The 288358-nt window shown below is 42.8% G+C and overlaps 1 protein-coding gene across 4 annotated transcripts; it reads left to right on the top strand.

Annotated features, from left to right (window-relative positions):
• Positions 1 to 96873: 96873 nt before the first annotated feature.
• spop (speckle type BTB/POZ protein) lies at positions 96874 to 218473 on the top strand. Of its 4 annotated transcripts, XM_078529583.1 has the most exons (11): positions 96914 to 96930; positions 104975 to 105027; positions 157424 to 157573; positions 162839 to 162960; positions 169966 to 170117; positions 173982 to 174109; positions 188549 to 188726; positions 193241 to 193296; positions 194057 to 194179; positions 198652 to 198794; positions 216435 to 218473. In XM_078529583.1, exons 3-11 carry the CDS (start codon positions 157496 to 157498, stop codon positions 216577 to 216579), a joined length of 1125 nt encoding a protein of 374 aa, XP_078385709.1. In that variant the 5' UTR covers positions 96914 to 96930; positions 104975 to 105027; positions 157424 to 157495; the 3' UTR covers positions 216580 to 218473. The 4 variants fall into 4 exon arrangements, with proteins under 4 accessions (XP_078385708.1, XP_078385709.1, XP_078385711.1 ...); XM_078529582.1 differs by lacking the exon at positions 104975 to 105027 and having other exon boundaries at positions 96874 to 96930; XM_078529585.1 differs by lacking the exons at positions 96914 to 96930; positions 104975 to 105027 and adding an exon at positions 97442 to 97459.
• Positions 218474 to 288358: the final 69885 nt, after the last annotated feature.

The following is a 288358-nucleotide window of genomic DNA, read 5'->3' as shown; positions in this document are numbered from 1 at the left end:
GGGAGTTTCAAAATAAAACTCTGACAAACTTAAATATAATATTAAAACCTTTTGGGGATACAGATTCTTTGGTTTGCCTCTCAGCCTCATTTGCCTCCCTTGCCTCTGAGTATCTATTTTAACTCTAAAATATTAAGAATTGCCTCCATAACAGTGAAAAGTGCAGTCGTAAGGTGATAGTGTCAGTGGAAATTTATCACTTTTCAATTTACAATTAAAGGAATTAGACCCTAGCTTTAAAAAGTAAACTTACAATATTAGGGGTGATATAATAATGAGTGATGCTAATTTGACTTAATTTAGCATTTAAATTGGGTTAATTAATGTTTAGACAAGTACAATCATCATGAATTTACTATGAATAATCATTATACTACTAGTAATAAGCAATTAGCAAACAATGCCATTTGGATCCAATTTACATATGCAAAGCAACCTAATTAAAAGACAGATTTTCCTACCTTTATAAATGATGGACACTTTAATTGTAGACTGGTAAAGATAGTTAATTAATATATTAATAAATTACTCTGATTAGTCATAAACATTATGTGAAATAAATGGCTCCTTTCTAAAACTAAAGCTTATAATTCTCAGGCCTGAAAATTAGTGGGTATGGTCACACTCTGATGTATACAAGTTGACTTTGGTTTGCTGCCAACGCGGTACATGCACAATTGTACTGTTAACTCCATGACATCATTTGGAGTGACAGGGTAGGAAGCGGCCAGGATAGATATAAAGGAAAATAAACTGCAATTTGTATCTTTGGTGAAGAATCTAGGATTTGGCTTTCAGTTCTAGACAAGGTTCACCGCTCTGACCCATAAACCCGAGCTTTTACACAAACGCTGCAGGACCTGCTCATTCTGTCCAGCATTTTCTGCTTATAGGTTATTCTTACTGCATTTCACCCTTTTGCTTGTTTCGGTGTTGGAAAATTATATCAGGCAGAGAGCTGACACAGACTAGCAAAATCTGCAGTATAAGGGGGACAATGTTGTGGGATGTTTTACAGGCCGGACTAGCATGAGTCTATACTACAGCTAGTGTCCGTGAGACCCGTTTACATTCTGATTTTTTATCTCTATGACTGCCGTTCCCCAGTCAGTTCATTGATCATGTCACATCAATTTACAATGGTATTTTATAATTTCAAAATAGAACCTGACACAACCCAAGTTCGGAAGGATAAAATCCGTCATTGGTTTTCTGTGCATGCGCAGACGGGTATTGGCAGCCATCTTTGTGGCCATTTTGAGTTGGCAGGAGACACAGTGATCTGGGTCACTCATCTTACGCCACAAGCGTGGATGAGTGCAGCTCCCACAATACTCAAGAAGCTTGACACTGTCCAGGATAAAGCAGCCCACTTGTTTGGCACCCCATCCACAAACATTACTCCCTCCACACCGACGCACAGTAGCAGCAGTGTGTACCAGCTACAAGATGCAGGAATTCACCAAGGCTCCTTAGACAGCACCTTCCAAACCCATGACCACTACCATCCAGAAGGGCAAGGGTAGCAGACACATGGAACACCACCACCTGGAAGTTCCCCTCCAAGTCGCTCACTGACTTGGAAATATATCGCCATTCCTTCATTGTCGCTGGGTCAAAATCCTGGAACTCCCTCTCTAACAGCACTGTGGGTGTACCTACACCACATGGACTGCAGCGGTTCAAGAAGGCCGCTAACCACCACCTCCTCAAGGGCAACTAGGGATGGGCAATAAATGCTGGCCCAGCCAGCGAAGCCCACATCCCATGAATGAATAAAAAAAGGCACAAATTAGAGTGCGGGATGGTGCTTCTCGGGGGAAGGGCCATGTGTCAATTTATCTCCCCAACAGAAGTTGAAAGTGCCATTCCTTTTCCATTGGACATCACATCACAGTCCAGGCCGATTGGGAACACTTCTGCCTTTTGTCTGGCTGGTATGCCTTATCTTACGAGGTGCACAACTGTCAATTCTGTACTGGGTCCCTCTTAGGGCCAGGAGTGCAGGAATGCTGGGCGTATGGACTCCCTGCAGTGTCAATCACCTGGATTGGGGTGGGTGGAGACCTTGTCTCCATCAGGCCATGTAGGGGACTCCTGGGAAAGGGTGGGATCCAGCCCTGACCTAATGCCCGAGTTTTGGTGGACGTCTGCTGGAGGGGCAGTAGGCTTTTGGCTCCACATAAGGCCGTAAGACCATAAAACGTAGGAGCAGAAGTAGGCCATTTGGTCCATCGAGTCTGCTCCAACATTCAATGAGATCATGGCTGATCTGATAATTCTCAACTCCACTTTCCTACCCTGTCCCCATAATCCTTGATTCCCTTACTGATTAAAACTCTGTCTATCTCAGCCTTGAATATACTTATTGATCCAGACTCTACAGCCCTCTGCAATAAAGAATTCCATAGATTGACTACCCCCTGAGATAAGAAATCCCTCCTCATCTCTGTTTTAAATGGGTGCCCCCTTACTCTGAGATTATGCCCTCCGGTCCTAGACTCTCCCACAAGGGAAAAAGCCTCTCAGCATCCACTCTGTCAAGCCCCCTAAGAATCTTACATGTTTCAATAAGGTCATCTCTCATTCATCTAATCTCCAATGAGTACAGGCCCAACCTACTCAACCTCTTCTCATAAGAAAATCCCTCTGTACCTGGGATCAACCTAGTGAACTTCCTCTGGACTGCCTCCAATGCCAGTATATCTTTCCTTAGATAAGGGGACCAAAATTGCTCACAGTATTCTAGGTGTGGTCTAACTAGTGCCTTGTATATTTTTAGCAAGACTTCCCTATTTTTATACTCCATTCCTTTTGAAATAAAGGCCAACATTTCATTTGCCTTCCCTATTAAGATGTTGAACTTGTATGTTAGCTTTTTGGGATTCATGCATAAGGACTCCCAAATCCCTCTGTGTTGCAGCCTTCTGCAGTCTTTCTCCATTTAGATAATATTCTACTCCTCTATTCTTCCTGCCAAAGTGCATAACCTCACATTTTCCCACATTATATTCCATCTGCCAAGTTGTTGCCCACTCACTTAGCCTATCTATATCCCTCTGTAGACTCCTTGTGTCATCTTCACCACTTGCCTTCCCACCTATTTTTGTGCCATCTGCAAACTTGGCGATAGTACATTCACTTATCTCATCTAAGTCATTAATATATATTGCAAGTAAGTGAGGCCCCAGCACTGATCCTTGTGGCACTCCACTAGTTACAGGTTGCCATCCTGAAAATGCCCCCCTTATCCCAACTCTCTGGGCAGAATTTTGCCCTTGATGGGCGGACGGGCCCCAGCTTGGCGGTGGGCGGGCAGCCAATCGCCGCCACCAAAACAGGCCCTGCCGCCATTTTAAGTGGGCAAGCCAATTAAAGCCCATCCAGCGGGCTGCCCGATGGGAAGCGATATGCGCTTCCTGTGCTGGGGGGGGAGGGATTCCCCAACTGTCAGAGTGCGCATAAAAGAGCGCACATTTCCCTGAGACTAAGTGCTGTCTCAGGGAGATCGGTGAAAGGTTTATAAACTTCAATAATAGAAAAATAAAAACATTATTAACATGTCCTCCACATGTGACAATGTCACACGAGATGGGACATGTTAATAAATATCACAAAAACTTTATTAAATGTTTTTAAAATCGACATGAAACCTCATCCTACCAGCGGATGAGGTTTCATGCTTTTTCAGAAGCCCACTGGGGCTCCTGGCCTGCCCGCCAGCCTTAAGGTTGGACGGGCAGGGCCTTTAATTGGCTTAATGATCCTGTCAATGGCCTCAATTGGCCATTGACAGGTTGGTGGGCGGACAGCTGATCGTGCTGTCCGCCCGCCTTCCTGAATATTTAAATGGGGCTGGATGACGTCAGGGGTTGCCCCCAATGTCATCCCACGTCATTTTCACGTCGGCGAGCGGGCCCCGCCCCCAGCTCACCGACGGGAAAATTCTGCCCTCTGTCTTCTATTATTAGTTAGCCAATCCTCTATCCATACTAATATACTACCCCCAATACCATGGGCTCTTATCTTATTAAGTAGACTTATGTGCTGTACCTTATCGAACGCCTTTTGGAAATCCAAATATATTACATCTATTGATTCCCCTTTATCTATCCTGCTTGTTGCTTTCTCAAAGAATTCTAATAAGCTTTTTAGGCATGATTTCCCCTTCATGAAGCCATGCTGACTATGCTTGATTAAATTATGTATTTCTAAAGCTCTGTTATTACATCCTTTATAATAGACTCCAATATTTCCTCAATGACGGATGTTAAGCTAACTAGCCTAGAGTTACCTGTTTTTTGGCTCCCTCCCTTTTTGAATAAGGGTGTAACATTGGCCATTCTCCAATCCTCTGGGACTTTTCCTGAATCTAAGGATTCTTGGAAGATTACTACCAGTGCATCCACTATCTCTGTAGCTACTTCCTTTAATATCCTAGGATGCAACCCATCAGATCCAGGGGACTTATCAGCCTTTAGCCCCATTAGTTTCCTTAGTTTTTCTCTCATGATAGTTATTGTATTTATTTCCTCCCCCCCCACCACCCCCGTCCCCCCCACCCACACCACCCCACCCCCTGCCCCCATCTCCTCATTTTGCCCCTCGATTATTTAGTATTTTTGGAATGTTATTAGTGTCTTCTACCATGAAGACGGAAGCAAAGTATTTATTCAACTCCTCTGCCATTTCGTGGTTCCCCATTATTATTTCCCCAGCCTCATTCTCTAAGGGGCCTATGTCCACTATCCTTACAAAGTCCATAGAGTACAGTTAAGGCCACCGTTGGCTAACACTGAGGAACAATACACATCAACACTGTATAAAAAATAATTTGCAGCCTGTACTGACTCTAGTTGTTACATTAAATACAACTTTTACAAATCACTCTGTCAAACTGGAAGATTCACTATTAAATGCTTGAAGCATTGGCACAGAGGCAGGGCACCACTATACTTTACCTGACAATGTTAGTTCTTATTACGATTTTTTTTTGAACAAAATTGCCATCCTGCTCTACACTTTATTACCATTTTCTTGTCATGGTAATCAAACGCAGGAATTTGTGGCTTTTCATACATGGGCGACACATTCAAATCTTCACAGAACTGTGGCAGCAGTCACTCTAATAAGTAAATGATTTTCTAATAGTTGTAATGTAAAATGGTTCACTTCAAGTGTTTCTCTAAGGGATACCACATTGCGTTGTACTAAAGCTCTGTTATTCTGCTAATTATCCCAATTTTGTCTTGAAAATTGGCAACAGCATCAGGACCCTATTATCCATGTCAGAAAGAGAAGAGAGATATGAGAGAGCAGGAGACGGGTGGAGGGCGGTGGTGGTAGAGAAAATGGGAGAGAGGGCGAGAGGAGAGGGAGAGATGAGAGGAGGCAGAACATGGGGAAGAGAGGGGGCAAAAGGTTAACTGGGGAGAGGGAAAGGAGAGGAAGGGAAAAGAGAGTTAGGGCAGGAAATTTCCCAACTCGGCAGACCTGCCTCAGTGCAAAGGGCCCCATCACACGCAACTTTACCTCTGGGGAGATGGGGATGGGATAGAGGCAGGCCCGCCGACTCTGGAAGCAGATCCAAGGTGGCCACAGGGGCTGGCAATTGCTGAGGAGGGCTGGTTAGAAGTCCTGCCTTGCTTCTTTGGGACTCCATCCCAGTTGTAATTTTAAAAACAGTTAGACCATCTAGCCCTCACCTCTCACACCCTCTCAGCCTCCTTTCCACTCTCCATGGCCCCTTTGTGGCTTTCATGCCAAATCATTGTCAACTCATTCCTCCTACCCACAGGCCCCATGGTCCCTCCTACCCTCCATGCCAATTCAATGCCAACTCAACTGGTATTCCATGGGCAGACCTCAGGAGTCGTGTGGAGGTGAAATAAAATAAATTTCTAAAAAGGCAAGAGAGCTCTCACTCTGGACACTTGATAGTGAAAAAATGCCCATTCATGAAACCCATTGAAAGATTTTAAATCTTAAGTGGTTAGACTCTCATAAAAACAAACAAACTTCAATTCATACCCCACATCAGTAACAGCTCAATCTTTAATAGACTCTTTAAGCTGTGAATCAAACCGTGAACTCAGAAGCCCTATGGAGATAATTGCAACTTTTGCAACTCAGACAAGTCTATGTAATGACATAATAATAGCCCTTAGGGAAATGTCAACAAATACTGCACTAACAAATGCTACACCAGCTGACCTGTCAATCAAAGCAATCTTTAATCTTCCAGAGCTGAATAAAGGTAATAACTGCAGAGTAGTATTACTTAGCATCCAGTCATCAGAGGACCCTCCTAATATTTCAATGTAAAGATCATCAGAATCTTCTGTTAACAGTGTGACTAAATACTTCTTTGAGTGTGGTACAAAGAATTGCATTTTCTGGTTTTGCTCTTATTAGTTGATCACAGCTGACTCAGCAGGAATGAAACTACAGTAAGTGTTTGCATCCTTTCAATACTTCATCCAAATGTTCATTATAAAGGGGAGCATCCTAGCTGTGCACAATCCTGATTAAACATGGCCTTCTCTTTAGGAATTGAGGAGAGTCCATAAAAAGTGGTTGCTGTAGTTTTTGACATGCTCTGTGTTGTTAGCTGATCTCTTCTAGGGCACTAGAATTGATTTTCCTGTTCAGAAACCAGAAAGGGGTTAAAAAATGTAATCAGCCAGAATCTGGCCACTCTTCATTGATGCTGCAATACAAGAAGAATCAGGATCAAAAACCACCATGAACTGCTGCAATAATGACTTCTCAGAGATCCCTTAATGTGCTTTTAATTAGGAGTCTGAAAGTTTGTTCAAACTGCCCATTATGAATGAAATAAGTTATGCTTTAAGAAGTGCTGTTGCATTCAATTTTTGGTAATCAAACAAAGGCACTCAAAGTAGATTAGCAAAGCAATACTTATCAAAATGCCCAAGCAAAACAGACTTAATAAATGGGTAGGTGAGCCATCCTTATTTAAGGAGGTTCTATTTATTCCTTAAGTATATAAGTACAAATTGGAAAAAAAACACATCGACATGTACTGCTTCCATCATCTCTCGGTCTGATACCTTGAATATAATGAAAGGTACCTGATTTCAATCACTGTTTCAAAGGGCACTTCTGTTTTCCCTGAGTGAACAATCAGCGTGAAACAGTAGACAGCTTTTTGGTATGTGGTGAGATTTTAATTAGGTTTTATTTCTTGCAAACTAGAACTGGTAAGTTTCTAAATGTCAGAAAGGGACTAACATATGTTAGTGACAAAGAGAGAATAACAATGGTTGACCCCCTTGGCTGCAGGGAAATTTTGCCGGACGCATCTGGCGTTTGAGTTTATTTATCAATTTCACAAAGGATACTAAATGTGTTCTGAGTAAAAAGGCAATGGTATTAGGGAGAGTGAGTACCTTAGAAACTCACACAATGTGCCAACAAAGTAATGTTGTGATACATCAGTAACGAACTTAAGAATTGAATGATAATTAGCTGAAATCTAAAAGGCAGAATTCTCTATAAATTAAGTCTAATGTATAGCTCACAAGGAAAATGACTTATTAAGCTTTCGTGAGCCCACTCTATAGTATTTGACAGATTAAGTGAGTGATTGTACAAGAGAAGAGCCAGAATTTTTATCTGCTTAAGATAGTCTATTTTTTGAGTGCTTCATTATGGAAAAACACAATAATTCTATCTGTATGATTAGGAGGAGAATGGTGGACAGTAAGTATAGCAATAACAGTCAAATATGTATGGGGTATTGTGGAGCAATTGTCTGTTATATTCTTCCTCTTTACCGTGCAGTTCTACTCCTGCTTTCTCATCACTGTGAAACAGGTTCCAATTTGACTGGCAACTTGTAATCTTAATCAGAAAAAAGGAGGAAGGCAGTGCATTTCTTGGGCATCACACTGTATAATAAAGTTCCAGTGTGGCATCAGTCTGCCTTTACCAAAGTCCCATATAAAATGAACACAGGCTGGAAGATAAAAACTATGATTCAGCATAATTAGTTACACTGATTCCTTAATCAACATGGTAGCTGAAGTAGAAAGAAGGAATTTATATTTATATAGTACATTTCACAACCTTAGGATATCCTAAAGCACTTTACACCCAATTGAGCATTTTTAGTGTGTAGTCTCTTTTGTAATGTAGGAAACTTGACAACTTATTTGTGTACAGTAACATCCCACAAATAACAATGCGATAATGGTGATATAATCTACATTTTTAATTATGTTGTTTGAGGAATGAATTTTGGGCAGGGCACTCCCTGTTCTTCTTTGAAACGGTGCCACAGGATGTTTTATGTCCACCTGAGAAGGTAGAAAGGGCCTCACTTTTAACGTTTCATCTTAAAGACAGTACCTCTGACAGTGCAGCACCACCTCAGTCCTGCACTGAAGTGCCAGCTTGGATTATGTGCTCAAGTCTCTAGAGTGGGACAGGAAGAGTGCTACCACTGAGCCTAAGGCTGACACCAAATGAGTGCCCTGCAGAATCTTGGTCAAATGTAAGGCTACTGCAAAAATCTGTCTACAATGCAATTTTAAACTTCTGGACAGTGAAGATGATGGATTATCATATTATTATGGTTCAATAAGTATGACATAGATTGATGTCTGCTTGTCAAATACTGATCATACTATTAAATCTGGTGTCAATGCTAGTTATCGTAGTTTGCAAGTAGACTGTGGCCACCATCTTACTGAAGGCTTCCAGGAAGGTCAAAGCTATTGACCTGCTGTACTTTGTCTCTGCTTTTTCAGCTGGCCTTTGAGTCCAATGCAAACACTTCATATAGATCCAGGAGACACCTCTCTGGTGAGTATATCTGAGTACATTGAATCATTATTGAGGGAACAATCATCATTCTAATGCACCACAGTAATATACTATACAATTCTGACTACTAAATCAGGATCCTGTTACAATTCTGAGGTTTATAAGATTGTTATGTTTTGGGACTGTGTATTTAATTTAGGATAAAATAGAGGGGGTCATGTGACCTGTTCAGAAGTCCGCTTGACAGCAAGCCTAGGCGATTTGACGATTAGAAATTAAAGGGGCCCAGACTGTTTTAATGGGAAGAAGCTGCAAGGTGTATACACTTGGGGAATGGCACCAGCCTGCGTGCTAACAGTGGATAAACTGTGAGTCACTAAAGTCCCAAAAGAGTGTTAGGAATGTTGGGTTGTAAACAGTTCTGTTTTAAACTGCTCAGTCGCTTCCAAAAAAAAGAGTTGGGATCTAAAGGATAGCTAATCGGCTTCCTACCCGGATACAAGACCCATGTGATTCACATTGCCATGGAGATAGGGTTTCCAAGATATCCTTGAAAGCTCACAGACAAGTTAGTTTGCCAGGATGTAGGAGAGGGACAGAGCTAACCTTTTTACAAAGCTTAAAACTAAAGTAAGATAAAGAATAGTAACTAAAACCTGAAATAAGAATTCCTTTTAACATTAGAAATAACCCTGATGAGTGGTAAATGTTTGTATATAGAAATAAATGAATTGTTTCACTATCATCCGAGTCCCAGTTTATTACTTCCTGTTGCCATGCAATTGGGTGAAAAAATCATTTCGACAGTTAAATTAAATAACTACCATTTCAATAGGAAACCACATAGCAGGATAGACAAAATGGCAACATTCACACTCTGCTTCTGCCACCATTTATATCAAGAATCACCACATTCATAACTTGGAGCATCTATAATCGCCTCAAATCAAATATTCAACAGATTAACCCAAACATCCCACTTTGCCTTGAAATTCCACTCGCTTCATCCCTTAAATGCATTGCACAGTTCTCAGTGCTTTTGTCATTTTCACTTGCTTTATCCACGTCTCTGTTTTAAATAGGGAAAATTGTACAGTGACCAAGGATGATCAGAGCCATTCCACTGAAGAGAGTTCCAAAATCACTTCTGTATTTACTAATGTTAATTTTTGGGTTAACTTCTATAGTGACCTAGCTCTTCAAGGTGACAGCCATTGAACTATTAACCACTTTTCTGAACAACGTGAATGTTAAATAGTCATTTAGTTGTACAGAACTTGAGTATCGCTGAAAAAGAGATTTTATCGAAGCTATTGATTTTGTACTCATCAGGACATTCACAAGAATACCAAATGTAAAGGGAACAACAATTTATACTTCATGAGAAGAGAGTGTGGATTGGTTGGCAAGTGGGCTTTGATTGGTAGAGGTGTTGCCATGGAGAATACACCACAACTGATGACTGACAGTTAACTGCCAAGCTTTGTTTAAACTCAAACCAGGCAGGTTGACTCTGATTGGTCATGTATTGCCCTGGGGAATGAACCAGAGAATGGCTGCTGCCTATTTTGTTCAGTAGAAACAGGTGCAATGTGAGTACATGCTCCTTCTGTCTGCAAAGAGCAGGGTCTTGTGTATTAATATAGCCCATAGCACACGTAAACGTGCCATATTGCAAGCCCAACTGATAATCTTAAACTGATTGTCAGCATAATTCTTAGCACACTCAGGGTTGTTTAGAAATGTTGTCAAATGGTGGAGTCACATCTAATGTTGGACACTGTGTTTTGAGTTTTGCAAGCACAGGCTGTTTGGATACGGTCAGTACCCTGGTTATTGCAAACAGCCGAAGGGACATGCTGTTTGATACAATCCGCCAGTCTTTGGGACGCTTGGCCTACATACCTAGCATCACATTGACACTGAAATTCAAATACCACATTACTTATTTGTGTGATTGGCAGAACATATTTTTGGCTTAACAGCAGCATCCTGTAAGTGGCGAACACCACTCGCGTTGCTTTGGCATGTGTCTTTTTTCAGTGATACTCAATGTGAATGTTCTAACATTTGAAAAATGTTTTAACTTAATAATTGAAGAAATTATAATTTCATCACTTTTAATTGAATTCTGATACCTGATCTGTTGTCAGGTGACCATCAAGATTGATTGAGAATATTCTGAAGGAGATTTAGGATATTCAAATATAAGAGAAAGAGCAATGTATTTAACCAGACACTGGGACTATGGTACAAATGTCAATGTATTCAATTATATTTTTTACTAGAATGAAAGACAGGCCAAAGGATAAACATCTTAAAGTTGTAAGTGAACAGTAATCATGAAAAGGTAATGCATTGTAATGGAAGATACTCTCCTTGGTTTGAGGACAAGATAACTGATCAAGGTTCGCAATCAAGCAGGAATTTTTCAGTAACAATCAACTTTACTCCTGCCTGCCCATCATTCCTGCAAATCAAACACAGGGCACTGCAAATTAATTTACATAGTTTGGAGCCTGTGGTCCAAGAAACAAAACTGCAGCTGAAAATATTGAAGATTGATTCATTCACCTGATAATTGGGTTGATTGCTCATTGCTTGCTGGTTGAGTGCAGATATAAGATGCAGGACTCCATTTTAAACTGACCCAGAGTTGGAAATTAAGGACAGAATTTTGACTTGGCGTGCGGCTGCGCGCCCGACACCTCGAGCGTAAAATAGCACGCGATGATGTCAGGTGAGTGTCCCGACGTCATCGCCACTTGCGCGATATTTCACTCAATGGGCGCACGCAGGTGCCGGAGACTCACACACCATTGATTAAGAGGCCAGTTAAGGCCATTAAAAAGTCTACTGATGCCGATTTTTCATTGCCTGTGCGATTTCGCGCTCGTTGCACGGGAAAGACGAGCAGGTAGCCAGCTGACAATTTCAAAAACCTCATCCACAGGCGGGATAAAAAGGGTCAGCAGCATTGTCAGTGTGAGTAGCGAGGAGTTTGGTAGATAGTTTGCTGCTGGTTACTTATTGGTATATGGTAGCTTCATCTCTGTTCAGGGCTTCATTGTTAACATTCCAAGGCTTCATTTCAAGACTCCTTGGTGTCTCCAAGGACCCTGGAGAATTCAGACCGTGCGGATCCTTCCAGGTATCAGACAGCCTTCTGTTACCCTGGTAATGGGGATTGTGGTCTCTGCTGGAGGCACCTCCCTCTGGGCAGAGGGAGAGGAGGCCGGGTGTCCCAATGCAGCTTCCAGGGGAGTGACCTGTGGGAGGAGAGGTGCAGGCATAAGAGGCACAGGGCCAGCAGGTAGTCCAAGGCAGAAGGGGCCGCAGATGATGCAACTTTCCTGCTGCCAGGGTTTACAGGCAGCAATACAGCTACCTCAGAATGTCCGAGGTGCAATGCCGAAGGAGGCTCCGCCTCTCAAGGGAGACCGACACCTCCATTTGTCAGATGATTGGGCTTGAGATCAGTTCCAGCTGTGTGGGTGGACACCCCATGCCAGTTGCTCCGAAAGTCACAGGCTTTCACAGTCAGATGCCTCCAGCTCTTTCCAGGGGTCAGTGGGGGATCAGTGTGGAGTGTCCCAAGCAGCTATCCACAGTTGTGTCAAGCTGGTGACAGAAGCTCTGTTCAGGCAGGTATTGACTTTCCTTCATTTCTATAGAGACAAGGCCAGCCAGGCTGAGCAAGCCAGGGGCTTTGCAGCAATTGCTGGGTTCCCCCACATCTAGGGTATAATCAACTGCACACATGTGGCCATCAAGGTGCCAGCAGATCAGCAGGGTGCCTTTGTCAAGAGGAAAGCATTCCACTTGATGAACATCCAGATAGTTTGCAGGATGCAGATTCTGAAAGTCTGTGCACGCTAACCTGGCAGTTCTCATGACGCTTACATCCTGAGACACTCCCAGATGCCGAGACTCTCCAGTGCTCCAGCCCGACTGGATGGGTGGCTGCTGGGTGACAAGGGCTATCCATTGAAAAGATGGCTCATGATGCCTCTCTGCCAGCCAAGAACAGAGTCAGAGCAGCGTTATAATAGGAGTCATGCCTCCACAAGGGCGGTGATAGAGAGAACCATAGGTCTTCTGAAAATGTGCTTCTGATGCCTGGACCGTTCAGGGGGTGCACTACAATACCCCCCAGAGCGGGTGTCACTGATAGTGGTTGTATGCTGCACTCTATACAATCTGGCACTGGCAGGGGGGACCCACTGGAGGAAGAGGATGTCGACGCAGTTCCACAGGCCACAGATTATGAAACCAGTCGTGAGTCAGAAGAGGAGCTCGGTGAGGAGAATGCTGAGGGTGTGCAGCCAGACCTCTGTATCCTTCAGGGAGGCAGGGACACCAGGGGGGCCTTGATCCAACGCTCCTTCAGCTATGCTGCCAAAGATCTGCTTCCACCTCATGCCAGGGCTGCTGTCTCCATCCCAGATGTCTGAAATGACCCTTTCATTTGAGCCCAAAGTCCACTCAGTGTCTGTACAATAAAGTTCAGAGCCACTCGCGTCCAGCATTACACAATGGCATAGCCTGCACCAAAAAATACAAACATGAAGTATACTCAGGCCATTAGGACAAAAGCAAAATTTATCTCATTTTGATTAATCCAAAAAAAATTAACATCACCTTCTCTGGTCTTCATTCCCAGGCCAGAAAACATAAACAAAACATTACACAACAGAAGATCACCCGTGGCCAGTCCCTCTTGTGCTCATGGTGCCTTAAACTTGTGTTTACAAGTGCTACGTCTTGGTGCCCCCCACCCCCTTCCCCCCCTCCCCACCCTCCCCGCCCCATCTTGCTGACACCGGCATTGGAGACAGCCTGCTGACTCTGGTGTCTTGTTGGCCTTGATTATCTTGGTGGTCGTCCTCTTGCCAGTGGAGCCTGTGCTGGCCCCGCCTGGGAGGGAGCAGCCAGTGTCACAGCTGGCATCTCCCCAGTCACTGCAGCCTCATCAGATGCCATGGTCACTGGCAGAGGGGTGGAGTAGCTGCTGCCATCATCCAGAGTGCTCTGAAAGGAGTATGCATAGATGACAAGCAGCTTGTGCGCCAATGTGAGGTCGCTCTGGACCTCCCTGCTTGGCAATGATGGATGGGCACCTAGCTGGGTTACTGGGTGCCTCATTCATCTCCTATACTGGCAGTGACCACCTGAGGTCATTGCCAGTGTGTGGGCTTGCAGGTCCGAGTGTAACCCCAGGAACCCCTGGTTCTGTTTCTGGAGCTGCCTCTCTTTGAGAGCCGCCACTCTCTCAATGGAGGAGGCAATGTGCTAGGCCATGAGGGTCAACGCAGTGCTCATGCTCTGCTTGGAGTCCTCCATACAGACCCTCATGGATCTCCGCCAGATCCTCCCGCACATCTCGCTGGACATTCAGCATGTGCCACCTAATTGATGACTCTAGAAACTTATCATCTGCCCTCGCTTCAGTATCATCCTGGTCTCCAGCAGTCCTCCGACTGTTGGTGTCCTGGGCACTCTCTGCCCCCACCAGCTCCTCAAGCAAGCATGAAGTGCCCTCACCGCTGTGCTCCAACATTCTCGCTGAGGATCTAACACCCACCGAGTTGCTGGTAGCTGCACTGGTGCTTGGTTCAGACAGCGGGTGTGACACAGGTGCCCGTGAAGCCTGGCGGTTCTCTGGCATCAGGGTTGGCTCTTCAGGGTCCTGTGATTGAGTGCATACTGGTGAATCTAAGGGAGAACAATCAAATGTCATTAGTTTAAATCATCACACTGTCACTGTGTATGCCAGGCACCCTGGTGAGACAATGGAGATCTGCATCATGGTGTCATCGTCTTTCAATGATCAAAGGGGAATCCAGTTTTGAGGCTCCCATCAATGATGAGACTACACAAGAATGTTTGCACCATCCGAACCCCTCACCTCTGTGCATTGCACCTTTGACTTTGTCTGTCATTCCAAGCTCTCCGCGACCGGTTGACCGAGGTGCCTCTCCAGCTCCAAGGCATCCTCCTCGAATCTGTATAGGATTAGGAGGTTTGGGGGGCCTCTGCCTGTTCACGACCTTTCAATATTGTTATGGGTCGGCTTCTCCTGGAAGGACAGAGGAGCATGGATTAGCCCACTCTCTACCTGCAGCACCATTGCAGCCTGACCAACCCCATTTGAGGGACACTTTGCAGGGCAGATCCGAGTCGTGGCCCTCGAGCCTCAAGGCACTCAGTCCAAGTGGCCAGCGCTTAGCCCCTTGGCCAGCTCTGGCGCCATTGACAGTTGGCACTCAGACTCCAACACCCCTGAGCTACTCAGGGGGATGGCCAGCCCTTAACACTTCTCCACACTGATCCATGCCAACACTGTACTTATCCTTCCCGAGCGCAGCAGGTCATTAAACCTTTTGCAGCACTGCACCCATGTGTGCTCCATAACATTGTTGCTACTGACCTGAGCTGCCACCTCCTCCCAAGCTCTTTTTGTCAGGTGCAGTGGCCTCCTCCATCTCGAGGGACAACGGTGTCCCTCCTGGCAGCCGCCTCCTCCAGGGGGACTGCGAGGTCCTCGTCAGGAAACTAGGGCCTGAGTGCCCACCCGACCTGCCCTCCCGCTTGGCGTCTCTAGCCACACTTGATGCCATAGCTTCAGGGTTCACAATGCAGAAGATATGTTCTTAACATATCTTAACTTAAAATTTTTTTAAACCTTGCCTCTCTTGTGTTATGAGTTCATTTGATGTCTCAATGACGAGATCTTGAGACTTGTATGTTTAAACATGAATCATTTATTGTTAATATTTAACTATGTGCATATCCCAGTTAATGTCGTGCATGGTGCTGCTATCTGCATGCAGGCTGCTTCTAAGCTGTTCTGTCAGTCTATTACCATGTGACTCCATACATCATACTGTGGGTCGTGCTATTCTTCAGTCCCACATTAACCCTTGCTCTGCTAGGCACCTTTACAGTACAATGGCATGCAGGCACAAACAACATCGTACAACATCCTGCTTTCTTCTCAAAAGAAAACTTTCCTCCCTTACAAAGGAGTGTTACAATACAACCTCTACTTCTATCCCTTCTCCCCCAATCAAGTCTCTGACTTTGTAAACTCAGGTGGACTTGAGGCTTGACAGTTCTTCCACATCTCCGTCTGTCACATTTGGAGGGATGGCTGTAGTACTCTGTGTTTCTGGTACTTGGTTATCTCCATTTGATTTGCTTTTTGTGCCCCTTCGAGTTGTGTTTCTCTTTATTAACAACACGTCTGCTTTTGTTGGACATTGTGGGGTTTTTCCCTTCCCTCTGAGGGGAATGTGCACTCCATTTGTTCCTAGAGTGGACTTGAATTTTCTTTTACCATGATGTGCAGTATGTTCTTGTTGGACGTTTATGTTTCACAAATGAAACCTTCATTTCCATTTGTTTCACAATTTCAGCTAAACATTTGTTTGCTGTTTTATTTTCAAAGCATTTTGCTAGCTTATGAATCTTTTCATTCAGCTCAGTTGTTCGATATGTCTGAGACATCCAACACTTTCTCTTCTTCCAGTTCCTTGTGCTTTAGTGTCGGATTTACATTTTCTAATCTTATTGCTGTCTTTTCTTTCTCTGTCTGCAACAGAACTTTGTCCTTGTCTTTCATTTTCAATTCACTGTTGGCCAGGTCGGTCTCCGGCGAAGTCTTTAACATGTTTCAGTTCTGTAATTGTGCTCCTCATGGCTTCATTATCCACTAACAGCTTGGAAAGTTCTACAGCTTTTCCTTTCAATGCTTCCTCATTTTCATTCAACCGCTTCTTCAGCTTTTCAATCTGTTTCTTGTAGCTTTTGGCTTCCTCCTGGAATATAGAGCATTGCTTAGTCTTCTCTGCCAACTGGTTGTTCAGTTTGTTCAGAGTGACGTTAAATACATTTGGCTTCTCTTCGTAATTTTCCAGAAGAATAAACTTTGACCTGAGTGATCCTTGTAGTGTATAAAGATTCTTCAACAATTTTCCTTTTCTTTGCCAAGCTCACTTGCTTCATTTGAATTTTCCTGTAATTCAGCAGCCTCCTTGAGCCCCTTCCACTGTACTTCCATTCTACTGTTGAAGGCAGTCTTCATTTCTTCATGTTACTGATGCATTCCTTTTGCATTTGATCTTGAAGGACAATCAGTTGTTCTTTCAACCAATCATTTTCTTGGTGACCGCTTGCCAAATCATTCTGGGCTTCAGTGCATTGTTTCATTGCTACTGATAATTCCAATGCAACTTTTTCTGGCATAATATTCAACATCCTTTTCAGCTGCGTATGTTTTTTCCATGGCTACATATTGATTCTTCCAGGAGTCCTTCAAGGTTGCAACTTCTTTCCGTGCCTTACCTGTCTACTGTTTTGTCTGGCTGCGCATCTGGTTGCCCTTTCCCAACTCTTGCTTTGATTTGCCAACTGTGCAATTGTTGGTCATTATTTCCTCTTGATACCTTTGTGTCATCTCTGAAATTTGTTTGTTCAGATCTCGAACTGCTTGCTTCATTGAAGATTTCAGTTTATCGTGTGTTTTCACAAGATTCAGCTTGAATCTTACTTCAGGTCTTCCAGTTCGGCTCTGATATGAAGAACAGTTTCATTTGCTTTTTGCACATTCTGCTTCTTTTGAGTTACCTCAGATAGTTTTCCTTCATTCACAGCCATCTGCTCACTCTGTGCTGCTATCTGCTGTTGCAGTTTGGGTACCATGTCAGCCATTTCTTTCATTTCATTGCACTGACATGGTCAGCAATCACATTCTGATTTACTTGAATGTTATCTCCCTCACTCTGGGGTCTGGGTTTTTCTGTCACCCTTTTGTTGGGGTCTTTTGTTGCCCTCGCTCTGGGGTCTTTTGTTGCCCTCAGCACTTTATTTGGGGAGTGCTCTCCACAACTCGGAGTTTAAAATATCTGTCAAAGCCTTTTAATATTTCACCAAATGTTGTTGAGCATTGGTTTACACGTTGACTGTGGAGTACTTCACCAGCAAATTAACCAAACAGAAATAAAAACTTATCAACTTGTGCTTCTTCTGATTCCTTACTTAATGCAGTAATGCTCCTGTAAACTAAAAATTGTCTTCTCCAAGACTCCCACTCTTTGGGAAGAATTCTTCACTTGGTGGGCGGGCAGGCTCCACCGGCTTGGCGGTGAGTGGGCAGTTGACCCCCGCCGCTGAAACGGGCCCTGCCGCCATTTTGAGTGGGTGGGCCGGTTAAGGCCTGTTCAGCGGCCTGCCCGACGGGAAGCGCTATGCGCTTCCTGTGCGGGGGCGGAGAGGGAATCCCCAACTGTCAAAGTGCGCTCTTTCGCACATGCGCACGAAAGAGTGCACATCTCCCTGAGACTAAGTGCTGTCTCAGAGAGATTAGTGACAGGTTAAAAAAACTCTAAAAATAGAAAAACTATTATTAACAATGTCACACGAGATGGGACATGTTAATAAGAAGCACTGAAACGATATTAAAGTTGTTAAACACAACATGAAACCTCATCCCACCAGTGAATGAGGTTTCATGTTTTATCAGAAGCCCGCTGTGGGTTGTGGCCTGCCCGCCAGCCTTAAGGTTGGATGGGCAGGGTCTTTAATGATCTTAATTATCCTGTCAATGGCCTCAAATGGCCATTGACAGGTTGGCAGGTGGACAGCTGATTTCGCTGTCCGCCCGCCTTCCTAAAAATTTAAATGGACCGGAATGACGTCGGGGGTTCCTCCCGATGTCATCCCGCGTCATTTTCCCATCGGCGAGTGGGCCCCGCCCCCAAATCGCCGATGGGAAAATTCTGGCCTTTGTTCTAGTTTAGCCCTTTCCTTAGTCAAAATAGGTCTGGCTATTCTAATTTTCTGTCCATGACCATTTTTGTTTCTTGTAGTTATTGTTTTAAATGTTGTTGTCCCTTTAAGGCTATCTGTGCAGTAACCATTTTTTTCACTTCAGGCTGTCTGCAGCCTGTTGGTTTATTCTCTGAGTTGAGTTGCCCATGCCTTTCCGATTTTGGTGGGATCTCCAGCGATCGGCCGCTTCTTATTGTAAAATTCTAAACTTATTTTTCTGCATGTTTTACTTTAAACTTCTAAATTTTCAAGACTGTTAACTCTGCAGAAATCTTTTTCTTTAATAAGAAGCCTGGGGACCCAACTGTAAAAGGCTTCCATTTCCAAATTCTGCAGGTTTTGTTCCCTTTTTAACTCTCGTTTTTAAAAATAATCTTCAGAACAGCAGCAATTCTTATTTTTACTGGAAAACTTTACTTTTCCTGACTGAAAAGGGTTCCCTCATGATAGTGGGGTGTTTCCTTTTTTCAAAACCTTTAAAACTGCAACATCTCATTCCCCTGAGCTGCAAAACGATTTTCAGGTCAATTATTCTTTCTTAAACTCTGTGGGTTTCTTGTTTTTTACTTCAGCTTGGCCACCTCATGTTATATGATGCTGACTGGCATTACAGCATTCCTCCAGCTGCCTTATGGATACGCTGAGCCCTGGGATTGCCACCTATTCCAAAATGTAAGTACAGCTCCTTTTTGTAATTTTTGCTCACCAGGCTCTTTGACTCTGCGTCACTCAGGGTCTTGCAATTTTTGTAGTTTCTTCACCATCTTGTGAACTGACCAGTATTCTTCACACTGCATCACTCAGGGTCTTGCAATTTTTTTGTATTTTTGCTCACCTGTCTTTGTGATCTGACCTAATTTCTTCACTTCGTGTCACACAGGGGTCTTGCAATGGTTTTCCACTCACTGGTGGATTCCTCAACTTCCAAGTCTGTAATGAAGCTTCTTCAACTGTTTCTTCATTTTTTTCTTCTTAGGCACGTGTCTCTCTAGTCACTCTTCAGCTGCTTTTAGTTTTTCATATCTTGGGATTCTGTCCTGGGTTCATTGTATAAAATGCCACCTTTCATATCACCGCTGATCACCATGTTGTGTACCATTACTGAACACCATGTTGCCTATTGGGTTCATTTGATGTCTCAATGATGAGATCTTGAGGCTTGTATCTTTCATCATGAACCATTTATTGTTAATCTTTAACTATGTATAGATCCCAGTTAATATCATGCATTGTGCTGCTATCTCCATGAAGGCTGCTTCTAGACTGTTCTCTCAGTGTATTACCATGTGACTCTATACATCATATCATGGTTGGTGTTATTCTGCAGTTCTACATTAACCCCATCTCTGCCGAGTGCCTTTACATTACAATGGTCTGCAGACACATACAATATCATAAACAGCCTCTGCTCCAGAAATCTCAGTGAAACAGAAATCATAATCGTTCATGCACAACAACCATCTATGAATTAAGGGTGCTAGGAAATAACTTAAGTCTTCATTCTTTTCTGACTTTTTACTGTCAATACTGCCAACACTTGTGAATCTCCTGTACTTAGCAGAAGTTTCTTTAATCCATACTATTCATGTGGGAAATTTAGACAAGTAGAAAGGTTTGTTTAATAATGAGCACTGAAAAATTATGTTTACAAATCCCAGGGTTTGGGGTGAGTTGCAATTTTTAATGATGGGAATTTTTCATTTTCAGGGTCTACTTTAAAGTGAGGCGCTGAGATTAATTACCTCATTACAAAAAATCTAGTAAACCCATTATGTTTTATCATTTGCCAATATACAGCTTGTGTGGAACTCTTAATTCATAGCTTCCAAATGCTCCCATTCCAGCCACCATCAGATCCACATCCATGGGTACATTGACACTTTTCCCTGGTAGTGGACTGGATTTTGTGATCAATGGCACACAAACCATTTGTTAGATTCGCACTTTCCGAGAGATTTTCTATGGCTCTTTGCACTTGAAGTTCCTCCTAGCCAAACCTCCAACAAGCGCAGCAGCCTCTTCAGAGCATCTGGGATCTGTGTGAACATGAAAAGCACATCCATTTAACTTTGTGAAAAAGAGTCAGTTTGAGAAATCGTTAATGGGCAGCATAGAATCTGAACCAGGAAATGAGAGTTTGAGTATTGAGTTCAATATCAAATTAGGTATAAAAAGGGAAATAAAGCAAAGGAAAGAAAGTTTGGATTAAGAAAGATAAAAAAAAGGAAAGAAAACAGTAAAAACATGTTTTTAAAAAAATCCAACGATAAATAAAATCTGAAGGAATGAGATTCACATTTGTAAAAGTTAATTTTCAGTGCCAAAGAGGTTATTTAAAAGTAATTAAGACTGATTTTATAGCAATTAAGACTTATTTAGGGCATGCCTTAAATTTTCTGATGAGTTTCGTTCCTATCTTTGATATAAATGCGGTAATGGCCATCAATGAGTTTGAATGGTAAGTCTCTTAGTATCACATAGATTTTGGGGGAGCAGATCATCTGCAGCTCCATGATTTCTGAATTTAACTGTGCACATGTGGTCCCTGGAATTGCCATCTATTTCCACCTCACTGTTATATCTACTGTAAAATCCAGCCCATTGTACAGCTAAAAGGCCCACCTCCAAACACAAGTTTGGAGATGCAAAGTCTAGGATTTTACTGCTAGGTATTTTTCACAGTCTAGGCTGGACATGCTATTAAAATGACCCACCCACCATTATGGTTTACTCAAGCCCCACGCAAGCACTGTATAATGCCCTCCAGGTCAGAAATAACAACAAGGGCAGAGTTTTCCTTTTGGAAGATTTGACTGTGCATTTGTCCCCATCATTAATAGTTTTACTGAACTGCACTTATTGTACATTTTTCCTACTGAATGACATGAAGAAACAACATCTAACTTTTAGCCCAATGTAAGCAGACAGTTCAGCAAACTAAATACAGGTTAGTGACATCTCAGAGACATTTATTCCCAATGTAATTATAGCTTCTTCCAGAAAAGGTTTTTCACAAATAACTTGTAACTTGGTGCTGGAATGCAGTAGCTGCTTCCTGATCTCCATAAAACTACCATTGCTACCAATACTGAAAAAAATGCAGCTGTTTTTCCATTTTAATGTCCGTGCAATATATTTTTTGCATGTACCTTTACTATATTTTATTTTTCCATTGAATTTCTATGATTAATAGCATCAAAAGAAAACATACGTTTAGTGCAAGGCCATCTCAACTATGGCACATGGGATATTCCGATTCCTGAAATTGAGGTAACTCAGTTATATTTGCATTTTCATTTCATATTTAATTTGTTTGTTTAACTTGTTTGAATTTCATCTTGACTTCTTCACTATCTTCACTGTTTTCTTCCCTCAGCCTTTGCACTGAGCAGCTTCTCACCCTTGGTACTTTCAGCCTCCATTTCAATTCATCATGCTCTCTTTCCTCAGAGTTTACTGCCCTACTATCCCCAGTTAATCTCCGCTGTTATGTTGCCAGATGAGATCCCCAATTTTGTTACGACCAGGTGAAGAGGAATGACGTGGGTCCCCTTTTTATTCAACCTCCTCAGTTGGTCGCAACAAAGGTTTGTTTAAAATTCAGCCAGCTTTTAGCTCATTTTCTCTGTGGATCCCTGGGGGGCGGGGGGGGGGGGGGGGGGGGGGGGGGTGGTGGTGGTGGAAATAGGCATGTCACACGGAGTTAGGGGTAATATATTAGCTTGGATAGAGAATTGGCTAACCAACAGAAAGCAGAGTCGGGATAAATGGGTCTTTTTCTGGATGGCAAGCTGTAACTAGTGGGGTACCATAGGGTTTGGTCCTTGGGCCCCAACTATTTACAATCTATATTAATGACTTGGATTCAAGGATAGAAGGTACTGTAGCTAAATTTGCAGATTACACCAAAATAGGTGGGAAAGTAAGTTGTAATGAAGAAATAAGAAATTTACAAATGGATATGGACAGGTTAGGAGAATGGGCCAAAATTTGGCAGATGGAGTTTAACGTGGATAAGTGTGAGGTAATCCATTTTGGTCAGAAGAATAAAAAGGTGACTTATTATTTAAATGGAGAGAACCTTCAGAATGCTTCAGTGCAGAGGGATCTGGGTGTCCTCGTGCATGAATCGCCGAAAGCTAGTACGCAGGTACAGCAGGTAATAAGGAAGGCATAGTGGAATTTTGGCATTTATTGCTAAAGGAATAGAGTATAAAAGTAGGGAGGTGTTATTGCAACTGTACAAGGCATTGGTGAGACCGCACCTGGAGTACTGTGCACAGTTTTGGTCCCCTTACTTGAGGAAGGATGTAGTTGCATTGGAGGCGGTTCAGAGAAGGTTCACTAGATTGATTCCAGAGATGCTGGGCTTGTCTTATGAGGAGAGATTGAGCAGTTTATGCCTATACTCGCTAGAGTTTAGAAGGATGAGAGGAGATCTAATTGAGGTATATAAGATGCTAAAGGGGATAGACAAAGTAGACGTGGAGTGGATGTTTCCCCTTGTGCGGAATTCTAGAATGAGAGGTTATAGTTTTAGGCTAAGTAGTGGTAGATTTGAATTAGAGATGAGGAGGAATTTTCTCAAAGGGACGTGAATCTGTGGAATTCACTACCTCAGAGTGCAGTGGATGCCGGGACGCTGAATAAATTTAAGGAGGAGATAGACAGATTTTAAATTAATAATGGGTTGAAGGGTTATGGGGAGAGGGCGGGAAATTGGAGTTGAGGCCGAAATTAGATCAGCCATGATCGTATTGAATGGTGGGGCAGGCTTGAGGGGCTGAATTGCCTACTCCTGCTCCTAGCTCTTATGTTCTTATGTTCTTGCATCCATTTTGCTTTCATCTCATAATGTTTTTACACATTCTGAAATATAAATCAACAGGAGATGGGTTTTTGGATATCTGATGATATGTAGGAAACATCCCATTGTCTCCGCAAACACAGGAGATTAAAGCCCAGCCTTTTGCATTTTCCATATCTTTCTTTCAAGTGTCTCTGTTTGAGCTGGGCCTTGACACCTCTTCAGGTGTGAAATTCCATGTTCTCAGGACAGGTCTGTGAGCATAATCCGCATAGGAGTTTTCCAAAAAGTGGTCACTTTACAGTATCAGCCATCTTTTGATCAGTGTGTTTACTTGTATTTCTTTAAAAAAGCACAGGTCTTCCTTAAAATGTTTAATATGTCCACGGGTAGTTTATGAAGATGTAGCCCACTTTTGTGACACTCCCTCCACGTAAACTCCCTAATCCATAAACAGTGCCCCCCCTCTTGAGCTTGCTATCTCACATGGCATCAATCTCAAATTAAACCATCTCTCATTATTTCTTTGCATTGTTCTTAAATCACATCCCCCTTCTTACTCACAACACTGCTTCCTTCCATGTCTGCCCAGGGAAAAGTCTCTCTCCAAATTCACTTGTAATGGCACATGGGGAGGCCATCAGGCCAACCCTGGCGGCATGCCTGCAGGCTGGGGCAGTGGGCCCTTCTGTTTGGGTACCCTGTATCCAAAAGAAGGCCCTGCCATCAGCAAGGGCCATGTCCCCACCGCAGGAAGACTCCCATCTGTCTTCCACTCCAATCCCCTTCCCCTCACCTCGCTGGGGCCTAGCCTGACTGGTCCCAATGAGGCCACCCCACCTAACTGGATTCCAGGACATCCATCATTGCTCCTGGTCCAGGTCTCCTGCTGTTCTGGCAGTGGCCACTGCTCCTGGTGGCACTGCTGAATCTGAAGAGCTGCCAGCCCTCTGATTGGCCGGCTGCTCTTGGTGGTGGAATCCTTGTCCTGAAGGGCCGTGACCCCTGATAGCAGGCAGGTCAGTCCCATCGGGGTTCCTGGAAATTGCCACAGTGGGATTCCCACTGCTTCTCCAGCCAGTGGACAAGGCCACACTCACAGCCTTTAAATTCAGTTCGTGGAGTACACTTCAGACTGTTTCCCACACGTCAGAAAGCAATTTGTTAGCCTAACCATCCTGATAGACTCACGAGAAGGTCGAGAGTTGCTAAATATATATAGGTCATAAATCCCACCTCCGTAGACAGTTCAACACAGTTAATGATGCTAAAAAAGAAATCCTGAATCATTCTCAACCTCGACAAGGAGGAAGAGCAGGTGTAAGGGCAGCATGTCTGCTATTACATTTGAGTTTTGTGTGTAATGTTTGTTAGTCAAGCTCTATGACAGAAGCCAGGTTCTATATCTGATCTGCATATGCTGTTTTTATTCACAAATGGTCAGAAGTGATACCCTGACTTGTTTTTTTCTCTTGAAGGTACAGTAATGACATCCATTGTGAACTGTGGCACAGTTGGTAGCACTCTTGTTTCTGAGTCACAAGGTTCTGGGTTTAAGACGCCCTCCTGACCTTGAGCCCAAAAGTCAAGGCTGATACTTCAGTGCAGCACTGAAGGAGTGCTGGTCTGTTGGAGGTGCTGTCGTTTGGATAAGATGTTAAACCAAGGCCTCATCTGCCTGTTTGGGTGGATGTAAAAGATCCCATGGTATCATTTCGAAAGAGAGCAGGTGAGTTGTCTCAGGTGTCCTGGCCAATATTTGTTCCTCAATCTACGTCACGACAACACATTATCACATTGCTGTTTATGGGAGTTTGCTATGTACAATTTCCGACATTGCAATAGTGACTACATTTCAGGAATACTTTATTAGCTGTAAAGCACTTTGAGACTTCCAGTGGTCATGAAAGGTGCTTTAATAAATGTAAGTCTTTCTTTCCATTGCAAAAAAGTATGATTTCCTTCTACAGGTGCCATTGGACATTGCATTGTCACTCTGGAAACTTTCTGAAAACAGATTAAATGCTGAGATTCTCTGAAACATTGCAATCTTTACTGTTTCTGGTAATTGAGCAAGTATGTCCCAGCTGTTAGAATTTTTTTTCTCAGGCAGCAAAGGTAAGCCAGTCATGCCATGATCTAATGACAATAACGACAATAATAGGTTTCAAAGCAATTTGCATTATTGCATTCATTTGTTTACAAACCAGTGAAAAAAAGGTTGTTTAAACGGTTTCCAGATGACAGTGCCCCTTATAATCCTTCAATGACACCATCAATAAACACCAACAATACTGAGCACAATGGCCAATAGCATCCACTGGTGAAGTTGCTGCTAATTATTAGAGGGGTCTAGAATTGAATAAAACCATGCTCCCCAAAGGCCTAATATAGGATGAACATCTCCTCGACATGATTTTAGGACAATTGAGGCAAAAAGTGAATACACATAATTGCAATTATTAGTCCTCATACCTTTGAAAGACTAGTACTTTGATTAGAGCTATCCATATAGGCACTCAGCAGGTTTGTATATAAGTCAGTGGGTTAACACTTTCACTAAAATAGTGGACAGAGGAATATCATGTTAAGCTTTTGTATTATGAAGTGATAATGATATTATAAAACATCATTTCTGGGGTTTATTTGTAACAAGTCTACCCAGATTTCTCCCACTGTAACAGTGCTAACTACCAATGTAGCTTGACCACCAACACCATGGGCAGAATTTTCAGTTTGATATGTGGGGGGGCGGGCAAGTGTCCTGACCTCACCGCGCGCCGTGATATTATTTCGCTGGGCGGGTCCGCGATGAACTTCGACGCGTGCCCGTCTTTAATTAACGGTCTAGCTAAGGCCCTTAATTTGTCAACCGATGGTGATTTTTAGGCGCCCGTGCGATCTTCGGGTCGGTGCACGGGCGCAACGGGCAGGCGGGTAAGAGATTTTTCCATGAGCCTCATCCGCGGGCGGGATAAGAGGGCTCAGTGGGGTCGTCAATCTGCTTTGTGGAGTATTTATTGCAGAAAGTATTTTAAACTTGCCTGTGTGATCTGGAGCAGTTCAGAACCAGTTCCAGCAGCTTTCTGTGTACTTTGAACCTTCAGGTCAGCACCCTTCAGTCAGGAATCTTTATCGGGCCTGCAGCTTTCTGTGGGCCTCCCTTTAGCCTGGGTATGGGTTCTGACATGTCCACTGGAGGCAGCTCCTCTGAGGAGGAAGGGAAGGATAGAATAAGGAGGAGGTCAGGAGTGCACAATCAGCCTCCAGTGGAGCCACCTTTGGGAGGCCAGGCGCAGGCACAAGGGGTGCTGGGCCAAAAGGTAGTCCAAGGTGGAAGGGGCCACAGAAGATGCCACTATCCTGTTGCCAGGGTATACAGGCAAAGAAGCAGCTACTTCAATATGTCTGACGTGCAGTGCCGAAGGAGGCTCCGACTGTCAAGGGAAACAGTCAACTACATCTGTCAGATGATTGTCCCTGAGATCTCTCCTATCTGTTTGGGTGGACACCCCATGCCAGCAGCTCTGAAGGTCATATTTGCTCTCAATTTCTATGCCTCTGGCTCCTTCCAGGGCTCGGTGGGTGATCTTTGCAGTGTCTCCCAATCAGCTGTTCACACTTGTGTGAAGCAGGTCACAGATGCTCTGTTCAGGTGTGCATTGACCTTCATCCACTCCCGTTGGGACCAGGTAAGCCAGAAACAGTGAGCCAGAGGCTTCGCGGCCATTGCTGGCTTCCCTTGCGTCCAGGGTGCAATAGGCTGCACAGATGTGGCCATCAAGGTGTCATCAGGTGAGCCCGGTGCCATCATCAACAGGAAGGGCTTCCACTCCATGAACGTGCAGATAGTGTGTGACCACAGGATGCTGATTCTACATGTCTGTGCAAGGTACCCAGGCAGCTCCCATGACACCTACATCCTTAGACACTCTCAGGTGCCGGGGCTCTTCAGTGCTCCATCCTGGCTGGATGGATGGCTGCTGGGTAACAATGGCTATCCCCTCAGAAGGTGGCTCATGACACCTCTCCCCCATCCAAGAACAGAAGTTGACCAGCGGTACAATGGGAGCCACACCTCCACAAGGTCTGTGGTGGAGGGAGCCATCAGTCTTCTCAAGATGCGCTTCCGATGCCTGGACCGCTCAGGGGGCGCACTCCAGTACCCCCCAGATCGTGTGTCGGTGATAGTGGTTACATGCTGCACTTCACACAATCTTGCGCTGGAAAGGGGGGATGCAGTGGATGATGAAGATGTTGACACAGTGGCTGTGGCTGCACATGATGAGTCCAGCAGTGATTCTGAGGATGAGCATGCACAGGGAAATGCTGAGGGACTGGATGCTGACCCAGGACTACACCAAGGAGGCAGGGACACCCAGGAGGCTTTAATCCAACGAACCTTCAGCCAGCTCCACACAAATGGATCAGCAGGACCAGCCTTGCCTGGTGCTTCCACACTCGGCACCCAAGTGCAAAATCTGCCAGGTCATCAGGGAACTAAGGGCTTTGGACATAAATTTGAATGTCCAAACAAACGCTCATGACACTTCTCTTAAACGTACACATGCAGAATAAATGAGCCACCCTCAGCCATGGTAACACATCTGATTTTTATTGTAAACATCAAATGTTCTCACAATTCCAAAACAATACTTCAAGCAAGCAAAAAAATAATTATAAGGACCTAATCTTGGGCCAACACAAAAGCACCAGTGAGAAACCCGTGGTGTGCCTAAGGTGCCTTATGTTTACGTTTCCGGGTGCTACGTCTTGGTTCTGCCCCATTGCTCGGAGTGGCATCTGAGCCAGCCTGCTGACTCTGCTGTCCTGTTGGCTTTAATGACCTTGGCGGTCGTCCTCTGGCCCGTGGAGCCTGCGCTGGCCCCGCTTGGGAGGGATCTACCAGTTGCACAGCTGGCATCTCCCCAGTCGTCGCAGCCTCACCCGATGAAGCGATCACTGGCAGAGGGGCGGAGGAGCTGCTGCCCTCATCCGGAGCGCCGTGAGAGGAGCTCGCAGAGATAACAGGCAGCTGCTACGCTGAAGTGAGGTTGCCTCGGGCCTCCCTGCTCACTGACTCACTGTGTGGATGGATGGGCAACAAGCTGGGAAGCTTGAAGCCCACACAGTCTCCCACACTGGCACTGGCCAGCTGTGGCCACTGGCGCTGTGAGGGCTTGCAGGTCCGAGCGTAACCCTAGGAGGACCTGATTGTTCTCCTGGAGGCCCCTCTCCACGAGAGTCGCCACTCTCCATGGAGGAAGCATGGCACTCTGCTGTGAGGCTCATTGCATCACTGATGCTCCACGTGGACTCCTCCACCACAGACACCAAGTGAAGCACAGCCTCATGTATCACTCCCAGATGCTCCCGCACACCGGGCCACATTTTCTGCAGCTGCTACATCACGGACGACTCCAGAAGCACATCATCAGGCACCGACTGAGCATGTGCCTGGTCCCCTGCAGACCTCCGCCTGCTGGCGCCATCGGCACTCTCTGTCTCTGCCAGCTCCTCCAGCAACTGTGAAGTGCCCTCACCGCTGTGACCTGGGACACTAGCCGATGTTCCAATGCCCACCGAGGTGCTAGTATCTGCGGTGGTGGTTGCCTCGCAGAAATGGTGTGATGCAGGTGACACTTGAAGGCCCTCGGGTGTGAGAGGGGGCATCTGCAGCTCCTCCTGCTGGCCAGGCTCTGATGATGCTGATATGAACAACAAGGACAGTGGATCAGTTAGTGTGCACACATTGACACACGTCATCCCTTTCCCCCTGGCTCATTATGTGCTCGACCTTCCAGAACCAATGGACACGAACGTTGGTGGGGTGGCAAATAGTGAGGAGGATAGCCATACATTACATGCGGATATAGACAGGCTGGTCAGATGGGCTAATGAATGCCAAATGGAAGGTAATGTGGATAAGTGTGAGGTGATGCACTTGGGCAGGACAAACAAGGCATGGGAATACACGATGAATGGTAGGACCGTGAGAAGTAACGAGGATCAGAGGGACCTTGGTGTGCATGTCGACTGGTCCCTTAAGGTAGTGGGACAGGTACCTAAGGTGTTTAAGAAGGCAAATGCCATACTTGCCTTTATTAGCTGAGGCATAGGATATAGGAGCAAGGAGGTAATGTTCCGAGTACAGGAAACACTGCCTAGGCCACAGCTTTAGTTCTGCGTGCATTTCTGAAATGCGCTTTCTGGGAGGGATGTGATTGCAGTGGAGAGAGTGCAGAGGACGTTTACCAGGATGTTGCCTGGCCTGGAGAGTTTGACTTATGAGGAGAGATTGCATAGACTGGGGTTATTTCCCCTAGAGCACAGGAGATTGAAGGGGGACATAATTGAGGTGCAAAAACTTATAAGGGGCATAGATAGGGTCGACAGAAAGGAACTTTTCCCCTTGGCGGAGGGATCAGTGACGAGGTGGCATAGATTTAAGGTAAGGAGCATAAGGTTTACAGGGGATGTATGAGCAACTTATGCACACAGAATGGGAATGTGGAACACACTGGCTGAAAGGGTAGTAGATGCAGAAACCCTCCTAACATGTAATAAGTATTTGGATGTGCACTTGCAATGCCATGGCATACAAGGCCATGGGCATCGTGCTGGGAAATGGGATTAGGAGACTTAGGAAGGTGCTTGACATGCGCATCTTTGAAGGGCCAAAGGACCTTTTTCTATGATCCACACCTCTGACTCTATCACTCTGTGACCAAGCAATGTTGCAACAACAACAAGTTAAACAATCATCAGTGCTGTGGATGTTGGGAGGACATTGTGGATCTCACTGTTGGCCTCAAATACCTGGCCGCTCCACCTCAGCCTCACTGATACCAGTTGACCTGGGTGCATGGTGGCTCTCAAGCTCAAGGGCCTCCTGCTCGAAGTGGCTAAACATGAGCAGGTGTGCCTGGCCACCTCCAGTCCTCGAACACTCCGAGGCATTATGAGCAGTTTTCTCCTGAGAAAGAGAGAACACCATTCATTGCGGCTAATCGCACATGGACTCTGCATGCCCACGCCGCACTCCAACCACAGTGGCCCATCTCAGGCCTCCAGTGCCTCCTCTCCCCGTTACTGCTGATCATTCACACAAAGATAGTACACCTGCTCCTATCACCCCCAACAGCCACCTTGGACACATGTAGCGTACATCACTTTAGGAAATACACGGTCTTTGCTCCCATAGCAAAGAGGCACAACTACGTGCAGCGTCAACCGCAGCAGATGGTTCTAGGCCACGACACCTTGAGGCTCCCCTTCCACCATCTCATCACTGTGAATAGGACATGTGTTGGAGTTCTGAATATGTGCCTAGCTGCATCTCCTGCAGGTTGCCCCCAGACTAGTCATGTGCAACATATGGTGCGGGGGAGAACTCATCTCCTCATGAACCACTCAGGCTGATCTAAGCATGGGCACTATCTGCTTGCCCACCCAGTGTAGGGAGAATGCCCAGCATGATTCAATGCAGTCACGACAGTAAGACTTGGGGGATGGCCTCAAAGGCTAAGGCTTCCTGCTGGGTTAAATGCCCAATGCCAACATGGTACCCACCCTTCCAGGGTGCAACAAATCGTTGAAGCACTTACGACACTGGATCCAGGTGTGCCGCACCACGTCGCGGGAGCTCAACACCTCCGCCACCTCCTCCCAGGCATTTTTGGTCATGTGGGGGGGCCTCCTCCTCCCATCCTGGGGGGCCAACACCTCCCGCCGTGCTCCCACCTCCTCGAGGAGGGCAGCAAGGCAATCATCTGAAAAGCGAGGGGCAGATTGGCCTGCCCTGCAGCCTGCCCTCCTCCTGGGGCAGACCCTGCAGCCTGGCCCTGCTCCTGTGGCAGACCCTGCAGCCTGGCCTGCTCAGTCAACCCCCTGTGGTGCACCCTTGAATTGGCCATTGTCGCCAGCTTCCAGGAGGCTGCCAGGCCTTCCTTTAAAATAACTGCCAGGTCGCAATTGGACCCGGCGGTCTGTGCACGCTCGCCGCCGCTCGCTATCCACAGGAGTTGGCGAATATGCTGGGAGGGCCTTAATTGGCACACCTGCATAAAATGGCGGCGTGGACCCGATCGCGGGCGCTGATCAGGTCTGCGTCCGCCCACGCCTGCACCTGCTCTCCCCCCCCCGCTGCCAAACGGAAAATTCTGCCCCGTGATGCATTTGTAAACATTTTCTGAAAGCATTGGAATTCTTGATCTATTGCAAAGTCACTCACTGGCACTGGACCAAGAACAGCACCAAATGCAGCTGCAACCAGCGTGTAAATTAAAACTTCTGGCGAGGTCAATGATAACATCTCTCAGTTACATTTTCAATTTTGCTACATAAAAGCAAATGATCTGTCATCACTACAATCAGCTTAGAAATCAGCATCTTAATCACCATCAGGACTTCTGACACAAAATTGCAGTACTTAAGCATCAATCGCAATATGCATATAGCAAGTACAGAGAGTTGCAGGATTTGTCATGGGATGTCGCACTGTGTTAAATCACTTGTGCTATTTACGGGTAAGCCTTTCTTCACACCTGTTTGAATTGGTGAAAAGGTAAAAGGTTTCAACATTTGGAATGGAGAATGCTAGGAAAGTGGGAGATGCATAAAAGCTGACAATGAAATGGTTTGGAAAGGAGATGAAAGAACATATGTTTTAAACAGCCTGTTGGAGATTCAATGTAATCACCACAGACACCTGCTCATCTGCAGTCATTTTAACTGCTTGAGGTCCAAGCTAAATTGTGAACCATCAGCAAGAGCGAGGGTTCTTTTCAATCTTCAAGAAGGTCTGATTAGCATCTGATGGAGTGCCGACCAACCAAACCCCTTCACCTTGTTTTTGGTGGCAACAGGTAATCTATTGTCAAGCGGTGTGTTGTTTGATCCAAAGTGGCATCTTTAGATCAGTGCAAAGGGACAGAAAAATAAGGCAGTGGTTGTAGTTTTGATCAACTGGCAACAATATTGGCCTCGCCTTGCACTGTAGCAAAGAACTGAAGGCCACAAGAATCAGCAACGTTGTTCTTCAGTTGACCTCTTAGTTCTCCAGTGCCGTCTCCAATGCCACTTTCTTGTCTTTTCTTATCATTTCTTTTAAAAATGTGAACTGAGGTTTTGCACCAAAGGCGGAGATGGTGTTTACCAACCAATAGAGGCAGAGGGTAGTACTGGGGAGGATAGGGAGGAACGCAACGTTACTGCAAGTGTTTGGGTGGAGATTTGTGAGATGCAGTCTGATACAGTGAAAGAAGAGCATTAGAGCTTTTAATTGATTCTGGAAAAATACATGTAAGTAAATTCCTAATGCAGGGTCTTGCTAGATGGGGGGCAAATTGAGATAAGACAATAAAGGCCAATTTTCTGCTTTGTACTCCTGTCCAGTGAGGCACTGCGCTGGGAGAGGAGCTCCAATGAATTTACCCTATAGTGTTTTCCCTACCTACTGCCGGTAGAATAAGAAGTATGTTCCTCTCAGATACCATAGAGGTTATATAAATAAATAAATAAATCTGTGAATGTAACTATGACGGTTGGACAAGTATGAATCCCTCAGATGCGGCCATTCCTGTCAAAATTACTTCAGAAAAGTTTGAGCTTGACCTCGTTTTGATGTTTTATGAAACTTGACCCATTCAAATTTGACACAGGAATTTCCAAGTGTATAAGTGTAACACCCCCAACCGTGACAGACTAAACAAGCACAAGGTAGCTTTTACACAAAACAACATGAATCTCACTTGCACCATACAAACATACAGGGAAGAAGAATGCACGTTTAACATTTGAAATAAAAACAGAAAATGCAGAATTCCACAGAAAATTGATCTATATTTGGAATCTTGAAAGTTGGCACATTTTCTGTCCCAACTGCTAATCTTGGAAGTAAATTCCACAGCCTCACACCCGTGTGTAAAGAAACATATTCTTTCCTTTGCTCTAAATATCTTAATTTTGATCTTGTGTATATGATCCCTTGCTCTTGACCCCCTCAACTGCTGGTAAGAATTTGTTTCTAATTACCTGTTCATAAGTGGAAGGGAAAAAGGATGGAGTGGGGTGAAGCACAAAAGGCTAGAATTGGTGGACTGGATATTTCTGGGGAGGTTGTAGGGTTGGAGGAGGTTAATGAGATAGCGAGGGGAGAAACCTTCAAGAGATTTTAATATGAGGATTAAATGGGGACCAGGCTCCAATGTAGGCCCCCCGAGGACGTGTATGTTATGTGAGGAAGGCCTGGTGGGGGATAGGTTATGGGCAATGGAGTTTTGGATAAGGGGACATTTTCAGGAAATAATGGGTGGGGGAGCATTAGAATATTCAGATCTACTGTTGAGAAAGGCACAGGTGTGAGCTTAGGGACAGAAGTGGGCTATGTTAGAGGTAGGAGTAAGAATCTTTGTGTTGGAGAAGATGTGTAACTGAAAGCTCAGCTCGGGATTGAATAGGACATTGAGATTGTAAATAGTGTTACTCAGCCTAAGATAATGGCTGGAGCAGGAGATAGAATCAGCGGCAAGGGTGCATAGTTTACAGCAGGGACCAACGTCACTGGTTTTGATCTTCCTAATGTTTAACAGACCTAAGTTGTGCTCATCCCTACAGTTTAGAAAACTTGCATCAGCTGCCACCCAGAGAGAGCTGTCACTGGGCAGATATTGGGGGCTTATTTTCCCTGGAGAATCTAGAACATGGGGGCACAGCCTCAGGATAAGCCATCAATCATTTAGGACTGAGTTGAGAAATTTCTTCTTTCAGAGGGTTGTATAATCTTTGGAATTCTACCCCAGAGGGTTGTGGATCCTCCATCGTTCAGTATGTTCAAGGCAGTGATAGATAGATTTTTGAATCTCAGGGAATCAAGGGTTTTGGGGAGCAGGTGGGAAAGTGAAGTTGAGGCAGGCGATCAGCCATGATTGTACTGAATGGTAGAGCAGGCTGGAGGGACAATATGGTTGATTCTTGCTCCTGTTTCTTATATTCTTGTGTTCATAAGTCTTGAAGACGCAATTTAATTTATTCAATCAGCATAAACCAGTCACCCTAACAACCTATATTTCCGTTTGGTAGCACAGAACTTGAGTATTGCTGAAAAAAGAGACATGCTGTCTAAACTTTTCGTCTTGCACTCATCAGGGCAGATCGCAAGGTTACCAACAGTAAAGAGAATAGCAATACACACTGCTTGAAAAGAGTGCTGATTGGTTGGCAAGTGGACTCTGATTGGTAGAGACATTGCCATGGAGAATGCAGCAGGGAGTAGTTACTACCAAGTTTTTATTCAAATTCAAACCAGGCGGGTTGAATCTGATTGGTCAAGGCATTGTCATGGGAATGAACCAATGCCTTGACCAAACAGAGTTGACCTGCCTTGTTTTCATTTGAACAAAAGCATGGCAGTTAACTGCTCTCTGCTGCATTCTCCATCACAATGCCTCTCCCAATCAGAGTTCACTTTCCAACCAATCAGCACTGTCTTCTCATGCAGTATAGATTGTTGTTCCCTTTACTGTTGCTAATCTTATGATCTGCCCTGATGAGTACAAGGTGAGAAGCTTAGACAGCATGTCTCTTTTTTCAGCAAGAAATCTATATTTTCCTTTGTTCTGCCAGCTCTAAAAAAATTATACTATAGCACCAACCTGTATCTCCCGCTCTGCTTCTGCTCTTATCTACAGTGACCTGTTAACAGATCAACTGTATTGTTGATGATTTTCACTATCCAAGGGCTGAAAAACTGCATGCAGCCCAGTGAACAACAATATATAGCATAAGTGATGGAAGACATTATAAAGAATGAGTTTTCTGGCAAAGATGCAAGGCAGTAGTTAAAACCAGAGGTTCTGATGACACTTGAAAAGCTACTCTTTCACAGTTACACATAATTAGAACCCCTTGACTCAATTAATCCCTTGTGTCCTGCTGCTTGCTATCTATTAGCCTGTAAAGACTGCATTCATCCCTTTTAGTTGGAACACTTTGGGCATAAATCCCTGCCAAGTGAATGAATAAAATTATTCAAATGTAAAATTGTAACTTTTCTGTTGTCTGATTTTAGTCTTGCACAAGAAAGTGCAGTGCTATGCAGATTTGGAGAAAGTTTAATGCCATGGTGTCATACTCATTACTGGCTGGGTTAAAACTAACCAAACTCATTTCATGTTAGGATACATGCAGCTGGCAGATAAAGAAGAGTTTGACCTCTTCATTACCTTGGCCAACATTTATTCCTCAACCAACATGGCTTAAAAGAAGATGATCTGGTCATTATCACATGGCTGTTTTAAGAACTAAATTGGAGTAAGAGAATCATGTGCTTTGAGGCTGAACAGCCACACTGACCAGTACAGGGATTGAACCCGTGACCTCGTTGCATAGCACCCTGCTCGAACCATCTGAGCTGACCAGTCAACACGATTTTGAGTGTCTCCAGCAGCTGTAGTGGAATTTGAATTGATGTCTTTGTGGCATTTTCCAAGCCCCTGGATTATTTCCCAGTAGCTTTACCACTATACGACTATACCCCACCTCTGACAGCAATTTAATAATGCTCATGCAATCAGTGACAGCACCTCCAGCAGTGCAGTACTCTCTCAGTATTGCACTGGAATTATCAGCTTGGATTTTGAAGTCTCTGGAGTGGAGCATGAACCCACGACCTTCTGACTCAAGAGCAAGAGTCCTCAACAGAGGCTCCAAAATGTCATCAGATTCTCTGCATCAAGTTGAGCAGTTGCCTGAGTAGGAAATCCTGTCTCTTACTCCTTCCACTGAAGAGTGAGAAAAGCCATCAAATCAACCAAACACGGCAAAGCTCTTGGCCCAGATGGCATCCCAACAGAGATTTGGAAGTGTAATAGCACAAAGCCTGTTAACAAATTTACAGTCATCCTCAAGAGTATCAGGGATCAGGAAAATGTTCCACTGGACTACAAGGATGCCAAAACAGCCAGCATTTGGAAGCAGAAAGGATTCAAAAATGTCTGCGGCAACTACCGAGGAATAGGTCTTCTCTCAATTGCAGGAAAGATCCTTACAAGGATCCCATTAAACCATCTACTAGATAGCTTCATATGATGATATCCTCCTGGAATCACAGTGTGGTTTTAGGGCTAACTGTGGGACAGCCGACATAGTGTTTGCAGCAAGACAACTACAAGAAAAGTGCCGATCGAGAGCAGCATCAGGATCTATATATACTAACTAAAGCTTTTGACAGTGTGAGTCGACCTGGTCCATGGCACTTGTTCTCCAAGCTAGGCTATCGGAAACATTTTGTTAAAATCCTGTGGGTGATGCATGATGACACAGTTGGATATGTTTGTGCATGTGGTGAGATGTCTGATGCCTTTGCAATAACTAGCAGTGTAAAGCAAGGGTGTGTCATGACTCCTCAACTCTTCAATCTTTTCTTTGCTGCAATGCTTAAGGAAGCCACCAGAGACAGGCCTGCAGCCATTAACATTAGGTTCCATTCAGAGATGCTCTTCAATCCTCCACTATGTGTGCCTCTGCTGAAATCACAGAGGCAGTAATCAGAGAGCTTCTGCATGTAGATAACAGTGTCCTAGCTGCCCACAATAAGGAAGACATCCAGATTATGGCAAACAAATTTTCAAATGCTGCAAAAATTTCAATCTCCAATCAGCGTCTTCAAGACCAAGGTTATGTTTCAGCTAGCACCAGGCACACCACGGAGCACCATAACCATTGATGGCACCAGTTTCAAGTTATAGGAAAGTTCTCAGACCTTGGTAGTGTGATCTCTAGGGACGCTACAATTGATGAAGATATCATTGTATGCATCCAGGAAGCAATTCTGCCTACAGCTAACTCCATGATCATGTCTGGAAGCAGCATGGCATTAAGCTGAAGACTAAAATCAAACTCTACTAGGCTGTGTCCTTGCCACCCTGCTGCTGGTTCTGCTATAGGCCCCACATCAAAGCTCTGGATCAGAGGCACCTGAGGTCCATCACGAGAAATCGATGACAAGACAAAATCACAAACAATGAGGTCCCTCAACAACATGGAGATCACCATCCAGAAAATACAATTTAATTGGACATGCCATGTCTCCCTGTCTTATGAATCCCCAAGCAGATCTTCTATAGGGAACTATCTCAACGCAACCGATATCAAGGTGCTCAGTACAAATGATACAGATGCTCTAAAAATGAGCCTTACAAACTTCTGCATTGCAGATCACCTCCCTTGGGAAAACACTGCAGCCGACTGGCCCATGTGGAGGTAAACACTGAAATTTGGTTCAGTAAGCTTCGAGGACCATTCACGCCAAGCTCGCAACATTCAGCATGCCTGGAGAAAGGCCAGAGGTGGCACAACATCAGAAGCTCCCCCAAGTACCAACGATGACATTCATGAACTACCAATTCTGTGGACACCCATGCTGATCTTGCATCAGACTCTTTCGTAATGAGAGGACACCCAGAAGGTGATGAAATCATTTACAGCTTGGACATCCTCAAATAGCGAGGAGTCCACAAGGCTGTTTGCGAGACCTTGCTAAAAAGGCTCTGTGTTTCCTATGTTACAACAATGACATACTTCATCTCATTGGCTGTAAAGTGCTTCGGAATGTCCTGAGGTTGGGAAAAGTATTATAAAAATCCATTTTGTTTTTTTATCTTTCAGTCGTCTGGACTGAATTTGTTTTGAATTCCACAGATTAAAAACGTACTAAATTACAGTTATTTAAGTGGGTACAGCCAGTTTTTAATTTTCCAGAAAAATGAAATACATTTGACGAAAAATGCAGTGAGATTCAGTTTGAACACAAAGCAATTTACATACATTTTCCTCAAGCAACTTGATTTTCTTATGTTCACTTCAGTGGCATTTTACTGTAACTCTCCAGGCCAATTTAAATGGTCAATCTCAGCAGCTTTGACATAGCTATATACTGTTGTGACTTTAAAATCATTTCCTGTGTGGAGGCACAAAATATCTCCTTGCATTCGGAGCAGGTCGTGGAATTTCAATGCATTTTTGTAATGTTTTCCATCGTTAATTGTATCTGTGTGCCCAAGCTTAGGATCAGGAAGGTTAACAAAGTTGTTTAGTCTCCAGTCACAGAAGTGGCAGAAGCAATAAATCATCACAAATTGGGAAGTTCTACAATTTTTCCCTTTTGGTTATGTTAAAGAAATAGTGGCAGAGTAGCACATATACATTAATTCAAGAGCATGGTGTAGTGCTGAAACCTGTGCCCTCCTTAAATGCTCTAAATTGTAGCAGCTCTGTGACCACCTTCTAGGATTGTCAACCCTCCAGGATTAGCCTGGAGTCTGCAGGAATTGAAGATCAATCTCCAGAACACTGCTGTGTGCAACCCTGGAGAAAAATCATCGGGACATTGAAAAAAATAGTTTCTTTTTGTCATTTTGTTTGAACATTTCTCTGCATCGCCAGATGTAAAAATATTGAAAATGGGAGAAAAGAAAGGCTGTTTGGCTGACAGCCAATCATCAACCAATTGGGTGATCAGCTTTTCCAATCGGTGTAGGAAGGCAGTATGTTATGAGGATGGGTATGTTGCCTAATGGCAACAGCATGGGTGCAAGTCAAGTCCAGGAGTACATTTAATCACAGCTGGCAACCCTACCACCTTCCCCATCCACCCCACCCGCCCCCAATCCCCCATGTTCCCACTGTGGCAGCGTGACATGAATATCACAGCAGCTTTGGGAGAGATCAGGCACTTTGTTCAAGTGCTGTGCACAACTGCTGTGACTGCAATTCTTCAATAAAGTTCATCTCACGCCATGCAGCTTCGGATATATGCGAGTAATAATGTAAGATGACTCAGTAATGAACCAGTTGGATGCTGTAACAGCGGGAACATTAGGGTAATGCTAGATAGGTGAACAAAGGCTGGTTGAATGACCTTTCTGAACAGTAATTACCTTGTGATCTTGCAATTACTGGGAAATAATGTCCATTTCTTTTCCTGTCGAATGCTTTCGGTAATAGCTAGAGAGCATTGGAAGTACAATTTGACCTATTTGCGATTTTTAAAAAAATCTCTATCCTCTAGAACTTGTTGCTTTTCCTTTTCTTCAGGTTTCGCCCATGCCATTGCATTCAGCATCCTATGACCTCTTCCTGTAATCAGTGCCCAGCAAAAGTGAAAGTGGGCTTCCCACCAGTTTTTATTTCCCCCTCTAGCCTTGCTGGAATCACTTTGGAATCACTCTCTTAAGATGGAGAATTTAACCCCAGAGAAATCATGCAGGTATCCAGCCTACAACTTAGCAAATCATTCCACTAATGTAATTGCTAGCTGCAAACACACCTTAAATATAACTATAACGATCATTTGTGTTCCCATAGCAACATTCAATGCTGCACATGTAAAGCGAAACATAAGCAAATGCCTCTGTCAGTCCTATCAGACTCTGATAGTTACCTCATGGTGAAAAAGCCTTTCATATCATAGTTATGTTTTTATCATGTGTGGTCTTTTTGCGGGTTAAACGAAGCATTTTCCTAAATGCAAATTTTGATCCACTGTCGAAGAGTATTTGAGTTACAATGGATTTTAGGTGTATAGGCCTGGATTTTAGCCTGGAGGTGAGTTCTGTGCAGGGTGGAAGGTGAACTGTTGTGAGGATGAGTCGTTACGGCACAGAAGTAGGCCTTTTGGCCCACTGAGTCTATGCCAGATCTCTGTAGATCAATCCAGTCACAGAATCGCACAATTATTATGGCACAGGAGGCCATTCGGCTTATCTTGTCTGTATTGCCTCTCTAAATGAGCATCATGATTTAGTGCCATTCTCCTGCTTTTTCCCCGTACCCTTGCACTTTGTTTCTATTGGAATAATCATCTAATGCCCTCTTGAATGCCTCGATTGAACCTGCCTTCACCACACTTCCAGGCAGTGCATTCCAGACCCGAACCACTCGCTGTGTGAAAAAGCTTTTTTTCACATCACATTTGCTCCTTTTGCAAATCACTTTAAATCAGTCCCGGTCCCTCAAGTGTCCTGAAGGACCCCCAGAATTTAACTGTGGAGTGGCTTTAATTTTTTTTCTATAGGGTTCCCACTGACAGGCAGCTGATTGAAAGTCTGGAGGCTTTACAGGCAGGAAGCATTTTTCATAAGGCCAAACCTAAGCGAGCGGGTAGGTATATTGGGGCAGAGAGAGAGATTGTGGAGACATAGGGGTCTGGATAATGGGGGATAGGGGATCCATATCATGGGGGGAGGTTCCCTATTGCAGGGTGGGGTCGAAACCAAGGAGTGGAGTTGTCCTGTTTGCGCGGCTCCAATCACGGGGGCTGGAAGGTCCGATTCTAGTCTGGTGGGGGCTCCGGGTGGTTGGGTAGAGGGTAATGTAGCCTGGGAGAGTGTCCAAAAGGGGTTGGGGTTTCGATAGCGGGGGAATGAATCAGAGATATATTTAGGGGTTGGGGGTGGTGGAAGCTGTTTATATGGGGGCAGCTCTTTGCACCTGGAGGAAGCATTTCTGCCCCTCCTGGCCCACAAGCACTGCTGTAAAGGCAATTACCTCATAGATTTAGTCCCTCTCACCTCCTTTAAGCTGCTAAGTTTACCAGACCTTTGGAAGCTCAGCCATCTGTGGTAGATAATAGAATGACTGTTAAAATGATGGGATGCAGTTTCATTATAATATTTAAATGACCAAGTTGCTTCCTGCAAGTGGACTGGTTGCCCATCCCTCGCCTTGCCTCTATCAAAACCAGAAGTGTGTGGGTTCAAAGTGGGTTCAGCACCTGTTCCAGGTTTTTGCATTTTAGCTTCTAACATGACCCTGGTTTTGTGAGTTAAGACTTGGACCATGTTTAGCTATTTTTGATGACATTTTATTGCAATGCCCCTGTTAGTCTGTCCTCTATAAAGCAGCATAAAATATTTCATTGAGAAAAACAAATGTCCACAAATGTTATTAATTCTGTTTAGCAAGCAGTTTGTCAGCCTATGCACCCTGACACTTTACTTTGCACCTTTGTCTAATAGCGTAAGGAGGAAAGAAGCAGAAATGGGATCTTTTCTCAGTGAAGGGAATTGGGGAGGAAATATGGAACAGGAGACAATTCTAATAAAAAAATGTTACAACTGTTATTTGAAGAGTTAGTTGTCAGTTCTTGTCACATAGATGCTTATGGAAAGTGAATACAAATTTATATAAACAGGTTGTTTATACAGTGCAATGGGCAATGGGGTTAACTGTAGATGTTCAAAAGATGCTCACATTGCACAAAGTGTTCATTAACACACTGACCCTTATGGCATATATATACATATAATATAAGGTTTATATATATATATATGTATATGGAAGAGCACAACAGTGAAAGTCTATTTTAGGGGCTTTGGACAATTTTTAAGAGTCCAAGGTATCCCTTGCCAAATCATATATGTTATATAAATCAAATGTTAATGCCGCATTTGCCTAATCCACAGTCTACATTTCCCGGTGACATGCAGAGTCACTGGAATCTGAACCACAACCAGAATAAATAATGGTGGGGGGTGTAATTCAGAGGTACACTCCTTAAACTGAAAAAAAAAACCATTTTCTAATAATTTCACTATATACAATATATATATATCTATATAGAAGGCTATATATCTGTCCAATTTATTTTAGTGAGGTTTCAGATGCTGTTAGATATAAGTTACCAGTACATACATTTTAACAAATAAACTTTCCACAGGGGCTACCTTTTCTGATCCATATTAACGACTTGGAATCTAAACTCACTATAAGTTGTATAAGTTGATGGTTTATACTAAGCTGGAGAGTGAGGCAGAGGAATCTGATGAAACAGCTGGGGAATTGCACTAGATACTAGACAATATTTGTAAGTAAGCAGAAAAATGGCAGGTGAAATCCAGTACTGATAATGTAGGCTCTGTTCACTCAGCCACAAGGAAAACATTCGAGGCCCTACATGCACTGCAGAGGAAAGCAATGAGGCTGAATGGTGTCCAAGCACTGTGGTGTGAGAAAAATTGCACAAACGGGTAGTCATCAGTCTTAAAATGAAGTGTATAAGGAAAAAAATCTTATTAGGTACTAAGTGGAATAGAAAAGAAAAGGTTGATCCTGAGCATTAGTTAAGTTAACCCATGACTGCGAGACATAGGGACATGGATAAAAACTGGTAACATCAAACTCAGGACTGATATGAGGAGGTACATCTTTGCACAAGCACTGATTAATACTTGGAATGGTTTTCTAGGTAGGATAATTTGTTTATAACAAGATTCCAAAAACAACAATGGATTGAATGACCAGATAATATGTTTTTGGTGGTAGTTCAAGGAGGAATGCATCAAGACACTAAGAAAGTATTTTTCTCTGAAAAGTGCCATGGCATCTTAAGGTAAATTTTCTGACAGATTTTGTTGGTAGCAGCGGTGAGGACTATGTGAATGGGGATCAGGATATTCGGCAATTAGGCCCCTTTTCTTGCCTGAACCTTTCCTTCTTCAGTTGTCAATGGTGTGGCCTCTTGCACAGAAGTATAAGAACCTCATTATGATCCCAAATAATGGCCTGGATTTTGCATTCAGTAATGAAGGAACAGTCCTCCCACTTAATTGTTTTTACAGCTACCCACAGCCTTTTGGTGGGGTTATAAGCAGCAACCTATGATATTTAGAGGTCTTTTTCATTATGGCACCCTCGGCAGGGGATCTGTAGCATGTGTGGCTCCTCAACTAATCAGATTGAAGAACTTTCACTGAGACATGCAGGGAGTATAAATTAGAATGTTCCATTCAATATTATATCATGTACAGAAAGTGAAATAAAATGAGGGAAAGAAAGATAGGTTTAGGAGAGAAATAAAAGAGGCAGAAAGTAAAAGATTCCATTGGGAATGTTGGTAATTGGGTGTCAATGTGTATTTTTGGAGTTGGAGATGGTCCAGTATTCCCTTGTGCTTGGTCATAAAATGGTTTTGCAACTACTGTTCACCATATCTCAATCCGCAATGAATGACAATTACTGTTGTTAGGAAGGGATGTTGATGTCAATTGTTAAATTTTAATTTTCATTGGCTGGGTTCACATAGGGGACTTTTTTAAAAGGCAGTTTTAACTGTTGAAATAAAGACATCGACTTAAATGGCTGCTAGAGATCACCTGACATTTTTGCAACTGAAAGTTGGTCAATCTTCTAGAAGCTTCCAAGGTGGATTACAAATGGACATGACTAGACAACCCTCCTGTAGAGCTTCACTCCTGCTTATGTTAATGATTACCTCAAGCATGGAGTGAAGCCTAAAATGACTGCCACAATTTCCGTCACTATACAGCTACCGTAATGACTTGACGTACTGGACAGGTTTAAACAAGAAACAGATAACCTTTATTACAGAGAGCTTTTCAGATGCACATGCTTGAACCAGGCCCTTGACAAGAAGCCCCACCCCCGGATTATCCGCGCTTAGCGCTCATTGGTTGGAGCATCCAAGAACAATCCCGTGACCCTTGATAGACAGTAGGAGAGGCTATACCTTCATTTACCACATTTCCTCCCCCTTTAATTTTTTTTTACAGTTTCTATTTGCAGAGAACGTGTGAATATCCAACAACATATACATACATACAACTCAGGTGATTAAAGATTAAGTCTCTGAGGCGCTTTCCTTACTCGGTTAGAGCAGCGTAGCTCTACCACTTGAGGTTCTTCCACAGGATCAACATGATCAGGAACTGCAGAATCAGATACACCATTAGAAAGTGGCAGCTCAGGGTTTGGAAACTCTACAAGAGACATCAGGTATGTCTATTCTAGGTTGACCTGTCACCTCAGGGATTAATGATTCGGCGTTAATCACAGGTGGAATAGCTGATTGTAGGAATGTCTCTCTATTCCAAAGATGGTCTTCATGTTTTCAAACAATTCTGTCTTCCACTTCCACCTGGAAGGATGGGGGATCAGTTTCTGAGACAATTGTACCAGGAACCTAACAAGGTCCACTTCCAAAATTCCGGACGAAAACTGTCTCCTACAGTGAATCTGCGAGCTTTGCTATGAATATTGTGATTCAATTTTAATTACTCTGATTCTTCTCTACCTTCCCCTCTAAGTTTGGAAATATCAGACTTAACCTTGTACATAGGCAACGTTTCATCAATAACTTAGACAGCGTTGAACCCATAGTTGAATGAGGTGTCTTGGGATAATTGAGAAGAAAGTGGGAAAATTGAGTTTCTAGAATACCTTCTGATAACCTCTTGATTCCAGATTTGAAAGTTTGCACAGGTCTCTCAGCTAAACCACTTGATAAGGGATGATATGGTACTGTTCTAATATGTCAGATTCCATTTAAACTCATGGGGCTGAATTTTCCCCCCGTTGGAAGGGAAGTTGATGGGCGGGCGCATACGGGCACGCTTCTGATCAGCGCCCCCGATTGGAGGCGTGCCGCCATTTTACATGAGGGGGCCAATTAAGGCCCACCTAGCGTGACGTCGGCATGGAAGTGCTATGCGCTCCCTGTGCGGGCAGGGGGGAGTCCCAAAATCGAGAGCGTGCTCTTTCGCGCATGCGCACAAAAGACCACATATCTCCCTGAGGCTAAGTGCAGCCTCAGGGAGATCGTCTGTAAATGTAAACAAGTCAAAAATAGAAAAATAAAATTTCCCTTACATGACCTTTCATGTGACAATGTCACATGAGTTGGGACATGTCCATAATTTTTACAAAATCTTTATTAAAATTTTTAAAACCTACATGAAACCTCATCCCGCCCGTGGATGAGGTTTCATGTTTTTTCTAATTCCCGCCAGGGCTCCTGCCCTGCCCGCCAACCTTAAGGTTGGATGGGCAGGTCCTTTAATTACTTAATTGACCCTGCTGATGGCCTCAATTGGCCATTGACAGGTCGGTGGGCGCGCAGCTGATTTTGCTGCGCTCCCGCTTTCCTGAAAATGTAAATCGGGTGCGGTGACGTCAGGAGTTTCCCCCGACGTCACCGCACATCATTTTACGTGCGGTGAGCGGGCCCCGCCCCCGCTCGTCGACTCGTAAAATTCTGCCCATGAATTTCAGAAACTCTGTACCGTTATCAGAAATGATGACTTCCAGTAGGTCATGAACAATGACACAGCTTTTTGATAGTTGCGCTCGATGTTGGTGATCGGACTTCATAAATATCCATCCATTTAGAATGCACATCAATGCTCAATAAAAACATGATACCTAAGAATGGTCCTACATAATCAATATGCAGCCTGACCCAGGGTCGACCAGGCCTTTCCCACACGTGCAGTGGAGCTGAAACCGGCAACTTCTGTTGTTGCTGTCAGTGCAGACAGTGCTTGACCATGCTTTCAATGTCACTGTCAATGCCTGGCCACCAGACATAGCTTTGCGCAAGCATTTTCATCTGGATGTGTACTGTGAACCTCTGTCAAGAGTGGTTCTCTTCTTTGCGAAGGTCACAACTCTTGATCCCCACAACAAGATTCCATCTTGACAACTTAACTCTGTTTTTCGAGCAAGGAATGGTCTCATCTCTTCAGACACTGGTGAATTTGACCACCCTTGCAATACAAGGTCTTTGACTTTTGACAAAATTGGATCTCTGTTCGTCCAACTTCTATTTTGCTTCACACACACAGGCGAAGAATCCAAGAAATTCAGTGCAAGCACAACTTCTAGTGGCACTGGAGCATGTACAATGCTATCTGGTAATGGGAAACAACTGAGTGCAACCGCATTTGCAAGATGTAAGCGAGGCTGGTGCATAAAGGTATACTTATATGCAGATAATATCAAAGCCCAACATCGAATTCTTGCTGATGCTATTGTTGGAATGGCCTTATCCTCACTGAATAAACCCATTAATGGTTTATGGTCCGACACAATACAGATACTGGTGGAATTTCTTCACTCGGAATATCACTGATAAACCTTCCTTTTCTGGTTGTGAATAACCCTTCTCGGCTGTGGAGCGGGTTCTTGAGACGTAGCCAATTGGCCTTTCTGATCCATCTTCCCTTCTATATGATGACACATCTCCCACACCATAAGGAGAGGCATCACATGTTAATACCAATTTTTCCGAGGGGTCGTAGTTACCAATAAACACAATGAATGTAATAGCTTCTTAACTTTCACAAAGGCTTCTTCCTGTTGTGAATTCCATGACCAATGATGGTTCTATTTTAACAAGTGTAATAGTACCAACACTGTTGACAAGTTTGGCAACAAGCGGTTATAATAGTTGATCATACCCAGGAAAGACTTGAGTTTGGTTACACTGGATGGAATGTATCTTTGATTGCCCTAGCTTTCTCTTCTACCAAGTACAAAACCACAGCATCCACCCTGTGACCCAGGTAAGTAACATCTGGTGCTTGGAATGTACATTTCCCTTTCTTTAATAAGTACGCTGGCTTCCAAGAATCATCTCAGCACTTCTAGGTTGGCCAAATGTTAGGCTTCAGTTGACCCTGTGATCAGAACATCATCTAGGTGTACTACTACTCTCTCTCTCTGTCACCCTTTCTAAGTTCGGACCCTCTTTGCTTATATCAAACTGTGAGCAGCAGACAGAGAATTCTTAAAGAAGACTTCAATTTCCACAGCAGCATTCCAAGAAAGAAGAAACAACAGCTATCACTTTAAAACTTCGCCATCCGATAGCCAAAAACTTTTGCGCTGCTACAGCCAGACCAGCCAACCACTTACCACCAGTGAATTCTTTGTGCCTTTGTCTTTTCTGATAGAATCTTAATTTGTCCAAAAGTTAACCCTCTTTACTTTGTAACTCATAGTTTGGCAACTTGTGTGTGTATGTGTGTGTTGCGACAGTATGTTACCTTTTTAATATATTTTTAATATCTTTACCTGGGTTTTTAGCGCAATAAAAACAAACCCCTTGCCTGTTTTAACTCAAGGAAGTCAGTCTGATTGAGTTCTTGGCAATTAACACCTAAACAGTTAAGTATTTACACTGAAGTGGCACATTCATCTTTTTAAATTTCAAAAACTTGTTATGATCAACCGAAGAGTGGAAAAAGAGGGGGGAGTCCCTCCAACCCTCCTCACTTGGTCGTAACATTGTCAACATCTGTCACATAAGGAATCATTTGAGAAAGATGGGACAGGTGCAGAGCTACTGACACAATTCTCTCATCTTTGCCATCTTCTATCATGCCCCTCCTACTGAGTACTCTCTCAACATATTCTCTGACTTGTTTGGGACTAGATCAGATCACTGAGCAGCAGTGAGTTCCGGGATGTTGTGCCTCAAGGTTCTCTCTATACGATCCTACAGCATGTTGAATCTTGGACACTCCAGTACACTGGAACCCAAGGTCTCTCCAGCCTCACTCAGACCGTTCATGTGAGAAACTGTGGCTGGACCTAGGGCCTTGGCCAGATGGAGAGTTTACTGTAGATGGCAGAAACCAGGTAGAGGCCAATTAAAACGGAGCAGGAGATATACCCACACCTTTCCCACCACAATCTGGTTGATTCATTTTTAAATTGCAGGCAACGAGGCCACATGCCTCAAGCTAGCAAAGTCCTCTTTAAATATATAAATAAGGCTCTGAAGACACTTGGAGCCTGAGTGGGGGACCAATGGTGACTTCAAAGCCTGGACTAGTAATGCAGACTGATGCTCCAGAAATATGAGTTCAAATCCCACTATGCCAGCTGGGGGAATTTAAATTCAATTAATTAATAAATCTGGAATAAAATGCTAGTCTTATTAATAATAATTACGAAACTACCGGGTTGTTGTAAAAACCCATCAGGTTCACTAATGTCTTTCATAGAAAGAAATTGCCATCCTTACCAGGTCTGGCGGACAATCCAGGCCCACAGCAATGTGGTTGACTCTTAGCTGCCCTCTGAAATGGCCTAGGAAACCACTCAGTTCGAGGTTAATTATGGATGGGCAACAAATCCTGGCTTTGTCAGTGATGCTGACATCCCAAGAATGAATTTTCTAAAAAAAACTGCTGGAAAGAGGTAGCCAGCGGCAGAAAGGAGCGGCGACAGTTTTAAAACTGTTTTTAATGTTGTTGAGGAGTACCAAAAGGACTTTTATCATGAGACGGAATCCAGAGCAGGAAATGCTTCAGCCTAACTGGAACACTTCAGTGGACCATATAGACCATATTTTAGACCACAGAATAACCTAGTACAAATTCAAGTAAATTTTCAGTATATTCCAGTAAGTATTTCTGGCAAAAGAGGTATAGAGTACACCAGGCAGTAAGTTCTCTTGGCAAAACTGTAAATGTAACAAGTAAAAACAGTGCTTTGTATAAATAGAAATCACAGTGGCTAAACACAAGCACGTTCTGAAAATCCTGTCTTGTAGGCCCGTGGCCAGTCCCATAGTGTTGGCAAATACAGATTTATATCACATTTATAGCACAGCACCAAAAACAACGAGTAGTTTAGAAGATAATGATCCTCAGTTCAACTTAAGCGTTGGAAAAATGTACACATTTTTAAAAATTAGGACTTTTATCTTTCATCTTCTCATAAATTTATTTCAATAATGGTTAAATATCTCCTACTCAAAATAATTGAAATCATTTGTCACAGAAACCCCCTGAGTGGCTAAATATGGCCATTAATAGGCATGTCATCTTGGCCATTAATTTATTAAAGTAGTTGTTTAAAGCATGGTGTAATGTTAACGGTAATTAACAGGAGCTGCATTTAGATTTTTCCTCACTTCTTATTAGCAAGGATGAGCGTGGTGAGGATCTGGTGCTCCCTGGGAAATCACACTGGAAAATCATTAGGCCTGAAAAATTGTTAAATTAAGTCAAACAATATTTCCCTCCAGCTTGTTTTTTTTAATAATCTCCTTTCATTTGCCAGTTGCTTACTGTAACTACTAGATGGGTCTATGCAGATCTTTTTTAAATCATAACTAACAAAATGAACAAATCAGAGGGAGTATCAATGGCTTAATGGGTACGGACACTGCCAGGCGTAACAACCACACAAAGAATCACAGGTCCTTTTCCCACCTTGTGCTTCGTTATCTGACCTAGGCAAATTAAGGTACTCATTTACTGTACAGCAGCTTGAAACTTCAGTACAATGTTAGCTCGTGCTTTTTAAAAGTATTTTCCTTTTTAAGCATTGATCCAACTCTTTTGTGAACAGTATTATGAAGTCTGCTTCCACTACTAATTCTGATAAGTCTTTCTGTGCCTTTAGAACCCCCTGCATATAAAAAAAAGTCCTCCTAACCTCTTACTTTGCTCATTTGATCCTGATGTTAAATTTCTACCCTCTAACTACTGACTCAATGACCAATGGAAATAGTCTTCCTACACTTATTTTATCAAACCCCTTAGAAGACCTAACAGATTTCCTCATGGCCTTTCCCATGAAAAGGGCCCATCCTTCTCTTACCTTGCCTCATAACCAAAGCTGCTCATCCATGGTATCCTTTCATTGAACATCCTTCGTCACCCTCTCAGTCGTTGATGTCTATTCTAAAGTAAGACTGTCAAAATTGGACACAATATACAGGTCGCGTATCCTTTAACCGTAAATCCAAAAACCAAACACATCCAAACACCGCACTTTTTTGAACCTCATTGAACTTTAGCGTGGGAGGCCTAGTTGTTTGTCCGCATTGTTTACCTTATGATTTTTGTGGCGAACATATCAAAAGAAAACTTGTTACAGGTACCCTGTATTTATTATTCAGTGATACACCTTAATTTTCTAGCCCCTTTATTTACTTTAGACAAAGCTAGTCTAGGCTTAGTCTATTGTTATGTAAATTTATATGCAGTATCCAAAAACCAACATGATCTGAAATCCAAAATGCAACCGGCCCCAAGTGCTTTGACTAAGAATACTCGACCTGTATTAACTGCTGTCAAAATAATGACATATAAATTTGGCATTACCTCTTTACTACTTTATTTATAAAGCCTTAATCTTACATTCATATTTAAACTCTTTTATCACTTTATCCTCCCACTTTTAAAGATTTGTGTATCCATAAGTGCAGGGAGCCAACATGCGGGCATCACTTAACCACAATCAGAACAAGTACCAATGCAAAATGCCTGAAGCACTCACTGTATAAACTCACTGATTCATTAAAATAACTTGTTCTTATCTCATGATTAGAGTAAGCAATTAGTGGCATATCCTATGGCTTCCACCTTTCAGCATCAGTTGCTCGCCCAGTTTCCCTATTCACCAGCACTTCAATTTTAATCAGCCACAGTATTAAAGTGCTACTGTTCTCCTACTTTCAGTCCACCTAAGAGTGAAGGAAACTTCTAACTGATTACTGTAACAGTCAGTACACACTCTGCTCAGCAGCACTTTCATTCAAACTCTAATTTTAAACATTGGCTGCAAGTTGAGTGCTTTAAAATATGGTGCTGATTAAAGTGCTGGTGAAGGGAAAAAGTGACTGGAAAGCAAGATAAGTATTCTCTACATCTGCCCAAGATTTTAGCTGTTTCTCTGCACAACTGCCTCGCACTTTTCAGCAATTTTTGTCACTTATAAGTCACTTACCCCACTTATGGTAACTTTTAAGACGTAGTAACGCTGTTGATTAGATGTATCGCGAATTACACTAAATACAGGCCAACTCAAAGACTGGAATTTGAAAGTAGAAAGTCCTTGAGAAAGGTTGATTGCCATAACCGAAACTGGGCAAGGACAGAGTGTAGTAGTGTTGATATCTACAGAATAAACATCCTTCTTTCAATATCAGATAAAAGTTTGTTATAGCCTGTTGCAAGATTCTTTCAGATCAAAATAAATTGCTGGAACAAGTTCAAATAAAATTAACTCTCTGCTTAGAATTATTTATATATCTGTTCTGGTTATCCAACCTAAATATGTCAGTTGATATCTTGAGAATAGATCTTGAGGGAATATGGAGTCTTGAAGGAAATTACTACTGTCTTGCCATCAGGAAGAATTTGCCATTGGCTGAAGATCTAGAGCAGAGATGAAAGTCAATTCTGCTGGTTGTGAAAAGGAACTGAGTACTCAAAGAGACTGACTTCCTCTAAGAACCAGCTGTTTCTAACATAGCATTTGAGAGGCACCGTGTTTCTCACTGGAAAAGTTTATACTGCACTAAATGTGACACATCTCACCATGTGATCTATCATGGAATTGGGATGGTTTTCACACATGGGGCAGAATGTGCCCCCCAGCTGTTGTGAGTTTGGAAGCAGGGAGGGCATTTAATTGGGCACGATGGTGGTGGATCACCCCATCACCTTCCCACCCTCTACCCTGATTAAGTCCTTGGCAGGAAGGCCCATGGACAGCCATCCCACCCCACCCCCAATTGAGGCCCTTAAGTGGGCAATAAATGCCAACTTAATGGCTTCATCTTGTCACTGCTGGTATTGACCTAGTGTAAGACGGGCCTATCACCACACAGAGAGCACAACAAATAAACCTGTGTGGGTTGCTTGTGATCTTCTGTGGCAGGATCCCTCATTCAAAGGCACCCAGTGGGAAGGGAGGGCCTACTGAGAGCTGATCCCCAACCCACGAAACCCCTCCCGCCATCACTTACCTCTGGCCCTGGTCGCTACACAATCCTGGGCCTCCAGTGGATGTCATTGTGACAGCAACCACTGCCTCTCAGTGGCACCACTCAGCAGAAGAGCTGCCAGCCTCTGATTGGCCGGCAGCTCTTGGTGGGCGGAACTTCCCATCTCCTGGATCCTGATCCTGTGGAAGGCCCGCTGCTGGCCTCTTAATTGCCTGATTTTGCTTGTAATTTGGTGGGCCTTTCCCAAAGGAGGTGAAGCGGGTCTCTTGCTGGTTCTCCAGCCTACAGCAGAGATCCCCATTTCCTCCATAAAATTCCCCCCCCATTCTATTTTTCCCAGCTTTCCCCCTTTCTCTGTTGAAGGTGGTGACTTAGTGGGGTGCAACTCTTTGGGCACAGAGAGCTTTCTGAAACCTTGTCCAGGTAACCAATCTTCACCTGCCAACCCTAGACAGTCAATGTCTTTAGGCCAGCTGGCTCTATAGGGAGTAGAGCAGCTCTTGTTTGATCCTGTTTTTACCTGATACCCCCACAGCAGGGGTTTTGCAACAGGGGTTTCTAGCTGGTGAGCCCTGCCTCACTTTTGTTTTCCTCCTTTTGCCGAGCCTAGGGTGGCCGAAGCCAGTTAGAATGATGCTATTGCCGTACCGGTTGAGATCAAACCAGGACTCCCTCTCTCTGTATCATTTGTTTCTGGTGCACTCACCCATAGAACCAGCAAACTTTCATGAAACTTTAACAAACCTACATTGCTTTTGCAGTAAACTTGACTATTGCTGAGATAATGTCATGGTAGTAAATTTGGTTACATTCAGTAAAAATGATACGCAAGACGCTTTATCAGAATGGCAGCATTCTCTCCGACAGCCAACTGAAGCTGATATTAATGCTTCACTGAAAACAGGCATTTTCTGCTTGTCCTTTGTACACAAGGATCCCAAATTTAGCACACGTTCCATCAGGGTGGAGGGGAGTCCAGCTTCTACCTGATCTTATCTACCCAGTGTCAGCCAATGGTTCAGAGTTGATCGCACTCTTTCCCCTGAGTCACAAAGTTGAGTGTTCAAGGTCCACTCCAGAGCTTGAGCACAGAGTGCAAGGCTGATACTCCAGTGGAGTACTGACGGAGTGCTGCACTTTTGGATACACTATATTTCAGACGCAATGCCAACTGCCTGCTTGGGTGGGTGTAAAAGATCCCATGACACAATTTTAAAGAAGAGCAGGGGAGTTATCCCCAGTGTCCTGGCCAATATTTGCCCCTAAATCAAAATCACAAAACAATAGCTAATCTGGTTCTCGCACGTTGCTGTTTGTGGGAGTTTGCTGTACACAAATTGGCCACTGCAACAGTGACTAAAGTGCTTTTGAGATGCTTGTTGGTCATAAAAAGTGCTTCTTTCTTTCTTTTCTTTTTCACTGGGTTTAACAGCACTTAAAGAGAAAAATCAAATGGTGGGGGAAGTAAACATGTCCTGGCTTAGAATTCCCAGCACACACTGTTGGTGTTGGAAGCAGAGGTGGGTGCTGACTCGTTCGCGTTGACGCATTTTCGACACACATGCCACCAAAAATAACATTTCCATTCTTTTTTAAAGAGCTGTAGCATGGATAATCCAAGCTTGTCACTCCCATAATTTATTAAAATTAGGGGTGGGATTTTCTGACCCTGTCCGCCGTCAGGATCGTCCGCTCCTGCCAAAAAGTCAATGGGCATTTGGCCGACCTGCTGAATTCCCCGTGGCGAGTCCCGTCCCTGTTGGTGCCAGAAAATCCCGGTTTATATTCCAAGAAATGTAATAAGTATTGCGGAGAACAAAGGGTAAGACATGGAACATGGTTGCCTCACTAGTAAGATTTGAGCTATTTATTTGATATTATATTTGGATGCAATGTAAAATTGCTTTGGCAGTGCTCAAAATCTGAAATTATAGCCCTGGGACAGAATTTTCAGTTTGACGTGCACGTCCGCACATAAAATGACGCGCAGCGACGTCGGGCGAGCATCCCGATGTCACCGCGCGCCATCGCGGTGTTTCACTGGGCGGGCGCACAATGAAGTCCGATGCGCACCCGGCATGAATTAACCGGCCACTTGATGCCCTTTAGTCTTCAATCGATGCCAATTTTTCGGGGCCCGTGCGATCTTCGGGTCGGCGCACGGGTGCAATGGGCAGGCGGGTAGAAGACATTTGTATAAACCTCATCCACGGGCGGGATAAGAGGGCTCAGTGCAGTCGTGAATCTGCTCTGTGAAGTTTTTATTGGTGAAAGTTTTTCAGGCTTGCCTGTGTGATCTGCAGTACTTCAGGACGCATCCCAGCTGCTTTTTCCGGACTCTTAACCTTCAGGTCAGCACTCTGCAGTGAGGAATCTTTTCCGGGCCTGCAGGTTTCAGAAAGCCTTCCCTTAGCCTGGGAATGGGAGCTGATCTGTCTACTGGAGGAAGCTCCTCTGAGGAGGAAGGGAGGGCTAGAAGGGGGAAGAGGACAGGAGTGCACATTCAGCCTCCAGGGGAGCTACCTTTGGGAGGACAGGCACAGGCACAAGGGGCGCAGGGCCAAGAGGTAGTTCCAAGGCGGAAGGGACTACAGAAGACACCGCTATCCTGCTGCTAGGGTATACAGGCGGCGAAGCAGTTACCTCAATATATCTGAGGCGTAGTGCCAAAGGAGGCTCCATCTCTCTAGGGAGACAGTCAACTATATCTGTCAGATGATTGGGCCTGAGATCTCCCCTAACTGTGTGGGTGGACACCCCATGCCAGTGGTTCTGAAGGTCACAGCTGCCCTCAACTTCTAGGCCTCTGGCTCCTTCCAGGGCTCGGTGGGTGATCTTTGCTGTGTCTCCCAATCAGCTGTCCACACTTGTGTCAAGCAGGTTACAGACGCTCTGTTCAGGCGTGCATTGACCTTCATCCACTTCCGTTGGGACCAGGCAAGCCAGACACAATGAGCCAGAGGCTTCGCGGCCATTGCTGGCTTCCCCCAAGTCCAGGGTGCAATAGACTGTACACATGTGGCCATCAAGGCGTCAGCAGGTGAGCCCGGTGTCTTCGTCAACAGGAAGGGCTTCCACTCCATGAACGTGCAGATAGTGTGTGATCACAGGATGCTGATTCTGCAAGTCTGTGCAAGGCAGCCAGGCAGCTCCCATGACGCCTACACCCTCAGACACTCCCAGGTGCCGGGGCTCTTCAGTGCTCCAGCCCGGCTGGATGGATGGCTGCTGGGTGACAAGGGCTATCCCCTCAGAAGGTGGCTCATGATGCCTCTCCGCCATCCAAGAACAGAAGCTGAGCAGCGGTACAATAGGAACCACACCTCCACAAGGGCTGTGGTGGAGAGAGCATCAGCCTCCTCAAGATGCGCTTCCGATGCTGGACTGTTCAAGGGACGCACTGCAGAACCCCACAGATCGTGTGTCGCTGATAGTGGTTGCATGCTGCACTCTCCACAATCGTGCGCTGGAAAGGGACAGTGGACGATGAAGACGTTGACACAGTGGCTGTGGCTGCACATGATGAGTCCAGCAGTGAGTCCGAGGATGAGCAGGCACAGGGAAATGCTGAGGGGGTAGACGCTGACCCGGGACTACTCCAGGGAGCTAGGGACACCTGGGATGCTTTAATCCAATGAACCTTCAGCTAGCACAACACATATGGATCTCCAGGACAAGCCTGGGCTGCAGTCTCGATACTTGACACCTAAGTGCAAAATTTGCCAGGTCAGCAGCACTAACTAAGGGCCTTGTACATAAAGCTGAATGTCCAACAAATCACTCATAAAGCTTTTCTCAAACATACACATGCAGAAGAAACGAGGCACCTTCAGCCATGGTCACACATCTGCATTTAATGTGTGAAGCAGAAGAAGTTATCACAAAGAGAAAACAATAGTGTTAACAATCAAAAGGAAATCATAAGGACCTCATCTTGAGCCAACACAAAAGCACCAGTGATAAACCTGTGGTGTGCCTAACGTGCCTTATGCTTTAGTTTCCGGGTGCTACGTCTTGGTGCTGCCCCATCACTCCGAGTGGCATCTGAGACAGCCTGCTGACTCTGCTATCCTGTTGGCCTTGAAGACCTTGGCAGTCATCCTCTGGCCTGTGGAGCCTGTGCTGGCCCCGTCTGGGAGGGAGCTGCCAGTTCCACAGCTGGAATCTCCCCAGTTGTCGCAGCCTCACCGGGTGATACGGTCACTGGTAGAGAGGCGGAGGTGCTGTCGCCCTCAGCTGGAGCGCCCTGAGACGAGCCCGCAGAGACGCCAGGCAGCAGCTGCACCGATGTAAAATTGGTTTGGATCTCCCTGCTCACTGTGGATGGATGGGCAACGAGCTGGGAAGCTTGATGCCCACACCATCTCCCACACTGGCAGTGTCCAGCTGAGGTCAATGCCGATGTGAGGGCTTGCTGGTCAGAGCGCATCCCCAGGAAGCCCTGACGGGTCTCCTGGAGGAGCCTCTCCACGAGAGTCGCCACTCTGTCCCTGGAGGACACATGGCGCTCGGACATGTTGCTCATTGCTTTGGCGATCGTCCTCGTAGACCCCTCCACCATGGAGACCAAGCCAAGCATAGCCTCATGTATCTCCCCCAGATGCTCCCGCACACCCGGCCGCATTTCCTGCACCTGCTGCATTGCAGACGACTCCAGAGGCACATCATCAGGCACCAACTGAGCATGTACCTGGTCCCCTGCAGTCCTCCAACTGCTGGCGCCATGGGCACACTCTGTCTCTGCCAGCTCCTCCAGCGACTGTGAAGTGCTGTGCCCTGGGACACTAGCCATTGTTCTAATTCCCACTGAGGTGCTAGTATCTACACTGGTGCCTGCCTGGCAGGAATGGTGTGGCGCTAGTGAGACTTCAGGCCCCTCTGGCACGAGAGGGGGCATCTGCTGCTCCTCCTCCCGGCCCTGCTCCGATGATGCTGAAAGGAAGAGTAAGGAAAGTGGATCAGTTAGTGTGCAGATGATTACAAAGTTCATTCCTGTCCCCTCGGCTCATTATGCGCTCAACCTTCCATAACCAATAGCCCAGCAATGTTGCAACAATAACTAATTTAACAATCATCACTGCTATGGCGGTTGGGAAGACAATGCTGACCTCACTGTTGGGCATAAATACCTGGCCGTGGCACTCCAGCCTCACCGACACCAGTAGACCTGGCTGCATGGCACCTCTCCAGTTCAAGGGCCTCCTGCTCAAAGTGGCTTAATATGGGGAGCTGTGCCTGGCCACCTCCAGTCCTCTCACACTCGGCCGCGTTATGTGCATTCTTCTCTTGATAAAGAGAGAAGAGCGTTGAATAGGGCAAATTGCACATGGACTCTCTTCGCGGACGGCCCACCCCAACCAGAGTGGGACATATCAGGGCTCCAGTGCCTCCTCACCCCGCTGCTGTCGATCACTCAGACAAAAATACTAGGCCTGGTCCCCACCCCCCCAGCGTCCCCTTGGCCACATGCTGCCTGCATCACATTAGGAACCACACGGTATTTCCTCCCATAGCAAGGAGGCACAAGCACATGGAGCACAGAGGGCAGCAGGTGGTTTGTTGCCACGCCACCTTGAAGCTCCACTTTCACCATCTCATCACCCTGACGAGGACATGTCCTGGAGTTCTGAGTCTGCGCCGAGTTGCAGCTCCTCCAGGCTGCCCCCAAACCAGTCATGTGGGACTAAGATGCTGAGGGGGAAAACTCATCTCCTCCTGGCCCACGCAGGCTGACCTCAGCATGGGCACTATCTGCTTGCCCACCCAGCAAAGGAAAAATGCCCTCAATGATTCAATGTAGTCACGACACTAAGACTTGCGGTGGGGGGAAGAGGGTGCTGCAGAGGGTAAGGCTACTTACTGGGTTAAATGCCCAATGCCAACATGGTACTTACCCTGCCAGAGCTCAACAAGTCATTGAAGCGCTTGCGGCACAGGATCCAGGTGCACTGCACCACGTCGCGGGAGCTCACCATCTCCACCACCTCCTCCCAGGCACATTTTGTCATGTTGGGGGGGGGCTCCTCCTCCCATCCTGGGGGACCTGCACCTCCCGCCGTGCAGCCACCTCCTCGAGGAGGGCAGCAAGACAGTCATCAGAAAAACGAGGAGTGCACTGGCCGCCCGCTGGCCTCTGCAGCCTGGTCTGCTCACCCGAACCCCTCTGCTGCGACCTAGCACTGGCCATTGTGAGCAGCCTACAAAAGGCTGCTAGGGCCTTTTAAACAGACTGCGGGGTCGCCATTGGGCCCGGCAGTCTGTCCATGCCCGTCGCCACCTGCACACTCCCACTATCCTTGGGAGTCGGGAAATACGCTGGGCGGGCCTTAATTGGCCCGTCCGCGTAAAATGGCGGCGCGGACCTGATCACGGGTGGTGATCGGGTACGCGCCTGCCTGCGCCCTCTCCCGCTTTTCCCCCCCCCGCCAGACAGAAAATTCTGTCCCTGAACTCATAATACATTCTAGGCAGTGTTTAAACTGCCGCACTTATGTCAATATGGCTGACAAACTTACATCCAGCATGAGGGCGGCTTTTGTTATTCCAGGGATAGCTGCTGGTACACAAGATGTAAATTTAAAATGTTGATTGAAAATTCTCTTCTGTTTCGGAAATGGGGTTGACTCGTAACAAAAGAAGTTAAGGAAATTGTGGTTACTGAGACTTCACGTTGTAAGTAAAAGGGGTCCATTGACTCAAATTTAAAATATCTGCAGAACCAATAGTTTCTCCCCACCTCCCACCCCCAACCCCACCCCCGCCTCCCACCTGACCCGTGGCTTTCACCTGCTTGTCCCACCATTCCACGAGGCAGTATTATGTAGTATTAGTGAGAACGGCTTTCCAGTCAGTTGCCTTGTTGTGCCGTACCTGTTTAGACTGGAGTGCTGTTGTGAGGAACTTGAAAAAACCTGGAAAGAGTACCAAGTCTGTCAAATTTAAGCAGATTCCAAGTTCCGGAAAACCATGGGATCAGCCAATTTAAATAATGTTGGTGAGATGAGGGCCAGGAGTCCGACCAGCAGCCAGACACATTGGGGAGAGCCCTGAAAATTCAGGAGAAAGCTGGAGCACGCGCACAATTTCCATATTTAAAAGGCTGCATGCAGTTGAGAGACTGAACAGGTACCTGGAGGAGGGATTGAAATGGCTGATTCTGCAAAAGGGAAAAGATGACCTGTATCATGATTCTCTGCTGCATTTGATGGGCATGATTCATTTGCATTTGATGTGCAGGGAATTGGGGTGGAAAGGCCTCTCCTGCAAAGCCATAGTAAATTTAAACAGCACGCAAATAACAGGAAATAAAGTCATAATGCCATCCATGTCACTTCTGGATGGTTTCTGGTGGCCATATAAGAACAGGTGTGCAAATTGCAGGTATACATTGCAAGGGTTGTCTCTTCAAATCAGCAGCTAGCAATTAGGGATGGACAAGAAATATTAGCCTTGTCAGTGATGCCTATATCCCATGAATCAATATTAATAAATTAGCATTAAAGTAAAATACTGCGGATGCTGGAAATCTGAAATAAAAACAGAAAATGCTGGAAAAGCTCAGCAGGTCTGACAGCATCTGTGGAGAGCGAAATAGAGTTAATGTTTTGAGTCCATATGGCTCTTCTTCAGAGCTCAAAACAGTAACTCTGTTTCTCTCTCCACAGATGTTGTCAGACCTGCTGAGTTTTTACAGCATTTTCTGTTATTAATAAATTAGCAGCCTGGCATAGATTATCATCTAGACACACACTGTGAACAATGCTTCAGAGCTCAGATAGCCTCATCTTCATGAGCAGTGCAGCATATACAACCTTTGCCTTCCCTGATATCTAGGTATTAACTTCTCTAGTTACAAGCTGACAGGATCCCTCTCAGCAACTGGGATACCTGTTCCACTTGGATCTTCCGTTCCGACTAAAGCTCCCTTCCACATAAGTGACAACACCTGAACTGATTCTCTGATCTTGGATATTTAAAGCTAGGTGAGACGTTTTCTGTCGGCAACTGGCTAGAACAACCTTGCAAGTTACATCATTACTTTTACTCTCTTAACACACTGTACCCTGTAAAGGAATTGTTCTGTGTCTTCAAAGTAAAGGATCTAGCTGAAGAGAGCCTAAGTGAATTTTGAGTCTTGAGTCTATGAGTTCACTCGTCGAGTAAACTCGAATTGCACGTCTTCACGTACACTTGTTAGTTGATGCTCACTGTCAATAACGGAGAGAGACCGATATAAGAACAAAATGTGATTGTTTATTGCAATAGAAGGCAGAGCACTAAATCCTTGCGTGCTCCCACAACCATCTCCAGCTCTAGACTGCCAGTTAACCAGTGGCCCACGCTGTACAGTGATTGATCAGTACTGTCACGTGGTTAGTCCACTTGCATTCTCTTAAAGGTACATGGTACTCCACTTTACCACAGTGAACTAACGAGAGGCTGCTACTTCTCCAAAGGCAAAGGGAGACATTAAGACAGACTGTTCGCTACTATGCAAAGATTACTATAGATTTCCTCTCGTTGATTGAGTGATTGGATGAAGGGTACAGAACCTTCTATTTTTGTGTCTTAATTTCAAAGGCAGATCGCCCTACATTTAATTAGCCAATCAGTGACACATGCTGGAAGATCTTCCCTTTCCACATTCCAAACACCCACAAACTTTTTGCCAATCAAATCTGGTACATTTGGAATCCTGTGAGTTACTAGGGAGTCGCTTTGGCATCCCTTATGATTTTTTTTATGACCCTTTGCTTATTAATCTTGCATTTCCACAAAGTTTTTTTCACACAAATCGGGAAAGGTGACACCTTTATGTTCCATTAGGTATTAACTAAATGGTTTGACTTGGCAATGATGCCTTCTGATGCTGGTGAGGAATGTTTATTGTATAAACTCAAACCTTTGTAGGGCAATTAACCAAAAGATTTTTATGATTTTACTTAGTTTATAGCCTTTACATTGCTTGAAGTGGCTAAGAACTTGTGTTGGCTAAAAGCCTTTTTCTAGCGTTCAGCTTTGTGTGGTCAGTTTTCAAGCTATTATTCCATTTTAGACACAAGTTAGGGTATTTCCCTTACGAATCTCGAAGGAACCCTTTGGGCAATTTACTGGACACTGTTCCAACAAAACCATCTTGTGAATCAAAACACTTTTCTTCAATGACTATAACTTGATGCAAAAATATTATTCCCAGTCTTACGTTTTAATAGATAAGAACAACAAATTTGTCAAGTTATCATTGTATGATCTGTTATGCAGTTCACTTTACCAAATGTATGAGGAAAATCATTAGTCCCACAAAATAGTTTTGCATTTGTGTACTTGCTCAGTTCTGACATTACTTTAACTCTATTAAAGTAGTTCAATGTGTATCATTGTATTGAGAGACACGGAATAATAATTGGAAACTGAGAACAAACTCTTTCAGAACAGGCTATCTTATTTATATTATGTTGCAAATCAATGGACCTGAACTGATAGACCCTCAAGTTTTAGAAGATAAAATTCATCCAGGGTTAAAAGTTAGGTCAATGACTTGAAGGGAATTCTTAACTGAAAGTGCCTGCAAAAGGCAGATTCAATTTCAACTTAACTATTTCCATTTGGATTTAATGTGGCTCCACTGTTAACCTGAAGCTCACTTCTGCAATAGATTGCCTTTAATAAAATGGCAGATTGAATGCTGATTTGCTTTTTTGCATGATGGATCCAGCCCAAGACTGTTGATCAAGCTACCATCTACCGCTTAAATTACTGATGTTTTGCACAAGCCATAACCAATAAGTCCAAATTTAAATCAAATCAATGTTATTGTCTGTCTGTTTAAGAACAGTTTGACCTGGTTTCAACTGTTTTAGGTTTGGTGTTGTCAATCACTCCATAAAAGATACAACTCTGTCAAGTGCCATTTTCTTGCTGGAACTGGTAGAGCAGGTGATCAAACTTTACAATGCTCTGACCAGACTGCACCATGACGATTGTGTCCCGCTCTGACCAGCGAGAAACAAGGGAACGTTCAAGCACTGGAAGATGTTCAGAGAAGGTCCACAAGGCTGATTCCTTGTGGCAGCAATTTGAAATGTGAAGACAGATTGAAGAACTTTGAGATTTTCAGGTTGGAAAGGTAATTTATAGAGTCTAAGATTGTTAAAGTAAACCTAGACTATACACTTTAAATTGTGGGAGTAAAACAAGGGGACATTGTGTCAAACCTGTAAATTTTATGAGCGATATAAGCAAGTGGGACAGGATTTCAGAAAGATTAGTGGAAGCAAGAATCCTGGGATAGAAATCCATTCACCTTTCCCTGCCTCTCTACTTAAAACCTGTTACATCTCTAATTCATCTGCGGTTCTGATGAAAAGTGGAACCTGGGAGTATTGTGAACCATGAGTAGGATAGTGTGGAACTTTAAAAGGACATCTTTTCTGTACTCTCTCTAATGCCTTCACATCCTTCCCAAAGTGTGGTGCTCAGAACTGAATTCAATACTCCAACTGAGGCTGAGCCAGTGTTTAACATAACTTGCTTGTTTTTGGAATGGGCAGACAAGTGGCAGATGCAATTTAATGCAGAGAAATGTGAAGTGATTCATTCGTGTAGGAAGAGTGCAGGGAGTTAATATAAAATAAAGGGTCCAATTTCAAAGTGGGTGCAGGAGCAGAGGCATCTGGGTGCATAAATCATTGAAGGTGGCAGAACGGGTTGAGAGTGCGGCTAATAAAGTATACTGCATCCTGGGCATGGAGTACAAAAACAAAGAAGTTATGTTAAACACTGGCTCGGCCTCAACTGGAGTATTGAGTTCAGTTCCGAGCACCACACTTTAGGAAGAATGTGAAGGCATTAGAGAGAGTGCAGAAAAGATTGATGAGAATGGTTCCAGGGATGAGGAACTTGAGTTACATAGAAAGATTGGAGAAGTTGAGACTGTTCTCCTTCAAGAAGCAAAGATTTGAGAGGAGACTTGATGGATCCCAGAAGGGAAAAAATGGTAAAAACTGATATATACTGGTCCGAACTGGTCTTGTATACCTTAAAATAGAACAGTAAAAACTGGGAAATAAGAGTACTGGTCCGAAATGCTTTTTCCTTCTGAATGTATTTAAAACCATGAGGGGTCTGGACAGAGTAGAAAGGAAGAAACTGTTCCCATTGGTGAAAGGGTCTAGAACCAGAGGGCACAGATTTAAAGTAATTGGCTAAAGGAGCAATAGCGACATGAGGAAAAATCTTTTACACAGCAAGTGGTTAGGATCTGGAATGCGCTGCCTGAGAGTGTGGTGGAAGTAGGGTCAACTGATGCTTTCAAAAGAGAATTGGATCATTATCTGTAAAGGAAAAATTTGCTGGGGCTTCAGAGAAAAGGCAGAGAAATGGCACTAAGTGAATTGCTCCTTCAGAGGGTCAGCAGAGGCACAATTGGCTGAATGGCCTCCTTCTGTGCTGTAACCATTCTATGATTCTATAGCTCAATGAATTGAAATATTGGGTGAGATTTTAACTCGCTCCAAACCCATGTATTTACACAATTAAAATCAGGCACATTAACTTCCTTTAGCAATTCAGCTCTGGGAGACCATTCTGTCTTATTTGTGCTTATTTCTTATTTGCTGGTTTGAATTTTTTGGGCTTCCAGCTTGTTACCTCATTGATGTATAAATCCTAAGTCAGCAAACTAATAACTGCGGACATTGATTTTAAACTTTTGACTTTCAAGGTTCTGTTTTATGTGCCTACGTGGCCCATAGGATCATAAAGACTGATTATCCTGGCAGATGATATTGAGTGGAGTTGAATTGCAAACAGTTCGGAACTTTTACCCTCTGGATTGAAATTGTGACAAAAAAGATACATTTTTTGAAGTTCAGAGAAACTCAAAAATTAGAGACCAGCGCACTGCTCTTTGTGTGTATGTTTGAGTGTGTGGAACTCTGCCTCCCTCAACATCAGCAAAACTTAGACTGTGATCATTTGTTTCCTCTATTAGGAGGAGAAAAGAGTTATTTCATAGAGTGACATGTCAAAAGATCCTCTTAACTGGAATTAAATTGAAATGATCTTTTTTAGTGGGCTGTTTTTGAACTTGCAGCATCAGGCCACCTTAACCCTTGGCTGGAGATGAATCCAAAACCTTAGCATGAAATATTGGATTCTTCACCCTGTAACATTTAATACCTTCAATCCCTCGCAGATTCCTCTTTGTTTCTATTGCAATGAAACTTTGTAATTTTGTATAATGTCTGCAAGCAGGCAGAACTTTGAGACAAGCTGCTTTTATATTACTCCACTGGTTTGCCCTTCAAATTGCTGATGTACCTTCAGATGCCACTGCTGACTGAAAGAATCAAGGCAAGTATTTAGTAGGTGCCCATTATATGCTAATAGAGGTATGTCTAATTAAGGACTTTTGTGTTTAAGGCATCAAAATGCCACATGTTGGATAATATGAAAATAGCCTTTAAATTATGATTTCACTGAAGGTATTATATAAACTACCGCATTCCCATAAAACTCTTAATAACCACTAAAAGAAATATACTTGCAGCCTTTTCCAGAAATAGTCAAAGCCGTTATTTTATTGAAAAACTTGTTTCTTTGGAACCAAATAAACTTACAAATGTGCTTCCTTTCAGGTTTTATGAAGCATAAGAAAACCTTAAAAAGTTTTGTAGTTGTTTCTGTTTTAAGTACTCTGCATTGGTCTAACTTTTTTTCTGAATTTTTTATGACTCAAGGTGGAAGATGTTATTCCTTTTTCGGCATCTATTATGCATACCCAGCACTCCTATAAATTGATTAGATGCAGAATAAAGCTCCCTGTACTCTGCACCAACAGTGTACCCAAAATCCAAAAAAACACCCTCTGCAGCACCAGTCTGAGACTTCTCAATTTCACACACTAACCACCTGGTGGCCTTTCTGAGTGTGATTGCTAATTTTGGGAAAATATTGCTCATCTCTCCTTGTAAACAGATTCATGCTTTGGGAGCACATTGAAAAGAATAATTAAAAGGCTATGGGGAAAGGGCTGGGAAATTAGATTATACCCACGGTGCAGGTGCAATGGGTCAAATGCTCTGTACTATAAAATTTTATGATTCCATCAATGTTTTGACTGCAGAGGTCAGTGTACCCTCCATTATTTTTCATTGATTAAAATTAGTGGATAGAAAATTGTATGGACTATAAATCAGGCACACCAATCCCAGCACTTGGATGGTTAATATGTGCACAGAAATGTTGTTGGTGTACAATAATTCACAAAATACCTATGGGGCTAAATTTGATAGCTCCTGAAAATGGGCATGTGGGTCGCCAACGCTCTTTGATTGCGATGCAGTCAGCACATCAACTTCATGCTACCTGCCCGTTTGAATGATTCAGCATCCAGCCAGTGCTGACTGGTATATTGATTGGCTGGGTGCATCAACAGTGGACTTAGTACTCGTCTACTGCACCATTCAATGCCAGCCAACTTCTCATGTAGTACTTGCCCACTGCAACACTCAGTGCTAGCCCACTGCACCATTCAGTATTGGCCACTGCAGTATTAGCAGCTTATTGCATCACTCCACACTGGATCACAGTGATCAGCCCACTGCACACTCAATTACTCTGCACCTGTAAATGAAATATTATGTTGGCATAGTAATACTAACATTTCTATTGGTGCTGAACTCAAGGCAAACATCAAAAATTCTTTCCCCTAATCTTCCAATGGGATACTTAAAAAGGAAGGCAATAGACTTTGTATTCCAAAAAAACTGTGACAGCGTCTCTGATTTTAAATTCTCCTCGTTTGTTTGAAAGCTTGTTTGAAAGTAGGACTGACAGTTTAAGGCTGATAGTCACTTTACATTTTTAACACTCGCCACAATATGCAAACTCTATCAAAGTCCACAAACGAATTAAATTCTGCATCATTTTATGGTGTCAAGTACGATTTAATGGACTTCTAACTGTCATACTGAAAATCCTATGGGAATTTTGGAAAGGGATTAGGATGGAAATCAAGCTTCCAACATCTTGATGATGTAAATTTAAATGCACCTGAAATATGTATATAAAACGGACTTTACCCAGGATTATTATTACTATATTTTCCTTTTACCCCTTATCTTGTCCTTCTCACTTCTGTGGCATTTCTGAAGTCAAACTAAAATAAACCTTTGTTTTGCTTTGCATTGGGCTGCTTTTTAAGAGTAGCTTTTGGGTATTTTTTCACAAAGGTATAATCCTCGCAACAGATACACATCATGCTTGGATGGTTCACTGATCATCAAAAAAAGTAACAATGTTAATAAAATTAAAGAATAATCTCCTATAACGATACTGCTGCTTCCAGAGCTGATTGATTTCACATGTGGAATATTTTACTGATATTTCAATATGCTGGACGTTTTAAAATACTAAGGAGTGGATGTGCAGAATATTTCTGTAAGTCAGGACACAAGCACAGCTCAGGTTCACATTCAGCTTTTTCTGATGGAAATCTGTATCTCCATTGATTTCTGGGTACTTGTAGTGTAACAGGAACTTCTGTCCTTGATGAATTACTCCATGATAATATCCTCCCTCCTGCATCTTCATCTTGTTGACATCAAGACTTATTGTATCAACTCCTATTCTAACTTGATTTTTCCCAGTATCTCAAAACTGCTGAACTCCTCTCTTCCCTCAATTATCTGTGTGATTTTACAATCTGTAGGCCTTTTAAACATAAACTTGGATTTACCTTACCACTTCATCTTGATTTAATTTGCCTCCTATATATTCTGCTCCTTGGTGGTGACTTTTGTTATGTGCTTTGTTCCCGTATTCTGTGGTTCCTCAGTTATATGAATGCTAATTGCATTATTTATCAGTAATCAACTCAGGATTACCTCTCAATAAATGCACAATGTGAGGAACTCACTGCACCGACCGTGTGGAGGCCACATAGCATTGACTTCCATTGAAACAGAAATGCCCTAGAATAAATGGTAATCTCCTCTGCAAACATTACAGCTTGTATAAAATAATAGTGGACATAAGGGAATATTTAGAAGACCAGTTTTGAGCTTTGAATGGTGATTTATACTGTTCAAACTGTGGTCTCCCAGAGCAGAATTTTCCAGTTCTCCCCCACCCCCACCCTGTCAGTGGGTTTCATGGTGGGTGGTGGAGGGAGCAATGTGGCAGGAGCTGAAAAGTCAGTTTCCTGCCGGCATGAAATGATGGTCGGAACATGCACTCCCACCTGTCATAGGGGTGTCACCATATACGCCAGAGGTTGAGGTGAAACCATTTTGCATCCCATTAATGGGAAAGAAATGAAGACTCAAGCAGAATCATCCACCCCAGAACACGTCTGGACCAACGTGGCATGCAAATGTCAACACTTACCAGAAGAAGGCCCTGGGCAGCTTGCTGAGATCAGGTTGGAGGACTCCAGCTGCTGTGGACCCTGGAACACCACGTGCAGCAGTAGTAGGTGGGTGGAGCTTTAACCACGTGGATCCCCTAGCTGCAGCAACTACCAGGAGGTGGATCTCCAAGCTGCAGGAGGTACTGTTGGGTGGTAATGGTCTGTGCTAAGGGTGGAGATTAGACGGTGAAGAGAGGAATGGAGAGGTGGGGTGGGTGTGGAGGCCTACGGGGAGGGCAGCGGGGGAGGTTGGGGGTGGTAGGGGAAAGAGAGAGATGCTGCTGGGGCTTGTCGAATAAGTGATCTGGTATGGAGCAGTGGGTGGGAAGGGCCATGCTGGAGTGCCGGCAGTGGGGCTGGGTGCGGACTCTGGGGGTGGGTGGTATGTGCAGGTGTGAACGGGCATGGGGATGGGTGTGCAGGTGTGAACAGGCATAGAGGGAAGAGGGGAAAGGGGTTCAGAGTGAGGGGTTTGTAGTGTCAATTGAGGAGTCCTGGGGGAAATACCCTGAGGAATTGGTGATGGGAAGTGTTATGATCCAAGCTGATGTTAATACTGGACAAGTCAGGTCCCAGAGTGAAACCTGGCTTGATAGATCCTAACTTTTTTTCAGAAACAGTGGAGGACATTTACTGAACACATTCACAGGAATCTGTTAGGGTACTTTTAACACAGAGTAAAACATTTATTAAACAAGAAAAATGAACCTTATTACATAGACAAAAAAGTTGGAAAGATTTTGATACAAGCCCCGGTAAATGATTCAAAACTATTCCTTCACCCCAGCTATACCTTTATAGATAAAGATAACACAATTTACAATATTGAACATATACTTTTATATTCAGGTTAAGTATACAATATATGTGAACTAATAGGTGAGCACTCCAAAACAAGTGACAGATGCCACCAAATAAGATTCCATGGATTTCTCATGAACCCACCAATGCCCCCCTTGCCAAATCCCCGGATGCTTGTTACACTGTGAGCCAACTGGTCTTAGTGAAACAAGGGCTCCCAATCTTCATGCTTAAAGAACTTGCCTTGGAATTCTCTCCCAAATATTGCTTCCACTTGTATGCCTTCAACAAGGATCCACCTCCAGGTTGTTGATCTCGCCTTCTGATGTTCCTTTCCCCTGGATTTCTGCGTACATTCAAGCTTCACCTTCCGAGCACACTTTTGGATATTTGGCTGTGCCAAGCATAACACTGCTCCAAAGCCTGCATTAAGGAGTCACCAGTCTTTGGCTGTTTCCTTGGATCTTCTGCCTTTTCTCAAACCCGCTTTGTTTCAAGTCTGCTCCCTGCAGCTTTCTCTTTCATTCAGAAAATTGCTCTGCTCCTTTCTCTCAACTTTGTTCAACAGGATCTATTTCTGACCTTTTTCTTTGTCCTTTACCGAGGACTGTCTTCTGAGATCTGTTCCTGATCCCTGTCTTTGTCCCTGCCTGGGACCTTTTTTATATTCATTCATGGGAAATGGAAGTTGCTGGCTAGGCCAGCATTTATTGCTTATCCCTACTTGTCCTTGAGGAGGTGGTGATGAGCTGCCTTCTTGAACTATTGCAGTCCATGTGCTGTAGGTATACCCACAGTGCTGTTAGGGAGGGAGTTCCAAGTTTTTGACCCAGCGACAGTAAAGGAATGGTGGTATAGTACCAAATCGGGATGGTGTGTGGCTTTGAGGGGAACTTTCAGGTAACGGTGTTCCTAAGTGTCTGCTGCCCTTCTAGATGGTAGTGGTTGTGGGTTTGAAAGATGCTGTCCAAGAAGTCTTGGTGAGTTCCTGCAGGGCATCTTGTAGATGGTACACACTGCTGCCACTGTGCATCGCTGGAGGAGGGAGTGAATGTTTGTGAATGGGGTGCCAATAAAGTGGGCTGCTTTGCCCTAGACAGTGTCAAGCTTCTTCAGTGTTGTAGGAGCTGTGCTCATCCAGACAAGTGGAGAGTATTCCATCACACTCCTGACTTGTGCCTTGTAGATGGTGGACAGGCTTTGGAGAGTCAGAAGGTGAGTTACTTGTCACAGGATTCCTAGCATCTGACCTGCTCTTGTAGCCACAGTATTAATTTGGCCAGTCCAGTTCAGTTTCTGGTCAATGGTAATCCTCAGGATTACCAGAGACCTTCTCCCTCTCTCTCTCCCTGTGTCCTGCTCCATGGGATACCTCCTCTCTCATGGTGCTTCTGTTCAGTTCACCTTACCTGTGGTTTTGTCCCGTTTCTCTTCTGTGCTCAGTTTCTTTCTGTGCAGGCGCACAGGGCCGGTTCCTGGCCTAAAGACGAGAAAATCCACCAACTGCACATGTGCGGCTGTTCTTCAGCTGGTGCATGTGCAGAAACCCAAACGATCGTTGGGGACTATAGTTCCCAGCCTCCGAACTCCCGATCTCCAATTTTATGCTTTTCCTTGGGGATTCGTCGCAGAAGGGATGGTGAGGGTTAAAGGGGGAAATGGGAGGGTGAGGGTTCAGTGATGGCGGGTGAAAGGGTGCTGAGCGTTGTTGGAGGGGATGTGGAAGGAGAATTGGATTCTGGGATTCAGCACGATGATGGGGGAGGCAGATCTACAGTCTACAGGGTGGGGTGGGCTCCTTAGGAAGGTAAGGAATGTGAAGATTCACCTGCATGGGACGGTGGGTGATGGGGAGGGTTGAACAGTAATTGTCGGAAGGTTAAATGCTGCACTTCGAGGGTCAATGGTTATGGGGGGAGGGTGTGGGTCATGGGCAGAGGGGTATAGGTATTTGACTTGACATTGAAGGCCACAACAACCATGGCTGCTCCAAACTACACAGAGCCTCGTGGTGAAGATCTCGAGATGTTGCATGGGAGTTGAGTAATCAGGGGTGGGCAGAGAAGCAGGTCAGCTCAACTGGACAACTGAAGAGGTACCCCAGTACTTACAATGCTAGGGCATTTGGAACAGATGAGTGTGTGAAGGGCAAAGACTCAGTGTGCGCAGGAGGATTCTTGCACATAACTCGCAAGGGCCCTGGCAAAGACCTTTGCCTCCCTGCACATGCATGATTCCGGGGGACATAGACCCAACCTGGGATGTCCCTCTGAAGATGGTGGGGAGGGATGGGGGGTGGCATGTACAGGCTTAAGGACTAGATCACAAATAAACCACTTAGACCTCATTAAAGTGCAATTGGACAATAATTACAAAAGTGGCATAAGGTTAACAATCATAGTGCACCATGAAAACCACATGTGAAATCAAAACTTCCTAATCCTTTGTTCCCTGCCACTTCTTCTAGGTTCTTCCCTGACATCCGCAGCAGGGGTGGAGGCAGCCTGCTGACCAGTCTGCCCTGTTGTCTTGGGTGACCTTTGCGGGCATCCTCTGGGGAGCCAAGGCCTGGAGGACCCCACCTTACCTTGACTGTCCTGCTGTGGGGCAGCTGCTCCCTTTACAGTCACAGAGGATGAAGCTGAAGGGATCACAGGCAAGGGGGATTCAGAAGGGCCGGACACCCTCAGGGCCTTGAGTGGAAGTCCCAGGAATGTGCAACAGCCTGCCCTCCTCCATTTGGGTGCCTGAAGGCCTCTGCCTGCCTCCTTGAGGGGAAGCGACACCTGGAGGAAGGTCGAGGTTCCCCGTCCCACCCCCTCGCAAACCACTGCAGAAGCTCACCCCTGGCTAGAGCGATGGAGTGCAGGTCTGCATGCATCTCCGGCAGAAAGTGAGCATTCTGCTGGACCAGGTTCTGCATGGTGTCCACCACCCTCCCCTTGGAGACCTCAATGCGCGCACATATCGGTATCACTTCATCAGAGAGCAGGCGGATGGACTTGTCCACCTCATGTGCCACTCTGTTGGGAGCCTCCGACACCTTTGCTTGATGTCCACCCACTTCTTGCAACTCCCCCATCATCTTGTGGATGGCCCATCCCAGAGGCTCGTCCTCCAACTTGGTTATCGCAGATGCCTCTTCCCCAGCAGTCCTCCGAATGTTGATGAGCTTGGCTGACCCTGCCTTCTCCTGCTGCAGACGTGTCTGTGCGGTGACCACCAAAATGTGAGACCCTGCCTGAACTACACCTAGTACCCACCCAGTGTCTCTCTGCACTGGTGGAGGTTGCAGATGAGTGCTGTGACGCCTCTACAGGTGCACTTTCCTCCCCAGTGTCCTCGGTCCTCTGTGGGCTGGAGGAACTGCTGGACACGGCTTCTTCTTCTTCCCTTGCTCTCTTTCTGCTGGCACCTGTAAGTGAGAGAGTGCGAGCGACTGCACGACCTGCCTCTGACATGGAGGAATGCATGACCTTTAGGCTTCTGTGTGACAACATCATGCATGGATCCTTACCGGATGGAGGCTGCCCGCCAACCTATCCATCACCGCTCGCTCAGGTTCCTCCGCAGCCAGCTGGGCTGCCCACTCCTCGAATTCGGCGAGGCGCTTGAGGTCAGGCCTAACCTCCTCCCATCTTTTCTCTTTCTCTCCTGTTGTGCCTCAACTTTCCCTGTGCAAAGAGAGAAGATAGGGTTGAGAGCTATTGGGTTTCATGGATCTTTCTCATGCTTCCAGTCTTGCAAATAACTGGATTGTGTGCCACGTGATTGATGCACTGCAGGTTTGTCCACAAGGGGTCTGGGTCAGCACCCTCCAGAGCGGTGAGCTCATGCAGATATAGAGATAAGGCTCACAGAGGCATGTCATTAGCAGTGTTTGCTGGTGCCCTCAACACCTAACCTTCCTCCCACCTCCCAGACAGCATCTGAGCTCTCTGTGTGGAAGGGCCAGGGACCCACGGTGGCCCTGTCAGTTGCAGACTAGATGAACTGCAGTGGGGCTATGAGACATCACCTTATCACATTGAGTGGCTCTTTTAGGCATGGGCCACACGGGTGGTGCCCTCGCCATTGAGGCCTGTGTCCCCTCTACCATTCAGTGAGGTGAGTGTGAACAGTTGAGAGTTCACTTACCCTGGCAGAGCAGATGAGGTCATTCATGCGTTTGTGGCATTGTATGGCAGTCGTCTGGTGGAGGCCCTAGGTACTGACCTCCATGGAGACTTCGTCCCATGCTGGGCTGGTGTGTCGGCTCGGCCTCCTCCTGTCCTCTGGGTAGGGGATGGCGCTGGCCTCCATTGCATTGAGAAGGAGCTCCAAGGATGCATCACTGAATCTAGGCCGGAGGTAATCGGCAGGCCATCTCCTCCTTCAATGGTGGGTAAGCATGATGTCTGGGCGCCTTTTAAACATGGCACTCGGATATGATGGCGGGACATGTGCCATCCAGCCTGCCCCATCACAAAAATGCTGGAAAAGCCCTTACTGCATAATTAATGAGGCCGGCATCACGCAATTCGGTGCAAGTTCCCACCGGCCTCTGCGGCAGGAAACATTCCCGGTTCCCATCCCTGCCGCAGGACTTAGGCCTGGAATGGAAAACTCTGCCCCTCAGTGACACTGTTTGAACTCCTCAATTGCTGCTGTTAATCATTCTCACATAACTATCCTTCCCTGTATAATGTAACTTAGTAACTCTGCATTATATTCAGCAAAATATTTTCTTCCTGTCAAGCAGTGTTAGTATAATTGTCCCTACAGTATAACAGGATATAACTCTTTTACTGTCACTTGGCCAGGAACTTAACTGGAGCAGCCATTTTTAAAAATTCTTTTCTTGGGATGTGGGCATCACTGGCAAGGCCAGAATTTGTTGCCCACCCCTAATTGTCCTTGAACTGAGTGGCTTGCTAGGCTATTTCAGGGGGCACTTAAGAGTCAACCATATTGCTGCAGGTCTGGAGTCACATGTAGGCCAGGCCAGGTAAGGATGGTAGATTTCCCTCCCTAAAGGACATTAGTGAACCAGATGGGTTTTTATGACAATCAATGATGGTTTCATGGTCACCATTACTGAGAGTACCTTTTTTTAAAAATTCCATTTTAATTCATTAATTGAATTTAAATTCTGCCAGTTGCAGGTGAACCCATATCCCCAGAGCATTAGCCTGGGCCTCTGGATTACCAGTCCAGTGACATTGCCACTATATCATCTCCCCCTTAAATATAAATAGTACAAATAGTGTGTCTAAAACAGGTTTGGTATTCTACAGTGAGTAACTCACCTCCTGACTCCCCAAAACCTTTCCTCCATCTACAAGGAACAAGTCAAGAGTGTGCTGAAATACTATCCATTTGCCAGGATCAAGCAGATCCAGCAACACTCAAGAAACCCAACGCCATCCAGAACAAAGCAGCTCACTTGATTGGAACTCTGTCAACTTCCTTAAACATTCATTCCCTCCACCACCAGTGCACCATGGCTCCAGTGTGTACCAGCTGCAAGATGCAATGCAACAACTTGCCAAGGCTTCTTCGACTGCATCTCCCAAACCCATAACCGCTACTACCTGTCAGGGAAGCTAGTAAATGGCAACTCCACCATCCACAAGTTTCCCTTCAAGTCACAAACCATCCTAACTTGGAAATAAATAAATGATAGTCCTTCATCATCACTGGGTCAGACTCCTGAAACTGCCAACCTAAGGGTATGAGGGTGTACTTACATCACACAGGCTGTAGCAGTTCAAGAAGGCAGCTCACCACTAACTTCCTGAGGGCACTTAGGAATGGGCAATAAATGCTGGCATGGTCAGCAATATCCACATTTCTTGAACAAAAAAAGGATCAATAGTTGTTGCCTTCCTAGTTAATGAAATGGATTTAACTTTGAACATTTTTATTTGTTTATGATCACTTAAACTTGTTATAATTTATGTCACATAACTATATTGCCAAACAGTTTTGTATTATTCATGCCTGCCTGGCTTCATCCTGCTGAAAGCCCTTAGGCCTCAGAGGCTCCTGTCTTTTTGAAAATAATGACAATGCTCCTTTAAATGATTCCTTCTCATTGCTTTGGACTGGCAGTTTTACAGAACGTCTCCCACATTTCAAGCTGCTCTGTGAAAAAAAATCCATGTTTCTGTTTGTGCTGGGCCATTTTTTTAATGTGTTTGCTGATGCTTTTAATTATTTTTCATGGCTCACCGAGTATATTGAGTTTTGATTTGATTTGCAAAGGTGGTTTTCATGCTGAACTATCAGCTGTCACTAGCTGGTTTGTTTATCATGTTACTCTTGATGTTCTCCATATGTGGGCAGTACTTTCTGTTCAGTTTCCACTCATGCTGTGTACATATTTTTGTTGCTCTGGGTTCAAGAATGACATGTAATGTTCACTTGACCTCGCAACATGATCATTTGGCAAAAATAATCAACAGTTCCAGTGATGGGCAGATTCTATAACCAGCCAGTGGTAAGCCACTGTGTAAACTTCCACACTGTTAATATTGATTAATTATTTGATTCCTGCAGTTGCCATGCTGCTTACTGGCAGTTTTTACTAAGTTTATAGCTTTCCATGACTTATGCTCTGTATATTTTTTAATTGGCCACATTTCCACAGGGTTCAGGTGAAGCACAAGACATAGTGGTGGAATCAGTGGAGCAGGTTTCCTTTGTTGTAAGGCGTTGGTGTAGTTTGGTAGGTCTTATTAAGGTATTTGTAGTTCAACAGTAAGTATTTATTAACTACTAGAAACTATATACATAGGTACAGTAAAGATCCAAACTGGGAGCTGTCCCCATGCTTGCTTCTACACACTGCTCTGTTCAGCACTATAGTGAACCCTAGGTCTGGGTCATATGTTCTCATCACTGTGTGGTAGTACTGTGCTCAGTCCCATGTTAATCCTTTATCTGCCAGACCCTTATACTGCACAGGGCGCTAGTGAGACCACATTTGGAGTATTGTGTTCAGTATTGTTTAGCTTATTTAAGGAAGGATGTAAATGCATTGGAAGCAGTTCAGAGAAGGTTTACCAGACTAATACCTGGAATGGGTGGGTCCTCTTCTGAGGAAAGGTTGGACAGGTTAGGTTTGTATCTGCTGGAGTTAAGAAGAGTAATAGGTGACTTGATTGAAACATAGAAGATCCTGGGGGCTCTTGACAGGGTGGATTTAGAGAGGATGTTTCCTCTTCTGGAAGAATCCAGAACTAGATGTCACTGTTTAAAAATAAGGGGTCGCCCATTTAAAACAGAGATGAGGTGAGGGTCATGAGTCTTTGGAACTCTCTTCCTGAAAAGGCGGTGGAAGCAGAGTCTTTGAATATTTTTAAGGCAGAGGTGCATAGATTCTTGGGAAGCAAGGGGGTGATAGGTTATTGGGGGTAGGTGAGATACAGATTTCAGGTTATTATCAGATCAGCTATGGTCTTATTAAATGGCGGAGCAGGCTCGAGGGGCTGAATGGCCTAATCCTGCTCCTTGTTTGTACATCTCCTCCCAAGTCTTTATCCAACGTATTTATAAGTTATCCCAGTTTTTACCCCACATATTTACATCATTACTATTACCCCATTTCCCCCTTAAGTTTGAGTTCATAGGTTCAGGTGGTGTGGAGGCCTGTTCTCTGTACTGTCGGAGGAGTGATAGGCTCTGCTGCTGCAGGTAAATTTTGTTGAATTGGAGGTTGTTCTGGCATCTGGGTGTTTTTCATCCTCTTTTTCCATTCTTTGACATTGAATCGCTCTTTGCTGATTTCCCCAATTGTAGTGGTAGATGGATGTTGGTTTATCCCATTCTTTATGAAGTGGGCGAACTCTGGGTTCCTCTCTATAGTGCTTTTTTCCCCTCTTCCTTCCTGTTGCTCACCGTGATGCATGCTGGGATAGAAGATGGTTCTTCTTGTCGTGAGGGTGTGACTTGATAAGTAAGCTCACCTTTGCATTTGGCTGGGGCATGCTGTTGTCAGTGGATGGCTGCTACTTGGTTTCAGCATGGTTTGTGGCACTGTCAAACTGGCTGGAGATTGCAGGCGTTGGCTCTGTGGCCTCAGGGTTTATCTCTCCAATTAGTGTGGGAGCCGCAGGTTGCGGCTCTTCTCATTGCCGGCTCCTCTCTTGACTGTCATCTATTTGAGGTGTTGTGATAACCATCTGAGTGGTTAGCTGGTCCGACCAATGAGGGACTTCCAGCACCTTAACAAAAATGGACAAACCTGCTCTGCAAAGAGAGAAGACAATTCAGAGCTAAGTCCCAGTCGAGAGAATCTTTCTTGTTGGAGCTCACAGGCACCTACATTTTTGTATACTTTACGACAGCGGTTGTCTTGACATCTTCTGCCATTTTAAGGGGAGTCAGGGCCATACGAGCATCTCTGCTCGATAGAAAAAGACTGGTTACAGATGACGCACATCAGCTAGAAGATATGTTTTGCGCCATACCTGAATGGTTCCAGGATCAAGCCTATGACCAGAAGTCGGATTCCTCCGTGCCCATAGAGTGGTGTGTCTGTTGCTCATAACCAGCGGTGTCTCAGCCATGGTTCCTTGTACGATAGGACCGTAATACGGCTCCCGTGTAAAACTTAAAGTTGTGCGATGGCCATTAACCGAGATGTCCGCATTTCAGAACGAAAATCCAGGATGTTTGACCTCGCCCAAGAAGCATGGTTGTGTGCTCTCTTTATGTGCTGCCTCGAACTCATGAATCCTCTCGGGATCTTCTGTGCGTTTTGCTATTTCAGCTTTGCGCAGCTTCCTGAAGTGTGTTATTTGGTTACATTAAAAGCATTGGGATGAAGTTGCTATACATGGATCACGCCTGTGGAGGTGCTTTGCTCCAGAGCACTGGCATGATCGCTCTACTGGTCTGTTAGGGTATTGCTCCCCTTGGCTTGCAGTGTCCCTGTTTCTGTGCTGTTTCACTAGCTGGACAGTGTGGTCTGCCTATGTTGGCAGAAAAGCACACCGACGTGTTTCACAACAGCATATAAAAGGAGTGCACTTGGCGGGCTGCACTCTGAGGGGAACTCGGAGGTGAGTGAACAGTAACATTGTGCAGGGTCTGTTGGACTTCAAGCTTGAGGCATGTTTGGTGGGGGAGGCAAGGACAGCACTGCAGTTGAGGTGACTTGGTGGGGGACGGGGAGGCAAGGACAGCCCTGCGGTTGAATGTAACACATAAGCATTCGGGGTGGGCGAGGGAAGCGGCCACATGTTAGGGAAACCTGTATAAAGTGACAATTCCTCTGCAGCTGAGACAGTTCAGGCGCAGCCACATTGATACAATTGGAGTTGGGCCTCTAGCTTATCTGCCCACTCAAGCAACACAGAGGCATCAAAGTGCCACCAAGTGCTCCAGAGCTTTTCACCCCTTGAGCACAGACTGCAAAATAATGAGCATTTTAGTGGACTGCAGAACACAGTTGGATGACTGGGCACATTGTACAATCTCCTTGCTAAAGCTGGGCCATGAAGCAGTCACCGGTGGAGGCGCTCACAGCCCCTTGCAATGTCATCATCCCGGTTTGGACCAGTCTCCCTGAAGTTTTAAACTAACAGTGCAGCCTTGCAGTGTGGGTTAGGAGAATGCCTGTGCCTGAGCTGAGAGCACAGCATGCAGTCCAGGGGGCAAAGCTGCAGCCAATCGGTCGGGTGGAGTCAGGCGGAGGTGGGTGGGGTTTTGGGCAGCCATGCAGCATGCTAATCTCTGACCATCCAATGGGTAGCCAGCACTCTCCGGGATGCATTAGGGCCCTTCACACTTAATCAGGACACGTTCTTAGCACACCCATGCTAACCCATTGGTCTCTCTCTTTCATCCTGCAGGAGGAGTACATCAGGATCATGGAGCCTTGTGAGCTAGCTGTGTGCCTCGTGGCATACAGAGTGCGAAGACGATGGAGGAGAGAGCGACTGAGGTGCCTGGCTGCGCAGAGGGAGGAGCAGCACCCTCAGGAAGAAGGGATGGCTGGTACCGCGCACACATCGCCGAAGAGCCACGGCGAGCTGTGTCGGCACTTAGCAACACCCAGGGTCTATAGATGGGGCCTTTCACTCCTGCAGATGACCAAGAACCAGTGTCGCTGAAGACTGCGCATGTCTAGGGAACTGGTTGGTCACATCTGCCACCTGTTGCAGGATTTGGTGCCATGGGGACATGGAGCGCATTCACTGCCAGTGGCCATGAAAGTGACAGCAGCGCTCAATTTCTACACCAGTGGCTCCTTTCAGGGCTCCACAGGTGACTTCTGTGGGATATCAAGCGTCTCCACCCACAAATGCATCCAAGGTCACAGATGCCATCCTTGCGAGGGCACACACCTTTGTGCATTTCACCCAGGGCCAGGACAGCCAGGATTCCAGAGCGATTGGATTTATACAGATCTCAGGTTTCCTACAAGTGCAGGATGCCATTGACTGCACTCACATAGCGCTCAGGTCTCCGTCACAACACGTGGTCAACTACATCAACCGCAAAGGCTTCCATTCGCTGAATGTGCAACCACCAGAAACACATCCTGTAGGTCTGCACGTGGTTTCCAGGGAGTGTCCACGACTCCTACATTCTCAGTCGGTCACAGGTCCTTGATGTATTCCAGAGTCCACAGAAGCTGCAGGGATGGCTTCTTGGGGACAAGGGCTACCCACAGAGGATGTGGCTGATGATACCCATGCTGCAGCCTCAGACTGCAGCAGAGTGAAAGTATAATGGGGCTTATGCAGCAGCTCGTAACATCGGGATGCTGAAAATGAGGTTCTGGTGCCTGGACCGGTCTGGTGGAGCTCTGCAATATAATCCATTGAGACTGTCATGCATCATCGTCACCTGCTTCACCCTTTACAAACTGGCGCTGAAAAGAGGCGAGGAGCTGGCTGAGGAGGAGATGGAGGAGCTGGAGGTCTCCATGGATGAGGAGGATGCCGATGGGGATGAGGGTGAGGAGGTCCTTGAAGGCGGCGATGATGGGGATGAGGCCCTCGCAATTGCCAGACAAGGCTAGAGCGCGTGGGAGGCCCTCATAGCCGCTAGATTTGTGGGGGATGATGACGACATGCACTGAGAAGACCCCATAGACCCTTGCATTGCATTTGTGAAGGTTTGACTCCAGTCTGGCTTATGGCAGTGCACATACCCTCTGTGATAATGCTCCTGTCATGGAGATGCAGTGGAGGCCCTTATAGTCGTTTGATTGCAGGAGGATGATGACGACATGCAGGACACTCCATAGATCTTCACACAGCCTCTGAGAATGTCTGACTCCTGTCTGGCCGAGGGCAGCCCAATTGCGCTATGTGATCACAGTCATATCATAGAGACGCAGCCATGAAGCTTCAGAAGCACCTGAGCCCTTCAGGAGCACAGTGTCACTGGTCACAGATGCTGAAGAGATGGGGGCCAGCCCCACCTTAAAGGTGTTGAGAGCACACAGAGAATGACGGAACTCTGTGATGCCTGCCCGCTACATTCTGGCAGCAATGACCAGCACTACCGAGGTGCAGATATCAGTAATGTGTCCAGGGAGTGTGAGGCCGGACCATCACTTTGGTCTTAAGGCTGCAAAAAGCACATGGAAGAGGCCTTGGACTCAGACATCTGCCTTCATCTTGTGCAGAAAGGTTTCACATCTGAGTGACATGAACACTGCTCATCAGAACAAGGAATCATAGGCAGAGAGACATGCTTGGGGGTCTATTGGCAATAGTGAACAGTATGTACAAGTGATTAACACCCGTACCCAGGCTGTGCAACCAATTCTTGTTAACTTTCCTAACCCTGCTGCTACATCTTGGTGCCCCCCGGACACCCACAGCGAAGGTAGAGGCAGCCTGCTGACTGCTACGCCCTGCCTGTGAGGAACTTGGCAGGTGTCCTCTGGAGGGCCGAGACATGGAAGGTCCTGACCTGCTTTTGGGGTCCTGCTATGTGGCAGTGGCCCTCTCCTCAGCCTGTGGAGCTGGAGCTGCTGAGGTCACAGGAAGAGGGGAATCGGATTGGCCGGACACTCTCTGAGTCACCTGGATGGATGGGCCCGGAGAGTGCACCTGCTGATCCTCCTCCTTATGGGTGCCTGGGGGCCCCAGGCTCACTCCTTGAGGAGCAGGGGTAGCTGGAGTGAGATCCAGCTGCCCGGCACCCCTCTCGCGTACACCCTGCTGAAGGCCAATATGGCGTCAGCAATGGAGTTGAGCCCGCACAGCAGTGTAGGAGCGAAGTCCTGAACCAAGGTCTCCATGGCAACTGCCATCCTACCAGTGTTGACCTTGGTGCATTGGCATGCCGACGCTATCACCTCAGCCTAAAGGTGGACGGACTCCTCCATCGTGCCTTGCAATCTGAGGAGTGCACCGGACATCCCTTCCTGATGTTCCTGAGCTTGCCTTTGCAGCTCCAGCAACTGAGGTATGACCGACTCCAGAGGCTCGTCATCTGACTCGGACTCAGCAAATTTCTGGCCTCCAGTAGACCTCTGAGTGTCGGGATCTGGGAAGTCCCTGCTGCCGCCTGTTGTGGATCAGACAGTGCGATATGCTCACCAGATTGTGATCCTGAGACTATTCTAAAGCTAAGTCCCACTGAGGTGTGTGTTTCTATGTCTGTGGAGTGTGTGGGTGAACACTGTGACAGGACTTCAAGGAGGGTGCCTCCAGATTACTCTTCACAGGTTTCTTGAGGACTTGATTGGAGGCCCTAGTTTGTGGATTCTGTCAGCTGTTTCCCAGATGTGCCTGCAGAAGCAAGGAGAGATAATTAGTACATGGCAGTGGCCTGTGAAGCAGGACACATCACTCACAGCACGGTTGTCAGATGGATGTTGCACTGCTGCATCCTCTCTTGGTAGAGCACTGCTGACCTCGCTGTCGTCACAGGACCGGTCCAGATCTTCACTGGCCAGCTGGACGGCTCTGTTTTCAAAGTTTGTGAGGACCTTGATTTCAGGCATTCCTCCACTCGTCTGCAGCCTCTCCCTGTTGCTGTGTGCCAGCTTGTCTTACACTCTCTCCATCCCTGTTCATGTAAGCGGCACACCTGCCAGGCCAATTGATAAGTATGCCTGACATGTGGATGGTGAGTGGGCCCATGGACGGGATGAGGACAATGAAGATGTGTATGAGAGAGTAAATGGTGATGTCGCTTGAACTGGCAGTGAGTGAGATCCCTGTGAATGTGTGGTGGGTTTGTAAGTGTGTGAGTTGAGAGTGAGAAGAGAGACTTACCCTGGCGGAATGGAGGAGATCATTCATCCTCTTGTGGCACTGGGTGGCTGTAATCTTTTGAAGGGCATTGCTGCTGACCATAGCTGCCACTGCCTCCCAAGCCTGGTTGGCCATGCCACTGCCCAAACTGCGGCCAGAGCAGGGGTAGAAGACATCGTGGTGGGCCTCCACGGCATCCAAAAGGCGTTCCAGTGACACGTCGCTAAACCTGGAGGCTGCAGTTTCTTGGCCTTTCGTGGACATCATCTTCCCTGCAGCAGTCGTGGGCTGGAAGCACTGAGATGTGTGCATGTGGCTGAGCTTTAAATATGGTGCCCAGCGTGTTGAAGCTTGTTTCCCGGGAATGCAAAAGTAGTATGGCAGGTTTAGGACGATACGGAGTGAAAACCTGCCATCACAGCCGACAGGTAAAATGTCCATTGTAAATAAAGGAGCCTCTGGCTGGCATTTCTGCTACAATCGTCCCCCATTTGCACATTGACATTACTTGTCACACAGTGATGAAAGAGATCATTCCCTCGGATGTTGTATATTTTGCTCTGTACGTAAAGTTCTGTGTTCGCCATTGCTCAATGTGGCTTAAACTCCCAGACCATGGTCTTTAAAACATAATCCAGCCTGACACTCCATTGCAGTACTGAGGAGTGCTGCACTTTTGGAGATGCCATCTTTTGGGTGTAACGTTAAACCAAGGCCCTATCTGCCTCCTTAGATGGATGTAAGATTTCATGGCCATGTTTTGAAGAATAGCAGTGAAGTTCTCCCCAGTGTGCTAACCAATATTTATCCCTAAACTAACATCACTAAAAAGCAGATTAACTATTCATGATCACTTGCTGTTTGTGAGTCCTTTGTGTTTCAATTAACTGTTATATTTCCTATATTACAAAAGTGACTACATTTCAAAAGTACTTCATTGTCTGTAAAGCGCTTTGGAACATTCTGAGTTTGTGAACACTGCTGCAAGGATGCAAATCTTTCTTTCAAGAGAAAATTCAAACTGTGGAGATTTCTAATAATAAAAAGTGAAAAATCTTTTGTTAACCTTAAATACATAGCAAAATGCCATCTAGGTTATTTAACAGAGGAACTATCATGGTAAATACAACACATGGCACACAATTTACAGATTAACATTTTCCACACTCAGGAAGCATGAGGTTGGCCCTGGAGCTTTATTCTATGCACCTCCTCAATGTTTTGTGATGGTTTGTGTTTTTAAAGAATGATGGTTGCCATTGCTACTAAGTTGAACACATTTCAGAAATTTGCTGATGCCTAAATTATCACTGTGCACATAAAAATAGTAAAATTCAGCTCATAACGGAAAGGGTCAGTGTATCTGGGTACAATGTGGCAATCTGAGGTCCATAACTTTATACCATGAAGCAGAAAGGAGTCCTGCTCACACCTCCATAATTAGCTCTACCAATGGGATTTTTGGGGTAGTTACAGAAGAGAGGCCAGGCAGCTCTCCATACTCAGGGTGGTAAAATCAGATTGAGAGTTACTCCACACTGATCCTGTTATGAAAATGATTTTCCAGACAGGCTTCTCATTAGAAAAATTGAACTTTATTTACAGGCTGCAGCAGCAGTTACATGCTTCCATCAAGCTCCACAACTAGAAGAAGAACTCCCACTCTAAGGTTCCCTGTGGTTAGAGCTGATTTGTTCACACTGTCACATGATACTATACAACACAATAAGTCTTAAAGTTATAGTCGCAACATTCCTTAAAGCTACAATTACTGCAGATCCTAGAACTTTTTGTGGCGTAAGAGCACTGCAGGAGATCCAAAACAGATTACCAGAACTCTTAACGTGGGTAGACAGTGTTGGAGGGATACTGAAGAAAGCAAAAATGAACAAAAAGTGTTTAAAAAAAGGACAGAGCTGCCATCAAGAAACAGAAAACTCTACCCAAATAAAAACATTAAATATGTTATTATTCATTGAGGAAAATCAAATTTTATTTCTGTCTCTTGCAAGCTATAAGTTTCAATTCCATTAGAACTCAATGTTTACAAACTCCTTTGTGGTTCAACCCAGTAATTTATATTTTGCCCACCTTTTTCACAGAGGGACAGGTAATATTACTGGAGAAAGAGCTTTTTACTTTCTGTCTACTGACAATATCAGGATCTCCCAGACAGGATATGCCATTATCAGGCACAGTGCAACTTATACACACTGACAACCTGACAATATCCTTCAACTTCATTCTGAAATGACTGTTCCATTCTTATCTTTGATTAGTCCTGTGTGACACATCATTCACTACTCTATCTATTCTTACAGCTGAGTGACAGTGTCAAAATTAGTGACATGTAAAGGGTAAGCATCTGTATTTGTGATGTGTGTGCTTACTGTATCCACACGCCTCACTTTACAGCTTGCTAATCGTATTGCTGTTCCCTGGCTGGTGTACAGAATTACAGTTGGCCAGATTGGTGCATGTGTCTGCCAAAATGCATATGTTAAATTCCTAATTTGTGCCAAATTTCAGGATGTTTTTATACTGCTGCATAATTTTGTCTGTTGGGAACTGGATAAAAACTGTCCGAGCTGAGCTCAAAGAGGACTTGTAGCAGCTGGTGGAGCGAGAATAACTTCATCCCATCTGTCTGCAGTGGACCCCCTCTCAGAGATGGAAGGACAATGTTCAGATGCAACCTACAAACAATTTTCTGTTGATTCAAAAATAATTCCATGCTTTCTGTCAGTAAGTAAAGATTAAAGGTAAAATAAATTGCGTTTTTTTTTACCTACGCACAAAGGAATAAAGACAAAGACATTAATTGTTGGTCAGGTTCAGGCGCACCTTCTTATCATTTTGTCACTTGAGATGCTGTTTACCATTACTTTCCAGCAAGCAAAAAGTTAACATGTTTCTTAATTTTTATCCTTTGTATGACGCATTGAAATTAGTGAGGGGACTCAAGATCCTACAGTGGTAGATGGTGCTATAAATATGGGCAATGAGTGCTCTGCCCAAAGGTAGATCCTTGGCTCATTGTCTGCTGATGCTTTGTCCTGAGCTGTTTTCTTGGCTGTTTTTATCAGTGGTGGTTTGCTATTGCCGTGTACTCTCAGGCAGTGAGAAGGCAGGTCCTAAGTCTGCTCAGTCTGGAGCAGGAATTGAACCTGCGCTGTTGGTGTTATTCTGAACCACATATTAGCCATCTAGGCAAATGAGCTGGAGGGGGGCAATAACACCAGGTTTAAAGGGCAGAGGGATAGCACCTGAAGACAGTGAACCATTTGTAATATTGGCTAACATGGGCATCAGAAGGGAAAGTTGAGTGATCAGCAGTTTATTGGGAATATGATCAAGAGGACAGGAGGTGGGTCTCATTGACAAGGTGAGCTCAGAAAGGGCATGAGCAGAGATAGGAGAGAAACTAGAGAAAGATGTGAGTTCAGGGCTATAGGGAATGGGAGGAGCATTAACATAAGTCTGGCCAGGTGGGCTAGTGGATGGGAGGGACATTCCAAAGCATTTTGCAACCAATGAAGCACTTTTGAAGTATTGTCACTGTTCTAATGCAGGAAACACAACTGCCAATTTGCACACAGTTGCTGATTGAGGGATAAATATTGGCCAGGGCATTGATGATAACTCAAAAACAAAAATACCTGGAAAAACACAGCAGGTCTGACAGCATCTGCGGAGAGGAACACGGTTGATGTTTCGAGTCCGTATGACTCTTCATCAGAACTAAGGAAATAGAAAAATGAGGTGAAATATGAGCTGGTAGAGGGGGGTGGGACAGGTAGAGCTGGGTAGGGGGCCAGTGATAGGTGGAGGCAAAGAAGGGATTGCCAAAGATGTCATAGACAAGAGGACAAAGGGGTGTTGACGGTGGTGATATTATCTAAGGAAGGTGCTAATAGGGACATTAAAGGAAGCAAGCAGGACAAGCTAGTGGCAGATGGCCCTAGTGGGGTTGGGGTGGGGGGAAGGGATCGAAATGGGCTAAAGGTTGGAGATAAAACAATAGATCGAAATACATTTAAAAATCAGTGGGAAAAGAAAAATACTTCTTAAAAAAATTATAAATTATTGGAAAAAGGGGGATCGGAAAGGGGGTGGGGATGGAGGAGAGAGTTCATGATCTGAAATTGTTGAACTCAATATTAAGTCCGGAAGGCTGTAAAGTGCCTAGTTTGAAGATGAGGTGCTGTTCCTCCAGTTTGCATTGAGCTTCACTGGAACATTGCAGCAGGCCAAGGATGGACATGTGGGCATGAGAGCAGGGTGGTGTGTTGAAATGGCAAGCGACAGGGAGGTCTGGATCATGCTTGCGGACAGACCGAAGGTGTTCTGCAAAGTGATCACCCAGTCTGCATTTGGTCTCTCCAATGTAGAGGACACCGCAGTGGGAGCAGCGAATGCAGTAGACTAAATTGAGGGAAGTATAAGTGAAATGCTGCTTCACTTGAAACTCGCCTGCTTTTCTTCGAAATAGTGCCATGGCCTCTTTTATGTCCACCTGAAGGGGCAAGCGAGGGCTCATTTTAATATCTCATCCAAAAGATGGCACCTCTGACAGTGTAACACTCTCTCGGTACTGCACTGGAGTGTCAACTTTGATTTTAGTGGTAAAGTCCAGGAATGGGACTTGAACTGTAGCTTTCTGGCTTGGAGTGAAAATGCTATCAGATGAACCACAGGCTAACACAGCAAAGTGAAACTGAAGATAGAACATGAGAAGCATAAGTAGAAATCAGACTAACATGAAATGTAATCAACAATCATTTGTAATGATAGTATTCCAAAATTCTGCAGATGGGTAGATGCGCCAGATGACTGAAGGGTAGTAAATGTGGGTCTCCTCTACAAATCAGGGGACAGGATTAAGGCAAAAATATAGACTCTTAACCTTACCTTCAATTGTTGGATTGAGAAAGGGAAGATTTATGTAGTATATTCAGAACTTTGTGCATCTATAAAAACTTCAATTTTTGACATAAATGGATAATAGTGAAATGGGAAAATAAGGCAGAAGTCAGATGTATCTGATCTCTCTGCGGTTTGAACCCTAATCCATTCTCCAGTAGATCCTGTGTTAATAGTATGTTAATTATATTGCTAAAATAGACAGATGAAGGGCATTGTCTAATTAAGTAGTTAGCGCATGTATAAATACATACTTATGTTCGTGGCTGGGTGATCTTAGAGAGGGAGCACACGGTGTCCACTAGCATGCATGAGGCCTTCTGGGGCCAGTGGGTACCGCGGGGACTAGAAAGCTTCCTCAGCCCTCAAAATGACATCTCAATTTAATTTGGCAAGGTTCCTTTTAATATTTTCTTTAGTTAAAGTGCCCCTCAGTAGGCTATCAATACTCGAGTATAAAGAGATACTGCTGGGACACTGAAATAGTGGATAGAAGGCAGACAGATGTAATGCTGCGTTCTGTAAATAAACCAACCGTCAAGAAAAGGATTCATGTCTAGCTTCATATTTCACCATCTGGCTTGGGATCCATTTAAGGTCAGGGACCAATAGTAGAAGCCTCTACCTGAAACAGGCAGCTTTATGAATATGCTTATATTGAAAATGTGAGCAAAGAATGGATTTCAGTGGGCCCTTTACTGCAAGTAACCATAGCTCTATGCTGTGAGGTTCCCTTTGGAAATCCTAGTGTATTTGGATTCCTTAGAGGAACTGAAGGGAGAGGGAGGAAGCAGGAATGTTGTTCTCGGTCCAGGATGTGGAAGGAGTGCACTTGTAGCCACCCTTAGTCTCCCTACCTTAACAGGAAAGGAATGCATGAGGACATTACACATCCCCAGGGAGGCAGTAATATACTTGCATCACTTTCAACCAGGTGACCTGCTAATCTCCAGGATAAGCAAAGCACTATCTATGGCAGTAAAGATTACTGCAGCTTTGAACTTTTTGTCTCTGACTCCTTCCAGACTGCCACAGAAAACATCAATAGTATCACCAATCCATACTTTCATCACTTTCCTCATGGACACCTGGATTAAGCTTTAGAGGGCTCTAGGCTCCATAGAATCCCCCAAACTCCAGGGCATTATAAATTGCATACATACCCCCACATACCCCTATATTTCCTGATGAAAGGTTAATGTCCTGAGCTTTGTTTCTTTCTTCGCAGAATACTACCTGATCTGCTGAGTATTTCCACCCTTTTCTATTTTCATTTCAGATTTCCAGCATCTGCAGTATTTTGCTTTTGTAACCCTAGATCTTCATTAGGTTAAGGTATCAAGGAATATTGGCAAGGCAGGAAAACGGAGCTGTGGTACAGATCAGTCCTGATCTGATTGAATGACGGTACAGGCCTGAGGGGCTGAATGGCGTACTCTAGCTTCTGTGTTCCTAAATCACTGTTGCTGACTAAGCAGCTGGCAACATGCAGAGAAAAGATGGTGTTGGGAGTTAAAACCTTATGAGTGAAACCTAACAATATAACAATTTCATCAATTTAAAAGTTCCAGTTTAAACAATATAGTCACATTGCAAGTGAACAGTTGGACTGTTCACTGAGAAAATCAAAGTGGGAGTTGTTTCTGCACTGCTGATGATTGTTTCCTGGTAGCAGGCTCAAAGCAACATTGCTAGAACTTTCACTTGATACATGATATACTTGAAAACACTACAAAGCATACACACAATGATTCCATGGAACAAGCTAACTGTCAATTAAGATGTTAAAGTAAATTCCAGAGGGGAAAAGGACCAGAGTCCTTTGATGCTCAGAAAATGTAACTTGACAGAACTTTGTCCAAAGGAAACTGGATAATCAGCTGAATGGAAAAGATTTGCAGGGCTACTGGGAAAAGCTGGATAGTGGGACTAGACATGATGGGCTGAATGGCCTCCTTCTGTGCTGTAACTATTCTATGATTCTACAAGTTGGATACAAGTGTAGAACTTTTGACAAATGATCTCCCTAGAAAACAGTGGCATCACCCTATTTTCTAAAGATCATTCGGAATAGCCAAATTGCATAGCTAAGTTTAAATGTAATGCATCCATAAAAGACTGTGGTATCTGGCACATCTTACTAACCTCAGTATATGGAGATAGAAAGAAATCCAATTCATTGATGAATAAGTTTACAAGAGCATGAGATGCAACAAGCAAAACTTTTTTTCTGGGGATTGATTCACAATTGTTAGAGGCCCTTTGCCACTCTGTCAGCCCTTATGTGTGACTTGCTGGTACTGGAGTACACTGCCAAAGGTTCACTTAGTTTAGCTCTTAGCAATGCTTATGATGTTAGATTGAAGCATTATTACAGATCAAATGCACATTAGGTTAGTGCAGATATTTCTAGATTGCATATACATTATGAAGCTTCTTTAGGAAAATAAAACTTGAAGCTAAAATCAGCATATCTATTGGGTCATGATGGGTTAACCAAATGGCCACAATTTTTCAAAGTCACCCAGAGATACAAGCACATCAGATGCAGGTGAAATTATTGCTGGAGAATAGGAAACGGGAACCAGGTTTGTTTTCTGGTCAGGAAACGTACCTGAAGTGGTAAACTAATCAAATTGAAGATTTTCAAGTTGGTGAGCCCTTAATTGGCATGGTGACATTTCCCTGTCCAATTAGAGCAAGTGGGGGCAGGCTCTCAAAACTGGAGGGCCAACCAAAGGCCTTCCAGTTTCAGAGAGGCATTCAGCTGCAGTATAAAGTAAGTAACTGTGAGGGTGCCTTGACAAGAAGGAGCTGTCCCAGACACATTTTTAAAACTTCAGTTAAATAAACACAAAAAAACAGCCAGGCCAGCAGTGTAGGATAGATAGGGGAGAACCCCCCTACAAGGTGGTCTTTAGCTGCACTCCACCCAGGCATGGAAAGTCGGCCTGTAGGCCTGCCAGGAACGCTGGTGTCCCAGTCCGCCAGTGGGTGCCCTCTGTAGTATAAGGGTCTGGCATAGAAAGGGTTAACATGGGACTCGATACAGTATTGCCCATCGTGTGATGTAAAGGTACGCATGACCCAAGTCTCGAGGACTGTCTTGTATTGGATAGAGACATGTGTAGGCAAGCAGGGAGACAGTTCCTGGCTTAGACCTTGTACTGTATATCTGTATATAGTTACAAGTAGTTAATAAACACTTAATCCTAAACTATATAAGACTCAGAACCTCTTCATGAGATCTACCAAACGACACACATCTTACAACAGCTCTGAAGAAGGGTCATACGTACTCGAAACATTAACTCTGTTTCTCTCTCCAAGGATGCCTGCTAGATCTGCTAAGTATTTCCAGCATTTCCTGTTTTTGTTTCAGATTTCCAGAATCCGCAGTGTTTTGCTTTCCTCTTACAAAATGGTGGCAGCTATTGGAGCAACCCAGAACCTCTCAGAAGCTGGAGAAGAAGTTTAAAACCTGAAAGATTGAAAAAGCAGCAACTGACCTGACAAAAAGCATCAGGAACAAAGAAGGAGATCACCAGAGAAAAGCTCCAAAGCAGGATTGGAATTAGAAGGCAGAAATAAAACTCCACGCTTAGGCAGCAGTCTCCATTGAATCCTATGGAAGTCCAGCGTCAATACCCAAAGAGTACAGAATCAGAGGAGCTAGCAGGGGTGAGCTAAAAAAACGTAAGTTTCCAGCCAGAATGAGTTTTAAAAAAGCTTTTGGCTCAGCAGTAGTCAGAATTGCTGTTTTAAAATCCACACAAACAACCCGAGTCCTGACTTGGCGCCTGACCACATGATGGCTGAGCTCACTCCTAACAAAAAAGATTTAAATGAAATAACAAATAATTGGCAGTTAAAAGACCCTGCAAAAGCCGGGAATTGATGGTTTCACAACCAAAAAATTACTTAGATACTGTGAGGAAGAAGATCAACAAAGGTCGATCCAGAGAGTCGCTGCTGAAAATTTAAAACACAGAAATTGCGACCTCCATTACTGTAGGTGCCCGCCAAATCCACCAAGTGCAGGATACCTTTGTTGAGAAGAAGCATACGGCAGTGCCATTTTGAGTTTCCTAGAGGCATTTAAAGCCATAGACACATCTAATTTTAAATAACCATGGATCAAAAATCTACCTTACCAGAACAGTTTGGACTCATTCCAGGCCCAGACCAGTCACAAAATTGGGGACGTTGGAGAAAGAGATTCCTTAGATACCCAATGGCTTTAGGTCTAGACAAAAGGACAGCTGCTGAACAGATTAACAAGCTGCTTTATTGGGTAGGTCCAATAGCTGACCATACAATCGCTAGGCAAGGAATCACTGCATCCTTAGCAAAACTTGATGAAGTTTTAAAATCAGTTGACACATATTTTAATTTGAGCAGTAACAAGATCCTTGAAAGAGCAAAGTTTAACAAATGTGCCCAACAGCCAGACGAACCTGTTGACCCCTCCATAATGAGCTGTACAAAATGGCTGAAGGCTGTGACGACAGTGATCTGAAGTCAGAGTTAATCAGGGTCAGAATTGTTTTCGGAATGGCGGACGAGACACTCTCAGACATGCTTCAAGCTCAGGAAGATTTAACTCTTGAAAAGGCCATTCAGATTGTCAGGCAATCCGAAATCCGTTACAGCACAGATCCATCTTAAGGGCCAAAAGCAAGCCATGGTCCAGAGTAACCCCCAATGTCCAGCTAGTAAAACAGCAGGGGAGCAGGGACACCCCAGGCCAAGGGAAGCAATACCCTACCCAACCACTAGAGGGTGGGTGACCACGCCAGTGCTGTGAAGCCCAGTGATCCCCATACGCGTGATCAATGTCCGGCAGCCTCAGCACACTGTTTTAATTACAACCTCATCGGACACTTCGGAAAGCTATGCAAAGCTAACACAGTCAGATGCACATTTGATCCTAAGATGATTCATGAGGTTGAGGTATCACACCAAGAGGAAACACATCCATGTTTCATATGTCAGGTCAAAGATCAGGGGTTTTCGTTTTGGAACGTGGACATCTCAGTTAATGGTCACCTCAGAAACTTTAAATTGAACTCGCAAGCCAGTGTTATGGTCTTCTCAGACAAGGAACCGTGGCTGAGACACCTCTGGCTACAAATGACAGACACACTACTCTGTGGGCCCAGAGGTTATAGGCATGATTCTGAAACCGTTAAGGTATGGCAGCAAACAAATCTTTGAAGTCACGTACATCACCCGCAACCAGTCTTTTCCTGTCTTGAGGAGAGATGCCTGTGCTGCTCTGAACTTTCTTAAAATAGCAGATGTCAAAACAACTTCTGTTGTCAATTACAGAGAACTGCAAGTTCCCGAGATCCCCAGCAGAAAAGATACTCTCGACCGGGACTTCAGTTCTGAATTGCCTTCAATCTTTGCAGAGCCGGTTTGTCCATTTTCTTTGCAGGTGCTAGAAGCTCCCCATTGGTCAGACCTGCCAACACTCAGATGGTTACCATGGCCCCTCGAGCGGAAGATGGCCAAGAGATGAACCAGCAGCAAGAAGAGCCTCAACATCTGTTGGTAAGAAGCCTGAAGACACCGTGGCACAGACACTGCAGCCTTTGTCCAGTACCACTGTTAGTTAGCCAGATGATGCTGGAACAGGGAAGCAGCCATCGTCTGACTGCAGCACACCTCAGTGAGGCAAGGAAGCAAACCAATGAGAAATGCATTTGCAGAGAAAGCTAAGCTGCAAGGTGAGCCTTATGATAAGTCACACCCACACAACAGGAAGAGACATCTTCAATCCCAACATCGCTCACTCGGAACCACATGTAAGAAGAGAAACAGAATGAGCACAATAGATGAGCTGTGAGTTCATTCTCCCTGTAGGAATGGGATAAGCCAATGACCATTGATAACTCCAGATGGGGAATTTAGAAATTCAACTCCAAAGAATGAAAAAAGAGAATTAAGATCAATTGACAAAGCGCCAGAACAACCACATCCAAAACAGCCTCCTATTCATCAAGGTTTACCCAGTAAAACAGTCTCCCACTCCTCCAACTGTTGTAAAGATAAGATCTGGAAGAACTATAAAGTCTCCAGAGATAAAAACAAAAAGCTAAAAGCTAATGCGGATGCTGGAAAACCAGACTGTCTAGCCTGTAAACACAGAGACTTGGCAGGATGGAGGGAACTGGTAGTAAAAGTAATGTAAACATGTTGGGTAAACACGATTGCATTGTAAACATGTTGGATCAAGGCTTGGAAGGAGGTGTAGTATAGGGTCTGGCATAGAAAAGGTTAACGTGGGACTGGGTACAGTACTGCCCACAGTGTAATGTAAAGGAACACATGGCCCGAGTTTAGGGTGCACTCTTGCACTGGACAGAGATGTGTGTTGTGGCAAGTAAAGAGACAGTTCCTAGCGTATATACAGTATAAGGTCTATGTATATAGTTACAAGTAGTTAATAAATACTTACTGTTAAACTGTACAAGACTCAAAACCTCTTCACGAGATCTACTGAGCAACACAGATATTTCAACACACTTCTCCATGCAGTTGGCCTGCCTGCCATCATGTTGGGAAATGGAAAGCATTAGGGAAAATCACAGTAGGCCTCCTAAACTCACCTTTAATAAGGCTCTAATTAGCCTAATTGCCTGCCTGCCTCGTGAGGGTGGGCGGCCACACTGGTTCCCGAATTTGTCTCTTCCTCAATGTCCTGCACTAGGAACGGCATCCTACAACTGACATGCTGCCCATGCCTGTATTTTTGGGGCCCATCAATCTCTGCTCCTGCCTTTGATGTGCCCCGAGGTGCAGCTGCAACATATATATAGCTGATACCCAGTGGTAATGACACCCATCAAAAAAGACATTGGGGCCTAAAGTTTCCAATGCAGGAGACACCATTGCTTTTTTCCCCTTTCTCCTCAGTGGAGTAGAAAGATTATTTTCCAGCTAAACCACTCATTTTGTTCCACTATATTCAGTTTTACTAAGATGTACTATTATTATTCAGTGAAGTTAAATAATTGATCAAATATAGTGTAATTTTGGAGTTTCTGGCACATTATGAGGTGGTGCATTAGTTTACAGTGACTGAACTGATCGCAACCTGTTTTTATTACATTGGATTCCGAGATATTTGCAAGTATTTTGGAAATCACATGCTTTAATTTTTCCATGATAACCTTGATAAGCCTTGATAATGGGTGATTCTTATAAGACAAAACAATCAGATACTGTCTAACATAATTAATGAAAAATTCTGTCATTAGGAAGAATGTTAGAAAATGAACTCTTCCTGTTACTATGGTGTGGACATTCTTGCTAACGAAAGTGCATTCACTGGTGGGAACTTGATAAAAAGGTGCCCGAAAATGGAACTTTTACATCCCTGGCATTCTTGTCTGCCTTATACAATCCATAAAGTGATGGACCTGGAAGTCCACTTCTTTTGTTTACTTCAGCGCAGAATGTGCAAGAGCTTCACTGGGCATCTCGTTTTCATTCAGCTGAAGGCATAATGAGATTGCCCTCAAATCTGTAACTTTGCTGATGCCAAAAGACAGAGTTTGCATTGCAATATACATGTGTATTGTTTTTCTCCCTGTGTTTCAGTGAGCTGACTGGGGGAAAAGCATAATAGGTGCAGGTTGGCAATAGTGCTGAGGTTTGGTAAGACCTCTGGCTTTAACCACCACCCTCACCTGCCCCCCCCTTCTTCCCCACCACCCCCCTTCTTCCCCCCCCACCCTCTTTTTCCTCCCCCCCCCCTCCCCAATGCTCCAGAAGATTGCAAGGATAGACAATCCTCCTCTAAGAGAGTGAAGAGCAAGTAATTTCTGGGTTCTCCAGTTTAAGTCTGTTTCTTTTTGTTATATTCCATGTTCTGGAATCAGAGAAGTAGCGTTCAGATGTTCCATTTTTAAGGAGCATGTACAGTGACAGATATTTGACTAACCTGCAGCCATCTTGTGTATCAGTAACTTAGTTGTAATGGCATCACAAAGCTAGGGTGTATTGGAAAGGCTTGCTGTCTGATGCCCTTTGTTACAAATTGCACATCTGCATGTGATAACTTCTTGGGTTTAGCATCAGGCTTCATTACATTATATCTCATTATAAAATAGCATGATCCATAATAATGAAGCCCTGCATTGTGTGTACTGGATAGTGTAATCTTACATGTGCCCTCATATACTTTCTCCCACCTTTGGAAATGTGAACCAATGACTGTTTTTAATGAATTGAGACCCCTGACTGCTCCCCAGCTTTGCAGGTCTGGGGATTGACCATTTGAGATACCAATTATATCTACAACCACAGTCCCCAACATGATGTGAATTTGTGGCAGCTGCCCTTGGGCTCTCCTGAATGAAGTCAATTCAACAGTATTCATGTGAATAATTAAACCCACGCCTAAACTAATATAGTATGTTAGAAATACCTCCTTGACAGATGTCTGTTCCTGGCTGTTGCGTAAAAATGCTTTCTTAGAGAGTTTGTAAGTTTGATGGGTCTGATCCCTAATGCGCTGAATTAATAGCAACATCTAAATATCGATTTCCCTGAAATTCCTCAGTCAAATAGTCAAAAACCTTTCAGTGATAATTTCAAATGTAGATGCCAGATTGGCCGTAAGTCATACTGCTGCATGGCCATGTGCATTGAGCATTTGTTGGGCTCTTAAGGTTGTGTAAAAACTTTCTGGAGGAGTTAGTAACACATTTTCAGGCAGGTGCTTCTTATAGGAAGGTGACATTACTTTGATATCTTCACTCAGGTGAATGATTTTTGCTGTATATTTAAAGCCAGATCTCACCTTGTCAGTTATTTCCTGCCATATGTTTCCGATTACTCTTGTTTGGGGGGGAAAGACCTTCAATGCCAGCAAAGAGAACCTTCTTTTGCAGCAGTACCTTGAAGGTGCCAGCCATGAATGTGCCCTTGAAATGTGAATCTTCCATTGGACAGAAATAGCGTGAAAGCTTGTTGCTTTTGCTAATTTCACATCAGATTGTTTTAAATAGCTGCTGCAGTTCTTTAAATTCACTGTTCAGTTTGGCCATAGGTTCTGAAGGATCTGACAATTAATAATAAATATTAAAAACAGAAATTGCTGGAAAGATTCAGCAGGCCTGACAGCATCTGTGGAGGGAGTTCCAAAGAAGAGTCATATTGAACTCAACGTTAACTCTGAGATAAAAACAGAAAGTGCTGAAAAAACTCAGCAGGTCTGGCAGCATCTGTGGAGAGAGAAACAGAGTTAGCATTTAGAGTCTGTACGACCCTTCTTCAGAGTGAAGAAGGATTATACGGACTCGAAACGTTAACTCTGTTTCTCTCTCCACAGATGCTGCCAGACCTGCTGAGCTTTTCCAGCATTTTCTGTTTTTGTTTCAGGTTTCCAGCATCCACAGTGTTTAGCTTTTATCAACGTTAACTCTGTTTCTTTCTCCACAATATTTTGCTTTTACTGACAGTTAGTAGTTTATGTAAATTAAATTTTGGACTGGGATCTATGAATTTCTGCCCTTATGTTTGGAAATTTAATATGAGCATTTAGGATTATAATGTCTGTATCTCCCTCGCAAAGTAGTGTCTCTTTCAAACAGTAAATTTCATGATAGTGGGAAAAGTGAATGCCCAATTTTGTCCTAATTTTGTACCAGTGAAGGATATATAAGTTCTATTGATGTTTTACAATTTTAATTGTCAATGAAATTGTTGCACGCCTAAAGTCACTTTAGAAACTTCATTTTTCCAATTCTCGTCAGCTTCCCATCATTTTCTACAGGCATAGAAGACTGTCAGTCAATGAGATTTTTTGGAAGGTGAATCTTGGACCTGTCAACCAGAGGTGAGAACAGGAACCAAGACATTGGTTTCTATTTCTATTAGTTTGTGTTCAAGAATTAATAGAATAGAATGTGTTAAGGTTTAGAGATAAGTGAGTAGAGTTGAAGGATTTCGTTTAAAAAAAAACAGGTATTCACAGTCAGAATTACAGTAGGTTCCAGAATGCCGAACAGGTACATCAAAGCAAGCGTCAAAATCGAAACATTCTAGGACCATTCATGCATAGAAAATAATGAACAGAAAATAACTCATCTGTGGACAGAGAAAAAACGCTTCGGGTCCATGACCTTTCATCAGATATTATTAACATGCCCCTGCACTCTAATGCCTTTTCTACACCACTCCTGTTGCTAACTGTGCTTTTGTGCAAACATATGAATTTTGTAGAAAACATTGCGAGAATCAATGAGTTTTGCTACATTGCACTGAGTTCCTCTTTTGCTTTTTGCCTTTATCAATGATGGCAACTCCGCCCTTCAAATGGACACAATGAAGGAAACGCGCATGCGTATGCTAACGAGGCGGCATTGCGAGCGCGCGGCGGTCCGCGTCTCTGCACACCGGCGGCGGCGGCGGGGGGGGAGGAGGTGGGGGCGTCATTTCCGGCTGGCGAGTGCGGGTCCCGGATGGGATGCGAGACGCTTGTTAACTCGTGAGGTCCCGGCTCAGAGGAGACGGTGGAAAAGGGGGAGGAGGAGAAGGAGGTTGGGGGGCGGGGATGGTGGTGATGGTGGCAAAGAGCGCAGCAGAGCCGCGAGAGTCTGTGAGTATGTCGGCGAGGGAAGGCCGTGAAAATAAAAAACGGACAAGTTTGAGAGGAAAAAAAAAAGGCGAGGGACGCGGCGGCGGCGGCGACGGGCGGGGGCCGGGGAGGAGGGAGAGGGAGAGGAGGAGGAGGAGGGGGTCAGACGGTGGCAGGAGGCGGGGGAGGCTTCCGCCTTCCCTCCGCAGGCTGCTGCAGTCCCGCAGGCCGCGCCGCCAGCCTCCGCCGCTCCTAAACTTTCCGCTCGACACTCCTGCGACCCCCCCCTCAGCACCCAGGGGGGAGGTTGGAGGCCGAGGCCGGGCGCAGTGACTTGGATCTGCCCCTGTGCCCATCCACCGGCCTCCCTTCCTGTGTGTGTGTGTGTGTGTGTGTGGGGAGCAGGCACCGAGCGGCTCTCTTCCCCCCCCCCCTTTGAAAAGTGACTCGTAGGTTTATTTACCTCCTTAAATCTTCAAATAAAATGAAAGGCAGCGTTTCAGAGTCTGTCTGACCGCACGAAATGCCCCAGTGTTTGGGGGGGTGGGTGGTGGTGGGGGTGGGGTGGGTGTGTGGGGTAAGTAAAAGCTTTTTCTGACTATAAAGTATGGGTGCAAAGTTTTGTGTGGAGAAATAAGTTGCCCTGTTTTCCTCGCCAGTGTTAGTTGAAGTGCTTTTGACGCAGGTTTTGACTGGATGGTGAGTCAATCCTGTGACTCCTGAGGTCACCCACTCCTGTGATGTCACAGCAGCTGCCCCAAGATCAGGCAAAGCTCGTGTAACTGCCACCAGAGCATCACAATTCCAGTTGGTTTTAACTGTTGGAATACACTGATGGCTCCTTTATCTTCAATCGAGCAAAAAGAGGCTAGTGAGTTTCACTTTTGAACCCAGACAGCAGTAGTCTTGACCGTGCTGCTACTTTCCATCAGTCTCATTTGCTCATCGTCACTGTTAGAAGTGTCACTTTCTAGCAATTTCATTGGTCAGCAGCGAATCATGTAACTGCATCTTGCCCCCTCTTCAATTCACAAGGCCCTGGACCAATGGTTAAAGACGGATTAAGTCAGACTGAGGACTTGACAGGCCTCAGCTTGTGCGGTAGTGTTGATGTAATATTCATAGTTTTTGGGGGAAATGACAGCTGCTGTGTCATTAGCAGTGTAACATCTCTGAGTCACTTGTGATATGGCGTTGCCAGAATGTTATAATGACTCTTAAAAGTTGGTTTTGTTGAGCAGGAAGGGCAAAAGTAGAATTGAGGTGAGGCAACAGAAAAGAGGGCAGACATTGTGGCAAGCTCTGGAAAAAGGGGTGAGCGTGTGAGTGCAGCCCAGCTTCAGTTCTGCAAGCAATATGGAGTGAAATAGACCAGTATTTTTATTTATAAATTCATTTTTTGCGTACAAGAAACACAATTTTATCTAGATTGACTTTGTAACTTCAATTGACTCATTTTCATTTGTGAAAATATACAGTATGTCCTCTTGTTAGGTGTTAGAATTGGGATCTTTGCAATTTGCAAGCACCTTTACTGCAGTGAAGGATTGAATCAGTAACTCAAACTAAACCATCTCTTCGTTGCTATAATTAAATACACTATAACACTTCTTTGTGTGAAGTGTGTTAAAAGGTAGTTCAAGTTTTAAAACCAATATTGATTTATCATCTCCCTCTTCTCCCATTCCTGTTCTTACCCCTTATATCCAAAACTACTGTCTCAGCAAATCTAAATTCCACTGTAATTCAGTTTTTAAAAAAAAACATTAGTTCAGCTGCGGTGGTCTTCATGCAGCTGTATTTTTCAAGCTGCTGTTTGGAACTGGAACAACAATAATGCTGATGTGCACATTGTGTAAGATTAAGCGATTTAATCCTACATCTCTGTACCACTTGATGCTTTGAGGTTGTGAGCTGAGTGTTGGAATGAATGGTGGATCTGCTCAAGCTCACTTGAGTTCTGGCCAGCCATTTTTGGGCAATGATCATTAATATTCACTGTTCCTAAAATCATAACTTTTCCGGCCAAAACTTAAATAGATAAGTGTAACCGGCTTTTCCATGATATTTGTATTGGTTACTTTAAAATATTTTTAAAGCATCATTCCATGGCAGCGACTTAAAAATCTGCAGAGTATCAACCAATAAATGAGGTTTGAGAACTGTTTGCAGTCAAATACTGTGTTGAGAAAAGGGATACCATTATAATTGTGGAAGTTGTTAATCTACTGCTTTCAAAGCATGGATTATTTGCATCTTTTTCTCTCTTCTCACCCAGGAGTGTTTTTCTTTTTAAATAGATAGACTTGAAAACAGTGCATGAAAAAAGGCCATTTATTTCATTAAAGTTTATTCCTCTCTTATTTTATCACTACTGAGTACCCAACAGCATTTGGAATACTTTAATATCCTTGACTCTGTCCTAATTTTAAATGTTAGATTTTATGCAGAGATTATGAGCACTGTCGCTGCCAAAACATTTAATGACATTTACTGGAAGTAATGGTAGGAAAACAGAGCTACTTTGTATTTTAGAGGGCCATGACTTAAATCATTCTTCTCATAAAACAAACATTAAAGTTTGGATTGGATATCAAAAAACTGACCCATGCTTAAACTAAAGTCCACGTGCAATGTTTAAAACAGATTTGCCTCCCTTGTGACTCTGTTGTAAATGTACCACCCCATATGACCTTCATTCAAAGAGAAAAAGACAATTCTGGATTTAGTCCCTGGTTTGTTCTAAGCTAGCTGATCCCTGAGCTTTCTGTTCCTGACTGATACCTTGCTGCAAAGTCTTCATGTGGTTGATGATCAGAAATAGGATTGAACTGGCTATAATGCTCCCTGTCAATCACAATCACTGTCTAGTGTCACATTTTAAGAAAGTTATTTTGGTGATGTCCAGTGGCATTGTCAGTGTATGAGTCAGTCTGTTAAGGATGTGGCAAACATCTGTCATGAAATACAATGGTTTAAACGCCAAAGCAGTTCAGGAACTTTGCCATGTGCAACCCCATGAGTGTCTGAGGTGTTCAATTGTTGAGTGACAGTACTTTTCAAAGATGATGCAAGCGTAAGTCACAGGACCAGATGATGAAGCCTGCAGATTATTAATTCTTGAAGCCTGATGTGCTTTCCTTTTTGGTGTTTTATCTTTTCCCTGTTAGCCACTGTTCTTTGCTTCCCAATGCAGCACAGCCCTCTAGTATGGTCTGCTCTGAGCCATGTTTTTCCAGCATGTGGTATCGATATTAAGTTTTCAAATCCGTCTTGCAAATATCCATAACCTGAGTCTATGTTGGATGAGTAGCCTTGAAGCATCAAGTTCTCCATACAAAGGATTCTATTTTCGATCCCATTTAGGTGACGAAACCACTGGAGGCATCTGTATTTCAGTAATTTTATTCAACTTAGTGGTTAGTGGTTTTGCTTCTTCGGTATCACGATGTGAGGATCCTTATTTTCCCACTTGATGTGGCAGATGCAGTGATGTGGAATGAATTTGTCCATTCATGTTAGCTGTATGTGGTCCATCTCATGCTGTTATATAGCAGTTAACTTAAAACTAGTTTGATTGAACACCAAGATGCTTAATTTTCTAATGTCTCGGGCACAGTTAGTTAGTTGGCTGAATGTGGTTGTTTTACTAATGCCAGAGTTAGCTTGTCATCAAGGGACAAGTTATCCAATGCATTAATTCTAGGTAGTAAAACCTGTGCACAGCCTCTAGCAACCATTACTCCTGGTGTGATGTGCCAATCTGATTCAATCCTTCCATGATATAAAGCCTGCGATCCAGAACATTGATAACCAACGTGAAAGTTGAAATCTGCAAAGGTATCAAAGCAGGGTGTGTTTTTGCACCACCACTTTTTGACATATTCTTCTTGGTTGCTTCTTTGTGCTTTCTCATCTTGTGCCAAAGGTGGATAACTCTCCGATACAAGTGCAGCTCCCTAAATCCGACTGAATGAAAACTGGATATATTTCTTTCAGTGCATAGAAATTGGTAAATGGAGAAAATTTAATAATTGCAAATTCTTTGAAATGCAACACTTGGTTATATGGGTGCCTACATTAATCACATCCTTGAAATCATTGTAACCGCTGAACAGTATTTTTGTCGCCCTCGCCCTGATGCCTGGATATTAAATACAGGGGCTAAACACAAGGAACTCGTCTCACGAGAATGTCTGGCAGGTTAAAACAGGTGTCCAAGAGGGATTGCTGACCTCAGAAACAAATGATAGAACAACTCGGGTCAGTTCAGAAATTTGAAAGTAAAATGCTTACCTTTATCACCCTCTTGCTCTCATCTGATCCGGCAGGTAATCCAAAACCCAGCACAGTCTCAGTTCCAAGGTGCTGGATTTTGGATATTGGACCTGTGTTGCATGCCTAACTTCAAAACATGAAACCAATCATCTGTTGATAAGTGAACTTCTTTTTGATTACAATGCAGTCTTTGTTGCACACAGTAAAGCAGAACTTAACCAATGTTTCAATAGCTTTTTGCTAGTATCCATTTGGACTAACTATCAGTCTAAAGAAGGCATTAATCACTGTTTTAACAAATTATGGAGAAAATTGAGGATCCACCTTCCAAGGAGAATCAGCATTAGAACCTTTCTAATACAAATCTGACTGTAATGCAAAACTAAGACAAATAACCAGAAGGATTTATGTAATAAAAGTAAAACACTGTGGAAATCTGAAATGAAAACAGAAAACGCTTCAAGAACTCAGCAGGTCTGGCAGCATCTGTGTAGAGAGAAATAGAGTTAACGTTAGAGTCCGTATGACTCTTTGCTTGTTAAGTGGCCAGATCTGGTATTGTAAACTGTATTAATATCAGCAGAAATAGTTAACGTTGGGTGCTAATGCATTGGTATCATGTTAATAAATAGGCTTGGTGTCTGCTCCAGTTAGTTCCCAAATTCATGTTCATTATTTTGAAAACATAGAATAAGAAACAAGTTTCCATTTCATTGATATTCATTCTTGTTAAAAATTACATTCATTTTGGAAAAACTCTTCAAGCAGTTGAATATTTTAAAGGAAGGCACAAGATTGATGTGGCTGGCTAATACATACGTATTTACTATCCCGTCAACCTTGATGTTTAAGCTAGTCGTCATCGTTGAGTTGAAGTTCTTGACCAGTTAGCTGTTGGTTATTCTACAGTAGGATGAGGCAAATGGAAACTCTCCTCAGTTCCAGTCCTGTGTTGTTAGAGCTGCTACCTACCTACTTTAATAAATCTTAGCATAATCATATTACCCTAGTCATCTTTTAGCATATCAATTTCGCAGATATTTTCTATGTACTGATATGTACCTTTTTAATATAAATGCCAGATGCATTCTTCTGGTGCACTGTGGTAATGCTGTTGAACACTTGATGCATACTGTTACTCCAAAAGTCTAGTAGTTCAGCAGGCAGAGCATTGTCTGAGTTGAGATGGAAAATGAGCCAAATATTTGGAAAGCTTTTAAATACTCTGAAGTAGAATTTTGATTTTGAAAGAAGAAAGCTAAAACAAAGGCAGGCATGTAATTGTCCACCCTGGACTTAGTGATGGAAAATTCATTTGTTTTTTAAAGTATCATGTTGGTGGATTTGCTGGCAGCCATTTTTCAAAATTTTCGCCCCATCAAAAGAATTCCCACTGCACTGTGCATATTTTGCTGTAATGGATGATGACTGGAATGTTATTGCTCAGTAGTAAGCATCTGCAGTAATCTGTACTTGTAGGCAGCTGCTTGATAATGGATTCTCTGGGTAAATTGTGCAAGACTTGGGTTGGGGGGGTGGCGGGGGTGGAAATCAATTCAGGGGTTGGGATGACAAAAGCAGCTCTGTGATGACAGTTACTGGTGGATTAAATTTGGAATATTACAATTTTATCTGTGCTGGATTAGAGGGAAATAACATTGCTTTTTATGTTTTATATGATTAAATAATCTAATTGAGGGGTTCAAATGACATCCTAAACCATGAAAGTGCCATCTGAATCTCAGGACTGGATCAGTGCATTCACTTTACTTGCAGCCACCGTATCTGCAAATTGTGGCTTTTCCAATGACTGCGATGCAGCCTATTTATGGAGCTTTTCAGTATAATGGGCATGAGGAAGGTCAAAAGGTGTTAGTTATTTTAATGACATACTTGAAGGTATTATACATTTAATCACATGATGGGGCTTGTAATATTAGCAGTTTATTATTGTTAATGGATTATTGGAAAGTTTATAATCATGAACTGTTTTGCTGCACCAACCTGGGCAGGCAGCTGCGCAGCAGTAGCATTCTACATTTAGACTCAAAACTGAAATGATGGTCCAGATACAGAAGGGACAACACAAATGAATGCAAATTTTGTCCTAAAGGAACGTCAGACCTGACACAATCTGATACTGACTAATTCACGTATTTAAAATGTAATTTGCTCACTTGTGCCTACTTGCATTAGCAACTGATTCTTTTTCTCCTTTGCTCTTGAGGTTTCAAGTCTCTTTTGTGGTATCTTATATTTATCAGAATTTTCAATATTCATTTTATCTCCTGCTCCATAAATGGGAACTCCAGGAATTTCACCACCATCATCTTGAATTTGAAAGTGTGTCTCGAGTGTGTAGCATTTAATTACCATCAGCCAACCAATTCTGTGCTCCACAGCCTGTGATGTTCATAATGATTATTTTCACTCCAGACTTCCACTGTGTGCTTTGTTCTTTGTGCACAGATACAGGAACACTGTAGTGTCTTTGTAGGGGCAAAATGGAGTACTTCCATTAAAAGTACTGGAATGACCCCTTACAGATACATTACCAAACTTTCACATGCGCAAGCTTGAAGGACAGCTTTTTGTTTATCCAAGTCACCCAGTTAGATTTGAGATATTTTACCATTTCTGCATTAGGGTTCTATACCTCCCTGTTTGTCGTAAATTGAGTACTTCCTATTGAAGTAGAAACCTGCCTCTGCTAAATGCAGCTTGCCATACCTTGAGTAACAATAGTTCCTTACACCTATTGAGGAAAGCTAATAGACTGGTAAGCTTTAAGTTCAATGGGAGAGAAACTTGGAACCTGGTGTTTCTTGCAGTGCAAGATGCCTTCATTTCATTTTTGTTGGCACCACCTTCAAATTTGCCCATGAATTAAATATTAATGACATGCCAGTTCTAGATGATTTCCATCCTTGCCTTGTAAGAGGAAGTCAAATTTGCTGTCCAAAGTAGCCGGAGAACTCCTACATGTCCTCTGTAAATCTGTACAGTTTGTTGAGGATCTGTATGGAGGTTCTGCAGCCGCTGGACAAGATACTAGCATCACTTCTTTACTGCTTTAAACTTTAGAATCATTGCGCATGTGTAGACTAGTGTGTGCACTTTTAATTGGTTGGCTGCTAAGGAAACCACAGTATAAATTGAGCCATTTCTACAGGAACAAGTATTTCAAGAAGTGGCTCTGTAATATAGTGCACCTTTAGAGGAGTTTTTGTTAAATTACTATATACGAAATAGCTTTTTTTGAGCACTTTACACAGTTCATTCCCTGTCTTGATTATAATTGTTTTATACCTGAGACATGTAAGACTGAATTAAATTACCATGGTGCCCCTTGTGCAGAAGGGATACCTCAATCTTGACTTGGTTCAGTGTTGGCACTATGGCCTCTGAGTGAGGAAGTTGTGGATTCAAGTTCTGCTGCTTGGTTGGAATGCAGTCTTGGTTGGTGTGGTACAGAGGGAGTGCTCCATTGTCAGTTTTACAGATATGTTGCCAAACACAGCCTGCCCATTCGAGTAGATGTAAAAGCTGTGGCACGACGGGAAGAGGAGCAGGCAGTTCTCCTGTTGGGCAATATTTATCTCTCAATCAACACTACCAAAAACCTGATCAGTCGTTTATCTTGTGACTGTGTGACCTAGCTGTATGCAAGTTAGCTACATCCCTTGCCTTCAAAACAACAGTGATTACATTTCTAAAGTAATTTGCTGCTTGTAAAGTGATTTGTGTTGCCCAGACTACATAAATGCAAGTTCTTTATTCTTTGCAGACTGGGGAAGAATGAAAAAAATGTTTGGATGATGGGCTGATGCCCTAGTTGAGGTAAGGTATGACAGCACATGGAGAGATTTAAACATGAAGATGAGGATCTTCACTGGGACATGGGAAGACAGTGGAACCTGTGGAAAGTGATTTGAGTTTGGGTCTTGGTCTAGATGCAGTTTGAAGCATTCTGAATGAGTTATAATCTGGAGATTGACTCAGGTTGTTGGATAATTTGGATTTTGATGTGGTAGAAGGCGTGGGTCAGGGAGCACTGACAAATGAATAGAGTTAAAGCTGGTGATATTTCAGAGGTGCATGTAAGTGACCTTGGTGACAGTGATATGGGGGAAGTAAGCTCTGCATATTGAACCAGGTTGAATCGCCGCAGCTCTGGACTTGGTCTAAAGTGGAAGCTGGAAAACTTGCTGCGGCTGATGCCAGAGCAGTGGGAGAGGAGGACAGTGACTTTGATTTTGTGGACATTTATTCTAGATGAAATTTTGGCTTCATCTTAACATCCCACAGGAAGTTGGAGACTTTAGTAGTAGCCTTGGGGGCAAATGGAGAAGTGAAGTTGTGGGTTGGTGTACAGGTAGGATATGACCTGATTCTTTCAGATATCTCAGATGCAAAACGCCAAAATAGTATGCAGCAATTGAGGATGGAAGCTTGGTGTACACTGGAGATGGAAAAAGGATGAGGGGAAAGAGAAACCTTTGAAGGGCATGTTGTTTTCATTGTGAACCCAAACCAGGAGACAGCAGTGCTGATGAACTATAGTGCAGGAGGAAGGGATAGAGTGGTTGATGCTGTGAAAGTCAATGGAGCGAGTGGCTGAGGAGAGTGAGTGATGCAGGATAGGTGCAAACTCTGCCATTGACAGGGTAGGTGGTGCTTTATTGACGAGTTTCATACTGGAAGCACAGCACAGCTGAACCAACAATGTGCTCTAGGACTTGAAGACAAAGATAGTTATGGTAGTTGGAGAGGAAGGAGCAGTGGCTAAGGTTAAGAGCTTTCTTTGTGGACAGCTTTGTTTCAAATGCATGCCTGGTGTATTTGTATTCAAAATGCCACTTAATGCAAATGGAGAAAATTATGTTGGAATATTGAAAGGAGGATTGTTTTAGAAGTTTACTGGTGCACTGCCCAGTTGTGTTCAAAATATTACATTTTTTGAATTCATTCTCGCAATGTGAATTCACCTGCTGAAGCCGGCGTTTATTTCCCATCTCAAGTTGCCTTTGAGAATTTAGTGGCCGGTCGCTTTCTTGACCCACTGCACTCCCGTGTTGCGAAGGGACTTGCACAATGCTGTTCAGTAGTGAGTTGCAGGCTTTTTACCCAGCAACAACAAACAATCTGTGATCATATGTCCAAGTTGGGTTAGTGTGTCGTTTGAAGGATTTCTAATGCTGGAAATAATGTTCGTTATACAATGTTCATTCACATTGTAGATACCATTATGATACCTGGATCATATCTTTTCCACTGTGGTGATAATCTTTATAAAGTGTGGTTTTATACACAAGAGAAGAAAATGATGTTTTTTTTAAAGCAAATGTCGAGGTATAGAACAGATGGTTTAGCGTGCATTTGAAAATGTGATGCAATTGTCTGGGTACAAATGATATTAATAAACTTCTCCAGTTTCACTCCTGTGGTTTATGGTGCATCTGAACCCCATAATTGTATAAGGACCTGCAATACACTCCCAGCCATCTGTTTCAAGTGCATGCCTAGTGTATTGGTACAACAGTTGCAACTGCTGCTGGAGGGCAAGTTCGTAAGATGTAGCTGAATCAAATGTGATAGCATTCTTTCTAAATGCGTGATCAGCCTTATTGTATCGTGCAAGGCTCTTAAAGTGAATTATTGTACTCTGGCAGTTGAACTAAATCAGAAAATCTACTGGTGCTGTGTGATGTGGGCAGGTTCACAAATTGATTAGTCTTTCTGTATTACTGGGGAATATTACCTGCATTTTCTTCCAGTTTACAGACAGAAATGTTGCCATTAGCTCTGTTTTGAGTATTCGGTCCGAGCTTATGGACCGAGAACCTGAGTTTGTAAATTTGAGAAAATGATGCATTGTTTATAGACGTGGAATGAGAATAAATGAAAGAAATAGACAGGGAATGTTTAATGAGCAAATTTATTCAGATCAGATTTTAAGATTAGCAAATTTTCAGCTTAAAGCGAGTCTTTAAGATAGATCTGTAATGCAGAAATAATTATTATAGTTTAGTGATTTTTATAAATGTTGGGTTTCAAGTTTTAGGAGTTATTTGTGTCCTGAATTGATCTGAAAATAATTTACATTAGAGTAAATTGAAGTTCTGTACATGGAGTTCTGAGACTAAAATGTCTTTCCTTCCACCCCCCAATTCTGATTTTTGCTTCTCATGCCTTTCTCTCCTAAGTGAAAACTGGAGTCTGAAAATTTGGCCTGTGATAAAGTTCTGAGACTGTGAAAATACCAGTGCTGTTGCATTTCTAGCTTACAGGCTAATTTTTAATTATTCCAAACCTGAAAGTTAAATATGAAGTATTATAGCTCAGCAAATGAAAGACAGATTTATTCAGTGAATGATCTTGAGTTAGTGCATAGAGATTTTAACAAGATCTGGGAGTTTGTAATTTTCAGTGCCTAGACATTTGAAAAAAACCAGTGCTAAGATTTTTATAACTAGGACAATTGAATATATGTCAATCGAAGTTGTGCCCAGACTACAATTAGCTGAATATATCTTGGTCAAAATGGTTACCATTCTTAAAAAAATATACATTTTGCATTAGGAAAGGTGCAAAAAGTAATGGGACTAATTTCCAATTGTGAAGTGGTTGAACTGTGAGGAATAGTTAAAGAACCTTTAAGTTTTACAGTGCAGGAAAGTTGGGAAGAAACGTCACAGAAGTATATTAAGTATTAAATGGTCTAGAGATGGTGAATACCTATTTTACTTCAAATGATGTAAATAAATTGAGATCAGCACGCATAAATGGAAAAATACTGTATAGGAAATTCGTGCCATTCGCTGACATTCAAAATACAATTGAATGCAAATTTACTTAAATGAATTGATGGGCTAAGTGATTTTTTTCATTCCTTGGCCAAATGATCAAGTTCCAGCTGTTTTTAATTATTGTGATTGCTGGCATAATCACCCATTTCAACCCCATTTATTGTTGAGGTCTCATCAAATTTCCACAATTTTATTTCATTTAATGGATAAAAATGCCTCATCAGATTTTCTTATGACAAATTACCGCTTATGTAATTTACCATTTGTTTCAATAAAAAGCAGATGTCTCTAGGTTCTCAAGTGAAGCTTACTCCATATCAATTTGTATTATGTACAGAACCATGCGTTCTGTACTCTGAACATTGTATAAATGGAATAGAGAGAGAAGAGGTAGCTAGGAGAAAAATGTAGTTCTGTGCCATGTTAATTCTCTTTTATCAACAAAGAGCAGTCAGCAACCAATTCCTTTTTTTGTGTAATAAAAACAAAATGCTCCGTAGGCCAGGCAGCACCGATGGAGAGAGAAAAACGGTTACCATCTCGGGTCGATGATCTTTCATCAGGCTATTTGCAGAAAGCTCGAACTATACTCTTCTGGTTTGTAATGGGGCAAATCAACTTCCTTATGAAAGGAACACTGAAAAAAAAGTTTGAAGTGGGCTGGGAGTACTGTGATAATTTAGTACTTCTCTTCCTATGGTAAATCACAGTTTAATCTCATTTTAATGTAGTGTTGACAAGAGATGAGAATTCGATTGTCAGCTGGCATGTGTTTTTAAATCCACTCTTTCTGGATTAGTTTATCTGCAATACTGCTTTATAGTCAATGCTCTTTGTAATGAATAAGCAGATATTTTTAAGCAGATATTTTGTCTCCAATTTTGTGATTGGTCTTGATACCTTTTATTCACTGATTTAACAACCTTTTATTCACTGATTTAACAAGACTAAGGGCATATTTACATTACAAATTAGTATTGGTACAATGATTTCCAACTTAGAACTGACAAATTTTCTGTCTGAGTTCAGAGCTGGGTGGGTGGGACCTGACCTGATTTAGTATTAACAGGAAGTAAGACTCCTTGGAAGGGGTAGCCTTCCATCACTTTGTTTGATACTACATGGCATATGCCATAGATGTCTGTGTGTAAGTCACCTCTGTAGCCTCAGAAAATCCCTCCAAAGAAGTCGTCGACTTATATGCCAAGTATAAAAGTGAACTGACGGTGTGGATGTTCGCCAACTTTATTGTTTTGCGCATGGGGTCTGATCTATGGGTGTGTCTTAAACTCCCGCACATCTTTGCAACACAGCTCGTATTGCCTGCTTGATCCCTTGCACCCAGTTATAAGGTACTGGTCAGTAAAACATCCCGTTTGTGAGGTGAAAAATTGAGGCTGACTAATGTGAGTGTAGCATGTACTGGCTGAAAAGGGGGCGGGGCAACTTGTGCACCTAGTGTGAAAGTTTGTTGTATCTCCTAGGTTTTGCTTAGGCATACTTTTGTAAATTTATATACTAAGAAAGCAGGGATACTCCTGTGGAAAACATCTCTGCATGTGATTATATCCAGGCATGCACATATCTCTGTCCTAAATAGAGCATTTGCAGTTTCTGCCAGGCAGGAACCAGCTAGTGTAAACTGGCTAGGACCCACTAGCAATTGCAACACAAATGTACTTTTAAATGTTTCATTCTTAACCTGGTTGTAATAGTCATTTGTGAGCATTGAGTCATAATGCAGCTGGAGCCATCTCTAACCAGGTGTTTTGTGAAATTGACTCTGGTGGTTGTTGAGTACACAGAAAGACCTGGTTAAATCCAGAGCTTTTCTCTCGTCTGCACCCCTGGTTCAGCAGGCAATGAATAAATTTGTGCCTGAACTTCTGCATAGAAGGCTTTCAGCAGTAACAGTACCTTGGTGTGCATGCTATAAGTATTATATATAGCTTTATAGCTAATATTCTGTCTACCTCTTGCATGACACTCAGCTGTTGCTGATATGTTTTTAGCCAAAAAAAATGTCTTTAATCACTACCTTCCAGTGATTCCAATGTAATCATGATGTAATAGTTTGGTTATACTTTTTTTGTATTCTGGATTTGCTTTTGTAGATTCTCAGTTTGGAGTAGTGATATTTTTGTGGGCACAGGATTTGATTAATTTATGGGTTCAGCCCAGAATTGGGATTCCAATTTCTCAGTGAAAAGGAAAGGAAGCTAGGTACAGTTCTCACTATTTTTAAGTGGCCAAATTGAACAGTGATTTAGTGTGGTTAATTTGTTCTCTTGATGACAGGATTTGCCTAGATGTCTGCTAAATTCATAGAGTCATAGAGGTCTACAACACAGAAAAAGGCCCTTCAGCCTATTGAGTCTGCGCCAGTCAAACAAGTACCTAACTATTCTAATCCCAATTTCCAGCACTAGGCCCATAGCCTTGTATGCCATGGCATTGCAAGTGCACATCCAAATACTGCTTAAATGTTATGAGGGTCTCTGCCTCTATCACCCTTTCAAACAGTGAGTTCCAGATTCCCACCACCTTCTGGGTGAAAAAATTCTTCCTCACATCCCCTCCTGCCCCTTACCTTGAACCTAGGCCCCCTGGTTATTAATCCCTCCGCCAAGGAGAAAAGTTCCTTCCTATCTATGCCCCTCAATGTTATACACTTCAATCATGTCCCCCTTCAATCTCCTCTGCTCCAGGGAAAATAACCCCAATCTATCCAATCTCTCCTCATAACTAAAACTCTCCAGCCCAGCCAACATCCTGGTAAATCTCCTCTGCACTCTCTCTAGTGCAATCACATCCTTCCTATAATGTGGATTCCAGAACTGCACGCAATACCTTAGCTGTGGCCTAACCAACGTTTTATACAGTTCCAGCTTAACCTCCCTGCCCTTATATTCTATGCCTCGGCTAATAAAGGCAAGTATCCCGCATGCCTTCTTAACCACCTTACCAACCTGTCCTGCTACTTTTAAGCCTGCCAGACCACTTAGAACCTCCTCCCTTTCTATGCTAATTTCTTTAATTATATCACAGTCCTTCTGCCTGATTTCCATACCCACGTTGTCCCTCTCACTTGTGAACACCAACACAAAGTATTCATTTAGAACCCTACCTATGTCTTCTGGCTCCACACACAAATTACCACTATGGCCCTTAATGGACCCTATTCTTTCCCTAGTTATCCTCTTACTCTGAATGTAAAATAACTTTGGATTTTCCTTTATTTTACCTGCCAATGTTTTTTCATGCCCGCTTTTTGCTCTCCTAATTTCCTTTTTAAGTTTCTCCCCATCCCCCCGCACGTTCTGTACTCCTCCAGGGCTTCCATTGTTTTGAGCCCTCGGTATTTGCCATAAGCCTCCCCTTTTCTCTTTATCCAATCCTGTATATCCCTGGACATCTAGGGTTCCCTGGATTTGTCGGTCCCACCCTTTATCGTTACTGGAATATGTTGGTCTTGTACTCTCCCTATTTCCTTCTTGAATGAGTCCCACTGCTCTGACGCAGATTTACCTAAAAGTAACTACTCCCAGTCTACTCTGGCAAAATCATATCTGATCTTATTAAAATCGGCCTTCCCCAAATTTAAAACTCTGATTTCTGGCCCTTCCTTGTCCTTTTCCATAATAACCTTTAATCTATCTGAAAAATACTCCCTCACTGATACTTCTACCACTTGCCCGGCTTCATTCCCTAAAATTAAGTCCAGGACCTTGTAGGACCTTCTACGTACTGGCTTAAAAAGCTCTCCTGGATGCATTTTAAGAATTCCGCTCCCTCTAAACTTATCACACTATGACTAATCCAGTTAATGTTGGGGAAGTTGAAATCCCCCACTATTACTACCCTGTTATTTTTGCACTTCTCTGAAATTTGCCTACATATCTGCTCTTCTGTTTCTGTCCGACTGTTTGGGGGCCTATAGTACACTCCCAGCAATGTGATTGCTCCTTTTTTGTTTTTAAGTTCTACCCATATGACTTCATTTGAGGAGCCATCTAAGATGTCATCCCTCCTTACTACTGTAATTGATTCCTTGATCAATATTGCGATACCCACTCCTCTTTTACCTCCTCCCCTGTCTCACCTGAAAACCCTATATCTTGGAATATTGAGCTGCCAATCCTGCCCCTCTCTCAACCATGTCTCTGTGACAGCAATGGTGTCATACTTCCATGTGTAAATTTGTGCCCTCAACTCATCTGCCTTATTCATCAGACTCCTTGCATTAAATTAAATACCATCCAGCCTTGCCAAACTCCCTTGTCCCTTAACTGGTCTATAATTTCTATGCCTTCCAGACTCGCTTGCTCTCTCTTCTAATTTTGGCTTTGCATCTCCCCCTGTTGAACCTCCTCTCAGGATCCCATTCCCCTGCCAAGTTAGTTTAAACCCTCCCCAACAGCACTAGCAAACCTCCCCGCAAGGACGTTGGTCCCATTCCAGTTCAGGTGCAACCCGTCCGCCTTGTACAGGCCCCACCGCCCCCAGAAATGGTCCCAATGTCCCAGAAATCTAAAGCCCTCCCTCCTGCACCATCTCTCCAGCCATGCATTAATCTGGACTAACCACCTATTTCTATACTCACTGGCGTGTGGCACTGGAAGTAATCCAGGATTATTACCTTTTGAGGCCCTGTTTTTTAATTTTCCTAGCTCCCTAAATTCTGCTTGCAGGACCTCATCCCTCTTTCTACCTATGCCGTTGGAACCAATATGTACTATGATCTCTCTCTGTTTGCCCTCCCCTTTTAAAATGCCCTGCAGCTGTTCAGTGACATCCTTGACCCTGGCACCAGGGAGGCAACATACCATCCTGGGGTCACATCTACGGCCACATATATGCCTCTCTGTTCCCCTTACTATTGAGTCTCCTACCACAATTGCTCTTCCCCTCTTTTTCCTCCCCCCTGTGCAGCTGAGCCACTCAGTGCCATGAATGTGGCTGCACTCCCCAGAGGAACCATCACTCTCACCGTTTTCCAACACACAAAAATGGTTCTCGAGCGAGATGCACCCTGAAGATTTCCTGACTACCTGCCTGACATCTTTCTTCTGACTGATGGTCACCCATTCCCCCTCTGTCTACACTTCCGTAAGCTGCGAGGTGACCACCTCTAAAAATGTGCTATCCATGAAACTCTCAGCCTTGCGGATGCACCTCAGTGCCTCCAGATGCTGCTCAAGCTCTGAAACCCGGAGCTCAAGTAGCTGCAGCTAGTGGCACTTCCCGCACATGCGGTCGGTCAGAGCGCAAGGAGCGTCTAGGACTTCCCACATGTTGCAGGCGGTACATAACATGGGACTGAGCTGCCCTGCCATGCCTCTAGTTGAAAGAAAACCCTTTAAGTTAAATACAGTAAAGAAACATTAAATTATTTATGTACTTTAAATAAAAAGTAGAGCTCTTACCTTTCCTTCGCTTAATCTATTTTAAACTGGAGAAAAATACTTACCCATTACTCACCAATCAGCTCTCACCTTTGTGCTGACATCACTTTATGAAGCTTCTGGTTCTGATCTCTCCGCTGTTCTCTCGCGCTGTCTTGTGATGTCACTCTGTTATTTTCAACAAGAACTGACAGGGCACTCTTCACATTTGTGTGATTGAGAAGAACTGAGGATCATTGAGTAATGACCCATTACATTGTGTCCTCTTTTGGAAGTGTACAAATATAATCTTTAGTTAGCAATTCAGAAAGGACAATGAGTGGGAGGACAAAGAACAATGAACAGTGATTTCATTCCTCTAAGTTTGCCACAATTTGGATAGAGCTTGTAGATATATTTCACATTAGGATCCACTTTTTTGGGGCAACTAAGCTACGAGAAAGCTTATGGCAATTGAATGTTATTGTAATGTATGAGCAATGCCTTGGAGTTGCTTCTACTTGGAACGGAACTGTGACTGCTGTAACAATTTTATTCCAGTATTTAGGCTCCCATTTACCCTGCATCTGTATCATTGGTATGAAATTGTTAAGCTTCCTCCCAATGTAAGTCAGAGTTAAGGCCCAGCTTAATTGCAGAGGAAGATGGAATGAAATGGTGTAGCAGGAGGTAATCCAATCCACTTCGCTCCATGATCAAGTTGAATCATGACCCTAGATTTACTCCCTGATTTCTTTTAAACTTATCACCAAGATAAACTTGGGATGACTTGGTGTGAATGGGTTTGAGCCTTCATTAGATACAAAAAGTGCAAGGACAGTGTTTTGAATCTCTATAATACATGCTTGTTTATTTTCCTTCTATTATCTGGTTGACTCTTTAACTGAAACCAAAGTGAAGTCCATTTTATTCCTCTACAGGAACAGTGAAGAGAGAGCACCACAGGCAGAATCTTTGTGGCATAACGCTGTGCTCTTCTGTCTATAGCTGACCTTAGCTTCGCCCAGGTTGTTGTATTTATCTGTACTTTGTTCCTAAACCAAGCCCAACCTGCCCTGTTGTGTATGTATTTTGGAAGTTGCCCTTCTGTTTTAGTGTCCAGCAGCCAGTCTTCCTCTTGGCTAGAGTTACACTTGTCTTTGCCATGAGATTAATTCCTGGGAATTACGCAGGCAGAATGATGGAGGAAAAACATGATTTCAGTGCTGCTCCCTCATTGGTAGACACTGCATCAACTTTACAAGCAAAAATGGGTTGTACATATACTTCATATGTAAGGTTCACTGGATTCATTCCTGGGATGAGGTGGTTGCATTATGAAGAGAGGTTAAACAGGTTAGGCCTATGTCCATTGGAGTTTGGAAGAATGAGATATGATCATCTTGATACATATAAGATCCTGAGTGGACTTGATAGGTTGGATACCTGGAGGACATTTCCTCTTGTGGAGACTAAAACTAGGGGACATGGTTTAAAAATAAGAGGCCTTGCCTTTAAGACAGATGAGGAGAAACTTTTCTCCTAAAGGGTCGTTGATGTGTGGAATTCTTTTCTCCAGAAGGCAGTGGAAGCTGGGTCTTTGAATTTATTCAAGGCAGAGTTAGACAGATATTTGTTAGGCGAGGGAGTCAAGGGTTATGGGAGGCAGACAGGAAAATGGAGCTGAGAACACAGCCAGATCAACCATGATCTTATTGGATTGTGGAGCAGGCTCGAGGAACAAATGGCCTACTCCTGCCCCTATTTTCCAGGTTACGCCTTCATGTTCCATTCCTGTAGATTTTAATCCTATACTGAGAATGCAGTTATATTGTGATTACTATTGACAGCAAAAATGCATGAGTGAGGACAGAGAATCATTGACTCTAACCAGATCTTTTTAAAAAATTTCTAATAACGACTTAAGAGTGGGAGCAATCACCTGGAGACCCAATACCCAAGTAAAAATGTTTTGAAACTTTTGGCTCCAAGATTGTTGGTTATGCTATAATGGTGGGAAGTAGGAAAGAAACTATCCGTAGTGAATTGTGAGCTGCCTGGCTGCTCAAACTGTTGCCAAAACCTTGAGTTCTCTGCCCGAAGGCAGGTGCAACCCACAACACTATGACCTCTACCATGGGTAGAGCAAGGAGGTAGGTCCTGAATCCAACTCAGCCAGAACAAGGATCAAACTCTGAGCAGTTGGCACCAATCTGATCCACACTGGCCACCAAGCCAACTGCAATCCCCCCTGCCCAGAGTCCAAGTCCAACTTTCATGTATATGCATGTTGTAGTCTGGGGATATGGGTGGTGATGGTAGAGGTCCCACTTTCTTTCCATTACATGGCAGACCAGGAAGCTTTCCGCTTTTACCACCTGCCATTGACATATGTTGGGCGGATTTACAAGTTGATGCTCAACCTACTTGGCCACGTTATGAACGCGCCTTCCTTGGCTATTAAGTCCTTGAGCCCGGAGCTTCTGCCTCAGGAGCTACCCACTACACTACATGACCTCCATATTCTAGCCTAAGGCAGCTTTAATGAATTAGGTCACTCTAACTGAAGTCCTGAGTCCATGGTACCTTGGACAGAATCAGTAGAAAACTTTAGAAACCTCATTTAAGATTTAATATATTAACATTAAAAGGTGCTAAAGTAGGCAAAAGGAAAATTGCTGAAAGTATGTTCTTAATTTGTTTTTGCCATGACCTTAAGTCTCAGCGAGCAATACAAAAATTTGTGACTGGAGAACTGCATTTATTTATAGGTAGTGAAGAACAATGAATTGATGTCAGGACAAACTGCAGTATTTTCTCCGGCATATATTTTGGCTAATGTAAAAATGATATGTTTTTTCAGAAATATGCCCAAAATTCTGATGACCATTTTAGTTTGGCTAGCATGTGCATGAAACAAAACAAAAATGACATTATGATGCCAGGCGTTCACTTGTAACTATGCCATTTACCTGTCTGATGATGATGGATTCTTACTTTAATGGATGAGTGTTCAGCAAGGAGACTAGTTGTTTGCTGTCTAGGTTGGTGCTATCTCATATGTGATGTTAAACCAATCTTGATTTGCGATTGATGTTAAACCAATCTTGATTGATATGATTGCAAATATTACATATGAATTCACTGCTGGAGGCATTGATGAAGACACTCCTTTTGCAGCATTCTCACTTGTCCTGACTCTGTTCTCCTCAAATGTTGGGATTGCTAGATAGAATGACTTCTCCATTTGGATCTGTCCAGGGTTGTTTTTTTTCCCCATGTAGCAGGGCTCAACATACAGGCTGTTAGATGGGCTTTCAGAATGTCTTTATGCCTCGGTTTGGGATGTCCTGTGTGTGGCTTCCCGTGTTCAGCTGTCTGATAGTGGGAATCCTCCATGCGAACCACATGGCCCACCCAGCGAAGGTGGCCTTTGATGAGCATGCTCTCTATACCAGATATTTGACACATGTCTGAACTTTGGAATTTAATGGATGGAGTACGTTTGTGGTATGTGGTAGTCAGTCCAACCATAATGATTAGATGTGTATATCTTGGCAATTATATCCCCCCTCCACCTTAACTGTCTATAATTATTTGCCAATTCATGTGGGAAATTCCATTATTATTGAATGCAATACTCCAGCTGAGGTGTGACTATTTTATAAAGGCTTAGCGTACCTTCATTGCTTTGTACTCTATCCCTCCATTTACTCAGCCAAAGATCGTATGGTTTTTTTTAAAGCAGTCTTCCCTAATTGTCTTCTTGCCTTCAAAGATAGTGTGCATACACCCTCCAGGTGTGTCTCTGCTCCTGCACATCTTTTGACATTGTATCAATTAGTTCATCTTGCCTTTCCTCATTTTCCCTACTAAAATATATAATTGTAATACTTTTTTTCTGTTAAATTTAATATGCTATGTGCCTATGTCCTCCTGAAGTTTGTTACTATCCACCTCATTGTTTAGTACATTGACGAGATTCATATCTTCTACAAACTTTGAAATTATGCCCTGTGTACCCAGCTATAGGAACTAAAGATTTCTGCTATGATGTATTAAAAGGGAATACATAGAATACTTTTCTGATTCTTGTGCTGAGAACTGGGGGATAAAATTGATGATGAGAAATACTTGCATTTTCTGACAACATGCAAATAATCTTCTTCCCTGTACTCATCCTGTCTATAAATTCTATCCTGTCAGGGTATCTAACGTTCACTGCTGAATGTATTGTTCCATTAATAGTTATTTGGCAGTAAGAACTTGAGTATTGCTGAAAAAAGACATTTTGTCAAAGTTTTTCATTTTGTACTCATCAGGTCAATTGCAAGAATACCAATACCGGGGGAGCAACAGAAAGAGAAGAAAGTGATGATTGGTTGGCAAGTGGACACTGATAGAGGTGTTGCCTTGGAGAATGCACCAGTTAATGTTGGCTGACAGTTAACTGCCAAGTATTATTTGAAATTTAAACCAGGAGCTTGACTCTGATTGGTCAAAGCATTGCCCTGAGGAATGAACCAGTGAATGGCTATCACTTATCTTGTTTACCTGAAACAGGTGCAATGTGTACGCATATTCATTCTGTCTGCAAAGAACAGGCCCTGTGTATTAATATATGTAACTTCCAGTACACGCAACTGGGAACCAGACTGATGATCTTGTCCAATCGCGGAATCATATCTAATGTCAGACACTGTATTTTGAGTTTTGCAAGAACAGGCTAGGTTGGGTACGGTCTGTACCTTGCCCATTGTGTACAGCGGAAGGGGCATGCTGTTTGGTACAATTTGCCAGTCTTTGGAACGTAGGGCCTACATACCTAGCATCACACTGCCACCGAAATTCATATACCACATTACTCATTTGTGTGATAGCCATAAAGTCTTTTTGGCTTGACGGCAGCATCAGTTAGTGGCAAATACCAGTCACAGTATTACAGTATCTTTACAGTGCAGAAGGAGGCCATTCGGCCCTCAAGTCTACACTGGCTCTCAAAGAACATTCCATCTAGTCCCACTCCCCGGCCTTATCCCTGTAACCTTGCACATTTTCTCTTTTCAGGTAGCAATCCAATTCTCTTTTGAATACCTCGATTGAACCTGCCTCCATCACCTTTTTGTTCCAGACTCCAACCACCCACTGGGTGAAAAAATTTGTCCTCACATCACATTTACTCCTTTTGCCAATTATTTTGAACCTGTGTCCTCTAGTTCATGATGTTCTCTTGAGTGGGAACAGTTTCTCACTATTTACCCTGCTTATATCCCTCAGGATCTTGAATACCTCTACCAAGTCTCCTCTCAGCCTTCTTTTCTCCAAGGAAAACAGTGCCAACCTCTCAAATCTATCCTCATAGCTACAGTTCTTTATCCTGGGAATCATTCGTGTGAATTTTCTCTCTACTCTCTCCAATGCCTTCACATTCTTCCTCAAGTATAGCACCCAGAACAGAACGCAGTACTCCAGATGACTCTTATACAAGTTCAACGTGACCACCTTACTTTTGTACTCAGTGCCCCTATTAATAAAGCCTAAGATACTATATGCTTTATTAACTGCTCTCTCAATATGCCCTACCATCTTCAATGACCAATGTACGTAGATACTGAGGTCCCACTGTTCCTGCATCTCCTTTAGAGGACCTCCCTTTATTTTATACTGTCTCACCATACCTTTCCTGCCAAAATGAATCAGCTCACACTTCTCTGCATTGAACTTCATCTGCTACTTGTCTGCCCAATCTGCCAACATGTCTATGCCCTTCAAGACTATCCCCATCACAGTTGGCAACATTTCCAATCTTTGTATTATCTGTAAATTTTGAAATCATGCCCTGCACACCACAGTCTAGGTCATTAATATATATCAGGAAGAGCAAGGGTCCCAACACTGACCCCTGAGGAACTCCACTACAAACCTTCCTCCAATCTGAAAAACAACCATTTATCACTACTCTGTTTCCTGTCACTCAGCCAGTTTCTTATCCAAGTGCCTACTTTCCCTTTTATTCCATGACTTAGAATTTTGCTCACTAGACTGTTGTGTGGCATTGTATCAAATGCCTTTTGACAATCCATTTACACCACATCAACAGCGTTTCCTTTATCAACCTTCTCTGTTACCCCCTCAAAAAACTCCAGCAAATTAGTTAAACATGATTTTTCTCTTGATGAATCCATGCTGGCTTTCCTTAATTATCCTGCACTTGTCTAAGTAATTATTGATTTTTATCCTGTACTATAATTTATAGAAGTTTCCCTACCACTGAGGTCAAACTTGTAGTTACCAACTTTATCCTTGCACCCCTTTTTGAACAAGGGTGTAACATTTGCAGTTCTCCAGTCCTCTGGCACCTCCCCTGTGTCTAAGGAAGACTGGAAGATTACCACTAGTGCCTCTGCAATTTCCACTCACTTCCCTCGGTACCCTTGGATACATCTCATCCGGCCCTGGTACCTTATCTACTTTAAGTAAAGATAGCCTTTCCAATACCACCTTCCTCTCGATTGTGTACCAGTTACCTCCTCTCTCACCTCGGCCTGGGTAGCAAGCTCTTCCTTTGTAAAGACATGCAAAGTACTTGTTCAACACCTTCACTATTTCTCCATCCTCCACATGCAAGCCCCCTCTTTTGTCCCTAATCGGCCCTACTCTTTTTCCACCTTTTTATTATTTACATGCTTATAGAAGACCTTGGGATTCCCTTTTATGTTCACTGCCAGCCTCTCTTGGTGCTCCCTCCTTGCATTTCTTATTAGTTTCTTCATTTCCCCTCTGGTCCTTCTATATTCAGCCTGATTCTCCATTGTATTTTCTACTGACATTTGTCATACACTCACTTCTTCCTTTTCATCTTCACCTCTCTCTCGTCATCCAGGGCGCTCTGGATTTATTTGTCTTACCTTTCCCCTTAAAGGGAATATACATCGACATTGCCTGCAATACTTTTCTTTGAATGTGGCCCATTGTTTAGCCACTGTCTTTTCTGCCAACATTTGATTCCAACTCGCTCAACTCGGATGCATTCTCATCCCATCAAAGCTGGCTTTCCCCCAGTTAATTATCCCTGCTCTGGATTGTTCCCTGTCCTTTTCCATGATTAACCTAAACCTTATGATACAATGGTCACTGTCCCCTAGAGACTTTCCCACTGATATTTGATCCACTTGGGCCAACTCGTTCCCAGAGCCAGGTCCAAAAGTGCATGAACTCTGGAAACATACTGCTGTAGAAAATTATCTTGAACACATTCCAGGAACTCTCGACCTTCTTGCCCCTTTGCACTATTCCTATCCCAGTGTATATTTGGATAATTGAAGTCCCCCATTATGATTACTCTATAACTCTTGCACCTCTCTATAATTTCTTTGCAGATCTGTTTCTCCACATCCCTTCCACTAGTTGGTGGTCTATATACCACACCAATCAATGTTATTGCACCTTTTCCATTCCTTACCTCTAGCCAGAGGATTCTGTTTTTGACCCCATCCTTAATCTCTCCAGTACCGTAACGCCACCGTTGACCAATATTGGTCACCCCCCCCACCCCCCGCTCCCCTTTTCTTCCTTTCCTGTCTCTCCTAAACACCTTGTACCCAGGAATATTTAATGCCCATTTCTGTTATAGCAATAATATTATAATTCTGTTTGTCAACCTGTGCCTGCAGTTCACCAGTCTTATTCATCACACTCTGTGCATTCACATACATGCACATTAGCCCTGATTTAGTCTTTTTTACTTTCCTGCTTATTCTGATTCCATCTAATGACTTACTGTTGCCCACTCTAATTCTATCAAACCCTCCAAGTATTCTGTCTACCTTGATGCAACTCTCTGATATATCCTTATTATCAGTTGATACTTCACTACTTCCCACTGCCAGTTTTTCTCCTCTGCACTCTGAATTTTTCCCCAAGTTCCCATCCCCCTGCCAGTCTAGTTTAAACCCTCCCCAACAGCACAAGCAAACCTCCCGCGAGGACACTAGTCCCAGTCCTGTTAAGGTGTAACCTGTCCTTGTACAAGTCCCATCTGCCCCAGAACCAATCCCAATGCCTCAAATCTAAAGCCCTCCCTCCTACTCCCATTTTTCCAGCCACGTGTTGAACTGCTCAATCTTCCTATTCTTATGTTCACTAGCATGTGGTACTGGGAGCAATCCTGAGATTAGTGCTCTTGAGGTTCTGCTTTTTAAATCCCTTCCTAACTCCCTAAATTCTGCTTTCAGGACCTCATCCCTTTTCTTGCCTATGTCGTTGGTCCCAATGTGGACCATGACCTCAGGCTGTTCACCCTCCCCCAAAAGAATGTCCTGCAGCTGCTCTGAGACATCCTTGACCCTGGCGCCAGGGAGGCAACATACTATCCTGGAGTCATGTCTATGGCTGTAGAAATGCCTGTCTGCTCCCTGAACTACGGAATCCCCTACTACTATAGCACTTCCACTCTTTCTCCTCCCCTCCTGTGCAGCTGAGCCACCTGTGGTGCCACTGACTTGGCTCTTGCTACAGTCGTCTAAGGAACCACCTCGCTCTCCAGTGTCCAAAGTGGTCAGAGAGTCACTTAGCCTCAGGGGATTTCTGCACTGCTTGCCTGTTTCTTTTAGATACTCTGGCAGGCGCCCATTCCCCCTCTATCTGTGTACTTCTTAGCCGTGGTGTGACCACCTCTCTAAAGTTGCTATCCACGTAATCCTCAGCCTTGTGGATGCACCACAGTGACTCCAGCCGCTGCTGAAGCTCCGCAACTTGGACCTCAAGCTTCTGCAGCTGGTGACACTTCCTGCAGATGTAGCCATTGAGGGCACTTTGTGTCTGCACAGCAAGATGCACATTGTACATGGCTGAGCTGCACTGACATACCTTATACTTTAAATATAGTGTTTATTACAGTCGTGTTGCTACTGCATGGTAGCAGCATGAAACAGCTAGCTTCACCTGTTGGTCAAATTTTTGAAATACCTTGCCCTTCCAGGGTAATCTGAGGAAGACTGGGCACTTTTCAGGGCCGAAAGTGAAGGTCTTAGGCTTGTTCATGAGTTTGCGCGATATACAGAATGGCCTTATTGGCAACCTTGTAAATAGATCCCAAGTCATTTGCTCACCATGCAAGCTTAATGCTGAAATAGGGTGAAAGACATCCTGTGGGATAATGACTATCCTGATGATCTTTTCCTGCTGTATATTGCGAGTGCCAGTGTGATGCTAGGTATGTAGGTTGTACGTCCCAAAGACTGGCGGATCGTATTAAACAACATGCCCATTGCCAAACAGTGGAAGAGACAAGGTACAGACCTTGTTGTGTCCAACATTAGATGTAATTCCGCGATTGGACAATTGTCAGTTGCGCTCGCAGTGTGATGCATTTGCGTGTACTGGAAGCTACACAGGGCCCTGTTATTTGCAGACAGAAAGAATATGTGTACACACTGCATCTGTGTTAGGTAAACAAAATAAGTGATAGCTATTCACTGGTTCATTGGTCAAGGCATTGCCCTGAGGAATCAGAGTCAAGCTGCCTGGTTTAAATTCCAAACAATGCCTGGCAGTTAATTGTCAGTCACCATTAACTAAGGCATTCCATTTGGCAACGGCTTTACCAATTAGAATCCGCCAACCAATTGTCTTATACAATATAAAGTTATTGCTTCTCCTGACATTGGTATTCTTGTGATTCCCCTGATGAGTCCAACATGAAAAGCTTTGACAATGTCTTTTTTCAGCATTACTCAAATATTGTTTTATTATGTGACCCAATGCAAAGGAAGTTTGAAGCAACTTTCTGTTAATTTGAATGAGCAGCAGTTAAGGTTGACAGTAATAAGTAGTGCGTGTCAATTAGGGAATGCACTACTTTGACAGTGGTTGGCTTTTCATAACCTGGTTGCAAAATCTGCCAAAGTATATGTTGTATAAACATGATTTATTGTGCTTCAATGCGTATGTATATTTCTATAATGAATTCCTTGAATGTTGTGGCAGTACTAGCTAGGAAGCCTTTGCCCGTAATTGTTGAATTAAGCAAAATTTCAATTGTGGCATCAAGGAACCCTTGTAAAATTGACATCAATGGAAATCGGAGTAAAAACTCTCCAATGGCTGAATCTTACCTAGGACAGAGGAAGGTGTTGCAGTTGTTAGAGGCCAGTCAGCTCAGCACCAGGCTATCACTGTCAGAGTTCTTCAGTTCCTTATTGCCGTAAGCTCAACAGTCTTAACTACTCCAACAATGACCTTCTCTCCGTCGTAATGTCAGAAAATGTTCGCTGACGATTGCAAAGTGTTCAGTTCTATTCACAACTCCAGGCGCTGAAGCAGCCTATGTCTGCATGGACCAAGGCTTGGACTGAAAAATAGCAAGTAACATTTGGACCACCCAAGTGTAAGGCAATGACCATCTCCAACAAGGGAGAATGTAACCAAATCCCCATGACAGTCAACGGCATTACCATCACTGAACGCCCAACACCAACATTTTGGGTTCACCATTGACCAGAAACTTGACTGGACCAGCCACAAAAATACTGTGGCTACAAGAACTGTTCAGAGGCTGGGAATTCTGTCTCCTCAAAGCCTGTTCACCATCTACAAGACATAAGTCAGGAGTGTGATGAAATACTGTCCACTTGCCTGGATGAGTGTAGCTCCAACAACACTCAAGCTTGACACCATTCAGCACAAAGTAATTATCACCCCATTCACCTACTCCACCGCTGACGCACAGTGGTTGCAGTGTGTACCATCTACAGCATGCACTGTGGCAACTAGCCAAAACTTCTTTGGCAGCACCTTCCAAACACTCTGTCACCTATAAAAACAAGAGCAACACCACCTCTGAGTTCTCCTCCCAATTCTGACTTGGAAATTTATTGTCAGCTCTTCTCTAATGCTGGGTCAAATCACTGGAACATCCTAACAGCACTGTGAATGTACCCATACCACGTGGACTTTAATGGTTCAAGAACATGCCTCACCACCACTTTCTTAAGGGCAAATAGAGGTGGGCAGTAATTGCTGCCCTTGTATGTGTTACCCATGTTCTATGAATAAAAAAAAAAGTAACCTTTGACAATTGAAATAGTGTTATAACACAGCAGTTGGTAAAGGCTGAGTTATTTAAAATCCCAGAGGGAAACTTTAAACAACTGTCATAACCTATATTGTCAATTGGTATGTTTGAGATGCAACTCCTGAATTCAGAAATGAAACCACCAAGCCTCCAGAGGTTTTTGTATATAAATTAAATATTCATTAATTTTACAAGGTATTAAACACATACACATTCACAAATTACTACCCTTAATAACTATTAAACCAATCCCTAGATTAATTACTCCTAAAATCATCTTCAAGGCAACGATAGACCATAGACTTTAAACAGACACCAGGCAAAGCACATTTTATCTTGCGAATTCAAATGAGGGTCCTTTCAATTTGTTTCTTTTGCAGTCCGTTGTAGGCTTACAGTGGCTTAGATCTCACATGCATCTGACTTCCACACACACAATTCTTCTGTATATACCTAGTCTTCCCTTTGAAAGTAAATTCTCATTGTATCTCCAGACCCTTTGAACTCCACCTCTTCTAACAATAAAACCTCTTTCATAGTACCAATTTTATTAGTAATATAAACATATTGCTTGGTCTCTTCTAGCTAGGCGCAAGATTTCACCCCCATTCTTTGAATGGTTTATTCAACAAAATGCAAATGCACCCTTTACCTTACTGTTTACATCTCAAAACTACAATACCTCAAAGCACCCAGACCCGCTGGCTTTAATCCAATTAACACACACACACACACTCACAGACACAGACGCTACTGCAAGTCCAATTTAAAATAATTTCCAATAACATCATATACATTAATATCTCTTCATGACAATAGTTAACTGAAAAAAGCACAATTTTGAATTAGGGGAGAATCCTGGCTGCGCTCCCTACTGCAAGAACACTGTCCCTGTTGTTACCCTGGCTGGATCAAATAATGCTTCTTTATTGGCCTTATTTTAATTTGGATTATGGGGCACTGATGTCAGTAGGTGGTGTCCCCAATATCAATACAATACAATATCAAATGCAGCTTCTGTGTCCTGGTGGCAGGCTTATAGACCTAATCCAGAATCAGTGAGCCTACTATTGGTATAAAGGAGTTGGATTTAGTAGCATGAATGCTTGAACTTGGCTCATGAACATGTTGCCAAATCTGAATGAAAGTAAGAATAATAGAAAAGCAGCTAAGTTTCTCTTGCCACAGATCAGGAATAGAATCAAAGATTTCTCTGACCTCTGTATCTCCATGTTGCATAATGTTATGTTTCTGTACTGAACTACTGAGCAGCTACATGGCCCTTATTTCTCCCAATGGTTGCCATGCCCTGTGTCAGAAGGGCATCTCATTTGACTAATTGAATTCTTTGCTGCAAGTCAAGGATGCAGAGATAGATAATGCATATAAATAAAAGCAAAATATTGCGGATGCTGGAAATCTGAAACAAAAACAAAAATTGCTGGAAAAACTCAGCAGGTCTGACAGCATCTGTGGGGAGGAAGACAGAGTTAACGTTTCGAGTCCATATGACTCTTCATCAGAATGCATATATTCATTCTCAAAGCACCTTTGATAAGACACCCCATAGGAGACTTTACAGAAATGAAAACTTACAGTTGTCGCCCGTTTCCCTTCATTGTCGAAGATGGCTGTTTTTGTGTGCATAGAGTTATCGGTTGTGCACTGCAGCATGGCTGTGGAGCTCGATTACAGACCTGGATGACTTTCCACTGTGTGTGAGAGGTTGAATTCTTGTTTCTTTTCTTTGTCTGAAATACATTATAGTGTGTGGGTGTTTATTAAAGGAATGCATTTAGGGAGTTGGTAAGGAGTGCACACAAGAAACACCTGCATGTGGGTTCATTACGTTGGAGATGTATTGTGCTTGGTCAGCTCCACACTCGGTCTTGCACATCTGTTCCCATTGGCTTGTCAAGTCAAGATGATTGGAGATGTGTTTGACTGTAGTGGATGATTTGCAGCACCTTCTGCGCCTGTGTTGATGAACTTTACAACTGTCCACACAGCAGTGCTATGGTACTTTCCAGTATTGGTATTGTGGTACGGTACTATATGGTACATATGATATTAAAAGTAATATAGCCATAAGTTAGATTTTGATAGGGTTTTTCCTACAAATAATTTACTCGGGCACTGCCTTAGTCTTGTGTATTCTTTTCATAACTTTTGAAGCTAGTTTGGAACTATTTCTCTTTTTCAATTTCTCTTTCATACTCAAGATATCTTCTGGCATATATTGTGATTTAAATGTTACTGCTACTCCTACTTGTATCCACTAGTATTTTACCCTTATTACTGTTAGAAATGACCTCTGAGCTCCCAAAGCTTTATATCTCTTTGCTTCACCTGCAGTTTTTAAGCCAATCCTTTGCTCGCTGTAAGTTATTGGAAATTACAAGAGATTTGCATTATGGTTGGTATTCATTCAGGAAACAAGAATGTCAGGGAGTCCTTCCTGGGCTTAAAGAAAAGACAGATTGAATTAATTTATATCTTATTAATATTTAATGTATCCTAATGTGATATTATTGAAGTTGCACAGTACATGTTTTTTAAAGTTTTTTAAAAAAAATCCTACTGGCGACATTGTCGTGTAATAAGATAGTTATAGAATGTGCAAACAGTGCTGGGACTACTTGCATTTACTTCTGAAGTGCAAAAAAAAATTTTAATTCCAAAAATTACTATTGTGGATGGATGGTATCTCATGTAAATAAAAGGCAGCCATAACAGTGCTAATGAGCTATAGATCTGTGAATTAACTAAACTGGGCACTGCAAATATTATTCACTATAATAAATATATAAAACACTCAAAGCAAACCTCCACATAAGCATTTCTATTTGTTTGGAGACTTGTAAACCTACTATCAGAACTGAGGCGGGGAAGCTTTTAGCTTTGCTCAGAAATCACGTTCATGTGTAGGTTGCAAGTCAGTAATTCAAGTATGTAAGTTCTTTGAGTTGGTAGCCTACAACGGAAAGTTTTTAAGCATAAGCAGTGCAAGAAAGGAAATTTAGATGTTGTACCCAGCTGGTGTTGCGATACAGCAGTCCGTTGACTCTTTGTAGTCCTGCTGAACCATGGTTAAAGGGCAAGGGTCGCTATCATCACTTTAGTGGATATTCGTATCATTCTATCCTGGTCACTGTGTTCTTCCAAAAACAGCAACAATATACTGCACGGCTTTGAATAGTTATTCGCTCAGATGTCAAATACAGTAAATGACCTAGATGCACTTAACTGGTATTTTACTATTTATGGGACTTCTTACAATACACAATTGCGCTTCTTGGGTATCAAATTTGGCCCAGACTTTCCGGCCACCGTCTGAGATGGTGCGTTCCATACTGACTGCGATTTAATCTGTCTACGTACCATGTTACACTGGAGCTTTTGCACCTTCCAATGCTGGCTCCAGCAGGGATGAACACAGTTGGGACGCCTATTGTTGAGTGTAATTCCGGCGCAGCCACATCCCTTTCACTCGTCATGAACTGAACACACGCCCCTTTAGGTCTCTCTTCATTGCATTTGGAGCTGTCAACCTCCAAAACTACATGGCCTCACCACACCGACGGTGCTAACCCCATCCCTCCCCTCCAAACCCCTTCCCTCACTCTCTGAAAGAGTGTTCAAACGCCCCCCTCACCCCTGACAATGTTTAGTTCCCTTCACTCCCCCCACCCCCATGAAAATGCTCGACCCCCCACAGTCTTCAAAAATGCTAACCCTTCCGAGATCGGCGCAGAGGAGCCTGGGGGAGGGGGAGGGGGTGCACTCTGTTGGGGAGGGTGGGGGCGGGAGGAGGGTTATTATTGCCGGCAGGCCAAGGGTGAGCGTTGTGGGGTTAGCTGATTGACGTAGAGTTTTGCTGGTTTTACACCTACTATGAAAAACTCTTCAGTAAATCTGTAAAAAGCAGGGCAAGTATAGGGTAAACCGCTCAAAGTCTCTGTGATTCTGGCCATCTGACCCTACTCTCGTTGGAATCATAGAAGTGGTCCGGACGTTATAAAACCGACAATCGGAACTTCAAACTTCCCGCTTAAGTACCACGGGATGTGCTGGGACTTTCTCAGGGTCCCGATGCTCATCAGTGACCTATATTGAGTTGAAGGTCTTTCCCTATGTCGGAAGATTTGGGCCAGAGTAGCGTAGTGTATCAATGCACAGAGCATGTTATGGGGTTGTGCATCATAGCAGATCACTTCTAGCATTACAGAGTCTCAATGTGGATAATGTAGCCAGTAGGTTTAAAACAAAATCGAAAAGCCTGCTAGGCTGTGGAGCTTCAAATTATACGTCAAGGTGCATTAAATATTGCACTTGGAACAATATAACCACAACTGATCTTCACAGCTAAGATATAACACATAGTAGTAAATCTATTGCTGTGCTGTGCAGTTCCAAGTAGATTTATCTTTACAGGTAGTGTAATGTATTTGTGGGGGCTAGAGAACTGAGAGGGTGAAGTGATATATATCGATCATGGGTCTTGGGTTTAACAAGATACACAACTTTTGTTCCCCAGAGCCCATGCTCATCAAATCTAATCTTTTCCCTAATTCATGGTGTATTTTTTAAATAAGCAAAATTTTTTGTTTTTTATTTGCATGGATATTTTTTAAAGTAGTTGTCATTGTTGAGATTAGCATTGTCTCAGATATATTCTCATTACAATTACTCAGTTAACTATTTGGGTGGGAAAAGTTAGAGCAAAAATCTAGATTCTGTTCAGTGGATGGCTAACCAGATGAGGCTCGGGATGAGGATTATTCAGTTCCATTTGCAGTTAAATCCACAATGGTGTGAAAGAAGAAACAAAGTAACTGAAAGGGCCATGTTTTTTCAGCTATAGGTTGAACTTTGTTTCATAGATCTGGCAAACAATGAAATTTACATTTGGATAATATTGTTTAGCCCTGATAAGTTAGGTCTGGGTTTTTGATTAGTGTCATATTATCCAAGCTTGAAGTCGGTTTTGTGTTAGACTAACCAGGTAGTAAACTTGTGCCTTTTGTTGTCCTTTGCATTATTTTCAGTTAATTAAGTAGCTCTTAAAATTTTATTTACTTACAAGAACACACCTTGGTAAGTTAGTGCTGTTTTTCACTGCACGTGCTTGGTACCACCTTGAAAATACAGGTTTTGCTGACTTTGTTGCTGATTTGAAAATCTTGACCAATCTGATTCATTACTGGCTCAGATTGATGGACTCCAGTTGTCAGTAGAACACAACCAATGTTTCTACTTAAGTAGAAACACTTTTAACACTGCTTTTAAAGCTTGTTAAAAATGAATTAGTAAGTGAGGAAGATAAGAATGAGGTACAGTAGGTCATTTAACCCATTGAACCCGCTCCATGTTTTGTTCGCCATGGAACTCTCTTTTCAATTATAATTCTCTGCCTTTTCTCCATAATCTCTTAATGTACTTATTTTCCAATTAAGTATTTATCTCCTTTTTAGCCGCCTCAATTAACTTTGCATCTGTGACCTTTTGGAGCAGTTTCTTTGTTCACACTGCCATTTGTAGGAACACACTTTTTTCTGGATTTGCTTTTAAATAGCTTAACTGAAATTTTACGATATCCCCCCCCTCTTTGTTGGCCTACTAAAGGGGGCAGCCATTTCATTCCTAATCTGTCAATATTCTTTATTTGAAATGCCTTAATCATATGAACCTTTAGACACCTCATCTCTGGGGATTATACCCATTTAGTGGCTGAGTTCTGTCGTCCCAACCTTTCCAGTGATGTGTGACTAAACTGTTACCTCATACATTCTTCCTACGGTAGGGTAAACTTGGAGCAATATAACTTTTCAAATGTAGTTTGTATAATTGCAGCATTACTTCCTTTCTCTCATATACTGTATCTCTTGTGAGGAGCTCTCTTCAGCTGTTTGCATTTTTAGTTTTATTTTGATCATGCAAACTAGAGTGACCAGATTTTCAAAAATCAAAACCGGGACACATTGAAAAGCCTTGGGAAGGCAGGACTCTATGATGATGCACATGTTGGGAAACTAATGGCTTCCTTGGGGGAGGGGCAGTTTAAGGTGGGATGTGATGGCATCCCATGGAATACGTCCAGCCAGAGTTGACAGTGCAATTAAAACATTGGTTGAACGTGCTGCTTTTTTCTTGGATCTCATTGGTTGCTTAGCTGCCTGGGTCTTTCTGATCGGCTCATACCGCTGTCGATCACCCTCACATCCACCTGTGCCTCAGAGACAATGCAGCCTCTAATAATTAAACCACTGAAATGGGTGTTTACCTTAGGAACAAGCCAGATCTATCATCACTGCCTATTTAATTAAATGGCGATGGAAGTTCTAGGAGGACTTGAATTGCCCAGAGACCAAACTTGACCCGCTTTGATTAACAATTCAACTGCGCCCATTGCTTTGGGTGAGTGATTGACAGGTCACAGGTCCACACAGAACATGCTGGCGGACTCCAACTGACTAATTAGAACGAGGTATCCACCTTGTGATTGGGACGATGGTTTTTGGGTGTAGTTTTTGGGAGGGCGATAAAGCAGTTTGATAAAATATAAGGTTTTATCTTGTGGGGGAAGATATGAGGTGGGGTGTAAAGTTAATGCAGCTGAAGATTGTGCTGTAAAACAGACAGAAGAACACTAAAGTTTCACAATTAAAGCTGTCCCGTTGAGGATCATTTTGGGGGGGAAATATTCACTCTCTGCTCCGGATGCTGGTGAGAAGAATTTCTACGCGTGCTGGAGTGTCCTGGCCCAGTTGCTTAATGATTGGTGAGTAGGCGGCCATTCCAATTCAGGATGCAGTGCAGAGTGAGAGGGTTTTTTGCATTTACTGACAGTAAATGAAGCGTGAGGTAAAGAGGAGAGGAATTGAAGAGAAGCTGATGCTGTGTGAAAAGGTGAAGTGCTGATGTAAAGCTATAGTTCATGTAAGATGGAAAATCTACCAAACAGGAGATTTGCAAATAGTCGGGGCATCTGGACTGTCCTGGCAAAACTGGACGTCTGGTTACCATACTGCAAACTGGCTTTAATGACTTATTTTCCTGGATCTCTAAATTCTTTTGGTAATACAGAGCTTCTTCCCACCCATCCCTGTATTTTACCACTTATTGTACTCTTGTCATTTGCCATTCTTAAATTCAAAGTGAACTACTTCAACTGCTTACATTAAACTGCACCTACCATTATTTCATACACTGGTTTGCTCTTTTCTTTTTACAATTGACCATCAGTTTAGTTCATCAATTTAATATACACTACTATGTTCCCATATCCACACCAAATATATAAAGTAAGGCGCTGGATCTCCAGTATTGATCTTTGTGGGACATTACTATCCCACTAATGTGAGAATGTCTTTTTTACGCAAGATGTCTGTGCCTTACCTCCTTGTCTGTTTGCAGTATATGCCTTGAAATTTTCTCTGCCCTCTGGACATGTCTGGATAAGTAGCCTGTGCCCAAGGGCAATGTACAATCCAGAGTAAGAATAATTAACTGGGAGAGAGTTGACTTCCATGGAGCAAGAATGGAGCTGGGCCAGATAGACTAGAACCAAAGGTTGGTAGGAAAAACTGTAGCTGAACAATGGGCTACCTTCAAAGAAGAAATGGCTCGGGCACAGTCAAGGTATAATCCCTCAAAAGGGAAAGGTAGGGCAAACAAATCCAGAGCTCTTAGAATGAAAAATGAAATACAAATTAAGATAAGGAAGAAAAAGTGTGCTTATGACAGGTGTCAGGTAGAAAATACAACTGAGAACCAAGCGGAATGCAGAAGGGTCAGAGGGGAGGTGAAAAAGCAGATAAGAGAAGCAAAGAGAAAAGACTGGCAGCCAATATAAAGAGGAATCCCAAAGTCTTCTGTTGGCATGTAAATAGTAAGAGGGTGGTAAAAGAAGGAGTAGGGCCAATTAGAGGCCAAAAAGGGGATTTACACATGGAAGCAGGGGCATGGCTGAGGTGTTAAATGAACACTTTGCATCTGGCTTTACCAAGGAAGCAGATGCTACCGAGGCCACTGTGACAGAGGAGGAAACTCACTAGAAGAGTTCAAAATTGATAAGGAGGAAGTGTTGGATAAACTGTCAGCACTTAAGGTTGACAGGGCACTGGGACCAGATGAGATGCATCCAAAAATATTGAAGGAAGAAAGAGTGGAAATTGCAGGGGCATTGGCCATAATCTTTCAGTCTTCCCTAGACTCGGGAGGTGCCAGAGGAGTGGAGAATTGCAAACATTACGCCCTTGTTCAAAGAGAGGTTGTAAGGATAAGCCCAGCAATTATAGACCAGTCAGTTTAACTTCAGTGGTGGGGAAGCTTCTAGAGAAAATTATTCAGGATATAATTAGTAGTCACATGGAACAATGTGGGTTGATTAGGAAGAGCCAGCATGGATTTATAAAGGGGAAATCGTGCTTAACTAACTTGCTGGAGTTGTTTTGAAGAGGAAACAGAGAGGGTTGATGAGGGTAATGCTGTTGATGTGGTGTGCATGGACTTTCAAAAGGCATTTGATACAGTGCCACACAACAAATTTGAGAAAAGTTATAGCTCATGGAATAAAAGGGACAGTAGTAATGTGGATACAAAATTGGCTGGGTAATAGGAAACAGAGGATAATGGCCAATGAATATTTTTCAGACTGGAGGAAGGTTTGTAATGGAGTTCCCCAGGGGTTGGTATTGCGACCCTTGCTTTTCCTGATATATATATTAATGATCTAGACCTTGGTGCACAGGGGACGATTTCAAAGTTTGCAGACGATACAAAACTCGGAAGCATTGTAAACTGTAGGACATAGTCAAAATAGTTCAAAAGGACATAGTCAAGTTAGTGGAGTGGGAGATAAAGTTCAATGTGGAGAAGTGTGAGGTGATTCATTTTTGTAGGAAGAATATGGAGAGGCGATATTAAGTAATGGGTACAATTCTTAAGGGTGTGCAGGAGCAGAGAGATCGGGTGTATATATGCATAGATCATTGAAGGTGGCAGGACAGGTGGAGAGAGCAGTTAATAAAGCATACAGTATGCTGAGCTTTATTAATAGGGGCATAGAGCACAAGAGCAGGGAGGTTATGCTAAGCTTATATAAGACACTAGTTACACCTCAGCTGGGGTATTATGTACAGTTCTGGGCATGCCACTATTGGAAGGATGTGATTGCATTAGAGTGAGTGCTGAAGAGGTTTACAAGTATGGTTCCAGCGATGAGAAACATAAGTTATGAAGATAGACAGGAGAGGTTGGGACTGTTCTCCTTGGAGAGGAGAAAGCTAAGAGGAGATTTGATAGAGGTGTTCAAAATCATGAGGGGGCTGGCAGAGTAGATAGGGAGAAACTGTCCCTGCTTGTTAAGGGATCGAGAACGAGAGAGTGCAGAATTAAGGTGATTTGCAAAAGAAGCAAATGTGATGTGAGAAGTTTTTTCTCACAGTGAGTGGTTCAAGTCTGGAATGCATTGCCTGGAAATGTGGTGGAGGCAGGTTCAATTGGGCATTCAAGAGGGCATTAGATGATTATTTGAATAGCAATGATGTGCAAGGGTACAGGGAAAAAGCTGGAGAATGGTACTAAGTCATGATGCTCATTTGGAGAGCCGGTGCAGAGGCGATGGGCCGAATGGCCTCCTTCTGCACTGTAACAGCTCTGTGATTCTGTAATTGTGATCTTGACCTGTTGGATGTTGTGTTAGTATTTAAGTCTCTATTTGCATTGCAAAAAACATTTCCACTGGCATGTCTTTGAAACTGATAAAATGTTGACTTGCTTCTATCACCTAAATGTTTTGAAAAATGTAGTCTGGCATGTTGGTTTGGCATTATGCCATGGAATGTTGAAGGCATTTTGTCTGATTCCTCCATGTTATGAGAAGAGAGAATTGGTGCAGAGCTGCTGTTTTGCCTTGGGAAGGACAAAGTACTTTATCCTCCAGGCTACTTGTTTTCTGACTACACTGAATAGACAGAAGTGTTTGAACAAGTCACTTAAAAAATCAGCTTAAATTGGAAAACTTGGAGTAAAGTTAATGAGAAAGTAGAACAATTTTCCCTTTGTGGAAGATGTTGCCTTTTTCTGTAAAGTATTATTCAAATTCTTAAATTAATTTCATTATGTAATGCAAAGCAGTAAATTTTTTATGCCTTTTTATAATTCATTTACGGGATATGGGTGTCGCTGGCTAAACTAACATTTATTGCCCATCCCTAATTTCCCTTGGGAAGGTGCTGGTGAGCTGCCTTCTTGAACCACTGCAGTCCTGCCCTTAACCCTCTGGCCTTGCGTAAGGCAAGTTTTACATTGATATAAGTATATCTGTGCTCTGCACCTGGGTGTACTTTATGAAATTCCATTCTGCTCTGTAACCACAAGTGTCAAACACTTTTTGAGACCAAACTTCATGATAATTGACAGATTCTTAAGTAGCATGGGGGGATGGAATTGAGAGGGAAGAGAAAAAGTCCATACTATTATGGTCTCCAATATTGATCTCTCTGGGATACCGTTCGCCCTTTCTTATCAATGCCATAATTTTATCTATTTTCTTATGCTGCGTCTCATGTCGTGCCAACAAAATCTGGAATGCACTGCCTGAAAGGGTGGTGGAAGCAGAATCAGAAATAACTTTCAAAAGGGCATTGGATAAATACTTGAAGTAAAGCAAGATCCAGGGCACTGGAGAAAAGCAAGAGAAATAGAATTAAAAACAGAAAAGGCTGGAAATACTCAGCAGGTATCTGCTAGCATCTGTGGGGAGAGAAACAGAGTTAATGTTCTAATGAAAAGTTATCAATCTGAAACTTTTACTGTTTCTTCCACCACAGATGCTGCCAGCCTCACTGAACATTTCCAGCATGTGCAAGGTTATGGGGGTAAGGCAGGGGAGTGGGGCTAGGTAGAGTGCTCTTTCAGAGAGCCAGTTCAGGCTCAATGGGCTGAATGGCCTCCTTTTGCACTGTAAAGATTTTGAGATTCTGTGATTTTCTGTTTTTATTTCCAATTCCCAACATCTGCAGTATTTTGCTTTTGCACAAGGGAATGGGACTAATTGGATTGCTCTTTCAAAGAACTGATATAGGAAAAATGGCTGAATACCATCCTGTGCTGTATAATTTATTAAAATACAAACATTATAGGCTTGGGTAAATCTGTAAAAAGAGCTTTGCTTGAATATGAAATTTAGTAGGTTAAGTATCCATCCATCCGAAAACCAGACATTTTTAGAAGTTGCCATTTATCAGTTTTAATAAATGAGTTAAATAACTTGCCGGGACACTTTGGCTAGGTGCTGCATTGGTGCAGTGGCGCACTGGACTGTCTATCGGCCACGTGCGCCAGTCTTTTCCTGTGCTGTGAGTAGTCTGAGTGACCTTTGACCCCACCTGACCCAGCTTGTCCCGAATTCAGCATAGCCTGCAAGACAGCCTTACTTAGCTTGTTATTTAAATTGTTTTTCAAACTTTATTCCTTCACTATTATGTATTCTTTTTTCAAACTTTAAAAATAAACTTATTCACTTGATTTCATGTATCTCCTATTAATTGTATTAAGGTTCTGATTTTTTTTTCCTCTGAAACCTGGAAAGACCCGAAATCCAGCAGGGACTCGGTCCTGAGGCTGCTGGTTTTGAGACCTGTACCTTTATAAAGCTGTGGCAAAGGTGTCAGCCATGTTTCAGTTGATAGTTCCATTGCCCCTGAGCCCAAAGTTTCAAGTCCTACTCCAGAGGTTGAGCACAAAATCAAGTTTAAGCACCAAATCTAGGCTGACATTCCAGTGCAGTATTTCCCATGGACTAGTTTATAAGAACACACCTGAATTTCTAAAACACACAATTCAAGCTGAAATTGTATTAATTGTAGCAGTAAAATCATTGATTTATTACATTTATTCCATATATTGATTTTTAAGTAAATAAATGATTTAATATTAAATGAATAAACTTAAGTGCAGTCTACTTTAATAGTAAATAACATTTAGTGAGTTATTTAATTAAGTATGAAGTTCCTTTGTGATTTATAAAATGAAGCTACTTATTTAGGAAGTAACATAGAGTGCCAAGCTATGAGTTGGATTACATTCTAGTGTTACAGTTTGATTCACTTGTCAAGGTTAGGAATGTTCCAGTTTTGTGCTGGGTTACTTGTCCTGCTGCTTTGTTTTGTGCGTCAGCGAGGGCAAGGTTGTCAGTGCGATTGAGCAGTAATGGTTGCATATGCATGCAGTTCAGAGCAGCAACAATAATGTTGGCATTTGCTTAGAGGTCAGAAAAGTTGTGCATGTGTAAAGGCCCAAAATATATTGCCATGAAAGGCCAATGGAATAATCCTGGTTTGTGAAGCAGAAGGAATGCCCAATATACTTGGGAGTTGCTCATTGTATTGGATGACAAATGATATAAATTTTACTTATTAGGATTTTTTTCATAGTGGACAAAGAACCAACCTGGTTGGTGAAAATGACTTGCGGCTGTAATTGGTTCCTTTTTTAATGACAGAGTGAAATGAGAGACAGTGAAACAACTTTTTTCATTATTTAGTAGTGTGATTTTTGAGCCCCTCAAATTTATGCCAAATGCAAATCTTTACATAGGAATTTGTTTTAACTGTAATATACATTACAGAAGCCGGCCACTTGGCCAAAATAGTCCACGCTGGTGTTTATGCTTCATTCGAGCCTCCTTTCATCTTTTCTCTTTTGAATCTACCATTGTAACCATCTATTGTCTTCTCCCTCAAGTGTTTTGTCTAATTTTCCCTTAAATGATTCCATACCGTTTGCTTCAAACACTCCCTGTGGTGGTGAGTTCTGTATTTTTACTACTCTTTAGGTGAAGAAGTTTCTTCTAAATTCCTTAGTAGATGAAGAGTATAATTACTGTGTTCATTATTGTAATAGAAATTTTCAATAAATGACATTTTAGATCAAGAACTTCATCTAAAATAATTCTCACTCTAATGATATTGTAAGATGCTATGAATGTTCCGCATTAATAGAATGTTCTACTAATTAAACATTTATGTCATCTTAAACACGCTTCATAAAGAAATCCAAATGGAACTGATGGATCAAAAGGATTTTGAGACATCTTTATTAAATACAGATGAGTAATGCGTCTTTGTCGAATATCTTGTGGGATTTTCGCTGCATGCTTAAGAAAATCAAACTGCTGTATTTATAAATTCAGTAACTGTTTCTTTAAGGGTAAAAGGGCTCTAAGCACTGCTGTATGAATATAACTGTTATTTCTACATTCTTCCACAATACTTGGAGGAAAGTAAATTTTAATCTGAGAATCTTTTGAACTGAACCAAGGTTCAGTGTACAGTGGCAATGTGATGAGCTAGACCCTGACCATTCATCTCTGGTACTTGGCTTTGAAGCTAGTTTATCAGGTTATAAGTTTCTATTTTGGATGGATTTGAGTACCTATAATACAAAATAGTAATTGGTATCAAATTCACCATTTCAGTTGGGTCATGGCTGACATGGGAAATGAAAATTTCTATAGTGTAGTTGTAAATGTGCTTAAAATGATGAAAAAGAAACTTTGCTTTGCAAAAGGCTGTGCTGTGTCTGACCTTGAAGCACATGAAGCTGACGATGGACAATTGGGAAAGGATATTGTTCCATTTTCCAATGTTAACAATCCTCACTCATATAAGTGCAAACAAGGGGAATTGGAGCTAGCAATGAAGTTTCTAACAAAAAACTACTGCGGATGCTGGAAATCCAAAACAAAAACAGAATTACCTGGAAAAACTCAGCAGGTCTGGCAGCATCGGTGGAGAAGAAAAGAGTCGACGTTTCGAGTCCACATGACCCTTCAACAGAACTGGTCTGTTCTGATTCAATGAAGTTTCTAACCTAGTCTGAGTGTTGAAGCTATGTCAAATGAACAAAATGGTGAATTAATCATTTATATCCCCCAAAAGCTGATGGTCTGTGATTTCTGAAAATGATGTAAGTGACGCGATTTCATTTAATTGCAGGCACATTTGCCTCCTTGAAATCCTATTGCTAAAGAGAACTATGACCTGAATTCCCTTGCCCTGTTTTATCTGCAGCAGTAGCATTTCAAATGGTGTTAATTACAACACTTGTGGGGATTATAAAGTACTGTTTATTGGACTTTCCACCAAGTTTCCACTAAGACTTATAATTTGTGAACATACGAATTAGGAGCAGGAGCCTGGTCTGCCACTCAATGAAATCATGGCTGATCTGATTGTAACTTCAACTCCACATTCCTGCCTACCCCAATAACTTTTCATCCCCATGCTTATCAAGAACCTATCTACCTCTGTCTTAAAAATATTTAAAGACTCTGCTTCCACTGCCTTTTGAGGAAGAGAGTTCCAAAGATTCATGACCCCCGAGAGAGAAAATTTCTCTTCATCTCTGTCCTAAATGGGCGACCCCTTATTTTTAAATAGTGGCCCCTTGCACTAGATTCCCCCACAAGGGGAAACATCCTCTCCACATCGACCCTGTCAAGACCCCTCAGGATCTTATGTTTAAATTCAGTTGCCTCTTACTTTTCTAAACTTCAGTAGATACAAGCAGAGTCTGTCCAACCTTTCTTCATACGACAACCCGCCCAATCCAGTTGTTAGCCTAATAAGCCTTCTCTGAACTGTTCGAATGCATTTACATCCTTAAAAAAGGAGACAATACTGTACACAGTACTCCAGATGTGGTCTCACCAGTGCCCTGTATTACTGAAACATAACCTCCCTACTTTTGTATTCAACTTCCCTTGCAATAAATGATAACATTCTATTAGCTTTCCTAATTGCTGTATTTGCATACTAGCCTTTTGCGATTCATGCACTAGGACCCCTAGATCCTGCACCTTAGAGCCCTGCAATCTTTCACCATTTAGATAATATGCTTTTAAAAATTTTTCCTGTCAAAGTGGACAATTTCACACTTTTCCACACTATTTATTTGGGAGTGAGTGATAGGCTGTGGCAGCTATTACAATGGTAGCCAACTCGAAAAAGAGTATATATTAGATGTCAGGGTGACTGTCATGGAATTTTTCCATAAAGTAGTAATTAATTGCCATTATTTTAGAAATTAGACATTTTTTAAATGGCAGCAATTAATTAAGTTTATCAGAAGTTTTAACTTGTTTAAATTGCTAAAATATTGAATTCAATTTATACATTATATATGAAGAGTCTGAGGAAAAAAATTAGGAATTGACTACAATGGGAACCAATCACCTGAATGCTGCCTCGTCTAGCTGTAAAACTGTGTAATGAATCAGACTACGTATTAACAATGGTTTGAGGAAGTGTCTACTTGGGAGAAGCTGTGAAACTTCATTATTTCCTTCCATAAACACCAGCTTGTCAAGTGAGTGAAGTCAAAATACTTCATAGAATTTTCACTGAACTACTATTGCGTATCTGCTTTAAATATAAATTTTAATATGTTACATGGTTTGGTTATATTTTGCAGATGAGTTATTGAATTATTTTTATACAAAAAATTAATTTTCTGATTAATGCAATGTTTGCAGTTTTTATGACGTTTGAAACTATTTTCCAAATGACTTTCTAAAATCACCATGACACATTTTGATAAGGGAGCTTTGTAAGTTTGGGTGGTGAATGTAATCATTTTCAAGATCAGGACGGACATGGTTGCCTCTGAAGGCTGGCTTATGGAGTAGTTGCTGTCATAACAGCTAGATATGTTTTTTGCTTAGAAAGACAGCTTTTTGTTGGTAAACCACTTGACCTTGAGACTAATGTACAAGTAGCTGAATAAAAATTTTGGTATACTGGGGGGAAATGCAGCATTTGTCAGGATTGTTTTTGCTTAGAACTTTCATATGAATTGCCAGTCACCTTGGCCTTTTATGCTTTCTGCAAAGTATATCTAATAAAGGTGCAAAGCATTTACTGTAGTATTTGTCTGTGAGGACAAAGTACATAGAGTTGTATGCTGTAGGAAGGAAAAAAATGATTAGACTAAAAGAACTGCTCGAAATATTGTAAATCACCTTGGTCCATGACTCATCTTATCAGGAAGGTGTACACTTAAAGCAGCCAGAAATATTAGTTTGCAAGGCGCAAGTTAAGAACCTATTTTATATTGCCTTTAGTGTTGTCCCTAGCTCAACGTTTAGAATTCAAATGTCTTGGCCGTTTGCATCATTGAAACATCTTGCAAGTCTTGGTACAGTGCAATTTCTGCGAGCCAGTCGGGTACAAGCACAGGGATCTGCCATCATACCTCTCAGCAGATCTTCCATAGAGTTCAAGCCTGCTCTAGGATTTAAGCGTACAATCTAGGCTGTCACTTCAGTGCAACACAGAAAGTACTTATGCTTTGTTGGAAATGCTATCCATCAGCTGTAATATTTCACTTGATTTATAGTTGCATTGCCTGCCATTAATTGGTTAAATGTTGCATGTTCTTCATAACACTGTGGCAATGTTTATGCAAGGGCTTTTTTTAAATGTGAAGATTTACAGTACGTAACCAGGCTTTACATTGTTGCTATTGTTCTCCTTTTGAAGTTATATTACGGTTTTAAGGAAGAAAATAAATTGAACATATGGGATCAATGGCTTTAAAATGGAGGCATAAAGTACATAAACAGGTTCCTTATGGTAACATAGAAACATTGTAAAACCTCTATAAATCACTAGTTAAGGCCAAGAATATTGTCTAATTAGATGCCAAGGTCCAGAAGAGGGTGCAGAGGAGATTTACCAGAATGGTACCAGAGATGAGGGACTTCAGTTATGTGGAAAGATTAGAGAAGCTGGGAGTGTTCTCCTTAAAGCAGAGAAGGTAAGGAGAGATTTGATAGCGGAGTTTTGATAGAAAAAATGGGGAGAAACTGTTTCCACTGCGGGAGCTGTGGCAACTATCCTCTATCTAGCAGGCACACAAACATTTTAACCTGCCCACTGTACTCTGCTGCTATGAAAGCACATACAGAATGTTTGCTTGTCTTATTGTGCATAATCCAAAAAACATCAGCCAAAAATTGTTGGAAAAATATTGGCAAGTTCTTGGCCCCCACCAATATTAGTTCATAAAAACCCAACAATTTGTAATAATTAAGAGAGATTTTGAGTGTGATTTGCCACAAATTGCTGGATCATTTGCGCTGTTTTGACATAAGCCTGGCAAAAAAGGAGCTTGGCAACAGCCTGCCCACAAATGTCAAGAACTTGCTACCTTAATGTCATAAATGAGAAAGAATCTTGCTGCAGACATTTAGGGCTGGTACTTCATTTTGTAAGCACCCTGTTAATTTATTATCCTGACATGTACCCTGACCCAGAAAAGTAACAATTGAAACTGTAGTCTCAAACCTGCAGGTAGTAGATTGTTCCTAGTGATTTTTAAATTAACATTTTAAAACAAATCTTGCTTTTCTATTCTGTCTGTGTTTTTATCTTCTCTCAATTCAATCTTTTTTTATCCCTCTCTCTATTTCTCTTTCTATGTCTAATTTGATTCTAATTCAACTATTTACTTTTCTGTTGCTGCTTCTGTTTCTTTCTGTATCCTTAAGTTTAATTGGTTTAGGAAATGGACCATTGGACCTGATACATTGAGGTGTATTATTTATGATACACTGAGGGTGATGTTGCACTGTTATCAATTATCAATAACGCAACACAAAGGGAAAGAATGCAACTCCTCTCGTTCACTGCAAAATGTTTTCAGTAATCAAATACGAATCTCCACCTTTTTTTGGTTACAAAGTAAAGTATTTTCCAAGATAGCAGTTGAGGTTTGTATTAAGGGAGGCAATTGAGTTGTACTTAAACTCTATTTTGTGCAACTTCAGTATTCAGCATTAGCTTTTTGATTACAACTAATCAAAATATTTTGTACAATCAAAAAATTTAATTGAATATTGCTGTATATCTCGAGGGTTTGTAAGACAAGTGGGGAAGTTGGCTGTACGGAGACTTAGGCAAACTTCATCTGGAGTTCAGTTTTGGGCACCAAGCCTCAGGAAAGATATATTAGCCTTGAAACGGGGATTTATGCAGATTCACCAGAATTATACCAAGGCTTAAAGAATTAAATTATGAGGACATAAAATTGGTTTGTATTCCTGCGTTTTAAAAAGTTGAGGAGTTCTAATTGAGATAGCCAAAATGATTCGTTAACGGAGATACAAATAACTCATTTTCTCTGGGAAATCTAAAACATGGGACACAATCTTAACATTAGAGCCTGGTAATTTAGGAATAAATTTAGGAAGCACCGCTTCTAAGGGTTTTGGGTTAAGTGAAGCCTTTGCCTTAGAGAGAGGATTCGATCATCGAATGGGCCTACAAGAGAATTAAGTTAAAATAGTGCTGGACCATGCATTAACCTTTTGGTAAACATATTCTTAGTTAACTGTTGGTAGAGCATATTGTAGATTTTTTAAAAAGACTATTTGTTTCTGTTGTCATTATGCATAGTTTATGTTCCTAATGCTCCTGTTTGTTTAATTTCTGCAGTCCTGTCAGTTAACTCAGAATCTGAGCTCCTTAATGTGGCATATTGATACTACCAGCTCCTGAAGTAGGTTGGAGAGAAATCAAATGCAGTGGTGCTCGTAGTTTAAAATTGTCACTGCAGAGGAGGAAAACTGAAGGACTGCAGATTCGAAGTGGATATATGATCACTGACAGGAAGTGCTGCATGAGGGGTTGGTTTACTGAAGTATTTTGAAATGTCATCACACTGTTGACAGTGTTTTGAGGGACATCTGTACTATCATAAAAATGACGAATCAAATTCTACTTGGGCACAAAATTATTGTCAGTTATTAGACTACTTTATCGCCACTTTGGAATACTTATTTGGCTTAGCTAGTACTTCACTTGACCTCTGAATCAGGTTGATTATTGCAGATCATATTGAAAAACATTGCAGATCTCAACAAAGAAATAGTTTTTATTTGTCAAAAAATAAGATTCTCTTTCTTCAAAGGTAGTGACAAAAAATGGTTTTATTCTGTTTGAGTTTTGTGCAATCTGTTCATTTCTGAAAGTGGACAATGAATAACAAGATTAAATGCTCTAATTCGTCTTACAAAGCTTTACATTCAGGTTAAAATTATTTTTGTTGTAAATATTTAAGAAATTCTTCATGTAGAATGAGCTCTAATTTTGAAGGTGGGATCTTTCAAGTGTGAAGTGAACATGATGGCCACTACACTAGAGGAACCCAAGACAATAAGGGGCTCTCAGTGGAAAAAAGTCTTGGTTATTTATGGTAAAATTGCAACTGTTTACAAGTTTTGTTCCTTTCCATTTTGGAGGAATTCACTTTCCACATTAATACAACCTGCTTAAATATCAGTTATTTTATTGATGAAGTTAAACTAGAGTCTTGAGAAATCTATTACTAAAGATTTATTATAAAGTCCTCCATCATGTACTGTTGTCCCAGTCAGACCAAGACCTAGACAAAAGGATGTTTGATATCATTTTTGCACTCCAGGCTGCAAAATGTACCTCTGGTTATAAACTGATTACAACAGCTTTCCATTTGTTTAGCACTTTTTCAGGTGTTGTAAAGTGCTTCATAGCTTGTGTGCCACGTTTGTATGATTTGAAAACCTATGGACCTAAATATTTTTGACTAACTTTGCTGGTAGAAGTACTTCAAACTTTGTAACCATATAGCATCACAATTCTATCTCCCATTAGATAATACAACAAAATTCCAGAGCATTTACTGGAAAATCTGTTTAAGCAGACAGGCATCTGCAGCATGTAGTAAATGTCATTTGATTGAATGTCAGGTTACTGAACTTTAGGAGGATTAGATCCAACCTGCGACATGCAGGTTGTATCTTGACTGCATCACAGCTTGGGAGAGATTGTTCTGAGACCTGCTGTCTCACATGCATTTGTTAGCTTGGTAGCACGTGAGTTGTGCTGAATTCCAGGCTGTGTCTATGCTGTTAGACTGCTGGAAGCAGATTCCAATTTTATCAAAATTGGATTATCATTCAACAATGATTAGCATAATATGATGCTGACTACACAGATGCACTTAAGAAATATGAAGAGATTACGTGCATGAGAAAAATATTGCGGTTAGTTTTCCCTCACATGCACCAACAAGAAAACTGGTGACTCATTCAGCCTATCTAGGGTCCATCTGCCCTCCCTCAACTTCCCGAGATTGGAGAAAATTTCTGACCTAGTACAGTGAGGAAATGCAAGAAACATCTCATGCACTCCTTTGAATATGTTTACAAAGCTCTTGATTCCTTTCTTTCTATTCTTTTTCCAATTGTACACAAGGCGTTGAACTTGAGCTTTTTGAAATACTGGGTCTGGAAGACTGAAAAATTGCTTCTGTAAAGGAGGTTCTGAGGGTTATATTTTTGTGTATGAGGAGGGTCACACTTTGTATGATATCTTGTCTTTTAAGTCTTTGAGAAGTGCAGATTGTGTTGATGCCGCTGTTTTGCCTATATCGAGGCCTCATTTCTGACTGTCTTATACATTGTGTATGTTTTTTGTATTCTTTCCTGGGATGTGAGCGTCACTAGCAAGGTCAACATTTGCTTATCTCTAATTGCCCTTGAGAAGGTATTGATGACCCACTATCTTGAACTGCTGCAGTTCTTCTGGTGTAGGTACATCTACAATGTTGTTAGGAAGGAAACTCCTGGATTTTGACCCATTGACAGTGAAGGAACGGCGATATAGTTCCAAGACAGGATGGTGTGTGACTTGGAGAGATACTTGTAGATGGTGCTCCCATGCGTCAGTTGCCTTTGTCCATCTAGGTGGTAGTGGACACGGGTTTTGAAAGTGCTGTCGAAGGAACCTTGGCATGTTGCTGCAGCACATCCTGTAGATGGCATACACTGCTACCACTGTGCATTAGTGGTGGAAGGAGTGAATGTTTAAAGTGACAGGTGGGGTATCAATCAAGTGGCTGCTTTGACCTGCATTGTGTTGAGCTTCTTGAGTGTTGGAGCCACACTCATCCAGGAAAATGAAGAGTATTCCACCACATTCCTGACTTGTGCCTTGTAGATGGTCAATGGTAACTGCCGGGATGGTGATGGTGGGGGATTCAGTGATGATAATGGCATTGAATGTTATGGGGAGATTGTTAGATTCTTTCTTGTTGGAGATGGTCATTGTCTGGCATTTGAGTGGTGTGAATGTTACTTGCCACTTATCAGCTCAAGACTGAATGTTGTCCAGATCTTGCTGCATACGGACATGGACTGCTTCAGCATCTGAGGAGTCATGAATGCTGCTGAACATTGTGCCGTTGAACATCCCTGCTTCTGATCTTATGATGGAGGGAAGGCCATTGATAAAGCAGCTGAAGATGGTGGGCCTAGGGCCTTACCCTGAGGAACTTTCATAAGTTGACCTACTTTTTGGCCCTTACCTGTCCCTATCTTCCTTTGACTACTCTTTTACTGTTTGATTGTATAAGGCTTTTGGGTTCCCTTTTACGTTACTGATCTGTATTCATACCCTCTTGCCTCACTTATTCTGTTTTTAAGATCCTCTCTGTACTTTATATATTCAGTTTGCTTCTTCAGTGTGTTATTGACCTCAATTGTTATAAGCCTCCTTTTCTGTTTCATTTTAACCTCTATCTTTAATCATGTAGGGAGCTCTAGCATTGGATGCCTTTCCTTTCTCTTTTTAGACATGTTACTACTCTGTACATGCTCCATCTTTTTGATGGCTTCCCATTGTTCAATTACCGTTTTGCCCACCAACTTTTGATTCCAATCCACCTAGGCCAGATTTTTTTTTTATATTCGCTCATGGGATACAGGCATCACTGGCTAGACCACCACTTATTGCCCATTCCTAATTGCCTTGAGAAGGCGGTGGTGAGCTGCCTTCTTTAACTGCTGTAATCCATGTGTTGCAGGAATACCCACAGCCCTTTTCAACCCACTGAAGTAAGCCCTCCTCCAGTTAAATATTTTTAGAAGCAGCATAAGTATGTAGTGACAACAGTTTAAAAATGCCTGCAAAATGTGAATTTCTTGAAGATGCACTTAAAATAAATCATTTTATAATGTTTTAATTGTAACTGATCTAGCAGTGACAACTACTCTCATTTTGTGAAAAAACAGTTTCCTCCATCTATTCAGAGCTGTAAACACTTCTATTTATCAGATATGCTTAACTTTATAGAATTAGCTTTCACAGTCTCACTCTGTAGGCACAAATTAATTTATATTTAGATTCAAACTCTTACAACCATCACCAATTTATTTCTTGCAAGATCCACTTTTATTTTGTGTTATGTTAGTTAATGCATAATGATATGGTATTAGATAACAAGGTAATGGAAGATTTATTAAATACTTGGTATCAGTTTTCATAATGGAGGAAGAGGATACAATACTAGAGATAGAAGGAATACTAAGAATAAATCAAGGGGAGGAACTTTCTGCAGTCAATATTAGTTTATAAAAAGTAATGGTGAAAATAATGGGTCTTAGGATAGATAGATAAATCTCCAAGGTCTGATGATTTCCACTCCAGGCTATTAACTGAAATAGATGAAGAAATTGCAGAAGCGTTGATAATCTTTCAATCCCCTCTTTTGTTATGAAAATTCTGCTGTTAGACTGGAAAATTGCTAGTGTCGCTCCATTACTTAGGGAGGGTGGGAGGGTGAAATCAGATAAATACAAGCCTGTTAGTTTATCAGTTGTGGGGAAAGTACTAGAATCTGTCCTTAAGGATCGAGTGATTGAGCACTGGAACAAATGTGAGCCAATCAGAGTGAGCCAGCATGTTAAAGGTAAATTAGGTCTGACTAATGTAGTTGAATTTTTTGAAGTCACTAATAAGATAGGCAAAGGATTGTTATCTATGTGGATTTACAAAAAGCATTCAATAAGGTTCCACACAAAGCTATTGGCAAAAAAGTGGAGTGAATTGGAGATAGCCTTCTCATTGGGTTAGAAATTGGTTGGGAGAAAGGAGGCAGAATGGGTTATAAGGGTATGTTTGACAGCATCTATGGAGATAGAAAGAGTTAACGTTTCGAGTCCGTATCACTCTTCCGAGCTGTCTTCAGAGTCATAAGGACTTGAAACATTAACTCTGTTTCTCTCTCCATAGATGCAGTCAGACCTGCTGAGTTTTTCCAGCATTTTCTGTTTTTATTTCAGGTTTCCAGCATCCGCAGTATTTTGCTTTTATATTTAAGGGGTATGTACTCAATTTGGAGAATAAGGTAAGTGGTGTTCTCTAGGGATCTGTTAGGGGCTTTTCACCATCACTACAACAACAATTTATATAGTACCTTTAACACAGTGAAACTTCGCAAGAGCATTATAAAGCAAAGTATGACACAGAGCCACATAAGGAGACATTAGGTCAGATGACCAGACGCTTAGTCAGAGATAGGTTTTATGGAGTGTCTTGAAGGAGGAAAGTGAGGCAGCGAGGTCAGGAGGGGATTCCACAGTTGGGACCTGGGCAGCTGAAGGCATGGACACCAGCGGTGGTGCGATTATAATTGGGAATCCACAAGAGATGAGAATTAGTGGAGTGCAGAGACCGCGGAAGGGTGTGAGGCTGGAGGACATTATAGAGATAGGGATTGATACTTGGGGGACATCAGAAATAATGGCGTGGGAGCAGGAAGAGAAGCCATTGCAAGTGATTCTCTGGCTATGATTAGATAGATAAGAATGGAACCACGTGATAGCATCCCAGCCAGCTGGATGACAGTGGAAAGGTGTTGGAGGAGGATAGTGTGACCAACTGTACCAAAGGCTGCAAACAGGTTGAAGGATGAGAAGGGAAAGTTTACCTTTGTCATTTGTGACTTTGATAAGGGCTTTTCTGGTATTGTGGCAGGGGCGGAAATCTGATTGGAGGTATTCAAACATGGAGTTCCAGGAAAGATTGGAACGGATTTGGGAGGTGGCAGCATGTTTAAGGACTTTGGAGAGGAAAGGGAGATTGGAGATGGGACGGTAGTTTGCAAGGATGGTAGGGTCAAGGGTTGGTTTTTTGAGGAGTGAGTGATAACAGATTTAAAGCAGGGAGAGAGAGAGGAGGACAACACCTGAAAAGAGAGAGCGGTTTACAAATTCAGCTCAAATGAGGACCAGGAGGGGAAGTTATGTGACCAGTTTAGTGAGAGTCGGATCAAGGGAATAGGTGGTGGTTCTCATGGTCAAGATTAGCTCAGAGGGCATGAGGAGAGCCAGGAGAGAAACTAGAGAAAGTTCTGAGCTCAGGGCTAGGGCATGAGGAGGCTTAAAGGAAGTATGGCCAGGTGGACTAGTGGAAGGGAGTGACATGGCAGAGTCAGCTGATTGAATTATCAATTCTCAATCTTAGTGACAGAGAAGTCCATGAGCTTCTTGAACTTGTTGGAGGTGAGGGTGGACGGTCATGGGAGAAAGGTTTAAGAAGACAGTTTGCATTAGAGAAAAGCCCAGATTATCTTTGCATTCAAGAATGATCCTGGAATAGTGAACTGTGTTATCAGACGAGAGTCGGACTTGATAGTGTTTTTAAGTTGTCCAGTCAAATTTGGCAGTGGATTGCTCTACCGATCGGCTATATCCTTTTGAGTCTGTGACCGTTGGAGTTAAGCCAGTGAAGATGAGGGCAATATCTGAGACAGCGGCCAGGGGTGAGAAAGAGTAATAGTTTTATTGGGGATTGGGATATCAAAGATGGAAGTGAGAGTGCGGATGAGTAAATCAGTAGCTGCAGAAATATTGTGGCGAATTGAGGGCCAAAGGCTAGGTATTTGGGATTTTGAAAGTGCAGTTGCAAGTCAGCTGGCGGATAGTTTTTTCCAGTGATGGATACAGAAGGAGATGGGGTTAGAGTGTGGACTGTGAGTGATACAAGGAAGTGATCTGAGATTGCCTTGTGTGATTGAAACTGAGAGTAGCGAAATCACATGAGTTGGCTGTGAATAAGGTTTGGGGAATTTCCATGGAGGGAGAGATTTAGGGAGGATAAGAGGGGAGTGAACTCAGCAGAGAGAACATGAGGACTTGAGATGGAGTTGAAATCACGAGAATGAAATAGTTTGCAGAGCTGATTGAGGAAAGCAGTGAAGAAATCTTGTCGATAAAATTTTAACTGTAATTGAGATGGCAGTACAGAATGATTTTGAAAGAGGTGTGAGAGGAGTAGAGCAAGGTGAGATGTTCCAGGGAGGAGAAAGTGGCATAGGTGATCAGGCTACGGTTATCTTGTGACAGGTGCCACACTGCCACTGCTTCAGTCATCACAGGGCAAGTGGTTGGATATGTAGCCAGATGAGGCTTCATTAAGGGGGAAGGTATCATCACTTCTCTGCCAGGCTTCCGTTATGGCCATAATGTCAATGCAATCATCCGCAATAAATTAACGGGCGGCATACCTCAAGATAGCAGGAAGATCAAGGAGTACTGAAGAGTTGGGGTAGGGAATTGGGGGTGCAAAGTACTGGAGGATGGCTAAGTGAAAGGAGGCATACAATAGAAGAAAGTCGAGGAGCAGGAAAGAGAAAAGAAGATAAAGAAAGAGTAAAAGTGGAAAGATGGGCTTGGATATGGAGGGGCAGCCAAAATGCGCACGCGATTGAACGCAAGGTGAGTGCATGTGAGGTGAGAGTGACTGCCCTTGATATCAAGGCAGCATTTGACCGAGTGTGGCATCAAGGAGCCCTAGCAAATCTGGAGTAGATGGGAATGGGCAACTCCGGTTGGAGTCATACCTAGCGCAAAGGAAGATGGTTGTGGCTGTCCGAGATCAATCATCTCAGTCCTAGGACATCACTTCAACTGTTTACCACCTATATCAATGAATTGGTTGAAGGGATCAGATGTATGGTTGCTAAATTTGCTGATGAGACAGAGATGGGTAGGAAAGAAATTGTGAGGAGAACATGAGCCTGCAAAGGGATAGAGATGGCTTAAGCGAGTGGGGAAAAAATGGCAGATGAAGTATAACGTGGGGAAAATGTGAACTTGTCCACTTTGGCAGGAAGAATAGAAAAGAAGCATATTATTTAAATAGAGAGAGATTGCAAAACTCTGTGGTACAGAGGGATCTGAGTTTCCTGCTACACGGATCACAAAAAGTTAGTATGCAGGGTGCAGCAAGTGATTAGAAAGGTATTTAATGTTGTTTGTTGCAAGGGGAATGGAATATGAAAGTAGGGAAATTGTACAGGGCGAGACCACATTTGGAGTATAGTGTACAGTCTTGGTCTCCTTACCTGAGAAAGCATATAATTGCATTAGAAGCAGTACAGAGAAGGTTCACTCGACTGATTCTAGGAATGAAGGGTTTTATGTGGAAAATTTGGATAGGTTGGGCCTGTAGCCACAGGAGGTTAGCAATTGAGAGGTGAAACATATATGATCCTGAGGGGACTTGTTAGGGTAGATGTTGAGAGGATGTTTCCCCCTATGAGAGAGACTAGAACAAGGGGACAGTGTTTAAAAATAAGGGGTCTTCCATTTAAGACAGAGATGAGAACTTTTTCTCAGAGGGTTGCGAGTCTGTGGAATTCTCTTCCTCAGAGAGCAGTGGAAGTGGGTCAATGAATATTTTTAAGGCTCAGCTGGATAGATTGACAAGGGAGTCGAATGGCATGGGGGGGTATACTGGCGAGTGGAGTTGAGGCCACAACCAGATCAACCATGATCTTATCAAAATGGTGGAGCAGGCTCAAAGGACTGAATGGCCTACTCCTGCTTCTAATTTGTATGTTGGTATCTTTAGTGCTAGTGATTGCTGCTTTAACTGAGCGCTAATAGAAAACTAACAGCCTGGAAAGTCTTAAATTTCATAAGGTGTGAAACAGGCCTTCCTCATCTAGTCCACTGTTTTGTATGGAGTTGAGAGCTTAAGAAATATTAAGGACACAGAATTTTCTGCCATAACTGATGTTAAATTATTTCATAAACCAATTTTTGCCTCTTGTATTTGTATTTTGGATTTTTTTTTATAGTCTACCAATTTTAAAACACTGAACAAATACTTGGAATATTTTTATTAGTGTAGTATAAATCTACATTATATTTGTTTGAGATTGTTATTGTAACACAAGTGAGGGCTTCTATTGGCCCCTCAAACTTCATGTTTCTTCCTCTAGGTCAGTACTTCCCAAACTTTCCTGCAGTGACCCCATTTTAATACTTCACACTTGGTGTGACCCCAGAGTGAAAATTGCCGGGGTGGGGAAGAGTTGCTTACTGGGGAGGAGGATGGTGGGAGGGAGCAGTTCAAACCACATGAGCACAGGCACAAAAAAAACCAAAGACACCTACCATTTTGCAGCTCCTCTTGGGTAGCAGAGATCGGGCTTCACAGTCCACTTCATTAGGCTACGCTCACCGGCAAAAAAAAATGTGGACGTTTAAAGGGGCCTCGCAGCCAATCCCAGTACTGTCGAATCTTAGTCTCTACTTCACAGCTGCCATTGCTGCCTTGTAACTTGCGATCCTAATTGCTTGTCCTGTGACCTCACTGGGGGTCCCGACGCAAAGTTTGGGAAAGCCTGCTCTAGATTTTTGCATGTGGTATAGTGTCAAGTGATCAGCTCAGGGCTATATGTGTCGAAATACAATAAGCAAACATACTAAATGGGGTCAGACTGTTTGAGTGCACAACCACAAACAATAACATCACGATCTTATCATGTTGTCACCTCCAACATCATTCCATCATGACAGTCGTAGCATGTGTTCACCTCGGTGGAATGGTCTGTACTAGATCGAAGAAACACATCCAAGTTGTTCAAAGATAAATTTCATGACCTGCATTGCATACTTAGAATCCTAGAATGGTTACAGCACAGGCTATTTGACCTATCGAGTTCACTCTGGCACTGTGCAAGTTGAGGCTGAACCAGTGTTTTATAAAGGTTCATCATAACTTCCTTGCTTTTGTACTGTCTCTACTTATAAAGCCCAGAATCTTGTATGCCTTTTTAACTGCTTTCTCAACCTGTCTGCCACCTTTATTTGTACTGTTGGGTGTTTATGTTCCTGCATCCCCTGTTAGAATTGTACTCTTTGGTTATATTGCCCCTCCTGTTTCTCCCTACTAATATGTAATTTCCCCTTTTTTTGCTTTAACTTTCATCTCCTATGTCTGTCCAGTCCACCAGCCCTGTCTATGTCCTCTTGAACTCTAGCACTGTCCTCATCACAGTTCACAATACTCTCAAGTTTTGTGTCATCTGCAAATTTTACTTGGGTGTGCTGTACACTGAAGTCTAAGTCATTCATATATATATATAAATAAAATATATATATAACATATATATATAAAACACTGATCCTAGTACTGATCCCTGAGAAACCCCACGTTCCTCCACTTGAGAAACAACCTTCTACCACTTCTCTATTTCTGTCACTCAATCAACTTTGTATCCATTTTGCCACTGTCCCTTTTAATCCATGAATCTCAGTTATGCAGACAAGTCTACCATGAGGCATTTTATCAGATGCCTTTTGGAAGTCCATATACACCACATCAACTGCATTACTCTCATCAATTCTTTCTGTTCATCAAAAAACTCAATCAAATTAGTTACACACATTCATTCAGGATTTGTTAGTGCATTGGGAAACAGTTGGGGGAGGAGATGCACTGAGCAGAAAATTGGTGATGTAATTTATGTGACTGCTCTAATTTCACTGCAGTTTGTGTTGAATTTTTTTGTGAGCTAAGTTTTAATAATGGATTACTCCGTTTTTGGAGAAGTGTCCTTTGATTTTGAACAATTAGTGAACTAAACTAGCTTTAGTACAGTACTAGTTGCTTCTGACTTGAAAGATTGCCTGGTTGTGCTGCTATATTTGACTTGGCATTGCTGATTGATGGAAGGCCTTCTTTCTACTGGAATGAATAAATGGTGTGAGAGTAGTACGGTATGGATTCTGAGGTGCAGGTTGGTGCTTACAACTTTCAGCACTACTGCGGATCTTTGCAGGGGAGCCCTGCCTATGGGCTAAGTGCTTCTTTGCAGGAAAGGGGGAAAATGCTCTAGTTCTAGTTTTGCTGTGTACCCTTCTGTAGCTGTTTTCACAAGGGCATTGGTAAAGGCTTGAGAACAGGCTCTCTATCCCTTTTACAAGAAGTTTGCATTTACAGCATTTTGCCAAGTGTTGCATTTTTTAGTTAGCCACCTGCTTTCTTGAATTCTAGCGCTTTGTGAGATGCCTTGATTAACTTTGGATTTTACGGTCAACGGCGAAACGATGAAGTTCCCCACCGACTGCACAGACAAAAAAAGGTGTAGCAAGACAGTATTCAAAACACACAGGGATGGTGGGGAGGGGAGCGAATTCACCCTGGAAATTTCACAAATAGCCCCTGAAAACTCAATGATTGGGGCGAAAAATTCAAGAAATGTTGTCACCTTGTATTTGTTCTTCTGTATCGTTCGGCAATTGTTGGTGTTCCTCTGCTAACTTGTCTAAGTGGCCATTTTTCAACATACAAGCCTTGACTGTATGTTAACTTTCTAAGCCCTATTTTATTTCTCTGACCTTTACTTCTCGATGAATTATTTGGAGAGGATAAAATTTAACAAAAGGTTTCTTGGTCTTGCAGTTGGTGCCATTCTTCTGTAACACTAAAACTTCTTTGCTTTTGATAAGATTCAGCTCACCTCCAATCTAGATTTAGGCTGCAGCATTTTTAAAAAGAGCAGGGTTGTGCGATCACAGCAGCTGTGTTGGCCACAGCACCCTGTAGCTATATTTAAAATAGATCAAAGTGCACTTGTGTGCTTTAATAATGTGCATATGCTTGCATGTTTGTTCCTTTAAAGTTTGTCTATGTGAGGTGGAGAGTTCTCTTCATTAATGTATGTTGACTACTGTGGCAGTTTCCAGGCAGCTTTTGGCATATGTTGGAATGAGGAACACTGCAGCCATTTTCTATCTTGGCTTAGCAGCCTTTTCAAATGTAAAAAGTTAGTTTAATGCAGGGTTATGAAGAATGAATTCTGTAGCTTGGTGTTATGACCTCATTTTGGATTATCAGGTGTTATGGTACCTCAATCTTCATGAGTGAGATAAGAGAGAAAACTGCAGCCTACATTGATTCCTTTCTGACAGTTGCACTGCATTCACAGTCTACAGCATATTGGTGTTTGCCATGTCTCCAGATTTGCAAGAAATTAGCAAACACAATTTGCCAGAATTTGATATTTGAACTAAATTTAAAGCGTGCATGCACTTTCTCTGATTATCGTAACTTGTATACCATCCTGCTGCTTATAGAGTTTTTCCAGAGATTAATTTTCTTTTTAGTGCATATATCCAAAAAGAAATAGGACTTTCTTTAGCCACAGGAAACACTATTTTAGAGGGCATTGGTGCCTGACAAACATCCTTTCAAAGCAATTTACTGGGTTAATAATTGGGAGCATATTAAAGGATGTAATTTCCTCTGTGGCTTCAATGATGCAGAAACCACATAACAAATTTTCATGCTGCAACTGCTGTATGCAACTGTAAGAAGGCAGAGCAGCCAAAGGTGCTCATTTTATGTTGTGGGTGCAGTTTTTTTCAATTGTGTTTTCATTGTTCAGTTTACTTTACGTACTGACCCAGCGATCAACTTGAGGTGGCTATAATGGAGCCTTCAAGACAGGCTTTACCTGTTTTATCTTGCTTGGGAATATCTCTCTGGATCACTGCACACCTGGGAATTTAACCTTTCAAGTGCCCAAACCATGCAAATTAGCTGTCCAAAGTTCAATTCCTGATCTGCGTTGATTTTGGCTGGGTAAGTAGTGGGTATACGATAATTGACCATTGTGTTCCTGGGTGAGAGGGAGAAATTTGGCTGAAGCCTGTCTTTTTGTCTGAACGTCAGGTGACAGAATTTGTGAAGGTTATGAGACTCTTTAACCAGTCAGTACTGGTGAGGTATTTGCATAAATAATCTGAGGGACTGGAAGGCATCTATAGTCCCAGGAGTCAATGTTGTCATTGGGCACAAGGGAGAGGAAAAAAGAGAAAACATTTCAGTGAGGTGTTGATGTTTTATTCTCATTCGGTCATCAGGATTGCTATTCTATATTAATTATGCAATTTAAAGACAAAAAATGCTGGAAAAACTCAGCAGGTCTGGCAGTATCTGTGGAGAGAGAAACAGAGTTAACATTTCAAGTTTGTATGACTCTTCCTCGGAGCTAAAGAGAAGTCGAAATGTGATGGATTTTATACTGTTTAAGATGGGGTGGAGCAAGACAGAAGGTCAACAATAGGTGGGAGCTAAGGAGAGATTGACAAAGATGTCATGGACTCAAGACGAAGGGAATGTTAACGGTAGCGGTAAAGATGAAAGGAGGTGCTGATAGTAGCATAAAAGTAAGAGCAGAGTGTGTTAATAGCAGAACAAGGGTCAACACTGTGAAAGCACAACATAGAAATCAGTGATAGATGGCCCGGGGGGTGGGGGGGTGGTGGGGAAGGATTAAAAAAAGAATGAATAAACAAAAATAAATAAAAAAATAAAATTTAAAAATATTGGATAATAAAAGATGTAAAAATGGAGGAGAGTTCATGATCTGAAGTAGTTGAGCTCAGTGTGAGGAGTGGGACCAGGATGTCATGGAGGGAACAGTCCCTAAGGAATGCTAACAGGAGAGGTGAGGGGAAGATGTGTTTGGTGGTGGCATCATGCTGGAGTTGGTGGAAATAGCGGAGGATGATCCTTTGAATGCTATTACCTTTATGCCACTATCAGCACCTTCTTTAGTCTTTACCACTACTGTTTAACACTCCCTTTGTCTTGTGCCCTTGACACCTTTGTCAATTTCTCCTTAGCTCCCACCTATCCCTGATCTTCTATCTTGCTGCAGCTGCTTCACCCCCTCTTAAACAGTATAAAAGCCATCACATTTCTACTTCTCTTTAGGCTGAAGAAGTCATAAGGACTCGAAATGTTAACTCTGTTTCTCTCTCCACAGATGCTGCCAGACCTGAGTTTTTCCAGCATTTTTTGTTTTCATTTCAGATTTCTAGCATCCGCAGTATTTTGCTTTCATCTAATTATGCGATTATTTGTGTTGAATGCTTTTAAAGTTATACAAATACACATTAGGGAACATTGCCTTATTTGTATCAGCTTGGATACCCCTATCCTGCAGTGTTCTTAGTTGGACACTATAACTTTGCAGGCATCTAATGACAAGTAAGTGCCTGATGAGCTGTAACATTGGGTGCTTGTCATTGGATGTCTGTTTTCCTATATAATTAGGCAAATTCAATTCCCTTTTGCTCCCTTTATCTCACCCGCTCTCCCTCAGAAACTTCCCAGTGTACAACATGTAACCCTTCATTGGCTACTGTCACCCAAAATTGCAGGCCTTTTGCATCATGAGCAATATATCGGATGTGTTATAATTTTTTTAAACTATTAATGAATATGGTAAGTAGGATGTGAAAATGTAACTTTATCTGTTTTTACTGTATATCCAGTATCAGTAATATATTCTCTTTCCGCCCCAATTTCTGATGAAGACAGAGGTTTTGCTTAGATCTTCTCTCTTTACAGATGACTGATGGTAGTTTTGTAGCACAGGCTTGGGCATTTAACGATGGAAACTCTGGTTCAATTCAAGCTTTGGAAAGCTATTCTCAGCCAGTTTGTCTGCTAAATTGAGTTGAATTAGCTTCCATCAGGCTTGCCCAACCCTTGATGCTGTCAGTTTGTTGTCAGATTATGGAATGTTGCAGGATTTCTAAGCTGATGAAAGGGATTTAGTAAATTTGTTTGGTGTCTTACTTTTTGCAAAATGCAATAGTTAGTATTACATGATTAAGCACTTAATATTGTAAATTATTTTCTTTTAGAAGGTAATAAAATTTCTTCATCTCTAGAATTTGAAGGGAAACATATTGATATTTTGATTGTATAATGCAAAATAGCCAAAAAAATGCAAACTGCCCCCTTCAACTAATGTGTTCATTTTTTTTACAGTAGCAGGATAAAGTTTCTACAGAATTTTCTTTCATCTGTCTCAAGAAAACCTGCAGAATAGTCAAGCTGGCGATGTCAAGGGTACCAAGTCCACCACCCCCGGCTGAAATGTCAAGTGGGCCTGTGGCAGAGAGCTGGTGCTATACACAGGTAGGCTTGCAATAGCCCATCCCACATTCCTTGGGTGTGGAAGATGGCTGAAGAAATTTATATCATATCAGCTGCTTATGTCCATTTTTATAAAGCTTTATCTGGTCTCCAAATTGAACTTCATAATTTTTAATGTTGAGCGCATCTTTGATTTCAATTTCTCATTTCCCAGATGTGGTGTTTCATGTCTGAGGTTTAATTCGATGGGCAAGAGCAACCCCCATAGCTTCTGTTCTTTTGTGTGGGGCAGCTAATAAATGTCTGTAGGCTATTTGCCTGTGATAAGGCATTGCTGCCAAACTTGATCCTGGATGACTTGGATAGTGATCAAGACAGATCACTTAAGGCTGATTAGGAATAGTACCTGGGACCTTCCAGATCTGAGAGACTCGATTGCTACCATGTCACATGGCACACCTTCACATTATTCCTCTGAGCAGCTTTACTGTGTTTCAAAATTGTAATATAGTGCCGAAGAAGAGTCATATTGAACTCCAAGTTAACCCGGTTTCTCTCTTCGTAGATGTTGCCAGACCTCCTGAGTTTTTTCCAGCACTTTGTTTATATTTGTAGCGTAGTGTCTTCGTTACAGCCTTTCATATGCCTGACCATGTTGTGCAGTATGCACTGAAGCTCGGAAGTTTTTTCGCACCAGCTGCTAGAGCCATAAAGAATTCAAATTATAAACCCTACTACAGGGTGTTGAAACATATTGTGTTTGGGGACCACATAAGTACTTGTGTGTCCTTCATGGCTGTATGAGTATGACATTTAAATCCATGCTTTTGTTAATCTGAATGTCTTCAGTTGCTGATGATGATCAATCTTGGTGTTTCGATTTGGGATCAATCTGTCAGTGAGCCAAGCAGATCTAGTACAGCCTTTTCAAAACCTTCAGGGCTTCAAAATTCACAGGACAGAAAATCAGTAAGAAGTGCTAATAGGACTGGATTGCCTCAGCTTTCTTGGTTGGATTACCAAGGTTCAAGAGCCAATGGCTCAGTTTGAACACCTGTACCCTTTTTGTAGCTATGTAGTTATTGAGGAGGCTTTCCTTTACCCAATTGTAGATTAAGAAAAACTCTTAGTTTAGAGTGTTTAGTTTATCTTAGAGTGCTGTTAAATACATTCTACTGGAGCTGTGGCATTTTGTTAAGCCAATGTGAAAACTCCCTTGGACTTGACCCTCAATTTTTTCATAGAAAATGATTGAAGCAATCTATTATCATGTATAGGACACACAAAAAATTGCAGGTGATATAACCATACTTACCAAATATAGAATTTCTCAATCACAAGGTTATTTCTAAATTGAACCTGCCTTGACTGCATCCTGTTCTAATGCTCAGTATCTCTGATATAGGTAGAAATCTCTAATCATTGCATTGGAATTGCAGCCTAGGTTATGAGCTCTGACCCAGTAGTTTAAGCTGCCAATTGGTGACTAGACAACAGTATTATTTCTTTTGTGTGAATGCCCTGTAGCACCCAGATTGTTTGTACATTCAATGCCAGTGCCAGCATAAAGTTAAATGTAAATTTTACTCTTCCTCAAACAGCTATGAAGTTTTTTTTGCAGAGGAGCCTAAAGTTCATAACCCCTTCTTTTTCTGAAATGTTAACTTCAGATTAAATTTCTTCATGGCTTTTTTAGCCAGTAGAATTTCTGAAGAACTACATTCTGTGACTTGATGAGAAAGGTATTGTAGGGTTGATGATGAATTGTCAAGTGTAGCAAGTTCAACGTGAGGCAACCAGTGCCATGATTTTTTTTTAGTGTACCTGCTGAGAAAAATACAAGGCCTTGCATATAAATTATAAATAGCCTTCATTAAATAACTCCCATTCCAGAACAATTAAGTTCTAAGAGCAGCATGAAGCGATCACCGCTCGCTTTTATATAGTGCTATATCACAGCACAGTATTTCAAGATACTTCGCAAATTGAATTACTTTTAAACTTCAATGACTATTACATGGACAAAAGTATCAGCAATTCTACACCAACAATATTACCCAAACAGCAAGATGCTAATTGACTAGTTAATTGCTTTCAGTGATTGGCTGAGGAAACAATATTAGCTAGGATTGCAAAAGACATCCCTATTCCTCATTGAATGCGATGGGATTGTCAATGTCCATCTGAATCACTGGAGCAGGCAAAAAGGAATTTTGTTTAATGTCTGTTCCAAAGCTTAGTATCTTTGCAGCAATTTCTTATCTTTGCAGCAATTTCTAATCATTGCAGTGGAATTCAGGCCTAAATTATGAGCTTAGGCCTGCCACCTCTGAACCAGTAATTAGGGCTGCCAGCTGAACTGAGTCATTTCATAAGATCATAAGGAGTAGAAGTTGGAATAAACCATTCAGAAGATCTCTTTCTTCAGTGACGCTTGAATGCCTATGTTCATACTGGCCTGTAAACACCTGATCTCAGACGCTAAGCAGACTCAGGCCTGGTTAGTACTTGGTTGAGAGACCTCCTGGGAGTACCAGGTACAGTAGTTTAAGAAAGTGGGGACAGCGGCATGATGGTAATGTCACTGGACTAGTAATCCAGAGCAAAAACAGAATTACCTGGAAAAACTCAGCAGGTCTGGCAGCATCGGTGGAGAAGAAATCAGTTAACGTTTCGAGTCCTCATGACCCTTCGGCAGAACTGAGTATAGTTAGGAGAGGGGTGAAATATAAGCTGGTCTAAGGTGGGGGGGGCGGGGGGAGAGAGAAGTTGAGGGTGGGGTGATTGTGGGGATAAGCAAGCAGTGATAGGAGCAGATAATCAAAAGATGTCACAGACAAAAGGATCAAAGAGGTGTTGAAGGTGGTGATATTATCTAAGAAAAGTGCTAATTAAGAATGGAAGGCAGGACACTCAAGGTACAGCTCTAGTGGGGGTGGGGTGGAAAGACTAACAAAGTTTTAGTTTTAGATTTAAAAATAATGGAAATAGGTGGGAAAAGAAGAATCTATATAAATTATTGAAAAAAAAAGGGGGGTGGGGGGGGGGAAGAAACGGGGTGGGGATGGGGGGAGGGGGAGTTTAAGATCTAAAGTTGTTGAATTCAATATTCAGCCCGGAAGGCTGTAAAGTGCCTAGTCGGAAGATGAGGTACTGTTCCTCCAGTTTGCGTTGGGCTTCACTGGAACAATGCAGCAAACCAAGGACAGACATGTGGGCAAGATAACAGGGTGGAGTGTTAAAATGGCAAGCGACAGGGAGGTTTGGGTCTTTCTTGCGGACAGACCACAGGTGTTCTGCAAAGCGGTCGCCCAGTTTGCGTTTGGTCTCTCCAATGTAGAGGAGACCGCATTGGGAGCAACGAATGCAGTAGACTAAGGGGAAATGCAAGTGAAATGCTGCTTCACTTGAAAGGAGTGTTTGGGCCCTTGGACGGTGAGGAGAGAGGAAGTGAAGGGGCAGGTGTTGCATCTTCTGCGTGGGCATGGGGAGGTGCCATAGGTGGGGGTTGAGGAGGAGGGGGTGATGGAGGAGTGGACCAGGGTGTCCCGGAGGGAACGATCCCTACGGAATGCCGCCAGGGGGGGTGAAGGGAAGATGTGTTTGGTGGTGGCATCATGCTGGAGTTGGCGGAAATGGCGGAGGATGATCCTTTGAATGCAGAGGCTGGTGGGGTGATAAGTGAGGACAAGGGGGACCCTATCATGTTTCTGGGAAGGAGGAGAAGGCGTGAGGGTGGATGCGCGGGATTTGGGCCGGACACGGTTGAGGGCCCTGTCAACGACCGTGGATGGAAAACCTCGGTTAAGGAAGAAGGAGGACATGTCAGAGGAGCTGTTTTTGAAGGTAGCGTCATCAGAACAGATGCGACGGAGGCGAAGGAACTGAGAGAATCCAGAGTCTGAGGCTAACGCTCTGGGGACACGGGTTTAGAGCTCACCACAGCAGCTGATGGAATTTAAATTCAATTAATTCATAAAAATTTGGAATTAAAAGCTATTCTCAGTAATGGTGACTATGAAACTATCAGATTGTTGTAAAAATCCATCTGGCTCATTATTGTCCTTGATCTGGCCTACATGTGATACTCAGTTGTACCAAATTGCTACAGAAAAGTCAAAAAAGAATAAAGTGTCAACCCAGGCACCGGGAATGATAATGTCCTACTAGGTCCAGTCGGCCCTGCAAAGTCCCCCTTACTAACATCTGGGGACTTGTGGCAAAATTGGGAGAGCTGTCCCACGGACTAGTTGAGGAACATCTTGAAGTAGCTGTTTTCACCGCGTCATACGTTACAGCCAATATCCGAGACACCTCCATCACTGCCTCTGGGTATATCCTGAGCCACTGGCAGAATAGATCCACCAGAGGTCGTGGCACAGTTGTATACAGTCAGGAGAGAGCTACCTTGGAAGTCTTCAACATTGGACCCCATGAAGGTCTCATGGCATCAGCTCAAACATGGACAAGGAAACCACCTGCTGTTTGCCTACTACTGTCCTTCCTCAGCTGATGAATCAGTACTACACCATGTTGAACATCATTGGGAAGCAGCACTAAGGATAACAAGGACACAGAATATACTCTGGGCAGGGACTTCAATGTCTGCCACTACTGACTGAGTTGGCTGAATCATGAAGGACATATGTGCCAGACTGGATGTGCTGTGGGTGGTGAGGGAACCAACGATGGAAAACCCCCTTGACCTCCCCTCACCAATCTATCTGTTGCAGATGCATCTATCCATTTTAGGACATCAGTCCTAAAATGGCCGATCCCTTATTCCGAGACCATGTTCTAGATTCCTCAGTCAAGCGAAATGCTTTCTCAGCCTGTACCCTGTAAAGCCCCTTAAGAATTTTATATGTTTCAATTTGATCACCCCTGATTCTTCTAAACTCCATGAATAGATATAATCAGGTCATCTAATAGATTGCACAAGATAATTATTAACAGCACAGTTCAGCAAGCAAGGGCTTGAATTTGTCAAAGCAGCTCAGTGATATTCAGAAATTCTTTATGATCTGTATTTGTTGCTGATTTATTATTATTTAATGGAGTTAGGAGTTCGGTGTTATCTACCATGGAGCTGGAATCTATGCTGCACTAATCTAAATATCAATTATAATTTACTCGGAGGTGAACTGCCATTGGAAATTTTTTCTTGATGGACTCAATGGCCTCTTCCCTTTACTTAATTACTCATGCACAAAGGTAGAGCATGAATCTGCTGTTCTTTGTATTTATATCAGTGCAGTTTTTTTTTCAATATTCAAGTATTCATTTTCTTTCCCTTTTTTTCTCTAGATAAAAGTAGTGAAGTTCTCCTATATGTGGACTATCAACAACTTCAGTTTCTGCCGAGAAGAAATGGGAGAAGTTATCAAGAGCTCAACTTTCTCATCTGGAGCAAATGATAAATTAAAGTGGTGAGTGTGGAACTCAGTATGATAACGTTTGCATTTATAAGTAGGGATTTGCTTATGAGTAGTTTTGGGAAAGGCAAAATGATTGAAAGGCTTAGTGAAGCATGTAGCGAAATGAATTTATATTGTGGTTTAATCCATTTGACCTAATCACTGTATTGCCCATGAACCAGAAGTTCTTTTCCAAGGCCATGGAAGCCATGGCATCTAATTTTAAAACTTCCATGCAATGGATCAGGTATGGTGCATAATCCAAATTTCAGAATTCTCCTTGAACCCTTACATGTAATCCTCCATGACAACCCTGTGGTATCCTGCAACCATTTAAATCGAAGGAGTATATCTGTACAGTAGGTAGGATTATGAGATCAGACACCAGTTGTTAGAAATTTAAAACCCAGTAAATTGGCTCAAGGCTTAATATTAGCCTGTTTTTCTCCATACCTATGAGCAAGTCTTTTGCTATCTTTCAGTTTCAAACTGGCCATTTTAATTCTTTGCACTAGTCAGACAGTATTTTTGCAGAACTTTGTTTTATATTCACTACCCATCTTTGTATAATAGATGCTGAATAATTATGTACAGTTGACACTGAGAGTTACAGCACCATTCTTTTCTCCTCTCAATTTGTACTTAAATGTCTCCCAGCTTGTGAACCAAATATTAATTGGAATTAATTAAGCAGCCCCACAAAGATCCCATGGAATGGGGAGTGCAACCTTTTAATCAGTACCAAAAATGTCCAAAATCCGGGATACCTGATACTTGCCTTATTTAGTTTCCTGTAAATATTATTTTCACTGTTCCTTCCAAATATTAGGCTAAATACACAGTCATTGTTAGTACTTGATTTTTAATTTTCTTGTCCTTCTTACTCCCTGCTCAGAGTTCTTTGGTGTGAGACTTGAGATTGTAGTTAATCATTGCTTTCTCTTCTCTCCTCTGCTCTCCATTGAGAGAAAACAAAAGGAATTCTTTTCCATGGACATCTATTTATGTTATAGTCTTTCACCTGAGTTGTACAGACTAAAAGACTGATAAATTGATGAAGGACTTAGACACTTTTGTGAGCATTATATTTTTCTGATAGTTTTCTTTGAAGAGTTATGTCATCACTTGCTGTGGTTGTTGCACTTGTCACTAATATTTCTTTCCGGTGTTTCATACCTGGTCATTATATTGGATATAGTTTAATTGCAAGGTAAAAGAAGTGAGTTGGGTTGAGAAAGAGAGGAAATGAATACTTCACTTTACGTTATGAGTGATACAGAAATTTTTGGTACACCATATGGTTACCTTTTCCAGAGCTACTATTACTACAATCTTGAAATTTCTTGTTTTGGTTAATGCAGACTTGAGTATATTTTAAAGCTAAATGCAGGATTATGCTTTTAAGTTATAGGTGCATTGTTACTGAATGTTATGATTCATTCTTATTACTAATTAGGGAACAGTTTTCTGTTTTTATAAAAATCCAAATGGAAATGCAGCATGTGCTGTAGCACTAGGCTACACCATACTATTGCAATATATATTTTCTAGAATGCTTAAACTCCAAACCTTTAGGTAACTAAGTGCGACAACATATATGGTGTAGACCTTATTTGTGAAACATTGCAGTTTTTACTTTCGGTTTCTAAGCGTGATGGATTCTGTTACAAGGGAACACTTTTTTAACTATACTTTTATTTTGTACACAGCAAGTTGAGGGACATTGTTATTGAGAGATGGAATATTTTCCATTATTGGGTTCCCAGTGCTGGCACCAAACCAGGCCAGATGAAAGTACTGTTAACTATACAGTAAACCATATTCTTTGCCTCAACAATGTGTGTCAGCACAGCATAATGCTACAATGAACCAATTTGCAAAGTATTGAGGGGCTGGAGTTCAAGTTGAATCTCTTCACATGAGGCAGGAAAGTATTATATGTTTGTATTTTTTCAGTGAAATCTGGAAATAAAGGCAGGGGGCAAAGGTTATATTACTTTAAGCTATGTAAGTTTCTGAAAGATTAGTTTGGTTGTTATGTTTTTGGATGTGACATAACACATCAGAAAGGTCTTTTCCTTCAAAACACAAGGTTGCATTCATAGAAGAATAACTTGATAATTGTGAGTCTGCATTGAAAGTTCTTTCCCCTCGACTTCCTTGTTCCTCCTATTTAGATTCATTTCCACTTAATTTTTTCACACACGGCATAAGTTGGCAATTTCTAAAATTTTGTGTGGGAACCCATCCTAATTCAACACATAACTAACGCAAATAACCTGCCCGACCTTAGGCATATGTTGGAAAAATGTAACTTTACTAAGTGTTCATTTACAGGGAAAATGCTATTATCAAGTTCATTATATTTTGTAAGCACCAAAATAGCAAGTCAAAGTGGAGCATTTCTGTAAACTGACAAGAAGACTTGGTGCTTTCAAATTATATCTTTTCCCCCTCCCCTTATCCCAAGCAAGAAATATAGCACGTAAAATAAATTAACTTGTGATACATATTCCTTCTCTTCCCACAACCCAAGAATAGAGACTTGAAATTTGGTACATTGTGCACAGCTGGAAACTGCTTTTGAGGATACCCATGATGAGGCCATAGGGAAAATTATTCCTCTTTTGGCAAAAGGACTCGAGCATGGCAGAACTTATAAACATTCCTGAAACAGTCCAAGCAACCTGATTATATACATGTGGGTAGGGAGAAGAATGATGTTTTAGGTTTTTCAAAAAATGCGTTTTCAAATAATTTTTCTCCTGTTTGAAGGTATCAGCATTTTGACAGAGTAGGGTTCTATGCTGCTGCCCAGTACATCCTCCAGCTGGATAGTATCCCACCTGGATGTGAGTCTGGATGTGAATTTTGATGAACTAGTTTACTGTGCAGGCATAACAAATGATCTAAATCTAGTTCATACCCCAAACCCACAGAGTTCCAGTAGGGATTGCTAGATGGTAATTAGGAGGGGAAAACTGGGCTGATTTTCCATTTCCTAAATAAGCAGTGTTTGGACCAAATGTAAAATATCACCATCAGTGTAGCTTATTCTGCTAATTTAATAGACGCTTTGCGAGTTATTTTAACCTCCCAAGGCAGGTGAGGTTTTGGGGGTTAAAATAAAAAAGGAAACCCAGCTCTGGAATCCTAGTGGATGAAAGGAGGTGTGAAGGGCCAGATTCATGAGGTAAGTGACTTTATTGTACTGTTTGTAGGACAGGAGGAGCTGGGACTCCTCTCCCAGCCTACTGAGTTTACCTTTCAAACATCCGTGATGTTGGACTTAACTGGCATCCGCTCCCTGATTGATTTTCACACTGCTAACCTGGTTGGCTGTTGGGGAGGAAATCTGTTGAAGAAATCTAAAATGGGTCTTGCAGCCAATCTTGGCAGGACCTTGTGGTAAAGTCATACTTAAGGATTTTCCTGTCGAAAAATTTACCTGACTCTCGCCCTGGCTCAAAATATTGGGTCCTACAGATCTAAGTTCTGATTGCAAGTTCTGGATGAATTCTGGGCCACTGGGGAAGTTAGGAAGTTTGCCTTTTATGTAGGGAGCATCCTCTACCATAAAGAATTTTATTTCCTCCCTAATTTTTACTTTGGATGTTACGAGAGAGCAATCTTTGTATTGAACGTGCTTTCGTGTTGTAATGTTCTTGTATCCCAAACTAGAGTCAAAATGGTGAATTTGGAGGGTATATTCTGTATCATGCTATAAAATATATTATGCAAATTAGACTTAATTACTATATGTATAATTATGATCGTTTGGTTTCACTATCTCTAAAGGAAATATGTACTATATATATGCAGCAGTATGATAGACTATGACAACTATTTATTTTACAGAGGCAAAATTAAAAATTGTGATTTTACAACCATTTTATATTGAACTAACAGAACATATTTTTTAATATTTGTCTTGGAGACCAAATTTGAACTGGGTTGAAATCAGACATGAAAAGAAATGGTTACTGAGTATTCATATTTTTTTCCTGACTGGTTTGGTTCTATTTAACAAAGTTAAATTATGTTGATGACTTAATTGAAGATACTAGCAAGGTGAGAACACAGAATGAGCATCACCTATGTTGGTTATATATTTCCTTTAAACTTGCACCATCAATTGTATCATCAGCACTCTGTTTTTAAAGTTAAAATTACAAAGAACATCTGTTTAATTTATTCATCTTCGAGTTTAAAAGAAAAACAAAATTCTAATCTTGAAAGATCTTTGAACATTGAGCGTCACTATTGAGGTCACTTTACAAATCAGACATTATTTTTTTACCCCTTTTTCCTTCTGCCAATATTTGAAAAATATTAATTTTAGAGAATGTTGCGCACTGAAGTTTTAGGATAGTGAGCTCATGGGAGTCAATGAGGCTAACGGTGTATTCACCTAAAATAACATACACAATAGTGCAGTATATTGGTTGATAATTCAGTTTCCTTGAGGCGTGGTAATTCCTTACCAAATATCAACAGTGTTCACTGAAAGAAAAATGTGTTTTTAAAAGAGTAATGGAATTAGTTTCCTCAGTCACCACCAACAGCAGCCCCACTCCTGCCCCAACCAGAACAAAGTGATGAAATGCGTCCTACTATATCTTGTAGCTTTCATCCTTTGAGGTGATTGCCTTATTCTATTTTGCAGTAATATTTTAAAAATCTTGGGCTTGGAAGTCATAGTGAAGAGAACTCTTTATTTTAGTACAAGTGGAGTCTGCAGCTCCTGAATCTTGGGGGAGAGTGCTGAAAGTTGAATCCAGCAAGCAGAAAAGCATGAATATAAAATTTTTGAAATAAATTTATTAATGCAGAGCATTATTTATGATTAGGTTGAGGTACCCATAATATGTCAGTGTTAGGGGACTGTCTGAGCAGTACCAAAATTAATTGTAAAACACGTTAGGAAAAATGGCCTCTGAACCAATGATGGTGCTGATTTGTAATGTTGTATTTGAAAGGAAGCATATTGCTGCCTTCATTGCAGTCTTCCTACAGAGAAAAAGATTCTGCATCATCCCTTTTCCCTTTCTCTGCCCCCTCCCTCTATTCAGAATGGAACAAGTAGAGAACATCTATTAACATTTGGAAAGAGAAAAGTTGACTAATGTTTTGGATGTCGGCCCTTTTGTCAGAACTGGAATCTGAAACGGCCCATCTTTTTACTTTCCTAATGCTAAAAAACATACAGTGCATTTCCAGTATTTTAAGTTTATTTCAGATTTCTAACAATTGAAGTTTGTCTTTCCTCTTACCAATTTAAAATTATGTAGAGTAGTTTTTTTTTGGAACAAAGACCCTCAGCCCTCCAAACTATAAATTACAAGAATTGACTTAGTACCTCCCCAAAACATTTGATGCCCTGACCTTTCTCTGGGCAAGGCTTACTGTTCAAAACAATCGCTTTCCGTTCTACCATATGCTACTTTCAAACATGGCTCCCTTAGTCTGGTGAGCTTCAAATGGCAGGCTTGGTAGGTTAGTGGTAGTTGTTGCTTAAATAAAGGAAGAAATTGATAGACTGGAGGGGCAAGTATATTGTTGGTGAGTCTATACAGCTGAAGGCAGTAAACTGCCTCCATAATCTTGATAAAACAATTTGCATTTGTTTGGTTTGACCAGTACCATATGTTGATTGAGATTATTTTTAGTCATTGTATTGCTTGTGGACAAGATCTTTCACCTTCAGTAATGTTAGAACATTTATTAATGCAACATTTAATTTCAAACAGTCAAAGGTTATGATAAAGCTGCAAGAATTTTCCAAGTGGATCTTTAACTGATTGGAAGAAACTGGAGAAATTATACTGTATCAAGTCATCCATCATCTAATTATCTTCAAAAGCCAATTTAAGTGGAATTGTAATTTGATGCAAGTCTACTATGACTCAACATTCAAGTGATTCCAACTGTTCCATTCAACATGTCAACATTTTAACACTGTTCAATAAAACTATAAAAGCTCAAGTCCTAAAGCTGCTCTAAACTGTAGATGGGTAAATGTTTGAGAATTGTAGCTGTTTTCTGAACCTGCCTATATATCGTTTTAAGGAGTTTCCACCACTTTGTTTATAATATAAATTGTAGCATTGCTCATGCTTCCTGCCAACTCAAATGAGGGCAAGGGCAAGCGAAGGCACATACATACAACAGTATTGTGAGCAGTTCTGTTTTCATGGCATTAAAGTGCTTACCAATTTTTTTATTTTAAGTTTGTACTTGGCAGGCAAGATTTTTTTTCTTTGACTTCACCCATTAAGCTTTTCACTTGCTGATAACTTTAATGAATACTTAAAAGCAATATAATCTACTTGTGATAGATGGGGAATTAGGGCAGGGTTAGGGAGGAGATGAACTGAGGGTAATAGGCGGAAAAATAATTGACATTAAGGCATTATGGTGCGCAGGGGTGAATTAGGTAAAAATACTGGTAAAAGGGAGTTGCTATGCTTTTCACTTCATCGGAGTTGTAAAGCAACTTGCCTCACCTAAATCGATGATATGTTTACACATCTCCAAGTGTTGCATGATAATTACAGGGAAAATGGTAAGTATGACAAATTCATTGTAAAATGGAATAAATTATAAGTTGAGGAGGAAGGAACTGGAGACAATATGAATACATTTAAGTATGCTTTTAACTATAGTAATGTTTGTTGGCTTGTCATCTTGTTTTTGTAGCAGTATTCTGGATAGTTGGTGCATTCAAATGGTTTGGGAAGTGCAGTTAAAAGGTGGTAGATAAATCATGGCCTGAAGTGCAGCATAGTAATTGTTGAACAGTAGCATTCTTGAGCATGTGTGAGATAGACCATCCTTTTTAAAAATGAGCTGTACTTCATATATAGTAACTAGATGCAGTTATGGTAAAGCAATGGTGAAGAGAAAAAATTGGGACAGACCAATCCTGCATCTAAATGCTCTTTTATTTTTTTTTTAGCCTGTATGTGATTCATTCATTTTCTTTTTAACATATTTCATTTTTTATGTATATTTAAGGTGCCTCCGAGTGAACCCTAAGGGTTTAGATGAGGAAAGTAAAGATTACCTATCACTCTACCTGCTGCTAGTCAGCTGTCCAAAAAGTGAAGTCAGAGCAAAATTTAAATTCTCCATTCTGAACGCAAAAGGTGAAGAAACTAAGGCAATGGGTAAGTGAAGTGACAGTATGCTTCAGATACAGGCTCAGCATTTAAATGCAGTTCTATTCAGTTGTGCAAACTGGTATAAAGGAACAACTATTTATGACCAATGTTTCCCCTTTCTCGACTTCTTCCCCCTGATCAGCTGCAAACTGGAAATTTGGGATTATCTTTTACTTGAGGTTGGAGTCCTTGCAAAAGCAGGTTTGTCAAAAACTGTGTTTTAACGGCCCTTCTCAATTTTACAATTTGATGCAGACTAATGGATTACCTTTAGAAAGTGCCATTTATATATTAAATTTGGAATTCACTTACCTTGCTCAGATTTGATTCCTTGGGTAAGAAGCTTATCCAAGGATTGTTTTCATATCAATATGTGCATCTACTGTCAACAGAAAAATATGCTTCTCTCCCCCGACCCCCTGCCAGAATAAGAAATGACTTGTCATCTGATTTGCTTTCTTTTTGAAAATAGATTTACTGAAATTATGCATTTGTATCCAAGTTTGAAAGACTTTGTCACTTTAGACCTAGAAGTTTTAGCAAATACATGGTGCTCAAAACTGCAATAAAATGGCAAAGATGCCACAACATTCCATTAGCCTCCACTCTATAGCTTTAAAAATTGCTGAGCCAAGAAATGTGGCTCAAGCTGAAGTTTATATTACTGAGGAATCTTGCCTAGATCAGTCATTAGAAGAATTCACTGGCTGCATAATGATTCTGCTGCTGGCAGCACCACTTTATAGCCTCTTTTAATAATTGTAGGGAAGAACCACTACTGTTTTTGACTAAGCTTCCAACTTCCAACTGCCTTGTTGGGTTTGTAGCTGCATATTTGATACTCCTTGTAGCCTCATCCTGGTTCTGTATTACCTGCAATGTAGCAAATAGTCTGGCCAATGCCAAGTTTGCTACTGCACTAAGGCCCTCACTAAATGCTACAGAATGATGCAAACTGAGGGTAATTACCCTAACCTTTTTGATTCTGTATATAAAATTAAGAGGAAGGTTAGAGAAAGGTGTATTCATCTGTTATAAGAGATGGAAGCTAAGAGTAAAAGAAATGTGTTTTTGTTCTTTACAGCATACCTGCATGTACTTCTCATCCCATTTGAACCACACATTAAAAAAAATCAGAACTACCTATTAACAGCAAAGAAATGGAAATTCTGAGTTTTGATTACTTTAAAATTTGGAGGAGAAAACTTGCATCTCAGTAACTTAAAAACATAACTTTAAAAATAATTGGCCTTATTTGAGAGCTTATTTGAGGAGAAAGCTTTCAATTTGATTCCCTTGCCAGGCTATCTCCTACAGGAAGAATTGGAAGGGCTAAACCATGGCCTTCAGTGTAAGTTTCATGGTTGGTTCCCAGGCAGTGAAGTAAGAGTGGACAAGCTGCACTTTACAACCCTTCATTTTCACAGGATGATTTATCTTGTAAGTCATCAGCACCTGACAAAAAATTGCATAGTTCAACAGTTCAAATGATTGACAATCTGAGAGTCAATCAACTCTAACCTTTTAATAGAAAATACTAGGAAATAAACAGTAGATCTGACACTAGCTGAAAAGACAGGCTAGCATTTTAGGTGGTGTTCTAATAAAAATTCTTCTCTCAAAGTATTAATTTGCCTTTTCTATTGGAAGCTGAAGGACCTATTGTAAATTTTCACATTTCTGTATTTTTTTTATTTCATCACTCTTATTTGGGAGAATCAGTTGTCAATTGATCTACCAGGCAAAAATGTTTTGAGAAATTCAGTGTTGTATGGAAGCCACTCATCACTAGAGATTTCACATCTCCATGTAGTATCATGATTTAGTTATATGCTTTTGTGCATTGCTGATGCATTCAACAGCTTGTTTCGTTTAACATGCTGTTACTGCAACTTAACTGCAGCTTAACCAATCCAGATATTCGTCCTGAATAAAGTAGCCTCTATTTTGCACTGCACAAGATTTGCATTAGCTTTGTTCATTTACTATGAAATAGCTATAATTATTGAGGTTCTGTGGCTTGGGTCTCCTTTCATTCTGTTTTTCCCCCTTCCCTGGTATTCTTGCATTACCTATGGGAAAGTTAGTTAAATTTTGCCATTAATAAGGTGGGAGTTGTTAGAACTGGGAAATGGTATTTGATTTGTGGCACCTAGTAGTCTTATCAAGCACTCCCAGTGCTGGTATTGCTCTTTTTAGAAGTAGAATGAATGTTTTTACTCTCGTTTAGCAATGTGCCTCTGTTTTAAGAGGATCTCCTCCATCAGTCTTGATGCTGTTCATTTTCTAAATCAGCCATGTTATTGTATCTTTTGGTATCACTTAGTGCAAAACTGCTATTACTTTGGCACTGAGTTTATGCTCAAAATAAGACTGCTTCAATTCATTTCTTATAGGATCTTTTATAGCCAGTAGCAAAAGTGACTTTCATCCTATCGCTTTGGGCTGGACTTGAAACTAGGTTCCGGAAGTGAAAGGTCTTTGTGTTAACCCATGGTGTCTCTCTGTTCCTGATTCTTTGCAAAACTAATATCAATAATTTGCTATAATTAAGCAAAACCCATCATGATTAATCATCAGCTGAAATTATTAGTGCAGCCTGAAACCTGATCTGTGAAATGGGTCCATAACCTCCGAGCTCCCCCAGCGTCGGTATCCTGAAGATGCACTGGGAATATCGCTCTTGGAAGTTCCCAGGTAAGGGTTTGCACGGCAATTGCCCAGAAATGCTGACTTCCTCTGGACAATTGTCCTGCTCTGGGAACTATCCAAAAATGCGGTTTAAATCACAAACTTTAGATGATTCTGCCAGGGTTACACTCATTGAAAAGTTAGAAGAATTAAAACTTCTTCTAACTTCTGGATAGCAATTGTAAACACCCAGACCAACCCAACAGGACTCCACCCACACCCCCTTATCCCCCCACCCTTCCAACCCGAACCCCCCCACACTCCGATTTATCTCCCCCTCCCCCAAAAACCCTATCCACTTACCTTCTCCCTGGCCTGTCAATTTCACTGGCCTTTCAAACTTACCTGCAGCTAGTGCTGTAAAAAAGGGGTCATGGCCTCCTTGAATCCACCAGAGCTACGCTTCGCTGGGGCCTGCGAGGAGTCCTTCAGTGCAGGCCCCAAGCAACCCTGGTAAATGCAAGCATCAGTATAGTTTTCAAGGGTGGGTAAGTATGTATTTATTTCTTCTAACTCCTGCAGGCCATCTCTTTCCGGCACTAGTTTTAAGTTTCGGCCCATGGTAATTTTGATTACCCTAATTATTCAATTTACAGGATTACTTTCATTTTTAATTTGCATGTTTTGGTCAGCTCAGATACAGACTAGAAAATTAATTTATAGTATTTAAGAAGTTGCTAAGAGTTTTTAATCCAGTAGAATTTTAATAAACTGGACATGTAAAGAAAATTGATATTTATATCATTACATTTGCATTGTTGTCCTGTTGAGATATGAGTGTTTATAATATTAGTTTTTTAGTTACATATTTCTTTCTGTAAATTAGGCACAAAGTAGACTTCCATTGGGAGTTTTTGTAGAGGTGGGTTTACTGGTACACCAGAAATTCTAATTTAAAAATACTCACTGCTATAAGCCCGATGAATTTTATTAGCCTCAGAATACCATAAGCTGAAATCTTTTTGAGTCAGCACGTTTTCCATTATCTAGAATCCATGTATATAATAATATCTTGTATCATGTGACCATACCCAGGTGCAGGTTATGTGGCTAAACCTGTTCTGTTATCCAAGCTGATAAATATAAATAGTAGAAGGTTGACAGTTTCTTTCTAGGATTGATCTACTTTGCAGAGTTACAGCTTGAGCTAAGTAGAATGGATCTAATTTTGTTTTGCAGAGAGTCAGCGAGCTTATCGGTTTGTACAAGGAAAAGACTGGGGTTTCAAGAAATTTATTAGAAGAGATTTCCTACTAGACGAAGCCAATGGGCTCCTTCCTGATGACAAACTTACGTTGTTCTGTGAAGTAAGTTCTTAACAAGTGTGACTATGAGTTAGACTGTCTAAGATGTTTATTGCATAACAGAAATGACAAGCAGAATTAGTCCCATGATGTAATAGGCTGGTAACAATGTGCTGTTGTTGAGACAAAAACAAAAATAGCTGGAAAAACTCAGCAGGTCTGACAGCATCTGCGGAGAGGAACACAGTTGACGTTTCGAGTCCTTATGACTCTTCAACAGAACTAAGGAAATAGAGAAATGAGGTGAAATATAAGCTGGTAGAGGGGGTGGGACAGGTAGAGCTGGATAGAGGGCCAGTGATAGGTGGAGGCAAAGAAGAGATTACCAAAGATGTCATAGACAAAAGGACAAAGGGTGTTGACAGTGGTGATATTATCTAAGGAATGTGCTAATAGGGACATTAAGGGTAGCAAGCAGGACAAGCAAGTGACAGATGGCCCTAGTGGGGGGAAGGGATCGAAATGGGTTAAAAGGTGGAGATAAAACAATAGAACGAAATAAATTAAAAATAGGTGGGTAAAGAAAAATATATATTTTTAAAATTATGAATTATTGGAAGAAGGGGGATTGGAAAGGGGGTGGGGATGGAGGAGAGAGTTCATGATCTCAGGTTGTTGTTGAACTCAATATTAAGTCCGGAAGGCTGTAAAGTGCCTAGTTGGAAGGTGAGATGCTGTTCCTCCAGTTTGCGTTGAGCTTCACTGGAACATTGCAGCGGGCCAAGGACAGACATGTGGGCATGAGACCAGGGTGGAGTGTTGAAATGGCAAGTGACAGGGAGGTCTGGGTCATGCTTGCAGACAGACCGAAGGTGTTCCACAAAGCGGTCACCCAGTCTGCGTTTGGTGTCTCCAATGTAGAGGAGACCGCATTGGGAGCGGCGAATGCAGTAGACTAAATTGAGGGAAGTGCAAGTGAAGTGCTGCTTCACTTGAAAGGAGTGTTTGGGCCCTTGGATGATGAGAAGGGGGGAAGTAAAGGGGCAGGTGTTGCACCTTCTGCGGTTGCATGGGAAGATGCCATGGGAGGGGGTTGAGGTGTAGGGGGTAATGGAGGAGTGCACCTCAACCCCCTCCCATGCAACCGGAGAAGGTGCAACACCTGCCCCTTTACTCCCCCACCTCCTCACCATCCAAGGGCCCAAACACTCCTTTCAAGTGAAGCAGCACTTCACTTGCACTTCCCTCAATTTAGTCTACTGCATTCGCTACTCTCAATGCGGTCTCTACATTGGAGAGACCAAACGCAGACTGGGTGACCATTTTGCAGAACACCTTCGGTCTGTCTGCAAGCATGACCCAGACCTCCCTGTCGCTTGCCATTTGAACACGCAACACTGCTGTCATGCCCACATGTCCGCACTTGGGCTGCTGCAATGTTCCAGTGAAGCTCAATGCAAACTGGAGGAACAGCACCTCATCTTCCAACTAGGAACTTTACAGCCTTTTGGACTTAATATTGAGTTCAACAACTTCAGATCATGAATTCTCTCCTCCATCCCCACCCCCTTTCCGATCCCCCTTTTTCCAATAATTTATAATTTAAAAAAAATATTTTTCTTTTCCCACCTATTTTTAATTTATTTTCTATTGTTTTATCTCCACCTTTTAGCCGATTTCGATCCCTTCCCTCCACCCCACCCCCACTAGGGCCATCTGCCACTTGTCCTGCTTGCTACCCTTAATGTCCCCATTAGCACATTCCTTAGATAATATCACCACCATCAACGCCCCTTTGTCCTTTTGTCTATGACATGTTTGGCAATCTCTTCTTTGCCTCCACCTATCACTGGCCCTCTATCCAGCTCTACCTGTCCCACCCCCTCTACCAGCTTATATTTCACCTCATTTCTCTAATTCCTTAGTTCTGATGAAGAGTCATAAGGACTCGAAACATCAACTGTGTTCCTCTCCGCAGATGCTGTCAGGCCTGCTGAGTTTTTCCAGCTATTTTTGTTTTTTTTCAGATTTCCAGCATCCGCAGTATTTTGTTTTTATCTTGCTGTTGTTGAGAGATCAGTTTGAAACTGGCCTTAAATTTATGTACTTTGAGAAGTTCAGAACATATTCTACAAATTACTTTAAGCGACCATAGTAAACATGGTAATTTGTCAATGTGGAGAACTTTCATTTTCAATTATTGTTGGGTCATGCCCTGTAAGGAATGATTTAACAGTTGCACTTTTTACTTTCTTCTGGCTCTAATCAATTTACAATTGTTTGATCTCTAATGTGAGACACTATGCTATATTGAAGCCCATGTCTTTAGTAGATTATTTTGAATAAACTTGAAGCCATCTAAAGCTCTGCATGTGTCCTAACTCGTACCAAGTCCTATTACCCATGTGCTCACTGGTCTACCTACATTGGCTCCCAGTTAAGCGACTCCTCAATTTTAAAATTCTCATCCTTGTTTTCAAACCCATCTGTGGTCTTGCCTCTCCTTACCTTCAATCTCCTCCAGCCCTACAACCTTCTGAGATCTCTGTGCTTCTCCAGTTCTGGCCTTTTTGAACATACCTGATTTTAATCGCTCCAATACTGGTGGCTGGGCCTTCAGCTGTCCAGACCCTAAGCTCTGGATTTTCTTCTCGAAACTCCTTCATCTCTCTTGCTTTCTTTCCTCCTTTAAGATGCTCCATAAAGCTTGCTCTGACCAAGTTTTTGGTCCTTTACCATAAATCCTCCTCCTGTGTCTTGGTGTCAGATTTTGTTTGGAAATATTCCTGTGAAGCACCTTGGGATGCTTTGCCACATTAATGGTGCTATGTAAACACAAGCTGTTGCTGTTGAACCCTCAGATTCTATGGGAGTGTACATCAATTTCCTGAGACTGTAGAAGGATTGTGCTACAGTTGATTTGTTGTGTACAGAATCTTAAATTTCAATTATTGGAAAATGGTCAACATTCATTTATACCCCCTAATATTCTACTTTGTACTGAAGTATGCATACACATCTCTTGGATAATTCTAAATGATAATGCACTTGATAGAATATTGAACAAATGAGCAACATTGGCATCAATTATCCATGGAGTTTAGATGCTATAAATCATTATGTATCAGACAGCTTATAGATGTCACCTGTGGCTAAAATTAAATTATAATATTGTACTTCTGTTTAAATTATTTTATAAAGTAAATTAAACTCACTTTAGTTTAAATAGTGCAAGCTACATCTGGGCTATATATCAACATTTCAGAAAGTATTGTGATTTTATTGCAGCAGAATAATGTCATGATTTTCACAGAATGGTATATTAAAGAAACTAATTTGCAGTTGTGGCACAAATTGAGAAGAAAATTAAGAGCCTGGCGTACATTATAAATCAAAACTGCCAACCCCAATTACATGCTAGATAACCTAACTATTCGCTTATTGATTTGAAGCATTAAATTGAGATTTTCTTTTTGTGCTTTATGCATCAGTAGTGCTTTTTCTGCTAGCTAACAGGTATATGCATAGCTGTTGCAATTAACCCTTGTCTTTGAACCGGCATTAAATTTTACAACTGATAAAGCAGTGTCTGATCTTTAGTCTGCCCTTCAGCTCTTAGCTATATTCCAAAATTTAGGTATCATCAAGCTTATAGACATTCCTGCTCCCATTACCATCTGGTGGGGTACTTCAGATCCCATTGCATCTCTGCAAGTTTGTCCAGTAACTCTCGGTCTTTTTAAGCTGATCACACTTGGCTGAATGTCATTGTTGCTCATGGCCAGTTTCTGCAATATTTGAGCTTTAAATACAAAAAGTATTGAATAGGTGGAGCGTGTTATTATTCCAGTGCTCTGTCGGGATTATTCTGATGTGTTAAATCAGCAGGTTCTCAGACATAGGGCGGAATCACCCCAGATTTTCACTAAGTGCGGTAGCGGGTGGGAAAAACGACGATTTACCTGCCGGCTGCATAGGTGGATTTTCACACCATATTGCTCCAAACCCGCCGTGTTAATTATGCATTCCTGGGCTACAAGCCATTTCCATGGCAGGCGAGCTCTGATTTGCCTGCCATGCCGTCATCACGCCAGGCACCACATTTAAAGTAAAGCCATGCTCAGTGCTTCTAGCCCCTGGACTGCTGCATGGAAGACATGCCCCCAAAAGACAAGAAGCCCTCGAGTGCCTTTTGGACTCCGTGGAGGCCTTCTGTGATATCCTCTACCCCCGCTCTGGCCGCAGGAGGGACAGCAACATTACCACTCTGGCTTGGTAGGCAATGACAGTGGGGATCAGTGCCAATGCTGCACAGAAGAGGTTGGCCATCCAATACAGATAGAGGGTGAATGATCTCATCCATGCCACCAGAGTATGGAAACCATCTCATTACTCTAAACTCACACACTCAAGCCCATGTCACTCACTGCCAGCTCAGGGGACATCAGTAGCCATTGTCACGCACATACCCTCATGTCCATCTGGCTTCATCTCTTCTGGAGACCGCGTCCTCAGCCCTCACCATCTTGAGGCTACTTGCACAGTTCAACACGTACCCCACACACGTCCTGGGATACCCTCCTTCCCCAGTAAAGCCCTCGTTCTGCAGCCTCTTCCCTTGCCTGAGGCCAATTCTCCCCCTTCCCCAAGCAAGCCCTAGCCCTGTATTCATTGAAAAGCCACCCACATGTGGCTGATCTGGTAGGTAGAGACCTACCCGTGAGCCCCCTTAAAAGTGAGTGTTCTGGTGCTGGAAGCCTGGAATTGATGACTGCAAGTGCTGACTGAAGGCAAGGTAGGCAAACAAACCTTGACGTCCTGAGCGAAGTGCAGCCCACCAAGTGCAAGCCTTATATATGCTGTTGTGAAACACGTTGGTGTGTTTTCCTGCCGACGGTGGGGGGGATGAGTCCAGTGGCCTGGCCTCATATTGATATGCTGATGTATTGCAATGAGGTTCCTGACGTCTGATGGCAGGGAATGCAGCTCGCCATCAATGGGCTGAGCGGACGATCGCAAACTGGTTTCACGATATCATGAAACCAATTTTTGGCCTTTTCGCCATATTGTCTGCTCACATCACCGAGCATGCCTGACGCCAGCAGGCACGGAAAATCCTGGCCATAGTCACAGCAACATTGGTTTATTCACTGTGATTTCTAGTAGAAAGAGCATATTGGAAAATTAATATGACTTTCAGACTGATGAACTCCTTCTAGTCTCAATGGGAGCTGCTTAAAATAGCTAAAGTATTTGGTTTGAGTGTCCTCATTCAAGGTTTATTCTTATTTGTTTTAGCCAACAATGCCTTGGATGATGAGTGCATTCAGTTTGATCCATATTTGCCTTTGTGGCAATGTTGTGAATAAATAGTAATTGACAGGTTTAATGGATGAGGTAGACGTCCAATTTTGTTCAGTAATACTGGTGTGGGTAATTTTTAATCCTATTGTCAATGCTTGTGACTCAACATACTTCCATTTTGTTTTTGTGGGATTTTCTGTTTTCGTGAGGTTGAATATGGAGCTATCCAATTTGCCTTTTAAAACACAAATTTCTAGAAGTGTTAAATTCTGAAATGGGCTTAAGCAATTGAAGTGATCCTTGTCTTAAGGCCTCACTGAAATGTACAGCACCTTGGCCGTTGCCGTGGCACAGCCCTTATCTCTGCTCACTTAAGTGCAAGGGATGCAGACTTGAAAGAATATGGTGCACAAATGGTTTAGCCATCCACTGCAAGATGTGGCTGGACCATTTAAAACACCAATGGATCCAACTCTCATCTGCTAAAATGGCTCATCCTGGAATGGAAAGATAACCCCTGCCCCCACCCCAAAATCGGCTTCATTTCTCGACTGTCAGGCCATTATCTTAAACCCCTCTCCCCTTCCCTTCCTCCCTCACCTCCAACAGCAAGTGTTAGGAGCTCATGAGCTTCTTTGTCACTAAGGTTGAGACAATCCAATCAGCTGCTTCTGCCACTTTGCTCCCTTTCACTAGCCCACCTGACCAGAATTTCTTCAGTGCTCCTCCTTGCTCTAGCCCTGAACTCGCATCTTTCTCTCGTTTCTCTCCTGCCTCTCCTCCTGCCCTCTCTGAGCTCATCTTGTCCATGAGATCAACCTCCTGTTTCCTCAATCTTATTACCACTAAACTGCTGATAACCCAGTATCCCCTACTGGTGCCTATGTTATTGAGATTGTAAGCAGTGTTCTCTCTTCAAATGTTGTTCCTCTCTCCTTTAAATCTGCTGTCATCACCCCCTCCTCAGAAACAAAAGAACTTGACCCCTCTGTCCTTGTAAACTACTGCCCCATTACCAATCAGCCTTTCCTCCCAAAGTCCGTAAAAGTGCTGTCGCCTCCCAAATCCATTCCCATCTTTCCCAGAACTCCATATTTGAATCCCTCCAATCAAGTTTCTGCCTCTGCCATAGTACCACAGTGCTCTTTTCAAAGTCACAAATGCCATCCTATGTGACTGTGACAAAAGTAAACTCGCCCCCCAAATTCTTCTCGACCTTCCTGCTGCCTTTGACATGGCTGACATCACCATCTCTTCCACCACCTCGCCACTGTCGTCCAGCTGGATGAGCCTGCTCTCGTATGGTTCTATTACTGTCTATCTAAACATAGCCACAGAATCACTTGCAAGTGCCCCTCTCCCTGTTCCTGCACTGTTATCTCTGGTATCTCCCCCAAGGATCAATCCTTGGCCCCTATTTCTCACCTTCATGCTGGCAACTTCATCCAAAGGCACGCCATTTGTTTTGACATGTGCTGATGACACCCAGCTCTACCTCACCATCTCTCTTTCGACAACGCCACCATTGCTAAGTTATCAGACTGCTTATCAGACATCTAGTACTGGCAGAGCAGAAATTTCTTTCAATTAAATATTGGGAAGACTGAAGTCATTGTTTTCAATCGCCACTCCCAACTCTGTTCCCTAACGACCAACCCTCCATCTCTCTCTCTCTCTGGCAGTCGTCTGGGATTAAGCCAGTCTGTTTGCAACCTTGGTGTCACATTTGAACCTGAGATGAGCTTCCCCCATCTCTAAGACCGCCTATTTTTACCCCTGTAACATCGTTCAACTTTGTCCCTGTCTCAGCTGATCTGCTGCTGAAACCCTCATCCATGTCTTTGTTACTTCCAGGCTTGACTATTTCAATGTACTTCTGGCTGTTCCCCTACATTCTACCCTCCTCAAACTTGAGGTCATCTAAAACTTTGCTGTCCGTGTCTTAACTCGCAGCAAACCCCATTCCCCTATCGCCTCTGTACTCGCTAACCTACACTGACTCCCTGTAAAACAATGTCTTCATTTTAAAATTATCATCCTTGTTTTCGAATCCCACCATGGCTTTGCCCCTTCCCATCTCTGTAAAAACTGTCCGAAATATCTGCGCTCCTCAAATTCTGGCCTCTTGTCCGTTTCCAATGATCATTGCTCCACTGTTGGTAGCTGTGCCTTCAGTTTCCTAGGATCCAAGCTCTGGAATACCCACCCTCCACTGTTTCCCCCCTCTAACTTGCTTTCCTCCTTTAAGACACATTCTGTAAAATCTAGCTCTTTGACCAAGCTTTTGATCACCTGATCCAAATCTCCTCATGTAGCTCAGTGTCATACTTTGTTTCGTAATACTCCTGTGAAGCATCTCAGATGTTTCACTGTGTTAAAGGTGCTATATAAATATAAGTTGTTGTTGTGAAAGCAGAAACCCACTTTAAAAGCTTTATATTTCAAAGCAAATATTATAAATTGATCAATCCATTTGTGTATTAGCTGTTAGACCTAGCTGTAATTTCAGCTGTCATGGGGGTGAATTTAAGAGATTGGTGGTCTGCTATCCTTTCATCTTTTGGAATTAAATATGAATGTAATGGCAGAGAAGGTATCAAAGCTTTTCTTTGACATAGATCATGATCTGAGCACTCAATTTGCTTTTGACTGTTGGAGCAAGTCTGCAGTTGTAGAAAATAATTTTTTGTTCTAAATGACAGGGAAAGCTGAGTTGGGATGAAGTATGAGGCAATATCAGGGAAATGGGTCTGGAATATATCTTGTTTGAAAATTCTGAATATCACAAAGTGGAAAATATTTTAGCTTGCAAGGGTCCTTATCACTCAATCTGAGCACAAAAAAAGCTTGTTTAAATCCTAGATATAACAGTAGGGCATCAGTGCATAATTAACTGATCCCTAGATTTCTGAATCACTCTGCCTATTATTATATTGAAAGGTCTGGTCAAAATTACTGTTTTATCAATCTTAGCTTTATCATAACAGTTGTCATTTCAGTTATCTGTAAAGGAAGCTCTTGAGAATCATTTTTGCCCTGAAAAATACACTTTGTGGAATTTTTAGTAACTTGCTGTTGAGATTGGTCATCATTTACATTATTGCAACCATATGCTGTTTGCCTGTCTCCACAACAGACACAGGCGCTGTAGCAGTCTTCTGGTGTAATTCCACTGAAAGTGGCCTGTAAAGAGATCACTCAAGATGCCTTTATTCGATATATCTAATAATTGCAGAGGTCAAGTGGACATCTAGTAATGGTTGTTGTAATGGTAATTGTAATGGTTGGAGCAGCCAGCTGCCACCTATTTAAATTCTTCCGTATTTATATTTATAAGTTATCACATATATAGAGTGCCGTGTTAAAATATACTTGTACTGGAACACTAAGTCTGGAAGCAGTTTTAGTAAAAGAAAGATTTGCATTTATATAGTGCCTTTCGCATGCTCAGGATATCCCAAGCACTTTACAGTGAAGTATTTGAAGTGTTGTACTGTAGGAAAGCAGGCAGCCAATTTGCACACAGCAAGCTCTCTCAAACAGCTGTGAGATAATGACCTTTTTACGTGATATTGAATGAGTGGTAAATGAATATTGACCAGTACACTGAGATAACTCCCTTACTGCTCTTTTGACATCATGCCATGGGACTTATAGATCCACCTGAGAGGGCTGACAGGGTCTCCATCTAATGTTTCATCCAAAAGGTGGCACCTTCAATAGTGCAACCCTTCCTCATTACTTTACTGGTGTGTCATCCTTGAATCTTGTGCTCAAGCCCTGGAATGGGACTTGAACCCACAACCTTCTGACTTGAAGGCAAGAATGCTACCTCCTGAGTCAAGGCTGACAACATTTATCAGTGTTTTATAATTATGGTATGTAGCTCATTGAAGACCAGTTTCAAAGGCTCCCTTGGTGGCTTTTTCAATACTTGAGCTGTACAGACCAGGTTTAATTCCATTTCTTTTCAGTGCATGGTACCTTTTAAATTTTTTTTGTGCGGCATGCACACAACCTTAAACAGGTCAACTTGTGAGCAGCCTGCATTGTACCTTCTGGGTTCCTGGGCACACATGCACTGTAAAAGTAATTCTCCCCATGATGCTCTTTGATTTGACTGAAATATTTTCAGGGAATGTAGTAGATGTTTTTAAAATTTTCAGTAGATTTTTCTATTTGCATTTTCTGGGACTATTTTGCAAGAGTTCATTGTATACAAGTACAGTTGGTAAGGTCACCGGATTCATGAACTAAGATCACTGGCAGGAATATGAAACTTGTACCTTCCTTAAAACAACCTTTGCCAAAGCAATTGATGGAGATTTTTCTTTTTCTATGTCAAAATCATGAACTGCTTGATGGTGAAACCATTCATAGTGTTTGGTTTGAAATACCCACATGATTAAGAATAATTTTTGAAATGTGCTGTTTTTCTTTTTAAATACCTGTGGAGGAAGAAGTTTGAAATACTCATGTTAACCCAAAGTGGAACTGTATTTACCTAAGCATGCATTTATATTTCAATTTTTCCACAGGTGCGAAGCATTTTCACTTTATGCTGGTGCCACTACAACCTGAATCTAGAGGCTTGGCACTCCAGAAAATGGAGTACAATCACTCTGGTGAAGTGTGCCTCACTCCACTTTGCTTTAGAGTCAGTTTTAACTTTTGCACCTAATATACCCTGCACAAGTTTCACAAAGTGCAAAGTAAGAAACTCTATCCACTGATGGTAACTGTAGCAGCTTAAATTGTTACATTTTCCCTTAATTTCTAGCATGCTTCCAGTAAGCTACATAATGAATCTGGAAATGCAACTGTAGTTCTTAAAATTGAGGGAAGATAAGGCCTTGCACTGGTTTTAATTAAATTGGGAGTAATGATTTTATGGAATATCTCTGTGTTTACTAGTCGTTTTTGCTTAACCCATGAAATACCAGCAAAACACCTGATCATACATGCGAAAGGCAGTTTAGCTTTCCAGAATATATTCTGAAATTCAATTTATGTCACTTTTCAAAAATAAAACATTTCCTTCATTTAGCTTGCAAATTTGTTAATGTATGAGTGTCTGGAAAATTTTTATCTTCCCGTTTTCTCCCCTCTCTTCTGTAGATGATTCATTACTAGGCCATGGCTCCGTGGATAGCTGTAACCCACTGTTCCTTCACTCAAGTATGAGAACAATAACAATTTTGCAGGTTAATTGACGATGGGGTATTTGTAGCTTGGTCTGGTCTTGTTTTAATGACCATGTAAAATACTAAATGGAGATTAGGAAGAGGAATCCTTTCTTCACCCTTACCAGATTGCATTGAGGATGCAGAGCCCATCTTTGCAAAAGCTGGCCAGAAGAAACTGAGATCATTTCTAATGTATAGTATGTGAACGGACTTGCTTGAAAGTAATTTTGACAGGCCCAGAATTACTTAGAAACAAAGTGCGTAGTCACGACTCAACTTGGTGGTGATATATATAATCTGGAACTTAATCATCACAGTGCCTCAACACATCACAGATATAACGCTAGTGCAAAACAAACTCAATAGAACAGACAATTCGCACTCTTACGGCATTAAAAAAGCAGTAGAAATTATTGGCAAACAGCTTCCACCAATTATTGCTTGGAGATGGGGCAGGGGGGCAACTTATACAGGTGTAGCTCTTTGACGATGACATTACTGTGCTCTTAACTAAGTGACTGCCAGTATTATGCTCTGCTGTTTGAGCAGTAGTAATGGATGCTCTGTCAATCCCAGTTTGCTTTTATGCTTTTTGAAAGGGCTGATTTTAAAACAACTGGGATTACAGCAGTTGTCAGTAGTGACAATACTGGCCTCTAGGAAAGCCTGTATTCTGAAAACTTGTAACAAGTAGCCATAAATGTCATGACTGTCATTTCAACCTACAGGGACATGATGTGTCAAAGAACCTTTTGTAACCTCAAATACTAATAGATGAAATTTTTTTTCCACCCACCTCAGGCAGACACTGATGGGGGAAACTTAATCTTCAGTTTGATTTCATTGGTCTCTGCGATTGACAGTGTTTCTTTTTTAAAGGCTGCTACTTTGCTGTTTTGCCTGCTCATTTTTGGCATGTGGACAGGAGAATTTCTCAAGCCTATTCTTTCTCTCTGAAGTTGTTTGAATTTAGTTTGTCTCAATAGCTTTATCCATCACCTAGCATTTCTTTCATTCTGAAGAATTGTCCCTGAACTTGGTTGTTATGCACACATAGGAAATACACCTAATTTGTTTATTTTGGAGCATGGGACTTCTGGAAACCCTTAGCAGCAGTTGACAAATTGGGTAGTATCTGTACCTCCTTATGTTACTCACTAGTAGGGCAGGGCGCACACACAAAGATTTGATTGTCTATTATTCATTTCTCAAGCTAACTTTCACAGGGATGTTTTTAAGGACATGGTCTCCAAGAAATTTGTCTTGCCTATTTCCATCTTTACTTAACCCAATTCGTCATTGTCTAAGGCAGTGGTGTTTTCCGAGATGAATTTGAAGGTGTAGACCCGTGACTTTAGCCCCAGCTGTTGTATTGCCTTGACATACTTTTTATTCTTGTTTGGAGACTAAATGGGGTAGATGGTTTACTGATCTCATTCTTTCTTAATCCTTCAAAAATAATTTGACTTTTGCATATGAAGCTACTTCTTGCCCTCTCCCTCGTTGTTTGTCTGGTCCTGCTTACTCTTACGTACCATATAAATATCTTTTAGGTGCCAATTTTATTGGAATGCTTTAGTGTCCTTATCATTGCTTCCTCCAGGCAAAGAAATTAATGTTTGCCTATGATTTTGCAGTGAAGATTACCTCATGGTCAGTGGCATGAAATGTATCAATAGGATAATGTCCCAAGTATTGTCCTCTGAGATAATGGCCTTATATACTGTAAGTTGGATAAAAATTAGATTTTTTTTTCAATCATCTGGATCATGCATGCATCAAATTATATTTGATGTAGGTGTTATATAAATGAGCACTTTGAAAGTTGCTTGTTTGTGTAGAATATATGGGAGCTTGAAGGAGTCTTGTGGGAACTCCAAAAAACAGTTTTATCAGATGAGAGGCAAGTCCCTCACTTTAATAGTGCAAAACAAGTAAGGTTTTGGAAATAATGATGAGGCAGACATGATTATAGCTGTTCCTGCAAATGTTCAAGTATATTTTGTGACTGATTTGTGGGGTAAATGGTAGGTTGTTTTTCATCATTATTTGAAGAAATTGTGAAGAGCTGCACTTTTTTCTTTAAAACTTTGGTTTTGTTTGTAATTCTGTGCTTCGGTACTCCTATACATATGGGGTTGTGTATGTTTTTGATTTGGGCAAAAGAATTACAGCCTTTAATTGAGTTTTTTTTTAATATGTAAGAGTAGGTTTTGTTGCCTTGGGACACTTAGCTGGGAGCCTGAGAGGGCTGACAGGCTGTTTGACTGGAGGGGGAGGAGAGGTGTCTTGGCCAAATGTGACCTTGATGCCCTACACAAATATTTTTTTGGCAGATGTTTCTAGAAAGCAATCTTATATGATTATTTCCATTTCTTTTTCCCATCTTAAATCTCTCATAACTTTAATTACTTAATAAATGTGCTAAAACAGCCTCTCTCACAGTAATGCACTTATGTAGAAGACAGCTTTGTAGAGATGTCTTTTGAATTTATATTTTTCATGTTTTGCAGGCCTATTGTAAAACAATAATGGCCTCTCCATTCAGACCGTCTGCAACTATTTCTTAATCTGAGATCACATTGTGGGCAGTTTCTATGAAGATAGGAGGCCATTTTCTACGCAGTTCAGAGTATAAAGAGCTAAAGTCCAATACTGTGGCTGTATTGAAGTGAAAGAGGCTTCAGTGTTGCACTTAGAGGGCCACATTTGTCTAAAATTCCATCTCTTGGTTACATTTTTTACACCAGTTCCATCAGTTCAGATGACTTCAGTAAGTTCCCTAACCAACTATAATCAATATCCACCAACTAACGAGGTTAAAATCAGTACTGTTGTAATGTCTGTTGTGGGATGTTGGTTACATCTTGGTAGGTTTTAATGAAGTCTTCATGGCCTGAAGTAGATTAATTGTAAGTCTTTATTAACTACTAGAACTATTTACAAAGATGCAGTTAAGAGTACAAGCTAGGAGCTGTCTCCATGCTTTGGTCTGCACACAACTCTGTCCAACACCATACTGATCCCTTGGTGTGAGTCATATGTTCTCTTACATCACTGTGTGGAAGGTACTGTACTCAGTCCCACATTAACTCTAGATGTGCCAGACCCTTATACTGCAACGCCTGCATTAAGCCAAGCTTTATATTATCACTCCGCATAGTGTAATGAACCTTCTGTGATGAGGGTTGACCAGATTGTTCCTAGATGCTAATGAGCCTGTGATTTATTTTCATGGATAAAGATGGATTGTTTAACATACTTCCAAACTTGGAAGTAATTATTTTAACCTCTCAGTTCTGTTCTTCATATATTGGCTGTTAAATGTCTACATTAGGATATAACGCATGTCTTCCATTAGTAGATAAACAATGCTGGCATAACATTATATGTTGCTCTGTATTCAAAAGTAATAGTTTCATATATCTTGTGTTCATTTTTATCACTACCAATTTGAATATGTTTGCTTAACAGCTGTTTAAACTATTGTGTGCATTAGCAAACTTGCTGGAAATTAAGCTGCAGGCAATTATGAAAGAAGAAATCTTTTTGGGAAGACGATAAAAACGTTTACAGTGATTTTGATTGGAAATGACTTTGATAAATTGTACTGTTCTCTTAATGCACAAATTGCTGTTTCAGTTGCTTTCAAAGTTGAGTAAATTTTGCAGGCCGTGTCAGTCAAGCTTTGGGGCATATTCTTGTATTGACATTTGAATTTATAAGAAAAGTGGCATTTCAACAAATCAATAGATTATCAAAGTAGGAAATGCATTGTAATGATTTCTCTGTGCCCTTTCAACCTGTATTATGTTTACCCACCCTGACTCCAATGGTTTTGTACAAAGTTTATGCACAAAAAGACTTTAAGCCTGGATTTTCCAATCGGCATTATTTTAATACTGATGGTGGTTCATTTATTTTAAATAATGCTGATTGGAAAACAAAGGATTTAGTGTCAACAGCTGTGCCTTGGTGTAACACTATATTTGTGTTTTCTTTTACATCCTAGGTTAGCGTGGTCCAGGATTCAGTGAATATATCAGGCCAGAACACCATGAATATGGTGAAAGTTCCTGAATGCCGGTTAGCAGATGAACTTGGAGGATTATGGGAGAATTCTAGGTTTACAGATTGTTGCCTTTGTGTAGCTGGCCAAGAGTTTCAAGCGCATAAAGCAATTCTCGCAGGTTTGGAACATTCTTGCACCAGTAAAGCTTTGCACTAGACATATTTCCAAGGATTATATCAAACTATATTTCAGCATTGATGAATTTCTTTTAATACAGAATGTATGAAAGTACACAATTGTTTTAACCTAGTGTGCTCTTGTTTCTGATGTTCCACCATTTTAAAGAAATCAAAAGCACACCAGGGATTCTGAAAACCTGAGGTCAAAACAGTGTGTCACATTTCTTGGAAGATTGGTCAGCATTTGAAAAATAAAGATGCATTGATATTTTGGTTGTGGTAGTTAGTCAGAATTAGCTTTTGGGGTACAGAACCCTGTATTTGGATTTCCTGCATGATAATGAGATGGAATCAAGAATTTATCGCTTGATGATGGGAATCGCCAAAATAAGTTGTGTGGGTTCAACTTGTGAGATAGATGTCATATTCAATATTTTTCACCAAGAATTCTTTTAATTACAAGAGTTACATGCAGTAATCTTTAGAATAACACACTCTGTTAGTCAAAGAAAATTAAATTCTCTCTGCTTTTAAGTGAAACTATGTTCACCATTTTCCAGATTGTTTTAATGAGCCACAGCCACTGTTTTTTTGATGGAATTAATTTATATTTCCTTCAATTTTTTTGGTGTTCTGGTTACAATGTTTTAGTATTATAGGTAATTTCCTTCTCAACCGAACTAACAAATTTTATATATGCAAATGTCTGAGATGGAAATGTAGCTAAAGTATATAGATATTACTATGAGAACATGAACTGAAGTGACTTTGGAAATGAAGTTACGTCAGGAAGTGCCCACTCCTTAATAATAGGTGTAGATGAGAATATCAAATAAAAGAGCACTCCCTAGCCTTATCCTCATGCACTAGTGGTATATTTTATTGCTACTAATACAGACAGTGAAGTGGGCAATTAGTGTGAGGTTGGCCACTTGCTATTGAGCTGTATGTCATTTTCTATCTGAATGACTTATTTTGGATCCTGAAGTTTTATATCAATCTTTGTAATTAATTTCTCTTCCTCTGAAATGTAGGTTCATTAGCTCCTTTAATTATTTCATTTATACAGCTGAATATGAGCAGTTTCCATGTATAGCATCCGTTTCCTGCTTTGAAATGGAATGGAATGGAAAGTGCCAGGCTGCTTAATGTCGTGCACAAATTTTAGGTCATGCAAGGTGGGCCCAGTCAGACAGTTGTCCTAGCTACCCCCATGTGTGATGTTGGCTGTTGAAGTTGCCATTGTAGGTTGTTGGGTGTGCTGCAGACTGTATTACGCTTTTGGGCCACAGATCATTTGGTGGCTTGTAGACGTTGCAATGGTCTTTTGCAAAAGTAACTCTGTTTTGCGCAGGATAGACCTTTAATGTTGAGCTGATATATTCTTGTTGCTCATCCTGTTTCTTAGCTTCGTTATCCATGAGAGAACCCACTTACCAATGGGCTTTTACTGCTTGAACCAGGAATCTGGTGGCTGGGGTTCAGTTTGCAGCTTTTCAGGTGGAAACACTTATTTAACATGAGGACCACTTGAAAATTGCCAGGACTGTCGTTCAGTCTTCTACCTGAACAACTCGCAGGCCAGGGAAGAACTTCATGTCCAGTTCTGTGACCGACTAATGACCCAGCACCAAAATATCTTGGCATCACTCTTGACCATACATTGACCTACCAGCAACACCCAGAAAATTGGAGCCAACGTCAAGATGAGACTGCATTGCATACGGAAACTGGCCTGTGTCAGCAGAGCCAACGTATTGTTCACTTGCTCTGGTCTACCCAACAGCAGAGCATTGCTCAGGAGCTGCTACACAAATGTGTTAGATATCCACCTGTGGGAATCCATGAGGATTATTTTTGGGAAGTTGAGACCAACACAGCTTGAGTGACTTCCTGTGCCAGAATATGTTGAACCTCCTAATATATCAGCAGGGAAAATATCCTTCTCAAAGAACACCACCGGCTGACAGCTAATGAAGCACCCCCATTGACACAGGACTTCAAAAAAAGCTCCACATAGTTGCCTGAAGTCCTGTACTGCCTACCGGAACACACTCCACACCCTACAAACTGACAACAGCCCACCTGTCAGTGGCACACCACGTAACATCACCCACCGCAACCTGGTAACTAAGCCAAGTTGTTACAATCCCAGCTGGTGATAATACTGGACAAGTCAAGTCCCAGAGTCCTGGTTTGATAGATCCTAACTATTTTTGAGAAACCATGGAGGAAAGTTACTAAACAAATTCACAGGAGCCTGCTGGTCAACACAGAATAAAATATTTATTAAAACGAGAAAAATGAACTATTACACCAGACAGAGAGGTTAGAAAGGTCTCAATACAAATAAGTGAAAATGATCCAATTTCCCAATATTCCTTTATCCAGCATTTCTTTACGGACACACAAACCAGTGAAGAGTTATCAGTAGCTTGTCACAGGCTCCTTGCTCAGAACTGGCACACGTGCAAGCAGCTTTCTTCCAGTGAATTCTTGAGCATGCACTTTATGCTTCTCACTAACTTGTATCTCTGTGAGATGTGCAAGACTACACACTAAACTCACTATTGCTCCAGCTGCAGAGCAAACATATGAGTTCCCTAAACTCAGTCTCCCAGCAGCCTTGTAGTACTACTTATCTCAAAGAACTGAAAAATCCCTGTTGTCACTCTCTGACAGACACTGAATTCTCCCATCTTTCTCTGTCTGTGTCACTTGATCCTCGTCAACAGCCCAGCTTTTCTACTTGTGATTTTTCCCAAAATCACTAAACTTCAAACCCCTACAGGTTCACCCAGACTTCTAGACACCAAGGTCAATTAAAAAAAATACCTAAATGAACGTGGAACCATCTTACCTTTCTTAACACAAAAATACATATAGATAAAAATTCAACTTAAAAATTATATGTTGTTTATCACAGAATGTTGAAGTTCCAGGTTTCAGTGTTCCATAGAAAATGGTAACAACCCTCAACTGTTTGAAAGCGGACCAGGGAAGATATGGCCATTTGTTGCACACGTGGAACATGAAGAACAGCTCAAATTAGGATTGTGGCCATCGCCCATAACCAGGACCTCTGTCCTGAGAGGTCCAAATCTGTCGCATCATAACCACTCATTATATGTCAGCTGAAACTGTTGAATGGATTTTTAAAAATTCATTTACAGGATGTAGGTGTTGCTGGCTAGGCTGACATTTCTTACCCATCCCTAATTGCCCTTGACAAGGTGATGGTGAGCTGCCCTCTTGAACTGCTGCAGCGCCTGTGGTATAGGTACGCCCACAGTGCTGTTAGGGAGGGAGTTCCAGGATTTGGACCCAGCGACAGTGAAGGAACGGTGATATATTTTCAAGTCAGGATGGTGAGTGGCTTGGAGGGGAATTTCTAGGTGATGGTGTTCCCATGTATCTGCTGACCTTGTCCTTCTAGATGGTAATGGTCGTGGGCCGTGCTGTCTAAGGAGCCTTGGTGAGTTTCTACAGTGCATTTTGTAGATGGTGCATACTGCTGCCACTGTTCGTCGTGGTGGAGGGAGTGAATGCTTGTGGAAGAGGTGCCAATCAAGAAGGCTGCTTTGTCCTGGATTGTGGCAAGCTTCTTGAGTGTTGTTGGAGCTGCACTCATCCAGGCAAGTGGAGAGTATTCCATTACACTGCTGACTTGTGCCTTGTAGACGGTGGACAGGCTTTGGGGAGTCTGGAGATGAGTTGCTCATCACAGGATGTTGCATCTGGTGACTTAAATCTACAGTTCTGTCCATAGGAATTGGCTGTAGTTGGCAGAAAATGTTTATTACCAAACATAATTTTCTGATTTTTGATGAAATGATTGATAAATTAGTGTTAAGAGGCAGATTCTGGAGGAGTGCCATATGAAACGCCAAGAATTTTTCCTTTTACGCCCCCCCCCCCAAAAAAAAATGACCATTGAATAAATAGAATATTGTTGTGTATATGGTAGATCAGTCCTTTGCAATATTACAGAAAAACTGTCCTGGCAGAGTGGCACCAGATTTATTTAGATTGAACATTAAAAACTTTAGGCCTATTATGGCACCCAATTTCAGGCATTGAAACTATGAAATCCATAGGCTTGATTCTGTAATATCTTTGCTGCAGTTCTTAGTTGACATTGTTTCTTCAATAGCTTTAAGCATAAATTCAAACTGAAATATTGACCCATATATATGCTTTTATGATCATGTGGTTTGTTCAGTACTAGGATGCTTAGAAATTGATGTATATAACACAATTCACATGTGCAAATATGGTATGAACAATTAAATATAAGGTGGCAGTTTGAGTCTCCTTTCAGGTTTTAGATTTTAAAATTGCCCAAAGTGCATATGCATAAGCTGATTTAGGTAAGTGTTGTGATTTATGTTTAGTACCTTCATTGCACTAAATGTAGTGGTTTAAACATTTACAGTCAATCACTGGTGGTTAATTGGAGCCTGATTGCTTGAATTAGAATAGTCAAATTAAAAAAAAATTTCTTTACATTTAGCTCGTTCCCCAGTCTTCAGTGCTATGTTTGAGCATGAAATGGAAGAAAGCAAGAAGGTATGTACGTGTAATTTGCAAGCAGAAATAATAGTTGCTGTACTTTGTTTATGATACAATGTTAACTAATTGTGCCCCAGTCAATGGGAAAGAAAAATACCTTGGTTGAGTATTATTTAAAACACTTGCTGAGTCTCCATTTTCTTTAAATAAGATGTGTGTGAAAAGACCAGTTATCCCACTCATTAATGATTTGTCATATTGAGTGATCTTCTCTCCAGGCTGCCTTGGTGTGATCAGTGACTGGGGCATGCTTAAACTCTAGAACAATCACTTATGTTTTAACTGGGTTTTGACTTCAGCACAGCCTGTGTGCGGACCTAGGCCTACATGGCCGTGGGAAAGTATGCAATGGACTGTTGTGCTGTATACTCTAATACACTGAAGATTACATGAGGATACATTCAAAGTGTTTCTCCTCTCATCCCTCCTTTAAACATTTTTCGTGCTTTGCAGCTTCTAATAATCAAGATACACAAAAAGCTGCAGATTTTATCCAGCAGAATTGTTTCTAGTGTTGGGGTGATAAAGGACAATTAGGAGAAATTATGGAACAGCAGGACATTTCTGCACAGTATTCTTCACGTAAAAGCCGTAACTGTGTAATTAGAAGACCAAGAGTTGAATTTCAATACTGAATTCCATTTTGTTCTTTAGATTTGTCATAAAGGAAAGGTAGACAATGAGCAGCAATCACAATTTAAACTGAAAATCTCTCTTCCGCTCACCCCACCTCCCCGCCCCCCTTAATTTTATACAGAACCGAGTGGAAATTAATGATGTGGAACCTGAAGTCTTTAAGGAGATGATGTGCTTTATTTATACGGGGAAGGCTCCAAATCTTGACAAAATGGCAGATGACTTACTTGCAGCTGCTGATAAGGTGAGTGGGAAGTATTTAACTAAGCAACAAAATCGTTTTGAATGACATTGAAATTAGAGTACTAGGGGCTATTCACTTTGGGTATCTTTACCTACCCCAAAGCAAAAGCAAGGTTTTAGATCAGGCTTTATCATTGGAGATTGGTTCTGAGTTGCTGTGCAGATTAGATGTGTGATCTTCTGTTTTGTACATATTGTTGGAGTTCTAGCATTTTTTTTTTAAACCCTAGGAAAAACTGAGTCATGCACTGCAACATCTGAAGCATTTCAGCTTTCATAATATTACTTTTTAATGTCCATTCATGATTGCCCCTGTATTACAGTTGTGATGCTAGTTAAATGATTTGTCCATAGACATGTCTATGACTTATGTTCTAATCAGTGTTATAATCTAATTGATGTTACATCAACAAATAAGATGCTTAATAGTTGACATTAAATCACCACAAAAAACTTTGATTTGTTGCATCATAAGTGGTCTGTACCTTCTGTTAAAATATGAACTTGTTGCCGATACTTTTAATTTGCTTTCACAGAAAAAGGCAACTCCTGTAAGCAGACTGATCCCACCACCCCCAAACCCATCCCAGGAACTTAAACTTGTGTAGCCTTAAGCATAGTGTGTATTCAAACTAAAACTGATTGGTTGTGTAATTATTCTACTTGTAAATATATTTAACTATGGTAGAATATAGCAAGAAGCTAGTAATACAATACTTCTTAAATAAATTGTTCCACATCAACAAAATTCAGAAATATTAGCGGTGCTACTGACTAATTTTCTGGATTAAATGATACATGGATGACGACTTCAAAAATCCTTCTTAGCCACCTCTCAGAATAAGCAATGTGAAGCAAGAACTTGAGACCCTAAGTACTGCTTCGTTATATGTTAGATCTTTTAAATGAAACTACTTCAAATGCAAACAATTATGATACTAACTATTTCTGACACTTGGACAAATGGGTGAACAGTGGTGTTTTGAGCCCATCTGGTTCTTTTTCTGCTTATCACACTTGGCTATTGTTACAAATTATGGCTTGTTTAGTTCTCCTTTGTCTTTCAGTACTTTTAAACAATGCATAACTTGGGGGTTTAGCCATTAGAAGACAGAGTTTGTCTACCTCTCAATCTTCAAAGCTTGATTCCCGACAATGATACCTCTTAATAAAACTGTACATTTTGTTACCTTGTGGTGCAAAAACAATAGAACTATTTAATGCACATGTGTTGTAGGGTGGCTGAGTCATGCTATTAATGATAGGGTTGATCTGCAGACACTTCTTGGGTGGAAACTTTTAAGTTTATTTACAATATACTCAGCAACAACTACACGTGTGCTTTCAACTCCAACTCTATCTCTGCACTGACTGCTGAGGTAGCCCCTGCTACTCTCCTATTGGTTACGACAGATCATGTGATCTTCCTTGAGTATTATTCTTAAAGGTACATTGCACACTAAATAAAACCATAATTACTACTACATGGTTGGTAAGTTACAATTCAGAAATTATACCTACTTGATGCATTATGAAATTCTAATTCATTGACACTTTTATTGATTAGCTGGTATCAATTATTTGCACTTGACTTGAACTGCAAAAATAGGGCATTTGAAGTTGTAGTGCTTCACTGTTGCTGATGTTTATAGACCTGAGGCTTATAGAAAACTGCTTTCTTTGACCACTGATGGCAAACGTGAACAATGAAAACTTAGGAAACTTGTGATTTTACACAATTGGCCACTGCAGTCCCTGTTAACTAAGGGTTAAGCTGCAAGGAAGGATTGCACTTCAAGATATTGAATGAAAAGGGTTGATTGCGAGAAACTATTTATGCTAGTTGTTGAGTTTAAGACTAGGGCACATAGTCTAACCTGGAGTCAGATCTCGCGGGAGTGAAATTAGGAAACTCACCTTTTGGAAAGGATGGTAGAAGTTTGGAACACCCTTCTGCGAATGGTAATTGATGCTAGGTCAATTGTTAATTGTAAAACTGAAATTGATAGATTTTTGTCAGCCAATGGCATTAATCAGTATGGAGCAAAGGTACGTATATGGATTTCATTGAATGGTGGAATAGACTCGAGGGGCTAAATGGCCTACTCCTGCTCGTATGTTAACTTGGGTCGGCTTGCCATATGCACTAGGCGGCGCCAGCTCCAGTTTTAAAAACTGTGTTGAAAGTACTACAGTAAGTTGCCTCATATAGTGGTGTTCTGCTTTAGCATTGCAGATATAGTGGGGCTGGTCTGCGCACTTAGTGCCGGTACATCTGCTTTAATGTCTTTCGAATGATCCAGTTGGCACCATCTTCCTGACCCCAACACTCTCCCACTCGATGCTTCCCTCCTTGACCCCCTGCCGCTTTCCTTCCTGACGCCCCCCACCCGGTTTGTCACTTCCTTCTCTGACCCTCGCCCGCTTCCCTCCCCAACACTCGCCCACTCTCTGCTTCCCTCACCCATTCACCGCTTCCCTCACCCATTCACCGCTTCCCTCGCTGATCCTCGCCCACTCACCGACCCTTGCCCCCATTCCTCCTTGACCCCGCTCACAGCAAGGGTTCAGGAGGGGAAAGCAAGAAACAAGTGAAAGTCAGGGAGCAGGAGGGAGGTAGAAAGTGTTAACACGTATCTTTCACACTTAAAATTTTTAAAGTTATTTCATTCATTAATATAGTAATTTAGCAATGTACACTATTTCAACTCACAGGGTATAATGCACACTGCAGCTGTCTCTTCTGCCATTGAGGGATTGAGGCTTCAGTGCTTCACTTATCCCTTTTGCCTTAAGTCACAAATTAGCCCATTCTGTGGATTGGCAGCAGGTGTGGAATAAACTTCTCTCAAAGAAAATTAGAAACTCAGTTGGTAGCATGTTTTCTCAGGGTTGAGATGTAAAATGCAGGTCTATAAACATATTGAACAGTTGAGTATACTGAACTATATTTTCTAATATATAGTGTGATCATGTCAATTATCTTTGTCAAATTGTGCATGCTCTTAAACAATGGTTTGAGTTTATTGTATGGACCAAAACTGTAGAGCTGTAGAGCTTGAGATTATTTAGTAGTTATAAATAGTTTGATGCTTCACTGATGACAAGCAGCACTGTACAAGTAAAGTGACAACAAATATTTTGTACTCTGATCTGAATGTCTCACCTGGTTTTTATAAACTCCTGAATTGTCAACCCATTAGAGATTGTTCACAGCCTAATTAGTGCCACGCATCAAATTAGTTTACAAGAATATGATATGAAGTCATAAATGTTCTCTAGGGTGGGATTTTCTGCCTCCGTGATCTTCTGGTCCCGCTGCAAGTCAGTGGACGTCTGGCTGGGGCGCCGCCTTGCCCACGGTGGGTCCTACCCCTGACGGGGCCGGAAAACCCCAGCCCTAGTTTCATTATTTCTTCTTGGTTTTGGTCCATCTATTGCCTATGGTTTTGTGAGTCTATGCTATTTATTTTGAAGTTGAATACAGCAACCATGCAAGTGGCTAAATCAATATGAACTTAGAAATTGCATTTAAATTTTAAGCAGGTCAGGTTGCTACAATGGTCCTAACATTCAAACTGTTAGTATGCATGCATTTTAGAATTGCAGAAACTAAAATCAAAAACTCAGTTTAGAGTGAGTATGTATCTTAGCTCTGAGCAAGAAATGGATATGGTCAGGGCTGGTGCAACCATCAGGCAAATTAGGCAGTTGCCTAGAGTGGCAAAATTTGCGAGATGGCAAAAAACTGAATGAACCATTCATGAAACTACATAAGTAAACCAACAGGCTTCAATAGTGGGAATCAAAGGACTAGATCTACTAATATAAATCCACATATACTGACACACATATAGATTTCCATGTATTGACATTGCAGTCTTTCCCAAAATTTCATATTCATCATTCTGTTTCTGATAATTTTACAAATTTTTGCATCTACGTGACTATTCCAAAACTACGAACCAGTAAATAATATCAAAGAATGTAATTTAATCTAGCCCACTCTATCAATTATTATTGATTTGTCTAAATTATGCATAAAGTCAGCTAGTAACTGTTGCAGGAACACATAGTATGACACTACGTGAGCCATATTGCACATTATAAAGTGCATTTCTCCTAGTACATATCCTGTGAAAAGTGTAGAACAATGAGAATGTACAGCAAGTGTCATCATTCCCTTTTTCATATAAAATAAATCTGTAGTTATAAACAGAAATTTTATTCATACTAGTACACAATATTCATTTTCAAAAGCTAATTGTTGGGGTGGGGCTGAAGGTTTGCCTAATACTATTGCATCAGCCCTGGATATGGTTGAATGTACTGTGATTTTTTTTTCAATTGAATGTATTTTATAAAAAAGGCAGTATGATTTTAACTAGTTTCAATGGTGGTAACTGAACTTTGGTATTTTAACACTTGTCTGGTCTTCTGTTTCTAAATGATCCAAACTCTTTATTGTTTCAGTACGCCCTGGAGCGCTTAAAGGTGATGTGTGAGGATGCTCTTTGCAGCAATTTGTCTGTAGAAAATGCAGCAGAAATTTTAATTCTGGCAGATCTACACAGTGCAGATCAACTCAAGACTCAAGCTGTAGACTTCATAAACTAGTAAGTACCAAAGTTCAGTGTTGTAACAAATTGAAACTTTTTGTAATTAGGCTTACAGGCTGACTGTCGCAAGGTCAGTATCTTTCATCTTTGTAACTCAGTTTGAGCTCAGGTAGCTCCTCTCTTGAGCCTTGGATGAAATCAATCCTGGATGCACCCAGCAGCAGACTGCCCACAATTTAGCATGATATGGTAGTCTTGCTTTGGCCACAAGGATAGCTAGTGTGTGAATTACAATCTCAATGTTGTAGCTGGTGGTAATTTTCTGAGGTCAAGGCTAAGCAAACTTTACTTGCCATTTAAGGATACTTGATAATATTGCCCAAAATGGAAATGCCTCACTCTCCGTTGTCAACCCTACTTTCATGAGCCCAAAAAGCATACATTGCAACTCTGGCACTATCGCATTATAAATAGCTTTGTACATGTACCTGTTTTTGATGCTGCTATTAACCTTTTTTCTGCTTTGTAGCTTCATCTTTTTCAGTTTTCTTTATTTCAAAGCTCGGAAGAAAAGTTAGTCATTACTGTCACACACTGATTTTTAGTTTCAAATTGGTATCCTCTGAATCAAAACTTTTTTTCCCCCCCCAAAATCTTGGATTTAAAATAGATGGTTGCATCTCTCTACACCCCTATTCCTAGGTGGTGTTTTTGGTTGGGCTGATTTGTAGATGCATAACAGTAATATGAAAAACTTCATTGCCTAAAATGTACCAATAAATTTCAAGGTTAGGACAGATATCACAAGGTTGTAAAAATTATTTAAAGGCAATATTTGACAAAGTGGAGTTATGCATATCCATATTACAAAATGCAAATTATAAAAACTAGCATGACTTCAATTAGTGTTTATTATTGCTCCCTTGTGTTTAACTACTTTTCTACCATGATAACTAGTCAAAAAACTGTAAACATAAAACTGCAATTTGACCACCAAAAAATACCATGTAAACTACATTATTAATTTGCAATAAATACTGCTTAAAACTTCAAGTTTTGCTAATAGGAAATAAGCTATCATGTAAAACATGTATCAAATGGTTGTTCTGGAAGCAGACATCAAATAACCAGTGTACTGATTTGCTTGAAGAGATACAATTTGGATCAGGTATCAAATATGATATCACTTTTTGATGTTTTGCATGGTTAGTTTTATTAAATGGTAATTTGAAATTGGCCAGAGAGCAGTGGAGGCTGCATCATTGAATATATTCAAGGCTGAGTTATAGATTTTTGATCTATAAGGAGTCAAAGGTTATGGTGGGGGAAGCAGGAAGGTGGAGTTGAAGCCGCAATCTGATCAACCATAATTTTATTGAATGGCGGAGCAGGCCCGGTGGGCCAATTAGCCCACTCCTGCTATTTCTTATGGTCTTGTGGTAATTCCATTAAGAATCCATTCTAGTTACCGTCTAGTTACATATTTAAACCTCCCAGTAAATGAGAAACTTAAACCTAGTGAACTCTGGAATCATTTTTTTTAAAGTAATGCTTTTGGAGATAGAAGAGCTTCCGACCTCATTTACATATGTGCCTGGGGTGACACGGGATGAAATATTAATAAAACAGCATTGTGGGGACAGCAGGCACACTTTATGGCTTAATGGTATCCTTAATGATAGGCTGATAATGGCTTCAGAGATCAAGATTTTTTCTTTGGGGTGAGATGCAGAATGTTTCTGAAGAATAAATTGATTTTTTTTCTTCTATACTCATTGGAGATGGGAGTTAAATAACAATTTTTTGGGGGGAATTGTAGTCAAATGCTGGTTCGATGGCAGTGAAAAATAGTACAATCTCGTAGCATGCATTAAGTCAGAACAGATTAAAACCCAAGTAAAGCAGACTTCAGTAATCTAAATAACCTTAAGTGCTTGGGACAGATTGGAGTATTGTGCCAATGTTTTTATACAGTTGAATCGCAGTTTGCGAGAATAAAACTTGGAGCAGGATTTCAGTAAACTCCATCTTAAATATTTGTTTACATAATTTTTCTGTGACTAAAGCAGAAAATATAAACCTCATGGTGTATGTTTCAGTGAGTGATGAAGGTAACCCCTAGCTTGGTATGGTTTGCCATAGTATTCTGATCGGCATAAGACGATCTTTCGATGGGAAGTTTGGCACTTGGATGAAGAATTTGTATTTCCTTTAATTCTTCTTGCTGGCTTTCTTGATGACTATCTACCGCATTAGAATTCCCTGTTTGGATCAACCAATGACATGAAGTATGAGTTTATTTAGAGTGGACACCATTGAGAATCTGCTTTGTGTATTTTGCTTGATCCTTAGTATTTTCTTGTTTAAATCGAAATCTGCTTTAAATCCAGTAGGATGTTAGGATCCACGGCTAGTCATCTTATGAAAAATATGCACTTTTTGTTGTGTATCCCACTTCTGTTTATAATTAAATGTATTATTTTACATTAATTTATGTGGGGCACTGACCCCTGAGTTTTACTGAATGCTTTAAAAGGATTCTTGTTATAAAACATCATAAATAGCAGTGATCATACGACATTTCATGTGAAAATCCCATATTAACAAGTACTATAAAAGAATCGATGCCTTCACATGTTTTGTGGTACTCAATTAGTCGAAAGTGAGAATATATCAAGTGAAAAACAGAACAATGTAAGCAATCTATAAATTCTAAAAATCACTAGTGTAGATACATTTATTTAAAATAGTGTAAATGCAAAACATTGTACTTTTCCTGTATGTAATTAAAATTGAGTCAAGAATGGTATATATAATAGGAAAGTCTGGGCTTGCAGTCTTTTGAAGTTTTGTGTTAAGCTTCCGTACTATAACTACTAATCTCGGCTCGTTACCGCATTCTGCTCCTCTCTGATTCTGTCAGGCTGGCATAAAATACAATCCAAAACTTGAGGAGCTTGCTCTGCATGACTGAAGGGACCATGTTCTCAATTTCAATTTTAAGCTGGTTTTTCTGTCCTCAGGGTAAAGGATTGGTCCATCCAGTTAGAAGTCAACTATTCTTAGCCATTTTTCCTTCATACTCTGCATAAAGCTTAATAGGGCTTTAAAAAAAATAATTTGAGTTATGAGTTCTAGTGTTGTAGAACTAAAAGTTGCCATCTTGGTATTAAAGAAGGATTCTTGAAGAATTAATTGAAAATGTATGAATTCCATTTTAAAGTAAAACAGTACTGTGAAAATCTAGCCTTGGGACGCAAACTGTGGAGCAGTAAAATTCTGGTGTTGTTAGAGCACAAGTAAACTTGTAGATGCTTTGCTGGAGATTTGATCTTGTAATGGCATTTAATGTGGAGTGACAACTGTGCTTAGAGAGCATAAAATATAACCATTAGTTGTATTTTCTTGTAAATCTTTTTGAAGGGAAATTTGACATTTAAATTAATGGAGAGGGATAATTAGAACAAGATGTTCTTATATTTTATAATGCCCTTACGAAATAAGGTGGCAGAGCTGCAAGATCACATTATGTCCAGCTCTGTAATATTGTTAGTATAGAAAATGATAACATGCCAGCTCAGCCATCACCTGACTGAGGAAAAGTGTATTTGAAAAACATGTCTCAAACCTGAGACTAAGGTCATGATTTACCGGGTAGCAGTGATCCATGTGCTCTGACATGCGTCAGAAACTTGGACAACTTACAGCAGGCATCTCAAAGCACTGGAGAAATACCACCAGCACTGCCTTCGCAAGATCCTCCAAATCCACTACCAAGGAAGACTGCAATGTCCTCTCCCAAGCCAATAATGCCTAGCATCAAGGCACTAATTGCTCAGAACCACCTTTGCTGGGTAGGGCATGTTATTTGTGTATCTGACACCAGACTTGCAATGCAACTGCTCTACTGTGACCTCAGGTCATGGCAGGAGCCCCTCAAGACAGTGGAAAAGCTTTAGGGATGTCCTCAGAACATCCATGAAGAGGTCAGACATTATCTCCAACTTATGTGAATCTCTGGCCAGTGACAGATCAAAACGACAAAGGTTCATTTGGGAAGGCACCGAATACAGACTTCTGGAACATGCAGAGGCAAAGTTGAGGTGTCAGAGAAAGCACACAAACCTCCAAACAACTCATCTACCCAACCCTTCAAGCACTGCCTGCCCCTCATATGGCAGCCTGTAGTTCACGCATTGGACTTATCAGCCATTTCAGAGCCCATGGAACTGGAATGGGAGCAAGTCATCCTCAATCCCGAGGGCTGCCTAAGAAGAAGAATGTAAAACTATGTTTTTAAAAAAGGAACTGAAATTTGTTTGGATGAGAAACTATTGCGTGTGAATATTGTTAATTAAGTGTCTACAGGTGGGGCGGGGGGCACTCATTGGGATAATTACTTATGCAAAATTAAGAGGTGCTCCCTTCAAGCTAAAGCCCCCTGGCAACAGGTTAGCGACCTGTTCCACGAAAAACCAGCTATGGAAACAGACATAAGCACATGCTTTGTCTGCCTTTTGTCATTAGACATGGGATACTGTCTAAGTCTTTAAATCTTAATGTGCTGAACTAAAGGGAGCAGAACACACCCCCGGTTTGAGCCCTGGTCTCTGCTCAGTTAACTTGGCTTCAATGGGGAACTGCTACAATTGGTCTCCTAACCCTGGGTTGGAGTTTTAAAGAAAAAATATAAACAAACGCTTATTGACGCTAGTGGTGGGTTGTTGTAGGATTTGGAGTTATTCATTTGTAATGTCTCATTTTGTGAATAAATCTAAAACTGAATAAAGATTGATTTCTGGTCCCCTTGCCAACTGGCTGTAAGAAGTATAACAAATATTTCCCACTGAGAATTAACTAAAATCATTTTAAGTTGTCATTTGGGAGGATAGTCAACCAAAATTCTAGCAGTTGTAGTTTCAGTGAAAAGTTCTTATTCACAGCAGTTATATTTTTCCCCTACTTTCTCTCTCTTTCCGCCCATCCCCAAAGACAAAACACCTGTCCTTATCCTCAGTGATGAAAACAATTAAATCTCCCCCATAATTCACCTCTGCTTAAACCGTCATTACCAATTCTTAGTGAAGTTATCTTGTATATAGGGAGAGACTAAGTATTGACAGCTTTGCTCACCTATAAGCTACCTAACTGAAACCAAAGTTTGAAGATGAACGTCAGTCAAGGTTGACCTTGCATTTAAACCATACGTACATTTTGTTGATGTGGAACTTGACTGTCAAGTTTCCCCTCTAATTTGTTGAGAAAGCAAATGAGGCAATTTTACCTAAAGGTGAGAAGAGCTCTGAATGCTGAGACTGCATTAAAGCAACATGCTGTAAACAGATTTAGTATACCACTGATGTAGCTCCAGATCGAGCCTGAAACCTGTGTGGTCTGTCTGGTATCCAGCAGCAGTTTGCAGCCAGGAGCCATTTTTAAAAGGTAACCTGCAGTTCAAAGGAAACTACAAATAGTATATTGTGGTAAAGATTTTTTTTTAAATCCGCTTGTTGGGTTTGGTGTATCTGTAACGCTTTTCCATTGGAAAGGCATAATAGCTTATTCATCCAAGTACTAACCAGATATGTCAAATAAAAAAAACTGAGAAATTTGGTATCATGGTCGGTTTCCAGGGCGATAGAAGATTGAGCAGGAATGAGAAATGAAGATTTCAAATTCTTGAACTGCTTTATTTTTAAATCCATAACATCAGCACTGCTTAGGTTAGACATTTTTTTACATGATTGTGTTCACATTTTCTAACTTTATTGCTACCTCTTTAATCACTGATGTAGCAAGTTCTCTGCACCAGTTGGTCAGGACTGGTGGGAGCCTGTTGCTCTGGTTGCTTTCATGATGAGAGTTAAATGTTCTTATTGTTAAATGTTTTGATTGCATTTTTTGTTCAGAGTTGCCTTGATTGTCTAAATATTTTGTGCTTAATGATCTTGAGAGTGCATTTTTTAGGTTATTGTTGACATTTTCAACATATTTTTAATTTGTTCAAAATATTTTAAAATTAACTTTGGTTAACCTTGCTGCCAAAGGGACTGGTGGTTCACAATGTAGCCTAGCATAATTGTAAGATATACAGGTTAAGCTTACATTGTAGTTTATGCTGATCTCAACCAGGACACCAGTTGGGGTTACTGTTTCCCTCAGCCACTGTGTACTAAGCAGGAAAATTAAATCTGTCTAGATTCCCACTCCCTAGTCACTGTTCAGCAAGAAACTGCAGATGTTTGGGTGATGACATGAATGAATCACTGATTGAAACTCACTGCTAAGGTTCACATTAAAAACAGTGACCCAGGCAAGGTGTTAGAGGTAACTAGTGCCTTTGTGAACTCTTTCGTAGCAAAGGCTGACAGCCTTAGGAAGGGGATAGGGAGGATACTCCCAAAAGTAACATTGTTTAGCTTTCTGTTGGCTCTTTCCCAAACCAGCCAGTCAGTTAACCTTTCCTTCAAATTAAAAGGCGCCAAAGCTCTCTTCCTATTCAACACTGCCCCACCTGATAGTCTGCCTGAGATTGATCAGACTGCATGCAAAATGAAAGACTCATTGAGTTTTAAATAGAATAGTCGGCAATATCTCATTGGTATGAACTTTTTTGGCAAGCGAAAGTAAATGATTTGCATGACTGTATATACCACATTTGTGAAACACTGACAAAGATCAGTTGGAATGGCTGTGCCACTGATTTTATTTTGCACTGAGTTCTCAAAAGCATCGTCACACTTTTTTGGAACCATTCATTTGTGTGTGATTGTGGGAGGAGTGCATCAATTTACCCAGGTTTCTTGGCATGGCTGTTCTGGGAACAGTGCAGGTCAGAGGGATCAATCAGCTGTTTGGTTGTGGCTTGTGGGAATTTGATACACTTGGGGGAATAGCTGAGAAGGCCCTAATTGCTCATGATTGTGTTGGTTGAAATCGTTGCCTTCATAAGTAGGTAAGTTGGGGATTTTGGTGTGATGTGCTGTGCTGGAGGGGCAGTTTATGCTGAGTGAGCCCACAAGAACATTGCCCAGACTCTGTGATACCCATCCAGTTTTCGGTGGAGGCACTTTTTCTAATAGGTGCAGTAAGCACTGAACTGGGTCTTTTGGAAACACAAGATTGGTCACGCTACCAGCAGTTTCATGGATTGATTTCTAGAATATGTTTAGGAGGCTATTTTTTTTGGCCAAAGTGTCTCTTCCATGCTCCCACCAATGTTTCTTTGGTACTTAGAAATAAGATTTTCAGAATTTGGGGTGTGGTCTGTGTTACGTACTATCTTAAGCTGGACTTTGTGCATTTTAAGCTTGGGCCTCAAACGAAAGGAAGAAACTTCTTCGTGTTTTAAATGAATTTTCAAATATTTATTGGCAATATTAATAATAGGCAGGCAACTTTTGTAAACATTTCTATAATGTTGAAAGAGTAATTATTGCCAGCCTAATGTTTGTCATTGAAGTCATAGACTTGCAAATGTAGAAATATAAAGTAAGTTCCTAAACCTGTAAAATCAAGTTGAGCCACAAAACATTTCCAGTGAAAAGAAAACACATTTGCACATATATACCATCTAATCATGTCTCCCAGAAATGCGCCAAAGCATCTCGGTGTATAAATTAAATGTTGTGGAAGAAAGTGTGGCAGCCATTTGGTACAGTGCAGGATACCATAGACAGCAATGAGATGAATGACCAGTTAATCTATTCACTTGTTGGTTTTGGTCGAGGGAAGAATGCTGGGTGGAAGAACTGCCAATAGTACATAGACCATTCTGTATAAACCTGAATCACGAATAGCAGGTTGAGACTGGTTTAGTGCCACTTCTAACAGATGGTACCCTAGACTTTGAGCTCAAGCACTGGAATAGTCTTCTGACTTGGAAACCAGAATGGAAGCAACTGAGTCAAGTTGTTACCTCTAAGTGAATTTAATGATTTCACTAAAGGTTATCATGTTTATTGCCCTCAGAATTTCCAATTTAATCTGGTTTGATATTTAATTCAAAGATTTTTGCAGAATAAATTTGTGATTTTTGCATCCTCTGTTCTAGTAGTCACACTTACATCCATGTTAAAAACACTGATTCTGGCCTCATGGAGATTACACTGAACTCCAGTGAAAGAAAAATTAATGATGACATCCTTTACTTTCATAAATTTGTCAGTCAACTAGAGTAGATTTGTAGTCCACCAGGGCTTTACGTCTTTTTAATACAAGTTTTTAAATCATTATGTATTTTTAAAAGCAGGTTGTATGGACTTGCATCTCAGCATTTTATTGGTATTAAGGCAGAAAGACTTAGATAATAAAGCCTTTCTGCACAAGTCATGTTTCTAGGTGTTGATTCATGACCTAATCCTTCATTTGGAGAGAGAGGATAAAGTTGTTTTTTCTTGGGCATTATTAAGAGCCTCTGTAGACATTGTGAGTGGTGTAGTGACATGAGGAAATGCATGTAAACAGAGCTGGGACTCCAGGATGCAGGGATTTAAAAGGTTTCAAAGGAGAGACCAGGGAGCGGGAGGAACAGCATAAAAGGAGAGGCCCAGAAATGGGGAAGAGCAATCCAATAAAAAGAAACCCCTGGAGCAGAGCAGCATAAAAGGAGAGGACCAGGAGTGGAGGGAGCAGAGGAGAGCTCTGTGTTCAGACTGAGAGTTGAAACCAAATGGGAGAAAAAAAAAGTGATGCCCACAGGTCAAGTAGTCACTTGGGATGAGTATACTAGGAAGATTTTAGTTTAATTTAAATTAATCAACTATAAATTGAGACTAGATTGATACATTATCAAATTGGCTTTAGATTTTATATTAATCATATAATTACAATCAGTGTTCAATTAATCAGATCTAGGGGATGAAGTTAAAATTAAATACCAAGGGACAGTGCATTACAGTTTAACAAATTTTTCAGTAAATTAAAATAAGATGCGTTTATGTCAGAGTTAAGCAAAACATTTAAGTTTGCTTCCCTATAAAAAGAAGTGACACCAGCATAAGGAAACCTGCTGATTGGTGAGTGGCTAGTGAGTCTTTATTTAAGTCGGGCATTTATCTCTCTTAAGTCAGTCAGTAGTCTAATAAATGGAGGCATGGCAGGACATATTGCTTTCCAGAAGGTATTTAATTCTGAATACTGGTGAGAGCGATGGTTCCTCTGGAGAGTGCAGCCAGAGCAAAGGTCATTACACCATGGCTGGCTCACCTGCACACGGGAGCAAGAGGAAGATTGGGAAAGCAATAATGATAAGGTTGAAAGAGACATGAAGTCCTGCAGATATATTTTAGGGGACTAGAAAATAAGCTAGCAAGCAGGACCTCAAAGGTACCTCAATCTCTGGATTACTCCCAGTGCTGTGCACAAGTGAGTACAGAAATAGGAGGAGTGAGCAGGTGAATGTGTGGCTGAAGAGATGGTGCAGGAGGGAGGACTTTAGACTCCTGGGACATTGGGGCCAGTTCTGGGGGAAATGAGACATGCTGGATGGGTTACAACTGAAGAGAGCCAGGACTAATGTCCTTGTGGGGCAATGTCCTTTGGTTCTGTTGGGAAAGGTTTAAAACTATCTTGACGGTGCTCGGAACCAGGCGGTAACATTTAGAGAGGAAAAATAAAGTGAGGGACAGATAGAACTGGAGTAAAATAATGTGTGGGATTTTCCACACCTGCCGCCGGGGTCTTCCGGTCCCACCGCAAGTCAATGGACTTCTGGCTGGGGTGCTGCCTCACCCGCGGCGGGTCTGGCCCACAACGGGGCTGCAAAATCCCAGCCAATAGGTGGGGTCAGAGTAAGAGAGAATGCAATAAGGTCTAAATTAGGTTTGCAATGCAAATGTGTGTGAGTGCACGAAATGCGGGAAATAAAGTTGATGGGCTGCAGATACAGACCCTCACTTGGGAATATGACGTTGTGTTAACGAAGACCTGGCTCAAAGAAGTGCAGGACTAGGTGTTAAATTTCCTGTATACAAACTGTTCAGGAAGGATAGGGAAGGAAAGAAACAATGAGGGATGGCAGTATAAATTAAGGAGAATATTACAGTACTGGAGACAGAGGATGGCCTAGAGGGATCAAGGGCAGAATCTATTTGGTTACAACTAAGAAACAATAGAGGTGTCATACTATACTGGATGTATTCAATAGGGCACCAATTAGTGGGAAGGAACAAATTTGCAAGTGCATGAGGTTAATTAGAAATTAACCATAGAATAGTTGTAATGGGGGAATTTCATTTTTCTAGTAAGGACTGGGATAGTAATGGTGTAAAAGGCAGAGAGGGAGAAGACTTTCTGAAGTGTGTTCAGGGCATAGATCAGTATGTTCATTTGTTCAGTATGGCTCACTGAGGAAGGGAGGCATTGCTGGGTCTGGTTCTGGCGATTGAGATGTGTCAAGTGGATCAAGTGTCTGTGGAGAAAATTTAGGGGACAGTGATCATTGCATCATAAGATTTAGGTTAGCTATGGAAAAGGACAAGGAGCAATCTAGAGTATATGTTAATTGTGGAAGGGCCAATTTAAGTGGGATGAGAATGGATCTGGTCCAGGTAAATTGGAATCAAAGATTGACGGGCCAAAATATAATGGAACAATGGGCTGCCTTGAAAGATAGTTTGGGTACAGTCTAGGTACATTCCCAGGATGGGAAAAGGTAAAACAAACAAAGTTGGAGCTCCCTGGATGATGAAAGAGTTAAGTAAGATGAAGTGGAGAAAGGGTGTCAGGCTGATAGTAGAAGTGAGAACCAGGCTGAATATAGAAAGTCCAGAGGGGAAGTGTAAAAGTAATGGGAATTAGGGAGAGCATGAGAAGACACTGGCAGCTAACTTGAATAAAAGGGAAACCAGAAGTCTTCACTGAGCATATAAATAGTAAAATGGAGGTAAAAGGAGGAGTGGGGCCAATTAGGGACTTAAAAGGAGATCTACACATGGCATTGCTGAGGTACTGAATGAGTACTTTGGATTTGTCCTTACTAAGGCAAAAGTTGCTACCAAAGTCATGGTGGAAAAGGAGGTAGTTGATACAATGGATGGGTTAAAGATTGACAAAGATGAGGTTTTAAGCTGGCTGTACCTAAATTTTGATGCATCAGAGGATACCGAGGAAAATAATGGTGGAAATTGCGGGGCTACTGACCATATTCTTCCACTCCTCCTTAAATACAGGGGTGGTGGTCAGAGAACTGGAGGCTATACATGTTTATATCCTTGTTCAAAAAAGCATGTAAGGGTAAGCCAAGTAACTGCAGGGCTGTCAGCTTAATGTTGGTGATGGGGAAATTTTTAGAAAGGATGATCCAGGTCAAAATTAACATTCACTTGAACAAATGTGCATTAAGGAAAGCCAGCATGGCTATGTTTAGTTTGATTGAATTATTTGAGATAAAAGGGTGGATGAGGGTCGTTGATGTGCTGTACGTGGACATCCAGACCCACAGCAATGTTGTTTTAAGCTGGCTGTACCTAAATTTTGGTGCTTAATTGGGGGAAGGCTAATTATAACAATATTAGGCAGGAACTGAGGAATCCAGACTGGAGGCGGATGTTTGAGGGCAAATCAACAACTGACTTGGGGGGCTTTCAAACGTCAGTTGATAAGAATTCAGGACCAGCATGTTCCTGCTAGGATGAAGGATAAGCATGGCAAGTTTCAGGAACCTTGGATAACGAAGGATATTGCGAGATTAGTCAGAGAAAAGGGAAGCATTCGTAAAGGCTAGAACGCTGGGAACAGATGAAGCCCGTGGAGAATATAACGAAAGTAGGAAGAAACTTAAGCAAGGAGTCAGGAGGGCTAAAAGGGGTCATGAAAAGTCACTGGCAACCAGGATTAAGGAAAATCCCAAGGCCTTTTATACATACGTAAAAAGCAAGAGGGTAGCCAGGGGAAGGGTAGGCCTACTCGGGGACAGAGGTGGGAATCTGTGTGGGGAGCCAGAAGAAATGGGAGAGATACTAAATGAATACTTCTCATCAGTATTCACCAAAGAGAAGGACTTAGCGGTCGATTTGTCTAGGGAAGAGTGTGTAGATAGCCTGGATCATGTTGAGATCAAAAAAGAGGTGTTGGGCGTCTTGAAGAATATTAAGGTGGATAAGTCCCCTGTGCCAGATGGGATCTACCCCAGAGTACTAAGGGAGGCAAGGGAGGAGATTGCTGGGGCCTTGACAGAAATCTTTGTATCCTCACTGGCTATGGGTGAGGTCCCAGAGGATTGGAAAATGGCCAATGTTGTTCCATTGTTTAAGAAGGGTAACAGGGATAATCCAGGAAATTACAGGCCAGTGAGCCTTACGTCAATGGTAGGGAAATTATTGGAGAAGATTCTTCGTGATAGGATTTACTACCATTTGGAAGCAAATGGGCGTATTAGTGAGAGGCAGCATGGTTTTGTGAAGGGGAGGTCGTGTCTCACTAACTTGATCGAGTTTTTCGGGGAAGTAACAAAGATGATCGACAATGGAAGGGCAGTGGATGTTATATACATGGATTTCAGTAAGGCCTTTGACAAGGTCCCTCATGGCAGACTGGTGCAGAAGGTAAAGTCACACGGGATCAGAGGTGAGCTGGCAAGATGGATACAGAATTGGCTTGGTCATAGAAGACAGAGGGTAGCAGTGGAAGGGTGCTTTTCTGAATGGAGAGCTGTGACTAGTGGAGTTCCGCAGGGATCACTGCTGGGACCTTTGCTGTTTGTAGTATACATAAATGATTTGGAGGAAAATGTAACTGGGCTAATTAGTAAGTTTGCAGACGACACTAAGGTTGGAGGAGTTGCAGATAGTGAAGAGGATTGTCAAAGGATACAATGGGATATAAATCGGTTGGAGACTTGGGCGGAGAAATGGCAGATGGAGTTTAATCCGGACAAATGCAAGGTAATTCATTTTGGAAGGTCTAATACAGGCAGGAATTATACAGTAAATGGCAGAACCCTTAAGTGCATTGATGGGCAGAGAGATCTGGGTGTACAGGTCCACAGGTCACTGAAAGTGGCAACGCAGGTGGATAAGGTAGTCAGGAAGGCATATGGCATGCTTGCCTTCATTGGCAGGGGTATTGAGTATAAAAGCTGGGAAGTCATGCTGCAGCTGTATAGAACCTTGGTTAGGCCACACTTGGAATATTGCGTGCAATTCTGGTTGCCACATTACCAGAAGGATATGGAGGCGTTGGAGAAGGTGCAGAGGAGGTTTACCAGGATGCTGCCTGGTCTGGTGGTTATTATCTATGAGGAGAGGTTGGAAAAACTTAGATTATTCTCACTAGAGCGACAGAGATTGAGGGGCGACTTGATAGAAGTTTACAAAATTATGAGTGGCATGGACAGAGTAGATAGTCAGAAGCTTTTTCCCAGGGTGGAAGAGTCAATTACTAGGGGACATAGATTTAAGGTGAGAGGAGAAAACTATAGAGGAGATGTGAAGGCAAGTTTTTTTACGCAGAGGGTAGTGAGTGCCTGGAATTCCCTGCCAGAGGAGGTGGTGGAAGCAGGTACAATAGTGGTGTTTAAGAGGCAGCTTGACAAATACATGAATAGGATGGGAATAGAGGGATACGGACCCCGGAAGTGCAAAATGTTTTAGTTGACGGGCAATATGATCGACTCAGGCTTGGAGGGCCGAAGGGCCTGTTCCTGTGCTGTACTTTTCTTTGTTCTTTGTTGACCCTTAATTACCCTCTGAAATTGCCGAGCAAGCCACTCAGTTGTGTCAAACCACTACAAAGTTTATAAGGAACAAAACCGAACGGACCACTCTGTATCGACTCAGGCATTGGAAACGACAATGGCAAACTCAACCTTGTCAACCCTGCAAAGTCCTCCTTACTAACACCTGGGGGCCAGTGCCAAAATTGGGAGAGCTGTCTCAAAGACTAATCAAGCAACCGCCTGACATAGTCATACCCACGGAATCATACTTTACGGATCATGTCACAGACATCACTATCACCATCGCTGGTATGTCCTGTCCCACCGGCAGGACAGACCCAGTAGAGATGGCGGCACAATGGTATACAGTTGGGAGAGAGTTGCCTTGGGAGTCCTGAACATCGACTCTGGGCCCCATGAAGTCTCATGGCATCAGGTCAAACATGGACAAGGAAACCTCCTGCTGATTACCATGTACCACACCACCATGCCCCCCCTCACCTCTCCAGCCCCCAGGCTGATGAATCGGTACTCCTACATTTTGAACACTACTTGGAGGAAGCAGTGAAGATGGCAAGGATGCAGAATGTACTCTGGGTGGGGGACTTCAAAGTCCAACACTAAGAGTGACTCGGTAGCACCACTACTGACCGAGTTGGCCGAGTCCTAAAGGACATAGCTGCTAGACTGGGTCTGCAGCAGGTGATGAGGGAACCAACAAGAGGGAAAAACAGACTTGACCTCATTTGCACCAATCTGCCTGCCGCAGATGCATCTGTCCATGACAGTATCAGTAGGAGTGACCACCTCACAGTCCCTGTGGAGAGGAAGCCCCGTCTTCACATTGAGGATACTCTCCTTTGTGTTGTGTGGCACTACCACCATGGATAGATTTCAAACAGACCTGGCAACTCAAGACTAGGTATCCACGAGGTGCTGAGCGCCATCAGCAGCAGAATTGTACTCGACCACAATCTGTCACTTCATGACCAGGCATATCCCCCGCTCATACCATTACCACCAAGCTAGGGGATCAAACCTGCTTCAATGAAGAGTGCAGGAGGGTGTGCCAGGAGCAGCACCAGGCATACCTAAAAATGAGGTGTCAACCTGGTTAAACTACAACTCGGGCAGGACCACTTCCGTGCCAAACAGCGTAAGCACCATGTAATAGAGAGAGTTCAGTGATCCCACAACAAGTGGATCAGCTCGAAGGTCTGCAGTCCTGCGACATCTAGTCGCAAATTTGTTGGACAATTAAACAACTCACTAGAGGAAGAGGCTCCACAAATATCCCCACACTCAATGATAGGGAAGCCCAGCACATCAGTGCAAAAGATAAGGCTGAATGAAGCATTTGCAACAATTTTCAGCCAGAAGTGCTGAGTGGGTGATCCATCTTGCCCTCCTCTGGAGTTCCCAGCATTACAGGTGCCATTCTTCAGCCAGTTCAAATCACTCTAGTGATATCAAGAAACGACTGAAGGTGCTGGATACTGCAAAGACTATGGACCCTGAGAATATTCCAGCAATAGTACTGAAGACTTGTGTTCCAGAACTTGCTGCAGCCCTAACCAAGTTGTTCCAATACAACTGCAACGCTGGCATCAACCTGACAATGTGGAAGATTACCTGGGTATGCCCCGTCCATAAAAAGCAGGACACATCCAGCCCGGCCAATTACCGCCCCATCAGTCTACTCTCGATCATCAGTAAAGCGATGGAAGGAGTCATCAACAGTGCTATAAGGCATCACTCGCTTAGAAATAACCTTTCTGATGCTTAGTTTGGGTTACGCCAGGACCACTAAACTCCTGACCTCATTACAGCCTTGGCTCAGACATGGACAAAAGAGCTGAACTCCAGAGGTGAGGTGAGAGTGACTGCTATTAACATCAAGGTAGCATTTGACCGAGTGTGGCATCAAGGAGCCCTAGCAAAACTGGAGTCAATGGGAGTTGGGGAAACTCTCCGCTGGTTGGTGTCTCATCTAGCACAAAGGAAGATGGCTGTGGTTGTTGGAGGTCAATCATCTCAGCTCCAGGACATCACTGCAGGAGTTCCTCAGGGTAGTGTCCTAGGCCCAACCATCTTTAGCTGCTTCATCAATGACCTCCCTTCTATTATAAGGTCAGAAGTGAGGAAGTTCGCTGATGATTGTATAATGTTCAGCACCATTCGTAATATTGATATATTGAAGCAGTCCAGGTCCAAATGCAGCAAGACCTGGACAATATCCAGCCTTGGGCTGACAAGTGGCAAATAACATTCGCGGCACACAAGTGCCAGGCGATGACTATCTCCAACAAAGGAGAAACCATCGCCCCTTGACATTCAATGGCATTATTACCACTGAATCCCCCCAGTATCAGCATCCTGGGGGTTACCATTGACCAGAAACTGAACTGGATTAGCCACATAAATACTGGGGCTACAAGAGCAGGTCAGAGGCTAGGAGTCCTGTGGCGAGTAACTCACCTTCTGACTCCTCAAAGCATGTCTATCATCTACAAGGCACAAGTCAGGAGTGTGATGGAATACTCTCCACTTGCCTGGATGAGTGCAGCTCCATCAACACTCAAGCTGAACACCATCCCGGACAGACAAAGCAGCCTGCTTGATTGGCACCCCATCTACAAACATTTACTCCCTCTACCACCAATGCACAGTGGCACCACTGTCAGTCATCTACAAGATGCACTGCAGGAACTCACCAAGGCTTCTTCGACAGAAACTTCCAAACTCATGACTGCTACCATCTAGAAGGACAAGGGCAGCAGATGCACGGGAACCCCACGACCAAGCCACTCACCATCCTGACTTGGAAACATGTCGCCGTTACTTCACTATTGCTGGGTCAAAATGTCGGAACTCCCTTCCCACCAGCTCTGGGTGTAGCTGTAGCACATGGACTGCAGCGGTTCAAGAAGGCAGCTCACCACCACCTTTTCAAAGGCAATTAGGGATGGGCAATAAATGCTGGCCTATGAATGAATTTTTAAAAAAGCATTTGACAGAAGTGCTCAAAATCATGAGGAAGCTGGACAATGTAGATAGAAATGGTTTCCATTGACAAAGGTCACCTATTTAATGGGGTTGGTAAATGGACTGAAGGCTGAGGGAAAACATTTTTTTTTTGCTGCATCTTGTTAGGATCTGAAATGCACTGCCTGAGTGTGTAGTGAAGGCAGCTTCAGTTGTGGTTTTCAAAAGGGAAGTGGATATTTATCTGAAGAGAAATTTTCTTGGTTATGGGGAAAGGGTAGGAAAGTGGGACTAGCTGAGTGCTTTCAGAAACCTGGGCATGGGCACAACAGGCCCAGCTGCCTCCTGTGCTGTAACCATTCTATGATTCTATGAGACACACAAATTAATCTTTAAGCTCTAGAATTCTTGCTGTCCTACTGTAAATGTTGGAGTTTGTCTCAGTTTAAAATGTAGTTGTAGTGAAAGGGACATTCTCACCTGCTCCAAAATGCTATGAATGAGTGAATATTATTGCCACATATGTAGAAATAGCTATAATTACCAGAAGTACTTACCAGCTCTCTTAAAATACCCCTATTTCTCCTCCTCATTAATGAAAGTAATCTGCTTAGGGATCAGAAATGTACTTGAACTCCTGTTTGTAGCCCATTAACTAATTACCATAATCTTTTAAACTGGGTCATATGAAATGGAGCAGGTGGGATTTTCCCCTGCTTTATGCATTCATATGTATGTGTGCGTATTTCTTCTCTCTTTCCCACTTTGGGACATAATTGGGTATTGACAAATTAGTGATTTTCAGCGATGGTTTCATTTTAAATGTCTGTAACCCACAAATAGCACTCCATTATAACTATTATATTTCTTTATACAAATTATTCTGCTTGGTAAATTTTAAATTCTTATGGATATATGGTGGGAGAAAAAAATGGCAAAGTTAAATTTCAGCAAAGCACTGGTAACAGGATGTCTTGGAAATGTCCATTAATACATTGACCTATTATGAATATGTGTGTGTATATAATTTACTTATTTTTCTTTCATCTTTATAGCCATGCATCTGACGTAATGGAAACATCTGGCTGGAAATCTATGGTTTTGTCCCATCCTCATCTGGTGGCTGAAGCTTACCGGTCACTAGCATCAGCTCAATGCCCTTTCCTTGGTCCTCCCCGCAAACGGCTCAAGCAATCCTAAAGTGACATTTAGAAAATGGAGCGCATCATTTTAACAGCACTGACCCGATCACAGTGTTGCACAATGCAATGTATGAAGCTTTCTGACGCGCTTCCCACCGTGGGAAGGACCGTGCTTGGTGTGCTAATGACCTTTCTGCACTAAGCACTTTGGGGAGAAAAACAAACCACAAACTTTTGCTGCATTGTCTTGTGCCCCCTAGACCTGGCTGAACGGATTCCCGCTGTTTTTTTTAACGGATGTTTTTAGATGTTGGCTCAGAAGCTTTCATTATGGGGGGGTGGGAGTGTGGGGGGGAGGGGGGGAGAAAAGGGTAGCCGTTTAACTTGCACTACTTCATCTACTTCATTTCGTGAACTTGAAGCCAGCTTCTGTCAGCACAAGAAAATGGATAGGGGCATCTAGAGTCAAATGGACGACCTCTGAATGGAGGAGGAGAGAAGCGCCCAGGCTGTGGATGCCATAGATGTCAATGGGCTTCTTTTGTCCTTCCAGTGAAAATGCAAATATGTTGGTGTCCTTAGCCACATCTGACCCAAAGTGTGCACGTTTGCGACTGCAGTCAAAAGAGAACTGTCTAAGTAGCACTTGTATTATCAGTATAATAAAAACATTTTTACAAGGAAAATGAAACCGCAGGAATTTGGGTCAAATTTTAAAACATGGGAAGAAACCATTCAGTTTAGACTTTACCCTCGTGCTCTTAGCAGTCTAAGCTAAACTATGTTTAGATACATGAGAGCTATGGCTGTGTAAATGTGTTTTCAAATGAATACTGAGGTTTCATGTGTAGAATGTGTGAAAAATGTATTAGCATTTTTCTCGGATGGATTAGCAAATGGAACAAAAGTTGATGAACACATTTTCTTGTTCAGTGAAGAAAAAACAGTCCTACTTCAGCTCTTGAATTCAAGCTATTGTCAAACACTCAACTGTTTCTACCCAGGAAGGAAAAGGTTAAATTGTAACAACCTGTTCCCAGGTTGCATTGCCTCCTTTGATTCATTGCTTTTCAGAAGTGGGGAAACAAAATTTAAAACAGTTAACTCCCAAATTTTTCTTTGGAAAATATAAATAAAATACTATTTTGTATTGAAATGCCTTTTGTGTATTTCCTCTTCAGAGGAAATCCTTTTCCCCAAAAATAATATTGTGAAATATTGATTAATTGTATGGTTTTGACAGCAAATTCAGCTTTTGTTTAGTGAATAAATTTTGTGCAGAAATTATTTTTAAAGACTTAGTCACTTAAACAGAATTTGTATTGATCTTTTTTCCAAACTGTTTTATTTATTGGAGCAAAGTCTGCTATTTTGATTTGATTCGATAGTGTTTGTTATGTTATACTTTGAGGGCATCTCAAACTTATATGAAAAAGCTGATCTCCTTTTGAGATGGTGATTAAAATGGCTCTTGTATTGTCCTGTTACCAAGGTTGAGATCTCAATTTTGCAAATGTTTTGAATGAGAATGGATGCCACAAATAATCTTTGCATCCTGTAAATTTAGTTCTGAAATTTGGGCATAGTTTCCGTGAAGTCTGGCTGTGCTATCAAAAGCTTAAAATTCTTTATTTACTTTGTCCTTTTTAAACTGAGTTTGAGCAGACAGTCTTCTCCCAGTGCTGCTCTTTGCCCCTTTTTTGTTCCCCCTCCAAAGTAAGATGGTGCAGAGTTAAAAAAAAAAATACAGACTGGAAATTTACGGTGGTTGAGTTTGCATTGTGGCACTTTATGATTTTGTTTTAAATCAAAGCTGTACTCTGTACACCACAGCCGATGGCAGCATAGCTTTACATTCCTGAAACTATAAACTGTATGGTCTGCTTTCATTGCTCATGTGAACATAGCAAAATGATATGTGGATAGGTTGATATATTAAAGTATGTCACCTATGTAGTTTGTCCTTTTATCTACCAGCTTATTCTCCATTCCATCATATACACTGCTTATTCAAACCCTTCCATCTCTGATGCTCTGTTACTTGATAGAGCTTCACAAATTTACTTTTGAACATTTTCATATGTGTAATGCAATCCTAACTAGAGCTGTTTAGACATATGCGGCATTCCATGCAATAGTTCGGCAAATATAAATTTTATCCAGGGAAATGCTGGATAAAATTGGTCTCTTCCAGCGTGGACTTTTTCGGGGGAGGTTAAAAGTCATGATAAGCTGAAAATCCTCCCAGTAACCACTTAAAACATGATACAAGAACATAAAAAGATAAAGTCTAGACCAAACTTTTTATTTTATTAGTCTTAACTACCAAAATGTTAAAGCTAAGCAGAACAAAGGGAATTTTGTGCAGATTCGGGGGTAAAAAAAATGGTATATGTGTTTTTCTTTTTAGTTTAGTGTTCAGTTGCCAGGTATTGATGAAAGCACTAAGCTTTCATTTTCAACTCTTTAGGGAGCTGAATATTTGCAACATCTGACTTACCCTCTTGTAGTTCTCAGCTGAATATAGGTTTCCAAAAATCTTTTTGTACACAATGGTAATATGAAAAAAATGCCCAGAATAAAGAAAATTGGATATTATTTAGTATCTTGCCTTTGGGCTGGGGAGGCACTCCTTGTCCACTTATTCTATTCGGTAATTTCTTGACTCATATTTTCATGATATGCTCACATTGCTAATAATTCTGCAGTTTTTTTTAAACGAACTATATCCTACAAGAGCATTGCAAACAATAATTAAACTCTAACAAAGTGCATGGCATTGCACCAGATTTACATATTGCATATTTTACTCATGAACATTGTTAAAATTATAGCTTTAGTGTTAAATAACGGGGCATGGAAAGATACAGGATGGAGTTGCATTTGTGGTTTCAGTTGGCCTAAGAGGGCACTGTAAAATTCAATCACAGGTATAAGCAATCCTGCTTATAACTTGAGGATGGCATTGAGCTCCAAAAGGTAAACCTATCAAGATACTTTAAAAGGAATAAAAGTGCAAACCCAGGTACAGCATATGGTCTGCTTTAAAAAGCCAGATTTAAGCTTTATCCCACAGCTTAAATGTCAAGCTGAAATCCATGCTGTAAAAATGGCTGTGAATTGTTTCTTCATGATGGGCTGTTAAGATCATACGTGATTATTACATTTGTGTCGACTTTCTTGACAGTTTCTTAACTAAAGTTTTAAAGACTAAGTGTCACCATTGAAATTTTTTTTAAATAGTTAAAAAGGTGACATTTTTATACTATTTTGGATTTTATATTTGACGTGGAAGATACTTGTCACAGAAACTCAACTTGCAGGTATTTTGAGCTGTGCAAAGTTGCTGAATGTATATGGTGAGTTAAAGCTGATACACTATTGGTTAACAACTGTATCAATAATTTAGCTCTCCTAATTCCTCACCAATTTTTATATTAACTAATACTACCTGTTTAGTTAAAAGACTATGTATTTGGCTTCCATCCTTTGAGTCAGCCATTTCAAATCGTGACCTTGTAGGCGTGTCACCTCAAGCAACAGACTAGAAATTGGTCTAGAAATTGGTGATCGCTAAAATAAACACTTCTTTGCTCAGTTACCAATCACCTTATCCAATTGACTAAACATAAATGAACCAAAAGCAGTTGATTCTGTTGATTATTTTAAGGAACAAAGAATTGGAATACCAGACAATAAAATTCCTCAATTTCTTTTAAAGATATGAATCCTGAACCCACAATTGACAGAAGCAGGGCAATCATACGAACATAAGAAATAGGAGCAGAAGTAGGCCATTCGGCCCTTCGAGCCTGCTTCACCATTGAATAAGACCATTGCTGATCTGTTTGTGGTTTGAATTCCACATTCCCATCTCCCTCCAAAAGCCTTAGATTGTTGTTAGGTAAGTGAATCAACCTACATCTGCCTTAAAAATATCTGATGACCCTACCTCCGCTGCCTTCTGAGGCAGAGTGTTCCAAAGTTGAACAACTCGAGTAAATTTCTCATCTCTGCCCTAAAAGTGGAACCCCTAATTTTAAAACAGTGCCCCCTAGTTCTGAAACTGCTCACATAATTTTGTGAACCGAGGTTGAGCGGCCAATTTGACTTTTCAGTAAGCTGGCAATATACCAATAGAAACAAACATTGTAACGTGAATCTGTGGCGGGGGGGGGGGAAATGACTTCAGAGTAAAATCCCTTAAATTTCTATATATTCCATGTCGTAAGTCAGGAGCTCAACTTAGCGTACTAACTTACATTTTCAGACACCGAATTGGGCATTTTTAAACCTGCTAATGATTTGTTTATTCCTGATTGCAAATTATTCTATGACCTACTCTTGCAATTTAGTATCATTTTATGGCTTACATTTCTGTATCATCTATTAACTTATTCCTCTAAGATTACCTTTCAGGTCATGACTTCCTCTGACTTGTGTATGTTATGTGTATTCAAAATTTCAGCTCCTGTTCAGCAGTAGCACTTCTGTTTCTGAGGCAGAAGGTGTGAGTTCAAGTTCCAGGCTGAAATTGGAGTGTACTAATGGATGTGTGCTGAATTGTTGTCTTTCAGATAAGTCATTAAATGGGGCCTAAAGCCTTAGGCCTCCTCCTGAGGTCCCCAGTATCACAGATGCCAGCCTTCAGCCAATTTGATACACTCTATGTGATATCAAGAAATGTACACTCCGCGTGATATCAAGAAATGGCTGAATGCACTGGACGTTGCAAAGACTTTGGGCCCTAGTGAACATCCTGGATGTTGTGCTGAAGGCTTATGGTCCAGAGCTAGCAACTCCCACGCCCCCTAGCCAAGCTGGTCCAGTACAACCGCAACACTGGCATCTACCTAACGACATGGAAAATTTCTCAAGTGGCTTGTCCATTAAAAAAAGGACAGATTCAATCTGGCCAATAATATCCCAAAGCAGTGGTGGAAGGTGTCTTTGGCAGTGCTAACAAAGGGCACTTAGGCATCAATAACCTGCTCATTGATGCTCAGTTTGGGTTCCGTGAGGAACATGTAACTCTGGAACTCATTACAACCTTGGTCCAAATATGAATTCCAGAGGCAAAGTGAAAGTGACTGCCCTTGACATCAAGGTAGCATTTAATGGAGTGGCCTCAACCATCCCTAGCAAATTCAGTGGGAATTGCAGGAAAACTCTCCACTAGTTGGTGTCATACCTAGCACAAAGGAAGATGGTTGTGGTTGTTGGAGGCCAGTCATCTTAGCCCCAGGGCACCACTGCAGGATTTCCACAGGATAGTGTCCTAGGCCCAATCATGTTCAGCTGCTTCATCAATGACCACCTCTCCACCATAAGAACATAAGAAATAGGAGCAGGAGTAGGTCATTCGACCCCTCAAGCCTGCCGCACCATTCAATAAGATCTAAGGCTGATCTGCCCCAGGCCTTGACTCCTCTTTCGTGCCAGCTCCTCATAGCCCTCAACTCCCTGATTATTTCAAAAATCTATCTACCTCCTCTTTAAATACTTTCAATGATCTAGCCTCCACAACTCTCTCGAGTAGAGAATCCCAGGCATTCACTACCCTATGAGAAGAAATTGCTTTGCATCTCAGTTTTAAACGAGTGTCCCCTTATTCTGTAACTATGTCCCCTAATTTGAGATTCTCCCACTCGTGGAAACATCTTCTCAACATCTACCCTGTCAAGCCCCCTCAGAATCTTTGATGTTTCAATAAGAGCACCCCTCAGTCTTCTAAACTCTAATGAATAAATGCCTAACCTGTTTAGCTATTCTTGACACGTCAACCCCTTCATCCCAGGAATTAGCCTAGTGAATCTCTTTTGAACTGCCTCCAACGTCAGTGTATCTTAAATACGGGGACCAAAACTGTACACAGTACTCCAGGTGCGGCCTCACCAACACCATGTACGGTTGTAACAAGACTTCCCTATTTTTAAACTCCAACCCCTTAGCAATACAGGCCAAAATTCCATTTGCCTTCCTAATTACTTGCTGCACCTGCATGCTAACTTTTTGTGTTTCATGCACAAGAAAACCCTGATCCCTCTGTGCTGCACTTTTTTTTGGAGTCTCTCTCTATTTAAATAATAGCCTGCCTTTTGATTCTTCTTATCAAACTGCATGACCTTGCACTTTCGTACATTAAACTCCATCCACCAAGTTTTTACCCACTCACTGAACCTAAGGTCAGAAGTGAGGGTGTTCAGTACTATTCGCAATCCTCATACTGAGTGGTTTATCTCAACATGCAGTAAGACCTGGACAACTGTCAGGCTTGAATTGATTGAGTATATAGAAAATAGGAGCAGGAGTAGGCCATTCGGCCCTTTTGATCATGCTCCGCCATTCAGCATGATTGTGGCTGATCCTCTATCTCAACACCGTACTCCCGCTCTCTCCCCATACTTCTTGACGCCTTTAGGCTCCAGAAATTCTGTGGTAGAGGATCTCACAGGTTCATCAACCTCTAAGTGAAGAAGTTTCCCCTCCTCTCAGCCCTAAATGGCTTATTTCGTACCCTGAGACTGTGACCCCTTGTTCTAGACCCCCTCCCCCAACCAGAAGAAGCATCATCCCTGTATCCAGTCTGTCCAGCCCTGTCAGAATTTTATACATTTCAATAAGATCCCCTTATTCTTCTAAACTCCAGTGAATACAGGCTTAGTCGCCCCAACCTCTCCTCATACGACAATCTTGCCATAAGGTCATAAGATGTAGGAGCAGAAGTAAGCCATTCGGCACATCGATTCTGTTCCGCCATTCAATGAGATCATGGCTGATCTGATAATCGTCAACACTTTCCTGCCTTTTCCCCATAACCCTTGATTCCCTTACTGATTAAAAATCTGTCCATCTCAGCCTTGAATATACTTAACGACTTGGGGATAGTACATTCACTTCCCTCATCTAAGTCATTAATGCATATTGTAAATAATTGCAGCCTTAACGATCCCTGTGGGACTCCACTAGTTACAGGTTGCCATCGTGAAAATGCCACCCTTATCCCAACTCTGTCTTCTATTGGTTAACAAATCCTCTATCCATGCTAATATAGTTACCCCAACACCATGGGTCATCCCAAGAATCAGCCTGATGAGTGGCAAGTAATATGCACAAGTGCCAGGCCATGACCATCTAAAACAAGAGAGAATCTCTCCATCTCTCATTGACATTATAAGGCATTACCATTGCTGAATCTCCCACCATCAACATTCTGGGAGTTACTATTGATCAGAACCCTAACTGGCCCAGCCATATAAATACTGTGCCTACAAGAGCAGGTCAAAGGCTGGGAATTCTGCAACGAGTGACTCACTTCCTCACTCCCCAAAGCCTTTCCACCATCTACAAGGCACAAGCCAGGTGTGTGAAGGAATATTCCCCACTGATCTTGGTGAATACAGCTCCAACTGGATGAAAGAAGCTCAATCTAGGAGAAAGCAGCCACTTGATTGGCACTCTATCCTCCACCTTAAGCATTCATTTACTCTACAACCGATGCACAGTGACACTAGTTAAAACCGTGTACAAGATTTAATGCAGCAACTTGTAAAGTGTTGGGCGTAATTCAGTAGGTCTTAAAGTATTTGTAATCTTAGGTAGTTCAACAATAAGTATTTATTACCTTAGTTTATATAGTTTCTGGTAAGTATTTATTACCTACCAGAAACTATATACACAGGTACAATAAAAGTCCAAGCTCGGAATCATTTCAATGCATGCTTCGGCATATGGCTTTGACCAACACTACACTGACCCCTAGGTGAGAGCCACGTGTTCTCTTGCATCAATGTGTAGGTGGTACTGTACTCAGTCCCACGTTAACCATTTATATGCCAGGCCCTTATACTACACCTCCCCCACCACCCCCCCCCACCAAGACTTTATCCAACGTATTTACAAGTTATCTCAATTACTCCATGTATTAACATCATTACAACTACAGCCTTTCTCCACCCCCACCTCACCAGCTCTGAACTCATAGGTTCAGGCAGCCTGGAGACCTTATGTCCCTTCCATAATCTCGTTCTCACTACTGTTGGAGGAGTGATAGGCTCTATTGCTGCTGGTATACTTTGTTGAATCGGAGGTTGTTGTGGCATCTGGGTGTCTTTTCATCCTCTTTTTCTGTTCTTTGGCATTGAATTGCTTTGTCAGTTCCTCAATTGTAGTGATCGCTGGAGGTTGGTTCAACCCACTCTTTACAGGACAGACGAACTCTGGGCTCATCTCTATAGATTTTTTTCTTTTCTCCCTTCGTACCGTTTGCCGTGACGTAGGCTGGGATGGAAGATGGCTCTTCCTGTTGAGGGCTTGAGTTAGCTGATGACCTTGGCATTTGGCTGTGTGGTGCCATGTCATCAATTGATGGCTGCTACTTAGTAGCATCATTTGTGGCACTGTCAGACTGGCTGGAGATTGGAGTGTCTGCTCTGTGGTTTTGAAGTTTACCTCTCCAGCTGGCGCGGGAGCCGCAGCTTGAGGCCCTTCTCATTGCTGGTTCTGTCTCTTGATTGTTACCTACCCGAAGTGTCGTGGTAACCATCTAAGTGGTTAGCTGGTCTGACCAATGAGGGGCTTCTGGCGGCTGTAAGGAAAGTGGACAAAACAGCTGAGCAAAGAGAGAAGACAATTCAGAGCTGAAGTCCCAGTCAAGATAATCTTTCTTGTTGGAGCTCTTAGAAACTTGCAGTTCTGTATCATTTACGACCGTGGTTGTCTTGTCACCTTCTGCTGTTTTGATGAGACTTAGGGCTACACAGGCATCTCTGCTCAAGAGAGAAAAGGACTGGTTACGGATGACGTGCATCAGCTGGAAGATTTATTTATTGCCATGCCTTAATAGTTCTGGAATCACGACTATGACTCAAAGTCAGATTCCTCCGGGCCCATAAAGTCTGTTGTTTGTCACCAGAGATTTCTCAGCTGCAGTTCTTTGAATGAACTGTAACACTAGCTCCCATGTCTAATTTAAAGTTTGTGACGTGGCCATTAACCAAGATGTCCGCATTCCAGAACAAATATCCAGGATCTTTGATCTCACCTAAGAAGCACAGTTGTCTGTCTCTCTTGATGTGTTGTCTTGACTTTGTGAATCCTCTCTGGATCTTCTGTGCATTTTGCTGTTTTGGCTTTTCGCAGCTTCCTGAAGTGTGCAATTTGGTTACATTGAAAGCATTGGGCTGAAGTTGCCAGACATTGATCACGCCTGTGGAGGTGCTTTGCTCCGCAGCACTGGCATGATCGCTTTTCTGGTCTGTCCGGGTATTGCTTCCCCTGGCTTGCACTGTCCCTGTTTCTATGCTGTTTCACTAGCTGGGCAGTGGGGTTTACTTTGCACCGGGGTTTGCTTTCCACCCTTAATATGGGTCCGAGCTGTGAACGGATTTCAGATTGCCTGACAATCTGGATGTCTTTCTCGAGGGTTAGATATTCCTTCGCTTGAAGCATGTCTGAGAGTGCATTATTGGCCACTCCTACAGCGATTCTATCCCTGATTAGCTCAGATTTCAGGTTACTGTAATCACAGCCGTCAGCCATTCTGTACAGCTCATTAAAGGAATCGACAGGTTCTCCTTGCTGCTGGGCACACTTATTAAGTTTAGTCCTTTCAAGGATTTTGTTTCTTCTGAGGTTAAAATAAGTGTCGAATGATTTTAAATTCATCATCAAATTTTGCAAATGATTCGTCCGTTCCTTGTCTAGCTGTTATATTGTCCGCTATCAGGCTTACCGAATAAAGCAGTGTGTTAACTTGTTCAGCTTCTCTCTATTTATCCAGACCTGAGGCAATCATGTATCTAAGGAACCTCTTTCTCCAAAGTCCCCAATTTTGTGATTGATCTGGGCCCTGGATAAGTCCAAATTGATCTGGAAGAGTGGATTTCTGATCTGTGGTGATCATTTTTTAAATTTCGGGCTTAGCTTTAAGAGGTTTCCAAAAATCCAGGATGGAGCCGGCGTACGCTTTTCCCGTTTTTCCACGCTGCTGGCTCTCTCAGGCTTTCGCAGTCATCGCATTTGTGATCTCAGCCTTTAAATTTTTTTCAGCAATGGCTGCCTGGATCGACTGGCTAGAGTCTTCCCTGCTTTGGCACAATGTTCTTGGGCCTTGGAAGTGTTGAATCCTGGCTTTTTCTGGGTTTTTTAAGCTGCCCCTACTCGGTCGCGACCAATTTTTAACTCCTTTCTTGATCCAGTGCAAGCTCAGCTGCTGCACGTTCAGGCGCTGACTCAGGAATCGGGTTTCTCGGACTGCGATTTAAATGGCAATTTCTGACCACTGCAGTATTTAACTTTTTTCAGCACTTATGTTGTCCAGGGATTTAAATTTTTTAGCTCACCCCTGTCAAGTCTGCTGACTCTACACATTCTGGACTTCTACAGGATTCAATGAAGTCTCCTGTTGCAGTGAGGAGTTTAATTTCTGCATTCCTACGTTGGAGTTTTTCTCTGGTGATTTCTTTGTGCATCTTTGCTTCTTGAGCTTTCCTTCAGGTCAGAATGCTCCTTTGATTTTTCCTTCAGTTTTCCAGGATTTTAATTTTCTTCTGCTGTCTGTGAGGTTTTGAATTGCTCCATTCATTGCTACCATGTTGTAAGGCGTTGGGCATAGTTCAGTAGGACTTAAGGTATTCATAGTCTTAGGTACTTCAACAGTAAGTATTTATTAACTACTAGAATCTATATACATAGGTACAGTAAAGAGTTCAGGTTAGGAGCTGCTTGCTTCTACACATGGCTCTTGTCCAACACTACACTAACCCCTAGGTGTGGGCCATATGTTCTTTTACGTCAGTGTGTGGGCGGTACTGTACTCAGTCCCTTTATGTGCCAGACATTATACTACGCGACTTGCCAAGGCCCCTTCGACAGCACCTTCCAAAGCTGCAACCTCAACCACCTAGAAGTCCAATGGCAGCAACAGACACATGGGAACATGACAACCTGCATGTTGCCTCCAAGTCACACACAATGTTGACTTGGAATTATATTGCCATTCCTTCACTGTCACTGGGTCAAAACGCTGGAACTCTTTTCCTAGTAGTAATGTGAGTGTAACTACACCACATGAACTGTAGTTCAAGAAGACAGCTCACCATCACCTTCTCAAGGACAATTAGGGATGGACAATAAGCCCTGGCATTGCCAGCAATGCTCACATCCCATGAATGAATAAGAGAAAAAGGTAGACCTAAACAATTCCATTGTACCAGTCAAAGAAGAGCAGTGGAGTTTTCTGGGTGTCTGGCAACATTCTCCTGATTGCTGTAACTATACCAGAAGATTGGTGTAAGCAGCTGCTTGTCATTTTTCTAAGGTTTCCACTGGTCAGAAGCTATGATAAGAAATTGGGAGAACTCCTGCAGAAATCCTGAGCATTTTTTTTTACTAATGGAAATGGTATCTTTACTGTGAATATAAATCACATATGTTGGGGGTAGAAGGAGCCTCACTCACAAATGAAATGTGCTCAGAATTGACAACACAAGTGATTGAGAACAAATTGCCACCTTTGGAAAATGTACTTTGAATGAAATGATTTGTATGCTTTTGAATCTATTCCTAGAAGCTGAATATGATTCCATGAAATAGGCAACTTTATTTGAAGAATGCCGTAATATCATACTGATATTATGGAGTAGATTTTCTGGATTTGTGCTTCTGTCATACTTTTACAAGATTAATGCATAATATTATGTTACATTAAGCTAGACTTTGTCAGGATATATTGTTTACCCATTTAAGATTAGAAAGTACCAAGGGAAGCTTCAGGAGGAAGCTGTATATACGTTTGAAAGACTTTTGTGAGAGCCCATTTATGAGGATTGGAAGTGCTAGTGAAATATAAACACTCGTGAATGAACAAGCGGAACAAGGCATGCCAGTTATTGATCATTTTGGAAAGGGAATTGGATGCCTGCCATTAACTTCTAGGAAAACAATCTGCCCTAGTGCCTTGGAAAGGAAATGATGAACTGCGGGCCTGACAGACCAAGAAAATTTAAAGTACAGCCTCTGGTCTGCACTAAGTTATCAGATATCAGCTGAAGTTGTGGTAAGGACAGTGCAACTAGATTAAGTCCATGGAGCAAGTCGGGGAAAAGTCAGCCAGGGTTGCCATTTCTGATCACTATCCGATTTGCCACTAGATGAAAGTGCATAAGGACATCAAATATAAGTAACTATTATTTCTCTTCTTTCTAAACAGGCAATAGAACTTTGGGGTACCCCAGATAAGGAATTTACTTGATGAAGGGGATCTATTAGCCAAGCTGAATAAAGGATAAAGCTTTAGATGTGATTATTGTGGTCCACTGAGAGTTTCAAGACAATGTAAAGCCATTCTTAAAAATATGTGATGCACGTAAAGAAACTATAGGTCTATAGGCCAAAGTTTGCTGTCCAAATTTTGTGCAGCCTTTGATTTTACATCCATTAAAATGAACATACAGAAAATCATGCACTGAGACAGAAAAAATTACCCTGGTGTTTTGGGCCTTCTAGTTTTATAAAGATATTAAAAATTTGGAGGTGGTTTAGAGATGACTGAGAACTTCAAACTTGATGTTCAGAATTATTTGGAAAAATTCCTGAAAAAAAGCTTGGGAGAGATAAATAAATTAGTAGGATAAGGAATATCAAAGACCATAACGCTAACCAGAGGTATCTTAAAATTACCATTCAGTTGTAGCCTCCCAAATTCCAAAGGCTAGACTCTTAGTGGGAACGTAATAACATAACTCTCCCAAAACCTATGTACAATAATCAGGCAACTGTGATTGGAAGTCGAACGTACTTGAGTTTTCTTCATGCTCATCTACTGAAATTCCGAACTTCATTCAGTGCTGTTATCAATAACGCAAGAAGTCTTGGCAGTTTACCAGTTGGGCCAAGGTCGTGACTTGCCAGTCAGGGTCAGAATTCAACATGATGCTAGTGGAGTTGACTGTTTTAACGAATGAGGAGATTCAGCACATGGGAATGCTGTGTAATGGGATAAATGCACATTTACCCTATTCATGTCTGCTATTACAGAATAGCTATGAATTTTTAATACTTTTTGATTTTCTGTTCGTATCTGTCAATCTCTTGTTTCAAAGCAACAGCTCTGATCATCAGGCTAAGTGTGAACTGTGAATTTTACACTTCTTATCAGCCAATCGGAAGTTTTGCCATCCCTCTGTATCCTTATCATTGTTTAATCTAATGCAACTTCAGCTAATATTCTAACCAGAGTTATTTTTAATTATCAACTTGATGAGAACAAATCCTTTTGACTGAGGGCAAGTATGAGCTGTATAGGATATGCAATGTCCATCTAGATTCTGGTCTTACCTTACTATCTTGATCATTTTCAGGTCAAATGCGAAAGACAACCTAATAATTGTCCTGAGTATTTCATGGACAGTTCAAACAATATTTGAGTAACGTTGGTGAATGATGGTTGCACATGTTGTTGCCAAAAGTAATTTGAATAATACACTCATCAATTAAAGTTACAAAAGATGACTGGAAAGTGCAAACTCTGCAGTTATTTCCAGTGAACCTCTATTATGCCATGGAGTCTGGGTGTGCCTCTCTTAAATGTCCTGGGCAGTCTCTGCCATTGCACTGAGTGCCTGAGCAAGGGTCCTTGTGTCCCCTGACTCCACAAGAGAGAGGCTGCTGAACATACTTGAAACATAAGTAACTGCTTCATAAGTCACTATGTATTGTGAATGATACTGTAGAAACAGAAGGGCCAATGAAATTCAGCACTGTCTTGGCAACTTTAAAGTAATTTTATGATTTTTTTTGTCATTCAAAGGAATGCTGAAGTTATAAGGGAATGTTATTTTGCACCCATCACAATTTCCCTACAGTATTCTAAAGAAATCTTGGCACTGGTTGGACGCACTTAACTGCCATGGTTTTCATAGCCAGTCTGCGCTGGCTTGGCCATGTTCATTGGATGGATGATGGCCTTGTACCCAAAGACCTTCTGTGCAGTGAACAGCCACTGGGTCAGGACCTCATGGGTGTCCAAGGACACCTGCAAGCAAGCTATGAAGATGGCGGACATTGACATTGACATTGACAACTGAGAGACATTCGCTGATGGCCAAGATCTCTGGTGGCTGACTGTTTTGAAGGACGTTGGAAGAGATGAACAGAAATGAAATGCTCAGCAGGCTGAGAAGGGGGCCCAGAGAAAACAGAGGCCAGCAAATCATGCCCCTTAGCCCATCCTCTTTCCCTGCAGCAAATGCAGCAGAGGCTGTCATACCAGAGTGGGACTCCTGAACCACAACGGATGATGCTTAACACAGAATTGTCCACCAACACACAAACCATCATCTTATGAGACAGTAGGCTTGCCAACATCATTAACAAAGTGAATAACCTCACACTTACCCACATTATACTTCATCAGCTATCTTGTCCATTCACATAACCTGTCTACGTTCTCCTTGCAACCTCTTTCTGTCCTGTTTACATTTTCACCTAGCTTTGTACAGTCAGCAAACTTGGGTATATTGTTCTCGGTCTCTACATCATTAAGTCATTAACATAGATTGTAAACAGCTGAGGCCCCAGCACTGATCCTTGCTGTGCTCCACTAGCTAGTGTCTGCCAACTTGAAACTGCCCTATTTATTCCTACTCTCTGCTTCCTGTCTATTAACAAATCCTCCATCCATGTTAATATATGATCCCTTTGGCAAAAGCAAAATACTATGGATGCTGAAAGTATGAAATCAAAGCAGAAATCGCTGGAAATACTCAGCTGGTCAGGCAGCATCTGTGAAGAGAACAACAGAGCTAACATACAAAAACAGAAAATGCTGGAAAAACTCAGCAGGTCTAGCAGCATCTGTGGAGAGAGAAACATAGTTAACATTATGGGGAGGTGATGGCATAGTGGTATTGTCGCTGGACTAGTAATCCAGAGACCCAGGGTAATAACCTGGGTTCGAATCGTGCTACAGCAGATGATGGAATTTGTATTCTATATATCAAAAAAAAGCTGGAATTAGAAACCATTGTTGTAAAAACCCATCTTGTTCAGTAATGAACTTTAGGGAAGGAAATCGGGTCTGCCCTACATGTGACTCCAGACCCACCCACAGCAATGTGGTTGACTCTGAAACACTCAGTTGTAACAAACCGCTACAAAGACACAAAAAGGATTGAAGCCGGATGGACCAAATGTAGACAATATTACTAATTGGGAGAGCTGTCTCAGACCAGTCAAGCAACAGTATGATGGAATCATACCTTACATATAATGTCCCAGACTCCACCATCACTATCCCTGGGTATGTCCTGTCCCACCGGCAGGACAGACCCAGCAAAGGTGGCGGCACAGTGGTATACAGTCATTCTGCCTTGGGAGTCCTCAACATCAACACCTGGCCCCATGAAGTCTGAAGGCCAAACATGGGCAAAGAAACCGCCTGCTGATTACCATGTACCTCCCTCCTTCAGCTGATGAATCAGTGCTCCTCCATGTTGAATGCCACTTGGAGGAAACACTGAGGGTGGCAAGGGCACAGAATGTACTCTGGGTGGGACTTCAAAGTCCATCACCAAAAGTGGCTCGGTAGCGCCACTACTGACCGAGCTACCTGAGTCCACAGTCATTGTGGAGATGAAATCCCGCCTTCACATTGAGGATACCTTCCATCATGTTATGTGGCTCTACCACCGTGCTAAATGGGATAGATTTCGAACAGATCTAGCAACTCAAGACTGAGCATCCATGAGGTGATCCATGTGGGACATCAGCAGCAGCAGAATTGCACTCGAACACAATCTGTAACCTCATGACCCAGCATATTCCCCACTCTACCATTATCATCAAGCCAGGGGATCAACCCTGGTTCAATGAAGAGTGCAGGAGGGCATGCCAGGAGCAGCACCAGGCATACCTAAAAATGAGGTGTCAACCTGGTGAAGTTATAAAACAGGACTACTTGCGTGCCAAGCAGCAAGTGATAAACAGAGCTAAGTGTTCTCATGACCAACGGATCAGACCTAAGCTCTGCAGTCCTGCAACATCCAGTCATGAATGGTGGTGGATAATTGAACAGCTCATTGGAGGAGGAGGCTCCATAAATATCCCCATTCTCAATGATGGAGAAGCCCAGCACAGCAGTGCAAAAGATAAGCATTCACAACAATCTTCAGCCAGAAGTGCCGAATGGATGATCCATCTTAGCCTCCTCCAGAGCTCCCCAGCAGCCCAGATGCCAGTCTTCAGCCAATTCGATTCACTCTACATGATATCAAGAAACGGCTGAAGGCACTGGATACTGCAAAGGCTATGGGCCCTGACAATATTCCAGCAATAGTACTGAAGACACGTGCTCCAGAACTTGCCGCGCCCCTAGCCAAGCTGTTCGAGTACAGCTACAACACTGGCATCTATCCGGCTATGTGGAAAATTGCCCAGGTATGTCCTGTACACAAAAAGCAGGACAAATCCAACCCAGCCAATTACCACCCCATCAGTCTACTCTCCATCATCAGTAAAGTAATGGAAGGGATCATCAACAGTGCTATCAAGCGGCACTTGTTTAGCAATAACCTGCTCATTGATGCCCAGCTTGGGTTCCACTAGGGCCACTCAGCTCCTGACCTCATTACAGCCTTGGTTCAAACATGGACAAAAGAGCTGAACTCCCAAGATGAGGTGCCCTTGACATCAAGGCAGCATTTGACCGAGTGTGGCATCAAGGAGCTCTAGCAAAACTGGAGTCAGTGGGGATCAGGGGGAAAACTTTCCACTGGTTGGAGTCATATCTAGCACAAAGGAAGGTGGTTGTGGCTGTTGGAGATCAGTCATCTCAGCTCCAGGACATCATTGCAAGAGTTCCTCAGGGCAGTGTCCTAGGCCCAACCATCTTCAGCTGCTTCATCAATGACCTTCTTTCCATCATAAGGTCAGAAGTGGGGATGTTTGCTGATGATTGCACAATGTTCAGCACCGTTCGTGACTCCTCAGATACTGAAGCAGTCCATGTCCAAATGCAGCAAGACCTGGACAATATCCAGGCTTAGACTGATAAGTGGCAAGTAACATTCATGACACACAAGTGTCAGGCAATAACCATCTCCAACAAGAGAGATTCCGACCATCGCCCCTTGATATTCAATGACATTACCATCACTGAATTCCCCCACTATTAACATCCTGGGGGTTACCATTGACCAGAAACTGAACTGGACTAGCCATATAAATACTGTGGTTACAAGAGCAGGTCAGAGGCAAGGAATCGTGCGATGAGTAACTCACTTCCTGACTCCCCACAGCCTGTCCACCATCTACAAGGCACAAGTCAGGAATATGGTGGAATATTCCCCCCTTGCCTGGATAAGTGCAGCTCCTACAATACTGAAGAAGCTGGACACCGTCCAGGACAAAGCTGTCCACTTGATTGGCACCACATCCACAAACATTCACTCCCACCACCAACGCACAGTAGTAGCAGTGTGTACCATCTACAAGATGCAATGCAGGAATTCACCAAGGCTCCTTCCAAACCCACGACTAATACCACCTAGAAGGACAAGGGCAGCAGATAGATAGGAACACCACTGCCTGGAAGTTCCCCTCCAAGTCACTTGGAAATACTTGGAAATATATCGCCGTTCTTTCACTGTCGCTGGGTCAAAATCCTGGAACTCCCTTCCTAACAGCACTGTGGGTGTACCCATACCACATGGACTGCAGCAGTTCAAGAAAGAAGCTCAGCACCACCTTCACAACGGCAACTAGGGATGGGCAATAAATGCTGGCCCAGCCAGCGAAGCCCACATCCTGTGAATGAATAAAAAAAATAGTTTTGAGTCCGTATGACCCTTCTTCAGAGCTGAAGACAAGTGGAAATGGGGTAGATAGGAAGAAACTTTTCCTCTTAGCGGAGGTGTCAATAACCAGGGGGCATAGATTTAAGGTAAGGGGCAGGAGGTTTAGAGGGGATTTGAGGAAAATTTTTTTCACCCAGAGGGTGGTTGGAATCTGGCACACACTGCCTGAGGGGGTCCATTTCCACATCTCTTCAGCTGTGAAGAAGGGTCATATAGACGCGAAACGTTAACTCTGTTTCTCGCTCCACAGATGCTGTCAGGCCTGCTGAGTTTTTCCAGCATGTTCTGTTTTTGTTTCAGATTTCCAGCATCCACATTATTTTGCTTTTATAACAGTTAACATTTCAGGTTGATGACCTTTTATAGGAACTGGGAAAATTTTGAAATGTAATAGGTTTTAAGCAGGTGAAATGGAGAATGGAAAAAGAAAAAGGAAGGTTGGTGATGGGGAAAAGATGGGATGAGTTAAATGATAAAAGAGCCCTTAACTTGCATATTAAGATGTGGCACCTTGCTGAATGCCTTTGAAGGTCCAAGAATACTGCATCTACTGGCTCCCTTTACTGGTTACATCCTCAAAAAACTCTTAATAAACTTGTCAAACATAATTTCCCTCTTGTAAAACTATGTGGATTCCGTCTAATCATACCATGATTTTTAAAGTGCTTTGTTAAGACTTCCTTAAGGATCAATTTCAGGATTTTCCAGTCAACTGGCCTATATTTTCCTGTTTTCTTCCTCCCTCCTTTCATGAATAGCGGTGTTACATTTGCTAACTTACAATCCACTGGGACTTCTTGAACCTAGGGATGTTTGGATAATTGTAACAAGTGCATCCATTATCTCCACCGTTATCTTTTTTAAAACGCTTGGATGTAGGCCATCAGGTCCTGGGGATTTGTTAGCTTTTAGTCCGTAGTTTCCTTAATACTTTTTCTCTGCTGATATTTATTATTTTTAAGTTCCTCACTCTTATTAGCTCCTTGGTTATCCCCTATTTTTAGTATGCAATTTGTATCTTTTACTGTGAAGACAGACACAAAATGTTTGTTCAATGTCTTTACCATTTCCTCCTTTCTTCTGTCTCTGCCTCCGAGGAACCAATATTTACTTTAGCTATAATAAAAACAGTGCTCGAAAAAGTGCTTACTTTAGCTACTTTTATATACTAGTACAAGTTCTTACAATCTGTTTTTTCTATTCCTGGCTAGTTGTTCATTCTATTCTTTTTCCTTATATCAACTTTTTGATCATCCTCTGCTGGTTTCTAAAACTCTCCCAATCTCCAGGCTCACTATACTTGGCAGTAATATAAACTTCTATTTTTAATCTAATACGATCCATGACTTCCTTAGTAACCGTGTACTATTAACCTAGTAATCTTTCTAACTGAGCTTTTGGTTTTTTTAATGGAAGGTGTTTTTGTTGAACATTTTGAATAATTTCTTTAAATGTATCCTAACATTTATTTACGGTCATAACTTTTAGCTTATTTACAGAGTCAACCTTAGCCAGCTCTCCCCCATACGCATAGGGCGGGGGGAGGCAGTGGCATAGTGGTATTGTCACTGGACTAGTATTCCAGAGACCCAGGCTAAAGCTCTGGCAACTCATGTTGGAATCCCACCACGGTGAAATGATAGAATTTGAATTCAGTAAAAATCTGGAATTACCACGGAATCATTGTTGAACCCATCTGGTTCATTAATGCCCGTTAGGGAAGGAAATTTGCCGTCCTTACCTGGTCTGGTCTACATGTGACTCCAGACCCACAGCAATGTGGTTGACTTTTAAATGTCCTCTGAACAAGGGCAATTAGGGATGGGCAATAAATGCTAGCCTACTCAACGACACCCACATCCCATACTGAATTTAAAAAAGAATTGGCTTTGTTAAATTTAGCATTTTTATTTGGACCCATATGTTGCTCTCAGACTTAATATGGCATTCTGTTGTATTATGATCACTTTTCCCCAGATGATCTTCCACTGAGATTACTAATTAATCCTGCCTCATTACACAATACTAGATCTAAAATAACTTTAACCCTAGGTAGTTTCATAACATATTGTTCCAAGAAAGTGTCACAAATGCATTCTACGAACTCACATACCAGACCGCCTGTGCCAAATTGATTTGTCCAATCTGTATGAAGATTAAAGTCCCCCTCTATAATTATATTGCCTTTGTTACATGTTCCCATCATTTCTTAATGCTTTGATCAATGGCATAACTACAGTTAAGGGGGCCAATAAACTACTGCCACCAATGTTTTCTAATCTTTGTTATTTCTAATCTTTATCCCTTACTGATTCTACTTCCTGATATTCTGAACCAATATCCTTTCTTACTACTATCCTTACGTCATCCTTTACTATCAGGGCTACTTATCCCTTTCCATTCTGCCTGCCTTTTTGAAATGTTGGATAACTGGTATATTTATTTCCCAAACTTGGTTGCCTTATAACCATGTCTTTCTCCAATGACATTTTTTTAAACCATTTATCTCAATTTGTGCTGGTAGTTTGTCTATCTTATTATGAACCTACCATGAAACCAAGTCGAAAGGAGAATGGGAGAAGAAAAAAAATAACTAGCCTCTACTTTGCTTTATCCTTGTGCTGCAAAGTGATAACTGGTCTGCGTTGTTGAGCTTCCTTTTTGAGCAGTAAGCTGGATTCACAGATTGCAGGGAACCATTGGCTCTGCTGCCTCCCTTTCTTCCATTAAAGATAAAAATTACAGCACTGCATCTAGGAATACAAAAACATACCTGAGCTGTCTCTGCAGTGTCAAATTACCATTAATTATTTCTGTCCATGAATAGCAAATGAAGATTAATAGAGCTGAGGTTTTAAAATCTAGTTAACATACAGGATACCTTTGTTGACTTGCATTTTTCACCATCAATATGATTATTTATTTCTACAAGAATTTTCTTTGTACTGAAAGTCTGCTAAAAGCAAAGTTGGTTATGGCAATTTTTACTTATTAAAGATATAAACATGTAAATAGCACTTCTGACATGATAAAATAAATCCTCACCCATGTATCGCACTGTATTTCCTGTGTTGTGTTTGTGATCCTTCTCCCTTGAACTAAACACTGGTATGTGGGTCTGCTGCAAATGGTACATGTAGGATACTATCTGAAAAAGATGGATATTCTAAAGTTGTGGCAGAGGGAAAGAAAATGCAAGGCCCCGACAGCCTGTTTGTCTGCCTGCCTCCGTCTCTGTCTCTCTTTCTTTCTCCTCCCACTCCCTCTTCGTGCAGCAACCCCCACCTTGTTCTCTTTCTCTTTCTCATTCTCTCCCTCATCTAACTGATTCGCAATGTTGTGAGTTCAAGTCCCAGTCCAGGACTTGAGCTCAAAAATCAAAACTGATACAGCAGTGCATTATTGAGGGACTGCTGCACTGCCAGAGGTGCCATCTTTTGGTTAAGACGTTAAACGGAGACCCTGCCTTCCCTCTCAGGGGTGAGAAAAATCCCTGCAGTTATTTCAAAGAGGAGCAGGGAAGTTAACCCTAGCATCCTAGCCAATATTTATCCATCAACGCCTGAACATGGTCACATTGTTGTTAGTGGGAACTTGCTTTGCAAATTGTCAGCCGCATTTCCTGTATTACAATAGTGATACTACTTCAAAAGTACTTTGGCTTTAAAGTCCTGTAGCTGTGAAAGACCCTGTATAAATTCAAGTCTTTTTTTTCCCCCTCTCGCTTAAGAACTATTATCTTGTCCAAATGCAAGTGCTTCAAGTAGTCTGCTTTCAGATTACACTTTCACCTGCCACAGGGTGGTTGGTGTCAGAATAGAAAATAAATGCCCTGAAGCAGGTGAGGTTACTGCTCTGAAGTTGGGCCAGATGAGATTGCTTTACTTTGCATCTAGGTGTGCTATATCTGGCCAGTGAGTGCTGATGCTGGGTGCTTGAAATGGGAAGAGTTTTATTCCACAGCATCCATGTGATCACCAAGAAAATAATGTTTAATCGTTTAGTGGTACAGAATTTGAGTATTGCTGAAAAAAGAGACACGCCTAAGCTTTTCATCTTGCACTCATCAGGACACTCGGAAGAATACCAATATAAGGCAAAAACAACAATTTATACTCGATGGCCAGAATCTTCAGGTTGGCGAGCGGGTCGGGTCGGGCCCCGCTCACCAACATGTAAAATGACATGTGGTGACGTCGGGCATGCGCCCTGACGTCACCGTGCGTCATTCTGATCCTCAGTTTGGCGGGCACACAGCGGAGTTGGCTGTGTGCCTGCTGAACAGGCAAAGGCTTATTAAGGCAATTTAAAAACTAATTAAAGTTATTAACTGAGCTGCACGTCCAACATTAAGGTTGGTGGGCAGGCAAAGAGCCCAGGCGGCCTTCACATTTATCATGAAACCTTTTCCACGGGCGGGATGAGGTTTTATGAAGAGTTTATAAATTAAATAAATTTTTTAATTAAAAATAATTGACATGTCCCAGCTCATGTGACACTGTCACATGAGGGGACATGTCTTAAATTTTTTTTTTTCTTTATTAAAATTTATATTTTAGCAGCAAATCCTCCTAGGACTCCTTCATTTCACATATCGCACACTTTATATTCATCACCTTCCCATCCAGATTCCACCTTGCTTTTTCTCCCGTTCCTCGGAGAAACATTATATGCAATAGCCCCACACTTCTCTATTTATCTTTTCAACAGCTACTCACTAGCTCTCTCTGTCTTTTTGAAGACCATAAATAATGCCTGGAGGAAGAGACCTAAACATAATAGTCCTCAAATAGGTGCTCAAAATCACGAGAGAACTGGGTGGTGGGTGGGGTGGTGTGGGGAGTCTGGACAGTGTAGAGAGGGGAAAGAATTTCCTATTGCTGGATGGAAGGAGAACCAGAGGACATCAATGTAATTGACAAAAGAAGCAGCAGCAACGTGAGGGAAAAAATTTTTTTACACCTCGAGTACTCAGGATCTGAAATTCACTGCCTGAGTGTGGTGGAGGCAGATTCAATAGCAGCCTTCAAAAGAAAATTGGATAACTAAGAGAAAAAAATTGCAGCTCCACAGAGAAAAGGTTGGAGAGTGGGACTTGGTGAGTTGCTCTTGCAGCGAGCCAGCATAGACGTGATGGGCTGAATGGCCTCCTTCTGTCATGCAGCCATTCTATGATTCTATGCTTCATGTAAACAGAATGTCTAACCTTTGGATATTAGTGCCTCCCCAACCCCCCTAAAAATGAGCTTCGGAGAAGCAGATTTCCTGAAAATTACTTTCATTTAGTTCAGCAAACTTGACCATTTCAAGCTGTATTATGAAGACTGTCACCTATAATGCCCAGATTCTCAGTGCCATCCTCACCCTTATCCCACTTCTCTTTCCTCTAGTTCCTTTATACCAGCAAAATGTTCCATCCCCCAGCCCCCCACCCCCACCCCCACAAGCACCAGCATATAGACATTGGCACTCAATGCTGGTTTAGTAGTGAGTGGAGAGGAGGGGAGTAGATGGTCAGAGCTATGATTTATGAGGCAGTCTCTGGTCAGATTTTACACAGCTTGATATAAAGTTTTGTCCGAACTTCGCTTTTAAGTGAGATTGCCAATTCATGCCAAATTATGGACAGTTTTTTGGTGTATGTTGTGTTATAAGGGTCTGGCATAGAAAGGGTTAACATGGGACTGGGTACAGTACTGCCTGCGCTGTGACGTAAAGGAAGACATGAGCTGAGTCTAGAGGGCAGTCTTGTACTGGACAAAGACGTGCGTAGAGGCAAGCATGGAAACAGCTCCTACCTTAGACCTTATACTGCATATATGCACATGGTTATGAGTAGTTAATAAACACTTACTGTTAAACAATACAAGACTCAGAACCTCTTTGTGAGACCTCCCAAACTAGACACAACATCTTACAACATGGTGGCAGCAATTAGATCAGCTCAGAACCTCTCAAAAGCTGGAGAAGAAACTTAAAACCAGGAAGATTGGAAAAGCAGCATTGTGACCTGACGAAAAGAATTAGAAGTGAAGGCACAGAAGCAGACTGCCAGAGAAAAGCTCCAATGCAGGATTGGAAGCAGATGGCTAAAATATACCCCTCACTGCACCAGAAGACCCATTCCTGTGGAAGTGCAGCTTCAATATGAAAAGAGTGTAGAGTCAGAGAATCTGGCAGGGGTGAGCTAAAAAACTTGGGTTCTTGGCCAGAATAAGTTTGAAGTTTTTAAGTCAGCAGCAGTCGGAATTGCCGTTTTAAAATGCACGCGAACAGCCCAAGTCCTGAGTTGGTGCCTGACCACGTGATGGCCGAGCTCTCATCGATCGAAGAGACAAAACTATACAAGTAAATAAAAATACTTGGGAAAAGCCGGGAATAGATAGCTTCACGACCCGAAAATATTTAGATACTGTGGGAAACACTCAGAAAGGTCGTTCCAGGGAGTTGTTGCTGAAAATTTTAGAATACGGAAATGGCAAATGCTATTACTGCAGGAGCTCACCAAAACTGACAAGCACAGGAAACCTCATTGAGAAGAAGCATCTTGCAGCGCCATCTTGGATTTTCTAACAGCATTTAAAGCTATACACACTTTTAATTTTAAATAACAATGAATCAAAAATCTACCTTATCAAACCACTTGAACTCATCCAAGGCCAAAATCAGTCACAAGACTGGGTATGTCGGAGAAAGACATTCCTTATATACATGATTACTTCAGGTCTAGACAAAAAGACAGAAGCTGAACAGGTTAACACATTACTTTATTTGGTAGGTCTGATAGCTGACAATATAATAGCTAGACAAGGAATCAATAAATCCTCAGCAAACTTTGACTGTTTTAAAATCATTTGACACAAATTTTAGTCAGAGCAGTAACAAGACCCTTGAAAGAGCAAAGTTTAACAAACATGTCCAAACCATGCACAGCCAGGAGAACCTGTTGATTCCTTCATTAATGTGATGTACAGAATGGCTAAATGCTGTGACTATCAGGGATAGAATTGTTTTTGGAGTGGCAAGCGATGCACTCTCAGACATGCTTCAAGCTAAGGAAGATTTGACCCTTGAAAAGGCCATTCAGATTGTCAGGCAATCTGAAATCCGTTTACAGCACAGATCCATTTTAAGGGGTAAACGTAAGCCATGGTACACTGCAACACCCACTGCCCAGCTAGTAAAACAGCAGAGGAGCAGGGACACCCCAGACCAAGGGAAGTAATATCCTAACTAACTGCTGGAGGGTGGGCAACTATCCCAGCGCTGTGGTGCCAAGTGACTCCACAGGTACGATCAACATCTGGCAGTCTCAGCACAGTGTCTTAATTGCAATTGAGTAGGAAAGCTATGCAAAACTAACACAGCCAGGTGCGCAGATGATCCCAAGATGATTCACAAAGTTGAGGTACCATGCTAAGCGGAAACATAACCATGTTTCTTGGGTGCGGTCAAAGATCATGGATTTTCATTCTGAAACACTGACATCTCGGTTAACAGTCATTCCACAAACTTGCTGATTGGACACGGGCTCCAGTGTTATGACCTTCCTGGTTAAGGAACCATGGCTGAGAGACTTCTGGCTCTGAACAACAGATACACCAAGAATCTGACTTCCAGTTATAGGAATGATTCTGGAACTGTTAAAGTATGGTGACAATCAAACCTTTGAAGTCATGTACATCATCCATAACCAGTCATTTTCTCTCTCTTGAGCAGAGATGCTGGCGTTGCCCTGAACCTTCTTAAAATGGTGGATGTCAAAACAACCTCTGCCATCAATTACACAGTTGCAAGTTCCCAGGAGCCCCAACAGAGAAGATACACTCGACTGGGACTACAGCTCAGAACTGTATTCACTGTTTGCAGAGCCGGGTTATCCACTTTCATTGCAGGTGCCGGAAACCCCTCATTGGTCAGACCGGACCAACAGATGGTTACTATGATGCCTCGAGTGGAAGACAACCAAGAGATGAACCAGCAGCCAGAAGTGCCTCAACTTCTGGCTCCAACACCTGCTGGGAAGATATCTCAAGACACCACGACACAGACACTGCAACCTCCAGCCAGTACAACCGTTAGCCAGACGATGCTGGAACAGAAGAGCAGCCATCATCCAACAACAGCACACCTCGGTGATGCAAGGAAGCAAACCAATGAGGACGTTGTTACACAGAAAGCTAAACTGCAAGGTGAGCCCATTGATAAGTCACACCCACACAATAGGAAGCAATAGCTTCCATCACAATGTTCAGCACAGTGAGCCGCAAGTAGGAAGAAAAACAGAATGAGCACTGTAAATGAGCTGTGTATTTGTTCTTCCCGTAGGGAATGGGATAAACCGATGGCCATAGATAATTCCAGATGGGGAGGTGAGAAGGAGCAGTTCAACTCCAAAGAATGAGAAAAGACAATTAAGATCAAACGTCAGAACACCCACATTCAAAACAATGTCCTATTTATCAAGGTTTACCCAGTACAACAATCTATCACTCCGCCAACTGTTGTAAGGATACAATCTGGAAGAATTATAAAACCTCCAGACTACCTGAACCTGTAAACATAGAGACTTGAGGGGGGTGGGGGAAGAGGGGATAGTGGAAGCAATGTAAATATTTTGGGTAAACAGGAATGCATTGTAAATACTTTGGATAAAGACTTGGGGGGAGGTGTAGTATAAGGGTCTGGAAGAGAAAGGGTTAACTGGGACTCGGTACAGTACCACCCACAGTGTGATGTAAAGGAACACATGACCTGAATTTAGAAGGCAGTCTTGTTCTGGAATGAAAAATGTGTAGAGGCAAGTGTGGAGACAGCTCCTAGCTTAAACCTTATACTTGTACCTATTTAAATGGTTATGCGTATTTAATGAGCACTTACTGTTGAACTATGCAAGACTCAGAATCTTTTCATGAGACCTACCAAACTACACGCAACATCTTACGACATAGGTTTGTACCCACTAGGAACTGGATGAACATGCCAAAACCCATTTCACATAAGACCCATACAGCCAGTGGACAGAAAGTTTAAAGCTATTGCATCCATTTCAACCAGCCCAGTGAAGGTCTATGATGCAAATTTCGGGCCACAATCGAACTATCAGAGAGCAGTGAGGTGCTGTCTAACTTGGGAATTGGAGTCTAATTCAGGCCAATGATGTGGTGTGGGAATGATGGCAACATGTATTTGGTTGGTGAGTCTCTTGGTGAGATACTGTTACAGTGAAGCTTCTGGAGGAGCAGGGCAACCCTGACAGCCGCTTTCAGATTCCCACTGTGTATGTGCATCCCGTGTAGGCTGCTGTCTGATTTAAGCTTTGCTTATTTCTACCACAAAATTTTGCCCATAATATCTTTAAGAAAGCCCTGAAGTCATTCAATTTGTAAGCTTAGGCCCCTGGGAGTCTTTAATGTGGTAAGCAAGCAGAAGTACTTAAAAGCAAACTGTGTAACCAGTACATTTACCAGCACTTCTCATTTAGTGACGCATTTTGAAAAGTATAAATTAAAACGCCTGGCAAATGAAAACATCAGTGGTCTTGAAATCCTCAGCAATGTTATTGAAATTCCTGTTCATTTTTATGACAATTCAGTAGCACTGTGGCATTAATTTGAATATAATTAGCACTATTTAAATTTCGTGTGCAGGGGATTAGCCTGTGCTGGAAAATAGATAACACTTGTATGAATAGTTTAGAATACATTAATCAACTCAAATTAATTTAAAAATCTCCAATGCCCATAAACCGCACATGTGGCTATAATTCCAATAAAAATCTCTATCCAGTATGTCTCGCTCCCGCTTTCATTTAATCCTCTCCTCCCATCCCACCCTGCAATCTACCACTATTTTCAATTCCACACTGTAGGCTGCTACTTTAGAGACTCTGAAATAAACTGAAGGACACTGTCAATTAGTCACATCCAGGAGCATCTGGAAATCTGACAGAACCACACTGTTATAGGTTCTCCTGGACTGGGGGAATGTTCTGCTAAATCTTAGTGAATTAAATCCAATGCGTTCCACTGAGTAGCATTTTCTGTTCTGTTTCTTTCCTCAGTTTTTTTCCCTCTTTTGTAAATTCAGTCTCCTACTGGGGTCAGTTTTACAGGTGCCAGAAGTTCCCTGATATCTCAACCAACCAAGTGGCTGTTCACCATGTGTGAACAATTAGTGTCAGCAGCTTTTTTAAACATCAGGCTTGATCTTGTCTCCATTCAGGTTCAACCATGCACTTTTAGGGCTCAACAAAACAATCAAAAATGATTACCTTGGTGCGTTGTTTTATCTCTCTGTGAATTTACAGCCAAGGGCATCTGCATCAGCACAGACCAAAGGTTGAACCTGAACCCATTCTGGTTTGTATGTCTCAGTTCCATCCACTGTGGTTGAACTTACCTATAGCCATTGCAGATGGCTAAAAAAAAAGCATGTGATTTATTCCATTGCTTAATCATTGGCATCATCCACGAATCAGCCAGACAACAGCTATATAGTAAGAACAGGAAAATAGGTGAAGTTCAGTAACAACTTAAGAATTTCTTAGATAAAAGCAAAATACTGCGGATGCTGGAAATCCGAAACAAACACAGAAAATGCTGGAAAAACTCAGCAGGTCTGACAGCATCTGTGGAGAGAGAAACAGGGTTGATGTTTCGAGTCCAGATGATACGGACTAGAAATCGCAACTCTGTTTTTCTCTCCACAGATGCTGTCAGACCTGCTGAGTCTTTCCAGCATTTTCTGCGTTTGTTTAAGAATTTCTTTTAATGTTTTAGCTTATTCTTGAAAGAACATCCTCGAACTCTGACTCCCTTTCACTCACGCTCACATCTTTAAAGATTTAAAGTGCACTTTCTTTCACTGCATTTTACCCTTCACATTTCTCTGCATTAAACTGCATCTGCCATCCATCTACCCACATCTTAAATTAGTTTAATATAACACAACATTGAGAGGTGCTTTCCACTTCACCACAAGGTGGCTCACTCATCTGGAAGGCTTCAGCAATGTGCATTGTGTTATCAATGGGGTCCCTGACTATCAAAACGTATTGTTGGAACATTTGGCTTATGGTATTTCTCTGAATTTCCCCTGAATGATTCATACTGGATGGAGATTTTTATTGGAATTATAGCCACATGTGCCTAAGGGCCCAATAAAGTAGCTTAACTTCTTTGACAATGATTCGTAAGGTTCCTGTGTCTCTTTGATCACCCTGTTATTGCCAATTACTATCTAGTACATCACTATTGTTTGATTTTATAAGTACTATTATAACTCTAACCTCCTTGATATTTCTGCATAGCACTAGTTTTTTTTATACATTTAATCTAGTTAATGCCTGTCAATAAAAATGTAATAAGTTTTAGCATTTGAAGCTTGTTACATAGGTTACAATATGTTGAGTTGTCTAAGCTGCCAAGAAAATTGATTACCCCAAGAATTCATTAAGGGAAACATCTGCTCTGGAAATGCATTCAAAATGGTAGTTGTGGAAGCAAGATGCTGCCAAACCTTGAAGGAACAGGCATAAAACATGTTAATGAAATGCTTTACTTCTTAAGTTTTCTCATATATGCAGCTTTTTAAAAATTGGAGCTTGGTGTTTTGAGGACAAGGGCAAGGCAGCATTTATCATCTGACACTACTCCTTCTTGAGTCCCTTGCCTGAAGGCAGATCCTTGAGCGATTATTGCCCAACCATGGCAAAGTGCCATGATTTTTTTTACTGTGGGTAGGATGAGGAGGAAGATCTCACATCTACCTCAGCTGGAACGTGGCTGAAGCCTGTGTTGGTGGTGTTAATCTGATCCACGGGCTAGCCGTCTAGCCAACTGAGCTAACCACCACCCCTGACTTTTTTAACTCTACAAACCCCTGAAAATATAGTGGAAGGCCTTCTCCCTGAACTGCTGCAGTCCAGTGGCTCCCACAATGGTATTGGATAGACTATTTCAACATATTAACCCTGCAACAATGAAAGAATGGCAATATATGATCATGTTGGGAAAATTTGTGATGAAATGTTGGTTGATGGATATAATTGAGAGTACAGTTATGTCAGGCTTCTTCTGGGCTAATCTGTGGTGCATTTCTCCAAACTACATCAGCTGCTGGGTTTAGTGAAGAGGGCTTTGCAGGATTGGCTGGGCTGAAATTAGCCCAATTCTGATTGTAATATTTTGGCCATTGCCAATAATCTGGCTTTCTTCTTGCTGAACTTTGTAGTGATTGTTTATAGCTGGGTGGCTTGCTAGGACACTTCAGAGGGTATTAAAGGCCAACAATGAATCATGGCGCCAGAGTCGTAGGTATGTTAAATGTAACAGACTCCCTTTACTGAAGACGTTCCTGAAGCACTATGGTTATCTTGTGCTAACCCTGGAATTGCCATATTTATTGAACTCGGCTGATTTGAACACTCAACCTCTGTATTGCTAGCCAAACACCATTACCCACTAGGCACTTGAGATATATTAAGACAACTTGTTTCATCTTTCTTGTCAATCCTAGTTTAAAATTATCTGAATTGACTTTAGTACCATCAGAAGCCTGACTGCTAAAGTGCAAGCTCAGCATGCTGCCATTGTGGCTCTGGATGCCATTGCTCAAAGGATCTTCCAGGGTGTCACAGCAGCCCATCAATCTGTCCTCCCACAGATCATCAGGGTTTCTCAGGTGCTGCCCTGGGAAATATCACTGGCTCCATGGAGCATGCACCTGTTGCCCTCTTGCATTCTCAACCCTGCCACTCCACCAGCGTCCTTCCTGTTGCTGGTCAGCCAGTCAGCCCAGACTGCTGGAACCCAGGCTGATGCAGTCGAAAACCGGGCCCTCTAGGTCCAGGGCTGCTTGAGATCGCCCTCCTAGGTTATCTGCAGTCTCTTCAATTGAAGGTCAACAGCCTTCCACCTCCCATACTGCAGCCACTTGGGAAACACAAGGTGCACTAGGACGGGTAGTGAAGCAATGCACAAGGATGATCGATTAATTTGCTTGTGTATGCATTACTTAATGTGTGAGTCTATAAGATTGGATGTGAATATATAAATTCTGATGATTTGTATTATTGTGTTATCACAAAGAAGACAATGTGATTGTCAGTGGTTGAGGAAAATAGGAGTGCCTGACTGTTGCTGAATAAGGAGATATAGTTGAGTTTACAGTTTAGGGTTATTCACATGAATAATCTGATCACATAGACCCCAGGCCAAAAGGGGCTGTCCACCGTGCAACCTTCCTTCTTCATCCACTTCATCGCCCTCTTCTCTCTCTTCTAAAGGTTAGTCCTCCTCTGCATGGTCCCTCTTCATTCTCCCAGTCATATGTAATTCCAAGAGGACTCTCCATCAGGCTATTCCAGTTGAGCAGCAACTTCTTTTAGCACAATATTTTATATGACAAACAACATAGTATTAGACCAGCTATATGACTCCCTGTTGGGTAATTATACTTCAAGTACAGGAAACCACCCCCCAGATATGTACGATTGCACCAGTAGCCAAAAGTAATAACTCAGCAACTAACATGTAAGAATGCGCAATCCCTTTCAATAGCGTTAATGGAGGGGTTCCTTCATGATAATGTTAGAAATGCAGGTCCCTTTAAGAGTAAATCAGGACAAGCTTCAGAGTGAATTGAGAGCAGGCGATGCTCACTGAAGCCTGTACGTAAGAGCTGGGTTTTTCCCCTTTGAGGGAGTTTCTGCTTCTGGACAGGGAAAGGATCCAGAAGGGAAGGGTGCAAACTGGTATTTGTACTGAACTATATTTAACAATAAAACAGTTGTGATTCACAGAATGTCTTCTGCTGCCTGATTCAATAAAGGATATCCACCTATTAAACACTTCATTTCATTTAATATTGTGTTCAAGTGGGCAAGATTAAGCTTTGGGCTCTGGGATTTTGAGATCCTTGTTGACATGAGGGTTAAGTGGCAGAAGAAGTGTATGTGCAGCCTGAAGCATAAAAGACAAAAGATGAGACAGAGGTCCAGGTGAATAACTGCTGAAGATGCAGTAGTGATTAGGCTTTGTTAAATCTTACATGGTAAATGGACTCTGACACTTCTGTTTATACATCTTTTTCTAAGACCAACAATCTAGAGGCACTTCAGATGCTGGTCATGAGAAGATCTTGTATATTGGTCTGTTGTGGTAATGTGCCTTCAAGTACAGTAGTTGCAAAATAAAATGTGCAATGTTAAGATAGATTGTCAGCTGGAATGTGGAGTTGGGAACTTAGCACCAGCGGCTTCGAATCAGTGTTGCACACTTCTTTGCGCTATAACTTTGTTTGCTCTGAATCCTGCTGGTAACACTCAGACGATAGGCACCCCTGTTCCAGGATGTTGTTCGATGCATTATCTATTGGGAGTTTGCAAAAGCATTTTAGGCCCGGATTTTGGACATGACAGAAAGGGTCTCTGCTGTGTCGGAAATAGCGGAAGCCATCTGAAGGATTAGGGTCCCGCCTCCAAACGTGGCATACCCCATGTCCCTCTCTGGCCTGGGGGCCGGCCGAGTTGCCCGCGTGCATGTTTCGCGGAGGCAGCTGGCCATTTAAATCAGCAGCTGCTTCCACTGATTTCGGATTTTGGCATCCCTTCTGTCTGGAACCCAAAGTGCGCAGAGCAGACAGGTCATAGGGGGTCGGGTTTTTTATGCATTTGTTTTGGATAGCCAGAGGTGAGGTTTGGAGGGGCGAAGTTTCCCTGTAGAGTTATATTTCAGTTTGTATTTAGTGGCTGAGAAGTGTCAAGAACTTAACTTCCACTGTCTTCTCATAACCCAAGGGATTGAGAGGGTGGGGCTACTGGGCTGCAAGGGCAATTTTTTGTTGCCCCCACTGACTGTTGCACCCAGGTGCATGGAAGAGATTAGTGCTTCAGAAGTGTGCATAGTGCTTTGCCCAAACACAGAGGATGGGCATGGCACTCTCTCAAGTGGAGGCAGCAGGCACCAGTCCAAGTGAGCAGCCACAGCCCAGAGGAAAGGCCAAAATTCAGGAGGAAAAGACTTCAGTACAAGCAGCAGGAAGGAAAGAGAGGAGAGAGAGAACAACCAGGCTCTACCCTGTGGGGAGGACGTACAGACCAAGGACATTAAACCTCAATATGACGGAAAACCAGCGCCAGAGAAGACTCAGGTTGAGCCATGATGTTGTGACAGGCATTTATCAGATGGGGCAGCAGCAACTGGAGTCACAATCTATTGACGCCCACACCCTGCCAGTGGCTGTGAAAGTAACCATCACGCTGACCTTCTATGCCTCTATTTCCAGGGCTGAACAGGAGCCTGGCTGGTATATCTCAGTCAGCAGTACACAGTAAGGAAGTGACTAGTGCCATGTTTGATCATGTTGGGGGTGGGGTGGGGTGGTGGGGGAAGTGGGGGGGTGGGGGGGGGTGCGTGGCGGGTACTTTAGTTTCCCCCGTGGGTTTTGCATCTCAGACTCAGAGAGCCACGGCCTTTGCCCAAATTACAGGTGCAAGGCATCACTGACAGCTCCAATCCTTCAATGACGGCCCCAACTCAGCACGTGCACACCTTCATGAATCACAAGCCCTTCCACTCGATCAATGTCCAGATGGTTTGTGACCACAATAAAGTTTTTCTTTAGGTGTACAAGACTCCCAGGGTGCTGCCTTGACACCTTTATACTAAGGAGTTCGCAACTCCCCCTTCTATTTCAACCATCACACATGGATTCAGGGATAGCTTCTTGGAGACTTGGCTAATGGCCCCTCTAGGAACCCACAATCCAAGGCAGCCATGCTGCCATGTTGTCACCAGGACCACCATCAAGCAGGCCATTGCCATTTTAAAGATGAGATTCAGATGTTTCGATTGCTCAGAAGGAGCTCTCCAATATGCCCCAACAAAGGTTTCAAAGATAGTTGTGTGCTGCATGCTGCCCAACATTGCACAGCAGAGGAGCCTCTAACTAGATGATGATGAGGCCATGGGCAGAGTTCTAACCACTGAGGAGGAAGAAGATGTGAAAAATGAGGCAGAGAAGGAAGACCATGTACATTCAGGGCATTGCGAAAAAGATGAGGATAATGAGCCCTCCAATGGCAGAGCAGCAGGGAGGCAAGGACATGCATCCAGGGCTGATACCACGCAGGAGGGGAGCATTGCCAGACAGGCCCTTGTTCAGAATAAATTTTCATAAGTTCCTGCAAAATAACAACTACCATCAGACAGTCCCTGGTGACATACCTCCACATAAAGATCCTTGTACTTTAGCAACACAGTCTTCCAAGGGACCGCCCATCCCCACAAAGGAGTGAATGTACATCAGTGGGTACAATTTTCCGCTCCGGATACTTAGTGTGGTGGCGGGCGGGATTAGAGGTGAGTTTCCCGCTGATTGGAGTGTTGGGAAATTGCGTTTGATCTTACGCTTGGTGGCGCATTAATTATGCACCAGTGAGTAGCTCTCCGAAACACATTGTGGGATGGCTAATGATTCATCTACCCCGCCGTAAACTAATGGGGTCGAAGGTCCTGGCACCCTTTATAAAAGGAAGCTGAACACACACATTACCCTCTGCAGCCCAGCTGTGTGGATGACCAAGGCTGGGACGGCTCCAAGCAAAAAATAAGGCAGCTCCAAGGTTCAGAAATGACTCCCTTAAGGCTCTTAATCATGGTGTGTGCCAGCACCGGGATGTCCTCTACCCGAGAGATGGTTCCAGGAGGTCACCCAATCTCGCCTCAACGGCCTGGGAAGTGATAGCAAGGGAGGTCAGCTCTGGGGGCTCCCACCTGAGAAATGCCATCCAATGCAGGAAGAGGAAGAATGATCTCATCCCCACTGCCAGGGTAAGTCATCATTCAGCTCACTCCAAACGCACGCTCTCATAATGGCATTATGCACTCAGAGCATCACCCAACTTGCATCTCACAAAATATCAGTGGGAGAGGTTTCAGTGCTGAAAGCCTATTCACCAGCTTCTCATCTATCATCTTGCACATACACCATCCTCAGCCCTTACTCTGCACACACAGCAGGCGTGCATACTTCCCAACCTCTGCTCCATCTTTTCACATCACATTCCATCCCTTTGTCTTCACGCTTGCTCACAATAAGAGGGAGAGATCCCAGACTGGAGGAGGGATGGTGGAACTCTCCAACTTTGAGGATAATGCTGCCTGGTTACAGAGCGAGAACAGAGGTCGTTCCTGTGGGGAAAGCAAGATCAGCCTCTCCCAGCAAGCCAGTACAGATGAGCCCTCCATGAGTTGATCTCATTCTGACATTCTCAGTGAGTGACATGCAATGTTGTTTCAGCCTGTTCATGCATTAAATCCATCTTCTCTGTCTTACAGGCAGCAGCAGGTCCAGGCAGGTCAGCACAGGTAACAGCCCCAGACCCCCGCCCACCTCAGAGGAGGATGCTGAGGATCCATTTGAAGAAGACCTGTCACTGCATTCCCCTGCACCCTCCACCAGCGCAGAGACACACACACACACACCCCGATTGGTCATAGATCTAGATTAGGCTCGGGGTCACCTTCTGGGGACACCTCACTGACATGTCTCTGCAGCATGCAGAGACAGTGACAGCCCAGGTCTCTGGCACTCAGAGGACTGCTGGAGAACAGCCACCCACTGATTCAGAGTCAGATGATGAGTCTCTGGAAGCAGACATCGCAAACATACTGGAGATACAACGACAGACGGTGGAACATCAGGCAGAATTGGGAGAGGCAACCAACAGACTAGAGCAAAGGTTCATGGGCGTTCTGTCTGATGTCATGGCTCCAATATGCAAGCACCTCAAGGTCTGTATGGGAAGGGTGGTGGTCAGTTTGAAGACCTTGGTCCTGCGGGTCTTGCCATATTTGTGCTCGGACCTTCACTCCATCGCTGTAGGCATTGCTGGGATCCATCAGAGGCTAAGTGAGGGGGGGCTGGGTACCTCGATCTCCCTCCAGGTGCCTCTTCTCAAGGAGTCAGGTAGGGACCCTCTGGCACCAACAGGGAGGAGGACCAGCAGCTGGATACCCAGGGGGCATCCACTCAGGTAGCTCCGCGAGTGTTCAGCCAATCCCAATCCCCTCTGCCTGTGACCCCATCAGCACCAGCTGCACAGGCTTCTCGGCAGGAGACCCAAATCAGGCCGGGATCCTCCAGGCCTCAGCCCTCTGGAGGACGCCCACCAAAATCATCAAAAACAACAGGGCGTAGCCGTCAGCAGGCTGCCTCCACTTCTGCTGCGGAGGTCAGGGATCCTAGCGGTAGGATTAGAAAAATTAAGAAACCTTGATATCACTCTGGGGTCACAGGTGTTCCCTCACTGAATGCCAATTGGAGAAAGCACCTCCAAGACTTTCATTGATCATCATGTAGATATCCAGCATCTGTGAACTCAATGGCTCCTACAGTCTTACATTAAAGTGCTCCACATATCCGTGGTTCTAATTGCACCTTCTCAATCAACTCTTCCTAAATGCTACCAGCTCAGCAGTGTGAGGGTGCCCCCTGTTGGGACCCCTGAGTCCACCTGTGGGCTCCTCCCACTCTGCCTTAGCCCCCTCCCTTGCAGATTCTTTTCCAGTTTCAATTTTAAACTGCATCATAACTTCAGGGTCTCAAGATGGTGGTGCTGCATTTCTACTTTGAGACCAGATTTGACCCTTCCCCTGTCAGAGCTCAGGTCCCTCCCATCTTCCTGGAACCCCACAATGTGCAGGTAGACCTCCCTCTAGTGATTCTCCAGCCTTCCTCAGTAACCCTGGATCCCAATATCTTTATAGTGGACAATCCTGCTCTCACTGAGACCATCAACCCAGGCCTCATGTGGATTCCACCCCTCCCCATCCTGAGGCCATGTGCAGGGTCACATACAGGGGCGACCTACCCCCAGGAGAGTTTCGATTGCCTCCCCCCACCGCCCAAATTAATTACATTTTCCCCATTTACAGGCTGCAGATGCTTTCCCTGACCCTGACCATGCCATCTGCAGCCCAGTCTCAAGACACTCCCATCACCCCCATGTGTGAGACTATGACCACGCCCTGGACATCAAGCTGTACCTGATCCCCACTGAGCACAAAGGCCTTGCCCCTCCTTGGAGCAAGAACAGGACATGTGGGCCATGCATAGCCCTGTAGCATGGCCCACAGAGCCCCTGAACTGCCTTTAATATCTCGCCCTGACCTCTTGGCATCAGTCCAGGGACTATGAATGCCTTTCACTTAGCTCCCCGGCTCCTTAATGAATGACCACAAGACCGTTTTCCTTCCCCCCACACCATGAGTCTCTGTGCAACCCATCACTCTTGTGCAGCCTTCATCCCTTCCACACCGCTCATGAGCCTCAGTGTAACTCTTCCCTCTTGTGCCAAACTAACCACGCCCTCCCTTTCATACGCTAGAGTCTGTGTGCATCCCCTCCCTTTCATGCAAATCGAATCCCATCCGCCCCCTTCTGTGTTTGCATTCTGTTGTTCCATGTCGGGCTCCAGATCCCCCACCCCCAATCTTCCCTCTGCCTGCCATCATTTCCCACCACCACCACATCCGCCCCCACACCCTACACTCCCAAACCCCCTTTACCCTCATGTCTCTACCATCACCACCACCAACCCCCCACCCCCCACACCCTACACTCCCAAACCCCCTTCGCCCTCATATCTCTACCATCACCACCACCCCTCCCCACCACCATTCGCCAATGCTGGTCTATGTTTTAGAATGTCTGATACACGCAGCACGCAATGTTGTCCTGCTGGATTCGCGTGGCAGCCACCACGTACAGCCCAGCTCCCCACCCAAGGTAGCCACAATGAGCAGCCCAGCTAAACACCTGAGGCAGCCAGGGTGAGCAGCCCCACCATACACCCCCCACCAGTGTGGGCTAACACTGACATCGCTGAGAAAGCGGAGCAGTGCTGTTGCAGGTAGGCTTTGAATGTTGCACTCACCACGAAGTCACGAGTGAAGGGAGAGTGGACTGATGCTCACCACTTATTTGCAATTTGGACCAGTCTAATTTCCTGCTGGCGTGGCATTTGATGGGGTGGGGGGTGGGAGTGCGATTCCGTGAGTTGCATTTTTAATGAGTATATGTATTAGTGGGAAAGCCGATTCACCATCAACACCCGCCCCCGGCCCCATGAAAGTGAAGGGGGAAAATTACGACTTGTTTTTCTGCCAGTGGGAATCCAACTTTTGGCCTTACTCTAAATTTTCCACCCCCACCTGCCACTGGCAGTTCCAGAAAATTCTGCCCAGTGAGTTTGATTCAGCCACATTCAAACCGCAGCTACCATCTCCATCATAAACAGCAAAAAATGCATGGTAATAAGTCCCTTAAAACCTGGCATCCTCACGTTTTAACAACCGGTCCCCGAGTGAGGTCCCTCAATTTGTTATGATCCCGGACGAGATGCCCCAAATTGTTAACTTCCTGAACGGTTCCCAATTTTGTTATGCTTCTGGGTGAGGAGGAATAAGCTGGCTCCCCTTCTTTATTCAACCCCCTTGGTTAGTCGCGACAAAGTTAACTTAAAAAGGATCCCTTCCCTCGTGGATACCTTTTCCCAGTCCAAATGTATTTGTGTTTTAGAAGGAGCCAATTTAACCAGGCTTTCTTGAGTCAAAGAAAGAGTGAGTTTATTAGTTACTAAAAAAAACAAGAAAACATAATAAAAATACAACACACATACATACAGATCAGAAATGAGAAGTTGAGTCCAAAAAATAAAAGTTAAAAAAAGATATACAAATCAGTCTTTGGCTTGTCTGTGAGGAGTAGATGGTCCAACCTTGTGGCCGTTAAGTTGGGTGATTCCGGTGAAGCTGACTTAGGCAGTTGAGCAGTTGGTATGGAGATGCTTGATTCTGCAGGTTAGCTGAAGGAGATGTCTTGTTTCCTTCTTGACTGTGACTTTGCTGACTTGTAACTTGCCCCCAGCAACAGAGAGAGATAGAGACCTTTACCTGCAAGCTGCAGGGATGCCTAGTTGATGTTCTCCTGCTGTGATCCTCACAGCACACACTAGCACACCAGAACTAGAACACATAGATCAGGTTTGCAGCTGGCTTTTTAACCTATTTTCTTGTGTATTCCTGGAAAGGAAAAAACAAACATGTCTTTCACCCAGAATCTGCTTTCTTTCAACTCAGACTATTTCCACGTTCTGAGATATAACTCAACAGGAGATGCTTTCTGCTAAGATGTGGTAATCAGTCTCTATTGGCTCTGCAGCCACAGGAGATTAAAGTTCAGTCTTTTGCATTCCATTTCTGCCCTTCAGGTGTCTCTGTCTGAAAGTAGCTCTTGATATCTTTTTTAGGTGTAACATTCCATGTTCTCTCTGGACTAGTCAGTCAACTATAATCTGCATAGGAATTTTCCAGAAAGTGCTTACTTTATATTCTTGCTTGTATGCTCTTTCTAAAAAAAACACATGTCTCCCTTAAAAAGTTCAATATGCCCATAAGTAATGTGGGGCTGTGATCCACTGTCATGACACATGAATGCCATTGACTGTGAATGAGGCGCCCATGGCACCAACTGACCAAAATCAACTTAACCCACAATGCAGATAATGACATACATGCTGAAACAAGTGTATGTCACATCATACATGCAGATATGGCATCTTGCACACGATGATTACATAAACGTGCCGTGACAGCTCATTGAAATAACTTTTACTACATCCATTCCGGCCAATGGTTCTGTTTAAGGACTGGGTGCCACGTACATCAGTCAAGGTTTACATATACCTTTGCAAAACACACAAACCACATCCTGTGAAACTGGAAATGACAGTGCAGCCACTATAGTGGGACAGCAGAGAACCTATATTAATTGGGCAATACATGGCCTACCCAGTTGTGCTGCCCACACTAAGGCCAAAGTGTAACACTACAGTGCGGATGAATGTCTCGCACCCAGTACTCATTCTTGAGATGCACTTGCTAATCAACATCTAGCCATGGGGTGGGATCATTAAGCTTTCACTTAGATGGAAACTGAAAAATACAAGGAACATCTTAGTGCTTGAGCCTTTGGTCTCCGGTCTATCAAGTGATACAATGGAGAAGTGAGAAGTTCTCATATGTCTCACCAATCAGGCCACTTCATTGACACTGGTGAAGCCATGTTGGGATGCAACTCAGCATGTCACCTTCAATATTACTGGTAAGAAGTGACCTTACATTTTTATCATTCCTTTTGAGCTCTCCATTGGACATGTGCACACCAAATCATGTAGAAGTGAAATGAAAAACATTCAACAAGTGTTCAAATGTGATATATACAATGTGAAAACAGTAACCATGATGAACCTATTTGTGCTCTAGGCGAGATGGTGCCCTGCACTCACGCACATTCATACAAAGAGTCCCTCAGAGGAGGTGAAGGCAGGCTGCTCACTTCTCCAAATACAGGGCAATGAGGAGCAGGGTGGCTGCCCTCGTTGTGTAGGCACCTGATGGGGACCTCCCTCAGACTGCAGCCTCTGCATCTCTGCATGGGCACTCGTGGCCACTGACACATGTGGAGCAGATGAGGGCTCTGGTGGAGGGGCCAGAGAGGTGGAGGAAGATGAGGATGCTGAGGGGCTCTTGGCACCGTCACCCCCCATTAGAGACCTCCATAACCTAGGTTGGCTTTCAGGTGGGTTCGATGGGGCTGGCTGCTGATGCGCAGTAGTCGTCCAATCCAACAAGCCCTGGGACAACAATGTGGCTGTCCTCTTCAGGGTACACAGCTCCTCATGTATTCCATAGATGTCAGTGCTTATACTCTGAGCAGACTGATCCAGACTACTGAGGGAGGCTTGCCTGGCTGAGACTCTACTCTTGCATCCTATCCAAGTGCTGCTGCATGTGTCTCTCCATGCGATTGGTCAATCTCTCATGGTCAGAGCTCATGTGGTTGAGCCCCCAGGACATTGTGGTACTCATTACGGCGATAGACTCCTTCATTCACTGTCCAATAGCTCCCACTGCCTCAGGGAGATCTGCCAGATGTCCATTCATCTGCCCCTGATTGGGCAAACACTGTGTCCCATTAGGTGACTCCAGAGGCTGCACATTCCTGCCTACTGGATTTTCCACCTCTTCCGAGGGGGACTGTGCACAAATGTAGCTGACATTGACACCTCCCCCTGCACTCTGGTATGGTGCGCTTTACCCTGTACTGCCGATTCTAAATGTATGAAGTGTTTGTATCTGAGTTGGCAGTATGTAAGTTAGTGTTATGTGACTCAATGTCCTCGGACATCTCTTCCTCCTCTTGATGTTTGAGGGATGACCTAGACTGGGTGGCGGAGAACGAGCAGAGCTGGGACTGGTATAAGACACAAAATGAGACATTTAGATATAGCCCTTCTCATAGTGAGAGCATGCTCTGATGTTTGCCAATGCCTTAACCATGCTCGCGCTGACTGCTTGACTCAATTCTATTGTTGCGCTCCATCTCAAGCCAATGTCCCATTGTGCTCAGCAAAGTGACAGCGTGACCTCCACCATTATCAGCGTGTGCCAAGGCAATCTCAACACCTCCTTTATCACCTGCTACATTCACCATCACCAACAGCTAGCAACTCTGGCACTCTGGCGATCTCAAGCCACCTTCTCCACTGGACACATGGGCCTCAGGTAGGCTTACCTAACCCCAGTCAGGACTACCCCCTTGGTGTCCTTCACCAAGATTCTGCAACCACATGAATTTATGTTAGCCTCATATATAGCGTATGCAAAGATATTGCTCTTCAATGGATCTGCGTGTCATAGTGCCTATTCACAACTGTTTTGGGTGCAGCTACATGAGTTGCTCACACATACAAGCTGCAATGCTGAAGCAGAGGTAAGTGCCAAATTTCTCACTTTATCTGCAGCATGCAGATGTGACCCTTCTCTTGGACCTCTGTGTCTGTGGGCTAAGCTACTCACCTCGCCAGAACACAACAGGTCGGTGAACCTTTTGCGACACTGGATTCACAATCTCTGGTGGTCTCCACTGACGCTCACTGTTGCCACAATCAGGACCAATGCCTTCTTGATAGCTTAACAGCCGGGCAGTTTGTGATGGCCAGCTGGGTATATGGTCTTTCTTCTCCTTTGCACCTCCTTTACCAAGACAAGCAGGTCCCTGCCAGAACATCATATCTAAACACTTCCTTCTCCACCACACCCCCGACTCATTCTGTAATCTCCCAGAAGAGGCAACAAGAGCAAGAAATATAAACAGGACCCAAAAGGAAAAATAATATTCCATAAAATTCCTCTTCGACCTCCTTGGGTGATCAATATCAGTGCTAGTGATCATTTCGTGTTGAGCCATCACAGCTGGCATCAAAATACAACATGGTGAGCAGCAGCAGTGATATGAAATGTGGCATTTTAAACGATGAACCCAGAACAGTATCCCAAGGAATGAGAAACTAAGGGGAGAATTTGCGGCTCGGCGAGTGGGGGTGGGGCCTGCTCGCTGAGGTGTAAAATGACGCGGGGTGAAGTCGGGCGTGCGTCCCGATGTCACCATGCGCCATTTAGATTTTCAGTTCGGCGGGCACGCAGCCCACTTGGCTTTGTGCCCGCCAAACTGTCAAAGGCCTGTCAAGGCCATTAATCAACTAATTAACCCTATTGAGAAAGCTGCCTGTCCAACCTTAAAGTTGGCGGGCAGACGAAGAGCCCAGGCGGCCTTGGCATTTTTCATGGAACCTCATCACGGGCGGGATGAGGTTTCATGAAGGGTTTATAAATTAAATAAATTTTTCCATTAAAGTTCATTGACATGTCCCAGCTCATGTGACACTGCCACATGAGGGGTCATGTCTTAAAATTTTTTATCTCTTCATTAAAATTTTTAAAACTTAAGACTTATCTCCCTGAGGCACCTCTGTGCCTTAGGGAGATTTCTGCGCTCTTTTGCGCACATGAGCGAAAGAGCCCACTCCCGACTCAGGGAACCCTCCCCACCCCACCCAACCAGGGAGCGCACAGTGCTTCCGGGTGCGCGTCAGGCTGGGCTGGCCTTAATTGCCTCGCCCACGTAAAATGGCGGCGTGAACCTGATCTGGGGCTCCGATCGGGTCCACGCCCACACGCGCGTGCCCCTTCACAACCCCCCTGATGGTGAGAAAATTCTCTCCTAAAAGCAACTGAGACCAAGCCAGAGAGACCTGCACCTAAGAAGAACACTTGAAGAAACAATTGAAGAAGCTTTGCCACAGATGTAGGAGTTGAGGCATCCACCAGAGTGAGTGGAAGTCCATTGCAAGACCCCTGAGTGACGCAGAATAAAAGAAAACCTGGTCAGATCACAAAGATGGGTGAGCACAACTAGATCATTACAAGACCCCTGAGTGACGCAGAGCATAAAAAGCACTCAGATCACAAGTAGAGTGAGCAACGCTACAGAAAATTGCCAGACCCTGAGTGACACAGAGTCAAAGGACCTGGTTAGTTCACGAGATGGTGAGCAAAAATAGAAAACAGAAGCTGTACTTGTATTACGGAATAGGGGGCAGTCTCAGGGACCCAGCAGGTTGTAGAAGCTAGAAGACAGCTGCAAGTTTTAAAAAGTTTCACAAAAACATGTGGAGAAAAGAAAGGCAGCTAGAGCAGAGGAAAAACTGCAGAGTTTTAAAAAAAATACGGAAACCTGCTGAGTTTAAAAGAAGAAATTGTTGCAGAGTTGACAGCTCGCAACTTTTTTTAAAAAGCGCACCCACCGAAATCTTCAAAGCGCAAAGTTCAAAGGTCCTGCAGGGTTAGAAAAAACTAAAGACTCGCCCTGAAATTGGTCTTTACAGCCCAAAGAAGAAATTGCTGAAGTTTGAAAAAGTTATTTTTAAAAAAGCCCACGACCACCAGGGAGCCCACCAAAATCATAAAGGTGCAGGAAACTCACAACCCAAAAACTGACAGCTGAAGGCAGCCTGAGTAAAGAAAAAGGTTACTGCACTGACAACCTTAAAAAGGAAACGATATTTAAAGCAGTGACTATAAGAGAAAAAAATGGCCATAGACAGAAAACTACAAGAGACCCCAGAGAGAGGGCAATTCTCAATAAATCACCGAGGGCAACAAGAGACCCCAGAGAGAGGGGAAAATTTACTCCAGAGAGAGGGCGACAAGAAACCACAGAGCGAGGGAGCCAAAAGACCCCAGAGCGAGGAGCAATGGATAGCACTGCAGAGTGAGCAGATGCTGTGAATGAAGGAAAGCTATATGAGGTAACTCAAAAGAAACCACACATGCAAGAAATAAATGAAGCTGCACTACAGGAAAATGTTCACATCAGAGCTGAACTGGAAGATTTGAAGCGCAAGATTCAAGCTGAGTATATACCTCTGAAAATGCACGATAAACGGAAGTCTTCAATGAACCAAGCTGTTCAAGACCTGAACAAACAAATTTCAGAGGTGACACAAAGGTATCAGAAGGAAATAATGAACCTCAATTCCACAGTTGGCAAATCAAAGCAGGAGTTGGGAAAACTCAACCAGATGTACAGCCAGGTAAAACAGCAGGCAGTAAAGGCATGCAAAGAAGTTGCAGCCCTGAAAGACTTCTTGAAGAATCAATATGTAGCCATGGAAAAATATGAAGAGCTAAAAAGTATGTTCAACATTGCTAAAACTCCAATGAAACTAACAGTAGCAACAAAACAATGCACTGAAGCCTAGACTGAGTTGGCCAGTGGGCAACAAGAAAATAAACAGTTGAAAGAACAGTTGCCTGTCCTTCAAAATCAAATATAAAATTGAATGTGTAACCATTCAGCAACATAAAGAAGAAAGAGCATTGGATGTCCCAGAAGTGCTGAGAACCACTGAGCTGAATGAAAAAATTCATAAGCTAGCAAAATGATTTGAAAATATAACAGCAAACGAATATTTGGCTGAGATTGTGAAACAAGTGGAGATGAAGGTTCCATTTCACAAAACGTATATGTCCAGCGAGAACATGGTGGACAGCACAGAAAAAGAAAATTTGAGTCCACTCTAGGAATGAATGGAGTGCACATTCCCCTCAGAAGGAATGGGACAAACCCACAGCGTCTCAGAAAAGCAGACGGGTTGTTAGAACGAGCGTAAAAAATGAATCAAATGGAGATAACAAAGCACTAGAAACACAGAGTATCACTGTCTTCCCTCAAACGTGACAGACCGAGATGTGGAAGAACTGTCAAGCCTCAAGACTGTCTGAATTTATAAAGTCAGAGACTTGAGGTGGGAGGAAGGGACAACAAGTTAAGATTGTATTGTTATACTCTGTTAGAAGGGAGGAAGGTTTTCTTTGGAGAAGTATGATGTTGTATGTGCCTGCATGCCATTGTAAAGGTGCTCGGCAAAGCAAGGGTTGACGTGGGACTGGAGAATAGCACCGCCCACGGTATGATGTATAGAGTCATATGATAATAGACTGAGAGAACAGTCTGGAAAGGACGCTCTAGAAGCAGCATACCTGTATAGAGCAGCACCATGCATGACAGTAACCGAGGATCTCTACATAGTTAAAGACTACCAATAAATGATTCACGATTAAATATACAAGTCTCAATATTTAATTATTGAGCCATCACAGCTGGCACCAAAATACAACACTGCTCTCCATTATGAAGTACCTTGAGGCATTTTATTGTGTTAAAGGCACTAATATTAAAGACAAATTCTTATTGTACTAGAACCCTAGCATCTCATTATGCTCGCACAGAACTTCAGGAATGATAAGACCATTTGTCAAGATAAGCTCATAGTTAAAATGAATTCTTTGAAAAAGTTTTCAAGATGCAAAACTTAATCATCTTAATACAACATTGACTATTTTAGTTAGAATTGTCCCTCAAATAAGGTAGGAAAACTGCAAATTTGTCCAATAAGCTACGCTTCATGCTGATTGCAGTAGAACTCCGGGCTTTCAGCAGGGACTTTAGAAAAGGAAGACCCCCCCCAGTTACTTTTAGATTTTAGCTTGTCAAATTAAGTGGAAAGTTAATAGAGAAGTTTTGGCTTTGATACACAGAACTAGTTTTCATTGTTGTTAAGCAAGAAATTCACATGCATTGTGAGAATGGATGTTATTTTAAAAATATTTTGGGGAATATTGTGTTACTCTGTAAAGAAGGCTGGGTGTCTGTGTGTGTGTGTGTGTGTGTGCACGTGTGCATGTGATTTAATTAAGCTGTGCAGAGTTTGATAGAATCAGATTGTCTGGGGGGGGTTTGGAAACATGGAAGGGATAAAGGTGTTAAGTTCAAGGTACAAGTTTAGATCTAACATTTGCATTTTTTAGATAAGTTGGGAGATTGCTTGAATATCAAAGGGAAGTCAGAGGTAACAAGAAATATGTTTGCATCTTGCAGGAGTTCCATAGGTAAATAGTAATGGGGATATTATGTTTTATTGACCGAAAAGCAAAGACAAGATGGAAATGTGAAGGATATATTTGAAAGTATTTCAGTTTCAGAGATTTGAGAATAATAGAATGGAGATGAAAGAGAAAAAATGTATATTAGTTACTGTGTATAGCTGGATATAGCTGTTGAGATAGAGATGGCTGGAGATAGCTGGAAATCTGAGCTTGGAGAGGATGCAGTTTGAATCATCCATTTTAAAAAAATTCATTCACGGGACGTGGGCTTCGCTGGCTGGGTCAGCATTTATTGCCCATCCCTAGTTGCCCTTGAGAAGGTGGTGGTGAGCTGCCTTCTTGAACCGCTGCAGTCCATGTACTGTAGGTACACCCACAGTGCTGTTAGGAAGGGAGTTCCAGGATTTTGACCCAGCGACAGTGAAGGAACGGCGATATATTTCCAAGTATTTCCAAGTGACTTGGAGGGGAACTTCCAGGTGGTGGTGTTCCCATTTATCTGCTGCCCTTGTCCTTCTAGGTGGTAGTGGTCGTGGGTTTGGAATGTGCTGTGTAACGAGCCTTGGTGAATTCTTGCAGTGCATCTTGTAGATGGTACACACTGCTGCTACTGTGCGTTGGTGATAGAGGGAGTGAATGTCTATGGATGTGGTGCCAATCAAGCAGATTGCTTTGTCCTGGCCAGTGTCCAGCTTCTTCAGTGTTGTAGGAGCTGCACTCATCCAGGCAAGTGGGGAGTATTCCATCACATTCCTGACTTGTTCCTTATAGATGGTGGACCAGCTCTGGGGAGTCAGGAGGCGAGTTACTCGCATGATTCCTAGCCTTTGAACTGCTCTTGTAGCCACAGTATTTATATGGCTAGTCCAGTTCAGTTTCTAGTCAATGGTAACCCCCAGGATGTTGATAGTAGGGGATTCAGTGATGGTAATGCCATCGAACATCAAGGGGTGATGGTTGGATTCTCTCTTGTTGGAGATGATCATTGCCTGCCACTTGTGTGGCGTGAATGTTACTTGCCATTTGTCAGTCCAAGCCTGGATATTGTCCAGGTCTTGCTGCATTTGGACATGGACTGCTTCAGTATCTGAGGAGTTGTGAATGGTGCTGAACATTGTGCAATCATCAGCGAACACCCCCACTTCTGACCTTATGCTGGAAGGAAGGTCATTGATGAAGCAGCTGAAGATGGTTCAGCCAGAAAAGTCTCGGGCTGCAGCAAGCAGTTTTATTCTGAAGTGGATTCCACTGCAGAGTGCGAGAGGGTAAAGGTCACCTGGTACATCTTTATTGAAACTACAGCAGTTTGCATTGTTTGCCCTCATAGCAGACATCTATAAGGGAGCCTTGCCTGAAAGGTGTTTTCTTGTGGGTTTGACCAAGTAGAGAGTTTTGGGGGAATGTTTTGTAAGGCTAACCTTAATTGTGTAACTGTAATCTTGTATGCTTATGTTTTCTTTTCTTTTTGTTAATAAAACTTTTACTTTTAATTTTTTTTAATCCCAAAAGCATTACTGGACCTCTTACTGCTGAGACCTTCTTCCCGGTTTCAGAATACAAAAAAAAAGGGCTACGGGGTTTGGTTTATGCAGCAATTAACACCGGCTATGGTCATAACAGTATACAAAGCCAAGGCAGTTATCAGCAGTTACAGTCATATTGATGGAAATCTTTACAACAAAATGAGATGAAAATGGAATGTAGATAAACAAATACAATTAAGCTCAAATTAATTAAAATAATTTTGTTGGCATTATGTTTTTAATCTACTTGTTGCCAACCTGACAAAGATGGTGCTGGAGATAAAACAACATTGGATCTGTCAGATGCTTTGATTTGTACCAAATGTCACGGGAGGTTTCAAGTCAAACAGCAAAGGCTGGTGACTTACACATTTGTCCACTGGGTATAAAGAAACAGCTGCCTTTAGCTCTTTCATTTGCATTGTTTTCATCAGGGTTCGTTCCAGTGATTCATCCCAATTCCCCACATTTAACCTTTGCAACCAATAGAGACTGTGCTATATGCTTAAATTGCCAACAAAATTCAAACTAAATACATGATTACATTGAAGTAATTTAGTATTACAGCTGCATCCCAGGCAAAACTAGCATCTTTTCAACTCCTGGGATTGTGTGTCTGATTGATTGCAGTACTTGGCAGGCGTTGTATAACAGTTGATTACATTCTCCATCTTAGCAACTGAAAATAGACCAGTTAATGGAGATTGGGAAGTTCAATGTTGGAATACTGTCCATTCACTTGTAGGGTTTCAAATATATTCCAGCTCAGGCTGATGGTTTAAAATTCTCCTCTCCATCAGCTCTCTTTTTCTTTGGCAGCCTTCCATCTTGTGAGATGATGACTTGTGTTTTGGTTGTCAATTCTGTGTTAAGCATCGCCTGGTGTAGCTCAGGAGCTCCACTCTGCCATTGTAGTCTCTGCCGCATTTGCTTCGGATGAAGAAAGTGGACTGAGAAAGTGTAGAATTCACCTTTTTCTTGGCCAACTGAGCCTTCTGTTTCTCCTTGCCTCTTCCAATGCCCTTCCAATCAGTTAGCTTCCAGAGGTAACTTTCGACAGCTACTGTTATAGCCTGTGTCAATGTCTGCCATCTTCCTATCTTGCTTGCAGCTGTCCTTGTAGTGGAGGTATCGATGTCCATCAGGTCAAGACCCAAGGTCTTTGGATAAACAGCCATTATCCATCCAATGAATGTTGTTGGCTTCGTAATGAGTGTATGCTGATAGAATTAACACACACCAGAACCTCTGAGTTGGTAACCTTCCCCTGTCAAGAGATGCGAGGATACATCTGAGACAGTGAAGGTGCAAAGTGTTTAGCCTTTTCTCCTGCTTAGCCTTTGTTGTCCAGGCCTCGTTACCATAGAGGAATGCACTGAGGACACAGGCTTGATAGACTTGCAGTCAGGTTGCTGCTGTCCCACACTCTCTGACTAGCTTGGATATAACAGCTGCAGCTTTTGCAATGCGCATGTTGATTTCAGCATCAGTGGTAGATTGCTAGTGATTGTGGAGCTATCAACAACATCCAGCGTCACATTGTCGTTGCTGACAGATGGTGGTATGGCAACATCCTGGACCATGATAATTGTCTTCCTGATGCCAACGGACCAAACCAAACTCTTTGCGGGCGTGAGAGAGTCTGTCCATTTGCTGCTGCAGATGTTCCTCAGCATGGAAGTTAGTGCGGCAACATCAATGTAGAGCAACTCTCTGATCAGGACTTGACACACCTTTGTCTTAAATCTCAGGTAGGCAAGGATTTTCATCAGTCCTGGTATGTGAGTAGATACCCCCTGCAGATGAATTGGAGGCATATGACAGCAGCAAAGAGAAGAATATACCAAAGAGAGTCAGTGCCAGAATGCAACGTTGTTTGACCAACTGCAACCTTAAAAGATTTCCTGATGTTGTCATGGAGGGGAGATCACATTGAGCAGCTTCGGCGGGCAGCCAATTTTCTTCAACAGCTTAAGTAGGCTGCTTCCTGCTCACATGACTGCATGCCCTGGTGAGATCGATTATGGCTATGTGACCTCCTTTTGTTCATGGCAGTTCTCCTGTAGCTGCCAGACTGAGAAGATCATTTCATGAAATCACACAGGGATTCAGGATAATTTGGGGGGAGGGTTGGGGGGAAGGAGCAGAACGATGGTGATGTAGTCGTACTGTGAAAGAACCAGTAATCCAGAGGCCCAGGTTAATGCTCTGGAGACACAGGTTCAAATCCCAGCAGCTGGTGAAATTTAAATTCAATTAATAAACCTGGAATATAAAGCTAATCTCAGTAATGGTGACCATAACAGCTATTGCTATCGCTAGTTCACTAATGTCCTTTAGGGAAGGAAACCTGCCATCCTTACGCAGTCTAGTTTACATGTGACTCCAGGTTGATTCTTAACTGCCCTCTGAAATGGCCTACCAAGCCACTCAGTTCAAGGGCAATTAGGGATGGGCAAAAAATGCCAGTGACATCCCATGAAAGAATTTTCAAAAAAAAAACCAAGATCTGTAGTCTGACAGGGCAACGTGGGCAAATGCATCAGCCCTAAAGGGTCTTGGCAGTACCAACCCATTCCCATATAGGCATTATATCACATGACACAAAAACCACCTATATTTTGGTGGTAGGTTTGTAGCCACAATCAATTTTGGAAAATAGAAATGTCACATTGCTACCTGGAGGAGGTACTGTACTGAGTTGTAGACTAAACATTTTGGGTAAGGTGCATATAACCAGTGTATACTGAACACTGGGAGTGAATGGAAAATTATTTAATTCCGAATATTTGACATCTCTTGCCTTTATAAATAATGTTAAATTATATATTTTTCATAATGTAATTAATGCATTAATTCCTCCTGAAATTGCATCATAAATTGGATAGTTTGACAAAGGAGGGTACGATATCTTTGATTGTTCAGATCTTGATGTTGTCAGTGAATCTGAATATAAAGTGTCCCAAACATCCCCTCTGTAAATAAATTACCCCAAATAAAAAGCCACGTTTTTGTGGTAACATATATGTGATTGTATTTAGTTTATTCATATTGTAACCTCATGAACACAATCATGGGGAGATGAATTATTACACTAAACGGGAAAGCACTATAACCACACAGAGGCAGAGCTTCCCACCTCAGAGAACAGTTGGCATTTTCATTCATCATTCATCTTGCTTCACAGCAAGCGGGCTCCAAGGGGAACAAAGACATCACCATTATCTTAAAGCTCGAGTTTATATATTTCTAACAACCAGAAGTAAAAAGTATTACTTCATGTCAGATCCTGGCTAAAGATAAAATACTGCTTTTTGCTGCAGAAAGAAAAAAAAGCACCTTTTCTAAATACTATTTGCCCCTCTGCCCTCGATAGTTTCTCCCGCCCTGTCAAGTTGCTGGCCAGTGTTGGGGCACAGTTCCACGGGGCAGAATTTTTAGGTCAGCATGCGGGCGCGCGGCCGACACACCCGAGCAAGAAATAAACCCTGTTGGCGTCAGCTGAGCATGCCGACTTTAACGCGCACCCTCGCGATATTTCGCTTGGCGAGCGCGTGATGAAAAAGGAAGCGCACCCGCCATTAATTAAGAGGCCAGTTCAGGCCCTTGAGGCACCAATTGTCCTGGAGTTTACGCAGCCCGTGCGATTTTCAGGGCGTCGCATGGGCGCAACGGGCAGGCGGGTAGGCGGGTAGGCCACATTTTCAAAAACCTCATCCACGGGCGGGATAAAAGGGGTGAGTGGGCTTGTTAATGTGAGTAGTTTGTACTTTAGCTTATAACTTGCTGCTGCTTGCTTGTGTGAAAAGGGCATCTTAATTTCGCTTCAGAGCTGCTCTGACAGAAATAAGAGGCTTCAGTTCAGGACTCCGGAGGATTCATCCCACTTGGGGCCTTCCAGGTATCAGACAGCCCTCCCTTACCCTAGGCATGGGGATTGTGGTCTCTGCTAGAGGCACCTCCTCCTCTGAGGAAGAGAGGGTGGGGGGAGGAGGCCTGGTGTCCCTATTCAGCTTCCAGGGGAGCCAGCTGTGAGAGGAGAGATGCAGGCATGAGGGGCGTAGGGCCAGCAGGAAGTCCAAGGCGGAAGACGCCACTATCCTGCTGCCAGGGTTTACAGGTGGCAATGCAGCCACCTCAATATGTCTGCGGTGCAATGTGGAAGGAGGCTCCGTCTCTCAAGGGAGACAGTGACCTCCATCTGTCAGAGGATCGGGCCTGGGATCAGCTCCGGCTGTAAGGGTGGACACCCTATGCCACTGGCTCTGAAGGTCACAGTGGCCCTCAACTTCTATGCCTCCGGCTCTTTCCAGGGGTCAGTGGGTGAACTTTGTGGATTGTCCCAATCAGCTGTCCACAGTTGTGTCAAGCTGGTGACTGATGCTCTGTTCAGACGTGCATTGACTTTCATTCACTACTGTACGGATGAGGCCAGCAAGGCAGAGCGAGCCAGAAGCTTCACGGCCATTGCTGGCTTCCCCCACGTCCAGGGTGCAATAGACTGTACACATGTGGCCATCAAGGCGCCAGCAGGTGAGCCCAGTGCCTTTGTCAACAGGAAGGGCTTCCACTCCATGAACGTGCAGATAGTGTGTGACCACAGGATGCTGATTCTACAAGTCTGTGCAAGGTACCCAGGCAGCTGCCATGACACTTACATCCTGAGATACTCCAAGGTGCTGAGGTTCTTCAGTGCTCCAGCTCAGCTGGTTGGATGGCTGTTGGGTGACAAGGGCTATCCCCTCAGAAGGTGGCTCATGACACCTCTCCACCATTCAAGAACAGAGGCTGAGCAATGGTACAATAGGAGCCACGGCACCACAAGGGCTGTGGTAGAGAGAACCATCGGCCTTCTCAAGATGTGCTTCCAATACCTGGACTGTTCATGGGGTGCACTCCAGTACCCCCCAGATCATGTGATAGTGGTTGCTTGCTGCACTCTCCACAACCTGGCGCTGAAATGGGGGACACAGCGGAGGAAGAAGATCTTGACGCATCTGCTCAGGCAACAGACGATGAGTCCAGTAGTGAGTCTGAGGACGAGCACGGTCAGGATAATGTTGAGGAGATAGACGCTGACCTGGGCAACCTCCAAGGAGGCAGGGACACCCAGGATGCTTTGATCCAATGCTCCTTCAGCTAGCCTACCAAATTAGAACCATCACCACATGCCAGGGCTGCAGGCTCCATACTCGATCTCTGACAGGAACATTTGCTTGGTCAACAACATGCACTATGTGCCATTTCAATAAAGTTTAATGAGAAACAAGTCACTCGTAACATCATGGGTTACCCTGCACCTGCAGAACAAATGAAGCACCCAGAGGCTTGTTGTACAGAAACACATTTAATGATATGGTGCCCGGCATACATAATACAACTGAAATTGAGAGGTGTTATCACCCCAATGAACAATTAATGTAAAAGTGGGGGAAACAAATATCACTTGTGATCAGGCCATGTTGTGATTAAGGTGCTTCAAGATTGGGCTTGCGGGTGCTATGTCTAGGTGCTCCCCCCTTGCTGGCACCGGATTGAGCTAAGGTACAGAAAAGGGGCAATACTTGGAGAGTACTACAGACAGCCTGCTGACTCTGCTGTCCTGTTGGCCTTGATGACCTTGGCGGGCATCCTCTGGCCTGTGGAGCCTGTGCTGGCCCCGCCTGGGAGGGAACAGCCAGTGCCACAGCTCTCATTTCCCCAGTCACCGCAGCCTCATCGGATGCCACGGTCACTGGCAGAGGGGTGGAGGAGCTGCTGCCCTCATCTGGAGTGCCCTGAGTGGAGCCCGCAGAGACGACAGGCAGCTCGTGTGTGAACGTGAGGTCGCTTTGGACCTCCCTGCTCACTATTGATGGATGGTCACCTAGCTGGGATACTGGGTGCCCAATCCATCTCCCACACTGACAGTGACCACCTGTGGTCATTGCCGGTGTGAGGGCTTGCAGGTCCGAGCGCACCCACAGGATCCCCTGATTCAGCTCCTGGAGGAGCCTCTTCACGAGAGTCGCCACTCTCTCCATGGAGGAGGCATTGTGCTTGGCCATGAGGGTATTGCATTGCTCAGGCTCCACAAGGTCTCCTCCACAATGGAGAACATGGCACGCATTCCCACATGTATCCCATCAGATCCTTCCACACACCCTGCTGGATGTCCAGCATCTGCTGCCCCAGGGACGACTCCAGAGGCTCATCATCAGCCATCGACTGAGCATTGTACTGGTCCTCAGCATTCCTCCGATTGCAGGTGCCCTGGGCACTCTCTGCCTCCGCCTGCATCTCAAGCGAGTGTGAAGTGCCCTCACCAATGTGCTCCGAGATACTAGCTGCCCACTTAATCTAATGCCCATCGAGGTGCTGGTATCTGCGCTGGTGCCTGCTTGGCAGAGAGGGTGTGATGCAGATGTGTTCTGTTGAGTGCTGTCCTCTGGGGTCAGTGGTGGGCCTTCAGGCTCCTCAACTCGATGGGCTGCTGGTGAGCCTGGAAGGAAGAACAAGGACGTGTTATTAGTTGAAGTCATTACACTGTTACTGTGCATGCCTGGCACCTGGATCAGGGTGCCCTCGTCTTTCCATTATCAATGGGGATTCCATGTTCGAGGCCCACATCAATATAGAGACTACAGTGGAATGGTTGCAATGACAGACATTCTGACCACAGTGCACTGCACTCTTACCTCCCTGTGGCACCCCAACCTCACCGCGGTCAGTTGACCTAGGCGCATGGTGCTTCTCCAGCTCCAGGGCCTCCTGCTCATATCGGGTCAAGATGAGTAAGTGGGGCGGTCCCCTGCCAATCCGCAGTCTCTCAGCATTGTTATGGGATGTTTCCTCCTGAAAGGATAGAGGAGCACCAATTAGTCCACCTTGTACCAGCAGCGCTGTTGCAGCCTGGCTAACCCCACCTGAGGAACACCTCGCAGGGCTCAGCCGATTCGTGACCCTGGAGCCACATGACACTCAGTCCAAGCAGCCAGGGCTCACCCCCTTGCCCAGATGCTGCCTCATTGACATTTGTCACTCACACTCTGAGCCCTCTGAGGTCCAAGAGAGGGATGGGCAGCTCCTAACTGCTGTGCTAAGTGACCCATGCCAACACGGTACTCACTCTTCCCAATCGCAGGAGATCATTAAATTGCTTCTGGCACTGCACCCATGTGCACCTCACCATGCCGTGGCTGCAGACCCTGGATGCCACCTCCTCCCAGGCCTTTTGGGGGAGGTGGGGGTGTCTCCTCCTCCTGTTCCTGGGGACAAGGATTTCTCTCCATGCTGCCACTTCCTCCAGGAAGGCATGGAGGCACTCACCCGAGAAACGCGGGGCTGAATGCCCCGGCGACCTGCCCTCCTGCCTGCCATGTCCACCCGCTACGTTGTCCATCACGAGGTCAACGTCCTCCACTGGCAGCCTTCCAATGGGTTTTTGAATGGGCCCCCAGGTCGCCCTTGGACCCGGCGGACATTGAGCACCGGCCCCTGGCCGCCCCTTCTTGCTCATTTCACAGCCGCGACTTAACGCTAGGCGGTCCTTAATTGGCCCGTCCACGTAGAATCGAGGTGCGGAGCCGATCGAGGGCGGCACTCGGCTTCCCGACCACCCCCACCTGCCCCCGCCGAACCCGCCCGACGAGGGAAAGATTCTGGCCACGGTTTTCATTGAGCCTTTGACGCGTTGTTCAAGTAGCTACTCTTTATACATAAATATAGACGATGTGAATAGGAAGATTGTTGAAACATGAGCGGCATCATAACAGAGCCTGACCCTGTCCACAAAAGTGCATTTTCCAGTGAGGAGAGGGATCACTGTTGTAAAGGTTGTTTGGTGTCTCGCTAAGAGGTCTAGAGGTTTGTGTGGTTGAACATAAACTGTTTATTGTAAAGTCCCTCCTTTCACAACTTCCTTGTTCGCGCATTCGCCTACCTGCGCTAAAGTCTTTGTACTCCGCATCGAACATCATGTGAGCAATTGTTTGCTTGTCCACGCTTTTTCCCCCACTCCTCTTTCCCCAAGGAGATGGTAGCCATGACGGAGCAGAGACCTTGACATGTTTTAACGGACAGATGGTGTTGATGTCTCAGGAAGCGGATTCCTTCCATTAGCCCTGGCCTTGGACGTCTACTTCTCTCTTTTTAAGCCCCTTTCCGACGGGGGTGAGAAGAGGTGCCTGGCCTGGCTGCAGCTGAAGCGCAGCCTGAACGGAGAGATTAACCTAGAAGTGTCCGAGTCTCTCGATCCAGAGCAGCAATATCAGCTCTGTTCAATTTTGAAATGTTCACTGGTTTTGTCTGCTAGTTTTGAGGTGATTCATTTGTTTCTTAAATGAGGATTGTCTTTTATTAAGATTTTCAATGCGTCTTGTATTGCTCAGAGGCGCCCCCTGCCTATTGCATGCAGGCACCACAGTTTGCTGTACAGCTAACTGCACAAACCAATGCTGCCCTTGCATTGCTGGAACCTATCAAATTGACCCCCACTGTAAAGCATGTTCATCGTTCATTATTTTGTCGTTTGCGAGGTTTTGCGGAAATTTAACTGCCACAAGTGGCAGGACTTTACAATACATACATAGCTCCAAGGTATAGCCCTAACTCAGCGTTATCTTCATGCTGGCTTCCTTCAGACTCTCTACACAACTCTGTCTCCTGTCTACTGTCATGTGTCTCTCTACATCATACTGTGGGTGGTATTGTTCTCTGGTCCCACATTGACCCTTACAATGCTGAGTACCCTTATACTACAATCATCAATGCCGCAATGGTCAGGTGTGACGATCCAACCTGACTGTGTTCCCTCTTAGGTTGCAGGTCAGCTTGGCTGAGGAGAGACTATCCTTTGTGGTCAGATGGCAATCTGAAGTCCCACTCTTCAGATTGAGTATAAAATGAAAAATTACGTTACAGTCTTGAGAGGAGTGTGGCTCTTCAGATATGCCCTGAAACCAAGATATCCTCCGTTTCTTCAAATGGCTCAGCTGGGCGGTAAAGATGTTATGGCAATATTCAAAGAGCTTCAGAGTTCTCTAGATAAGATTCTCCCCCTCAAACAAAAGCAGATTAACAGGTCGTCCATCTCTTACTGTTTTAAAATCATACTTTGCATAAAATGGCTGCTGCATTTGATTGGATAAGGCCATTGCACTTCAAAGTAATGATCTGAATGATATGTGCATTGAGACATCTCTGAGACGCATGGTAAAATGCTATGCAAATGCATGTCTTTTTCCCTGACCCAGGACACAGAAGCTGATGGCGATGCTCTTGGTCAGCATGAGATGACTCAGCTTAGATACCTCAGCACAGAGCAGGAATCAAACTAAGCGTGCAGCAAGGGGAACAAGAGAGTAGCATCATCTTATAAGCTCTGGTTTCATTTTGTTTTATGGAGCATTGCTGCATGTCATATCTTAGCTGTGGATAAAGCACCACATTTAATTTAGATGCTGTAAAGTTCACTTAAAAAAAAAATTAAGAATAACATCTTTACTAAAATCCTGTCCCCCATTCCTTCCACTCCCCCCGTCCCCTGCAAGGCTGATTTATCCCATGTTCTCAAGTTGCTGATTTAGGCTAAAAGCAAAATACTGCAGATGCTGGAAACCTGAAATAAAAGCAGAAAATGTTGGAAAATCTCTGTCTGGCAGCATCTGTGGAGAGAAAAACAGAGTTAATGTTTGGAGTCCATATGGCTCTTGTTCAGAACTAAAGAGAAGTAGAAATGTGATGGATTTTATACTGTTTAAAAGGGCGTGGAGCAAAATAGAAAGTCAGGGATAGATGGGAGCTCAGGAGAGATTGCCAAAAATGTCATAGACACAAGATGAAGGGATTGTTAATGGTAGTGCCACAGAGCCCTGACTCTTTTTTGGCTATTAACACATTCTGCTTTCTTACTTTGATGCCACTATCTGCACCTTCTTTAGCCCTTAACACTACCATTTACATTCCCTTTGCCTTGTGTCCATCACATCTTTGTCAAATCTCTCCTGAGCTCCCACCGATCCCTGACCTTTTATTTTGCTCCACCTGCTCCCCCACTCTCAAACAGTATAAAATCCATCACATTTCTACTTCTCTTTAGCTCTGAAGAAGAGTAATACGGACACGAAATGTTAACTGTTTCTCTCTCCACAGATGCTGCCAGACCTGCTGAGTTTTTCCAGCATTTTCTGCTGATCTTTGCTTCTGGGCTTGTACAGCTCAACAGTCAATGCTGGGTCATTAGCACATGAAGCGAATGTTTTGCTTATTAGGGTTTGTTTTGATGACAGAAGTGCAGTGAACAAAAAGAAATCGTGCTTAAGCGGCCCATGTACACATCCTCAGGCTCCTTATTTCTAAGTTAAAAACAAAAAACTACCGCGGATGCTGGAAATACAAAATAAAAACAAAATTACCTGGAAAAACTCAGCAGGTCTGGCAGCATCGGTGGAGAAGAAAAGAGTTGACATTTCGAGTCCTCATGACCCTTCAGCAGAACTGAGTGAAGTTAGGAGAGGAGTGAAATATAAGCTGGTTTAAGGTCGGGGTGGGGGGTGGGGGGGGCGGTGGGGGAGAGAAGTTGGGTGGGGGGCTTATAGGGAAAAGCAAACAGTGATACAGATGATCAAAAGATGTTACAGACAAAGGAACAGGGAGGTGTTAAAGGTAGTGATATTATCTAAGAGAATGTGCTAATTAAGGATGGATGGCAGGACACTCAAAGTACAGCTCTATTGGGGGTGGGGTTTAGTCTACTGCATTCGTTGCTCCCAATGCGGTCTCCTCTACATTGGAGAGACCAAACGCAAACTGGGTGACCGCTTTGCAGAACACTTGCGGTCTGTCCGCAAGAAAGACCCAAACCTCCCTGTCGCTTGCCATTTTAACACTCCACCCTGCTCTCTTGCCCACATGTCTGTCCTTGGCTTGCTGCATTGTTCCAGTGAAGCCCAACGCAAACTGGAGGAACAGCACCTCATCTTCCGACTAGGCACTTTACAGCCTTCCGGGCTGAATATTGAATTCAACAACTTTAGATCTTGAACTCCCTCCCCCATCCCCACCCCCATTTCTGTTTCTTCCCCCTCCCTTTTGTTTTTTCCAATAATTTATATAGATTTTTCTTTTCCCACCTATTTCCATTATTTTTAAATCTATAACTATAATACCCTGTCAGTCTTTCCACCCCACCCCCACTAGAGCTGTACTTTAAGTGTCCTGCCATCCATTCTTAATTAGCACATTCTCTTAGATAATATCACCACCTTTAACACCTCCCTGTTCTTTTGTCTGTAACATCTTTTGATCATATGTATCACTGCTTGCTTGTCCCTACAACCCCCCCACCGCCCCAAACTTCTCCTCCGCCCCCACCCCCCACCATGGCCTTAAACCAGCTTATATTTCACCCCTCTCCTAACTTCACTCAGTTCTGCTGAAGGGTCATGAGGACTCGAAACGCCAATTTTTTTCTTCTCCGCCGATGCTGCCAGACCTGCTGAGTTGTTCCAGGTAATTTTGTTTTTGTTCCTTATTTCTAAGTTCCTGATATCAGTTGCAATATTGAGGGGTGGAAGAGAGAATGTTTTCCTCAGGAAGGAAGAACTGGTGGGACAATCACTGGACTACATCTCACCCACCCCCTAATAATTGGTTCAGAGCAATGCACAAGGGCATCAGAATAAAATCACTTATCCCCTTAAATTACAATTGGTGGCCATAGGAATTCTAGGGGAAAACAATGGGAGAAAATACATTGAAGTTCAGTTATATAGTATGTTTTCCAAATCTTTTCCAAATATTGTCTAAAGAGTATAACATTAGTAAATTTGAACACTGCGCCATATGCCTATGCCACCATGGGTGGCTCAGTTGTATAGGGGGGGGGTGGGCGGGGGGTGGGGGGCGTGGGGGGTACAAGGAAGACTGGAAGAGCAATAGGGATAGGGAATTCTATAGTTAGGGGAGCAGATAGGCGTTTTTGCAGCCGCAAACATGAATCCAGAATGGTATGTTGCCTACCAGGTGCCAGGGTCATCGATGTCACTGAGCAGCTGGAGGGGGAGGGTGAACAGCCAGAGGTCATGGTCCATATCAGAACCAACAGCACAGAGGGCAGAGTTTAAGGAGTTAGGAAAGACATTAAAAAGCGGGACCTTCTGGATTACTCCCAGTGCCAGGCACTAGTGAGCACAGAAATAGGAGGTTAGAGCAGATGAATGCGTGGCTGGAGAGATGGTGCAGGAGGGAGGGGGTTAGATTCCTGGAGCATTGGGACTGGTTCTAGGGGAGGTGGGACCTGTACAAGCCGGATGGTTTGAACCTCAAGCTTAGGACAAATATCCTTGCAGGGAGGTTTGCGAGGGTTCTGGGCACAGTTTAAACTAATTTGGCAGGAGCATGGGAACCTGGGGATGAATTCAAATGGGACAAAATCAGAAATGGAAATGGAAGACATAAAATTAATGAATGAGTCTGGAAGGCAAGGGAAACAAAGATTAGAAAATAAAAAAAAGGAGTTTTGGCAGTACTCAAGGGTATATACTTCAATGCAAGAAGTATAGCAAATAATGCAGATGAGCTGAGGGCACAGGTAGAAATGTAACAGTATAATATCATAGCTATTGCAGAAACATGTCTTAAAGACATTCCTGGTTACAGGGTTTTCAGACAAGATATAGAAGGGGTTAAAAAAGGAAGGGCAGTGGCAATTTTGGTTGAAGGAACAATTACAGCTGTGAGGAAGGATGATATGTTAGTAGGATCATCAAATGAGGCCATATGGATTGAGCTAAGGTATAGAAAAAGGGCAGTACTTGGAGTGTACTACAGACCCCCAAACAGTCAGAGGGAGATAGAAGAGTAAATATGTAGGTAAATCTCTGAGAAGTGCAAAAACAATAGGGCAGTAATAGTAGAGGATTTTAACTACCCCAATATTAACTTTAAAAAATTCTTTCATGGCAGTGCATCGCTGGCTAGACCAGCATTTATTACCCATCCATAATTGCCCTTGAGAGGGTGGTGGTGAGCTGCCTTTTTGAACCACTGCAGTCCATGTGGTGCAGCTACCCCCACAGTGCTGTTAGCAAGGGATTTCCAGGATTTTGACCCAGTAACAATAAGGGAATTACAATATATTTCCAAGTCAGGATGGTGAGTGGCTTGGATGGAAACTTGCAGATGGTGATGTTTCCATGCAACTGCTGCCCTTATCCTTCTAGTGGTAGAGGTCATGGGTTTGGAAGGCGCTATCATAGGAGCCTTGGTGAGTTGCTGCAGTGCATCTTGTAGATGCTACGCACTGCTGCTACTGTGCGTCAATGGTTGAGGGAGTGGATGTTGAAGGTGGTGGATCGTGTGCCAATCAAGTGGGCTGCTTTGTCCTGGATGGTGTCAAGCTTCTTGAGTATTGCTGGAACTGCACTCATCCAGGCAAGTGGGGAGCATTCCATCACACCCCTGGCTTGTGCCTTGTAGATGGCGGACAGGCTTTGGGGGGACAGGAGTTGAGTTACTCATCACAGGGTTACTAGTCTCTGGCCTGCTCTTGTAGCCACAGTATTTATATGGCTGATCCAATTCAGTTTCTGGTCAATGGTAACCCTCAGTACGCTGATAGTGGGGGATTCAGCCATGATGATGCCATTGAATGTCAAGAGATGGTTAGGTTCTCTCTTGTTGGAGATGGTCATTGCCTGACATTTGTGTGGCACAAATGTTACTTGCCACTTGTCAACCCAAGCCTGAATGTTGCCCCAGCCATGCCGCATTTGGCATGGACTGCTTCAGTATCTGAGAAGTCACGAATGGTGCAGAACATTACGCAACAACAGCAAAAAACCCCACTTCTGACCTTATGATGGAGGGTAGTTCATTGATGAAACAGCTGAAGATGGTTGGACCTAGGACACTACCCTGAGGAACTCCTGCAGTGATGCCTTGGGACTGAGATGATTGACCTCCAACAACCATAGCCATCTTCCTTTGTGCTAGGCATGACTCCAATCAGTTGAGTGTTTTCCCCTTGATTCCTATTGACTCCATCTAGGGGTCCTTGATGTCTTGGGCAGTCACTCTCACCTCACCTTACCTCTTCAGTTCAGCTCATTTGTCCATGTTTGGATTAAGGCTATAATGAAGTCAGGAGCTGAGTGGTCCTGGTGGAATCCAAACTGAGTGTCAGTGAGCAGGTTATTGCAGATGCTGCTTGATAGCACTGTTGATGACCCCTTCCATCACTTTGCTGATGATTGAGAGTAGACTGATGTGGCAGTAAGTGGTTGGTTTGGAATTGTCCTGATATTTGTGGGCAGGACATACCTGGGAAGTTTTCCACATTGTTGGGTAAATGCCAGTGTTGTAGCTGTACTGGAACAGCTTGGCTGTCCTCTGGGATAGTTTTAGTGTGACAGGAATGGAGGGAAAGGAATTTTTGGTGCATTCAGGAGAACTTTCTTGGCCAGTATATAGCAGGTCCACTTACACACCATACATTCTGGACTTAGTTTTAGGAAACAAAGCTGGGCATGCAGAAGGAGTGACAGTGGGGAAGCATTTTGGCGTAGCGATCATAATTCAGTTAGTTTTAACTTAAATATGGAAAAGGACAAAGATAGAACAGGAGTTAAAGTTCTAAACTGGGGTAAGGCCAGTTTTACTAAGCTGAGGAGTGATTTAGCAAAACTGGATTGGAAATAGCTACTTGAAAGTGAATCAGTGTCAGAGCAATGGGAGGCATTCAAAGGGGAGATTCAAGAGGTTCAGAGTAAACAAAGAAAACAGTTGGGATGGCCAAATCTAGAGCCCCCTGGATGTCAAGGAGCATACAGGGTAAGATAAGACAGAAAAGGAAAGCTTATGTCAGACACTGAGTACTCAACATCACAGAAAGCTGAGAGGAGTATAGAAAGTCCAGGGGTGAAATCAAAAAAGAAATTAGGAAAGCAAAGAGAGGGCATGAAAGAACATTGGCAAGTAAAATCAAGGAGAGCCCAAAGATGTTTTACCAATACATTAAGAGTAAGAGGTAACTAAGGGAAAGAGTAGGGTCCATAAAAGACCAAAAAGGTAATCCATATGTGGAGGCAGAAGATGTGGGTATGGTTCTTAATGGCCAGGATTTTATGGCCCTGCCACGACCTGTCTTCCCCTGGTGAATGTGGCGAGCCATTTAAATCTCCATTCAGTTTGGCGTAACCATAATATCCCGGCGGGTAGGAGGGGCCGTAAAATTCTGGCCAATGAATACTTTGTGTCTGCCTTCACAAAAGAGGGGGATGAATGCAGACATTGTAGTTAAGGAGGAGGAATGTGATAAACTTAGAGAGAGAGGAAGTATTGAAAGTCGATAAATCACCAGGGCTGGATGAAATGTACCCCAGGCTGTTAAAAGAAGCCAGGGAGGAAATTGCAGATGCTCTGACCATAATTTTCCAATCTCCACTGGATGCAGATGTGGTGCCACAGGTATGGACGACTGCTAACGTTGTATCTTTGTTTAAAAATGGAGAAAGGGATAGACAAAAGAATTACAGGTCAGTCAGTCTGACCTTGGTAGTGGCCAAATTATTGGAATCAATTCTGAGACAGGGTTAACTGTAATGTAGAAAGGCAAGGAGTAATCAAGGACCATCAACATGGATTTGTTAAGGGAAGATCGTGTCTGACCAACTTGATTACATTTTTTGAGGGGATAAAAAGGAGGATTGATGAGGATAGTGTAGTTGATGTGATCTACCTGGATTTTAGCAAGGCTTTTGGCAAGGTCCAACATGGCAGACTGGTTAAAAAAAATAAAAGCCGATGGGATCCAGGGGAATGTAGCAAGCTGGATACAAAATTGGTTCAGTGGCAGGAAACAAAGGGGAATGGTTGACGGGTGTTTTTGCAACAGGAAGGCTGTTTCCAGTGGGGTTTTGCAGGGCTCAGTACTAGGTCTTCTGCTTTTTGTAATACATTTGGACTTAAATGCAAGGAGCATGATCAAGAAGTTTACAGATGACTCAAAAGTTGGCTGTGTGGTTGATAGCAAGGAGCATTGCTGTAGACTGCAGGAAGATATCAATGGACTGGTCAGGTGGGCAGAAAAATGGCAAATGGAATTCAACCCAGAGAAGTGTGAGGTGATGCATTTGGGGAGGTCAAACAAGGCAAAAGAATACACAATAAATGGGAGGATACTGAGAGGTGTGGAGAAAATGAGGGATCTTGGAGTGCATATCCACAGAACCTTGAAGGTAGCAGGACAGGTTGATAAGGTGGTTAAGAAGGCTTGTGGAATGCTTTCCTTTATTAGCCGAGGCATCGAATATAAGAGCAGGGAGGTTATGCTTGAACTATATAAAACACTAGTTAAGCCACAACTTGAGCACCTCATTATTGAAGGGATGTAATTCCACTAGAGAGGATACAGAAGAGATTTACAAGATTGCCAGTGCTGGAAATTTGCAGTTTTGAGGAAAGTTTGTATAGGCTGGAGTTGTTTTTCTTGGAACAGTGGAGGTTGAGGGGAGATTTGATTGAGTTGTACAAGGTTGTGAGGGGCCTGGATAGTGTGGCTGGGAAGGATCTATTTCCCTTAGCAGAGAGGCCAGTGACTAGGGAGCATAGATTTAAAATGATAGTTAGAAAAATTAGGGGGGAAATGAAGAAAAATATTTTTCACCCAGAGGGTTGAGGGGGTCTGGAACTCACTGCCTAAAAGGGTAGGAGAGGCAAAAACCCTTAACTCATTTAAAAGGTGTCTGGATATGTACCTGAAGCCCCATAACCTCCAGGGCTATGGACTAAGCGCTGGAAAATGAGATTAAGCTCAGGGGGCTTGTTTTTCGGCCAGCACAGACACGATGGGCAGAGTGGCCTCCTTCTGTGCCATAAATCTTTCTACATTTTCTAAATATCTGATAAGGAGGAATGTGCAGGGATGGGGGGAGGGGGGAGTGGGGAGAGGGCAGGGGAGTGACAGAACGTGAATTGCCCCTTGGAAGAGCCAGCAGGGACACAGTGGGCCAGATGGCATTTTTCTACACTGTAACGATTCTATGATTCTATTCTATACAACATTATGGAACCACGTCAACTCTAGCCATAGGGAAGACTGGTTGTGCACCATCCTTCAGATTTCCCCACACCTATGTAAAGCACTTTGGACATTTTTCGATATCGAAGACACTACCTAAGCGTAAGTTGTTGCTGCCTTTGCATCAGTTACTCCAGTGAAGTGATTTGATTGGAATGCACTAAACTAAACATAATGGAATGTTAACAAGATCAGATTACACTGCCCAGATGGTTTGGTCACTGTTGCTATTGCTCTGCTTACTAGTTTTTGGCAAGTCCAAAACTGGATAGGGTATAAAATCATGGCAGGACTTCTAATGTTTCTATTTTTGGCAAAATAAATTTGAAAGCCTTTAATAGCTGTTGCTTTCAAATATAGATGCCAACCATCAGTACTTCACACTGACAGAGTTGGCAACGGACAGAAATTAACATTTTACAGCCTTGTCTTGGAATATTGTTTGCACGCAAATGCCAAAACTCAATGGGTGCAAATAAATCATTGCTATTGAGATATACGCAGCTTCCGTGGATTTATAAATCAGCAAAGTTGCATTGATCAGGAGAGTAGAGTTCATAAGTTGGTCCCTGTGTTTTATGATTGCGAAGAAAATTGCTTGGTCCTTTGCCTCAGGGATATCAGGGATAAAAAAGTGATTAGAAAGAAGCAGAATATGACAGTCTTACCCATTGATGATCCATTTTGTGTTTTTTTTTACCATCACGTACCCCAGACAAGTAACAAGCTTTAGTCCAGAGCCATTTATATAGAAGCTGTCAGTGTATTCCTTGATTAGTTTGGTCAGAGGTGTGCTTCAGTAATACAAGAAGAAATGATATCATTCTGTCCATGTCAGCAGTCTTTTCCTTACCTCCCAAATAAATCGCAAAAGAAGCAAATTCACCCCCAGTGAAAGATCAAATGCAGATGCCAGGCAAGAGCCAAACTCTTTACTTTCTCACACCCGGCAAAATTGTTACTCAGGGCAGAAATTTTCACTGAGTGGGTGGGCACGCGCTCAACCTGCTCGAGCGTAAAATGACCCACAATGACGTCGGGCGAGTATACTGATGTCATCATGCACTTGCGCAATATTTCGCTCAGCTGGCGCACGTGGAAGTCGGAACCGCACCCGCTATTAATTAAAAGACAAGTTAAGGCCCTTGACGACCCAATTGACGGCGATTTAACGATGCCCGTGCGAGGTTTCGCTCATTGCACAGGCAAAACAGGCAGGTGGGCAAGCCACAATTTGTAAAAACTCACCCGTGGGCGGGATAAGAAGGGTCAGCAGCATTGTCAATGTGAGTAGTGAGGGGTTTCGGATGTAACTTGCTCCTGGTGGCTTATTGAGACTTGGCAGCTTATTCTCTGATCGGTGCTTCATTCTTAGCCTTTCCAGGCTTCACTTCAGGACTCATTGGTGTCTTCCAGGCCCCCTGAGGATTCGGACGGTATAGACCCTTCCAAGTATCAGACAGACTTCCCTCACCCTGGTAATGGCGATTCTGCTCTCTGCTGGTGGTACCTCCTCTGAGGAGGACCAGGTGGGTAGAATGGAGAGGAGGCCACGTGTCCCAATGCAGCTTCCAGGGGACAGACCTGTGGGAGGAGAGATGTAAGCACAAGGGGCGCAGGACCAACAGGAAATCCAAGGCGGAAGATGCTACAGAAGACACCACCAACCTGCTGCCAGGGTTTACAGGCGGTGATGCAGCTACCTCAATATGTCTGAGGTGCAATGCCGAAGGAGGCTCTGGCTCTCCAGGGAGACAGTGGCCTCCATTTGCCAGATGATCGGCCCTGAGATCAGCTCCAGCTGTGTGGGTGGACACCCCATGCCAGTGGCTCTGAAGGTCACAGTGACCCTCAACTTCTATGCCTCCGGCTCTTTCCAGGGGTCAGTGGGGAAACTTTATGGCGTCTCCCAATCAGTTGTCCAGAGTTGCATCAAAATGGTGACAGAAGCTCTGTTCAGGTGGGTATTGACTTTCCTTCATTTCCGTATGGATGAGGTCAGCCAGACGGAGTGAGCCAGAGGGTTTGCAGCGATTGCTGGGTTCCCCCACGTCCAGGGTGCCATCGATTGCACACATGTGGCCATCAAGGCGCCAGTGGGTCAGCCCGGTGCCTTCGTCAACAGGAAGGGCTTCCACTCCATGGACATGCAGATAGTGTGTGATCACAGGATGCAGATTCTGCAAGTCTGTGCAAGGTACCCAGGCAGCTCCCATGACGCTTACATCATGAGACACTCCTAGCTGCAGAGGCTCTTCAGTGCTCCAGCCCGACTGGATGGGTGGCTGCTGGGTGACCAGGGCTATCCGTTGAAAAGGTGGCTCATGACGCCTCTCCACCATCCAAAAACAGAGGCCAAGCAGCAGTACAACAGGAGCCATGCCTCCAAAAGTGCTGTGGTAGTGAGAACCATTGGTCTTCTCAAGATGCACTTCTAATGTCTGGACCGTTCAGGGGGCGCACTCCATTGCCCCCCCAGACCCTATGTCACTGATAGTGGTTGCATGCTGCACTCTCCACAATCTGGCACTGGCAAGGGGGAACTCACTGGAGGAGGAGAATGTTGACGCAGCTGCACAGGCCACGAAGGATGAATCCAGAAGTGGAGCACGGTGAGGAGAATGCTGAGAGCGTGGAGCCAGACCTCGGTAACCTCCAGGGAGGCAGGGACACCAGGGACACCTTAATCCAACGCTCCTTCAGCTAGGCTGCTAAATAAGAACTACCACCTCATGCCAGGGCTGCTGCTGGCTCCATTGTAGATTGCAGAATTGACCTTTGCCTTGGCCCCCAAAATACGCTCAGTGCCTGTGCAATAAAGTTTCGAACCACCCAAGTCCAGCAATACATACTGGCCTACCCTGCACCTACAATATAAATGAAGTATCCTCAGGCCACTAACACAAAAGCAAATTTAATTTTGTGTTCGAACTCAAGTCTTGAACAGAAAAAAATGGTGTTGGTACTCACACCATTAAAAAAAAGAAAATCAAAATAGTGGAACAAAAGATCACCCGTGTCCAGTCCCTCTTGTGCTTAAGGTGCTTTAAACTTACATTTACGAGTGCCATGTCTAGGTGCTCCCCATCGCTGGCACCAGCATTGGAGACAGCCTGCTGACTCTGCTGTCCTGTTGGCCTTGATGACCTTGGTGGTCGTCCTCTGGCCAGTGGAGCCTGTGCTGGACCCGCCTGGGAGGGAGTGGCCAGTGCCACGGCTGGCATCTCCCCAGTCGTTGCAGTCTCATCAGATGCCATGGTCACTGGCAGAGAGGCAGAGGAGCTGCTGCCGTCATCCAGAGCACCCTGAGAGGAGCCTGCAGAGATGACAAGCAGCCAATGTGAGGTTGCTCTGGATCTCCCTGCTCACCACTGATGGACGGACACCTAGCTGGGATACTGGGTGCCCCATCCATCTCACACACAGACACTGACCAGCTGAGGTCAGTGCCTGTGTGAAGGCTCCCAGGTCCGAGTGCAACCCCAGGAACCCCTTATTTTGTTCCTGGAATTGCCTCCCCACGAGAGTCGCCACTCTCTCAATGGAGGAGGCAGTGCTCTCGGTCATGAGGGTCAACGCAGTGCTCATGCTCCGCAGGGACTCCACAACGGAGAACATGCCACGCATGCCCTCATGGATCTCCGCCAGACCCTCCCGCGCACCCCACTGGATGTCCAGCATCTGCTGCCTAATGGACAACTCAAGAGGCTCATCATCTACCTTTGACTGAGCATTGTCCTGGACCCTAGCAGTCCTCGGACTGCTGGTGCCCTGGGCACTCTCTTTCTCTGCCTGTACCTCAAGCGAGTGTGAAGTGCCGTCACCAATGTACACTGAGATACTATCCACCAAACTAATGCCCACCGAGACGCTGGTATCTGCGCTGGTGCCTGCTTTAGAGAGTGGGTGTGACGCATTGGGGAGCATGGTGATCTTCCGGTGTCCAGTGTCTTTGGGTCCAGAGAGTGAATGTTTGTTGGTGAACCTAAAAGGGAGAAGAAGGGCATATCATTAGTTAAAGTCATCACACTGTCCCTATGTATGCCAGACACACCTGGTGAGACAGCGGAGATCTGCATCACGGCGCCCTCGTCTTTCAATGATCAATGGGAACTCCAGGTTCGAGGCTCCCATCAATGAAGAGACTGCACTAGTGCGGTTACACAAGCCGAAACTCTCACATCAGAGCACTACACCGTTACCTTCATCTGACACCGGTTGACCGAGGTGCATGGCACCTCTCGAGCTCCACGGCTCCTGCCTATAACAGGAGAAGATGAGAAGGTGTGGGGATCCTCCTCCTGTTCACATCCTTTCAATATTGTTATGGAATGTCTTCTCCTGAAAAGACAGAGGAGCATTGATTAGTCCACTCTCTACCTGCAGCGCCATTGCAGCCTGGCCAACCCCAGCTGAGGAGCACCTGGCAGGGCAGATCCGATTCATGGCCCTCAAGGCACAAGGCGCTCAGTCAAAGCAGCCAGGGTTCACTCCGTTGGCCAGCTCCAGCGTTATTGACAGTTGGCACTCAGGCTCTTACACCCCTGAGATGCATGGGGGGGATGGTCAGCCCAAAGCAATGGATCACACTGACCCATGCCAACATGGTACACACCCTTCCTGAGCGCAGCAGGTTATTGAAGTGCTTCTGGCAGTGCCCGTGGATCACCTGACTTATTTTGTGGATTGAAACACTCCCTAACTCAAGAGGGAACAAAAGGGCCCTTCCAGACTGATGTTGACTCAATGCTCTTCCTGAAACTAATTTAAAAGGGTCATTCAGACACAAAAGGTAAACAAGGTCATTGACATCTTCATTGTAACAATGCTGATTTGCCTTTTTAAACAAAGGGCTTGTGGCTGGCCAAAACCACAGATGGGAGAACCCAACCCAGATGGCTTATTGGATTAACACAGCACCTTATTTGGACAGTGTCTCAACACTTCATGGGTGACCATATGATAAGACAGCCATCTTTGCTTCCTGCTAAAAGATATATTGGCAGAACTCAAACTGTCTTTCAAGAGATTTCCATCAGAGAGAGAGTCCCGCAAGTAAAGCCCCATCAGACTGCTGCAGTCAGCTAAGCAGCAAAAGTATTTAGCTGCACTATCTTGAAAGAGAAAGAATGGCTCTCTCCTGTAACCTGTTCCACCTTCAAGTTCACCTGAGAAATACGCCTCCGGGCTGATCCACCATAAGAACCTTCGCAGCTATGAGAAATCTCTGCTTTTGCAAGACCTTCATTCCACCCAAAGTGTCAACTTAGTTAAGAAACACCAGACTGGTACCAAAATAGAGGCTGAGCTAAATTTTGTTTTTATAATGACCTTTTTGTGTCTTCATCTGTATGTGTGTGTGTGTGTGTGTGTGTGTGTGTGTGAGTGAGTGTGTGTCTAAATGTCAATCAAGTTTTCATCATCCTTTGGGGCAAGTGTATGAGAAATAAAATAAGCTTCATTTTTAAACATACAAAAGCTTGCTGCTGATTTATTAAAATTGAATCAACCACTTTGACGGTAAGAAAATACATATCCCCACACAAATATATTGAACACAAGCAAAAATAAAAGAAAATACCTGAAGTTGTCCATGACATGAGGAATGCATTATATAGCTATTTTTGATTGCTTATTGAAGAGAAAAGGGTTAAAGTGGCATTGATGGTAGTATAAACATGCACATGAAATACCAACCATAAAATCACAGGCATGTTGTCCCTAATTTTCCACCCTGTTGAAACGCTGGAAGAATGTCAGCTTAACTGGGAGGGTTGGAGAAGAAGAATATTTTTATGAAAGGAGAGTGAGTTGGTTAGAGCACAGGGTCTCTGTGATCTAAGTCTTATAGGCTGCTATGCGTTTGGGAACTGGGATGGTGTGAGGTAGGGGGAAGGATGTGGCAGTGACTATGGTGGTAACTTGGGGGAGGTAATAGTTTGGTTAGCTGAAAAGGAAACAAACATCACTTTCTTTTTTACTTTTTAATGTTAAAAATCTCAAGGGTGAAGTACAAAAAGTGCTTACAATTGTCTATTTTTAATATAAACATTTTCTGGGGACCACGGCCCTGGCCTCCTAGAAACGCACTACTAATTGTGCCTTCACCACTTTTAGCTTTCAAGATTTCATGTACTTGTTTTTGTTGCCTCTGATACAAATGAAAGAATCTTGAGCACATTTACAACTCAAGTTATAAAGCCCATTTAAATATTCATTTCCACATGTTGGAGCTGTTTTTGAGTGGTCAAACTTTTGGGGCTGTGTCATTTTTCGTGATAGTTTTCAGGTAGGCACCCATGTTTCATTCCATCTGATACATAATGGCACGAAGGGACTTCAGTATCCAAAACCAAGCTCTGCCTGATTTTCATTTTAGAAGTTTCTGGGCAGCATGTTCAACAAGCAGACTGTCCGGTCTTACACACGCCTGTTTACTGCAGAGCACATTACTTCACATAAGCACAGAAATACCAGAAAACCAATACAAAATAAAACTTGTTGTAGAAACAAAGACTGTAATTGGATGGAACAAATTAGATTGAATTTGATTTTCATCTTCCTTTTGGAAGAGATTGTTTCACATTTTAGATTGGGAAACACATTCAGAACTCATCTCTGGCTATTTTCTCTTAAAAAAAAATAAATGAAACCCCGCATCAAAGAACATATATCCTAAAATGAGCTGTCGCTAATCTTAGGTTGTTGCTAAGATTTGCATGCTGAGAATTGGTCATTTGAAAGTTCTAACACGTAGCTTTCTACTTTCTGGAGCTATACGTCACTATAGCAGACAATCCTCAGGATAGGTTATTGTCATGAAAGTATAATAATTTTCATAATATCTTTATGGTTTATTGTGAAATGGGTTTAGGGGGGTAAGTATAGTTGGGTCTGTCTGTGTGTGATTTAGTTACATTTGGAGTCAAGTAGATGGCAAGCTTTAACTCATTAACATAAGATAGGTGCTTGATATGCTAATGAGTAAACATTGATGCTGGCTTAGCATGTAAGTAAGGTGTGAAGGGAATTTGCATTTTTA

The sequence above is a fragment of the Cetorhinus maximus genome, chromosome 25 (genome assembly GCF_964194155.1).
Source record: "Cetorhinus maximus chromosome 25, sCetMax3.hap1.1, whole genome shotgun sequence".
NCBI classification, from domain to species: domain Eukaryota; kingdom Metazoa; phylum Chordata; class Chondrichthyes; order Lamniformes; family Cetorhinidae; genus Cetorhinus; species Cetorhinus maximus.
The sequence above is the reverse complement of the archived record's forward strand: the minus strand, read 5'-3'. Positions and strand labels throughout refer to the sequence as shown.

Excerpts from the sequence above, each read along its gene's own strand:
- spop (XM_078529582.1), top strand. The coding sequence starts at position 157,496 with ATGTCAAGGGTACCAAGTCCACCACCCCCGGCTGAAATGTCAAGTGGG. Across the intron at positions 193,297-194,056 it reads AAATGGAAGAAAGCAAGAAG|AACCGAGTGGAAATTAATGA; the intron begins GTATGTACGTGT and ends AATTTTATACAG. Across the intron at positions 194,180-198,651 it reads TACTTGCAGCTGCTGATAAG|TACGCCCTGGAGCGCTTAAA; the intron begins GTGAGTGGGAAG and ends TTATTGTTTCAG.